The sequence below is a fragment of the Sciurus vulgaris genome, assembly GCF_902686455.1.
Source record: "Sciurus vulgaris genome assembly, chromosome: 15".
NCBI classification, from domain to species: Eukaryota; Metazoa; Chordata; class Mammalia; order Rodentia; family Sciuridae; genus Sciurus; species Sciurus vulgaris.
Window position 1 is genome coordinate 9304739 of NC_136476.1, and position 288358 is coordinate 9593096.

Sequence of the window (288358 nt, forward strand, 5' to 3'; positions counted from 1 at the left end):
TTAGGGTCACAAGACTCATCCTGTGCATTCTGTAATGTTAAATGAATTAATTAATGCAGATTTAAATAGAGTTCCAGGTCTAGCAAAGCGATTCACTTAACACTCACCCTCTGCTAAGGAATTTAAAAATTATCCACCTAAATGTCACTAAATAACCACAGCATTATCATTAGATTGAGAAGCTGACCTTGACTATTCCAAGACTGAATAGTCTGTATTTGATAAAATGAAGCAATCTTTAGTTTTTCCCTGTACTACTTGTAGTAAAATATGTTTATGAACACCTGCTAGTAATTATGACTGCTCACTACTTTAAGAACTTCAGTAATGTTTCAAGAGAAAGATTTCAAACATGTTGCTCAGAATAATAGGCATCAGTTTATTGAAGGAATGGGGAAAAAGGAAAGGGGACACTATAAGCTCGAAAGGATGGGAGATAGACCTCGATTGATTCAGAGAAGCCTTTATTTCTTCATAGACTTGGATGCCGTTGGGGTCCATTTTCCAGATAGGGAAAATGGTTGTCAGTTAGAGGGGGGATTTTGGCCTTATAGGGTACAATGATATAATCATTGGGAGCTGTGTACGTGCAGTTTTGACTGTGAGGGGCTAGTTGAACAGGTTAAAACTTTAATTTAGGAAGGTGGTTGTAAAAAGGTTGAAACTCAGTGTTGTCTGGGGAGATAAGAGTCCAGATCTCAGGGATGAGTACTCAAATCTTGCCCATTGGTATTTGCTGTGCTTCCATTCAGGACTAATTAGCCATGGGGACGGTCATGGTTTAGGGCCCAGCATTCAGGGTCCGCCCCTTTCCCCCAGGGCCCATTGTTCCTTTGCTATTTTTCCCTTTCTCCTCCAGAGCCACACCTCTCTCCATTTTTCTTTGGAGAACTGTCTTTTAGGAATATTATTTTTCCATAACCCTTCAGACACTCTCAAGGGAGTGAGTGAGTCCCCTCAGAGAAGAGAAGGACAATGTGTCTCTCCTACACTCCACTTTTTGGGGATCCCAGAGAAGTTTCCAGAGAGTTCTGCCCAGGTCCACCTCTTGACTTTTCATTGACACCAAGGTGACATCAGATTTTTAAGTCTCTACTGTCATGGCAACTCTAGATCACCTTGGCCCATGCTGAGTGGTCCTAATTGGATACTTAACCATACATCCTTACAGATTTTATGGTTATGAAGAACTATCCTTATCTCCCAGAGTTTCAGGATCTGTTTACAAAAGTCTGTGGGTTCCTTCCATTCACATTATCTTGGGTCTGCATTTCCCCTTCAGTTAACAGGTAGTTGACTGAGGACTGTGATATAATCTGGCCACTGAGGCCAGGCAGGGCTGTAGGTCAATTGTTTTTTTGGGGGGAAAGAAAGTAAGTGGGGGGTCAGCACAGTGGGTCCATTTTGTAGAATTATTCTCTTAACCTTCTGTTCCCACAATTCACATCTGTCTGTTCCCTAAAAAGCACGACACTGATGCATAAGCAAGATTCACCTGGAAATGATAATTAGGTCTAAGCGTTTTATTCTATAATGTCACCAATATCAGATGTTATTTTGTATACAATGGATAACATAATTTTTAACATAGTAAAGGCTGTTTCTCTTGCTGAATCTCATGTGGCATTCTAGATGATAAGATAGTTAGCTGTTCAGGATACATTCCTCAACTCTCTAGTTAAAACCTAGAGGAGATGCCAATGTCTTTAAGTCCCAAAGTGGTATTTTAAAAATCAGGCATATTCAGTCCCTGTGTAAATGCTTCTTTTTAAAATGGTGCTCACAGAAATATACTGGTACAGAAGAATAATGTAATGAACTTAAAATATGTCTCAGCATTAACATATTTCATTAATTAATTCAATGAGTATTAACAAAAATGCTTCTATTTGCCAAGAACTGCACTATTCAATGTGGAAAATATGAAGAAAAAAATTATTCTGCCCTCAACTCATCTCCATATTTTATATTTCTCCTACCACAATTATTCTATTTTTTCATGTATTGAAGAATTCCTAAAAAAATGATTAAATATATCATGTGGGTTAGCATTGGATATATTCAGGCCATCACTCCCTGATCATTCACACATTCATTCAACCAATATTACTTGCCTAAATATGGCAAATATTAATATGCTAGTTACACAATGGAAAATAAAACCAGAAGTATCACTAACCCTGTGGAACTTCCAGTATAGTAAGCATAGATTAAAAATAAATAACAAAATGTATATAGGCTCTTTGCAGAGAGTGAAAAATCCTATGAGGAAAACTAATCAAGATGATAGGAATTAAAAAGACTGAGGGAGATGGACTTTTTTTTTCAGGCAGGGCAGTCAAGCATTATTAGAGGAAGCAGAATTTAAGCAGATGTCTAAATAATAACATAGAGCCCAGAACATGTATTAATCTGGGAGAAAGATGAGCCAAGCATAGGAAGCAGCAAACATAAAAACGTTAATGTGAAAATGAATATAGTTCAAAAATATGCATACCCAGGTGAACTAGTTTCATGATGAAATATACTATGTCATTGAAGAAGACACTCTTCAACAGTTATCTTAAATTTCTAAGCACAAATAGTTCTATTTATATGATAAAACTTTTATAACATTATTAAACTTGATAAATGAAGTAAAAAGGACAAAATTATAATCAGATGAAAATTTCTACATATTCCAGTTATCTCATTTACCAACCTACTTGCATCTGTATTTCTATGCTCTGATTTCTGCACTGTTATTATGAATAGACTGTCTTTACACTCAATGCAAATTGCTCTCCTTGTATGCTCATTAGATCTAGACCTCTGGCTCATTCAAAAATTTAACTGCACATACTCTACCCTTCTTTCACGTAGCATCAATTCTTTACTGTATTCTGGATCTTAGTTACATACCAAAATACTGTTGTAGCTTCTATCCTTTCCTGTTCTTTCCTGAATCCACACTAATAAGGCTTAACATCTATACCATTTCACCGAAAGTCCTCTTGTCAAGAGTGTGAATGTCACCAATACCGCCCATCACCAAATACAATGGTCAATTCTCTGTGCTCATTTTACTTAACGAGTGGGCCCCTTCTGCCATAGAGGATCATTTCCTTGCTTTTGAAACACATACTTTACTTGGCCTCCAGAATAGTACTCACTCTTGATTCACTTCTAAAAAGCCTCTTCTTGGTCTTTGCTGGTTCCTACATATCTCGCCACCCTCTGAATTTCAAAGCTTCCTTGCATCTGTTTTTCTTTTTTTTCACTACTCTCACTCCTGGGTGAATTCATCTTAATATTGCTGACATCCCCAAAACTCCCAACTTGTATTTCCTGTCCTCTGAACTCTATACTAATACATGGTCAATTCAACTGCATTTGAATTTTATAGATGTCTGACTTGACATCTATAAATCCATGCCTTGCTTCTCCCTGATTCAAGCCTACTCCTCTGATCTCCCCTATCTCAATATAAAAGGTATTTGCATCCTTGTAATTGAAAATGTGGTTCTCAAAAGATGTTTTCTAAGAGATTAGTGGTAATATATAGACTGAAAACATATAGGCTTATGTTCGTTTTGATTTTTGTAAATTATTGATTTATCCTATTAGTTCTGATAGTTTTTCAATGGATTTTCTTGATGTTTTTTCAGGTTGGGGCAGGCATGTCTTCACATAACTCACACACTAATTTCATTCCTCCTTTCCAATACCAAAACTAATTTTATTTTCTTTTATTCTATTTTTGCTTTCAAAGTTACTGGAATAAAACTTCCAGAATTCCAGACTATGATTTCCATCTGGCTACACCTTAGATTGAAGTATTACCATTTTTTTTTTCTTAAAAACAGCATATGATTATAGTTTTGATGTCATTTTGTTACAAGAATTGTTCTGGAAAGTGATTTTTATTTCTAAATGGTTAATGTTTGTTGTTGTATTTATTCTTTTCATTTAAAGCTTCCAAAATATATCATATAATTATATGTGATTATAATTAGGAATTCATGTGTGTGTGTGTGTGTGTGTGTGTGTGGAGAGAGAGACTTAATCATTAACAACCTGGGAGTAAAATTACTGAGAAAATTACTGAAGAAAGAACCAATCACATTTTCACTAGAGAAAGTCTTTCTAATTCCCGTGTGAAGAAGGCAGCTCAGAAAGGTAGGAAAACTTATTCAGAATAGGTGGAGTCATCCAGGCAGGAGATCAGGGTAGCCTATAATAAAGGACAGTGGATGTGAAGAAATATGGACGCATTTGTGAGATAATTTAGAAGCAGAGTCAGCAGGATTGGTGGTTGATTGAATAAGGTTGGTGATGAAAAGGAAGTAATTAAAGATGGCACTAGGAATTCCCTACAGAGGTAAGGGGTGAATGATTTTACTCACTGAGATAAAGCAAAGGGGGAGGAATAAAGGTGAAAGATCTAGTTGATACAGGTGGAGCTTCCAGCACCTGTAAATCTCTAATCTGAGATGTTAAATAGACTGTAAAAAGCACAGATTTGACTAAAGAAAAAGGAAAGGTCAAGGCAAGAGATACGGATTTGGGGGTGATCATTGTAGATCTGATAAGAGTCAAAAAATGAGTAAGATTATCCAAAGACAATTACTTGGCTGGAAGAGTAGTTTATAATAGAAACTTGAATCATTGGAAAATATCTTTCTTCTCTTTCTTTGTGTTATTCCCCTATGCCCTTGTAGTCAATCCCTGTTCCCAACCTTGTTGAGAGCAATGACTGAATTATGAGTCTTGAACTGTCCTGTGACAGAGGTGATGCCTCTCTTGGGAACTCTCCATGTGAAGGTGTCAATTTGAGACTTCCCAGATACTCTGGCGACACCCTGCTCAATAGGAGTTCTGTGCCAGCCACAGAGCTATTTAGTTCTTGACCTTGAGGTTCAGTTGTCAGCTGCTTGCGGGTAGAAAATTAAGGGCACAAGCTGATAATCATAATCATGACCTTGATTCTGATTACTTTGAAGAAACTTTCTTACAACAAATCCTTTTGATGTTTATACCTACATAATAAATGTGCCGAGCTTATTGTGTGTCACTCCTCCCTACCTGGGTTGTAGTTAACCACCAAGACCCAGCTTTTTCTCTGTATCTGTGTCTGTTTGTCTTTTCTCCATCCCCTTACCACCTGGGCCGGGAGCTTGAATAAACAGCCATGCAGGTTACAGCACATTCTGGGCACCAGACTGCCAAGAATCTGTTTTCAGTCTCTCTGATTACTTTTAATAATTTCATGTAATAGAAACAATATAATATATAGAATTTTCTGCCTGACTGTTTAAATTTTTGAGGTTCATTTGCTTTGTGTGTGCTGGTAGCTCATTTTTGAGTAATTCTCTGTTATGAGGCTATGCCATATTTTATTGCCCACTTACTGCTTGGTGGGCATTTGGATCATGACAGTTTAGAGCTATTACGACTTAAAGTTCTTGGAAGTTCCAATTTTAATATCCTGTGGACATATTTTCATTTATCTTGAGTAGATACATAGGAGTGGAATCCCAGACTGTGTAATAAGTATGTATTTAACTTTTAAAGAAACTGAAAAACTATTTTCCAGTGAGTTCGAATCATTTTATCTATCAACAATATGTAGGTATTCTTTTTTTATCTTTATCATTTATTTTATTTGTTCTTATTGGTTACACATGAAGTAGAATGTATTTTGACATACATTTTTGAAGTATAACTTCTCATTTTTCTGGTTGTACATGATGTAGAATTACATTAATTTATTGTGAAATATAATGCAGACATTGAAAAGAATGAAACACAGGCAGACCAGCTGATTTTTAAGATTTATTAGAAGATATGGATTGGGGAAAGTATTAAGATAAAGAGAGGTATTCATCAAATTATTACATTTAAAAAATAGTGAACATTATATATGATATTATTTATATTCGTTTTTTAAGTGTTTACTTTTAAGAAGAGAAAGAGAAAGACAGAAGAAAGCTATTTTACAAAAATCTGAGGTTCTATTATAGGCTATTCTTCCAGCCTAGAAATTATTTCTGGATGATCTCACTTGTTCATTGACTCTTATCAGATAGGCAGTAATCATCATACCCAAACCGTATCTGCATTACAGCAACCTCTGACTCTTCTAACAAATTACCACAAACTCAGTGGCTTAAAACAAACAAAAACAGAAATGTTCTTCCATTTCTAAAGGCCATAAGCCCAAATGAATTTTCAGAGATAAAATCAAGCAGAGAGCTATGTTCTTTTGAAGGCCCTAGAGAGAATTCATTTTCTTACCTTTTCTAGGGTCTAGAGCTGAATTCCTCACATTCCTTGCGTTTTGGCCCCTTCCACCATCTTGAAAGCCAATGAGAATTTATTTCTCTGGCTCTACTTCACCCATTCTGCTACAAGGTCTTCATCTCTTCTATCTATCATATCTCCCTGAGTCCTCTGAGAAGGACTTGAGTTGAATGTACTTCTTATATACTGATAGCTATGGTAACAAATGCACCTATGAATTCATTGTCTAACAAAGAAGATTTTTGCTTTTTTCTCATGTAACATACTATATGATGGTATCCAGTCTCAGTCAAGAATTCAGTCTCCTTCTATCTTAAGAAGTCTCATAATTGTCAGCATCACTTGGCTCCAAATTAACAAAACTCACTTCTGCTGTCAGAAGTGAGTTGATAAGAACTAATCACATGTTCATACCTGAATACAAGGGATATTGGGAATAGTAGCCTTTGGGTAGAAAGCTGATTCTCAGGATGTCTTATATTATGGAGTAGAACAATACCAGTGCCAAATTTAAAATATATGAGAACACATAAGGAATATAATGAGAGACCCTTAAGAGGAAACATAATTTGTTGCAACAAAAATTTTAATTAATCTGCAGATGCTCTTGGACCTGTTAGTCACATTCCTTATGACCCCATGGCATTCATTCTCCATTGCACTCTGCAGATATATTGACCCAAGGCTAAAACAGAAGGAAAGATTTTTACAAAGATCTGATAATCCAATATCTTCTTTTAATTTCTTCCAGTTTGCATTCCTCATCACATCATGACCCACAGTCCATTTATAAGGGATCAATTTTTTTTCTAGTCTTTGAAAAGGGTGATCAGAAAATGTACTCCTAGTAATAGTTTCCTAGGTTTTTGGAAAATTAAGAATTTTTTTGCACTGAACATCATTTACTGTTGTTCATTGAGAAATCATAGCAGAAACTAGGTTATCTTAATTTTACTGTCAGGCATCTGACTTCTCTATTCAAAGGATATATAAAAGGCTGACCATTCTGCTTTCTGAAATCAAGATTTATATCATATAATGAAGGAGTAACCAGACTTAAATTCTGTGCCCATGTGACTTTATTCTAATTCTGGAGGACAAACAGAGTCTTCTACAAACCAAGCTTACTAGTATAAAAGATGACAATACAACAAAAAATAAAGGATTTTATTGTTGTTTCATATCTGAATCAAGTTATACAACACTCTCATTGGACACAGTTACTCTAGATTTGATGTATGGGAGGTCCTGTCCAGTTCGGGAGCTAGCACAGGTCTAGCCTCTCATATATTCACACTTTCTCAAGAAATAAGTAATCACAGAAGATGTCAGAGCAGACAATGAAGTCAAACTTCCAGAAAACAACAAGGAGGGAGAAAGCACCATTTATCTCTATGCAGACCTCACAGGCAACTCTAGAATTTACTCCAACATGTACCAGGGAAAATTTTGACCAGATATATTATCATGTAAAACAAGTTATGCATTCTTTGCCTTCAAATATGTAGCTTGGCCTTGAGAGGTAGCTTATCTAAATGTGCACCAACTGTGTATACATGTGTTTGTGTTCTAACCACGAATGCATATGTACTCATTCATCACACATTTTAATGTGACATCTTTATGAAAAATGTGGATGGAAATTTTGAACATTTCTTATTTGAAGGCTACAAAAATAAATGCAAGTCATATAAACACACTCTAGAGTTAAAATCTATACTAATAAATAACCTAGAGTTTATTAGGTCGCTATTTATTCTGTAGTATAGATAGGTCAGGGAGAACCTTGGCCCAACCAGCATCTACCTCATGCTTTGTGCACTTTCTGAATGGTGCTCCTCAGAATTATGTAACACATCAATATTGAGCTCAGGAACAACACTGGGCATAGCGGTAAGAGGGATCAAGAATGGAAAACTTTATCCCCTTATTGCTTTAATGATAGTTGATTGATTTGTATGGTGTCTGTGATGTGGCCATTGGGCTTTTAGGCAAGACATTTGTCTAGTTCAATCCATGGCTTGGCCGTACCTAGATGTTACAATCCTCAGACTCCAATCATTTTACCTAGTTTTGACCCAGGAATAACAATTCCCTCTATGTACACTGTTGTGAGGCTTGGGTTAGACTAAATTGTTAAGTTAAATAACTTCTGTATACATAAATCATCTCTGTATTACATATAACACCTAATACAATGTAAATGCTATATAAATAGTTGTTATACTATATTGTTTAGGGAATAATTGCAAGAAAAATGTCTGTACCTGTTCAGTACAGGTACAATTTTTTTCAATAGTTTTCCTTTATGGTTGGTAGAAACTATGGATGCAAAACCAAGAGATACATAGGACTTACTGTATGTATAAGTAAGTGAATGGGAACCTCCCAATTCTGAAATGTCTCCACTTCACAGACTGGAGATTTAGAATATCTCAAATATCAGTGTTCCAACATCAAGCTAGCTACTTTCAACTTTTCTATTTTGTCTGCATTAATATCAGAGCATATAACAAAGATCTCTCTGTGCTATTCATGAATGCACTTTTTACTTTCCCTCCAATCCTGATCACATATGTCTCATCTTTGCATTGCCAATTTCTAGCATATATCCCTTGTGCATAGTAAGTGCTCAGTAAATGTTGGTTGAATTGAGGACTGTCTGAGAATCAAAGAAAATAAAATGTTGGTGATGAAAAATGTATGAATCAGACATTTTATCCTTTAAAGGGCTTGGATAAAACAAAGAATCTAGGGACTTTTAGTAATTCAATTGGGGCTGTAGCTCTGAGAGAGTTAAACACACGGAATCAAATCACACAGGCAAGTGGCGGCAGCAGCCTAGCAGGAAAGAACAATCTTTGTTCTCCTGATTGAGAGCAAATAAGTTTGGAGAAATATGGTAATTGTTAATAATGTGAAATTGACAAGAGAATGGGGAGCCACCTTGGTACCTGATTACTACTTAGTCAATATCCAAGCTCATAAGAAAGGGAACAGATGTTAGCCAAAGCAGATGTGAAAATGCATATAATAGGAGAAGGATTAAAGAGATTTGGTTGCCTGCTTGCAATACATATTGGTCTGGTGGGGGAATAACTTTCAAATGTATCCAAAAGTGAGGCACACTTGGTTCATTTACTTCATCTTTACTAAATTTCTCTCCTGAAAAATTTATCAAATGTTTGAGATTTGGCATTTGGAAAAAACCTTTCATCATTTGTGCAGCTTAAGAGTTCAAAATGTCGAGGATCTAAAGTTCAGAAGTCCAAGGATCACAAATGCATGGGGCTGAAACCTCCACTATTTTTTTCGGTACTTCATGCAATTCTACTAATGTAGAGCTATTGTTTGAGAAATGCTGGGTGAGAATTAAGGTAGACCTTTCCATAAACTAATAATGATGGCTTAATGACTACATTCCCAGCCACTCTCTGGAACCTACCTTGAAGGGAAGAAACTGGTAGCCAACACTTCAGGATATCAAGTCCAGTCAAGCAGATCTGATCTCACAACCAAGCTCTGCTCCAATTGAGGGCAAAGAAGGACAAGAAGGAGGTGTTGACAACATTGTGACTACACTTAATAACAGTCTATTGTGTTCTTAAAAATTGTTGAGTTTGCATTCTTAACTTAAAAATTCATAAGTATATGAAATAAGGCATATGTTAATTATTTGGACCGAGCCATTTCAGAATGTATACACATTGCAAAATATGTATGGGATTTTTTGTCATCAATATTAATTAGTTAATTAAAAGAAGAAGGAGGAAATGGAGAAAGATGAAGAAAGAGGAAGAGGAAATATATTAAAAATAGCAGTAAACATGCTTGGTAGGCCTGTTCTAGGTTCTTTGAATTGAAAGTTCAAAAAAATTGTGCAGTTCCTGGCTTCATGAGTGCAGCTCTTGAAGGAGCTGCATTTTTTCAGTTTTCTACTTTGCTACATTTGAAAGTGACACTGGTATCCTTGGGGATGGAGGGGATTTTATAACCTGCTTCCTGCCTGCAGAATGTTGGGGGTTCACATTCATTTTAAGTCTCCAGTGGTCCACACTTTAGCCTAAACTCAAGATTTCTTTGACAGTACAACATTCTTAAAGCTTAGTAGACTTCTTAAGTACTTGTAGTCTGCTCATGAGTCAAAAACACACTCACTGATGGATTTTTCTTCTCTTTTAATTTTTGTATTTCTTCTTTTTTCAACCACTTCCTTCTAGACTTAGTGGTTAATACCTTGAGTTCATCAGTCTCAAGACCTACACTACTAATCCCCCTGCCCCAGTTGCTTTGTCCCATGAAATCATTTATGGTCATTAATTTAATTCACTTGGTGCTTTCAATAATGAATATGACAGCTACACTTTTGATGTGAACATTACTATAAGTTTCAGTTTTAACCGACTTTCATGAAAACATGTCTAAGTTTTGTATTTCACTAGTTGTTGAGGAGTGCCTTCCCTCCTCATATTCCCAAATTTGTGAACATTCTCTAAATCCTTTAATTCTTCTTTGCAAGTAAGCGTATTATTTTCCGGGTTCAATTCAGTGTAATGTGTTGTGAAATGTAGCCAACTTCTGTCAAAACACACTGACATATTTAGTTTCCATTGTCTTTCCCTGTGACCATACCTCCATTAGCTACTTGATTTGTTTTCCAAGCTAAAAGTTTTGTCATATGACTGACCATTGCAAAACAGGACATCATCCTTCTAGATGCTGCAAACTTGCAGTCTGCATCCAGGCCCTAAGATGATGCCACATATTTGTTTTTTTGTTACTACAGTGTCCCAGTTTGAATTATCACCTTAAAATAGTATAATTTGTTTCTCACTTGCATTTTATGTGTATTGCAGATAGTCCAGGGATTCTGCTTTATGTGATCTTCACTATGGACAACAGAGCAGTCACTCTCTAGATTATTGCCTGTTTTTACAGTTTTTAAAGTAAAATCAGTTCCACACAACAGGAATTAGATTCTCGTCTGAAAGTGAATTGTGTTTCTGTCTTTAACACATATTGGCCAATATTAGTCACATGGACTCACCTATGGAAGGGCCAGGAATGTAATTCCACTATTAGTTAAACAGTACTATTAAATATTATCCCTGCCCCCACACAGTCTAGTATCCACACTACAGCTAGAGGGAGCTGTTTCAACTACGTCAGAACATGACACACCTCTGCTAAAAGCTCTCCAATGGCTTCCCATGTCACTCAGCGAGAGTCAAAGCCAAGCCTTCCCATAGTTTGGCCTCCTGCTACCTCTCTACTTCATCTCCTGTTCTTTCCCCTTATCTCATCAGCTCCAGCTACACTGGGCTTTTTGTTAGTCTTTGTTTACTGCAAGCTTCCAAATGACTCAGGCTTTGCACTTGCTGTTACTTTTACAAGGAAAAATCTTCCCACAAATACCTGCATGGTTCACCACTTCCCTTTTTCACATGTCGCCTTCATGTCCTCTGTTGTCAGATTTCCCTGACAACCCACCCCATCGATGCTATTCTCTAACCTTGCTGTTCTGCTTTACAGTCCTGAGTACAGCCTGACATGTGTGCATGTGTGTGTGTGGGGGGGGGGAGCATATTAAAATATGTCTGTGTATATATTTATTGTCTGTTTTCCTCCAGAAAGAAATATAAAGTTCTTAAAAAACTTTCATTTCATTCACTATAAGATCCAAGCAGCCTGGTACTCAATAGTACTTCATGAATGGACAAACAAACACAGCAAAGAATACTAGGCTGGGTCCAGGACATCAAAACACCTACCAGGACATAACATACCAAGAGAGTATTAGAGTTCTGGAGTAAGAAGAAGAAAAGGAATAAGAGAAAAAAAGGTAGTTAGCAAAGATGACTTTTTTCAAAGATGACTTACTCTCTCTTTCTCTGGAAACTTGTCCAGATTTAAAAGAGGATAAATATTCAAGAGGATACAACATATTAAGGAAAATACTTAGACCTGCATGTCCACCTACTTCTCTTCATTTTCTTCCCGTGAGTCTTTTACTTCCACTGATTTAACAATATTAGCACTGAAAAGTGTGGTTAAGGAAAACAGAGATGTTCCTAAATTGAAAACTAAGGGGAAAGGAAAGGTGAACTATATAATCGGGAAATGTTTGCCTTGGAGATCTGTTACGATACTTCCAAGGTATATTATAGGGAGAGACATGAAAAAAAAATCATCCATCTTCTGAACATATCAGGTGGTCTTTTCCCAATTCAACAAAACAAGAAAGTAAGACATAGGGCAGTCTAGTGAAATGTCCAGAGTCACAGAAATGATGAGCAACAGAAGATAATCTAGCAAGAGTTTCTGAGGTCTGGTTTAGTTGTTTCTTTCATGCCTTATCGTGCCCACATACTAAGTCTCATTCTATGTTCCCCTGGAGGCAGGATTAGGTAGTTTGTCCTTGTGGTTAGCACAGCAAAATAAAATCAGTCTTCCAGCAGAACTTGCATTCAAGAAAACCAACATCAAACTCTAAAAAAACAGTTACAAATATTTAACATAATCATAAATGTCAAATGCAAAAATCTACATAGAATTAGAGTTTGAAGAATGTTTTGCAAATGAATAGTTTTATATCCTGTCTGTTCCGAAGAGAATAAAAATGCCTATAATTTTGTTTATTGCTCATCTTCTTTTCTCCTCCTTGACAACAGGCTGAGTTTTTGCTGTGCTTAAAACCGGCCCTAAATAGGTCCCCACAAGAAAATTTAGAGACTGTCTGCCCAGTGTTTGCTGAACAGTTTTGACTTGCAAACTCAGTTCACATAACCTTTCAAAAACATGAATTTTCAAAACTATTTCTAGTTTTTTTCTTAGTATACAAAAAGATGAAAATTTACCTAGAAATTTCAATTTGAAGACTGGTAAGAATTATATCACATGATACACTTTCAATATTATCAATAATATCTCAAAAAACCCTCCAAACAGTAGAATATACATTCTTCTCAAGTATACATAAAACATTTGAAGAGATTGACCATAGGTTAGGCTAAAAGATAAGATTGTATATAAAATGATTAAAATTATACAAAATAAAACCATAATAAAATTATATTAGCAATCAACAACAGGAGGATTTGCTCCATTCACAAATATGTAAAAATTAAACAACCAGTCAATACAATAGGTCAGATCTTGAAGGATTGGAAAACTCTTTGAGATGAAAGAATAAAAGTACAACATATCAAAAAAAAAAAAAAACTTGCAGATCTAGATTAAGCAGTACTCATAAGATGTCACAGAAACAGTGGCCTGAAGTTTTGAACTATGAATGAACTGAGTCATGAGCACACCTAATTGGAACTGATGCTTCCCTGAATGTAGACATGAATCATCCAAAAATTCCTTAATTTTTTAAATTATTTTTTAATTTTTACAGACTGCATTTTGTACACAAATGGGGTACATCTCTTTGTGTCTATGGTTGTACACAATGTAGATTCATACCATTTGTGTAATCATACATGTACATAGGGTAATGATGTCTGCCTCATTCCACCATCTTTCATACTCCCCTCCCTCTCATTTCCTTCTACATAATCTAAAGTTCCTCCATTCTTCTTTCACTCCCAACCCCCCAACCCCTATTATATATCATCTTCCACTTATCAGGGCAAAAATTCCCTATTTAAAAGTAGCACATTATCAATTCAAATGACATGAACCACTTCCTAACTTTTATCCCTTAGGAATTTGGAAACAGTTGGTCCAGCCAAGTCATTTTGCAAAGAGTCTGAGTCATTTCCTAGAGAAAGTGACACTCATTCACTGTCACATAAATGAGTGGGGATAGCCTATATGCAAAATCAGGACTTGCCCTCCTTTTCATCAAACCATGCTTGAACTGGTTACATGTCACACATACTCTGCTGCCAATGCAAGTATTTGGTGGTAGTGCTAATAAAGCAAGATAGCATTTATCAAATATAGCGTTTATTTCCATACCATACCCACAGGCAAACAATACTATCAAAGAACTCAAATTAGTTATAAATCATGTTTAGTTTTGTGACATTAGTAAGTTGAAATACATTTTTCTTCTTGTAAGACATTATCATTTCTTAAAGTCAGAAATTGCTTTTCATCAGTTCAGACCTTTAGAATGGACTCCTGATAAATTCATGATTGTATGTGATATGAATAAAATGTTTCCTGAAACTGATCCAACTACTTTTTCGTGTGAAGTTATCTTTAGAGTTGATTATTCAGAGTCATCCTGTTTAAGGATTGTCTCCTTTCATTAGCAACTAGGACAATTATGTCTTCTGTAGGCACAGGAATGTAATCCTAAAATCCTCCTAGCTTCGTGCTCTCTTGTAGGGACTGCAGATGTTGGTGTTTGCCATACTAAGGTTGAACCCTCTTCTTCTAGAAGGGCTCAAAGAATTTGAAATAATGTTGAAACTTATTCAAATCAGGAGCAAATTCTTTCATCCTATGCATATAGGAAAGAGAGAAGATAGGTTGAAACTTCGTAGAAGTTGGTATTAGTCTGTCCAAAATAAGTCACCATGAGGATCCTAATGCTACTTTCTTCACAAAAGTCACAGATACCTTCTCTCCAGGATATTTGAAAGGTTGAAAAAGTATTGATTTCTGTGCAAGGAGGATAAACTGCTACAGCAATTTCCCTTCCACAGTAAACAACCAAAAAACTAAATAAAACATATTAAATGACTATTTTCCAGACATTGGGCATAGTCAGCTCAGGACAGCAATCACTCAGAAAAAGAAAACAAATAAGGTAAGCTCTAAGATTGCATGGCCTTACTACCTGGAGAGTGTTTTCGGCCACAGAACAAAGAGGGGGAACACAAAGCAGCCTAGGAGTAGTCTTGCAGAGTTAAAGTGACTGGACTTTTCAAGACAAAATCCCAGAAAAAGAAAAATGTACATTTCTGCTAGAGATTATCTTGGGAGGTATAGTTTAGGATGAGGCCATGTGGGTTTCCTTATATTGAACTCCTGAATTAAATAGACACCCCCACCTGGTGAGCAGCAATTCTGGACCTAGGAAAACTCTTCAAAAAGGAGACATATGGCACTGAGGAGAAAAAAGATGACCCTTATGACCAGATCCAATCATGAGACAAAAAGGAGAGCTAGCCCAAGCACAAGCAGGTTTTTTTTTTTTTTTTTTTTTTTCCCTCAGATTTACCAATTTGAGCAATTACTAAACCTTCCCTGTGGCAGCATGAATAAAGGGTAGAGAGGTAGGTCAGGAATGTTACGTGAGTTGAACTTACTATGATGAACGCGAAGTTAGGAGTAGGAAATAAGCATCCCGTGCCAAGAGCATTCACTTTACTATTAATCTTTACTAAATTGTCTAACACCACAGGAGCACATTTGCTAGACAAATTTTGTAGATGTAAATCTGTATGTGAAGTTTACATTCAGCCAAGTGTGGATTCTCCGCAGATAACATGGTTCTTGCTATGCAGTTCACTCAGCCCTTGGCACACAGGCACTGAGCCTCTGATCACCCTGTTGGGAGTCACAATCAGTACCTTGTCCCTCCAATGATAGAAAAGCCATGGCTCTTTATCACCATGACCTTGGTATTTGAAGCCATCTCTCTTTAAAGACCTGATCAAAACACAAAGTCCTTTATTCTGTGTGATCTTCAAGGTAGAACAAAGATACAGGCTAATGGCAGATCTAGAGTTAAGGCAATAGGAACTACTTATATATCTTTGCTCCAACCAATGGAAGAGACTTACATAAAGCGGACATGCGCTTTTTACAGATGGATAATGCTTTTTGGAAACTGGCCAACACACTGGTGTTTCAAAACAGGTGGCTCATTTTGAGTTAGTAACTGTAATACTAGATTTTTTTCATCTTGCAACTCCTTCAGAACTATCATTTCTCTGAAATTAATAATTTCAAATCATTTATAACTTCAACTCCTGCTTTCTCATCATTTGGGAATTGTCTCTCAGACTGCCTACAAGGTTTTAGGTGTTTTCCTAGCAAGTCAAATTACATGTCTAATTTTCCTGAAAGACAAAGATTTCTTTTCCACTTCCTTACCCCTTAGAGATTAATAAAATAAGATTAGTAAAATACAATTTCCCCCTCAAATGAATTTTGTATTATAATGTTGGCATTCTCTTGAAGTACTTGGCTAAGTCCTAACTCTGAATTGGTAAGAAGAAAAGCATTTTTTTTTAATTAAAAATTTGAGGTTAAAAGAGGATGCCATGTTCTATTTTTTTTTTTTAATATGAGTGATCATCAAGAGATAGGATTTATGTTGCAATCAACAGTACAGCATTTCTTTTTAAACTACCTGAGTTGTTTGGGTAACTGTTTCAAAAATGATTCACCAAGAACCACAGGATAAAATGTCACATACAAGATCACTTACTGAAAAAGAAGACTTTCAAGAACCTCCCTAATGGGTTTTATAAACCATAGAGATCACAGTCCAAAGCCCTCAATTCATTGCGTTAGAAAAGGCAAATCGAAAATTTATTTTATTGACTCACTTCAAGTATCTACGTACTGTCCTCGTTTTGTCTTCTGAAAAAAGAAAAAAACAATAACTCAGCTCTCATTATATGACAGGTGATATGTCTCCCTGAAATCTTGTCTTCTCTAAGTCAAATACTGTTTACTTTGCTGCTCTTGAAACTCATATGGCAAATTCATTATTGGATTGTTTGCTTTTTTTTTTTTAATTAAGCAATAACTTTTTCCCCTAAATAAATGTTCCTTAGGAAAAACTTTATCCCAAAAGTTTTCTCTGAACTCATTCCAGTTTATCTCATCATTTTCTTTTATTCCTCCAGAGTCTGTATGAAGTCGATGTCTGCTTTTCTGGAATTCCCTGGAAACTTTTATGTAATTTGGGGAATAACCATCACAAATTTTCTGATCCCTTGGTGGTTTCCAGAGTCTGAATATGGTTAGCATGTGTCCCCCCCAAAGTGTCATGAACTTGAGGTTTGGTCCTCAGTGTGGCAGTGTTGAAGTGGTGGGACCTTTAAAAGGCAGGACCTTGATGGAGGTGGTTAGGTTATGGGGCAACTGTCAACAGGGATTAAGGCTGCGTTCACAGAGTGGATTAATTTCCAAGAGAGTGAGTTGTTATACGACAATTTCAGCTGTCTCAGCTCACTTTCTTGCTGCTTGTCTTACATGTGATTTTTCTGTACAGGCTCTCACAATTGTGACACTATCTGCCATGAAGCCCTCACTACAGTCAAGCAGATTCCAGTTTCATGCTCTTGAATTTCCCAAACTCTCAGTTAAATAAGCCTCTTTCTTTATAAAGGACCCAGCCTCAAGATACTTTGTTACAGCAATACAAAACAGATGAAGACAGGAATCTAGCCCAACTGTGCTCTAATTCAATACTATTCAGGTAAGCCTGTCCCAACTATATCAAGAAGTGTGCACAGGAGTCAAACAAGATCAATAAGATGAAAAACTGAGTGTTTGCCTGGAGTTGTCTTTAAGTGGATCAGTAAGAAACCTAGAGCTGACCCTCTTTTGGAAAGCCTACTTGAGAATGAAGCCAATATCACCAAGGAAAAAGGAACAAAGAGCTGAAACAAAGCTGTGTTCCAATGATCAGAACTGGAAGTTCTGCCTGGAATTACATTAGCTCTCTTAGCTTCCCAGTTATACACACTCATCTAACTTCTTCTTTTGTTTGTTTGTTTAAGCCTGATGTAGTAGCATTTCTATTTCCTACAAAAGCTTACGAATTAATATACTAGGTATACTGATATATATGCCAGGATAGGTAGACAGGTAGGTAGATGAAAGATAGTTAGATGTAACTTTTGACTTCTGTTACAAAGAGCTAGATTCACCTTACTTCTTCATTTATAGCATTGTGTTATTACTCTATTATCGTTGGTCCAAACGTGTTCCCATATTATTTTCTATTTTTTGATATTTCTCCTTCAGAGTCAGCCTTCTTGCATGCTGTACTCCTGATCCACCTCTCACAAATTTCATTTGTGTATATAAATATGTGTGTGTATGTGTGTGTATCAATATCAGTGTATAATATCTACCAACACCTTGCATGTTTTATTTCTTTGTAAAAGTAGCACTGAGCTATACCGTTATCCAGCTTATTGTTAATAATGTTTTGACCTATTCATAGCACTGTATATACAACAGACAGCTGAAATTGCTGTATAACAACTCATTCTCTTGGAAATTAATCCGCTCTGTGAACGCAGCATTAATCCCTTCTGATGACAGTTGCCCATTTCTTCAAGTTCTTAGATCTTCATATGAAAATTTTAGACTTTGTTTTCTCTTTTATTTAATTCTAGTTTGTTTTCAAATCTTTGTTACTCCAAACAATGCTATCATTAATATTCTCATGCATATTTCTTTCTGTCCTTGAGCAAGATATGTTCTTCATTATACCCTTAACCCACAAGGAGGTGCATTACACTCCAAATAAACTTCTTGGGCTTTCTAATTCATAGAAGCACAGGCGTGAGGAATGTATGTGGGAATGGATTTTAAGGGTGTGAGAAAATGGTGGAAGAAACATAAAATTAGACCAGGTTGAATATATTGGTGGGCCCATTAGGCGGAAATTCTAGATTAACTGTAGCAGCTCACAGTGTTAAAAAAATATATTAATAGTTTGTTTGAATGGTTGGCTGAAATATGGGTCAAAAGGTGACCTACTGTAAGTGAACTAGAAATGGCTGACATCCTTTTGTTTACTGTCGATGAAGAGATTCAAAAGCTCAAGAAGATTGGAATGCTGGAGTGAATTTGATCTGTACAACCTTCACTTCCATACTGAAAGGATTCAGAAGATACACCTTCACCAGTACTCTAAGAAACAAATATGGGAGGGCAGCACCAGCATCCTTGAAAAGCACTGTCATTTCTCTTGTTTCTATGCCAGACCTTACCATGGGAGCCACAGTTAATCACTTGGGAGTCTTAATGTGATGGGAATAATTGGATCCCAGGGAGGAACAAGCCAAGTGGCAGCACTCAATTACCAAAGACAAGATTATAGTTACCATTATGGGCAGTGAAAGAAAAGAAATGGACAGAAAGTGTGACTTGTGCAGATCTCTGGCATGAGCTAATCAATCATGGTGTTTCCAAACTCAAATAGATAGGAAATCCACCAAATTCTAACTTACATAAGCAGAAGAATTTCAGGGAAAATGTTTAACAGTCTGCCTTAGGTCATAATAGCAGAGAATCATGGCCCCACAACCAATTCCTAGATTGGACCCAGAAGCCCTTGAATTAAAAGGAGGCCAGATCCCCTTTGGAAAGGACCCTGGTATGGTATCAAAAAGTTTTATGGTTAATCTTTCTCCCATCCTTCCCCAAAGGGACAAAACACCTTTTACAAGAGTACTAGGAACTGTCTCTGAATTAATATTGATTCTGGGAGACCCAAATAGTCACTGTGGTCCTCCACAGTGGAGGTCAGAAAATCAAGAAAGTTTTGGACAAGGTCTGACTCACAGGGGATCCAGTGGACCCTCAAATTCATCTCATGGTTATTCCCCCAGTCCCCAAATGTATAATTGGGTAGATATATTTAGCACTTGGTAAACCACACACATTGGTTCCCTAACCTGTGAAGTGAGCATTATTATGGTGGGAAAGGCCAAATGGAAGACACTAGAGTTGCCTATACCTGGGAAAACTGTAAATTAAAAATAATATTGCATCCTTGGAGGGATTGCAGAGATTAGTGCCACCATTAAGGACTTGAAGGTTGCAGGGATGGTGATTCTCACAGCATCCCTATTAAACTCTCTTATTTGCTCTGTGCAGAAGATGGATGGGTCTTAGAGAATGATGGTTGATTATCATAGGCTTAATCAGGTGGTGACTCCAATTGCAGCAGCTAAAGCAGATGAGGTTTCTTTGCTTGAGCAGATTAATACATCTCCTGGTACCTGGTATGCAGCTATTGATCTGGCAATTTTTTTTTTCCTCCATTCCTTCCATAAGTTCCACCAACTACAATTTGCTTTCAGCTGGCGAGGCCAGCAATATACCTTCACTCTTCACTGTCCTTCCTCAGGGGTATATCAACTTTGCAGCCCTGTGTCATAACTTAGTAGAGATCTTGACTGCCTTTCCCTTTTACACTAGTCCATTATATCAATGACATATTATGGACCAACTGAGCAAGAGGTAGCAACCACTCCAGACTTGATAGTGAAGCATTTAATTATCAGAGGATAGGAAATAAGTCCCACTAAAATTCAAGGGCCTTCAACCTCAGTAAAATTTCTAGGAATCCAGTAGTGTGGGGCCTGCTAAGATACATTTTCTAAGGTAAAGAATAAGTTGTTGCATCTGGTCCCTCCTATAAACAAAAAATGCCTGATGGACCTATTTAGATTTTGGAGGCAGCATATTCCTTACTTGAGTGTGACCCATTTACCCAGTAACTCAAAAATCTGCTTGTTTTGAGTTGGGCCCAGAATAGGTGAAGGCCCTGCAACAGGTCCAGCCTGCTGTGCAGGCTGCCCTACCCCTTAGTTCATATGACTCAGAAGATCCAATTGTACTTGAGGTGTCAGTAGCAGATGCTGTTTGAAGTCTTTGGCACCCGTACATAAATCACAGAGGATACCCTTGGGATTTTGGAGTGAGACCCTGCCATCATCTGTAGTCTGCTACTCTCCCTTTGAGAAACAGTTCTTGGCCTGCTCCTGGACTTTAGTGGAAACTGAACACTTGATCATGAGCCACCAGCTTACTATGTGATGTGAGCTTCCCATCATGAACTGAGTATCATCTGACCCACTAAGTCATAAAGTTGGATGTGCACAGCAGCACTCTATCATCAAGTGGAAGTGGTATGTGTATACGTGATTGGGTCCAGGTGGGTTTCAAAGGCATGAGTAGGTTGCATGAAGAAGTGGAAATGTCCATGATTCCTATTCCAGCTTCAATGCCTTCTGTTTCCCAGCATGAAGTTATGGTCTCATAAGGTGTACGTTATGATCAGTTGACAAGGAAGAGAAGACTAGGACTAATTTACAGATGGTTCTGCATGATATGCAGGTACCACATAAAAATGGACAGCTGCAGCACTGTAGTCCTTTTCTGGGACAATTTCAAAAGACAGTAGTGAAGGGAAATCTTCACAATGGGCAGAACTTAAAGCAGTGCCCCTGATTTTGCATTTTGTCTAGAAGGAAAAATGGCCAGATGTGTGGCTGTATATTGATTCATGGGCTACAGCCAATGGTTTGGCTGGCTGTTAAACACCTGGAAAGAACAGGCCTGGAAATATTGGACAAAGACATTTGGGGAAGAGGTATGTGGATAAACCTCTCTGAATGGGTGAAGAATGTGAAGATATTTGTGTCCCACATAAATGCTCACCAAAAGGTGACCTCATCAGCAGAGGACTTTAATCATCAAGTGAATAGAATGACCTGGTCTCTTTCCCCATTGCCAATGAGTTCATAAACAAAGTGGCCATAAGTGGCAGGGTGGTAATTATGCATGGGTTCAGCAACATGGACTAACACTCACCAAGGCTGACCTGGATACAGCCACTGCTGAGTGCCCAATTTGCCAGCAGAAAAGACTAATCATAAGCACACATATGGCATCATTCCCCGAGTGACCTAGTGGTACGTTGATTATATTGAACCACTTCCATAATGGAAAAGGCAGGGGTCTTACCATGTTTCCCACCATCTTGAAGCAGCTGCTTTTTTTTTTTTTTTTTTGACTTTTTAATATTAATTCTTTTATTTGTTCTAATTGTTCTAGTTGTACATACCAGTAGAATGCATTTATATAATTTTATAAATAATACATAAATGAAGTGTAATTTCTCATTTTTCTGGAAAGCAGCTGCTTTTGATAGAACAATGTAAAGGACTTTTGAAACGCATTTACTATACCAGCTAGGTGTCAATACCTTGTAGTACTGGAGCAAGTTTCTCTAGAAGGCTGTACATACTCTAAATCACCATCCACTATATGGCATTGTTTCTCTATTGCCCATTTTCATGATTCCAGGAATCAGGAGGTGGAAACAGAAATGGTACTGTTTACCATTACCTCTAGTAACCCACTGGTGAAATTTTGCTTCCTATCCCTGCAATCTTATGCTCTGCTGGCCTAGAAGTCTTAGTCCCAGAGGGAAGAATGCTTCTACCATGAGGTACAACAATGATTTCATTAAACTAGAAGTTAAGACTTACCCCTGGCTAATTTGGTCCCCTTGTGCCTCTGAGTCAACAGGTTAAGAAGGGAGCTATGGTGTTGGTAGGGGTAATGGATCCAGACTGAACTATTACTCCACAATGGAGGTAAGGAAGTACATGCCTGGAATGCAGGAGATCCCTTAGGACATCTTTCGATATTACCGTGTCCTGTTACTAAGATCTTTGAGAAGCTATAGCTACCCAATCCAGGAAGGACGACAAGGTCTCAGACATTTTAGGAATGAAGGTGTGGGTTTCCCCTGCAGGTAGAAAATCAAGATCTTGCTGAAGGCAGAGAGAATACAAAATGGATAGTAGAAGAAGAACTATAGCTATGTGGCCAGTTACAGAAATGAGGGTTGTAATTGTCATTAATATTTCTTTCCTGTTTTATAAAGAATGTGATCATGCATATACACACATGAATTAAGTGAAGCTGTTCGTTATTTTCTGTTATTCATTCATCAGGTAATGTAATAGTGATTGACAACATCAGTACTTAGAGTGACATTAAATATACATTAGGATATTTAAGTTATGAGGTGTTAGAAGAGTAAGCATCATTCAAAAAAAAAAAAAAAAAAAAAACACTCTCTCCTGGTATTCTGGAGAAGAAACTAGTGCAGTTTTGGTTGTAGAAAGGATAATTATATCATGTTGGCAGAATTATGACCCTGTTATTAAGGAGAATAAGTATAATGTAAAGAGACATGTTTGGGTATCAAATTGACAAGAGGTGGCTTTGTGGTGGTTAATCTGAATTGTCAACTTGATTGGATTAAGAAATACTGAAGATTAAGAGGCTTCAGGGAGTGTCTATGAGGGTAATGAGGGTGTTTCTAGGTGGGATAGCAAACTGAGACAGAGACCCACTTGTGTGGATAGCACAGGCCGATAAGTTGGGGGCCTGAATTGAACAAAAGTTGTAAGAACAAGGAAGCAACAGCAGATGTAAGCTCCATTACTGTTGAAGGAATTCTTTGATAACTGCTGAGATCGCCTGAGGACATCAGACTCCAGCTACTTTGCTCTTCCAAAGTGATCTCTGACCAGTAAACTCTCCAGGGAGTTTACAGGTCTTGGGCCCAGACTGGGGCTGCATCATTGATCCCTCTTGTTCTGAGGTTCCAGCTTCTTGGGCTGAGCTGCTACTAGTTCCTCCAGCTCTCTAGGCTTTAGATGGCCTTTGTGGACTATCGAGCTTCTAGTCATGTAAGCCAATCCAAATAAATCCACATTTTATACTCATATGTGTATATATGAGTCCATGTATGTATATACAGGATATGTATACACACACACACACACACACACACACACACACACATATATATCTCCTGTTCATTCTATTACTCTAGAGAATGCTGACTAATACAACAGTTGTTCAACTTCTTATTAATAATGTTTTGATCTAGTCATAGTACTGTATGTACAACTGGTCCATTTCTTTGAGGTATGAGCTGTAGGCCCTCTTATGGAAATTTTGCATTTTGTTTTCTCATTTATTTATTTCTAGTTTGTTTTCAAATCTTTGCTACTCCAAACAGTGTTATCATTAACATTCTCATACATATTTCTCTCTATTCTTGGGCAAGATATGTTCTTAAGTATGCTCTTAACAGTGCAATTTCTGGGTCTTACAATACACACACACTCAAGTTTCCCTCAATGCTGCCAAATTGTTCTATGAACAGCAGCACCATTTTCCCTTCCACAGATGTACATAAAGATCTCCTTTTTTCCATATCTTCCTCACCCCATGGTATATCTTTCCTTTCTTCCCCACTGCTCATATATTAGTAATTGAAATAATCAGCATAATTTGGATTTTGTTTTCTGATTTGATGGAAGTGACTATGATTATACTTTGTCCCCTCAGAAAGCAATTTTCCCCAACCAGTCTCAGGTCGTGACTGACAGCCTGCATTATTTCTATTTAATTCCATTTGAAATTTATCACTATCTTTTCAAGGAAGAGAAGAGCAACTATATAAATGGTGCAATTTCCTGTGATAGCATTTCCTAAAAACCTGTGGAAAAAAAAAAGAACTTCATACTTCTCAAACTCTTACTAACAGCATTTTTCTCTAAACGATCTTTTATGATTTATCATTTTTTATTGAATGATACCCTCACACCTCATTTCCTTCATTGTACATAATGCTATTTGACCATGTGTAACATAAATTCCCCCAGCAAAAGAAAAATGGAAGTATCAGGAAAAATTAATTCTATTTTTCCAGGATTCACTTTGCAACTTCTTATGCTGAAGACTTGCATAAGGATCCCAATGTCCCCAGCCTTTCTAGGGGTCTGGGGCATGTTCCTCTTTTATCCTGGAAGTGAAACAAAGGAAATAGCCCATCTTGTTAAACACTCGTGTCAGATTCCACTCTCTATGTGATGGGCTTCCTACAACTGCTGCATAAAGTGCCAATTGAAACCAGCCCTGTCATAGAGACTTTTACAAAATATGAACAGTGCTAAATACCTTAAAGTGAATCGATTTCCACTGAAAGTGTTTTAACCTCCTTTTAGGTCAAGAAATAGCAATTTTCTGAGCTTCACTGTAACCTGAGAATTAGTCCTAAGAGGCAGATGTGCACTGCATACCTCATTTGTTTCATAAAATTTATTGAAAATGCCTTTGTATAGGACTGGCCCAGGAACCCTTCTCCCTCCTTTGGGCTGAGGTGTGTGGTTCTTGGGCAATGGACTGGTGGCTCTTTGAGGGTATTATTTCACATTAGATATAATTAATTTATTGCTTTCTTTAAAAAGCAAAATTGGATTAAACTCAAGGGCAATATTTTATGTGAGCCTGGTTTAAATTTTTAACGATGGAATGGGTCTTGAGTAAATTTTACAGATGGGTGAATTGAGGCTCCAAGGGGTTAAAGACTTTACCAAGGATTCACGGACAGGGTCAGGATAGTGCTAGATCAGGTAGTTTAGAGAGAATAATCAGAATATGGAGGAGAAAGCACTTGGAAGAATATGAAGTGACAGAAACGCTTGATGAAGAATGGTGATAGCTTCCAGACTGCCTGCATCTATAGGAATAGCTTTACTAGGGGAGGGGCTCCTACATCTGAGACAGTAACAATGATGGTACTATTACTGTCAGTAATTTAGTGATTACAACTGATGCGCCTGATCTTATTACTATTCTGGACACTTTATTAACTTGTTTATTCCTTTTAAAGACCCTATGAATTATTTTTAGTATATCCATTAATGACAAAGAAACTCAGAGAACTGAAAAAAGTAATACAGGAAAACCCAGGAGGAGGCAGAATTTCATGCATAATCACAGCTAGCACCAGGTAGTGTGCTGAAAACTGTACAAATAATACCACATATAAAAATACCACCATACCCTACACAATACCACATCTACCCCCACCACCACCATGCACACACACTTTCTTGAATGGAGAAGTAGCTATTGAATACAGGAAAGATAAGCAATTGTTCCCTACAATATAATCACTCAATATAATCACTCTTGCTCAGAGTCAACACCTTCTCTGCATCTAGAACCATTGAAAGTACAGTATGAAGCTTCCTCAAAAAAAATAGGAATGGCACCACTATTTGACCTAGTAGTTCCACTCCTTGGTATATATCCAAAGGCGATAAAATGGGCATACTACAGTGACACAGTCACATCAATGTTTATAGCAGCACAATTCACAATAGCTAAGCTATGAAATCAATCTGGATGCCCATCAACAAATGAATGGCTAAAGAAATTGTGGTTTATGTACAAATGGAGTATTACTTAGCCATAAAGAAAAATGACTTTATGACATTCAGCAGTAAATGGATGGATCTGGAGACTATCATCCTAAGTGAAATAAGCCAATCCCAAAAATTCAAAGGTGGAATATTCTCTCTGATTTGTGAATGCTAACCTACAACAGGGAACTGGGGAAAGAATAGTGGATTAGACAAAGGGGAATGAAGGGAAGGGAGGATGGCTAGAAGGAGGAAAGACAGTGGAATGAATCCAACATAAATTTTCTACTGTTCATGTATGAATGCACCACAGTGAATCTTACCATTGTGTACATCCACAAGACTGGAATCTGAATTAGTATAAAATATATTCCATGTTTGTATAAATGTATCAAAATAGATTCTGCTGTCATATATAACTAAAAAGAACAAAATGTTTTTAAAAGTACATGGTTCATGTTTTCTCTTTTTTGCCTATACTAAAAATAGAGGGAAAACCCATAATTATTTCTGATTTAACTCTTCATTAAATAATATTAAATGAGCATATTAGAATCTGGACAGGGTTCAAACTGTAGAAATATTGTCTTGACTTTTTTCTTCATTGGGACCTAAAATACTTTTACTAATAAAAGCCCATCTTTCTAGTACTGAGATATCAAATCAAGAATTCAGTCCATGAATGTGTGTTGGTCCTATGAAATCTGTCTGTCCTTTGATCCTCCTCAATTCTTGAATGACTGGATGATTTTTCTCTCTGGAAAATTGTAATTTTTTTTTTTTTTGCCACTGAATGGAGATGCATTTATTGATCACTCATACAATTCTTCATTCCTAAGTCAAGGGAGAATTTATGCTGAGAAAAGAAATGGGAACAATTATTTAAAAGGATGATTCAAATTCTCATTCATGTTTTCATTCATTATTTTCCACTGATTTAGTGAAAGTTCTGAAATGATGTCCTAAGAAGGACATGTAAGGGACAAACAGACACAAGTTATTGCTTCTTTATTTACTGCCGCTTCTATCTTTTACTTCCATTTGCTCATCAAAGAATAACTCATTTCTGGTTCATAAGGAGGAATTTAGCAGAATGGGGACGAAGGGTGGCACTTGGGAAAATATATTGTGAAAAGCACTGAACTAAGGACAATGAAATGCTTATTCACCAAAGCAACTGGGGAGATAGAGCATTGCAAGTCCAATCAATAATGGCTGTCTTCATGTGGTAGATGACAGTCATTTACAGAAGAAAAGACAAAGTCCTGCTGTCAATGCAGGCTGTCAGAGACTCAAAAGTATGGGCTTCTCCAATCATGCTAGAAAATATTAAAAGTTTTTCGAATGATGCTGCTATCACAATGTAACTCTAACCCTAAAACAACTTCTGAACACTTAAAGTTACTAACAGGTAGTATAAGTACCAAATTTGGATCAAGGTAGGCACCTAACTTTAACACAGAGATGCTCACTTACCAATGATGGATCCTTCTGAGTTCTTGAGGGAAAACAAGTTAGTGCTTACAGTTGGAGGCCTAGGATCAACTCTTGGTCCCACCTGGAATTAATTGTTTGATACCAATTAAGTTATTTAGCTATATTATTCTTTAGTTTCTCATTGAAATAATCATTTCAGAGGGTTACTATGAGTACTGAAGTTACCAGTACCTGTAAAGCCCTTAGACTAGCTAGAATTTGTTAAATCTACATTTAATAAATTGTAGCAATTCATTTACTTCTTAGGTTATATTGAAAATTGGTGATTCAGAGAGAAATTTCTCAAAATAGTTTGGATCAGGTACTACAGGGTAAGGATAATGAGGTGAAGATTGATCGCAGACTTTTTCTTTCCAAATCTCTACTTAAGTATGACCACAGTGAAACCTCACTGGCAGCAGCCACTAAAATGGGTACATTTAATTCCACAAATCTGAAGAGAGAAACAAAATATTCTAGAACACAATGACCCACTACTGGAAGCCATTCTGGAAATAAAGAAAACGATCCAAGAAACTAAAGTGGGTGAGAAGCCAATTTACGGGTTATTGGTATCTTTTCATCACCTAACTCTGGAAAAGTGAAATGAATTACCAGGAGAAAACCACTGAGATGGAAGAATTGAACAAACAGGCTTTCTCTTGCTTTGGGGGATGAACATCCTAGGTAACCTTGCTAAATTAGGAAATGAATGGGAAGTGTAAAATATCCCCTCCCCCATGTGAAGATACCTTACAAACCCTTGACTAGAAACTGTGAAACCAGGACTAGAACTTCCAACAAAATTTCGGAAGGGGAGAGCCAGATAGTCTAACACAGGCTCTGCTGCCTCAGATGAGTTCCTCATGTATGCCACACAGAGACAAGAACTGTTGGATGATTGGTCACCCCTTTAAATAGGCGTTATGCAGTATGTTTAAATAAGGACAGATTCATTTCCCTTACAAATACATGTATATGATCAATAGCATTTCAGAGTCTATCACCTTCAGCACTGTCCTCACTATAATCTAAAAGGAAAGCATCCAGAGGAAGAAATTTACATTAACTCTAGGAGTGCTTAAGTACATATTTAATCCAGCTACAAGCTACACTCAGTGTGTGTGTGTGTGTGTGTGTGTGTGTGTGTGTGTGTTTGAGAGAGAGAGGGGGCATGTTAACAACATTGCTCTGGGTGGTTTGTGCTTATGTTTTCTCACTATACCCAGTTACTGCTCAAAACTAGGGGCTGGGAGGGAGCTAGCATGAGTACATTCCAGTTTTTGACAGGGTAGAGAAGAAAGTTGGATAAAATGGAATTTTATGATGGTACTGAGGATCCAATTCAGGGACTCTGTATGCTAGTCAAGCACTCTATCTCTGAGGTATATCCCCAATCCCCAATAGACTGTTTTTAAGATCATGGGACTCAGGAAGGTAGGTCAAAGTGTCAGCCATAAGGAAAATAATTTGAAAATTTAAGGTTATCATGAGGCTCTGTCTTCCAGAATTTAAGCAGGGCATACCATTGATTCTGGAGTCCAGTACTCATCAGCCCCGTACCTCCCACCTCACATGCACAATTCAGGGTTTCAAGAGGCCACAAGGTGCCTTATTGTTCACAGGAGATTGAAGGCAAGGATTACCAGGAGTTTCAATATGGGGGTTATTATCTTATATCATAGTCTATAGTGATTCAGCAAGAACGTCAGAAGATACCCTGACAAGTCCAATCTATTTCTTTATCAACTCTGACATTACCTTGCATCCCTTAGGCACTGAAGGAAACACTCTTTGTTCTCTGCTAGCACTTTCTTTGCTGGAAACCAAGAAAGCAGATGAAAGTCAGACTTCAGCAGCTAGTCCAAAACATCATCGGAAAGGTCAATCATTCTCATGCTGATTTCTAGCATGGAGCCTGGCTTTCCTGGCCCATTATCAGGCCTTCTTCATCAGGGCCAACCTGTGCATGAGAAGTGCAGAATTGGAGATCATTGTCACTCCTGGGAATAAGATTGTGCTGATGGCAACTCTTCTTTGCTTTTTTTATGCTTTTCAGAAAAGACTACAGCTCATCTCACTGTTCCAAATACCAGCATCCTTACTATGCCTCATTATTCTCCCTCTGTCATTTTACATTGACCTGTCCTTCAAGACCCAGCTCAACTCACGCCTCTTCTTAGCCTTAGAGGCAGACGGTCATGACTGCCAAGACTCTGACTTCCTTACTTCCTACTTATAAAACTTCGGGCAAGTTACTTGGCCTCTCTGACCTCGTTGTAAAACATGGACTCATAGTACTCTCGTAAGACAGCTAACTATGAGGATTAGATGAGAAAATGTGTGCGTGGGGCTTGCTATATTAGAAGTGCCCACTAAATGCCTTCTTTACCCCAATGTGTAGCTTTCCAATTACTCAGGTTAAGTACTCATTTCATGTGTTGTTCAAGATGCAACCTGCAGGTCAGCAAGGATTTTAGGTCTCTAAAACATTTTTTTAAAGTTTTCAGATTTTTTATTAGGCAGAGTTACAATATGCTCTTTTATTAGTATTATCATTACATTAAAATAATATTAAAGCTAGTATTTAACAAGCACTTTTATTATTTCACTTAATCTTTTCAACAGCGTTGTGGTAGGTATTTTGGTTATTTGTTGAAATTACCCCTAACACTTAGCGGCTTCAAACAGCAATTAAGGACGGTGCCTCCAGCATTTGTAGGTGAGGAATCTGAATAGAGCTCAGTAGTATGACTCTTCTGCTCCATGTGGCACCAACTAGTAGTACTTGGGATCACTTAGGGTACTCAGCTTGGAGGCAGGCTAATTTGGAATTTCCAGGATGGTTTCATTCACCTGGCATGTTGGCGGGAATAGCTCGGAGAATTCAGCTGAGACACTCAGTGGAAATATGGCTACATGGCCTCTCCAGTGTGGTGGCTGCAACAGTCACACTTTTCCAGAGACCACTCGGGACTCCCAGCAAGCCAGAAGTAGAAGCCCTCAGTCCTTTATGGTCTGTGTCCAGAAACTGGTATAATACCACTGCTGTCATCTTCCATCAAAGTCATCACAGAGCCCAACGACAGAGATTCCATCTTTTGACAGGAGGTGTATTAAAGAATTTGTGTTCCCATTTAAATCACAAATAGGGATTACTATTCTTGCTTTGCAAATACAGTCCAAGATTCACAGTAGATTGGTGGCCCAAGATCACACATTTAGAACAATTCTAAAATGTCTAGCCCTTCAGGTCTGCTCTCAAGGCTTAGCTAGTCATTTACCTTCCTTAGTCCCCTCATTCTCTCTTTCTCTCTCTCTCTCTCTCTCTCTCTCTCTCTCTCTCTCTCTCTCTCTCTCTCTCTCTCTCTCTCACACACACACACACACACACACACACACACGCACCCCAGTGGAGCTGGAAATGAACGCTTTTTCAAACAGTTCTGTTACCTCCGTGGAGGAGCGCTGTGGGAATTGTAATGGCAATCAGTTTCCCGCTGCAATTGGAAAGTTGGTTAATGTATTGGCACTAATACAGCACCTCTTCCCATCACAGCAGAATTGGCTGTTACTGTTATAGTTGGATTATGGCCACTTCTCCCTCCTTTGCAAAATTTAAGTCTGTGATGTTCTCGTCAAGGGAAATGATGATGGAGTTACTGCAGACTGGTGATTAAATTTGCTCCGCAACAATCCGCAAATAACCTACACATTCCATTTGCTGGCTTTGATTTGGTTCCTACCTTGTACAAAGGGCTGACTTCCAGGTATTGCAGTGGAAAATAGGCTGGGGTGTGGGCAGGGGGCCAAGGGGCTAGGGATGGGAGAAAAAGACTGTGTGGGAACCAGATTGGTCTCTGAACTTCAAATAGCAAGTGATAAGCAGACGGGCATCTTTGAAAACAATAAAAAAATAAATTAAACTAGTCAGCCTCTGGCTTGCTTTTTCCACTGTCTTTTGTAAATTTCTTTCTTCCTCTGCCCACACTCTGCCTGTGGTAGGTGGGCTGGGATAGTTCATTTCTATTTTGCGAGGTCTTATTGTGGAATCCAGTCTCTGTTTCCCTTCGTTGCAAGTAATTCTGGTGGAGAGAAGAGGGAATTTGGGATGCCATTATTTTTGGATAACAAAATTCCATGACTCTTATTATAACAGTCTTCCTCAACTTTTGTTCTCTCACTGTGAAGAAGTTCCAAACTCTGATGAAATTCACACTCTTGCTATAAATGCCACTAAGTGGTTACCTGGTGATGAGACAGAGAGAGAAAGAACAAACGAGAGCTAGACTGTTGGAAGAAGGAAGTGATGCCAGCCGAAATGTACCCACTGAGAATTTCTGCCAATTAGCACAAGTTTGATTCTTTTTGTAAAATAAGAACTGTGAAAAAAGAAACAAGGACTTCATGATGTCCCTCCACAAACAATCTCAAATTGTATTGGTCTTTTCAGTTATGTTGTCCTTTTGTGACTCTGCTGTTTCCAGGATAAAAAAATGGAGGGGAATATTCTTTCTTTTTTAAAAATGCAGAATCAATTTGTTCCGCACCATAAAATTCACATTGTAAGTAAACAATTCAATAATTTTTAATAAATCTACTGAGTTATGCAGCTATCAACACAACATAATTTCAAAGCACTTTTATTCCCCCAAAAGAGACCTCATGTCCACTTGGGGTCACTGAACCTTTAGACCACCAGCCTCAGGCAATGGCTAATCTACTTTATTTCTCTCCAGATTTTCTTTTTCTGAACCTTTCATGTAAACAGGATCACATGGTATAATAAAGATATTAAATATAAATGGGATGTATGCAACCTCTTGTGTTTGGTTTCTCACTTAACCTGTGTTTTAGGTTCAACAATATCATAGCATATGCCAACATTTCATTCCTTTTCATTGGCAGCTGCTTTCTTTTGTATGGGTACACCACTTCTTGCTTATCCACTCATCAGCTGATAGATCCTTGGGTCATTGCTACTTTTTAGCTATTCTGAACAATGTTGCTATGAAGATTCATGGGTTCTCAAGTTTTGTGTAGACATGCGCTTTCATTTCTCTTGGTTGGGACACCTAGGAATTGAATTGTTGGGTGACACCAAATACCTGTTTTTAAAATATTAAGAAACTGCCTGTTTTCTTAATGGGCTGTGCCATTTTATCTTTTCATCAGCAGTAGATGATTTCTCTACATCCTCACTAATAGCTATTACTGACTTTATTATTATTATTATTATTAGAGCCATGCTATTATCTGTGAAATGCTATCTCACTGTGAGGTGAACATTCTTAGAATTCTCAGTTACATTATTTTAAGATTATTGTCATTAACAAGGAAGAAAAAAGTTTTTCCACATTTTAGTAAAACATTTGTCTTTTCTAGGTGCCTAGAAACTCAAAGTGGAATTTTATAAAGTTGGGGAATATTTCTAGTTATCTTGGCAAATAGATTTAATCATCTCACAGACATGCTTACTAATAGATAGGATTCTATTTCTAGTGTTACTGGGGTACGTTAAACTGGGAACCTTTATCTGTCCCTGAAGCATGCTTCCTGTACTTAAGAGGCATTTCAATAAAAATGCTTATCTCCTACCACCTCCTACACAATGTGCCCACTTCCCTTGTATTATTTTCTCAAATTTTATAAAACCCTGATTTCCACTTCAGGTAACCAGTGGTCATTCAGAAAATATCTTAGCAAGCTAAAGAAATGTTACAAGATGACATCCAAAGAAGAGACCTAATAAGCAAGAAGTAGCATCCTCTTCATAGTAAGTCATTAGTTAGGAAATTGGGGAAGACAGGTGAAGTTGACAAGCAAAAAACAGATAGGAAGGATGCATTTTTAGTAGATTGCACGGAAACTTAAATTTCGCCCACTGACTTCACATTCCCTAGAGAGAAACAAAAGCTCATTCTTAGTAAACATGCAAGAAGAAAATTGAGGGTGACGTAGCAGTTTTATGATCAGCAATACTTAGCCAAATGAATAGTTCTATGTGTCCCAAGGATTTAAGGTGATCAAATACCTCAGTATGCCTGAAACTGAGGGATTTCCACAGTCCGGGACCTAAAGTACTAAAATCAAGACATTTTCAAACAAATTGGTATGGTTGGTCACCCTACTTAGCAAATATGGAGCTCTGTGAGACATTTGATAGAAAAGTCTACTGATCTGGGAGTCAGGATATTCTCTTTTTTCATTCTTTTTTTGTTGTTTTTGTTTGTTTTCATTTTCATTCTCTTAGTAATTGGTTCTGACTTAAGGGATGGCTTGACCTTTCTGACCTGTAGGTTAGGAAATAGAAAATCTCAGAAATCTTTTCAGCTCTAATATTCTGAAATCATTTAGGTGAGCATACACATCTAAAAATTCAGATACATACAAAGAATAAACATGACTATTTTCTTCTGATGATCCACAACCCATAGCCAGTAGAGTTGGGAGGAGGAATAATCAGGTACAGAAATGTGACTTTCAAACAGAGAATTTTGGCACTATTGACACTTGAAATATATTAATTAGTAAATTGTTAATTGGGTCCCAGCCTTATTTCCAACTCTCAAAACTGTATAAGCATGAAAAATTGTACGTTATTAAAATATTAAATACCAACTTTTTTTGAATTCAGAATTGCTCAAATTCTAATCCCAAGAGGCTAAAACTTTTCTCATGTGATTCAAGACAGCCTGTGTCTCTAATTTTAGAACTTATCACAGTATTTTATCACAGTATCTGACACATGATAGGAACCTAATAAATGTTTGTTGAATTCAAGAGAACAAATGAATCATTGCTTCTATTTTAGAGTTAAGATATTCTGATGACTAAAGAACCTCTTCTTGTCTGTTTTCTCATCTTTTCATTTTAAAAAAAGTTTAAGATAATATCAATACAGGCTTTATAAGTACTAAGTGAGAAAATGTATATGAAAATATTTTGTATATTATAATGTAATATAAATAAACCTTATTAATGTGTCTTAAAAAAAAGAATGACATTGAGTTAATAGACACTGGACAAAATAATCATTGAAAACCCAGTGAATTATATGGGCACTCAGTGGAACTCTGGGTTTCCATTTCGAAAAGCATAGCAGTTTTCAGGTGCCTATATACATCTCTGACTATTTGAATTTATATATGTGCAAAAATAAAATTTAAAATAATATATAAACATATAATTTAATTTAATTCCACCTAAACCCAGAAACACAAGGCGTGACATGCAATATATCAAAATAGCAGCCGGCAGAATTAAAATCAAGCAGACATACGCAGCAGACACGTACACACCACAAGCCTCACCACCACCCCATCTAGCAATTGCTTAGAGGGGAATTTGATTCAAACGGAAAGTCAACTCACAAGGTCGTTCTCTACTTTTTAAGGCACATGGTATTTGTTTTGTTATGGAACCAGGATTTCTCAACCTCTGTGCTATTGACATTTGGGCTGGATAATTCTTTGTTGTGAGTGGGGCTGCCTGTGTGTGTTAGGATGCTTTCTGTATCCCTGGCTTCTACCACTCGAGGCCAGTTACAATTAGATTCAATCCCTCATTTTGTGACAATAATGATGGAAGTCTGCAGACACTGTCAAGTGTCCCCAGGGGGACAAAATCGCCTCTGTTCAGAATGACTGATCTAACCTGAGGGTATATGAACCAGTTGGAAGAAACACAATAAATAAGACATTGAGTTACTTACATAAAAATTCCATTGCAACCTTTCTGTAATAATTTACACTCTTATCTGCAATTATTACTCATCACATAAGGTCATTTTTTTGCCCTTGAATGAAACAGATTCTCTGCCTACCCCACCCCTATATCTTGGAAGTAAAGTTGTTTTCTTGACCCTTGCTCTCTCTTGTAGTTCAAATTCAGCTTTGTTTACCAAAGTCACATTTGGAAAGTCATCCATCTGTAACAAGCAGCCAGGCCTTTTGTTAATGTTTGCTATTTCGAAAGGTTTAGCTTGTCAAATCTTAAAAACTTCTTTGATATTGAAACGCCCCATCTTAGGTGTTAGTTTTATTCATTCCAAGGAAGCTTCTACCAACAAAGTAACACTTATTCTTCACAATAAATGAAAGATATATTTCTATTTTCAATATTTTTGATAAAACACATCCTGAGAAACTGAAGCAAAGACATTTTAAGAGCTTCTTGAAAGAAATAAGAATTAGAGGAAGGAAACATTCCCTGAAACATTATAAAGATTTGTACCTGATTGTCCTCTGAGAAACCCTCTCTTTTCTCTGCATAATTGGTCAATATCCACCTGCATTGAGAAGGAGATCATTGAAATAATTAAAGAAAAATGAAAAAGTATTAAGTGCTATCTAAAATATTGTACAACATCACATTTACATAGCCAACTACTTACTAGATAAACTAAAATATCTTAGTGTCTAAAACACAAGTCAGCCAAAGAAGAACTGATCCTCTGTCCCCCCAAAGAAGAACTGATCCTCTGTCCCCCCAAAAACTTTCCTGAATTACTTATCTCAGTGAATGTACCCCTTATTCTCATTCAAGCTGGAAATCTCAAAATTGTACAAACTAATGTGTTTTTCATATATATCTTCATCTTTCCATTCAACTCCCATGTTCTCCATCTGTGACTCATGTATTGTTTCTATAATATTTAAAAAATTAATAGTGCCCTGTTAGGAGCTAAATCATGTAACCCCCAACTAGCCCCCAGAACCTCAGACTGTGACTGTATTTGGAGATAAGGCTATTAAAGAACCAAGTTAAAATGAGACGAATAAGGTGAGCCCTAATCCAATACAGCCTGTGTTCTTACAAGAGGAGAGTAAGACATACGGAAGGACGCTGGAGACTCATATACACAAAGGCAAAACCATGTAAGGACACAACTGGAAGGGACTATTGGAAAGCCAATGGGGACAGCCCTAGAAGAAACCAAACCAGCCTGAGAATTCCAGCTTCAAGATGGGTGAGAAATAAATTTCCATTTAACTACTCTGTGTGGCATTATGCAATAGCAGTCCTAGCAAAGGAACGCATGTCCCAACCATTCTCTTCCGCTCTAACTTGCCTCCCTCTAGTTTGTCTTCTCTACCACAGCAATAGTGAGAGTTTTTGCTCTCTAGACTTCACACCCAGTATCTCCATGATGATGCTCAAAATCCTTCAAAGACTCCCAAGTTCTAAGAACCATGATGTTGAATAAGTCTCTCCTTATATGCTAACGTCAACAGATTGGTAGTAGTACTGAAATATCCAAGTATGGAAGGATTCAGAGATCACAAATGGACATGGAAAGAGACAATGCCACCATGATTGACATGTGGGCCAAGCATGAGAACAAAGAATGTGACTGCATGACTCTTGCAATCTCCAGAAGGGAGGATAAAATGCCTCCTTAGCTTGATGTACTGATCACTCCATCATCTGGACGTGTGAACCTCTACCATGCCTCTCAAGGGTTCAGCTCTAATGCACCCCACTCTCAACCATAATTACGGGCCTCTGAAATGATATGGGGGTTTATAGCTCCATAGTTTGGTTTCTATTTCACTTCCTACTGGAAAGTCCCTCTCCACATTGTTCACCTTTTGAATTTCCTAGCCCAACTCATATAATTTCTTCAATGAAAACTTTTGAACCATCCCCAATATAGAAAACCACTCTCATACTTTTTGCCTCAATGCAGCACCAATGACACTTCACCGTCTCTGCCACTAATCAGTGAACTCCTTAGGATCAGGAGTCGTGTTTCATTTATCACTATGTCTTCATACCTTACTTAATGCATTTACAGTAAATATCACAAATGAAAGAATACATAAGTAAATGAATATGTACCTTTGGGCTAAGTGCAGAATAAAAGTACTCTTGGTAAATATCTAGGAAAAATTATTGTGACACCAAATCAGAAGGGTCTTCACAGTTATGAAATAAAAGAAAGTCATGTTAATGAGTGAGTTTAAACCATAGCTAAAGGATTAGCTATCCATAAATAAAGGAAATATAAAAATTAGGAATGCCATCCCTTGGGTCAGATATACTCAGACATATTTTCATTCTTTGATCATACTAAAATGGAAATTTCAAGACATTGAGGTAAAGTGACCAATCAAAATGGCTTTTACTTGCTACATTACAGCTGTCTTCCAGAGAAGACTTTCTCCTAACATCCAAGCAAACCAGAAATCTTGTTGTGATGTAGCTTACTTAACCCTGGGTCTGAAAAAGGAAGAGGTGGCAGGTGTTACGATGACAGGTTTGCTGGGTGTTAACAAGAGGCTGCTTCAGAGGGAAGGGGGCATTTTAAACTTGTTTTATTACCTCTTCTGGGACAGGAACTGAAACATCCTGTCATGAAATTATTACTTCATTTGGGGATCTGGCAGAAAAAAAATTTGAAAATGAAAGTTTTCATAGAAATTTCATAAACATGACATATTCTTTTGTCTTGTTCCATTCTGTATAAATTATCTTCTTGGAAAGATCTCACACATCTTAGAGAAATCTGCCTAATACCCAGTTTGTCATTTTCATATTCTTAAGAAAGAGAGATTCTTGCACGGTTCTGTTTAAAGCCCTCCTGAGCAAGAGAATCTTCTAAATTTCTTTGAGTTCCATCTCCTACCTACACCCTGAACACAGCTCCACAGGGTAAAAGAGATAATGCTTCAATAAGGAACTGTGTGTTTCCATTGCCTTCACACCAATCTTTCTGTTCACCACTGAAACACCAACAGTAGCTTTCTCAGACATTACCCACTCTGAGGGAGGACAGATACTTCTCAGAACCAAAAGTCAGTTCCACTCCTGAACATATTTCATGAAACTATAGCAGATAAAGTCTGAAGGGCACATGCTTCACATAGACAAGAAATGGGCTTTATTGAGAGAAAAGCAGGACTGATGGCTTCTCAGAATTTCCCAAGATGGTTTTAAATACCAATAACCAAGCACAGAGAAGATTGCATGATGAATGGAGTAATTATCCCTCCATCCCAAAAGGAAATACAGTGTTTCTCCCTATCCATTGTATTACTTTCCATGGTTCCAGTTCCCTACAATTAACCATAGTCCAAAAGCATTACATGAAAAATTTCAGAAATAAGCAAGTCATAAATTCAGAATAACTTCTAGTAATTGCTCTCTCTTACTAATTATTGCTGTTAATCTCCTACTATGCCAAATTTATAAATAAAACTTTATCATAAATATGCATGTGTAAGATAAAACAGTGTACCTACATTTTCAGGAGTCCACTGCAATTCGGTACTATCCACAGTTTCTGATATCCACTGTTAGTCTTGAAACATGTGCCCTCTGGGTAAGGGTTCAACCCATAGGCAAGAAAGAAGACTCAGGTGGGGAGCCTGGCATAAAGAAGATGGTGCTCATCCTAGGAGCCACCTACCAACTCCATATCTAGACTCTTCTCAGGCACATAAGCAAAGAATGGCAGAGTAAGAGAGATGTCCACTGAGGGACTGGGAAGCTCACAAAGCAGGGAAGTTGGTGTTGTGATTCCCTGAGCTAACCTCAGGCAGACTTCATGCCTCCAAGACATGCACAGGGAGACAGCAGTCATGACTGAGGGAATCGTTCCAGCAGGTTAACTTGAAGTGATGTTTCGCAAAGCCCTTTGTAACTCAGAGATATACAGCCAAGAATCCTGAAACCTCCAAAGGGCTGATCAGGGGTCCTGAGAACCATAATCTAGAAAAGCATTTGAAAAAACAAATTGCAGCAAGAGCCACAGTCAGAGTCCATGCAGATCCAGCCATCCTGTCTTGGAAGGTAGTGGGGCCAGAGGCAGCCCAAGAAGCAACCAGATGCTATTCTTTCAGTGCTTCCTGGGGAGGGAGACCTTTATCTCTTGAGAGAAAGGAAGCTGAAGGGGAGGGGTAAACTTTCAATTTAACTGAATACTCACATGTAAGTGGCAGTATTTTTAACCCAAACAATCTAAGTTTCCTTAAAGGAAATAGATAGTTTTCCAATAACAGTGTGCATGTGGATGTGAGTACATTCTATAATGGTATGGGAGATTGCATTTTGCACACTGGATTAATAATATAAAATTTAACTGACTACAATACCAAAACCTGTACACAGATGGGCAGTGAGAGGAAGCTATTATGGTTTAAACAATTTTAACCATATATGTCCTAATGGATGGTCCCCTAGAATTAAGGGATGCTGAACAAAAGTCACTGAAGAGAACCTTAACAGAGAACTGTAGTGTCCTTTTCATAAGGATCCTACTTCCTGACCCAACATAGACCTCAGTTTTGCTTCTGCTATCGCTGTACTCTGAAATTCATTATTGGGGCTGAAAGTAATCTGGAAACCTAACCACAGAACACCATTGCACACTGTACTCTGAATTCTAAGTTGAACAAGAAAAGATCAATGTTCAAGGACCTCAAAAGTTTCCAGAGGCTACACACCCACCAGAATGATGAAAATGGAAAAAATAAAGAAGGAGGAGGAGGAGGAGGAGGAGGAGGAGGAGAGGAGGAGAAACCAAGAGTGGTAATGATGTAAAGCAACAGGAGCATTTATCACTGACAGGAGAAGATGTAACCGCCACTTTACATATGTTTGCTGTTTTTTGTTTGTTTGTTTGTTTTGTTTTGTTTTGTTTTGGTGCCTGGGATTGAACTCAAGTGCACTTAACCACTGAGCTACATCCCCAGCCTCTTCAGCTTAAATATATATATATATATATATATATATATATATATATATATATAAGTTTTATCTTTATTTTTCAGTCAGGATCTCACTAGGTTACTTACAGCCTCGCTCAGTTGCTGAGGTTGTCATCAAAAATCCTCCTGCCTCAGCCTCCCAAGCTGCTGGGATTACAGGCAGGTGTCATGGCACCCAGCTGTTTGCCTTATTTGCTCAAAATGAACTCATCTATGTCCCTGAAATCCCACTCCTCTGTATGTACAAACCCTACAGAAATATTACACGTGTGTCTCTTTAAGTGATCCATACCAGACTGCACAAACTTGTGTAATTGTAGCAAAAACAAAATTCCATCAAGAATGCATAAACTGTATAGTCACATAGTGGAAAATACACAATAAGAAGGATGAGTAAATTGAAACGAAATACAGCAATTATAGGTGCATGTTATAAACACAATGTTGAGTGTGGGATGTCAAACTCAAAGGCATACACACCAGATAATTCTATATTTGCAAAGTGCACAAAGAACAATGAATCTAGAGAACAGTAGAGTGATTACCCTTGACAGATAGCCCAGGCTGCAAGGAGGTATAAGAGAGGCATACAGGTGATTTCCTGATCTTAGGCTTTTAAACAGGTGTGTGTTCAGTTTTGAAAAATGTGGTGGAGCTGTACATTTATGATATGTATACTTTTCTGTTATGTTATGTAATGCTCTATATTGTATTGTGTATTTTGCTCTTATAGTAACATATATTCCAGCGAGAAATTTATAAAAATAAAAATTTTTCAGAAACACATAGAAATTAATGTACAAACCCAGATCTATTTCCATCATTTATTAATGCAGAAACTGAGTTTTCTTTTCCTCAGATTTCTACAGCTTCCAACTAAAACTGTCAAAGTTCTCTGCAGCCAACCACATGAATATACAAAGGTTCTTGGAAGCAAAAATAGGTAAGAAATGTCAGAGTACTCACACTGCACTTCCTACCTTCTCCTTCTACTGACTAAAAAGAACTCTGAGAACCCCAAACTGAAATATCCCCTTTCCATCTCACGAGCTCTAAAATCGCAATCTTAAAAAGCATCATTTCAAAGAGAGACAGGCACACCAGCAGGTGCCATTTCTAATTCCTCACGGCTACCTTCTGCGCAGAGTGCTGAGGGATAAAAGCAGTGATGAGAGCATTCTTCTTACCATTTCATATTCATGGAATTTGTTGTTACTTAACTTTTCACAAATCATTAGGCTGAAGTACCTCTCCATTTTCCCCCCAAATAGTGTCATTTGACCTGGCATCCAGCTTAATACAGCCTCTGCTTTTGAATGGATTTCTTCACAAGTGGCAATCTCTAATAGGGTCATGTCGAGAGGCAGCCCTACTGCCTGCTACCTATTGCATGTTAGTGTGATGAGGGTAATTTCAAATGGCATTCAATCAAAAAATCTGAAAGTTTTATTAGTCAGGTTGGGGGCTTTCTCATGTTCAGATGAGGCTCACTGCAGCTCAACTTAGACATTTCCACCTAAGATTTCAGAGGAGGGAATGTTTTAAACTGTGCACCTACATACTCAATAGCCCGCATTGCCTTACAGACCAAATAGTTGATTGTGTTTTTAGAACATTGAATGCAAATTCCTTTTATTCATCCAAATAAGTAGAGTAGATCACCTGTCATTTAATCAGCAATATGGATGTACTGTAAACGTATGAGATAAATTATATGTTAAATCATGAAGATCAAAATAATACTTCCCCTGAATGACTATTAAAAAATATGTGCTCATATTTAATTATTGCAGATTCCCATTTCAGGATCAAGCTGCTTATGTAAGAAAGCATGTGAGAAATGTCTTTGTTGAAAGACATTTGGGGCTGGAATGGAATTACTTGCCTTTACTTATCTTCTGGCAGTTAAAAAAGATTTCCTGTAGAACTCAGGCCTGTATAGAAAATAAGCTGAGATAAATAAGCCACATGTCATGGTTTGGGTGACAAGCATCAATGTCACTAATTTTTGCCCTCCCTGAAGTCAATGAAACTCAAACAAGTGACAGTTAGCATGTTTCAAGAAATTCCAGGCCCTGAGAAGTCTAGACAAAAGTAAAACTGATATGAAATTGGGATTATGTCATTATTCTGGAATTGGGCATTTTGCATATCAGAATCCTCAGCTAAGTGTGGGTCATTCTAAACTAAGTGGAATAAGATGGTTAAGGTTTAGTCTATAGGTTCACCACTCCAGTGGACCAATAAGGAATCAGGTTGACAATCCTCCCTAGGACTCAGATTTCCAAAAATCTTACTTCTACAACATCAAATTATTTATAGAAGGAGGAAGAAATTATGAGTTCCTACTATAGTTTTTATGTTGCTTGAATGTGCTACCAAACTTTGACTCTCCTTTCTCATGAGCTTGTCTGTATATAGCTAAGATGTGCCGCATCTCAATTTTAGATGACATTTTTCAAACATTCAAAAAATTTGTTTTAATATTTACTAATTATAAAAAATATCAAATGAAATTGGTAAAAGTTGAGTAGGAAAAAGAGAAGAGGTTTTTTTCTATTTCCAACAAACAAAACAGTTTCTGTACTTCTGCCTCTCCATACTTCTTTCCCATGCATATATAATTTTATGCTGCAGTAATATATAGATTGCATAAAATTTCATGCAATATGCAGAAGAATATCTAAGGACACTGTGAAACAATGCAATAATGTAGATGCTTAACTCTGAAATCTCAACAATGGTCTCTAAATTTTGTAGACTTAGTATTATAGGAACTTTTTATTCTTTAATGAGCCTATGGTTGTTGACTATTATCTTAAGTCTAATGAACCTTTCTCCCTTGTTGAAATTCAGGAAGGAGATAGACTTTTGAACAAAGACACTCTAAAAAGCAAAACAAAAAAGTAGATACTAGCAGCTTTTCCCTCTATTTTCCCTGCTCTATTTTCCTTCTTTTCATGTAGAAGAACAATACTAGACCAGGAATAGTCAATTTTCCTTCCTGAAGATTTGTTCATTCCTGAATTCTGAGCACATACTGCTCTTTTTAAGTGCCTGTTCTGCTGGTCCTATTTTCCTCTCCCCAATCTACCTTTGCTGCAAAGCCAAAAATCACCCCAAAATTTGAAATGGTGAGGCTTAAGAGGGAAGGAATGAAGTAACGAGGAGGCTGATTAGTAATGATCAGTACTGAGAGATCCCAGCCAGGAATCTTTAGAGTCCTGGGAAAATTTTTCTTTAGGTTCAAGAATAAAATTATACCCATTTATTCAACTAGGTTTTTAATGGGAAGGGAGTATATATCCTCAAATAACTAGACCGAGACAGCAGCTCATTTTCTAGCTCGTGTTTTTTAATTGAAAATTATTATTAGCATCAGTTGATTTACTTTTACTGTTCATAACCAACATCATGAAAAGGTTCAGATTTGAACAGTTCATGGAAATAATTAGAGGACAACTTCAGATTTTTTTAAAAGTTGCTTGCAGTCTCATAAATGAGTAGTGATTTTGTGAAATATTGGAGTCTATCACTGTTGTTTGTTTAATAGACCATGCATCTATTTTGTTTTACTGTTTATGCAGAACATTTTGATTTTCAGTGAAGAGATTTTCACAAACGCTATTAAAAATACTTTGTAAGGAGAGTTTATTTGGAGCTGCCAAACCACAAGTTTGGCTTGGAAAATCAGTTAAGTATGTTTTTAAGAAATTAAAATGTGTTAACATCCTTCCAAGCACATGACAATCCCTGGATGACAATCCCTTAATAAGATGAATTTTAAAATAATTAAGCTAATCATGTTATGAAAATAAAGGTATTTTCTCAGGATCAAAATATCATTTTTTATCCAAAATTGTAAGTCACAAGTTAAATAACTCCAAGGTCAAACCTTAATTTTAGCATATCCCTGTGTTAATAAAGTGTCCTCAGTAAAAAGTGCTTCAAGTTCTGAGATACGTGGGATCCACTGCTTTGTTGAAATGGAAGTTTTATCATGGACAGATGTCATATGATTCTTTTCAGAGTATCACACAGAAGGAAAAATTATGAGAGCTTTTGGGGAAGTCCATCAGACAGTCACCCCTGGGCATTAGAATTCCTCTCTCTGCTAAACAGTATTCAAACACGTTGTTCAACACATTCATATGGTGTTCCTCAGACTACTCTTCTTCAAAGCACAACTGCATGCTCCAAAATATCCATTCATTATCTGCAGACATTTAACACACGTCTGTTTCAGTGTAAGGGCTAAGCAGCTAGAAATTTCCTCATTCTATTTCTTCACAGTTTCTTCTTTAAAGGTGCGAAGTAGATATCACAATGAAACCTCGAGGTTAATTGATTGTGTGAAGACCTTGGACTATAACATGGTAGAACTGGGTTTGCCTACAACCTCATTTTCATTCTGCCAATATTCGTGCTACCATCAGGGGCTTGTGATTATTTAAGTGATGGGATGCATTTCTCCCCCATGTTGGGTAGTGAGTCCTCAGTGTCCTTGTCCCATCTCAGGCCTTCAGTGAAAGAGAATTAACCCCTTGGCCCTTCTATGGGGTATCAAATGATTTTTCTTTTCATATTTTACCACAATAAATCTCCAAAATAATGTCATAAGGTAGAAAGTATGATCCTTATAAGTGAATTAATTGAAGATAAAGTGTAGAATAATCTAATAGGATAAAAGTTACTGGGAAAGAATTCAAATATTGATTTTCCTAATTCCAGAAGCTCCTTCATCAGACTATGGAAAGAGGTGTGGTAGTTTTCCTTTCCTGGCGGACTATTTATGACACTCTCGGAATTACTCATGGAGAATCTCACACTATAGAAAAATGTCACGGCAAGATGGTTCTGCATTTCATTTCATGGCCTCAGGCTTTGGGATTCATTTATTATCATTAGGAGGTAAGGTCTGTGCAGGTTGGTGTGAGGATTTGAGGTCATTACAACAAAACTTACATTCTCCCCTTTCCAAATGTTCTATCCAATTAATAAGAGGGTTAAAGTATAGTACTATTTTTGTTGTCCTGTTACATACTCTGCTAGTTGCCTACCCATCATCCACCCTCCTCATCACTCTTTCTAACCAAATCCCAGTTTTCTTCATTTATTCACATCTCTTTAGTATTGTCTCAGAAGACGTGAAATCATCCCACTTAAGGAATGATCATAACTGGTTATTCCACCTTTTGCCAAAGACTGGTAAAGGATTATTCGGGAAACATAACTAAGACCATTAACCCCACCCCCTATTACTAGGCACATTGGTGCATGCGTGTAATCCCAGCAACTCAGAAAGATGAGGCAGGAGGATGTCAAGTTCAAAGCCAGGCTCAGCAAAAGTAGGGTGCTAAGCAACTCAGTGAGACCCTATCTCTAAATAAAATACAAAACAGGGCTGGGGATGTGGCTCAGTGATTGAATGCCCCTGAGTTCAATCCTTGGTACCTCCCTCAAAAAAACTTCCCTGTTAAAGAAAGTATTTCCCACTTTACAAGCAAAGGTAGAAAATGAGGGAAACGCAAATAGTCCCCCTGTTGCATATTTCTGTGGAAATTGACAGCAGACATTAGATGTTTACTGTTTTTAGCTAATTATAATTATATGATGAGGGGGGTAAGAAAGAGAGAGAGAAAAAGAGAAAGAGAGAGAAATTTGGATTATTTACCAGTAAGAATCAATTATTCTCTAAATGCTATTCTTCCAAAGACAGTTGTTTTGAATTAACAGGCTGCATGATGTTCTCTGGAGGAAAATTATACTCCCCTGAAAAATTAAATCCTTTTTTTTTTTTTCATGAATGATAAGTCTTCTGCTGGAATCCAGACTCCCCCATCTGATGGCTTTATGGTCCTACATTACGACTTCACTGCTGCGTAGCTATAGAAACTGAAGCCAATGCTTCACACTGACTTCCACTAAATGTGTTACTAGGTGAACTTACTGCCTTTCAAAGCTTCAGATAAGGCTCCAAATGCCTCTTAGGGCTAAGTATTTGTTGTAAGCCAAACAGAAATCAGAAACGGAAATGGTCGTCTACTTCAGGGAGAATTTATGATTATTGGTTGTAGTCCAGGATTTGGAGCTGGGCCAGGGGACTCAAGACAGAAAATACACAGGATGGAAACTTCAGATAGGAGAGAGGAACCTAATCCTGGGGTCAAGAGAATAGGAGATTCCTTCAGAAAAATAAGTAGAGTTTGTCAATATGGAAGGCAGAAACACAGCCTGGTACAACTGAAAAATACTGTGCTTCCCAAGGTCTGCTATCCACATAAATGCATCTGAATAATTCTCATTCCGTTCTCCTAAACATCCCATAAAATTAGTAGAGTTAAACTTCCATTTACTGGCTTTGAAACTTGGATAGATTAATTTTTCTGGCCCTTAGTTTTAGCCAATATTAATTAGGTTTATCAATATTTAGCAGGAGGGAGTCACGTAAGGTCTAGATGGTCAACCATCCTGATTTTGATTTCACTTTTACCTCTATCCTTCCCCCTCCCCCGTTTCTATATCATTGACCTGTGCTTATGACATCTGCAATCAAACTTGTTATCTGGACCTATATTTCCATAGCTTGAAAAGCCACCACCCATTGGGTGCTCCTAAGCCTCAAAGTCAGATGTAAAAATAACACCAGCACAGACTACATTCCTATTTTGTCTTAACTTACAAAATGCATGATCCTTGTGGGATGAGTAGAATAAAGACTTCCATTGTATAGATGATGATATTGAGATGTATGATATTTAAGCAATTTCCCTAAAGCTACTAAGCTAGGACAAGACCCTACATATACCTAGTCTTCTTGACAAAAATAGCATGTTCTTCACCATGGCTTGGAAGTCAAGAGAGCCACCTTGGGAGCAGGTTCTGTAGTAGATGGCACTGGTGCCCTGCCTTGATTTGCTGCACCTGGCTGGGACACCCACCCTCCCTGCTTTTGTGAGGGCTGGCTCCAAGAGCTCACAAATGTGACTGGGGCTACACCACCAAAGTGAACTTCCTCTCTCGAAAACACACCTGTGAGGTTAAACCTTCTTCTTCAGGGGCATTGGACAGCCAGGAGCAACAGATTCTAGGGGTAAAAATTCCTAACCCCCTGCTTCAAAATAGAATCATTTATGCTGTTACTTATACTCAGGAGGTCCCTGTGCATCCAAATGAGGCTAAATTTCAACCAAACATTCATCTTTGCCTAGCTTCTTCCTCTCCTTTTCTTGCTTGGCTCGCTTCCTCACAAGTTTCTCTCAAGAATGCATCCTCTATTCTTCCCTTACCCCTCCTGCCTCCCATTATGTATCATCATCCATTATCAGAGAAATCATTCGACCTTAGGTTTTTTGGGATTGGTTTATTTCACTTAACATGATACTCTCCAACTCCATCTACTTCATGTACAACCAGAGAAATGAAAGTTGCAACCCATTTGTGTATCATGAATCAAAGAATCAAAAAATAAAAAATAATTTTAAAAGACTGGAAAAAAATGCATCCTTACACACATGTAAGGTTATGTAAGAAAATGTGGTATATATATATATATATACAGTGGAATATTATTCAGCCTTAAAGAAGAATGAAATTATGGCATTTTCTGGTAAATGGATGGAGCTAGAAATATCATGCTAAGCAAAATAAGCCAATCCCGAAGAATCAAAGGCCAAATGTTTTCTCTGATATGTGGATGCTAATTCATAATAAGTGGGGGGGCACAGCTACAGAAGAATAGAGGTACTATGGGTTAGACAGAGGGGAGTGAAGGAAGGGGAGATGCTGTGGGTTAGGAAGGATAATAAAATGAATCAGACATTATTACTCTATGTGCATTTATGATTGCACAACCAGTTTAATTCTACATCATGTACAACCAGAAGAATGAGAAGTTATACTCCATTAATGTATGATGTGTCAAAATGCATTCAACTGTCATGTATAACTAATTTGAACAAGTGAAAAAAAATATATCCTCTTAAGCTAATTGCACAAGTAACTGTCTTAGTATCTGTTCCAAATGAACCAAACCCAAAGCAAGAATGGTCTCTGCCTTCAAGATATCTGGAATTATATCCTGGTACCATTACTTAGCAACTGTGTGAATTTGGAAAAATCATATAACTTAGCCCCTGTTCCTCAATTTCAAATACATAGATACAGAGTAACTCCCTTTGTATTAGTCAGCTTTTTGTTATTATAATGGAATGCCTGAGGCAGGCTAGTTTTATAAAGAAAACAGGTTTATTTGGTTTATAGTTTGGGAGAGTCAGGGGCAGTACTAGCATCAGATTATTTTTCTGGTGATGACGTTCTTCCTAGCCAAATCTCTAGGAAGCACATGGCAAGAGACAGAAGATGGCAGGTCTATATCTGTGTTTGGTCTCTGTCCCTCTCCTTATAAAGTCAACAGGATTCAAACACAGGGGCTCCATCCAAATAACCCTATCTAAACCTAAACACTTTCCAAAGGTCCTAACTCTAATCATCATAGTTGGATGAAGTCCTCACCCTCTTGATACAATTAACATATTACTTTGGGGACTAAATTCCTGAATGAGTTTGAGGGGACCAGCCATATTCAAACCATAACAATCTAATAAGATTATTGAAGATCTAAGCTCTAGTCATCATTAGATTACCTCTCATCACGTTGCAAAACTTAAAAAAAAAGTAAGCACTGAACAAGTGTTCCCTGGTGTTTACTATTATTATCATCATCACCATTATTATAATTCCCACAGCATCTACAACCCACACTAGTCCTCTGAAGAGACAATTTCCCCAGCTGGGGAAACGAGACTGCTGGCTGCTGAAAAACCAATTCACAGAAATGCAGCCTAGGCAGAGATGGCAGCCAGGGGACTACAATAAAATGGGGATAAACAGATTTATACACCTTAAGAAACATCTAGACTTCCTGATTCTGCTCCTTCAAATCAATTTAGTAGACATTTATGGAGTGCCATGTGCCAGGAACTGAGGTATGTTCTAGGCATCCAAGAAAGGAATCTATTTTATTCTTTGCAAGTAGATTCCATAGGGGGAGAGGTGTCATTGTGTGATGTAATAGGAATTCCCTAAAGTGTTGAATACATAAATGTATAAATGCCGGCTAAGTCATAATACATTTGAAAGTCTCAGATAATTGTCTAAGAGGGGAAATAAACAGGCTTGGGGATAAATCTAGTTGTAATATAATTAAGTTAGTTGCATAAGCTTTTAATGGATTATATTTTTATAAGTACTAATACTTGTAAAATTTTTGCTTTTAGCAAATTATGTATCATTCGAACACACTGGCTGATGCTTAATAAGAATTAGAATTATATTTTGCTTGTTATATAAGTAAGTATCTTGTTACATGCCTGTTTAATGCTTGCAAAAACCATTCCAAACAATCTCTCTAGAATAAGAGTCTAATTACACATTTATCATTAAAATTACAGTGAGCTAATTGCCTTGGAGATATCTTTATCTCTCTTGCAGCTTGCTTAATCCTAATGCATGTTTTCAGTAATCATTTGTTATTTAATTAACTAATTAACAAACAATACCTGTCCTATGGAAAATCCTAAATTAAACACTTGAGACTCTTTAATTGAATGCTCAATAACCCAATATAGTCCTTAATATTAAACCCTTTAAATATTGCAAAGATTCTATTGAATCACATATTAGTTTGCTCCTGTTATCTTTGGGGCTTAATTGGTAGGGGGGAAAAGGGCAGTTGATAATACACAAGGGGTAGCCAGCACAGCAAGGCTCTGATGAAACAAAAAATATCTATTAATAGCTGCTGAGCAACAACACTGGCCTGCCCTGCTGGCCAGCCACAAAGCCAGGCCATTCGTTTAGAATACCAATGTCCTTGCCCCATGAAATCAAGAAGCACACCTTGGAAGATAAGCACAAACAGGGCCCAAAGTCAACGGTTTGTGATGCAGACACATGTGATGTCCACCCCGACCCCTACTCTACTCTGTACTGCTTTGAACATCCCCAAGACAGTGTTTCTTCCTATGCACATAGTATTGTAGATGAACTCAAGAGTACCTTTTGTACCATATCCCCTCAGTGGACACACTTCCCCAGTCTAACCTCCTTCAATTCAACTTTGAAAATGTTTCTACAAAGACCCTTGTAGTTCTAAAATGCAGATCTAGTTAGTAAGTTCTCATCAATGATTTCCTCCCCTTTTCTGATGATTCCTTCCTAACCTCCTTGATGTTTGCCGTTCTCCAAATTCTTATTTCTGGATTCCTAATAAAGTCCTGAGGTCTCCAGTCATCTCTTCCTGTATCTTTTGCTCCATTAATGCTGTTACCTTAAGATTTCATGCTAGTGTATTGGTGCTTTATTTGCTGTTCTCTCTGACTATCCTAAGCATCTGTCAAAGAATTACCTGCTCTCAAAACCTAATCAAACTCAAAATACAGGATCTTTTTCTATGTGTCCTATATATTACTTCCATGATATAGTATGCTAAATTGCTTTATAATTGTTTGCATGTCCATCTCCCAACTTATTACACATCAGAATTGAATGGTTAAAAGCACCAGGTATAGGGTCTAGGAAATATAAGCTCAAATTGCTGCTTCACCAATCCAAGGATAAACTTAGAGGCTCAACCCTTAATTTCTCTTGTCCTCATTTCTTACATCTGTACTTTGGATAGAATATGAGTACTTTTCTCATAAGTTTATTGTGAGACTTATATGGCATGGTGGCATATAAAATGTCAATAACAACACCTGAAATATGGGAAATTCTAAATCATTGGGAGTTCATTTTAATGCTCTTCTGTACATTTAATATCGCATTGCTGTGCCTAAAATTTAAGGCATTTTGCATATATATATACACTCAGTAAATGTTGCTGAGTAAATAGATGCCTGAGTGATTGCATGAATAAGTGAATGAATGGCTTGAAGCAGAGAGAGAAAAACTTGGGGTTAATACAACTTTTTGTATATTTGAAATTATGTCCTATAGCAAAGGAATCAGAATGTTTCTATGTGGCCCTAGAGGGAGATCTATGACCATAAAGTAAATCAATAGAGAGAGAAAGTTCAGCTCAACATTAAAATTTTCTAAAAATTATGTTTAAAATTGAATGTTCTTCCAGAGTTTCCTTGCATTCCATGTAATCACAGATCAAACAAAATGATTGAGGTAAAATTAAGTTTTAGGACTGGACTTCATGACGTCAAATGCTCCTGACTTTTTTTTTAAATTTATTTTTATTGTAAACAAATGGATATATGTTGTTTCTCTTTGTACATGGAGTAACAGCATACCATTTGCATATTCATACATTTACATAGAGTAATGATGTTTGATTCATTCCATTATTTTTTTCCTTCCCCCACCCCTCCCACTTCTCTTTTCCCTCTATACAGTCCCTCCTCCCTCCATTCTTGCTCCCCTCCCACCCCCCATTATGTGTCATCATCCGCTTATCAGTGAGATCATTCGCCTTTTGGATTTTTGATATTGGCTTATCTCACTTAACATGATATTCTCCAATTTCATCCCAAATGCTCCTGACTTTTTATAAATCTCTGGCTCTATTAAAGTTCCAAAGTACCCCACATTTTACAATAGAGCATATGTTCATTGTTCTCTTGGATAAGGCAGCTCTTTGTATTTCCCCTATACTGTTCAATGTTCAAACTTGCCAGATCATTGCTGAGGTCCCAATGAATTTCTTTTTAAGAGAGCTCGTAATTCATTTCAATGAGTAATAATTACAGCAACACTGAAGTTACACTCTCCTTGCACTGTCCGTAGACAAGGAATTCTTGGGAGAAACTTGAACTTCTTGACTTTGTAAAGCAAGCCCCAGAACAGTGCCTGCTAAGGCAAAGACTTGGAGTCCCTCTCTTTCCTTGCAAGAGATTTTCAATGTCTGTTTTTAAGTTTTGATATTACTGTTTGCATTATTGGACTTTATATCCCCAGGAAGCAAAATTCAAATTCTCTCGAGTTCCAGACAGCAATAATTTGATTAACTGTCCTGTGTTTATGCTGAGTCAATGGCTAGTAGCTTAGCAAATAGAACCGATTGTAAATGACATACTTGGAAAATGATGTACACGGTAAGTAACAGTCACCCGCCCACTTTGAAAGTTTCAGGAGAGAAAATTCAGAGAAAGACTGTCCCTAGAGGGCTCCTCCAAGGAAGTACCATGTTCTGATATGACCCTCACTACTTTGTATTTATTATCACTATCTAGAAAACAAATGCTAAAGCCATCATCTTTCAAAATAATGAAAAAGGGGATTCCCTCCCTCCCAATGTTTCAATACTCATTTATAAAAATAAAGGCCCCATGGATCGTCTGAACTTACTTCAAATTTATATTATACTGCAAAGTTTTGCTGCAACTGTTCACAATTTACCTGTCAGACATTGTGAAAGACATCATTATAATTCCAATCAAAGAATTTTCTTTTGCTTGTGTTTAGAATGATTTCTCCTAGTTTCAATGATGTTTTTGTTAAATCACATAAGGTGAGAAATAATAATAGGATATCACTTAATTGAATATGTCATCATGACAGGAGGTACAATACTTCTTTTTGCACATGATGGTTGCTTGCTGGCTACCAGGATGGATTGATTGCTGCCCTCATTATGTAGGTAGTCTGCACTTCCCTTTGGCTGTTCCACCCTCCTCAGTACCCCAGCTCCACTGAGCTGTTGAAGTCCTGTATTTCAAATTAGCCGTGAACTTGCCATTCTTAAACATTACAGTACTTGAATTGTTGGTACTCTTTGAAAGGCCAAGAGACTGGACAGAATTCTGAAAACTGAAAGCTATTTTTTAAATAATTTAGAATGAGGATCACAGCCTTTTCACCAAGGTAGCAATTAAGTCATCACCACCACTGGCCCTATACAAATTGATTTGGGCTGTTTTTATCACCAATACCTTTTAAACTGCTTTTCTGTACAATCTGACACCGAAGTCAGAAATCACACAGTGAAAACTAGTAGCAGGAAAAGGGAGAAAAGGTCATTAAATAAAACTCATTTCCCACTAATATTAACCCTGCAGAAAATGACCAGGCAGGTAATTTTTCAGGTACCCATATAATTATCATTGCTAAAGACATTTGTCCAGTCAAACATATTTTTCCTATTCAACTGGGGAAAATACACTAACTTGTACCTCAGGGACATCTCATTTTTCAGGACAGCTCAGCTGGGAAGACCATTCCTTACCTATTTAAAAAAAAATCGTAATGTGCTTGTGAGCAATATTTATACATTTGGCCTTTCTGCTATGTCATTTCTCCCATCTATCCCTACTCCCCTTGCATGGGTGTCTCTGTCCTATTATATAACAAAACCTCCCTGGAAAGCCTGCTTATTATTCGGGCAGGCATTTTGCTCTTCTCATGCCATGATTGCAGCTCTCTGTTTTTAAGTTCCGCGGCTTGCAGGCAGCAGTCTGTAAATAACAACCATTAAGGCAGGTCTGGAACTTGGTCCTCATGCTTGGGTAACTTACAGACAGAGTTCTAACTCTGGCCTGCTATTTACAAACAATCCCCTTGCAGCTCTGGCACAGGGAAGAGAGGGTTAGGCATGACTTCCAGAGCATTTAGGATGGTTAAAAGCTTGCATTTGCCTGCTGAGAAGGTTAACCAGACCCAGCTTGCTTGGGAATACTTCTAAGAAGAGCAGCTCAGCCATCACTTAGCTGGACCACCCATCATCTATATGGGATCAACCTAGACGCCTTACTTCTATCTTATCTTCTAGTCCTTATTCCAAACTTTCAAGACCATACTACTAATCCCGCTTTTCAGATTGGGAAGGTGGGATTAGAGATGAAAAGTCACATTCCCAAATAATCCAAAGCAGGAAGAAGTGAGTTCTAATCTAGAACTGTACAAGACAATGCTTCTCAAAATCCTATGAGTCTAGGAATCTTGTGGGGATCTTGACATGCGGTTTTGAAGGTATGGGGTGGGGCCCAAAGTTTTGCTTTTCTTACATATTCCCCAGAGATGTCTTGCTTCTGGTCCCTATGCCATACTTTGCTTAGCAAAGGTCCAGGTTATTTTTTTTTAACAAAGAGAAAGCTTTAGTGGTGAATATAAGAAGGTCTGTACAGGGATGCCATGCATTGGCCCTGTGGACAAGTGAAATTTTCAATCTACGATGCCAAACAAGGTATGGGGTGGTTGTGCTGGGAATCATGCCAGCCTCCGTGTCCGACAGGCATTTTGCTCTCTGCCAGCAAGTTCCTTGGCAGAAATAGGAAATGCACATTTTTCTGGCCAGAATTTGAGATTATTTTCCTCCCTATTTTTGTCCCAGTGAATGTCTTACAAGTTCTTTTTCTGCTTACCAGTCATTCAGTATTTTAAAAGTGCTTGTCATATGAAGAAGCTGTAACAGAGACAATGCTGTCCTTCCATTCAAAAGACCCGGTCTCACTCTCATTTATAGCATTTTCTAACTGTGATATAGCCAAACACGAAACCTCTCTGGAATCCGTTTATTTATTTATTTAGGAGGAGTGATCCACCATCATTCAATGGTGAGTTTGTGGATAGTTTTTATATTACTAAAAATAATTTATTTAAAGTGGACCAGGTTGGCACAACCATTTGAAAAACAGTTCCACAGTACCCACCAAAGCCAAATCTATGCCCCATACCCCGTACCTCAAAAACCCAGCTCTGTGCATATTCTTAAGAAAAATGAATATGTGCCATGTACAGCAGCCTCTGTAGATGGTTCATTCTTACTAGTCAAACAATGGAAACTACTCCATGTCCTCCAGAACCTAAATGAGCAAATAAATTGCTGCATAGTCATATAAGCCGTAGTCACAGAAGTAATGCCACACAGAAGGAAAATGGAACACATCACTTGTACATGCTTGAACTTGGATGAATTTCACTCACATTAGTTAAGTAAAACAAGCCTGACTCAGAAGCATACCTATTATATGACTCCATTTGTATAAGGTTTAAGAACATTCAGAACTAATGTAAGTTGATAGAAGGCCAAATAGAAGTTACATCTAAGTTGGAGGTGGGGCAAGCATTGATGGTGGGGCAAGCATGAAGGAATCTCCTGAGGTGTTAGAAATGTTCTACGTCTTGATTTTCATGGGAGTTATAAGGATGCGTATACATGTAAAGTTGAAGAAGGGCACATTTGTGATTTGTACATATTGGTGTGTACCAAGGGTAGAGCCCAGACCCAGGTAATGTGAGGCCCAGGTAAAAGCAGACAAAAGCAGAAGCTTCCTTTTATTAATCATGTTCTTGTCATCTAAGCAATGACACAGTACTTTCATTTGGGCTCTAACAGTTCCTGCTGCCCTGCTTTGGGTAGGTCACGGGCAATGAGCTGTGGGCATGCAACCGGAACAACAACAAAAAGTGAAAAGAAAAGTCAGCTACGTGTGGACCCATGATGAGCGTGTCAGAAGCCAAGAATTATGGCATGTGCATGTGAAGTACAACTGAGAAATAGAATCAATAAAATAATGCCAACTTAGAAAGTTATGATCACTGGAAGACATAACTGCATGGTTTTAAACAGCAAAGCGCTTATAGGTTTTCTGAAAAACCAGAAGAGTCAAGCTGCACTGGCACTTTACAAGTGAAAGTCCCCATCTGAACGTCCCACTTTGTTTACATGAGGGTCAAATTTAAGAAATAAGTCACAGGCCATCATCCCTAAACACCTTGTCTTTGCTGCATTAACAATTCAAACAGATACTCAGAGGACACAAAGAGAGACAAATTTGTGTGTAGGAGAGATGGACTGATTTCTGAGGTACAAATAGTAGATTAATGATAAAAGTGGCTATCTATTGAGCTCCTGTCTATGAGCATTCATTAACTCAAACCTTGCCAGGTCCCTCTAAGGCAAAGACCATTATTACCCCCATTCTACAAGTGAGAAAACTGAGACAGAGAGAGTTAAAATAATGAGGAACTTTCCTAAGGTGGCAAAACTAAGGAGTGGAATAGCCAGGTATGAGCTCAGGTAACCTTACTCCAGGATCTCTTCTGCCTTTCTGCTAGGTATCACCAGAGTCTCCAGGAAGAGGCAGCAAAGGGCCTCTCAAGAGTTCTTGAACTTCAATTTGGGTTCTAGCTCAATTTCATAGATGCACCCTACTCAGACTCCATTTCGGTATCTAACTCTTGTGCCTTTGGATAACTAAAAGTTCACTTACCTCTTGACCTCTGGGCAAGATCAATGGACATTTCTATTCTTACTAGGGTTTCTCAACCATTTTATACTTGCAAAACATTAAACGTTTTGTTGGCATATGTGAAAAGATTGATTTGCATATGATTACCATTTGGGGTGGGCCACTCACTTATGGAATTGATTATCAGCCACACAGTACACAGTTTAACAAGAGAAGCCCAGGCAGTAGGTATAGGCAAGAGTAGGAACTTCAACAGGAATGTTGGGTTCAAATCTGGGCTCCTCTACTCACTGCTATGTGACCTCAAGTACGTTATTTAACCTCTCTTTTCCTCAGTTTCTGTATTTACAAATCATATATATTATGGCATCTTCTTGTGGGAATATTAGAAAAAATTAATGAATTAAAATTTGTAAAACATTTAGAAAAATTCCTAGTCAGCAATAATTTTGACGATAAATAAATGTCATAAATCTACTATCTTTGGTATCAGTCTAATATGATACTCTTTATTACTTTCAATAAATTACAGTCTACTCCATAAAATCTACACAATCCAATGACAATTTATTCACTTCAATATTTTCATCTAATAGAACAAACATCATAGTCATGGTATTAACACTCAGGAGGAAAATTTTATTTATTTTTCAAAATTTCATAACATGCCCGTTAAGATAGAAATGCCCACAGGAGATGACCACAGACTTATAGGCCCATAGTGGAATACTTGGGGGAATTCTGGTGAGAAGTCTTTCTGGGGTCTCCCCATCTGCTTTCTCAAGGCAAGGTTTCTGACAAAACCATGTAGCTGCTCACTTTGTTTAACTTGAGCTTTTTCTCCAACCTCCCTCTATCTACACTCTTCGTGGCATTTCTACTTTTCCCAAACACATATGGCTGAAGATGTTCCCCTTCCCTCTCCCTCAACTGAACCACACACCCAGTGGAACTCATGGTTCACCCCAGAGTCTCATCTTGAGTCCGTGTACTCCATTGCATTTCTGAGAGTATACTTCTGCTTCAATTTCCCCCATCTCCCTTTGCCTGGTCTATTTCACCTGGTCTCACCACTGTTCTCCTACTTATCTGTCAGTTATATTTCTTGTTATTTTTAAAATCTCATTTTAAGACATCTTCTTAAGGCCCAATTCCCCCATTCATTCATTCTTCCACTCATCCATTAAATATACTTGTATTAAGCACCTATTTCTCAGTACACGCTTTGGTAGTAAGATGGATGCAGGCTTGGATGACCTCAGGCAAGACTTCCCACAATCTTACTGCCATCATCCTCCCTGGTGACATTCCTCAGGATGGCTAAGCCAAGTCCAGGTTCACTGAAAAATGCCCTTTCATAACTTTGATATATACTTTCCTCTGCTGAGAATTCCCTTCCATCCATCTTTGTCTGGTAGACTTTTGTTCATTCTTCAGAAGATACACAGGGATGTAAGCATTCTTCAGCTTCTGAGGCAAGAATTCCAACTCCTTCCTCTGTGATCCATGGCTTCTGGGGGGCTTTTATTGCTGTATTTATTATGGCACATTGAAATTATTTGTCTGAGAATTGAATCATTTGTCTGAGAATTGGGAGAATCTACCTTTTAAACATTGTCATCATTTTTGGTTTTCTCTATCACTTTGTGTAGCAGTTCCCAACTAAGACATAGACAAGGAAGGAAGAGTATATTGCCATGTGGTAGTTTAAGCAATCATAGAACTATGTTGAAAATAAGAGACACACATCCCCTAGGGATTGGACCCTTGGAAGCCAGGCACCATTTTGTGATATGGGAACAGGCGGCCCCTGATCTTCCTGCTTCCCAGCTTCCATAGGTCAGAACTAGAAGATATTCCCTAGTCTACACTTAGAACAGCCAGTCTCTAAGGAGAATGGGATTGGGAAGGAAACCCTGTAAATGAAAATGGAGTATCCTATATACCTACCATTCTGCAGTATGAAGTAGGTGTGTTCAGAGAAATAAGCAAAAACTTGAGGTCATGTCTACTCTTTCTTTCTTTCCTTCTTTTTTTCTTTCTGTGTATAGGTGGGGGTACGAGAGATGGAACTCATGGGTGCTTTTCCACTGAGTTACATACCCGGCCCTTTTTATTTTTTTCTTTTGAGAAAAGCCCTCATTAAGTTACTAAGGCTGATCTCAAACTTAAAATCCTCCTGCCACAGCCTCCCAAGTGGCTGGGATTACAGAAGTAAGGCACCATGTCTGGTAAGGCCATGTTTTTTCTAGCTGAGCAAAAAGCCACATGGAACCCAAGTCCCAGGATCCCATCAATCAAGCCATAGAGGGAAAAAAAGGACATCTGAAACATGCAGTTAGGTCCTCTGAGTAATGACCAGACCTCATTCTCATACATGGGGGAAAATGCTCTATTAAAAAACAGAAATAAAACAAATAGAAAAACAAATTTAACCATATACTTCTCTTAAACTATAAGCTGTCACTACAAACAGAAATCACATCAGGTATCCTTGTATTTGGCATTATTACTGACCCAGGTGACTGATAAGTTTCAAAAGGAAAGGTGAAGGAGGAGGAGGAGAAACACACATTTATCTTCTTTATATTCTATTCTCGAGTTCTCTGGCTGCCTCCTACGTGTCTTTCTGCCATCTTGGTCCCTTCTATCTAGTCTCATCTTCCCAAAAAACAATGTGTGAAAAAGTCATGTGTTAGTTGTCAATGCAATTCTGGAGGAAAGAAAAGCTTATCCTTCTAAGTAGGAGTTCAAGTCAGGAAACTCCCCGCTAGCAATAAACAAAAGTCTCCACAGCAGTTACCTGAACAAGATAGAATGAACGTATGTGTGTGCTCTGGCCTGGGGCCACCGCCCTTGGGGCCAGTCAGGAAGAGCTGTGGGTGTGAGGAGAAGAGGGGTGTCAAATGGGCAGCCTCCGAGCTGCCACACACGCATCCAAGGAGGAACATGGGGACCCCTGATAGATACAGGAGCTTTTCCTAGCTTGCCTTGTGGCATGAAAGAGCAGGCAGCAAGAAGCAGCTATTCCCAGGAGCGAGAAATCCTCAGGTGGCTTGGCCCCTGCCCGGCTGGCATTCCCTTACCGCTTAATTCCCACGCATCACCTTGTAACCTGAAATCCCCCACGTCCCCAACGAACAGCCCAAAGGCCCTGGCATTGGATCTTCGTGGATCTTTGCAAAGGTTGTCCCTGAAGCACACCTAAGCGTGATTGGGCTATGGAGGGCTGGGGGCAAGGAAGGGCGACGGGGTTCAAAAGCAAAGTCATCGGAAATAATGAGCCTGTTCCGCCCAGCTCTCCGACAGGCAAGGGAGCATAGAGCCCTTTCAAATTGGGTGTCCCAGCTTGGCGGCTGAAGTAACTGGTCACGGAGAGCTGCAAGCAAATTGCTCTGACAAGGCTGTTACTGTTGTAGGGTTCAAGGGTGCCGGCCACTAGGTCAGCGGCTGCCAATCAAGCAGACAGAAAAAGCCGCTCATTGAGCCTGTGATTTCTACCTAGGCCGCAATTATCCCTGACTATTCCTGTACCTCGGCAGCTCCTCTGATTAAACCTGCCTCCTTTTTACATCTCTTTCAGAGTGCGCTTCACACACTAATTAGTTGCCTGCTCTCCACTGAGATGTCAGACCCTCCGTCAATTTATCTCTATTTCAGCCTGCTCAGAGTGACTTCCCCAGTTATCAAAATTTAATCATGCCTTCAAAAATGTTGAAAAGTGGTCATTAGAGGCAAAAGGCCACAGGATACAATATTCATTTTTCTCTATCTTCCAGCCATCCAGCTGGCATCTATAATGGATATCCTGGGGGCTGTGAGAACACGTTGATTTATGCAACCTCGGCCCTGCTCTCACTGTGCTCCACCGGGCTGCTTGAGAGAACAGGTTTTAACAAGGTCTGAGGTGGGAGGACATTAATCACGGCAGCATTGTATGTGGAAAAGGGTGCTGTGTAGTCAAAGAACCCCCTACAGTAGGGCAGTTAGATTTTTTTTTTTTTACCACCTTCTCAGTGATAAAAGAGAGTTTGACAATTGATTAGACCTTTCTGTAACCTTGCAGCCCTGTGAAATGATGAGAGAAAGAAAAGAGAATGATTCTCATACCGACGCTTTTAAATGTGCAATAACTTTATGATTCTTGACTGAAACTGGCTATCAAAATCAGTCCCAACTCAATACCATCTAAAAAAGAAGATCATTCTAGGAATAAGAGCCCTTTCGGCCGGATGTGTCAGAACCAATCACAGGCACTGGGGTCCCGTGGTGACTGCTGGCCGCCTCATACGGTGGATTCTGATAAAAATCACATCTGATAAATTCACCTCTGCCTGCCTGCGTGGCTGGAAAGAAGGTTTTAGTCCAAAATCAACAATGATGCACTGAAATCTATAGGCAACTGGGAATTGCTTTTAACCCTGTCTCCATTTTCCTTCAAAACTGCCCTACTTTGCTATTTTGCCCCTCCCTTTGCCTTCCCACATTGTCCCCAAGCCTAAGAAAGCCAAGCGTAGACCCTGGACCTCCCTTCTATCTGAAATATTGGCAGGACACACACTTGCCTCTCATCCTCACACCCTGACAATTCTAACCCCGTGATACCCACGGCTCCTCTAGAGAGGTTTGTTTCTACCCTGGCCAGTGGAAGCCCAGTCTTCCAGCATCACAGGACAAGCAAAATGATTTTTCTGCCTTTTTATTTATGGCAGAAACACCTTATGTTAACACTTTTTTGATCCTCTTTCCTGTCTTTGTTTGATGCATGGGGTGGAGGGAGAAACAGTCAAGTAAAAAACCTTTAGAGAAACTTCAAAAGGCACCATGGAGCATGACAGAGAGGAGTCCTTGCAATGATTGACTGTGAGCCTTTTGTACCTGCTCTCATGTGCTCACCATTTGGAATCCCAAAATGACCAGCTCTCTTTATTATCTCGGAATTCATCCTTGGTCTGGAATAGCCAGTGGACTACCACATAGAGAAGAATTTGGAGGTGGTGTGTCCTGACCTCACAGTGCCCAGCTGGGGAGCTCAGAGAGCTGAAGGAGTTTCTGTAATTTATGCTGGGGTGGACAAGGAGGTGATAAGTGTGGAGCTCATGCCCTGGCCAGATTTCTTCCAGTCTCCTTCTCAATGTGGAGGAGGATTGCATTTATAACCTAATCTAGAAATGGACCAGACCAGGAAAGAGGGAGGCAGATCAGAAGAAAGCCAGGTGCTGGCTCACTTGTTTTGCTGATTCTCCACCCAGCATCCACTGTCCTTTTATGGAACACATTCCAGATAGAAGGGAAAGAATATGGATCTACTAACAATGATTTAGAAGTAAAGAAATGTGATAAGAAAGGATTGTACACATCTGCTTTGAAATGATAGTTTTATCAACAGTGGATCCTGGAAACTGTTGTCCTTAAGACACCTGCAGCCTCATCCTTATCAAGCTGGAAGCCTGTCACCAAATTTCTGCCTTAAGCTTCACTTTCCGGCTCATAAGTGCATCTTTCCGGATGCTCTGGCTTTCTTAATACCACATTCAACATGACCAAGGACTCTCTTTTCAATAACATAGAGTAACATAAAGTAACAAAGAGTATCTATCAATTCTTGCCTCCTCTGATCATCATGGAACTTGAGGATATTTCCCAGCACTGGGCAGTGTAGCTACCATGTACTCCCGGCATAGCTAACCCTGAGAAAGGGGAAGAATACACACAAGGTTACAAACATCTGTGAACCACTGATGGAATTAATGACCAGAATGATATAATCTGTCACTATGAGACAGCAGATACTCTCTCAAACTTGCAAATCCAATGGGATACCAATGGAGAAAATGTCATCAAGTAGTAAAATGGAAAGAGAATGGGTTTGCCTTTTATTTTTCTTTCATGACCATCATAGTTCTGGATAAAAATGGGAAACGTTTACATGATCTTAAGAGTAAGAGCTAGAAAAGTATAAATCTGTAAACCTAAATACACAAAAAAGAAATTTGTTGATTTTAAGTCCTTTGGGCTGATAAGCAGATGATGACACATAATGGGGGGTGGGAGGAGGGCAAGAATGGAGGAAGGAGGGACTTTACAGAGGGAAAAGAGGGGTGGGAGGGGTGGGGGGAAGGAAAAAATAACAGAATGAATCAAACACCATTACCCCATTACCCTATGTAAATGTATGATTATACAAATGGTATGCCTCTACTTCATGTACAACCAGAGAAACAACATTTATCCCACTTGTTTACACTAAAAAAAAGAAATTTGTTCATTTTTAAAATAATGCTATCTGATCTCATTTACTCTACTAGGAAGCATGTTTCTACTTTATTGGAATTGTTTTACTGTGCCAGCATTAACAAAACATGAAAACTAATCTATCTGCCTCAAATTCAGGTAATATTATTTTAAAGCAAGGATACTTAACCTAGGAACCATAACCAGTGGTTCCCACTCCAGCAGGACCCTTAGTTATAATTTTTCATACATTTTTACAGGGTAGGAAAACTTGGGTGCAAAACTATTACATTTTCATTTTCACTACCTTGCAGCTTAAATTAGCATTCCATTCCATTAATATGTGAACCAAAGAGTACACCAGCTTTGGCCCGTTATGTGACTTTGTTACCAATAAAAATTACAGGTATTTTCACATCATATTGCCCTTAGCCCTTGTTCCAGATCTCTCAAATCATCATTGTATTTTTACCTCTTCTTTGAAATTTTTAGCTGTAATTAAATGTGTTGCTAGAACTCATTACTTAATGCATTCATAAATAAGGACACATCTTACTATAATGTACATTTTAATATTCATAATAGCATTTCAATATAATTGATTTCCTTTAAAATCGTATAGATTTTCTTGTATGTATTTACAACACTCTTCTGAAAAGGGCTCCCTCAGCTCTCTGCACTATTAACCTGGTCCCCCACCAAGTGTAAGAGAATGTGTGCTAAATGTTCAATGCACGCACAGTGTTAAGAATAGTGGTAAATGGATTCTGATGTCATCCTATGTCCAACGAGATTTAAATTCCCATTGTTTATCCCACTCCAATTTACATCTATTCCCACCTCACCACTTTTGGCCTACACACTTTCCTGTGTGTCTATATTTACTAAAGATGCCTAAGGATCACCGGAAGTGTTTAAGCAATGCATAAGTCTTTATCTGCTGAGGATGTGAAGTAAATGTGAAATACAGCTAGATGATAGCTGAGGTTCTTGAAGACTGGACAGTTTTGAGAGCAGTAAAACCACAGACTGATGAAGATGTCTTTGGATGTATGTTAAGATCGAAGGCCAGCCTGTTAGAATGGTCGTGACATTCTTTTAACTACATTAATGCCCCTACCCACCAATGGTTTTATTTGAGAGTTATCTCTTTTAAGGAATCTGAGCTGAAGGTGATGCATCAGATTTTTAACATCCTCCCAAGCAAGTCTCATTCTGCCATTTGAAAATATTGATTCTGCCATTTGAAATAGATGAGGTTAGAGTTCTTCAAAAAATGTCCAAAATTGAAGAACCAAAATTTTAAATTAACTACAGGAAGGTGACATTGTTTACCAAAGTTTCAGAAAGTCCCACTTCCAAGAAAGTGTAGTGGGTGTACTTTGCCCTATGCTTCCCACTTAGTACAACTAAAAGTTCTGAACATTGTATACAAAAAAAGTTAACTCTGAAAGAAGAATATAAACTAGTTAGGGACCTCAGTGTTCAAGTGAAAATATGATGGTGTGTTCCCTGGGTTTTCTATTTTTACCTTACATACTCTAGACTTGGAGCAGAAGCCCCAGAAATGTCAAAGGGAACATAAAAAAAAAAAAAAAAAGCACAGGTCTAGTGAAAATGTGCAGGTTCTAGTCATAATACCAGGGAAGGGACATCTTAGCAAGACAGAAAACTTTTAGACAGTAATCACTCCACAATAGCCAGATACCTCAGGGGGAAACAGAAAAAAATAGCAATAGTCAATCACCACAGAGGAAAGAATACCATAGCCATTGCCCCGTGTACCACCTCCACCAGCCAAGGCCAAATGGGGAGCTGGACTTCCACATTTGCAAGGCTGTAACATTGTGCCTGAACACCTCCAGCAGGATAGTTTCAGAGTTCAAGCATGGAGTCAGGACATTCTTCTCTGCCAGCTGGTAATAACCCTTGTGCACCATGGTGTCAGTGGGCACTACATGAGGAAGCTTTCTGTTCCAGCCACTTATCTACTCTGCACTCAGGTGGTGTTGGAGACCTGGCTGAAGAGTAGGACTCTCCCCATCTCCCTGTAGTAATCAAGCCACCCCCACCACAATATCAGTACCAACCACATGGGAGACATACTCTCACTCCTACCTAATGACATCAAAGACATCCAAATGGGGAACTCAGACTTCTGCCTCCATCTGGAATTAACAAAGTGATATTCCTGTTCCTCTGCCATATCAGTGTCAGAGAAAGATAGTTAAAACAGAAAACTTCAATGAGATCCAAAGCTTAAATAAAATCCTACGGTGGTAGGTAGGGGCAGCCTCATTCCCATCCATGGCATTATATGAAAATGTTCAGGTTTCTTTTAAAAAAATGATGAGTTCTGACAAACTCCAGGAAGGTCTGAAACTGAATATACAAAGAGATCAATAGATTCCAACACTGGCAAGACAGAGAAGTGAGAATTATTATCCTCCCCAAAACTTCTAAAGTAGTCATGATAAAAATGCTTTAATGAGCAATTACAAAGGAAAGGAAGGCATGTCAGGGTTTTGTACTTCACCTGAGCTGGGAAACAATGACACCAGTAGACAGGATAAGTCAGGCAGATACAATGCACCACACAGAGCACCCATGAAAACATACAGCAAGAGATGTACCCAAACACTCCATAGAGGAGTCAAAACAGAAGCCGAAAATGCATGTTTAAGTAAGCCACAGGAAAGTAAGAAAAAGAGGAGAGAACCAAAAATGAAACAGAAAGCAAACATAAAATAAAAATAAATAAATTAAAAACATAGTTAGACCTTAGTATACCAATAATTACATTAAGTGCAAAAGGTCTACTTAACACAATTAAAAGAGATTGGAAGATTGGATTGAGAACCATGACTGATTATACATGTCTATGGGCAATTAACTTATTAATTTTTTTATTTTATTTGTTCATTTTAGTTATATGTGACAGTAGACTGTATTTGGAGATATCATACATACAAACAGTATAATTTTCCATTATTGTGGTTGTACAGGATGGGGAATTGCACTGGTCGTGTATTCATATATGAGCATAGGAAAGTTATGTCTGATTCATCCTACTGTTTTTCCAGTTCCCATTCTCTCTCCCTTTACCCCATTCTCCCAATCTGGTGAACTTCCTCTCCTCTCTCCCCCTGCCTATTGTGAGTCAGCATCCGCATATTACACAGAACAATTGGCCTTTGGGGACTAACTTATTTAACTTAGCATGATAGTCTGCAGCTCCATTCATTTACAGGCAAATGCCATAATGTCATTCTTCTTTATGACTGAGTAGTATTCCATCGTGTATATGTACCACATTTTCTTTATCCATTCATCTATTGAAGGGCACCTAGGTTGGTTCCATAGCTTAGTTATTGCGACTTGAGATGCTATGAATATTGATTTGCCTGCATCACTGTAGTATGCTGATTTTAAGTCCTTTGTGTGTATGCCCAGGAGTGGAAAAACTGGCTCAAATGTTGGTTCCATTTCAAGTTTTCTGAGGAATCTCCGTACTGCTTTCCAGGAAGGTTACACTAATTTGCAGTCCCACCAGCAATGTATGAGTGGTCCCCATGTCCTCACCAACATTTATTGTTACTTTTATTCTTCATTGTTGCCATTCTGACTGGAGTGAGATAAAATCTCATTGTAGTTTTAGTTTGCATTTATCTAATTGCTAGACATGTTGAGCATTTCTTCATATATATGTATTGTTGTCCAATCATATTTATTCATACCCATTTATTGATTGGGTTACTTGTTTTTTGGGGGTCAAATTTTTTGAGTTCTTTATATATCCTGGAGATTAATGCTATATCTAAGGTGTGTGTGGTAAACATTTTTTCCCATTCTCTAAGCTCTCTGCTTATGTTCTTGATTGTTTCCTTTCTTGTGAAGAAGCTTTTCAGTTTGATTCTATCTCATTTATTTATTCTTGATTTTATTTCTTGCACTTTAGAAGTCTTGTTGAGGAATTTGGTTCCTAAGCAGATATGATGGATATTTGGGCCAACTTTTTCTTGTAGTAGGCACAGGGTCTCTAGTCTAATACCTAAGTCCTTGATCCACTTTGAGTTGAGTTTTGTGCTGGGTGAGAGACAGGGGTTTAGTTTCCTTTTGTGACGTGGATTTCCAGTTTTCTCAGCACCATTTATTGAAGAGGCTGTCTTTTCTCAAATGTATGTTCATGGCACCTTTGTCTAGTATGAGAAAACTGTATTTATGTGGGTTTGTATGTGTCTTCTATTCTGTACCATTGGTCTTCATGTCTGTTCTGGTGCCAATACCATGCCATTTTTGTTACTATAGCTCTGGGGTATAGTTTAAGGTTTGGTATTGTGATGCCTCCTGCTTCACTTTTCTTGCTGAGGTTTGCTTTGGCTATTCTGGGCCTCTTATTTTTCCAAATGAATTTCATGACTGCCTTTTCTATTCATGTGAAGAATGTCATCAGAATATTGATAGCACTTGCATTAAATCTGTATAACCCTTTTGGTAGCATGACCATTTTGACAATATTAATTCTGCCTATCCAAGAACACGGGATTTCTTTCCATCTTCTAAGATCTTCCTCAATTTCTTTCTTTAGGGTTCTGTAGTTTTCCTGTAGAGATTTTTCATCTTTTTTGTTAGATTGATTCCCAAATATTTTATTTTCTTTGAAGCTAATGTGACTGGGATAGTTTTCCTTATTTCTCTTTCAATTGATTCATCACTGATGTATAGAAATACAATTGATTTGTGGTTGCTAATTTTATATTCTTCTACTTTGCTGAATTCATTATGAATTTTAGAAGTTTTCTGGTGGAATTTTGTTTGTTTGTTTTGGGGGGTTATTCTGTTTGTTCGTTTTTTGAAGCCAGGGATTGAATGCAGGGGTGCTTTAATCACTGAGTTGCTTAGGACCTTGCTAAGTTTCTGAGGCTAGCTTTGAACTCATGATCCTCCTGCCTCAGTCTGCCCAGTCGCTGAGATTACAGGCATGTACCACGGCACCTAGATCTGGTGGAGTTTTCTGGAACTTCTAAATACAGAGTCATATCATCAGCAAATAGGGATTGTTTCAGTTTTTCTTTTCCTATTTGTATCCCTTTAATTTCTTTCTTCCGTCTAATTGCTCTGGCTAGACTTTCCAGGACTATGTTGAATAGAAGTGGTGAAAGAGGGCATCCCTGTATTATTCCAGTTCTTAAGGGGAATGCTTTCAATTTTTCTCCATTTAGAATGATGTTGGCCTTGGATTTAGCATATGTAACTTACAATGTTGAGGTATGTTCCTACTATCCCTGGTTTTTCTACTGTTTTGAACATGAAGAGATCCTATATTTTGTGAAATGCTTTTTCTGCATCTATTGAGATAATCATGTGATTATTGTCTTTAAGTCTACTGATGCAATGAATTATATTTATTGATTTCCATATATTGAATCAACCTTTCATTCCTTGGATGAACCCCACTTGATCACGTGTACCTATCTTTTTAATATGTTTTATTTGTGATTTGCCAGTATTTTATTAAGAATTTTTGCCTCTATGTTCATCAGGGATATTGATCTGAAACATTCTTTCCTTGATGTGTCTTTGTCTGGTTTTATTATCAGGGTGATGCTAGTTTCATAGAGTGAATTTGGAAGGAATTTCTATTTTGTGGAATAATTTGAGGAAGATTGGTTTTATTTAGTTCTTCTTTCGAGGCCTGGTAGAACTCAGTTGAGAATCCATCTGGTCCTGGACTTTCCTTAATTGGTAGACCTTTTGATGGTGTCTTCAATTTCATTGCTTGAAATTGATTGGTTTAAATTTTCTATGTCCTCCTGATTCTATTGGGGTAGGTCACATGTCTATAAATTTGTCAATGTCTTCAAGATTTTCTATATTATTAGAGTATAAAATTTCAAAATAGCTCTGGATTATCATCTGTATTTCAGTGGTGTCCATTGTGATATTTCCTTTCTCATCACAAATTTTAGTAATTTGAGTTTTCTCTCTCTCTCTCTCTTAACTTGGCTAAGGGTTCATCAATGTCATTGATTTTTTCAAAGAACTAACTCATTTTTGTTTCACTGATTTTGGGGGTTGTGTCTTTTGTTTGATTTCATTGATTTCAGCTTTGATTTTAATTATTTCCTGTCTTCTACTACTATTGGTGTTGATTTCTTCTTCTTTTTCTAGCTTTGAGAAATAATGTTATTTATTTGTTGATTTTCTATCCTTTTAATGAATGAGCTCAATGCAATTAACTTTCCTCTTAGCACTGCCTTCATAGTGTCCCAGAGATTTTGATATGTTGTATCACTATTCTCATTTACTTTTAAGTATTTTTTTTAATTTCATACCTTATTTCTTCTGCTATCCGTTCATTATTCAATTACACAGTATTCAGTATCTAGGAGTTAGAGTAACTTATGTTTTTTTATTTTATCATTGATTTCTAATTTCAATCCACTATGATCTGATAGAATACAAGGTATTACCTCTCTTTTTTTGCATTTACTAAGAGTTGCTTTGTAGCCTAAGATAAGGTCTATTTTAGAGACAGGTCCATGTGCTACTGAGAAGAAACTATATTCAGTCCTTGATGGATGAAATATTCTATATATGTCTGTTAAGTCTAAATTGTAAATTGTATTTTTTATTTCTATAGCTTATTTATTTAGTGGTGAGAGACATATGTTAAAGTCACCCAGTATATTGTACTCTGGTCTATTTTCTTCTTGAAATTAAGAAGAATTTCTTTGATGAATGTAGATGTTCCATTGTTTGGGACATAAACATTTATGATTGTTATGTATTGTTGATGTGTAATTCCCTTATGCATTATGAAATGTCCTTCTTTGTCCCTTCTGATTAACTTTGGCTTGAAGTCCACTTTTTCTAATATAAGCCTAGAAATCCCTACTTACTCAGGATATCTATGTGAATTATATGTTTTTCCTATCCTTTTACCTTCAGTCTGTGGATGTCTTTGCCTGTGAGGTGACATATTGTTGGCCTTTGTTTTTAAATCCAATATGCCAGTCTATGTCTTTTGATGGATGATTTTAGTCCATTTACATTCAATGCTATTATTGAGATATGATTTTTATTCCCTGTCATTTTCATTTTTATGGTTTTTAATTTGAATTTGTTTTTCTATTGATTCACTATTCTTTTAGTGTAGCTCCTCCCTTTGCTGGTTTTCACTTTTATTTTTCATTTCTTCTCCATGAAATATCTTATTGAGTATGTTTTATAGCATAGACTTTTAACTTTTGCTTATTTTATGGAAAGTTTTTATTTCATCATCAATTCTGAAACTTAATTTTGCTGGCTATAGTAATCTTGGCTGGCATCCATTTCCTTTCAGAATTTGGTATATATTATTACAAGACACCCCGGCTTTGAGGGTCTGGGTTGAGTGATCAACTAAGATCAAAATTGGTTTCCCTCTAAAGGTGACCTATCATTTTTCTCTGAAAGTCTTTAAAATTTTATCCTTATCCTGTATATTAGGCATTTTCATAATAATGTGACTTGGTATGGGTCTTTTGTAATTTTGTATATTAGGAGTCCTGTAAGCCTCCTGTATTTGATTTTCCATTTCCTTCTTTTGGCTTGAAAAACTCTCTAAAATTATTTCATTGAAAAGGGTGTGCATTCCTTTCATTTGTATCTCCAAGATTTCATATATCCCAATAAATCTTAAATTTGGTCTTTTCATGTTATCCCATATTTCTTTCAAGTTCTCTTCATGGTCTCTTACCATCTTTTCTCCATGGCCGACTTTGTTTTCAAGATTATATATTTTGTCTTCATTGCCCAAGGTTCTGTCTTCCAAGTGGTCTGGTGTGTTGGTGATGCTATTTTTTAATTTGGTTTATTGATTCCTTCATTTTGAATATTTCTGCTTTTCTTTTCAAAATCTCTATCTTTTCATTGAAGTGATCTTTCACATCCTGCATTTTCTCTCTGATTTCAATCCTTGTACCATCCTTTATTTCACAGATCAGTTTAACTATGCACATTCTCAAGTCCTTCTCTGACATTTCTTCCACTGTGGTGTCAATGGATTCTGTTATTGGAGTATCTTGGTTTGTTAGGGGCGATTTATTCTCTTGCTTTTTCATATTGTTTTTGTGTCTACTACTCATCTAACAGTATAGATCTGAGGCAACAGAGTTTCTATCCTGTGGAGTTATAGTTTCCCTGAAGGTTTACAGTTCTTCACTGTTTAGGAGAAAACAAATGATAACTATAAGAAATGCAAACAATATACAGCATGAAACCAAATAGTTCCTACAATGACAGCTACATTGCTAATTATCACAATAAATAGAAATGATATGGTCAGTTATTGTCTACAATAGAAAAAGCAAGTTTGCAAAAGGGTTTACAATTTCAAATGGTGGACAGGGAAAGAATAGAAGTGATATAGGATGTGATGATTATGATGGAGAAGGAGAGAAGATAGGAGTAAAAAATTAAAGGAAGAGTGAAAGACAGAACAATAGAGATGGACTGTTAGTGAAGAAAAGAAAGGAAGAAAATCAAAGGAAACAGATTGGTAAGTGAAATATATATATGTATGCATATATATAGTAAACATTTGTGTACTATATATATACTGTATATATACTACCTATTTGTAAACATTTTGTATGCTATATGTATGTGTATATATGTATATATGTTATACTATGTACTATATATGTACATACATAGTAAACATTTTTTAAAAAATAAAAATAAAAGAATAAAACAAAAAAATGTACTAAGCAAACATCCTAATCTTCAAAAAACTGATTCATGAAAATGACTGACTTAAAATACGTTAGTAATGAAAAAAACACAAATATTAGTTTACATGAATGTCCATGTACCATTAAGGTCACAATTAAAGTTTATTTTTCATTTTTTTTGTGTGTTTTTTTGTGGTGCTGGGATTGAAACCAGGACCTTGTGCTTGGAAGGCAAGCACTCTACCAACTAAGCTATATCCCCAGCTCAAGGTCACAATTAAACAGAGAAACAAAGAAAGAAAAACACAAGGGAAAAAAAATAAGGAAAAAAAAAAAAAAACAGGATCTTATATCCATAGAACACTGCATCCTACAGTAACAGGATCTTATATCCATAGAACACTGCATCCTACAGTAACAGAATACATATTCTTATCAAGTATCCATGGGACATACCGCAACAAAGAACATATTCTGGGACATAAGAAAACATAAAAGAATTAAAATAACACAAAATATATTTAACCATAGTGTTAAAAAAGTTGAAATCAATGTTTTTAAAAAGGGAAAATCTCCAAATACTTAAAAAGTGAACAACACACTTAAAAATAATCCATAGGTTAAAGAAGAATTCACAAGGAAATTTAAAAAATAAATTGAACTGAATGAAAACAAAACTATAACATTTCAACATGTGTGGGACATAACTACAATGTTGAGAGGAAAAATGTGTAACAATAAATACATATCTTAGAAAATAGCAAAAGTCTCAAATCAATGTAAGCTCCCTCCCCAGTAACCTAAACAAAGATGAGGAAACTAAATCCAAATTCACTGAGGAAAAAAGAAATAGGAAATAGTAGAAATCAATGTAATTTTTAGCAGAAAAACAATAGAAATATATTAATGGGAAACAAAAGCTGTTTTTTGGAAAATATCAATAAGATTGACAAACTCCTAGCAGGATTGAGAAATAATACAATGGAAGACACAAATCAGGGAGTTGTTCTGGTAGAAGGAAAACTATCTCAAACAGAAATTACAAGATACGGAGAGAAATGAAGCACTACAGAAAGGCTATGTGTGTGGTTGAATCCAAGTTTGTATATTTTTTTAAGTCCAAAATGAATCTCTTGAGGAATTAAAATGCAAATAAGATTCAAAACTATAAGAATAAAATCACCAAAGTAAGAAGGGGGGCTATCTGAATGTGTTTTGAAAACATGTTCCTGAACCTTAGAGGGTCCTCCCTCAATAGGTATGGACTGCATCCCGTTTCCTGGACTCTAGGTGGGCTTGTGTTTGGTTACATCAGAGTGTAGTAGAAATGACAATATGATTTCCCAGGCTAGAGTATCAAAACCCATGCAACTTGCTTTCTTGTTCTTTTAGTTCTGAGCCACTATATATATGTGACTAATTTCTAAACATCATTCTAGACAGTCACTTATAAGATCTTTTATCAATAATTTCAGCTGAGCCTGTTCTTTGGCCATCCCAATGCATGCACCACACATGGGGGTGAAAAAGCCATCTTCTTCATTTCCAGCCATTCATGTCACACCCGCTGGGGACCCACACATCAAGAAGCAAAAAGAGGCTACTTCTATCATGCCTTTTCAAAACCTGACTCACAGAATCCATGAATATAACAAGTTGGCTCTTCTCTGATGTCACTAAATTTTTAGATATTTTGATATACTGGTGAGATAACAAGAACATAAGAGTTAGAGTTTTCTTAATGCCCTCGAACTCTCTGGGGAATTAGAGTCTTATAGGTCAAGCCACTTTTTGTACTTTTTAGGATTATCTCTAAAACCACAGGAAATGTATATTTAAGTTGCATATTCAAAGAGATCTTCATAAATTACATTTGCTACTCAGGTTTTGTTTTCATTTTGAAGGAAACTCCTAGAGAACCTTCTCAGTAGAAATCAATGTGATATTTTAGAAGAAGCCCGTGAAATTGCCAGTTTCGGTTATCTTAATACCTTCACACCTGTCTCCATCACCCAGCCTGCACACACTCCTTCATCATGCAAAACTGTCACAAGCATTGATAATGTAAGAGGTCTGAAAATGCCCAATGGCCAATGCATTTGTGTCTAGAACCTATGAAAGCATAAGATCCTGAAAATAAACACTGGAACATCTCTTTCCAGTTTCAGCTCCAGCAAAGAAGACTTGACATATTCAAGATGAGTTCTAGCTCTATCTCTGCCACTACTTAGCTTTGTGACATGGAAAAAATCACTTAAAGCTTAAGATTCAGTTTTATAAAATCGAGAATCTTGCAAGCAAAGACATGAAATTACCCACCCATTGTACAATATAAAACCATAAAATAAAGGAATCGCATGAGATCATTACTAAACCTCTGCAGATTTTGAAATTAGGTAGAATTAGGTAGAAAAACATTTGCCTTCACAAAGAACATAGGTTCTAGTCTTAGACATAAAGCACTGAGAATTATAGTTAGGCACTTAAACAAAAACGGGTTTTTTTTCCCCTCTCATTCTACCAATTACTTTTTCTTACTCCTCCACATTCTCTCCTCTTAACCCACGACTACAGATATGTATGAAAGCTATAATTTTCATTAAAAGACTCATGCAGATTCATAGCAGAAGCTATGCAGATTTCCAAATTTAAAGTGCAAACAGACAATTAACCCACAAAATAGAGTTCATACAATATTTGTTTCTAGTTTCTAGTTATATGTCAGCAAAATGAAAATGTGGCAATGCAGGATAATATCTGCTTGAAATAAATTTTGTACAAGCAAGAACAACTCTCATTCCTACATTATTCTTTCCACCCAAAGCACACAGACATGCAGATTCAAAACCTATTATAAGATATCCAGTAAAGACTAAGATTAGGTGGGGTTTTAGATCACTGGAAATACAGCATGACCTTTTGAAAAGATTACATTCTTAGAAAATATGCACCCCAATGTGGCAGGATATTGAAGGGTCTTCCTGTCTCAGTTTCATCTAAAATGTAAAAATAACAACAGATAACCAAAGAAGTTGTGAGGGTGTGGGGGACTTGGACAGTGGGAGCTGGAGGACCTACAGGATGATTCTTTGATGCTTCACCCATAATGAGGACATAAACACTGTCAGAATTGTGCAGAGATCTTGATTGGTGCTGTGACAAGTAAACTCCAGGAGTGAATACTGAATTAGCCTGATTATCAAAGTTTATTGAAGTCAGGAAAACATGAGACTTTGACAGACTAGATGTCACTCGGGCATGAAATAAAGTTATGTTGGGCTGCTTCAGGTGTCACACAGAAAAAACTGCGTATGTGAAATCTCAGGGTATGGAAACCAAAAATTTCTAAGGGTTTTGGAAGGACAAAGCTACCAGACAGAATAGAGATAGATCAATAAAATATTGATCACATTCCCCAGTAACTGAGAGGACCATGTTTTCCAAAGTATTCATGATAGCTTCCATGAGAAAAAGCTATCATTTCTACCTGAGAATATGTCTTGTCCCCTTGTGTGTTGCTATAACAAAATACTTGTGGTTGGGTACTTTAAAGAAGTTTATGTGGCTCGCGATTCTGATGACTGGAAGGTTCAAAAAGTATAGCTCAGCATCTGGAGAGGGCCGCTTGACTGCATTACAGCATGGTGGAAAAGCGGAAAGAGAAATGGCCATATGCAGAAGGTCCAAGCAAGAGGAGTGAACTCAGTTCATAACAACCTGCATTCCAGAGGACTAATCTCATCTCATCAGATTCGACGCACTCTCTGGAGACAGTGTTAATCCATTCATGAGGTTGGTTCCATCAGGTCCTAATGAATCTGCGTGAGACCCTATCTTTCACAGGCTTTACCACATCAACACCACCACACCAGGGACCAAGCTTCCAGCACATGAACCCATGAACCTTTGGGGGACAACCATATCAAACCATAGCAGAACATAAAGCTATATTGCAAAGTCCCAGTCAAGTATGACCTTTTGGTATTCTACAAGTCTCTTCCTGTCTGCTACTCAAAATCCAGAGGGGTCAAAAACCTTAGGAAACAAACTGGATAAAGTAGAGCAAGAAAGGGAATAAAAGAGGAGGAGGAGGAGGAGGAGGAGGAGGAGGAGGAGGAAGCAGAGAAGCCCCAGCTGGAGTTGGGGAGAAAGTAATTTTAATCACTTCTATCATTTTAATTATAATATGGAATGGATTCCTGATAACCTAAGAGTAATAAGAAAAGTCATGAGACTGGTGAATTTTCATCCAGGGCAGAAAAAGAACTTGCCACACTGAGTACATTGTCAAAGGGCAAGAAGAATCAAAAATAAGTTGCCTCATGATTAGACCCCGAGAATGCAGTTTATTAAACCATGTGCTATATTTTAAGTCTTTGTGCTTTAACCATGCAAATAATTGTCTCATTTCTTTATTTTACCAATACCAAAGTAAACTGAAAGTTTTGCTATTTTGTAGTTTAGTTTGGGAAAGTTATAAAGTTCAGGTGTAATCAGTAAGTATATGTACTCGGCAGGGTTCTATAGAGGAACAGAACCAACAAGGTATGTATATGTATGATTATTAAAAGCGGCTTATTAGATTACCTTACAATATCTGAAGGTGGATAGTCCCTCAGTGGCCATCTGCATGCCAGAGACCAGGAGGAACCAGTAGTCGCTCAGTTCAAAAGGGGCTAGAGCCTCAGAACAAGAGGGACCAATGATGCAGCCCCAGTCTGAGACTGAAAACCTCGATGTCCCCTGAGAATAGCTGGTGAGAATTTAGGTAGGATGGTGAAAGAGCTGGAGTTCAAAGTCCACAGGCAATAGCAGCAACAAAGAGGAACCTGCTCAATCCACCTTGCATCCCCTGTGACTTCCTCCTTCTTTTTTTTTTAAATTTTTTAAATTTTTTAAAATTTATCTGTATTGTAAATAAATGGGATACATCTTGTTTCTCTGTTTGTACATGAAGTAGAGGCATACCATTTATGTAATCATACATTTATCTAGGGTAATAGTTTTTGATTCATTCTGTTAATTTTTTTCCTCCCCCCCACCCCTCCCACCCCTCTTTTCCCTCTATACAGTCCCTCCTTCCTCCATTCTTGCCCCCTCCCACCCCCCATTATGTGTCATCATCTGCTTATCAGAGAGATCATTCATCCTTTGGTTTTTTGAGATTGGCTTATCTCACTTAGCATGATATTCTCCAGTTTCATCCATTTGCCTGCAAATGCCATAATTTTATTATTTTTTATGGCTGAGTAATATTCCATTATATATATCACTGTTTCTTTATATCACAGTTTTCATTCATCAATTGAAGGGCATCTAGGTTGGTTCCACAATCTGGCTATTGTGAATTGAGCAGCTATGAACATTGTTGTGGCTGTATCTCTGTAGTATGCTGATATTAAGTTCTTTAAAAAGCTTTCTGTCAGCAAAGGAAACTATCAGCAATATGAAGAGAGAACCTAGAGAGTGGGAGAAAATCTTTGCCACTCATACTTCAGATAGAACACTAATCTCCAGAATCTATAAGGAACTCAAAAAACTTTACACCAAGAATACAAATAACCCAATCAACAAATGGGCTAAGGAAATGAACAGACACTTCACAGAAGAAGATCTACAAGCAATCAACAGATATATGAAAAAATATTCAACATCTCTAGTAATAAGAGAAATGCAAATCAAAACTACCCTAAGATTCCATCTCACCCCAATCAGAATGGCGATTATCAAGAATACAAGCAACAATAGGTGTTGGCGAGGATGTGGGGGAAAAGGTACACTCATACATTGCTGGTGGGGCTGCAAATTAGTGCAGCCACTCTGGAAACAGTGTGGAGATTCCTTAGTGTCAAATTCCATTTGACCCAGCTATCCCACTCCTTGGACTTCCTCCTTCTTTTGCCTTTTATTCCATCAGGGACCCCTCCTCCCCTACTGGATTATGCTGCCAACATTCTGGGTAGGTGTCCCACCTCAGTTTGTTGTCTCACATGCTAATCATCTCTGGAAACACCCTCATTGGCATACCCAGAAGTCTTTTCATCTTAGGCATTTCTCTTTATTTTTTTAGGGGGGTGTACAAGGAATTGAACTCAGACACTCGACCACTGAGCCACATCCCCAGTCCTATTTTGTATTTTATTTAGAGACAGAGTCTCACTGAGTTGCTTAGCATCTCACTTCTGCTGAGGCTGGCTTTGAACTCGTGATTCTCCTGCCTCAGTCTCCCAAACCACCATTTTAGGCATCTCTTAATCCACAAATTAAAAATCCAGATTAACCATCATGATACACAAGAACAATACAAAAAAAAATGGAAGAAACTAACCCTAAACAGTAAATCTTATTTTTTAAGAACTGGTAAGTTCCTATTGAACTATTTTCATCAATATTTATTAATAAGTCAATTAACTGTGTGTATCTATCATATGTTGATTCTTGTTAGGCTTTGAAGAAAAAGAAGTACAGGCTATTTCCTATGGTCAAGTTTTGCTCATATATTTCTAAAATCACTGTTTAATAATACCCTGGTCTCATTACATAAGGATAATGTACTGACACTTGATGACATTTCTCTGGAGGCTATAATAGCTTTGTGCTCGCACATTCTCTACAGGTGGTCTGGTCCACCGTAAGAATCAGCAGAATACATTACACAAAGATGAGCTGGATTGGCTATCCTCTGCTACCAGGGGTTCGAATAGGATAATAATTCTTCATCCATATAGGGGCAACATGCTTTAGAAAAGTCCGGATCCATCGAAGTCTAATCTGTTCTATGAGAACTCTGCCTAAGTCCTCCGGTACTTTGCCCAAATCCTCTGGTGTTTTTCTTCGAAGAAGGAAGAATCTTGTCTTTTGTTATATTCTTGTGAGCAAACAGAAACTGTTTTGAGTATATACATATTGTACTGAAAGGTTAAGGATACTGTCTTAGCTACAGAAGAATAAGTTAATGTGAGGTCTATTATATATCTATGACTCCTTAACACTAACATCTGGTATTTCCCAGTTTATGCCCTTTTCTTTATTGTGTCCAAATAATATATCTTGTATCAGAATACTTTCATTTTCATTAGGCAAATGAGCTAGAGTTCACTGGTCAAATGCAATGACACCTGGTTGTGATAATTGCATTTTACATCTATGTAGTGGAAGATGTATCTCATTAATTTTATATTAATTCCACTGCTGATATTTCTAAGATCCAGCAGCCTGAACTGTATTTTTCCTCTTCTCCACCATAAAGAAGTTCTCTTCCAATAAGTACACCTACATAAAACTATTGTGGAGTATACACAGTGGGTATTTATTAATGGTTGCTGAATTACAAAGAGCACTGTACTAGTGCACAAACTCTTTATCAATGCAGTAAAAGTCATCTGCACATTACAGGCAAGTATGAACAAACTCATGTTTGATTATCAATTTGTTTATATTGAACAAGGGAACCCATATGCATTTTAACCAAACTGTTCCTGGTGTATTTTTTTCTGATGGAGATATAAAAAGATACCCTGAATAAAATTAGACCACAGTTTAGTGAGGACACATTGATAACATGACATCTCTATTTCAAAACCCTGAACACCCATGAAGTCCAATTAGTTTATGCTGAAGGCTTATTTTTCTAAGTTACAGTATTAATAATAAAGTGAGGCAAATTGTGTTCATCACATATGCAGGGACATTATAACAGAAAACTTGCGACCTATGTTGAACTAAATTGAAAAGTTCTATTTGGGTTTGGGTTGGGATTTCGAATTTGAGAAGCAGTTTAGCAAACCTAAATAGCTGGGTGCAAATTTTAGACACACCCTCCTCTACCTGGGTGGAATCCTCTTCAGCTGTACCTTCTGAGGAGGAAGAAGTAGGGAGTGTCATCTCCAATCCCTACCTAACTCCAAAGGAAAGAAAGGGACATTCGAATCAGGAAAGACAGGATAACAGCATCACCTGCAACAAAGGAAACCCTCAAGAAAGATAAAATAAGCCATGTGCTCTAAAGTAACCCACATACAGCAAAATTATGACCCTGCTATATTTATACACATGGGTACAGTTTTCACACACTATTATGGTCTCATATTATATATCTTTAAATCATCCAGCAAAAGTTTCTGCCTCCACCTAATGCTGGCTCTAATTTAGGATGAACAACTACTCTCATAAAGAAAAACTGCTGCTGCTGCTGTTTATTAGGCTGCAGAAAGGTCTCACTGACTAATGTCCCAGGATTAAATGAATGTGGAATAATAAGAGCTGATTTATTTGTGCTCTGCTAGGATAAAGCTGCCACTGATTTTACAAGAAACTATTCATCTGAGGCCCACTATAGCTAGTAAATTGTGGTTGTTGCTGAAATTAGTCTCCAGGCCTTCATGTAATCTACAGTGTGAAGAGCAGTGTGGTAATAAAGCCATTGTGGGTACTTGGTTTATTTAAAAGGTCCCCCTTTTATCCCCATCTTCAGGGATTCTAAAAGTCAACCTTCTGAGATCTCTTTTGGAAATTCACCTGTCCCTTGCCCACAAGCTGCATTTCTCGCTGCAGAATTTAAGGCCAGAATTAAAAGTTTATAGCCCCCAATAAATAAATACCAAAGCAGTCACATCTCTCACCTCAGACTTTGTGTTTTGGCCCAGCATACAAGAAAAACATTCCTCAGGCTCTGGGTAGGTACACAGATACAATCACAATCAGGCCATCCCAGGACAAAAGGAGGAGCCAGAGAGAACAGTGGTTCCAGCTCTTCTTGGGCCCCCAAAACTCATTCATAGCCATTTTTATGGGGCGTGGATTTATGCATTTTCACCAAATGAAACATTGCAGAAAACCACTGGGAAAGTCCATCTGAGAGAAATCACCACAAAGAAGTGTAGTAGCCAAAATGCTACTGACGACCTCGGAGACCATAGTGACCTTTAAGCTGCTCTAGAATAACAGTTTTTCAGGCACAGGAATCCTATGTTCAACACTGTTTCTTAATTTATTCTCACTACAGTTACTCAAAAAAAAAAAAAAAAAAAAAAAACAGTTTACAAACAAGAACCAATCAAAACAGCAATGGCTTCCCTGGGGAATGGTTTCTTCCATGCTACAATTAACGGTTCGATCAGAAATCATTTCAAGTTGCTCTTCATTTTATTTGGCCTTATTTGTCAAATTGTTTATGAAAGCACGATGCTCTGCATGGTTTATGATCAAGATGATGAAAACAACAATAATAGCTAATCTGGATAGTGCTTACCTGTTCCTGGCATTGTTTAAAGCACTAACTACCTCACTGACTTTCTCATTGTGTGCTGGACATTATTAGGAAGAGGCCATTATTATCCCTATTACACAATGAGGAGATTGGAGTGCAAAAAGTTAAGATATAGGCCCAAATTTCCCCAGCTTGTAAGTGGCAGAAACAGGATCTAAACCCACAGGGTCTGACTGTTAAGTCATTGCTGATCACCAGGCTACCTTTTTTTTTTTTCTTTTTAAATAGCTGGGGGGGGCGTGGCACACACCTGTAATCCCAGCGGCTTGGGAGGCTGAGACAGGAGGATCAAATCACCGATTCAAAGCTAGCCTCAGCAACTCAATGAGACCCTGTCTCAAAAAAAAAAAGTGTCCCTGGGTTTAAATGCTTGTACCAAAAAAAAAAAAAAAAAAACCTAAAGATGTGAAAAACACATGTGTGTACCCTACAGGATTTCTGAGGACTCGTCTCTCGTCTATTCTAGCAAATTCCAGAAAATTTAGTTATCATTCTTAACCATCACGAGAATATGCAACTGAGTTTATTTTAGCACTCACTCTATCAATCCAAGTACCATAATACTTAATTTTAATTTCCCCAATTCTACTTTCTCTGACAAAATTGTCACCTAGATTTCCCACTCTAATTTCTTTCCCCGCACCATTCTTTGATTAGAAATAGAATTCTTGCCTGTCTTGGTTTCCCAGTCGGGTTTCCTAATTTACATTCCTCCCACAATGGCTCATTTGGCCCCACAATCCAGGACCCACTGGAAGGAGGTGATTTGTAATTCCTTAGCAGGCACTGGCCCAGCCATACACTGAGTGACCTGCCTGAGGAAAGGGAGAAGGTGGGAACGTCCAGCATCCCAATCCCCATATGTGGCTACAGATCCGTATTTATTTTGACATCCTGACTCACCTCACTGTGTTCTAGGAAAGGAAGACCAGATCGTACTCGCTCAGACTACTGAGTTCTTAACCACGCTAAAATGGACACAGGCCTCAGTGTGCTTTTCCTCCAAGCACGTAATAAATTTATCCTTAGCCTTCATGGGTGAGATAATCTACTTATTTCATGATGGTTCTTTCTGGTTTGTGTTTAATGCTACAATTTCATTATCAGCTTTGGAACGATGGGGTCAGGGGGGCAAGTGGAATCCATTTAGCCAGTTGCTAGGAACTTCAGTCTGGGATTTACTTGTAACTCCCATAGGTGCAATGTGTTTGCTATGCTTCATGAGATCCTCCCTTTCTAACACCAGTTCAGAATTCCATAAATAACACTTCTTCTTATCCACCATGAATTTCTTAGCTCAGCTTTGGCCACTGTAACAAGCTAAAAGTTAGTAGGGATTTTAACTAGGTCTATTGTTCTGTTTTCTTTTCCTTGTTGATTCTGGTTTTGCACATTCGTAAACAAAAGCTATGCTTTCAAGATCCATTTTTCCTACTATTCTCCTTAATTTCAGAATTTCAATATAAACATTTGGTTCTTAGGAAACAGTGGTCCTTGCTACTAAAAAATGTGGTCCTCAGAGCTGCTGGCATCACCTTGGGGCATCTTTGATCTGTGCCATCTAAGGTCCCATGTTACACCTGCTGAATCAGAGTACTTATTTTCACAGGATCTCTAGGAGATTCTTAGGCACTTTGGGTTCTGGAAGTGAAGCTAGAGGAAATGAGGTAGAAGAAAGTGGTAGGACCCTGATAAGAAACTGAGCAGGACAGTGCTTTAGATGAACAAAAAGCATCAATCCTATTATAGAGCTGAGTTTTGTCTTGAAATTAGCCAAATTTGGAAATATCAAGGCAGCACAGAAAAAACAGACCACTTTCAGAAGTGTTATCAATTACATTTCATAAGAACTTTTACAGAAGAAGGAGAAGAAAGGTTATTTTTTATCCTTTCTTCTAAGGAGACCAACTCATATTTCACAAAGTTATTTTTAAAACTCAGGGGTGATGATCACTTAATGAAGCCAGATGACTTCTTGGTTTTCTCCCTAACATCACTAAGTATATATGTCAAATAAGAGCTTCTAAAAGGCCACCTCCATTCTCCTAAGCAGAAGGGCCCTGCACGCTAACAGTTCAACCAACTTCCTTTCAGGCTCTTTCTATGAGAACTGCCACTTCACCAAGAGAAAAATCTGTAAACATGCTCTTCTCTTTCTTTAGATGGGGATCACATGCACAATTACTTAGATTTCTCTTGGTAGTATTTTATACTTCTGCTAGGTCTTGATTTTTATTTTAATTTCAACATCTACATTTCAATACACTTCTACTTTTTTTTTTTGGTGCCAGGAATTGAACCCAAGGGCCCTTAACCATTGAGCCATGTCCCCAGACTTTTTTATATTTTATTTAGAGATAGGGTCTCCTAAGTTGCTTAAGTCCTTGGTAAATTGATGAGGCTTGTTTTGAACTCACAATCCGCCTACCTCTGCCTCCCCAGCCACTGGGATTATAGGTGTGCACCACTGCACCCAGCCACTTTTACTTTTAATTTAGTCAAAATTATTATACATGCTTAAGGGATATAGCATAATATTTCATTACATGTATGACCATCTTTCTTAAGATTATTTTGAGTTAGGATGCCTTCCTTAGGTTTCTCACTTAGCTATTCCAGTCTTTTAAGGAAACCCACCTAAAGATATTGTGCAGCAAAAAATTATTAAAGTCATACATGTTTTGTATAGTTAAAACTTTCCTAGGAAAAGACGGTGAATACTTTCTTTGAGGTTAATTTTAGGGTTCATCTATTGAGTCACAGAGTGCTACAGTACAAAAGTTTGTCTTAAAGTCTTCAGGCTGGAAAATATATTAGACGAGCATACTTATTTATCAATAACCTCTCTTAAAACTTAATACACAGTTAAGACACAATCTTTGTATAGACAACATTCAATTAACTCCCAAAAAGTTTCACTGAGTGCTACACATGTGTCTTAATACTTACTTCATTGATAAAAATAAAGCATATTGGTTAAGAGAAGAAACTTCCCAGTAAGAAAAATTTACCCTTTTAACCCAACCTTACCAATTTACTACCTCCTTGACTCTGGGTCAGTTACAGGAGAAGCTTGTTTGGCAAATGAGTTTGGGACTGGAACTGGGTCAGCAAATAAAATTTTAGTTAAAGGATGAGCTATATTTTAAAATTTTATCTTAAATGTTTTCTTCCATCTTATCTTATTTTAAATAATGCAAATTCATTCTTTATTCTTTATTGTCGAACAGTCTTTTCTTGGAATAAGAGTCTACCAATTAGAGTTCCTCATTGATTTTTCTTGCATAAATCTTATCCATAATGCTTCATCTTTGATTTTTAATTTCTGAATTTGATAAAGAACTTAACATTTAGCAATCAAGTTGAGTGCAAGAAATTTCAATATTTTTATCTTTTCCAAAATTCTAACATATTTTGCTATGTTTAACATAATAGCAATGTCTTAGCTACTTTTATGTAGATTCTCCAAAGTTTCCAACATAATTTCCACAGAAATAATACCCATGCCTTTGCATGCTAACAATTTATCATTCTGTATAATATTTAATCTAATGATAATTATTCTCAATTTCATCACTAGACACAGAAACAGGGGCTTCTATTTTTGGGTCCATGTTTTCAAAGTCTGAATTTTGGTTCTTCTCTTGCCATGTTCCATTCATTGAAGCCACAACAACATGCCCATCCAGAACCTGCATGCTTGTTTCTAAAACATATTTCAGAAACAAAGCACCTGAAATTCTCTGACTAAATAGCAGTGAATGTGACCAAACGTTGTTCATATACTACCTGAGACCTGTTCATATACTACCTGAGACCCCTTGTAGATTGAAAGAGGAGGTGGGCAACAGAGCAAGGAGATCATACTGATGGGAATGGGCTCGCTCTTCTACACCACCATATTGTGTGAACTGGAAGTTTGAACTTGGCCTTCCTGGTCATTGTGAAGATTTATTTATCAAGTAAAGAGAAAAGAACACACTTTAAGAGTTTATTATTAATTATACCTTTAAATATTTAGATGCAAGGAATGTGGACCTCCATATATAATCTTGCCCATGACCCCATTAATGATCTAATCAATCCTGCTTAGAAGAAGAGAGAAGACACACAGAACTGATTCTTGGAAGGTCCACAGTGCACCTGGCAAAAGCAGTGGTATCTAGAGCACATACTAGAACAACCTCTGAACCATAGATATTTAGAAGTCATGGGCACCAGGATGTACGCACTACACATAGAATGAAAACTGTGTATTAATTAATACATTAACTAATTAATTAACCATTATGTATTAGTTAATACATTAACTAATTAATTAACATACATACATTAATTAATTAACTATGTATGTTAATACAATGCATTAACTATGTATTAAAAAGGTAGCAAAGTGGAAGTTGGTTAAAAGAGTTTCTACTGTACTCTTCACTAAACTTCAGTAATGAATCCATAAAATGAAGATAATATTATGAGAAATAAGTAAATGGATAAAGTATTTAAAATGAGGACCAAGTAAATAATACACAATGATAATCTCAGTTTTTTCTTCTTTTTTTCTGCCCTACATTTTCCTAGTTATAATATAAGTAGTAATGGTAACTAATTATATAGCACTCTCTATGTGCCCTTGGGGGCCCTTTTATCATCCCAGTTTAGCACGTTAGGCGATTTAGGCAAAGAACTGATAAATGATGGATCCAGAATTCAAGTTGGGCATTCTGGCTCCAGGGTGTCTTGGTGAGCTCATCTCATTTCTTTTATCTCTCTCATACTTGGATAGTACTCTTTTTTATTTTTTATACCTCCTTGAAGTGGTATTGTACCTTAGCTGAGCCCATTAGAAAAAACATGCTGGAACAGCAAATGGATTCGTTATATGATCCAGGTGCTTCATAAACTTTCAAGTATTACAGCCTACATGATAAAAATAAAGACATTTTCTGACCTCATCCTATACCCTAACCTTCCCTGGGTCATGCAGTTTATAAACAATGACATTTAACTTCTAAGTTGTTATGACTTCAAGGATATTTCTTTCCATTGTTTTTACATACATCAGTTGTTTTATGTTTATATTGTAAGTCTCTGTTTCTTTTTTTTTTATTTCTAAGTGAATGATTCCTCTGTGACTGGAACTTTAATTTGTTCATTTAAGCTCACTTTTCACATTTATTATGTCAAACTCTAAGTCACTTACTACTCCCACCTAAGTCAAGGTTATCAAGGAATCTACAGTGTAGCTCACTATTCCCAAATAGAGTACCCATGAGAATTACTAATAACCAAATCAAATTTACTTGTTCCAAGACATTGTTTCACACGTAGACAACCAGACTGGTCCTATAGTGAGATAATCGTGAAGAAAGTTTTATCCCAATGAAAGAGAAGCAAAAAGAAAACATTGGCAGATAAAATAAATTTTTCACTATAAAAATCAAGTTCAGAGATTTCCTTGAGTTAAAATCAGTCTGGAAAGCTTGCTGGTCCACAGTGTTTCAAACTTTATGCCTTAGTTACCAGCAATTAAATTTTTATTTTGCATAAAAATCCTGATTTCCAATTTCTCTTGAACCCAATTCAGATTCTGACAAGGCAACCATTAACAGAAAAGGCACAGCCACATGAATTCTTTTGTTGTCAGTTCCCACCATTCCCTATAGTATTATACCTCCTGGTTCAGTTATTTACCTACCTAGACCCAGCAGACATTTGAGTCCAAGACTCCTAATCCAAATGACTCTATGTAGTATAGATCAAATTAAAGTTTAACATTTCAAGGAACCCTTTATCATATATATGTAAACATAATTTATATAATAAATGTAGATATTATATGATATGCATGTGTATGTGTGTGTATGTGTTTGTGTGTAGGCTAGCCAAGATTTACTGTTGATCGAGTTACATGAACTAAAATCAAAAGTTTTACAGAATTTATATTAAATTTATACCAACCTCATTCCCCCTTTTTCCTTTTAAAGTCATAGGATTTTCTACTAGATCACAGCAAGAAGTTATATTAATCTGACAAGATTTATTCTTTACATCGATTATTACAATACAACTCATTCTTGTGGAATTCCCCAGCCCATTACTCTATTTTTCCAATTCAGTAAGCTAAAATGATGTGTGATGATTTTCAGAGTTGCCCAGAGCTGCCAGTGAACATGTTCTGTGTTCTTTCTTTACGTGATCCTGGCAATTCAAATGAGTTACTTCCATCATTATTTCAGTATTTGAAACAGATTTTACACAGGTGAGCAAAACTCAAGCAAATTTGCCATGAAGGTACCATATCATGACCAAGGTTGATTTGCACTGTAAATAATTTAAGCAAGTACAGAATCTTAACAATTAGGAATTGTGACTTTCCAGTAGTAATAAATAGGAAAAGATTAAAACATGGCATTTCCTCCTATCTTCATTAATCATCATCACCAATCACTCAATAAAGTGTATCCTTATGATCACTGGGCTTTTAGCCCCAACTCGAAAATTATTTTTAAGTCTTTTAGCCAAACAATGACTTACATGGGAATTCTCTAACAGAAATTCTAACCTACAGAAAGGACCCCTCATAAATATCTATTAAGTGAGATTTAATATATTAACTTGTTTGGGTGAAAAACTTTAAAACATAGAAAATGCAGACAAAATTCTACAAAAAAAGCATTTCAAAGAGCCTTCCTCTTGGATAAAGGAAAAACAAAACTCCAGCAAACTGATTTCTGCTAAATCATTTAGATGGACCGCTCATTATTATCACTAATTCTTCTTGCAGCTTGCCAAATGCTGAGCAAAACACACTCCAATAATATGCTCTTAGTCTCCAAGATGCCAAAACAACTAGTGCATTCAGTTCTCTGATTCACTGGATTCATCCAAACAGCTGTCAACAGATCCCAGCCTGACCTTCTGTGGAAAAAGCAAAGGGACAGGCCAAATTTTCTATCATTTCCCAAGAAAATGGATGCTGTGGGGCATGGGGGGTGAAGTGGTATCTATGATGAGTCTTTTTTCACCCTTGAGGAAGTGAGTTTGGCAAGGAAAGGTAGAAAAACAGCCCACTAATTTCAACTTCATCTCAAGATACTAAATGAACTATCAAATGAACAAGTCTCCCTCGAAGAACTTCAGCTGCCTGGTCACCTTTTGCTAACTACAGTTTGTTTTGTCTCTTTACTATGCAAAACCTACCCACCTTGCAGAGCATCAGCTCCTTAGAAAAGGTCCATCTGGTTTGAGAATGTGCCAGAGCCGCATTTTCTAAATATTCAGATCTTTACTCTGGGCTTATATTCAAGTATGAAGTAGAACCAAATGAAGAAAATGGGGTTGTACAAAGACCAATTGGGCTTATTTTCATACCTAAATATATCTCTAGAGTTCTTCTTGTAACACACAAGACTGTTAAGCTCTGGAAGTCTTTCTGCTGTGGCTCAGAATGTTAATCATACAGAATTTTATTTTATACAAGGTGAAACAACTTTTCTGGATAGGCACAATAGGTCCATGATATAGGGTCAACAACTGGTTTGAAGAAACAAATGTAGAATTTGAAGACCCTTGTGTTCATTGTTTCCTGGTGAATTTAGGAGGGCAAATACACAAAAAGATATAAAAAGAAATACATACGTAAATCTCACGGTCTTCTATACTGCCCTGCAATATGAAAGAAAATGAAATCAATTAAAATATGGTACTGGGAAGAAAACTGAGCCTAGAAAGAGGACCTCTAAGACTGAAAGTTGTTAGTAGGTGCTATGGTTTGCATATGTTTGAGTGTGCCCCGAAAGGTTCATGTACTGGTGTTGGGAGTTGTGGAACCTGTGGGGGGTGGGGATGCCTAGAGAAGGTAATTAGGCTTGGGGGTAGTATCCTCACGAATGGATTAGCGCTGTCTCACAGGAGTTCTAGCTCTCAAGGGACTATATTAATACCTTGAATTGTAATAAAATCCCATTAGCTATCTTAGCTCATTCTCTCTGACTTCCTGTGTCACCATGTCCTCTCTTCCTCTCACATGTGCTCCCACCATGATGCCATTTGCCATCTTTTAATGTAGCAATAAGACTCTCACAAGACCAAGAAGAAGACAGAATCATGATCTTGGATCTCCAGAACTGTGAGTTATATAAACCTCTTTTCTTTATATAGTACCCAACCACAGTATTTCACTTACAGCAACCAAAAAGAGAAAAAAAAAAAAAAAAAACAGATAATATGAACCAGACTAAACCACCATAAAAAAAGAGATCCCAAAATTCAACCACCTAATTAATATGGTCAGTTTATTTCAGCTTATTTCTTTCTTATATATCAGTTTAACATAGGCAGGCAGTCTAGAACTGTAAGTGATCCTCAATATCTGGTTTCTATCCATGGGTTCAAAGTGATTATTTCAGAATGTTGTTACCTTTCCAAACCATCAACATAGAAAAGCAAGTAGATGGTAAATAGTTCTCTCATTAACAACGTCACCTGGAAGGTGCACCTATGACTTTTGCTCACCTCACATCAATCAAAACATATATCATACATATTTGAAAAAGGGACTGGCAATACTTGGTGGTCATTAAATGTTAATTATATTCAACAAGTACTTTGTAAGGGAGGGCCTACCTCAGTCAGCATAGACAAAGCTTTAGTCTCTAGTGCCATGAGAGCAGGGTAGGGATCCTCACACTACAGTTAGAAGATAAAATGGTCATTAGGAGATAATTAACAGTGCCTGCGACACCAATAAAGACTCGAACTCTGATCCCTTTTTCAAATTCCTAAGGGCTCATATGTATGCAAGCATTTCATCAATAGCCAAGGGAAATAAAGTTTCCCAAAACAGAAAGAAGTATCAAGTGCACAGATTCAATTGATGTTATGGTTTTTATTGAGTAGTTTAGCTCAAGTATATGAGAGATGTGTTAAATCCACCCTTCCCCTCTTCTCACATAGCTTTATAACTGGCAGAAATTCCAAAGTCCTTCCACAATTATTGCTTCTTATTGGATCTTACCTTGCCAGATAACATAAATGTCCCTCCAGGAAAATTTCAGACAGTTGCTTCCCCTCTTATCTTCTGATGTTCTGTCCTCCTCTACAACTTCCCAGGACCAGAAGAAAGATAAAACCAGGTGTTATTACTTTCTTTATTGCCCAGAATAAACTCAAATGAAGCCCTGTTGTTCCATTCTATGAAAATAGAATGCTTTCTTCCTGTGTTTCTTTTAAATACGAATAAAACAAGAAATATTTGAAATTCAACCATAAAGAGAAAATGAAAGATTATATGTTATAATTAAGAGGCAAGAAATGTACAGTGGCACTTTGATACATGGAAGAGACGTAAATCAGCAGAGCCTGCTTGGTAGATACTGCAGAAGTCATTAGTGCAACTTGCCAAGGATTTTGGGTTCCTCTGTTTGGGGGCAAAATCAGGATTTGCCTGTTAGCTTACTATTGACTAGAAGGAATCACACAAATTGTTCTGGCCCATGAGTTCTAAGCAGAAAAGATGTGTATCATTTCTGAACAGAATGTTTGGTTGCGTCTACAAATCCCTCCAGAATTTTCTGCAGCTTCAAATCCCTGCCACAGTTTCTAGATGGTGGTTACCCAGTGAGTCTGGACCCCAGACTGGACTACATAGAGTATGGCCACATTGACATAATAGTTGAACTCAGTGAACCTCAAGTTCTTTGCTGTTGCATCCAACTAAGTTCTAGAGAGTTCATGTTACCGCAGAGAAACTTCACCTATGTGGATTAATGCAGGCCCTCCCTCGCCAAGTTGCTTTCTGGATTTAATGAAGAATTAATGACTACCCACTTTATGCCAGGTACTCTGTTTATTTCATCTTCATATTAACTGACAGAGGAGGAAACTGAGTCATGGTTGCATGATAAGCGCAGCACAAGTTAGAGGTGGACTTATGATCTGAACTCTGACTTCAAGTTCAGCTCTCATTCAATCACACCCCAACTCCATTTATTCATCAGAAACTTCCTAATCAATCTTAGACTGCTACATTTAGTCTCCAGAAAAGTCTATGGTAACCAGTATTCCTGTGCATTAGAGATATTTTCTTCTGCAAATTGGCACATACTGGTAAAATCTAACCTTTTAAAATCACTGTCTTCAGCACAGAAAGAATTCAAAAGTGAGAGTTAAAAGAACAATTTTCCTTTTAGTAATGTCTTTCCTCCCAGACAAGTACAACAAAGGCAGCAATCTAAATGATCAGCTCTCCTGGACTCCTTATTAGCTGTCCTCAGAGATCCTGGGCATAGGTTTTGCTCCACGCCGCCACCGTCACTATAGAAGCACTCTCGTTTCGCCATTCTGTGGCTGCGCAGGTGCCGGATGCAAAGCTGGATGGTGACCCAATTTACTGTGCTGCAACAACAGAACAGCACCCCAGCTGGAGAAGAGACATTTCAGCTTTGCTCTTTTCAAAGATATTTGTATAGATAAATGGAAGTTTATGTGAGCACAAAGAGGATATATTGTCCTCCTGATGCATACATGTAACTTCGATTCTGCCGGAAGTCATCATTATAATAAGAGAGGTTTATAGGAGATTCTTTATCCAGAAAGATCCCAAAGAGCTTCACAAAAACCTCACAAATTACAGGGGGGGAAAAAAAAACAGCTTTCTTTCAGATCCACATGGAGAATCTCATCACTAATATTCTGCCTTCCCTGCACAACGCCTGCAGATGTCTATGAGAGATTACCTGCACATCAGGAGAACGAAATATTGGAGTTAAAATTGACCATGGGACCAAGATGAGTGGAATTTTGCCCCAAATACATATAATAGCCATGTCTCTGCCCACCTTGGGCATTGTAAAGGACACCTACTTAACAGCTACCCACAAGCATGGCACAGGTGACCCAACATCCAGGGCCAAAAACAACATTGCTGCACCCGCCGGAAAATTCATAGGGAGGTTAGGCACGAAGAATTGGAATTTGGCTCCTTTCCTCTTGCCAGATGTGCCACAAGCTTACTCATTCCAGATTTAATAACGTGTGCAGATTGAGTTGGGATAAAAACCAACAACTCAACTGTGCAACAATTCCAGAAACAAAATGGCTCTGGTAATAACTGCGCCGGGGTTTTCTAGTTGTTGGCTATGGTTTGGTTTGGGGTTTCTTACCACCCTAACAACTACTGAGCTGGAAGGGAATTTAAATTTTGAAGTTCCGTTGAAAGAATTAAGTCACCTTCTTTTGATGCACTTTGGGGAAACTCAGATTGAGCTGGATCATGCATTTATTTGATTTTATGAGGAAGTTAACCTATTATCCCCATTTTCCATATGCAGAAACTAAGGCTCATCCACACACTGCTGTTAAGCGGCAAAGTCGAGATTCAAATTCGGTTACTCAGACTCAAGCCCAGAATCGTGTTGACTTTAAGTACTATAGCAAGATGTATACATTTACATAGGCCATGTGTATGTTTGTGTGTGTGTCTTTCATAAGAGATGTATGCTTGAGGGATTTTTGTGAGTGACTTTTGAACCAAGTAATACTTTGAGGTCAAACTATACTTTGCTAAGTACCTGTTAGTAGTCATTTTGTAGCCTCCATGTTCAACCAACAGAATTGATCTTCTCTTGAGCTATGACTTACTTGGATCAGAAGCCTTACAATATTGCAAGGACAGTTAAAATATATATTGTAAGTTCTACATTATATACTATAAAAACTAGATGGTTCAAAAATTATGTATTAGAAACTCTATGAAAAGAATCAAATTGGATAACAATTGTGTAAATACTAACATCCTCAGCTATTTGGAGGGTCATGTAATCGACATAGGCTAAAAAAGTTGGGGAGGTTAAAACTCAAGTTGGATTTTGAAGAGTGAATACAAGAGACAGAGCAACAGAGAACTATTTAAGAGTGACTTAGTTCTACTGGCTGCACTGGCTTGTCCTTGTACCAGTGCATTCACCTGATTGCCACCTGCTGCCAGCTTCTGCCCTCTTACCAAATTCAGCTCCTTCCTCCTCGAAAGGCCAATATTGATGTGAGCAGTGAAAACCCAGAAAACCACACCAGTCGTGGGAACTCACCCAAGAGATTTTAAGAAGCTGATGAACAGTATCTACCCTTAAGGACGAGAGAAAGGGAAAGAGCACTAATAGCAGGGGAACAACCCTTAAGGAGTGGAAGCCCACAGGATAATTGGACCAATGACTAATGAGGAAGTTAACAATCTAGACTGAAAAATAGTGTGTGAGGAAGGGGCAGAATCAGGGGAGAAATGGCTACTGCCTTGTTCCTTTCAAGCAGGAAAAAATCCTGGGCAGTGTCAAGACGTCTAAACACCTTTTGCTAATTTAAGAACGAATGATCCAGATATGTAAAGTGTTCTGCTGAGGCCTGGACCGGAGTTCTATGTCAAGATGGCCATGGAAATATTCTTGCTGAAATGTTTGCCTCCCCTCTTAAACACAAAATTCCATTTGTCTAAAAAATTCAACTGGAGGAAACCTTTCTAAACATGTCACAGTGGAAAAAAATATATATATATAAACAAAAATAGTAGGTGTGACTTTTGTACATAGAAATCCAAAATCTCCAGACATAAAATACAATTGAACCAAATTGTGACCATGATTGAAAACAAAGAATAATGTACTTACAGCAGAGGCAGCAGACTAAGGGGAAACATACAAGTCTTTTACAAATTGATTTGAAAACATCAGTGTCTCTTTGTAAGAAGCAGACAAGGAAATAAATGTACTTTAAAATGTTACTCCTCATTAATAAGGAAATATATTATTAAGATAGTGATATGCTACTTCTCACCCATCATACTAGTATTAAAAAATATGCTCTAAGTGCCACATTGCTATTGGAATTATAAACTCTTACAGTCTTTCTGCAGAATATCTTGAAATGATGAAAAAACATTTTTGCCTGCCATTTGGCCTAGAAATTATCAAGCATGTGTACAAAGATATACTCTAAGAATGTTCCCCAAATCACTTTTTATAACAATGTACAACTGGAAGCAGTTTAAATGTCCAAAAATAAAGAGCTAATTAAATAAATCATAGGTAGGTTATTTAAAACAATACTGTTCAGTCTTTTAACATGGTGCTATCGTATTATATTTTTAAAATAAAAAATACTTAAAATATTCTGTTTATACATAAAACATGATCAGATCTTATACTTAAAAATTATACAGGTAGAAATAAAGAGATCCAAGAAAAATGTTAACATTGCTGAATGGTGAGACTGCAAGTGGTGCAGGCAGGCCTGTAATCTCAGAGATTTGGGAGACTGAGGCAGGAGGATAGCAAACCCAAAGTCAGCCTTAGCAACTTAGTGAGATCCTGTCTCAAATACAGTTTTTAAAAAGGGCTGGAGATATAGCTAGGTATTAGAGTGTTCCTGGGTTCAAGTCCCAGTACCAAAAATAAAATTAAATAAATAAATACATATAATATATATACAAAAATAAAATAATATAAAATAAATATAATACATATAAATAAAATAAATTGCATACAATATATATGCATAGAGATATAGTATGTTATGTACATATAATCTCTCTCAATATATGTATATATAGATATAGATATAGATATAGATATAGATATATGCACACACACACACACACACACACACACACACACACACACACGCCAGGAAGAGAGCTGAATTGACCAGAACCTTCCTCTTGATGTATATATGAAGAGAGAGGGAGAGGAAGAGGGTAAGTGGTGGGCGGGGAGAGAGAGAGAGAGAGAAGCAGACCTGAATCTTCAAAGAAAATAGTTACAGACTGTCCAAATTTTTGGAAATCAGTATCCAAGAGCAGTACCATTTCTTCACCCAAAACTTTTGGTAAAACCAAGTTCTAAACCAAATGAGGTATTATTTATTTGACATTGTGTGAGTATTATTTCTTTGGACCCTTAGCATTATCCACTTATGAACCAACTCTTAAAGAAATCTGAAGTGTAGAGTTAGTTATTAAGTTCTGAAATCAGTCTTCCTTCTGCTTTAAGCAACTAATGCCGTGTTTGCCTGAGGATGGAAGAACCTGCACCCCCGAGAGACCCCAGAGCTCCAACACCATTCCCAATGTTCGTTCAGTTGTCTTACCAGAACATATTTCTACTACAGTGACTGGACATATTGCTGCAAAAATACTAGTTGACCTGTTACGCATTGGATTTTGTGCCCCTCCTTAATTTGTATGTTGAAGATCTAACCCCCAGTGTAAATATATTTGAGATCTCCAAGGAAGATAAACGAGTTCATAAGGATGAATCCCTCATCCAATAGGAGTAGTGTCCTTACAAGAAAAGACACCAGAAAATCCATTCCCTATTTTTCTGCACAGGTGCACAGGAAAAAAGTTCATGTGCGGACACAGCTAGGTAGCCATCTACAGCCAGGAAGAGAGCTGAATTGACCAGAACCTTGATCTTAGACTTTACATACTCTAGGGTGTGACAAAATAAATTGCTGTTGTTTGTCACCCAGTCTTTAGCCATAGTTTGTTATGGCAGCCTACACAGACCAAGAAATCTTGCTTGAAATTCTTACATGGTCCTCCATCTGTCTGCCTAGGTCTTAGTAGTTTACCCCAAAGATTTTCCCGGTGTCACCAGTGATGCTATTACTGTAAATTTATTGGACATGTTGGAATCATAACAATTCCTATGCCTTTTCCCTCATGCTGCCACTACTTGAAACATGCAGACAAGACCTTCCCTCCACTTCCCTCCAGAATGTCCCCGTTATGCCCATTCCTATTCCCATCCCCTTTACAACCACTTTGGCTCCAAGTGATATCTGGGATTCAAAAGCCCTCCTAACCTCTAAATTTAGATTGTTGTCCTCTCAACCTTGAAACCTAATCCCATAATTTAGTTATGTATATGAACTACAAAACCCACGTCCTCCTCTATAGCACCAAAGCCCAAGCAAGGATTGCAATAAACAATTCAAGTTTAATGGAAGAACTAATTCAATTATCAAATGTTATTTGACTTCTCCATAGATAAGGCTGAGGGTTTATTTTCTTTGGTTGGAGAAAACAATGGGGGATCTAGACACTACCCTCTGATGAACTTACAGCTAGATCACCATCTTAGACCTGAACTTCCATCAAAGACAGCCACCACCATTCACAGTCACTCCCCCACCTACTACAGGTAGATGTGGGGATACCAAGGCCAGTTTCCTTGCCTTGGAGTGATATGAATCTGAAGGGTCATCCCAGGTTTAGACCTTTTCATGGGATTCGCTGAGGCCTTGGTTGAGACTGCAACTCAGGTCAATGTTTTCATCTGTCCATTCCTACTTCCTTCACTTACTCTTAAGTGCTCGTCCTAAAAGTGTCCCCAGTAAACCTTGCAAACAAATACCCGTTTTAGAATCTATAACTTATGAAGCAAATCTAAGACATGGTGGATGAACAATTAATACATTGCTAGTGATATAAATTTGCATTTAAGATATTCTAAAACAGAATTACAAAATTCTTTCCTCTTTTGCTCAATGACCCATTAAGAATCCCATTCAATGATTTTCTTGGCTTAGATCCCTGGAGAGTACTAAACCTGCATAAAGTCCAATTTTTCCATGGCTAGTTAAGTTCAGTTCAGTTAAACTTATGCGTGACCCTTAAATAAGTGAAGTAGATTGTTCTGTGCACTGTCTGGCTTGCACTGGGTGCCCAGAAAGTATTCCTTTTGAAACACTGACTGCTCCAGTTAGGATATATGTTTTTTGTTCTACCAGCCTCATGTTTCATTTGCTTACTCAACAATAATTTAATATCTAATATGTGCAAAGACACTATTTATCCCAGAAGAAGGAAGTACAAAAAAAAAAAAAAAATGTCACAAGCTGTGTACCTTTTCCTAGAAAACTTGATGCCTTTTCAATAAAATTGAGAAACATTCAATAAATGAGAACTAAGGAGGAGGCTCCAGGTTAGAAACTGAGAAATCAACAAGCATAAGATACAATGTACTCTCAGAAACAATTCCATCTGGTTGGGAAGAAAAGGCAGTATATGCCCAGTTCCCTAAGTGTGGTCCCTAAGCACTAAAAAGGTGGTCAGAACAAGACAGTCCAAAAAGTCTGCAGCAGTAAAATATCATCTCCACAAAGTGACCTGGCACAAACTCAACAGTTCAAGGTCAACTTTTCACTCAATACCTCTATTTTATTTTCTCAAGAGATTTTTTTCCTTTCTGTTAGGAAGACCCTGCAGACTTCAGACTTCAAACATTAACCTTATGCATAATGAAACCTCAAGACTGTATATCTGGGAAATTTCTCACATTTGTCAGTCTTGTGAAGAAACGGTTTATTTTCATGACTGAATTGTCAACTTATTCTGCTTTAAAAATCTTTTTGTTTCTAGTCATAATTTTGTTAAACTTTGAAGAAATCAGCTGGACTATGAATTTAATATTCTGATTTTTTTTTCACACACATGCATACACAACCAACACTATTAGAAACTCACCGAAAATTTGGGGTGTAAATGAAGATAGATAACCTATTTTAGAAATATGTTAAGTGGGTTTTGATGTCTGCAGTATACAGTGGGCAAATTTCTTATGATGCCCATTACTAAATGAAATAGAAATGATTGGCACCACAACCAAAATTGCCAGTAGGCGACACCTACTGGTAATTCTTTGAAATTACAACAGCCATGTGCACAAGGATCTTTGCCAATCGTTGCTTGAGTTGCTGTAGACCAACAACAACATTAACAGCAACATTAAGTAATGGTGATTATTTCTTGAAGGCAGAATTTGGATTGACTCCTGATTTAAGTAAGTTAAGGTAAAATCTTGTGCATTTGTCCAAAAATGGAAATGCAATGTGACAATTTAATTTTCTCTACCATTTGAATAAAAGAAAAAGAAAGTAGACATTTTAAAGTATATTCCATTTCTCAGGACTAGCATAAAATTGTTCAACAATTTTGCCCTTTCAGAAGATCAGCATTCGGGTTAGTATCACATAAGAATGTAAATCCACGATTTGAAACCACTCTATGAATATCCTCACTAGACCTGTTATAAACTTTCACTTTCCAGCTGTGATTCATGAAATATATTTCATCCTCTCAGCACCTGATTTCAAGTTAGGTTGCATCTCCCAACACCTTTAATGTCACTGGTGACTGGTCATATATGACATTTTTTTTCCTATGGAAATCTCATTTTTACCTATTGCAGAGTATTTTTCATTTTAGCTCCCTGTTAAAACTTTTACTTTATTGAGTTTGTGGGAAAATTTGAAACCATAATACTGGTATTTATTGGAATACCTGAAACCTCATTCACCATCCACAGTGCCTCTAAAGAAAACACTGTATCCACCTGAAACATGTGACATATCCAGATAGGAATATCCCTGAACTCCAGAATCCTGACTTCAATGTGAGACCACTTGAACTGAACTCACGTGAGGGCATGAGTAACATACACTGGGATAAAAAGTTATGCTTATTGAAGTTTGTGCTTGTGCATGTATGCACAGTGTAAATAAATAATAGTGTCAGTCTGGTATTAACATGTATAACTGGAAATTAGAAAATACCCTGAGGTTATCCTATTGAAGTCCAAATCTTCTGGACTATCTATTGATTCCCTTTGGTGCCTAGTAATGTGCTTTGGAATAGTGGCTTCCTTGTGTTAGGGTTTATTATTCTCATCGCTGGTTAAATTATCAGCCTATGTCTTCAGCTGCCATAAGATCAGGATGTAAATGTAGAGTATCTTTTTTGTTTTTACAATTGAGTCACTAATGTTTCTAATTTGTATATAATATGAAAAAATAAGCAGTTTGCATTTTCTTGGATGAGTACTCTATCAAATACTCGCTAAACCAATCTCAATGCCCTGCAGCATCTTTTCCCACCAGTGAGCACTACAAACATCCTCCAGTCAGGCGGAAGGCAACTTCTGAATGGACTCCTTCACCAACCTTCAAGGTCTCCCTCACTGTGTGGACACCATGTCCCTGATAAACCTCTCTTAATGTATGAAATAGGTGTCCCCTGGCATTTGGAAATGGGAATAAGGTGGCAGCTTAACCACTTTAAGTCTAATTTTAGCAACACCATTATCGTGGAATTATAGGAAATCCAGCTAATGGATTTCAATCCCCCAATTCCAGAGGCTACAGAGAGCCAAAGAAGCTATGTTATGTTTTTCAAAAGATATTTAAGTGTCCACCCTGTGCTAAGCAGAGGGGCAGAAAGGTAGAGAGATCGAGTCTTTCCCCCTAAGAAATTGATATCCTAAGGAAGGAGTCAGTAAGTAGCATGTGTAAATATGATATGAGATGACTCACTAATTGTTTCTTTGAGATAGAAATACAGTGGTGTACTGCATGTCATTTTAGTCAATGATGGATGACATACATGATGGTGGTCCCATAAGATTATAATGGAGCAGAAAATTTTCTATTGCCAAGAGATGTCATAGCTGTCATGACATCATAGTACAATGCAAAAAGCATTATTCACGTTTGCGATGATGCTGGTGTACACGAACCTACTGCATTGCCCATAAGTACAGCACGTAGACTATGTGCAGCATACAATATTTAATAATAAATATTACTGGTTTATATACTTACTATATCACATCATTAATTTAGAGTGTATTCATCCACTTATAAAAATAGTATACTGAAAAACAGTATACTACGTTACTCTGGCAGCAGTCCCATACATCTAATGATTACTACATTTCTTGATCGTATCAAGAAGCCATGTCAAGGGATTGTCCTATACCATCTAGGTTTGTCTACATGTCGTTGATGATGTTGCATAAAGACAAAATTGACACATCTCTCAGAATTTGTCCTGTCACTAAGCAGCACATGACAGCACTTGCAAAGAGTGATCACTGTATGAAAGATACAAACCTAGTTAGTGTGAAATTGGGAATAAGACTGGGTCTTTGCCTTTGCACTCCAGTGGCCTTCTACAGCACTATGATGGCAAGCCCAGAAGCAGCAGCGTGTGTTGTGACAGACATGCACACCCTCAACTCAGGGCCCTGTGGCATCTATAAATGCTGAAAAGCACTGACAGGAGGACAGCTTGCCTGCCATCAGCTGCATCAGACTCTCCCAAGACAAGATGAAGTCACAGCCTGGAGAGCTAGCTCACTCTCACCCAACTTGCCTTGGGGTTATGGCAGCCATGGCCTTGAGAAATGCGCTCTGACATAAGCAAGGCAATAACTGCAGATTAAAAAAAAAAGAAGAAGAAGAAGAAAAGAAAAGTGAAGTGATATTACTTTTCCCCCACCATTCTTCTTCCTGACTATGAAGGACTCATTTCATTAGGCCCTGCTAAAAAGCAGGGAATATAGTAGTAGGGTAGCTATATATGTAATTGGCATGATGAAATTACATAAAGGCAGCCTGTATACTCTACATGTTTTCCACAACATGCTCTTGCATTGAACTAGAATATCAGATTCTATGAAACATATGTACCATCAGCATCTTAGACAAAAGGTAGAATAAAGGGACTGAGACAAAGAAATGGATTTTTTCTTTACAAATTTCTTGTTCTTTCTGCTCATCCTCCCTTTTAAAGTCTTATTTCCTCCTAAATTTTCTGAACACTACCTTTACATTTCTTACAGTTACCAGGGCATAAGCTGTATAATTGTAAACATGGTAAAATTAATACTAACGGCCTGCAGATTGAAAGGAAATTTCAGAGTGAGAAAACGTTTAACTTCATGCTACGTCAAGGACCACCATTAAGATAGAAAATAAAGGGAAGGGAGGAGGGACAGGAATAGAAAAGACAGTGGAATGAATCTGACATAACCTTCGTATGTTCATATATGAATACACCACAGTGGATCTCCACATCATGAACAAGACTGGGATCCTAATTAGATTAAGATACAATCCATGTTTGTATAAATATGTCAAAATATCCTATACTGTTATGTATAATTAAAAAGAGCAAATTTTTTAAAATTTAAAAAAAGAAATTTTGCACTGGTTGAACCTCACTTCCCAAGTGACACAATTCCCTGCAAGTACCATGGAGAGTTTGTTAGGAAGCTTCAATTCCTTTTTCCAGTTATATTCCAGTTATCAACCCTTTTATCTACATATTATAAATCTCTATATTGCTCCTATCAATTTTAGAAAATACAAGAAATTTATAATCTGATCTGTTTTATTATTAATAAGTAGAAACTATGAATCCATGGGAACTGAAGCTTTAAAAGCGTTGGGAATGAAATAAGATTCCCCCACTTAAGACCAAATCCAGGAATATGTTATCAGAGTAGAGAAAACTAAAATTCATAAAATAAAATTATATACACATACATCATATATAATTATACATAAATTACATATTATTTACATTATCTCTACATATAAGTAATATATAATTAGATATATAGGGTCTGGATGTGCAATAAGTTCATAAACTTATACAGTATATGCTTAAAGATTTAATATTAAATCAAATTATGAACATTCTTCTAATTAAATAAACACCAAGGAAAATGAAAAAGTAAATCAAGGTAAACGTTGGGAGGTAATTCCACAATATACATAACAGGAAAATATTAACATTTTAGAATCATAAAGAGATCCTAAAATAAAGAAGAAAAGACCAATACCTAATGCAATAATAAAAATAAAAGGATGCCAATAGTGAAAAAATATTTTTCAAAGACACCCAACCTCACAAACTATAAGAGAAATGCAAATTAAAGTAACACAATACTAGTTCTATCAATTTAGCTATAATTCAGATCTCTATAACTATCAAGTATGTGTGGGAATATAGAAATTACAGATTTTTTTCCTATAGCTATTAGAATTAATAAAAGGAAGGGGGCAGGTTTCTGATGAACAACTTGGCCACATAGGTATAGTGTGAATGTCTTTTTTTAAAAAAGTATATATATTGTATGGTCTAGTAAATACAATCTAGAAAAAGTCTGTTTTTCCACAAGAAAAAAAAATTAAACATATTTATTGTGGCATGATTTATAATCACTACAAAAGTTTAATAAACAACCCCCAAGCTCAAGTTTATACATAAAATATAGTATTGTTACATGCTAAACTAATATCATCCATTAAAATGAATAATTTTATCTACATATAGAAGCATAGATAAATTTCAAAAGCATATTGAGTCAAAAAGGAAATTACAGATTAAGTGCAGTTCCATTTACGTAAATGTTTACAACAAAAACCACTATGATCATATTCCCATTATTTATTGCTACAGAACAAATCACCTCAAAATTAAGGTGACCTAAAATAATGATATTTTGCACATGCTATGGATTGGATTGTGTTTTCTCAAGATTTGTGTGATGAATCTCTAATCCCCAGTGTGATTGTATGACTGTATTTGTAATGAGGAATTAAGATTAAATGAGGTCATAAGGGTGGAGCCCTAATCCAACAGGATTAGTGTCTTATAAGAGGAAACACTAGAGCTAGTTCTATATATCCTTCCCTCTCCCTTCTTCTTCTCTCTCTCCCTATCTCTTTCTCCCATTCTCTCTCTCTTTCTCTCCCTCCCATCCTCTCTCTCTCTCCCCCTATTTCCCTTCCTCCTTTCCACAGAAAAACAGAACAAGATGGAAGATATCTGCAAGCCAGGAATTATGCCCTCACCAGTAGCCAACAGTCTCCAGACCAGTGAGAAAATAAACTTCTGTTGTTTAAACCATCCAGTCCATGGTGTTCCGTTATGGCAAGCTAAGATGTCAAATACAGCCCACAAATGCAAGTTACGCAGGGTTTAATAGGAAAATATCATTTCTGCTCCTCTCAGCCTCAGCTGGGGTGGCTGAAGTCCTCTGTGGGTTCATCACTCCCACATCTGGCAGTTGGAGACAGAATGGCGTGGACTCTTTAGCATCTCTCTATCCAGACATTGGCTCTACAGCATGCTGACCTAAGCTGAGCTTCTAATGTGTTGACTCAGAACTCTCAAGCTATATGTATCAACAGAAAGACAGATGCTGTATTCCCTGTGAGACCTGGACTTACAAGTCAAGTTGTGTCCCTTCTACTGTATTGTAATTTATTAGCAAGTAGTTACTGAGATCCATCTATTTTCAAGTCCCTGCTATGAGACACTAGCTCTGAATGGGAGGTAGAATTCAAAGACCAATTTTTGCAATGAATTAGCAGACATATTTTAAAACCAACACTATATGTTATGCACGTCTGCACTTTTCTAAAAGTATTTTTAAATGGATTAGGCATATACCACATTCATGACTGTGACTGCTCCAGTTGGGAGATGAATGGGACCTGCATAAAAGGTCTGAATCTTTTTGCATTTATCATCAATATTTTATTAATATTTTAATTGAAAATAATATAATAAGTGTTAATAAGTATCCAACTCAGGAAGTCAGGAATATTGTGTATGGCAGGTTAATTTCATGGTTAGCTCCAATTAAAGTCCTCTCTACATCAGAACCTTCTACAATAGCCTATCTAGAAGTGGGGTCTATTTCTCTCCTTTTTGAACAGGACAGGTCTTGTGACTTGTTTTGGCCAATAGGAGGCAGTTTCTCAGTTCTGAGGCCAATTTCTCAGTTCTGGGACTAAGTTTCAGGAGGCTTTCCATACTTCTGCTCTCTCCCTATCAGATCCCTGCCTTCACTGTGAGAATAATCCCCAAGTAGTTACTGGAGGGTGAGAGACCATGTGGAGCAGAGCTGAGTCATTCTTGCTGCAGCCAGCAGAGACCAGCCAGCCAGTATACTTCCCAGGCTGATCTACCAGCTGACCACTGGTGCATGAGCAAGCCGAGTTCAGATCAGATGAACTACCCATATAGTCCTTGCCTTCATGAGAAATAATAAATGGTTAATGTTTTAAGAAACTAAACATTAAGCTGATATGCTCCGTGATAATACTGATACAGAGTACTTATTATTCTCTAAGCTTTTGTATTTTTTACAATTATTCAAGATGAGAACGAGAGGAAGCAAAAGTAGAACAGAAACAAAAATTAAAATAACATCGATTGAAGTTTCTAAATCTAAAAGGGCAAGTCAGTCCTTATTTTGACTGCCATGAGTAATAAAATTCCACAAGTACTTATTGATTTTTGTACCTGGAGGGAGGGCATTCATTATGATTCAAATACCACTTTAAAATAACCAAATCAGACTAATTACAGTAAGGAAATTAGACACTAGAAAAGGTACATTTGTTGATATATTGCTTTTATCCAAAGAACACAAAATACCAAGAGTAATTCATCTTCATGTGTTCTCAGGGATAAAATAGGAATGAAGCAGACAATTACTATTTCCATTTTGCATGTCACGTAATAGTAATTACAAATAACAATGTCACACTCAATGAAATAGGGACTTGGTAAATTATATTTCCTTAGCCCAAATCTTCCAGGGAATGTGATGAAATTCAATAATAAAATCTTTTTTCTTTTCGTTTCTTTTCTTTTTTAAATTTTTTCCTGTATCAGGGATTTAACCTAGGGATGACTTACCATTGAACTACCTCCCCAGTCCTTTTTTATTTTTTTAAGACAGTGTCAAACTAAATTACTTAGAGTCTCACTATGTTGCTGAGACCAGGCTTGAACTTGGGATCCTCCTGTCTCAGCCTCCTGAGTCACTGGGATTCTAGGAGTATGCCACGGAGCCTGACTCATCATAATGTTTTTCTTAATCAACATAATTATGCGAGGAAATGTTTTCTGGTATGTGTTTTGTAGTGTTATGATTTAGTTTAAGAAATTAAAGTTTTCAATTCCAAATGTTTCTTTTTTAAAAAAAAAAGTTCATCTGAGCAGCACTCCCCACTGGCCAGACTTGTGACGGTACACCTAGGCTGAAAGATGGCAAAAGGCAGCAAGGGAAGCAGGGCTGTCATTCACATTGTCTCAGAGTCCCAAGTCTGGGCACTGGGGCATCTTGCAGTTTACTAAGAACACAGCATGGGGTCAAGTGATCAGAACCCCCCTTATGAGCCTGTGTGCATGCCATAATCCAGGAACATCACAAGATCCGGGGCAGTCTCAGCAACTTATCCAGACCTGTCTCAAAATAAAAATAAATTAAAAGAACTGGGGATGTAGCTTAGTGTTAAAGCACCCCTGGGTTCAATCCACAGTAGCAAAAAAAATAAAAAATAAAATAATTTTTAAACCTTATATTTAAACAAGGGGGAATCATTTTATTTTGCTACCAATAACCATCTCAATTTTTTACAATCATTGCAATTTCATTTAATTTTATTATTTACAATAAAGATAACAATATTAATGGCTCAAAACAATTGTGTTGTTTTACTTCTGCAACTCTTTTCATGTTAATAGACACAGATCAGACTAAATGACCTAATTTTTGGATTGCAAAAAATGTAAGTGTATATGTGTGCATGCACATGCACTGACCTGGAAGTCATACTTTCAAGGGCTTCTGTGAGGCTCATTACATAGAGCAGATCAAAATTAATTGTTGAGGGAGAGGCAGCTATTGGACCAATACATATAAAGACAATGGTGGGAAATCAATAATGTCACTAGGTCAAGGGCACTAGCTAGTACAGAGCCAATAAATGTTCTTCGTCCATATTTACACAGGACACGGCTCTTAAAAAAAAAAAAAAAAAAAAAAAGTGATTTCCAAAGCCATAATCTCTACTCATGTGAAAATCTCTAGGCTTTTGTGGAAGTTACTATCCAGTACATATTTCTGCTGTCAGACTACTCTGTCACTGCATTTAAACCATGAAGTGCATTTGCTGCTGATTCGACTATTATGGCAGGAAAATGACCTGTAAAGTTCTTTTGAGGAGCTTGGCATTTTGCATATATTATAGAAATACAAGAGGAAAAAATGTGTTAAAAATGAAGTTTATGAAAAGTCATCCAACTAAACTTTACATTTCATAGACTACAGAGACTGCCTGATTTGTGAGACTAAGAGGGAGGAAAAAGAAACCCGTCAAGGCAGAAAATCTCCATATTCTCATGTTTTCAAGGGCAGTTGTCAACTTTTTTTTCTATCTACAAAATCTCGATAGCAAGTGACAAAGTGGAAAATGTGCCACACTGTATCATTTGACCTCTTTTTGGTGGCTCTGATGTGCAAAGAACTTAATAGATCGGAACATATGCTTTATTAGGGGTGGGGGTGGGGGTGGGGGCGGCCACCAATGCCTGTGGACTAAGATTTGAGAGCAATCTGATTGAAAGCAACGACAAAAGTCTCAAATTTTTATGAGCTCTTTAAAGGAAGAGACCTTGGTTTCACTTGAGAGAGGTTAGAATTATATCCCTCAGAGGTAGCAGCAGAATCTCTCTGCTTAATTTGTAGCAATCGAATAATTGACTAAGAGACGAAATTTCTGGGTCTGCACCACAAGCTGGTGCCAATTGAGCGTTTATCAGCACTGAGCATCCCTCATCACCAATAATGCAAAATGTAAAAACAATCTCTCTGGCGAAAGGCACTACATGGAGACATTTTGCCAAAAGGATTCAGTCTCAGAGGTCAGTCCGAACCTTGGCCCCTCTAACTTATCCCCAACTGGGGAGTGGGGAGGAAGAGGAGGCAATTAACCATTTCCGAGCTAGAGGTAATTGTGCCATCATAAGGCTTTTTTTTCTCCCAGCTGAGTGGTCAGATAGCAAATGCACAGTCTTGCTTCCTGACCCAGAATGGGAATTTTATTTCTTAATCATATCCTCCTGGCTGCTTCATTGACTAGCTTCAGTGAGAGCCCCACACATTATTTATAAGAATTAAAGAGCTTGGGGAGCCCGGGTGGAGGGAGAAGGAGGACATTTTTATCATAGTAGCACTCACAGCATCAATACAGCTAAAGGTCGGCCAGCATTTCCATCAAAACCTCCTGATTTCCAGCCATTTATAACTTGGCTATAAAAATCACTCCTGGGCTGCAATTCGGCAAATAGTGCCTCAGCTGAGCGGAAAATTGTCCCCTCTCGGTAGCTGTTGGTTTGTTTTGGTTTGCCTTTTGTTTTAGTGATTTGAAGAAAATATACAGTTATTTGAGAGAGGCTACTTAAATGTAACCTCTGAAGGAGAAAATGTTAACGCTTTAAAGCGTTTATTTGTATTTTCACCTCCAGTGAAAGCGGTGACTTTGAGTCCACAGTGAATAGCGTTCTGGTCCCAATTACTTTTGGCATTTTCAAGAAACAAAGACAAGGGGCCAAGCCTTTCATTCAAAGGCAGTCAGTCAGCAAAAGGCTCTAAATGTTTGTGAAGTTTGTATTCCCTGAGCCAAGCGGAAGGACAGGCTGCTGACTGTTGTCCCTGAACTAATTTCCTCCTATAAAGACCGAATCGGTGTGTGATCACACGCACAGAGAGCTCAGCATTTTTAATTGCCTCAAGGTGTTTATTTGCAGCACAGGGATGAACTCAGGAGGATCAAATAAGGAAGGCAAGAAAAACTTGGCTTATGCTCTCAGGTGAACACAATCATTTTCATCTCTCATCACTTTCACATCTGTGATTTTCCTCCTTCCTTGCAAGGAGGGGAGGTGACTGTCCCTGCCATTAAGGAGAGATGATTGCTGGGGCCTGAGTCAGGCGCCTAGATTTTTGTTTCTGGAGTCCTGGCTTCCCTCTCCCTTGCACTTAAGAGAAGTCAGCAGTTGGCAGTTCCACAGGAGTCCCTGTGCAAAGCCATGCCTTTGTGGAAAAACACAGAGAAATTGAAAATGCACGGGGGAGGGAGAAATAAGCCCTCCTGGGTATTTAAGTGATGGGAGGAAGAATGTGAGGGACAGCATCAGCATCCAGGCTCTAAAGAGCAACTGGGTTTCCTGAAGGGAGTCCTGTGGAATTTCTAGGTCCAAAGGAAAGGAGTCCTGGAGCTCAACTTGCTGGGAGTAGAGGAAAGAGGTTAGTGTTTCCGCCTCCCGTTCATTAACTTGAGGTACAGGTGAAACTCAGCATTTAGATTTGTGAAACTCAGCATTTATCTTTCTTAAATGTCCCTAGGAAAGGGAACTACTCCCATTTCACCAGTGAGGAAATCTCAGATAGAAAAGCCAGCCGATTGTTCCCTGAACCAGTAATGGAATCTAATCTCACATGCCCCCATTTGGGAATTTGAACCTTCTGGCCTACCGGGTGGGAAGGGAGACCAAAATACCCTTTAAATCTTTTCTGAGTTCTCATAAAATGAAAAGAGAAAAGGCTAAGTCTTTTCTCTCGGAGTACCACGCTTAGAATACGACAGAAGTCCCCTGTCCTGGGATCTACGTTTTCTGAGTCATTTTGTGCCTCCTGTGGCTGCCACCGTCCCAGGGGAGAGTCTGCAAGACCAAGAGCACACACCTAGCCAAATCTCTGCTTGTCTCTGGTGAGACCACCAACCCAGGATCTCCTGCCCAAACAGCCTGCTGCTACTCTGGGCCTTCCTCACCTGTCTTGCTGAGTGCAGATCCAGCCAATAGACAAAGGTTTAGACTCAAGAAAAGGGATGACTGCCTGGGAGTGTAGTGAGAGTCTGAAGACACAGGCTGGAGTCTCCACACGTGTTTGCAGAGCCCTTGCAGAGCATAACAAAGCAAGGTGGGAGAGAATAGAAGCTGGCCAAGTATGGCAGCTCTCTCCACACATTGCTATGTTCCAGCCCAGAAGGCCAAGAGTTCTACATTGGAAGCTGCTCTTCCGGGGCATTACAAAAGTATTTTCCCATCTCGTGTCAGTTTGTGAGTTGGACATGCTGACTTTTGACTCCTCCATTTACAGTCTTGCGCTAGGTTCTTTGAAGCGTGGGAGTGGGCAACGTCATACTAAGGATGACTTGAGTTGTACCCAGAGTTTCCATAAATATATATTTAAGCCATTTTATTTCATTTTCCCCTCTGTTGAACTCACATTTGTAATCTCTGCCTGCCATCTTATTGTGCTTTTACTGTTTATTCATTTTGTTCTAGTTCCTCCTTTCTTTGCTTGGCTTAATTGAACTTGTCTATCCCCATCACACTCTCTCTTGTTTATTTGGAAATTCTAACATTCTTTTCAGTTTTTATAATGGGTATTTTTCCATTTATACTGGTCATAATAAAACTTGTTGCTTTATATAAAAATTAAAAGTTAACTATCACCACACACATACTGAAATTAAACCTTTAAAAGACTTTTATCCCTCTTTTTTTACTCTCTTTCCTCTCTGACCCATTTCCAAATTCAAGATTTTGCTAAGCTACTTTAATTTTTTTGGCTATTTCTGAGTTTTAATTACTATATATCCCTTCCAATTCAAGGGTTCTTATTTAAAAACTCATAGAATTCCATCTGGAAAACAAAATCTATTTTCCTAACTTCTACCAAATACAAAATCAAAGAAAAGCAGCAGAACATTGCTAGATAAGCAAGGACAGCAGAGGCAGCTGTGTGTGAACCTGCAAGCTCACTTTGAAATTGAGGCCAAGAAGGATGCAGTGCCTGCCTGTCCAACCCACAGTGGAAGTCACTAACTGCTCATATATGCCACAGCATTTGGCAGGTTATAAAGCAATATATATATATAGTGGGATTTTATGTTTCTTATAAATGGCAAGCTAAATACTCTTAATCTCTGTTTTACAAAGAATTAAAAGTGGAAGAGTTTCGTCATTTACTCCATGTAAACCTCAAAGGGGGAGGTCAGTTCTTGAGCCCAGGGTCATTTGATGCTTGAGCAATTTCCTCTACTCTATAGCACTATATCTATCTATCTATCTATCTATCTATCTATCTATCTATCTATCTATCTATTGTTTTCCTGTTGTTTTGCTTTTGCAGTGCTTGGGATTGAACCCAGGGCCTCATGCATACTAGGCGAGAACTCTACACTGAACTATAACCCCAGCCTGCAATTCTAGGCTCTGAATGGAACATACTGAGAATGATGATAGCTCTCAGCTAAAAGAGCAGTGATCAGACTTTCTGGATTCCCATTTGTTATCTGCTGTGATTGGGGTAGAAGGGGCAAGAAGGTGTATACTATTTCTGGTTATCATTTCCCAGACAGCCATTTATGGCAGTTCCATGAGTCTGACCCCTGGCAGCACCCCAGTCACATCAGGCCAGCATTGGATTTATGACAGTCCTAACTACTGCCATCCAATCTGCTAACCTGAGCAGAGCACGGACATCAGGAAATATGTCTTTCTGTAAATACAATACCAGGGAACTTATTTGTTGTGGCAGCAAGGAGCAGAAAAGGACATTGCCCTTGGGGCCCCTAAGGGGGAAAAAAGATGATGTATGATGTAAGCTAAGACATTAATCATGCCTGACATTTCTGGATAATCAGCTGGAGTCATCCTTGGAAACAATTTCTTTTCAAGGATAAAAGGGGAGAAAATAAATGGGGAGGGGCTTATCAAATTTGATGGCATAACCTGATATGATACTACTCTAGCTCAGCATTCTTGCTGAAAGCCTGGCTGGAAATTAGGCTCAAGAATTTGAGGGTCATGAGAATGACTGCAGAATGTTTTGTTTTCCATTCATCTCATCTATATTGGAGTTAGTCAGTGGAAGCTCCAAGTCTGAGTTTAGAAGACCTACAATAGGTCAAAGCTATTATCCTCAAGGTTTATAATATCATGAAGCATTTTCTGTATTGCCAGGCAAAGACTGGCATCTTCAAGTTCCAGGCCAGCTCAGACAGAGGTAGATGTAATTTCTGCCTGTTTAGAGATAACTGCAGGATGTTTGATAAAACATGGAATACAAGCCCCCACAGGGGAACCTGGTGCCATGCTAGATATGGTGAAAGACACACTCTTTAATGCTGAGTAGTGACTCAAATTAACTCCTTAACAAGTTCCCCTCCATTAGAGCACAGAGGAATAAAGACAAGGAGAAGCACATGGAAATCACTGAGGAAGGATCAAGTATTAAATCTGGTCCTTTCTTAGCAGAATTCTATTAGAGAAGGGACACACTGAAAAACCTGCAACACAACGTGATATTCATGCAAGCATGATCCCTAAGTAGCCCAATCAAACTGCTGCCATTTATATTAAAACAAACGCCATTCTCTGTCAGTAATCACAAGGACACTAATAGCTCAACCCTTTTTTGACTTGAAACAAGCATTAAGACAGGCTGAGATATGTTTTAGTGAATTCTGTATTTTCTTCATTACAACTAACTTAGATTTTAATTTATTTGTAGGACTGGGGATTGAACCCAGGGGCACTTTACCATTGAACTACATTCCCATCACTTTTCAATTTTTACTTTGAGACAGGATCTCACTAAGCTGCCAAAGCTTCAAATTCATAATCTCCTACCTCAACCTCCCAAGCAGCTGGGTTTATAGGTATATGCCATAGCCCCCAGCTTGAATTTTTATTTTTAACAAAAATAGTCTACAACTCTAAGTTCTCTACACTTTATTTCAACAAACAAGTATCAGTCACCTGTTTTGTGCCAACCTAGTTTTTAGGTTTTTGGAAATGCAAAGATGAAAACGTTAAGAAGCTTTCTTGAAATACCCAAAGCCTAAGAAGTGAGGAAAGTGTATAAATGGCTCAGAATGATGATATAATGTAATAAGGACTGTATTATAAATCTGCACAAAATAATATTTAAGCACAGATGGGATCAAGTGACTTTCCCAAGGTCATGCTCTTGAAATGTCATAGAGGAGGGAATAGAGTCCATGGCTTCTGACCCAAATTCATAATGTGCTTTCTACTGTACCAAAGCCACTTCTCTGGATCAACCCTTCCTCGCCTTTAATCAGATTTCCTTCCATTAATTTAAAAAATCATGGCTTTTAAAATTGTTAATATGCTCTTTTGCAACTATCCTCACATTTCTTTCTTCACTTTTGCCCATACACTCATTTTAATTTTTAAGTTTTAGCCACATAGTCCCAATGACCACTCTTGACTTTCTCTGCCCTTAGATTGTAAAAAAATTCATCAGGCTCACCCAGCTGGGAAAAACTTTCCTTCTTACTCACTTTCCATCTTCTATACATTGCAGTCTGTTCTGAATCTTTCAGGTGTGACTCTTCTTGAACAAGCATATCACAACTTAGACACAGGAACACATAGTATCCCTTAAGGCAATCACCATAAAAGAGGTTACAGATTTATTCTAATGATGCTGCAATTGCTCACAGTCATATCACATTAGGAACTTCTCTTTTGGAACTGCATTTGACATTTGCAATTTCTTTTGCTTTGAATTGCTAAAATAGTGACAAAACTGCATTTTTTGATGGTGGCTTTGATTTTTTGAAACAGTTAAAAGACCCATCCAATGAAAGATAGTGCCATTTTAATTCAAAATAAGCTTTTACTTTATTGATATTTGTTTGTAGGGGTTCATAAATTGAGGCAGTGAGTAATTTGAAATATTTCAAGCATTGTTACTATCCCTACCTTCCTCTCCTTTGTGGAGGTGGAGAAATCTAGATGTTATTATTAATGGAAAAATAAATACTAAATTATTTTTCTACAGACAATATTCATTCATCTTTTATGGGGTATATTACAATTTGATACATGTGTGCAATGTGTAATAATCAAATCGGGTAATATGCATTTCCAAGTTTTCAAATGTTAATCATTTTTTGTTAGAAATTTCATACTCTTCTGGTCATTTTTAAACATATCAAAACATATCAGATGGCTTTAACCAACTGTTAACCTACTGCACTATAGAAAACCAGAACTCATCTTCTTGTTTAGTGGCCCTTATTTAACTTCTTTTCTTACTGCTACCCTTCCCAGTCTCCAGTGACCAATATTCCATTCTGCACTTCTACAGAATGACTTTTTAATTTCCACAAATAAGAACATGTAGCATTTGTCTTTCTGTGTCTGCCTTACTGTATTTAACATAAAGACCTCTAGTTCCAACCATGTTGCTAAAAATAACAGGAATTTTTTTATGCAACTTTGCATGTACACAGCATTCCCTTTATCCACTCAACCACTAATGCACATCTAGGTTGATTCCATACCTTAACTATTGTAAATAGGGCTGCAATAAACATGGAAGTGCAGGTATCTTTTTGATAGATCAATTTCATGGCCTTTGGACATATACCTAGTAATGGGATTGCTGGATTATACTGGATTATAGTGTTTCCCATATTAGCTGTACTATTTTACATTTCCACCAATAGTGTGGAAGAGTTCCCCTTTTCCTACATCCTGACCAGCATTTGGTTTTTTGTGTGATTGCCATTCTAACTTGGTTGAGATAGTATCTCATTGTATTTTTGATTTGCATTTCCTGATGATTAGTGAGGTTGCAAAAATTTTTTTGTATACTGTTGGCTCTTTGTATGTTTTAAGAAGTATCTATTTAAATCTTTGTCTCATTTTTCAATGGATTGTTTAACTTTGAGTTCCTTATATATTCTGAATATTATCTCTTGTTGGATAAAGAGTTTGCAAATATTTTTCCCTTCTGTAGATCCTGTCTTAACTCTGTTGATTATTTCCTTTGGTTTAAAGAAGCTTCTTAGTTTGATATAATTCCATTTTTCTATCTTTACTTTTGCTACCTGTGCCTTTGAGTCCCTGTTTTAAATACCATTGCTGGGTGGGGATGGTGCTCAGTGGTGAAGCACTTGCTTAGCATGTATGAGGCCCTGGGTTTAATCCCTTCAACAAAAATATAAATAGATACACTTTACAAAAAAACTGTTAACTAATCAATATCAGCTACACCAATGTCTTAAAATGTTTCCTGTATGTTTTATTATAGTAATTCCATAGTTTCAGGTTTTACATTTAGTTTTTGGCCAGTTTTGATTTGATTTTTTTTTAATTAAGTGAGAGAAAGGGATTTGGTTTAATCTTTTGCAAGTGTATATTCAATTTTGCCAGCACTATTTATTGAGAGGCTATCCTTCACTGTATGCTCCTGGTACCTTTTTCAAGTACCAATTAACTATATGAATGTAGATTGATTCTCGGTTTTCTATTTTGCTTCATTTTGTCTATGTGACTCTTGTTCCTCCAGCACTGTGCTGTTTGGTTATTGTAGCTTTGTAGTATGTTTTAAAGTCAGGTATTATGATGCCTCTGGTTTTGATTTTGTTGTTATTTGTTTTGGGTTTTGTGTGGTGTGTGCAGGATTACTTTGGTTCTTTTGCATCATTTGTGGTTCCACCTAAATTTTAGGACTTTTTTTTTTTTCATGAACAAAGTTATTGGTATTTTGATGTGAACTACATCAAATCTGCAATTTTTTTTATATAACGTGGTCATTTTAGTTATTCCAATCCATGAACTTAGGATTCTTTCTCGTTTTTGTTATCTGAAATTTCTTTCACCAGTGTTTCATAGTTTTAATTGTAAAACTATTTCACTTCTTGGTTAAACTTAGTCTCAAATATTTTTGTAGCTTCCTTAATTTCTTTTTCAGCAAGTTCATTACTGGTAAAATGCTACTATAGTCTGTATGTTGATTTTGTATCATGAAACTACTGAATTCATTTATGAATCCTAACAGCTTTTTAATAGAAAGCCTATGTATAAAATCATGTCATCTGCAGACATGGATAATTTCACTTCTTTCCTTCCAGTTTGGGTGTCCATTACATGTTTCTCTTGCCTAATTGGTATAACTAAGACTTCTGGTACTGTTCTACATAAAAGTGGTGAAGGTAAAAATCATTGTCTTTTGCCATTCTTAGATGAAATACTTGCAGCTTTTCCCAATTCAGTATGATATGGGCTGTGAGATTTTCATATTTATCCTTCAATATTCTGTGGTTTGTTTCTAATTTGTTGAGGGTTTTTATCATGAAGGGATGTAAAATCTTACCTACTGCCTTTTCTACACCTATGAATGGCATGATTTCTGTCCATTCTTTTGACATGTTACATTCCATTTGTTGGTTTGCATATGTTGACTCTTCCTTGTATCCATAGGATGAATCACACTTGCTCATAGTGTATGATCATTTTGAAGTGCTACTAAATATTTTTTCCAGTATTGATTGAGAATTTTCACATCTGTGTTCACTGGGGCTTTGAGCATATGGCTTTCTCTTTTGTTGTTGTTGTATCTTCACCTGATTTTGGTATCAAGGTAATACTGGCCTCAAAAAAAAAAAAAAGAGGTTGGAAGAATTCCTTCAATTTCAATTTCAACTTTTTAGAATCCTTTAAGAAGCATTGGAATTAGTTTTCTAAATGTTTTATAGAATTCAGCAGTAATGCCATCAGGTCTTGGACGTTTTTTAGATGCAAGACTTTCAATTACTGCTTCTGGTCATTATTCATTATTGGTCGGTTTAAATTTTCTATTTCTTCTTGATTCAATTTTGGTAAATTATAAAATTTATCCATTTCTTCTAGATTTTCCAGTTTTATGACATAATTATTCCTAGCAGTTTCTTGTATCTTTTCTATTTCTGTAGTATCTGTCTTAATGTTTCCTTTTTTTTTTTTTTATTGTAAACAAATGGGATCGTGTTGTTTCTCTGTACATGAAGTCAAGGCATACCATTTGTGTAATCATAAATTTACATAGGGTAATGTCGTTTGATTCATTCTGTTATTTTTTCCCTTCCCCCCACCCCTCCCACCCCTCTTTTCCCTCTATACAGTCCTTCCTTCCTCCATTCTTGCCCCCCTCCCTAACCCTAACTCTAACCCTAACACTAACCCCTCCCAACCCCCCATTATGTGTCATCATCCACTTATCAGCGAGATCATTCGTCCTTTTGTTTTTTGAGATTGGCTTATCTCACTTAGCATGATATTCTCCAATTTCATCTATTTGCCTGCAAATGCCATAATTTTATCATTCTTCATGACGGAGTAATATTCCATTGTGTGTGTATATATATATGTATATATATATATATATACACACATATATACCACAGTTTCTTTATCCATTCATCAGTTGAAGGGCATCTAAGTTGGTTCCACAATCTGGCTATTGTGAATTGAGCAGCTATGAACACTGATGTGGCTTTATCTCTGTAGTATGCTGATTTTAAGTCCTTTGGGTATAGGTAAGGAGTGGGATAGCTGGGTCAAATGGTGGTTCCATTCAAAGTTTTCTAAGGAATCTCCACACTGCTTTCCAGAGTGGCTGCACTAATTTGCAGCCCCACCAGCAATGTATGAGTGTACCTTTCTCCCCACATCCTCGCCAACATCTGTTGTTGTTTGTATTCTTGATAATCGCCATTCTAATTGGGGTGAGATGTTCTTTTCTGCTTTTTTGTATATATTTCTGTTCCTTTCTACATCTTTTATTATTTCCTTTTAAGACTTCATAGTTTTCCCTCACAATAAGATCTGATTTTCTTTTAATTCTTTTTTGTGTAACTGTTCTTCTAACATGTGTGTATATGTCTGTGTGTTTTCCTGATGGTGCTTATCACCCTTTGTTTTTAGTGTAGGACTCCCTTAAGCATTTCTTACAGGGTTGGTTTGTTAGTTATGAATTTTTTCAGGTGCTCCTTATCTGGGGAATAATTCATTCCTCCATTTCTGAAGGATATTTTTGGTTGTTTTAATAGTCTTCATTGGCCTAGTTTTTGTTGGTTTATCTGTTTGTTTCTTATTTCAGGGTCTTCAATCTATCATACCATTCTCTTCTGACCTGTAGGGTTTCTGCTGAGAAATCTGCTCTAACTTTATTGGGCATTCCCTTCCTTATATGTGACTTGATCCTTTCTTCTCTTGCTCATTTTAGAATCATTTGTTAGTTTTGAAATTTTTGACTCTGGGTAGCCTTGATGAAGATAATTTTTGGCTAAATCTTCTTGTCCTTTGAACTTTTCTTATTATATGTCCATACCTTCTTGAAAATTTGGGAAGTGCTCTGCAATTATTTTATGAAATAGATTTTCAATGCATTTCCCTTTCTCCTTCTGAAATTCCCAGTAGGAAAATGTCATTTCACAAAATGAGGTCCCCAGAAGTTTTATAGGATTTCTTTTTTTTAATTCTCTGTTTGGGGTTTGGTCTTTAGTTTGACCATGTTAATGCAAATGTCCTATCCTCAAGTTCAGAAATTCTTCTGCTTGTTCTAGTCTGTTGTGGAAGCTTTCCATTGCATTTTATTTTATTAATTGAAGTTATTTCTGATTGTTTCTTCTTTATAGTTTCATGAATTTCTTATTCATATTTTGAATTGTTTTCTACATTTCTATGTATTGTCTGTCTGTCTCCTTTTGCATCCTAATGAACTTCCTTTGGAGTATGATTTTGAATTCTTTTTCAAGAATTTTATAGATTTCCATCAAATTGGGATTTACATCTAGAAAATTCTTGTTCTTTGGAGGCAGATGTCTTCTTTCATGTTTCCTTGAGTCCCTATATTGATGTCTGTGCAACTGCTGTAATGTTCTCCTCTTACAGTTTTATGAAAAAGTCATGTGAAGTTTTTTTTTTTTTTTTTAATTTCACTCATTTGGATTATGTGGGATATAGGTTGACACATGCATTGTTGTTTTGATTAAGGTGTGGATGAGTTAAAAATGTAGCCTCTTGCGAATTCTTCACCTTTGGTCAATGTGAGTAGTTTCTTCAAGTGTCTTAATAGTTTAGACAAAAATAATTCACAGCAATAGTTGTTTGTTTGGGGGGCAAACATCAAAGTTTGTGGTGATAGCAACCATAGTTCATGAGCCATAGGAAGTGAAGGAGAACTTCCCAAGTTCCGTCTGTATGAATGTAGGAGTGCTGAGGTCTGTGACCCAGCAGTCACAGTTCTGGAACTACAGAATGGAATGGGAACGTCCCCAAGTCCTACAGGATGAACATGTATGATGTTTGTGTCTGTGACACTAGTAACTGCCGACCTGAGGTTGCATAGAAAAATCATGGGTGGTTCTGGGTGATACTTGTAGCACCAATAACCACTTCCCTAGAACTGTGGGATCCATATGGTAACTTTTTCACATCTCCAGATAAGCACAAGTAATGCCAAGGGTTTTGGTACCTGAGAATGTGGTCCCAAAATTCATGGGCTGCAGAGGAAACCTTCCCTGGTCTTCTGGGACATATACAGGTAATGTGCGGCCTATGGTACTGGTATTCATGCTTCTGGACATGTAGGATGTGGAGGTGACCTTCCCTAGGTCTCATGGTTAAGTATGGTAACACCAAGGCTTTTGGCTTTGATATCTGCAGTCATGGAGCTTCAGGTTATGGATGGGAATGTCCCTAGGCTACATAGGTCAAGTGCTGATGGGCCTGAGAGTTGTGTTCTTGGTAGACACAATGCTGGATTTGCAGAACACAAGAGGCAAGCTTGGATGATGCTTGTGCATTTGCACCAACTACTAAAGTCCAAAGGCCATGGGCTGTAGAGGACTTCCCTAGTTTCTTTGGGACAAGTACAGCTGAGGTCAGGTTTGAATCGCTGTTAGCAGCTATATTGGAGATGCAGGGAATGGACAAACCCTTCCCCAGAACCTGTAGGACAGGTGCAGGTGAAGCCTGAACTTTTGCACCAACTACTACAGATCCAAAACTGTGGAGATAGAACTTCTCTAGTTCCTGTGGAGCAAACACAGGTGGAACTCAGATGTGTAGCTACGGCAGCCTCTGATCTTGAAGCTGCAGGGCCTTAAGGGAGCTTTCCTCCACCCTGTGAAGCACAAGGACCCAAAGCTGCTACAAGCATCAAGAGATCAACTGATCTGAAGGCAAGATGGCATCTAGTAGTAGCTATTGTAGCAGCTTGGGTTCTGGGAGTTGGGGAGGCCCTACTGAGTTTCTTCTTTGGAGCAGAACCGTGGCTCTTGGACAAGTCAAACCCACAAACTGGAATTAAAAGTGGTGAGGACTGTGGAATTCTGCAGTTTAGGACTCCTATTGTGCCCCTAGGAGGGGTGTTGCTGCGACTTTTCAAGAGTGTGGGACTCTCCTCCCACCCACGCTGGTTAGGGAACACAGGTTGAAGTTAGCTTCCTTTGCTTTCTCTAGGTTGCCTTTCTGACTCTCCATGCTGCCCTGGGTTTCTTTCACTTCCTTGTTGATTTCCAAATTTCACTTTCCTTGAAATACAGTTTTTCCTTGTTGCCCTGATTCTTCATGGCAGAGTTGTGCACAGAGCAACTCTATTCAGTCTTCTTCTTAAGTTATTTTATTTTCCTGCCCGTTTGTTTGAGTTTTTGTTTCGTGTTTTGGTGCTGGAATTCAAACCCAGGGCTCCACGCCTACTAGACAAATGCACTACTTCTGTGCCATATCTCCAGCCCATTTAAATTGTTTTTAACTACAGAAAATGTATGGAAAGAAATGCATTAGTTCTCAAGATAACTTTCCATGGCAATCCATACTTGAATGTATGGAATCTATAAAATTTGTCTAAAAAATATAAATTATCTTAAAGAAGTACACAATGTCACAGTGCTCTAAAGGACATTTCAGAGGCAAGAAGGGGAGAAGTTTTGGCATAGCCCAGTAGAAAGAACTCGGCACATCCCATCCTGCCTATCACCCCACACCCGTTCAGTAAGACCTTGTTTTATCTTTTGCATGTTGTCATTCTGGCTGTATTTTATTTGGAGACACAGTTTTCTGTTGAATCAATTTTGAAAGGCACTGCATTGAGCAAAACTTTATAAATACTGCTCTTTTCCCTGCCCTCCTTTCCACGTGTGCAAACCTTTTACTTAATCATTTCATTATTCTTTGTGTTGCTAAGTTACTTTCCTGGGGCCAACGCTGTTTTTAAAATGATGAGATTGTTAAGGATTTCAACTGATTAAATAGCTAAAGATTCAAATTTTAAAAAGAAGGTTTTATTCTGATACCGAAGAGTAATAGAAATCCATTTAGCATCTCACCGAAGACCAGGAAATTTAGTAAAATACGTTGCGGCTACATGGTAAAAAATGTAGCAAAATATCGTCAAGATTAAAAGTTATGTTTTCTAATAGCAATGAGGTCTTTAAAAGTTTCCATAGTTAGCACTGTCTCCCTGTTTTCCCAGCATCAGGTCCTCAGTTTTATCAACTAAGAAAGAATTTACAGAAGATGCAAGCATTTCATGTGCTGACAGCATTATTCATTGCTTATTTTTGTCATTTATGGGCCAAGACTGTTTAATAATGCAATGAAAAAATTAGATCTGTATCCCAGCCTCTTAAGGGGAACACACACACACACACACACACACACACACACACACACACTTCAAAACTACACATATATAAAACAAGTATTAAAAGTAATTGTGTCCCAGATATAACTAAATGTGTTCTTAAGGTCTATCCACACATAGAGGGCTCTCAAAATTAGTGGCAAATAGACGTTCCAAAGCTTAAGTCTTGTACTGAAGACTCTTGAAGAGCAAACATAGTATGGTAGAATTTTTATTTAGCAAATAAAAGTTCAGAAAACATGCTTTAGACAAGTCTCCCAAAGAGCCGTTCTCCAACAAAATCTTTTCGTTTCCTTCAAAACTCCATCCCTTACCATTCCCATCTCTTTGATCTGTTTTTTTCTTCCACAAGTAACCCTATGCCCCCAGAGCACCTGTCCATTTGTTAACCTCTCTAGACTTTCTCCAGTATTTCCTCTACTCATTTCTCCAGTTCACACCAGGAAGGAACTAAAAGTTAGCTCCCACACAGAATGTCTTAGAAAACATGATGGAAAACAAAAATCCCAAAGTAGTTACATTCACTTTTTATTATTGTGATACAATTGTACATATCAGCTCTCCAAATTAAGAGCAACAAAAAATAATTTAACTAAATAAATAGCTAAATCACAGTAAAATCCTCCCATCTCAGTATGAAATGGTATAGTTATTTTGAAAAACAGTCTGGCAGATCCTCAAAAGGTTGAAAATAGAGTTACTATATGACCCAACAATTGCACTTCGAAGTATATACCTAAGTGAAATAGAAACATGTCCACACAAAAATTTGCAGTATTATTAATAGTAGACCAAAAGCACAGACAACCCAAATATCTACTAACTGATAAACAAAATTAGATAAATCCATACAATAAAGTATGATTCAACCATTAAAATTAGGTACTGGTATATATTGCAATATGGCTGACTCTTAAAAGCTTTGTTAAATTAAAGAAGCTAACCATGAAAGACTATATGTTGTATGATTCTATTTATACAAATTGTCCAAAATAGGCAAATCTGTATAGATATAAATATTAGTGGCTAAGACTGAGGTGGATAAGGGATGCGGGTATGGAATAAATGCCAGGAGGTACAAGGTTTATTGTGGGTTGATTAAACGTGCTCAAATTTATCTTGCTGATGGCTACACAATTCTGATATTTCAAAAAATTATTGAATTATACACTTTAAATGGTGTAGGAATTATATCTTAATTAAGTTTGTACTTTAAAAAATTCCTTTAGGCTGCATCCCATTGTCCCCCACCACAAAGTCATAGAAAATGAATGAAATATTTTATTGTTTAAATTATTTCTGGCCCTAATATTCATATTTAGGATATATTCCACAACACTGTGGCCTGGAGTATTTTGTATACTGTGTCTAATAATCACAGGAGGTTTGCAAAGTACATGTGTTCAGTAGACATGTAAGGTTCTGCTTAGCATCCATTCTCTCAAGGAATACTATAAATAAGCACGTACTTTAAGATAATGTTGCACATACCTGAGCCTACCACATGTATATAACATCAAAATTAGTTGAAAGGAGGAAATAATAGAAAATAAATAAAAAGAATTAAATCCCAGAGCAAGAAAAATAATAAATTGCAAAAAATACAAAAAGATTCACTGTTATCTAAAAATATAAATGTGTACCTCTGTAAATTTAGTAGCCTCGCCTCTGAGTCACCCTTTTTTACCTAGTACCCCGGTAAAATAGTGTAGTATAGACACTAGTACCTATATTTTGGTCTCTATGCCTCACTAAAAGGAACTAAAACTATTTCAAAAGTAGTTAAAAATGGGAGAAATCAAGAAACCTTGGAAATCTGCTCAGAAAATAGGGATGTTTTCATCAGTAGTGGTATTTCAGAGGTTGATTGGAACTGGATGTCTGAAAGGTCAGGAGTCCATAATGATTAAAGAGGATAAAATCATAATGTGAAAAGATCATTATTTACTATTGTGAGGCAATTGACCAGTGCCAAATTTCAAATATGTTTTAAAAGAAGGGTATATAATTAGAACAAATCATTGAATTAAAGAATAAATAGAAACTAACCCCAATTTGTTTAATTGATACATTTCTTCCCCTTCATTAGGTAAATCAAAGAGTAACTATAGAAACAGCAATAGATTTTCTGTGGATTCTGCCTGAGATATAAGAAATGTTTCTGCAAAACACAAAGACCTCACCTGGTGAGTTGCGACTGCAGGGAGCAGGGCAGTAGGCTGGAGGCTGGAGGCTGGAAGCTGGAGGCTAGAGGCTAGACTGTCCCTGACTGTCCATGTTAGGTCTTGCTCTTGGTGGAAAGTTGAACCCTTTCCCTATTATACTTTAAGCTGGAACTCATGTTCTTTGCCTACATTGCCATCCTTCCATCCACCTGTCAACAACATCATCAAACCTTCACGCCAATCTAACTACTGACACTCACGACCATGATTCCAGAGTAAAATTGAAAGGAAAGTAGCTAAGTGTGACTGAAGGTTAGAAGAACCAATGTCTTTCTGGGCTGGAAAGGAGAGAAATAAGGTGAAAAAGTTAAGCTAGACCAGAACCTCACCTTTTCCAGCTAGGAAACCACCTAACATTTATTACAAAGACTACGGAGAGCCATCTCAGGCCTGTGCCATGAAGCACTGATAAAAATGTATTTGTCAAGGACATTTGGAAGAGCCCTTGAGATGAGAACCAGGTCACAAATAATTATTAAGCAGTCTATTGAATATGACTTCCTTCGGAGAGTTTCAGAAGCCAAACTGAAATCATGAATTTCCATCGGTAGACCGTTTTTTTTAAGAAATGCTGTACTTAGCGTAAACTGAATGAAGGCCTGTGTATACCTTAAATGTGATGCTATATTCTTTTAGGAAAGTACCTTAGCAATCCAATGCTCCCCAAATTAATGTGTAGATTAGATTGTCAGTACTCTCCAGCCAAAGACCACAGGTAATACCCCTGTGGTTTAATCAGTTGTGTCTGTTGTTCATTGAAATGATGGAGAATGTACCCCACAGTTCTCTGTAACTGTGTAATAAGTAACAGGATTTTAGAAAAGACTTTCAAGATTTGGGTTCATGTTAGATGATTTTTGGAGTATTCCAGCAAGGAAAACTTTGTTCTAGATTGAATGCTATCAGGGGAGAGTCTATGATTTGGTATTACCTATTGTTCTTATCTAAAAGAAAAAGACTAGAGCCAGGTTGAAGCTGCAATGGGCAAAGAAGCATTATTCACTCATATCATCAGAAAAGGGGAAATTTGGTATTTTCATAGTTTCACATGACTGTTTTTGTTTGTATTTAGACAAAATTGCAGGAATGGTTTTATTTTTTCATTTAATCATCTTCACACAGTAGCCTTGTATGATTTTGGTGTTCTATGAGATTGTTTACATTCAACAGAGAATGCCGATGGGAGAGATCCAAGATGGCGGACTAGAGGGAGGCTGTGTTCCTTGCCGGATTCAAGCAGAGGATATCTGTTTCTCGGTGAGGCAGTTTTTGCTGCTTATCGATCCCCTGGTGTTCACCCATTTGTCTGCTGTGATCACCTGCAGTCTGCCAGCACATCGACACCTTTTTTGAGAGCAGATTGCTCACTGTCAGGCGTCTATCATCTGCCATTTGCCTGCCTCTCGCCTGTCCATCGCTGCCTTACTCCTATCCATCACCCAACACTCGAGGTTCATCTCCCGATCCTCCGACAACAGTCAGCAAACTGATCGCCAACCACCAGTGGAGCACCAGCTGCCTGCTGCTGCCTGGAAGTTCACTGTTACAGTACCTGCAGGTTTGATTACACGTGGCTGCCACCATTTTGAGATAAAAGCCAGGCCCTGTAGGACCCCTGGCCGGACTGACTGAGTCCCATCTCCAGGATCCCTCAGCCGAAACGATCACTCCCTGCCTCTGGGGCCCTCAGTTCGACTGACTGCTCCCTGCTGCCAGGACCCCCAGGACCAACTGACTGAGCCCTATCACCAGGACTCCAGACCAACTGATTTCACCCCGCCTCCAGGATCCCACAACCACACCAAACAAACCGGACCTCCAGGACCCCTGCCTGACCAACCGCATTCCACCTACAGGACCTCCAGCTGACCACGTCCACACCCTGAACTGCAGTTCCCCATTTGCCAACATATTTCGAAGCCAGAGGAGCCATCTTGGATAATCCTGGAAGCCGTAGCTCCCATCTTTGGGTGGGGCAAATCCCATCCTGCGATGCCTGCTGGAGGCTTGAAGCTCATTGTCAGGTATTTCTCATGCATCAGGCTACTAAACACTGGGAGGTTTCATTAGTATATGACTGCTATGCAGTAGATTTTCTTTTTTCTCCTTTTTAAAAAATTTAAGTTTTTATTTCTTTACTTTTCTTGCTCTCTTTTCCTTTTGTTTACCTGTTCCCTCAGAGTCTCTTTCTCCCTTTTTTGCATGCTAACATCCGATTTCTTTTGATTACACTCTCACCCTTTCTATTTTCTAGAACTTCTGTATATTCTTTTCTTATCCCATTAACAGCCACATTCTACATCCCTCTGCCCTCCATTAGAAACTGCAGACCTTATTGCAAACCTGTTTGTTTTACCAAAGATAATATTTGAACTCACTTTGTTTATTATGACAATTTTGTTATTGTCCCCATAGGGGCTATTTGGTCTAGGATTGCATAGTGTCTGATTTGGGCACTGCTAATATTGATCTCCCCTTAAAGAAAGGGTTTTGGAAACTTATAGGGCCACTATAAGCCTATCGGGGGAAATCTGCAAAACCCCAGATGTGCACTGCTAGTGGGGAAGATACATGAACAACATGAAAAAACGAGGGAAGAAAATGATCCAAACCAATCTAGATTCTATAGTAATAGAATCCAGAGAATGCCAAGGCCTAGGTCATAGAGCCAGACCACTTCCCAGATGTCAGGAGATTGCTTTCCTCTTTGCAAAGTTGCAAGTTAATAACTCTCATATGCAGAACTCAGTTTAACAAAAGACCTTCACGTAAGCCAAATCTGAAATTACATTAAAAACTCATACACATTTCATGGCTATATGTTGTTAAGTTTCATAAGTCTTTATTATGCTTTGGATCTTAAATATCCCACCAAGCTCATGTGCTAAAGGCTTTTTTGCCCGCCTGTGGCACTATTGGGAGGTGGTAGAATATTCAGGAGGTGGGACTTACTGGAGGAAGTTAGGTCATTGCGGTGGGGGTGCCCTGGAAGGACATGTTGATACACCAGACTGCTTCCTGGCTACCCGTGGCATGAGCAGTTTTGCTCCACCACATTCTCCCTGCCATGATATTCTCCCTTTCCACAAGCCCAAAAACAATGGGACCAAGAAACCATGAATTAAAACCATGAGCCAGAATAAGTCTTCCCTCCCTTTAAGTTGCTTATCTTAGATATTTCAACATCGCAACAGAAGGCTGAGTAACACCAGCCTTTAAACAGTTCACTGATATTAAAAATAAATTTTTTTTAAAAAATAACATAGTTCAGGTATTTGGGAAACAAGACAAAGATGAGGAAGTTTGTGTTGATTTAAAGATAATACACTTCTTTACAACTTCCCTGCCCTTGGCTTATAAAGAGATCCTTGATTGTTTAGATATTAAGAGTATCCCTTCTTTAAAAGACTTTTCTAATGTCTCTAGTTATAACTTAAAATGCCATAACATTAAAAAGAATGCCACCTACTCTTAGCGCCCTGATGTTAAAAACTGTTGAGAGTGACTGCTGGTTATTCACCACGGAACCTGGAGGGAGGGGAAATATGTAATTGGTTAGGATGAAGAAGAATAATGGTCCTGACTTGTTAGCATGTTGGAAAATAATGTAAAGCAGAAATAGTGGAAGAGAAAGCGGAAGGCAGGAACTATACAAAGTTTGGCATTTTATAAGGAATAACAATTTTATAGCTTGTTGGTAATACAAAAAATTACTAGAGAAAAAATATACTGAACTGTTTAGAGAAAAAAATTTCCCTGCCAAAGGAAACTCTCATAACTAAAACCTTCATATATGATATGTGACATATCATAAATGTCATTTTCATATGTCAAAATGTCACATTATGACATGTATGTTATCTCACACACATGTCATAATGTGACATTTAGGGGGAGGAAATGACTTTCTTTTCTCATTATATATTCTTTGTGGAGTTATTTCTTAACTGATACATAAAAACAAAAAAGGGGTATATATTAGTCACATTAGTAGGATATCATGTAATTTGCATGTGTGTATGCACATACACACATGACATACTGTTTAAATCAGGTTAAACATTTTTCTACTCTAACATCTGTTATTTCTTTAAGGTAAAAACTTTCTTCAGGCTTTTTGGAATGGATAGTATATTAGTGTTATCTGCACTTATTACATGCCAGTAATTCTTGCTCTAGTCTAATTGTAACTTGATACCCATTGATTAATTCTTCCCCATATCTCATTCCACTCCACTCTCTGCAGTCTTTGGTAACCACCATGCTATCTCAACTCCTACAAGAGCAGCTTTTTTAAACCCCACATTTGAATGAGATCAGTGATACTTGTCTTTCTGTGCCTGGCTTATTTCACTTCACATAACCATCTTCAATTCCATTCATGTTGTCACAAATAACAGGATTTTGTTATTTTTATGGTTGAATAGTATTCCCTTGTAAATATTTGCCACATTTTTATCCATTCATCAGTAGATAGATATTTAGCTTGCATCAATTTTTCAGCTGTTATAAATAGTGGTGAAAAAAGTACAGATGTCTCTTTGAAATACTGATTTCATTTCCTTTGGATATTAACCCAGTAGTGGCTTGCTGAATCACACAGTAGTTCCATTTTAAATTTTTTGAAAACTGTCTTCCACAATGGCTGAACTGATTTGCATTTCTACCAAAGGTAGGCAAGGGTTCTCTTTTCTCCGCATCCACCCTAGCACTTGTTATCTCAGTCTCTTTGACAGCAGTCATTCTTACTAGAGTGAGGTGATGTTTTTTTATAGTTTTGATATTCATTTGCCTGATGACTAATGATTTGAGCATTTTTTCCTGTACACTTTGGCCATTTGTGTGTCTTGAGAAATGTATTGTATCTATAATTGCCCATTATTTCATCATGTTACTTGTATTTTTGCTATTGAGTTTTTGGAGTTCCATGTATGTTCTAGATATAAATCCCTCATCAGATGCACAGTTTGCAAATGTTTTCTCAAAATGGAAAAGAAAGGTGGGGGAGGATCTCCTGACAGTTGAAGGGAGATCAATAGAGGAAAGGGACTGCGTAGAAGAAGGGAAGGAAAAGGGAAATACTGGGAAGGGAAATACTGGGGAATGATATTGTCCAGATTATATTGTCATGTTGTGTGCATGTGTAAATATGTAACAACAGATCCTATCACTATGTACACCTGTACTAACCAATAAAAATATGGATAAAAAAGTATTTTCTCCTTCTCTGAAAGTTATCTCTGCATTCTATTGACTGTTTCCTTTGCTGTACAGAAGATTTTAATTTAGTGTAATCCCATTACACATTTTGCTTTTGTTTCTTTTTTGTAGTATTCTTGTCCAAAAATCCTTGCCCATTTCACTGTCCCAGAATATTTTTCTGTTTTCTTCTAGCAGTTTCATATTTTCAGTTGTTACATTTAAGTATTTAATCCATTTTGAGTTTATTTTTTTTATTGTAAACAAATGGGATACATGTTGTTTGTCTGTTTATACATGGGTTAAAGGCATACCATTTGTGTAATCATAAATTTACATATGGTAATGTTGTTTGATTCATTCTATTATTTTCTCCCTTCCCCCTCACCCCTCCCACCCTTCTTTTCCCTCTAAACATTCCTTTCTCCTCAATTCTTGCCCCCCTCCCTAACCCTAACCCTAACCCTAACCCTAACACTAACTCCTCCCACCCTCCCCCTTAGGTGTCATCATCCACCTATCAGCGAGATCATTCGAACTTTGGTTTTTTGAGATTGGCTTATCTCACTTAGCATTATATTCTCCAATTTCATCCATTTGCCTGCAAATGCCATAATTTTATCATTCTTTATGGCAGAGTAATATTCCATTGTATATATATACCACAGATTCTTTAACCACTCATCAATTGAAGGACATCTAGGTTGGTTCCTCAATCTGGCTATTGTGAATTGAGCAGCTATGAACATTGATATGGCTGTATCTCTGTAGTATGCTGATTTTAATTCCTTTGGGTATAGACCAAGGAGTGGGATGGCTGGTCAAATAGTGGTTCCTTTCCAAGTTTTCTAAGGAATCTCCACACTGATTTCCAGAGTGGCTGCACTAATTTGCAGCCCCACCAGCAATGTATGAGTGTACCTTTCTCCCCACATCCTCGCCAACACCTGTTGCTTGTATTTTTGATAATCGCCATTCTAATTGGGGTGAGATGGAATCTTAGGGTGGTTTTGATTTGCATTTCTCTTATTACTAGAGATGTTGAACATTTTTTCATATGTTTGTTGATTGCTTGTACATCTACTTCTGTGAAGTGTCTGTTCATTTCCTTAGCCCATGTGTTGATTGGATTATTTGTATGCTTGGTGTAGAGTTTTTTGAGTTCTTTATAGATTCTGGAGGTTAGTGCTCTATCTGAAGTATGATTGGCAAAGATATTCTCCCACTCTGTAGGCTCTTTCTTCACATTACTGATAGTTTCCTTTGCTGAGAGAAAACTTTTTAGTTTGAATCTATCCCAGTTATTGATTCTTGCTTTTATTTCTTGTGCTATGGGAGTCCTGTTGAGGAAATCTGGTCCTAGGCCGACATGTTGAAGATCTGGACCTACTTTTTCTTCTATAATCTGCAGAGTCTCTGGTCTGATTCCAGGGTCCTTAATCCATTTTGAGTTGAGCTTTTGTGCATGGTGAGAGATATGGGTTTAGTTTCATTCTGTTGCATATGGATTTCCAATTCTCCCAGCACCATTTGTTGAAGAGGCTATCTTTTCTCCATTGCATATTTTTGGCACCTTTGTCAAGTATTAGAAAGTTGTATTTATTTGGGTTTGTGTCCATGTCCTCTATTCTGTACCATTGATCTACCTGTCTATATTGGTACCAATACAATGCCGTCTTTGTTACTATTGCTTTGTAATAAAGTTGAAGTTCGGGTATTGCGATACCCCCTGCTTCATTTTTCCTGCGAAGGATTGCTTTAGCTGTTCTGGGTTTCTTATTCTTCCAGATGAATTTCATGATTGCTTCCTCTATTTCTGTAAGGTACATCATTGGGATTTTAATTGGAATTGCATTGAATCTGTATAGCACTTTAGGTAATATGGCCATTTTGACAATATTAATTCTGCCTATCCAAGAACATGGGAGATCTTTCCATCTTCTAAGGTTTTCTTTAATTTCTTTCTTTAGTGTTGTGTAGTTCTCATTGTAGAGGTCTTTCACCTCTTTTGTGAGATTGATTCCCAAGGATTTTATTTTTTTCGATGCTATCGTGAATGGGGTAGTTTTCCTAATTTTCTCTTTCTGAGGATTCATCACTTATGTATAAAAATGCGTTGGATTTATGAGCATTGATCTTGTAACCTGCTACTTTACTGAATTCACTTATGAGTTCTAAAAGTTTTCTGGTGGAATTTCCTGGTTCCTCTAAGTATATAATCATATCATCCGCAAATAGGGATAGTTTGAGTTCTTCTTTTCCTATTCGTAATCCTTTAATTTCTTTGGTCTGTCTAATTGCCCTGGCTAGCGTTTCAAGTACAATGTTGAATAGAAGTGGTGAAAGAGGGCATCCCTGCCTTGTTCCAGTTTTTAGGGGGAATGCTTTCAGTTTACACCATTTAGAATGATATTAGCCATGGGCTTAGCATAGATGGCCTTTATAATGTTAAGGAATGTTCCCACTATCCCTATTTTTTCTAGTGTTTTGAGCATGAAGGGGTGCTGTATTTTATCAAATGCTTTTTCTGCATCTATTGAAATAATCATGTGATTCTTGACTTTAAGTCTATTGATATGGTGAATGACATTTATTGATTTCCGGATGTTGAACCAACCTTGCATCCCTGGGATAAAACCCACTTGATCGTGGTGCACTATCTTTTTAATATATTTTTGTATGCGATTTGCTAAAATTTTGTTGAGAATTTTTGCATCAATTTTCATTAACGATATTAGTCTGAAATTTTCTTTCCTCGATGTGTCTCTGTCTGGTTTGGGTATCAGGGTAATATTGGCTTCATAGAATGAGTTTGGGAGGGTTCCCTCCTCTTCTATTTCATGGAATACTTTGAGATGTATTGGAATGAGCTCTTCTTTAAAGTTCTTTTGTAGAACTTGGCTGAGAACCCATCTGGTCCTGGACTTTTCTTTGTTGGTAGGCTTTTGATGACCTCTTCACTTCATTACTTCATTAATTTAAATTGTGTATGTCCTCCTCGTTCAATTTAGGCAATTCATATGTCTCTAGAAACCTGTTGATGTCTTCAAAATTTTCTATTTTGTTGGAATATAGATTTTCAAAATAGCTTCTAATTATGTTTTCTATTTCAATCGTGTCTGTTGTGATATTTCCTTGTTCATTCCGAATTTTAGTGATTTGGGTTTTCGCTCGTCTTCTCTTTGTTAGAGTGGCTAAGGGTTTATCAATTTTATTTTTTCAAAGAACCAACTATTTATTTTGTCAATTTTTTGTATTGCTTCTTTTGTTTCAATTTCGTTGATTTCAGCTCTGAGTTTAACTATTTCCTGTCTTCTACTACTTTTGGTGTTGGTCTGCTCTTCTTTTTCTAGGGCTTTGAGCTGTAGTGTTAGGTCGTTTATTTGTTGATTTTTACTTCTTTCATTGAATGCGCTCCATGAAATAAATTTTCCTCTAAGTACTGCTTTCATAGTGTCCCAAAGATTTTGATATGATGTTTCTTTGTTCTCATTTACCTCTAGGAATTTTTTAATTTTCTTCCTAATATCTTCTGTTATCCATTCATCATGTAATAGCATATTGTTTAATCTCCAGGTGTTGGAGTAGCTTCTGTTTTTTACTCTTTCATTTATTTCTAATTTCAATCCATTATGATCTGATAGAATACAAGGTAGTGTCTCTATCTTCTTGTATTTGCTTACATTACCTTTGTGGCATAATATATGGTCTATTTTAGAGAAGGATCCATGTGCTGCTGAGAAGAAAGTGTATTCGCTCTTGGTTGGATGGTATATTCTATAAATGTCCGTTAAGTCTAAATTATTGATTGTATTATTGAGGTCTATGGTTTCTTTGTTCAATTTTTGTTTGGAAGATCTGTCCAGTGGTGAGAGAGGTGTGTTAAAATCACCTAGTATTATTGTGTTATGGTCTATTTGGTTTCTGAAATTGAGAAGGATTTGTTTGACATACATGGATGAGCCACTGTTTGGGGCATAGATGTTTATGATTGTTATGTCTTGCTGATTTATGGTTCCCTTAAGCAGTATGTAATGTCCTTCTTTGTCCCTTCTGACTAACTTTGACTTGAAGTCCACATTATCTGAAATGAGGCTGGATACCCCAGCTTTTTTGCTGAGTCCATGTGCATGGTATGTTTTTCCGCATCCTTTCACCTTTAGTCTATGGGTATCTCTTTCTATGAGGTGAGTCTCCTGCAGGCAACATATTGTTGGATCTTACTTTTTGATCCAATCTGCCAGTCTATGTCTTTTGATTGAGGAGTTCAGGCCATTAATATTCAGGGTTATTATTGAGATATGATTTGTATTCCCAGTCATTTAGCTCATTTTATTTATTTATTTATTTATTTTGACACGACTTGGTTCTTCCTTTATTTGACAATTCCTTTAGGATAGTTCCTCCCATTGCTGATTTGCTTCTTTGTTTTTCATCTCTTCCTCATGGAATATTTTGCTGAGAATGTTCTGTAATGCTGGCTTTCTTTTTGTAAATTCTTTTAGCTTTTGTTTATCATGGAAGGATTTTATTTCATCATCAAATTTGAAGGTAAGTTTTGCTGGGTATAAGATTCTTGGTTGGCATCCATTTTATTTCAGGGCTTGAAAAATGTTGTTCCAGGCCCTTTTAGCTTTTAGGGTCTGGATTGAAATATCTGCTGATATCCGTATTGGTTTCCCCCTGTATGTAATTTGATTCCTCTCTCTTGCAGCCTTTAAAATTCTGTCTTTATTTTGTATGTTAGGTATTTTCATTATAATGTGCCTTGGTGTCGGTCTGTTGTAATTTTGTATATTTGGAGTCCTATAAGCCTCTTGTACCTGGTTTTCCATTTTATTCTTCAGATTTGGGAAATTTTCTGATGGTATTTCATTGAATAGATTGTTCATTCCTTTGGTCTGTTTCTCTAAGCCTTCCTCAATCCCAATACTTCTTAAATTTGGCCTCTTCATGATATCCCATAGTTCTTAGAGATTCTGTTCATGATTTCTTACCATCTTCTCTGTTTGATCCACTTTGTTTTCAAGGTTAAATATTTTGTCTTCAGTATCTGAGGTTCTGTCTTCCAGGTGTTCTATCCTATTGGTTATGCTTTCTATGGAGTTCTTAACTTGGTTTATTGTTTCCTTCATTTCAAGGATTTCTGTTTGGTTTTTTTTCAATATCTCTAACTCTTTATTGAAATGATCTTTTGCTTCCTGTATTTGCTCTTTTAACTGTTGATTGGTACGATCATTCAGTGCCTGCATTTGCTCTTGCATCTCGTCATTTGCTTCCCTGATCATTTTAATTATGTACATTCTGAACTCCCTTTCTGTCATTTCTTCTGCCATGCTGTCGTTGGGTTTCATTGATGTAACATCTAGATTTGTTTGCAGCATTTTCTTTCCTTGTTTTCTCATATTGTTCAGGTATCAGTTGACCGCTGTGATATTGCAGATTTCCTCTATTCACTTATAATGTCCCTGAAGATTTGTAGTATATCCCCTCTTAGCCTTCAGTAGGCTGAAGTCTTGGAGGAAGTTGATAATGCGGTGCTCCACAAGGAAGCTGACTCTCTAGGGGTGGTGACCTTCCGGTGGAATTTATTCCCTGCTAGTGGGCAGAGGTACTTTCACTTGCTGACGAATGGTCATCCAAAGGGGAAGTAGGATGTGGGCTGATGCAAGGCCAGTTTGGGCCTGTGTCTCTGATTTTACAGTCCTTTTGGGAGAACCTCACCTGGCATGGAGGACTGACCCGGTGGGGAGGTCTCGCTGGTCAGTTCCCCTCCTAAAGGTTCCGTTCAATTCACAACTACCGCCTAGGCTGGGCAGCCTTCTTCTGCAATGTTCCCAGGGACCCGGACCTACCTCCTGGGCCTAGAAGCCTCGCCCTTCGCAGACGAATCTCCTTAGGCTGCCTCTCCTTAGAGAAGCTGCCTGCAGTCCTGGAGCCTTTGCTCCGCCCCTCAGTTTGTCTGTGCGGCTCTTCCACCAAGAAGTCGCCTAGGTCCTGGGACTCTGCTCTGCACCTAATCACCTGGCTACGCAGTCCCTCCTCTGAGCAGCCACCTGGAGCCCCTTATAGTCGCTCCAAGTCCCAGTGACCCGCCACATGCCTCTTCCTCTGGCAGCCGCCTGGTGTTCCGTGCAGTCGCTCTAAGTCCAAGTGACCCACCGCACACTTCCTTCTCCACCAAGCAGTCACCCAGAGATCTGGTGCGTTCGTCACGAGTTCCAGGAACTCACTGTGCACCTCCTCGTCCCGACTGCCACCCGTAGCCCTGGTGCAGTCACTCTGAGCCCAAGCACCCCGCTGAGCTCCTCCTTCTCCTCCAGACAAGCCCCCTGTGTTTAGGAGCGTTTGCTCTGAGTCCAAACCACTCACCACGCTGCTCCTTCGGATAGCCGCCCGGAGCCCTGGTGCAGCTGCTCCAAGTCCAAGCGACATGCCGAGCCCATGCTTCTCCTTCTCCTCTGGGCAGCCCCCGGTTTTCAGGAGTGGCCGCTTTCAGTCCAAACAGCTCACTGCGCACTCCCTCCTTTGGGCAGCCTCCCAAAGCCCCGGTGGGTTGCTCAGAGTCCCAGTGCTGTGCTGAGCGGCCTCCTCTCCGATGCTCCCAGTTGTCCGTGTTCACTGCTCCAGCGGGGGAAGGGGTGTCTCGCCGGGCAGCTCTACTTCACAAAGATCCCTGCGTTCAGGACTACTGCCCCGTCCGGGACGCCTCCCCAATGGGAGAGACTCACCCGGCTGCTTTGAGTAGTTCCCAAGTCTTTCTATATCTCCTCTTCTTGAGTCCTGAGTCCTGGAGCAACATGAAATGCAGCCACCCTCTAGTCCGCCATCTTGAATCCACCCTTGAGTTTATTTTTATAACTGGTGAGAGATAGGTGTCTAGTTTCATTCTTCTCCATGTGAATACCCCACTTTCCCAGCACCATTTGTTAAAAAGACTGTCCTTTCTCCAACGATTGTTCTTAGCATGTTGATTGAAGATCAGTTGACTGTAGATTTTTTACTGTACTTATGGTTGCTATTCTACTCCATCAATCTGTGTCTTTTTTAATGTCAGTACCATACACATTTGGTTATTATTGCTTCTTAGTATGTTTTGATGTCAGGTAGTGTAATGTCTCCTCTTTTGTTCTTTTTGATCAAGATGTCTTTTGTCATTTGGGTTTTGTTTTTTTTTTGTTTGTTTGTTTTTTGGTTCTGTATAAATTTCAGAAGTGTTTTCTATTTTTATGAAGAATATTATTGTTGTTTCAATAAGAATTGCATTGAATCTGTAGATTACTTCAGGTAGTATGGACATTTTAGCAATTATGAGTTTTTAATTCATGAATACAAGATATCCTTCCATATTTCTGTGTCTTCTTTAATTTCATTCATCGGTATTTTATAATTTGCAATATGGAAATTTCTCAGCTTTTTGGATTGGTTCCTAGGTTTCCTATTTTTTATAGCTATTGTAAATGGGATTGAGTTCTTGATTTCTATTTCATGTAATTCACTATTGGCACATAGCAATACTTCTAATTTTTATATGCTGATTTTATATTCTGCAACATTGCTGATTTCAGTCATCCTTATAATTTTTGATGATTGGGGGGGTTCTACATATAAGATCAAATCATCTGCAAAATATTACAATACAACTTTTTCTTTTTTTTTTTTTTTTGCGGTGCTGGGGATTGAACCCAGGGCCTTGTGCTTACAAGGCAAGCACTCTACCAACTGAGCTATCTCCCCAGCCCCTTCTTTTTCAATTCTGATGCCTTTTGTTTCTCTAGCCTGATTGCTCTGAGTAGGATTTCCAAAACTATATAAAATAAAAGCAGTAAAATAGGAATCCTTGTTTTGTTATAGATCTTAGAAATCTTTCATCTTTTCCACATCATTGTAATGTTAGTAGTTTACTTATAAAATGTTTTTATTATGATGAGATATGTATCTTCTGTACCAAATTTGTTCAACATTAGTTTTTATCATGAGGGAATGTTAACTTTAAGACATCCCTCTTCTACATCTACTCAGATTATTCTGCAGCTTTTGCCATTCATTTTGTTGTTTGGTGTATCACTTTTTTTATCTTTTTTTTTTTATTCATTGTACACAAATGGGGTACAACTTTTCATTTCTATGTATGTGAAGTAGAGTCACACTGTGTAATCACACATGTACATAGGGAAATTAGTTAGTCTCATTCCATTATCTTTCCTTTCCCCATCCCCTCCCCACCACTCATATCACTCTATACAATCCATCCTTCTTCCATTCTTCCCTTACCCCCTCCCCTGCATTATGTATCATTATCCACTTATCAGAGAAATCATTTGGCCTTTGGTTTTTTGGGATTGGCTTAGCTCACTTAACATGATATTCTCCAACTCCATCCATTTACCTGCAAATGCCATAATTTTATTCTTCTTTATGACTGAATAATATTCCATTGTGTATATATTCCACAGTTTCTTAATCCATTCATCTATTGAAGGGCATCTAGGTTGGTTCCATAGTTTAACTATTGTGAATTGAGCTGCTATAAACATTGATGTAGTTATGTCACTGTAGTATACTGATTTTAAGTCCTTTGGGTATGGGCCAAGGAGTGGGATAGTTGGGTCAAAAGGTGGTTCTATTCCAAGTTTTCTGAGGAACCTCCATACTTCTTTCCAGAGTGGCACCACCAATGTATGAGTGTACCTTTTTCCCCCACATCCTCGCCAACACCTGTTTGTTGCTTGTGTTCTTGATAATCGCCATTCTAACAGGTGTGAGATAAAATCTTAGGGTGGTTTTGATTTGCATTTCTCTTATTACTAGAGGTGTTGAACATTTTTTTGTATATCTGTTGATTGCTTGCAGATCTCTGTGAAGTGTCTGCTCAGTTCCTTAGTCCACTTATTGATTGGGTTATTTGTATTCTTGGTGCAAATTTTTTTGAGTTCTTTATAAATTCTGGAGATTAGTGCTCTATCTGAAGTGCATGTGGTAAAGATTTTCTCCCACTCTGTAGGCACTCCCCTCACATTATTGACTGTTTCCTTTGCTCAGAAAAAGCTTTTTAGTTTGAATCTATCCCATTTATTGATTCCTATTTTATTTCTCCTGTTTTGGGAATCTTGTTAAGGAAGTCTGGTCATAGGTGACATGATGAAGATTTGGGCCTTCTTCTATTTGGTGCAGGGTCTCTGGTCTAATTCCTAGGTCCTTGATCCATTTTGAGTTGAGTTTTATACAGGGTTAGAGGTAGGGGCTTACTTCCATTTTGCTGTATATGGATTGCTAGTTTTCCAGCACCATTGGTTAAAGAGGTTATCTTTTCTCCATTGTATGTTTTTGGCACCTTCATCTAGTATGAGATAGCTGTATTTTTGTGGGTTTGTCTCTGTGTCTTCTATTCTGTACCATTGGTCTACCTGTCTATTTTGGTGCCAATGCCATGCTGTTTTTGTTACTATTGCTTTGTAGTATAATTGAATGTCTGATATTGTGATACCTCATGCTTCACTCTTCCTGCTAAGGATTTCTTTGGCTATTCTGGGTCTCTTATTCTTGCAAATGAATCCCATGATTGCTTCTCTATTTCTATGAGGAATGTCAATGGGATTTTAATTGGAATTGCATTGAATCTGTATTGTGTTTTTGGTAGTATGACCATTTTAACAATATTAATTCTGCCTATTCAAGAACATGGGAGATCTTTCCGTCTTCTAAGGTTTTCTTCAATTTCTTTCCTTAGTGTACTGTACTTTTCATTGTAGAGGTTTTTCACCTCTTTTGTTAGATTGATTCTCAAGTTTTTTTTTTTTTTTGAGGTTATTGTGAATGAGGTAGTTTTCCTAATTTCTCTTTCATAGGATTCATCACTTATGAATAGAAATGCGTTAGATTTATGAGTGTTGATTTTATATCCTGCTACTCTGCTGAATTCATTTATGAGTTGTAGAAATTCTCTGGTGGAATTTTTTTGATTCTTTAAATATAGAATCGTGTTGTCAGCAAATAGTGATAGTTTGTGTTCTTCTTTTACTATTTGTGTCCCTTTAATTTCTGTGGTCTGTCTAATTGCTCTGGCTAGAGTTTCAAAGATAATGATGACTAGAAGTGGTGAAAGAGTGCATCCCTGTCTTGTTTCAGTTTTTAGAGGGAATTCTTTTAGTTTATCTCCATTTAGAAAGATGTTGGCTGTAGGCTTACCATAAATAGCCTTTACAATGTTGTGGTATGTTACTACTATCCCTATTTTTTTCTACTGTTTTGAGCATGAAGGAGTGCTAAATTTTATCAAATGCTTTTTCTGAATCTATTGAAATAATCATACGATTCTTAACTTTAAGGCTGTTGATGTGGTCAATTACATTTGTTAATTTTCAGATGTTGAACCAAACTTACATTCCTGGGATGAAACCTACTTGATTGTGGTACACTATCTTTTCAATATGTTTTTGTATGTGATTTGCCACAATTTTGTTAAGAATTTTTGTATCTGTTTTCATCAGGGATATTGGTCTTAAGTTTTCTTTCCTTGATGTGTCTTTTTCTGTTTTTGGTATCAGGGTGATACTAGCTTCATAGAATGAGTTTGGAAGGGTGCCCTCCTCTTCCATTTCATGGAATACTTTGAGGAGTATTAGAATTAGTTCTTCTTTGAAAGTCTTGTAGAACTCAACTGAGAATTCTTTTGGTCCCAGGCTTTTCTTGGTTGGTATGTTTTTGATGTCCTCTTCTATTTCATTGCTTGAAATTGATCTGTTTAAATCATGTATGTTCTCCTGATTCAGTTTGGGTAGATCATATGTTTAGAAATTTGTTGATGTCTTTGAGATTTTCTATTTTGTTGGAGTATAGATTTTCAAAATATTTTCTAATTATGTTTTGTATTTCAGAACTGTTTGTCATGATGTTTCCTTTCTTATCACAAATTTTAGTAATTTGTGTTTTCTCTGTCCTTCTTGTCCTTAGTATGGCTAAGGGTTTATCAATTTTATTAATTTTTTCAAAGAACCAACTTTTTATTTCATTGTTTCTTTTGTTTCAATTTCATTGATTTTAGCTCTGATTTTAATTATTTCCTGTCTTCTACTACTTTTGTTGTTGATCTGTTCTTTTTCTGGGGCTTTGAACTATAATGTTAGATCATTAATTCATTGATGTCTTATTCTTTTATTGAATGCACTACATGCAATGAATTTTCCTCTTAGTACTGCTTTCATAGTGTCCCAGAGATTTTGATATATTGTATCATTGTTCTGTTTACCTATAAGAATTTCTTTTATCACCTCCTTGATGTCTTCTGCTATCCATGCATCATTCAATAGCATATTATTTAACCTCCAGGTGTTGAAGTAGTTTCTATTTTCTATTTTTCATTGATCTCTAATTTTATTCCTTTATGATCTGATAAAATACAAGGTAGTATTTCTATTTTTGTGTGCGTGTGTATTGCTAAGAGTAACTTTGTGGCATAACATATGTTCTATTTTAGAGAAGGATCCATTTGCTGCTGAGAAGAAAGTGTATTTGCACATTGATTAATGGAATATTCTCTACATGTCTATTAAGTTTAAATTATTGATTGTGTTATTGAGTTCTATGATTTCTTTGTTCAGTTTTTGTTTGGAAGATCTATCCAATAGTGAGAGAGATGTGTTACACTCACCCAGTATTGTTGTGTTGTTGTCTACTGGTTACTGGAATTGAGAAGGATTTGTTTGACGTACATGGATGTGCCATTGTTTGGGGCATAAAATTGACAATTGTAATTTCTTGTTGATTTATGGTTCCTTTAAGCAGTATGAAATGTCCTTCTTTATTCCTCCTGACTAACTTTGGCTTGAAGTCCACTTTGTCTGATATGAGGATGGAAACCCCAGTTTTCTACTGAGTCTGTGTACATGGTATATTTTTTCCTATCCTTTCACCTTTAGTCTTTGGATATCTTTTTCTATGAGATGAGTCTCTTGAATGCAGCATATTGTTGGTCTTTCTTTTCAATCCAATGTGTCAGTCTATGTCTTTTTTTTTTTTTTTTGCAGTGCTGGGATTTGAACCCAGGGCCTTGTGCTTGCAAGGCAAACACTCTACCAACTGAGCTATATCCGTGGCCCCAGTCTATGTCTTTTGATTAATGAGTTTAGGCCATTAACATCCAGGGTTATAATTGAGATATGATTTGTGTTCTGGTCATTTTGGCTTATTTTTGGTTTTTAACTTAACTTGGTTTCTCCTTTGATTGACTTTTCCTTTAGGGAATTTCCTCCCTTTGCTGACTTCCATTGTTGTTTTTCTTTTCCTCCTTCTGAAATATTTTGCTGAGAATGTTCTGTAGTGCAGGTTTTCTATTTGTAAATCCTTTTAACTTATGTTTATCATGGAAGGATTTTGTTTTGTCATTGAATCTGAAGGTAAGTTTTCCTGGGTATAAGATTCTTGGTTGGCATCCCATGTTCTTTCAGAGCTTGAAATATGTTGTTCCAGGCCCTTGTAGCTTTTAGGGTCTGGGCTGAGAAATCTGCTGATATCCATATTGGTTTTCCCCTATATGTAATCTGATATTTTTCTCTCACAGCCCTTAAAATTCTATCTTTATTTGGTATGGTAGGCATTCACTATAATGCGGTGGTGTGGATCTATTATAATTTTGTGCATTTGGTGTTCTGTAAGTTTCTCGTATTTGATTTTCTACATCATTGTTCATGTTTGGGAATTTTTCTGATATTATTTCATTGAATACATTGTTCATTCCTTTGGTTTGTATCTCTGTGCCTTCCTTAATCTCAATGATTCTTAAATTTGGTCTTTTCATAATATCCCATAATTCTTGGAGATTCCATTCAGGATTTCTTACCATCTTGTCTGTGTGGTCAACTTCATTTTCAAAGATTAGATATTTTGTCTGCTTTGTCTGAGGTTCTGCCTTCTAAGTGATCTAGTCTGTTGGTGATGCCTTCTTTTAAGTTTTTAATTTGGTTTATTTTTTCCTTCATTTCAAGGATTTCTGTTTTTTTGGTTTATTTTTTTCAGAATCTCTCCTTGTTAAAATGATATTTTGCTTCCTGTGTTTGTTATTTTATCTGTTTATTGGAGTGATCATTCATTGCCTGCATTTGCTTTCTTATCTCATTTTTTGCTTCCCAGATCATTTTAATTATGTACATTCTGAACTCCTTTTGTGACATTTCTTCTACCATGCTGTCATTGGATTCTATTAATATAGAATCTTGGTTTGCTTGGGACACTTTCTTCCATTGTTTTTTCATGTTGTTCGTGTATCTTCCCCTCTAGCAGTGCAGATCTGAGGTATTTCAGTTTGCTCCCTGTATGCTTATTGGTATCCCCAAAGGTTTCCAATACCACACCCTAAAAGGGGAGATCAATATTAGCAGCACACAATGCAAACAATACACAGCCTTAACCCAAAGAGTCCAAAATGATATTAACAGTATTGTCATAATAAACAGAGATGATGAGTTTGATAATTATCTACAGCATAAACAATAGGTTTGCAATAAGGTCCACAATTTCTAGTAGTGGACAAAGAGGATGGGGAGGGGCATAGGATGTAATGTTAATGAGGTAAGAAGTGAGTATATAGAGGTACTAAATCATAGGGGAAGTGAAAGCAGAATCAAAAGAAGTTGATTGTTAGCATGAGAAAAGGGAGAAAGAGACTCTAAGGAAACAGATAGATAAAAGGAAAATAGAGTGAGAAAAATAATAAAAATAGAAAAGTAGGAATAATAGTAATAATAATTTTTAAAGTCTACAACAAAACTGTAATATACTATTCAAAACTCCCAGCTTTCAGCAGCCTGATTCATGAATATTACTTAATAATGTGGTGTCCCAGGATGGGAGCTGCCCCAACTAAAGATGGTGACATTGGAGTAAGGGATAATCCATGATGGTGTGCAAAAGCATCCCCACGTGTTGGTAGATGGGGAGCTGCAGCGTGGCATGAAGCTGAGTCGGAGGGCTGGTCCAGGCCTTGAGTGGTGTGGCCCTGGACTATGGGCTGTGTGGCACTGAGGTTGTATCACATTTATTTGCACATATTGAACCATCCTTGCATCTCTAAAATGAATCGCCCTTGATTGTGGTGGATAATCCTTTTATCATGTGTGTTATGATTTGATTGTGAGGTGTCCCCCAAAAGCCTATGTGTGAGACAATGCAAGAAGGTTCAGAGAAGTGATTCAGTTATGGAAGCCTTAACCCAATCAGTGAATTAATCACCTGATAGGATTAACTGAGTGGTAACTGAAGGAAGGTGGGGTGTGACTGGAGGAGGTGGGACATTGAGGACGTGACTTGGTTGTATATATTTGTATCTGGGGAATAGAGTCTCTCTGTCTGCTTTCTGACCATCATGTGAGCTGCTTCCCTCCAACAACACCCCTCCACCATGATATCTTTCCACACCTTGAGCCCCAAGGAATGAAGCCTGCTGTCTATGGACTTTGACCTCTGAAACCATGAGCCCCCAAATAAACTATTCCTCTTCTAAAATTGTGGTGGTTAGATCGTCTAGTCACAGAAGCAAATAAGCTGACTGAAACAGTGTGGTTGGATTCAGTTCACTAATATTTTGTTGAATATGTTTGCAACTATGTTTATCAAGGATATTGGCCTATAGTTTTCTTCTCTTTTATATCCTCATCTTATTTTGGTATCAGGATAATGCTACCCTCATATAATGTGTTCGTAAGAATCCCTTCCACTTTTGTTTTTTAGAATAACTTAAGGAGAGTTGGTATCCATTCTTTTTATTTATTTCTGTGTGTATGTGCATGTGTGTGCGTTTGTGTGTGTATGTAGTGAGTGTACGAGGATAGAACCCATGAGTACTTTTACCCTGAGCTACATCCCCAACCTTTTTTATTTTTTTATTTTGAGACAGGGTCCCACTAAGTTGCTGAGGGTCTCACTACATTGCTGAGCCTGACCTCAAACTTGCAATCCTCTCGCCTTAGTCTCTCAAGTCACTGTGATTACAGGCATGCCCCACCACCCCAGACTTTGTTATTTTTAAATGTTTGGTAGAATTCAACATTGAAGCCATCTGGTCCTGGACCTTTTTTTGATAGGTAGCTTTTTATAACTGATTCAATCTTGTTACTTCTTTTGGGTCTGTTCGGGTTTTCTATTTCTTTATAATTCTTTCTTGGTAAAATCTATGTGTAGAAATTTGTCCATTTCTCCAAAGTTGTCAAATGTGTTGGCATGTTGTTGTTCATAATAATCTCTAATGATGTTCTGTATTTCTGTGGTGTCAGTTTTAATGTCTCCCTTTTAATCTCTAATTTTATTTTGTTACTGTAGCTAAGTGTTTGTCATTTTATCTTTTCAACCATCTCTTTGCTTTGCTGTTCTTCTGTATTGCTTTTTAGCTTCCATTTCATGTATTTCTACTCTAATCTTTATTTCCTTCTACTAATTTTGAGTTTAGTTTATTCTTTCTTTTCTAGTTCTTTGAAATAGTGATAGGTTGTGTATTTGAGACCCTTATACTTTTTTGATGTGGGCATTAATTAATATAAACTTCCTTCTTAGTATTATTTTGCCATATCCCACAGATTTTAGTGTATTATGTTTCCATTTTCATTCATTTTGAGAAATTTTTAGGGCTGGGGATATAGCTCAGTTAGTAGAGTGCTTGTCTCACGTGCACAAGGCCCTCAGTTCAATCCCCAGCACCACACACAAAATTTTTTTTTAAATTTCTTCCATGATTCATTAGTTATTCAAAAGTTAAGTTGCTTAATTTACATGTGTTTATATAGTTTCCAATGTCCTTCTTGTTGATTTCTTGTTTTATTGTATTATGGTCAGAAAAGATATTCAATATGATTTCAGTGCTTTAAAATTTGCTAAGACTTGCTTTGTGGTCTATCATGTGGTCTGTTCTGGACAAAGTTTCATGTGCTGATGAGAAAAATATGTATTCAGCTGCTGTTGGATGAAAAGTTCCATAAATGTGGTAGGTGCATTTGGTTTGGAATAATCTAGCTCTGCTACTTCTTGACTTTATTTCAAAACCATGTGTCAGCTTCTGAAAGTGGAGTGTTAAAGACTCACTATTATTGCACTAGTGTCTATTGCTCCATTATGTTTATTAACACTTGCTTTACATATTTGAGTAGTCTGATATTGGGTGCATTTATATTTAGAATTTCTCTTGCTTAATTTACCCCTTAATCATTATATGAACTTCCTTATCTCTTCATACTTTTTTGATTGAAAGTCATTTCATCTGATATAAGTATGACTACTCCTCCTTTCTTTTGGATTGCATTTGCATGGAATATCTCATTGCCTTCACTTTCAGTCTGTGTGTCCTTAAAATGAATTTTTTGTAACCAACATATAGTTGTGTCTTGCTTTTTAACTATTCAAATGCATGTCTCTCAATTGAAGAATTTAATCTATTTGCATTCCAAGTGATTATGATAATTAAAGTCTTACAACAGATATTTCATAACTTGCTTTATAGTTCTGTTATAGTTCCTTTCTTCCTTTCTCCCTCACTTGCAGCATTCCTTTGTGGTTAAGTGATATACTCTAGTTATATGTTTTGATTCCTTATTATTTTTTGATTTTCTATTTATAGATTTTTATATTTTTCTATGAGGCTTATAAAATGCACTTTTTGATAACAAGCTACTTTTAATGACATCAACTTGAAATGATCATGAAGTTCAGAAACAAAAGAACAAGAGAAAATATTTTGAGAAAATTCTACACTTACAGTCCATTTCTCACCACGAGTTGAATTTCTGATATCCCATTTATCTTTCTATAATGACTATCCCTTTTTTTTTTTTTTTTTTTTTTTTTTTTTTTTTTTTTTTTTTGTGGCACTGGGGATTGAACCCAGGGCTTTAGTGCACTCTGACAACTGACAACTGAGCTACATCCCTAGGCCCCTTAAATTTTTAACGTAACTATTTTTAATTATTCTGCTTTTTGGTTTTCACACTAAAGATACAAATGGTGCCATGCTTACAACACTGGGGCATTCTAAATTTGTATCATCGCTTTAATCAATAAGTTTTATATCTTTCCATATTTTCTTCTTCCTAAACATCTCTTTCTTGAAGCTTAAAGAACTTCCTTTAACATTTATAGATCAGGTCTGGTGGGAGATATAGTCTTTCAGATTTATTTGGGAATGTCTTCACTCCTTCATTTCCAAAGGATAGTTATGCTGGCCATAATATTTTTGATTTACAGTTCCTTTCCTTTAATACTGTAAAAACCTGCCACTCTTTCCTGGCCTGTAAGATTTCTGCTTAGAAGCCTATAGTCAAGTGAATTAGTATACATCACTAAGTATTATTTGTTTCTTTTCTCTTGCAGCCTTGAGACTCTTTTTATCTTTCACCTTTTGAGTGCTTGACTCCAGGATGTCTTAAAGTAGACTTAGTTAAATTTAGCTGGTGATCTTTGACCCTCCTATTCCTAGAATTTTTTTTTAATATGTCTTTATGTTTAAAAGTTTTCTATTATTGTTTGAATACACTCTATTCCTTTGGCAGTCCCAAGTCCTTCTAGAACCCCAGTAACCAAAACGTTTGCTCTTTTAATACTATCCCAAAGTTCCCATATGATATTTTTTAAATTTTTTTCTTTTTCCCTCAATTATATATATTTTAACTAGCCAGTCTTGAGCTTACTAAATTTTTTTCTCTGATCTACCCTGTTATTGTTGCTTCTATCCTATTTTTTATTTCATTGAGTATACTTTTCAATTCAAGAATTTGTTCAATCAGGAATTTGTTTGATTGCCTCCATCTCTTTAAATTTCTGGTTACATATTACTATCTCATTAGATTCTGCTACTTTCATTTTGAAGATTAGGTGAGGTCATGGTTTCCTGAAAGCTCTTGATGCTTATTGGTATGCAATATAAATATAGTATTAGGTACTTTTGCCAGTCTTCCTAACCTTGCCTTATTTGTGATTGCCTTTCCAGAAATTCTAAGCAGTCTTCTTATTTTCTCTGAACCTGTAGTCATTTCCACTGTCTTAGCAATGAAGGGCACCCACATCCCAGTTTGCTGGGAGTCTGCTGTTGGTGTGCTATCACTGTTTCCATCCTAGAGGGCAATCCAAGTCCATGTTTGTCCCAAATTCACTGTTGCTGTGTTATTTAGAAAGCCAAGAGAGTGTCAAGAAAGAGCAGTGTGTCCTTACAAGGCTCTTCCTGGGTCCAGGTAGACCCAAATGTCTTGTCTACAGTTACTGACCTATGTTCTGACCCTGAAAGGTTTGCCTGGTTCTGGGATGAATTAATGTTGATGGACCAGTCTGAGGCTCCTATGTCACACCTGTGGCCAACAATGCCACCAAGCTGCATCATAAACTAATACCACAGTCCACAATAACTAGCACTGACACTGGACCAGGACAAAGCCCCCCATTGCTCTGGGCTGTCTTTGGCTGAAGTGAACTCATAGACCAAGATGCAGCAATCCACAAGTGTCACTAACTGGAGTAAAAGTCTGTTAGTCTCAGGGTCGCAAATCTGCTTATGGCACTGGGGCTGTTTGAGAGGCTCCATCCATAAGCACACCTGGGAATTGGTGGGAAGGTGACATTAGGGTCTGCCCAGTGTTAGGTTTTACTAGCCCAGCACTAACTGGGCAGACTAGTGCTTATTACCCTATCTTACTCCTAGAAAGTGGTCTTATACCACACTCTACTGTCCAAGGATGGAGTATTTTGGTGAAGGCAGTCCCTCAGCCAATCTGGGTTATACCTGATTCTCAGAGCCACAAGAACCTGCACAGTCTCAGGGGTGCACTGAAGCCTCCACCATAGCTGGCAGTGATGTGAGCTAAAATTCAAGTCTGTTTTGATAATGCACAGGTCTGTCTGAGGACAGCACTAATGTAGAGCCATTGCCTAAGAGCTCTGGACAGCATGGGGCCTTCAGTTTCTACCAGATGCTGAGACAGGTGTGCCTGGCACTGGGTTCTAAGACAAAGCCCTATGCTAGTTTTCATACTCTGCTCCCCAGCAGGTAAACTCTTACTCCCCACCCCAACACCTGAGGATGAAGAAAGGTTGGTCTTTGAAGTCAGCTACTTGTCCTGGCACAGTTCCAGTGGTTCAGTCCACAGGTATTGGCTTGATAATAGGGGTCACTTGTGCCTTACACTGGGTTCTACACAGCAGGCCTGGTACTGAGTTTCAGGTCTGGACTTAATCCTCTTCCTTTCCTCCAAGTGAAAGCCATCATTCTCCATGGTAAATTGTTTGAAATTGGGGGAGGAATGATGTGGGCAATTCTTTCCTTCCCATCTTCTTCAGGAAATCTTTGTTTTCTTATACTAAAATCTGTCACTATGGTCTTCATCTACTTTTCTTAGCTCTTATAAAAGGAGTTTGGTGCTCTTATAGCTATTCATCTGGTTGTGTCTGTGGAGAGTTGATTGCTGGAAGTTTATAGCCACCATCTCAAAACCTTTTCTCTTTACAAGGTAGTTATCTTAGTTATTTTATTATAATGATGGAAAGTTCACTGAGACGCACATATAAAGCCAAGTTCATGTGTGTGTGTGGGTGACTACAGAATTAGTATCTTTAAATTTCCATGCAAAATGCAATATTTATTAAAGGATAAGTAACTAAAATGTGCTATTTTGAAGTTGACATATATGATTAAAACTCATTAGTAAGCACATTACTTTTAAGAACTTAATCAAGAAAATAGTTTTTGATGGAGTTTTATCACTAACATTGATCACAATTGTTATTGTATGATAATAACAGCAGATGTACTTTTATCCCATTTAACTTTTGCCTTAAAATTCTCTACAAATTATGCATTTCCTACTGTAGCACAAAAGCATCCACAGTCAATAGATAATAGATGAGCTTGGCTCTGTGCCAATACAACTTTATAAACAGCACTTGAATTTCCTATAACTTTTACATGTCAGAAAATATTCTTTTTGATGTCTTTTCTGGTCACTTAAAACTGTAAAAACCTACTTAAGTTTTCCAATGGATTCACATACAATTACCACAGGACCCAATAATTCCTAGGTAAGTACTAAAAAGAAGTAAAAGCAGATAAATACTTGCATATGAATGTTCATAAGAGCTCCATTCTCAAAAGTCAAAGTGTAGAAACAACACAAGTGTCCAGCAACACATGAAGGGGTAAACACAATGTAGTATAACCCTACAATTAAGCCACTAGAAGAAAACAAAGTGCTAATATTTGATACAACATGGAGGAACCTTGAAAACATGCTAAGTAAGAGAAGCCAGACACAACAAACTACATATTGTATGGTTTTGCTTTATGAAATACTTAGAATAGGCAAATCCATAAAGACAGAAAGTAGATGAGTTGTAGCCAGGTGCTGAGTGGGAGAGTTTGGGTGTGGCGAGTAAGATCTTGAACACAAAATATCCGTTTGAAGTGATGAAAAAGTTCTGGAATTATGTAGTGGTGACAGTTGCTGAGTGGAAGAGGTTGGGTGTGGAGAGTAAGATCTTGAACACAAAATATCCATTTGAAGTGATGAAAAAGTTCTGGAATTATGTAGTGGTGACAGTTGCTGAGTGGAAGAGGTTGGGTGTGGAGAGTAAGATCTTGAACACAAAATATCCATTTGAAGTGATGAAAAAGTTCTGGAATTATGTAGTGGTGATGGGCACATACAATATTGCTACTGTCCTTAATACCACTGAGTCGTACACTTGAAAATAGTTAAAATGGTTAAAACAAAACACCACACAAAGTTTTGTTGTGTTTTACTATAACAAAGACTTTTAATTTGCAGGCTATGTAAAAACATCTGCCAAACCAGATTTGATTCTTAACTAAATTTTGTTGACTCTTGGTACATAGCCTCTGATGAAAATGCTGTCAGTTTTGAGGTCTCACTTCTCTTGACAACTATTCCACTTTTATTCCTTATCCATATTTCTTTCATACATAGGGAAGTTTATTCCATCTATAGTACTTGGGTCATGTTTCACAGACCCAAACAAGTCATTTTAATACTATGTTCTGCCCCAAATTGAGATGGCCAAATGACCCACTCCATGACAATGAGCCTGAAGAAGGGATTTGTTAAACATCACATGTGACACCCAGAAATCTTAGAGACCATTTGCCCTCCTGAAGTAAACCAGTATAAAAATGAGGCTAAACCCTTAGTAGACATAATATAGAGTTGGAAATAACAAAAATGTCTGGTCATTGTTGAACCGTAATTACAAACCTGAAATTTATCCCAAGATTTTTCAATTGTGTGAACTCATCAGTTACACCATTTTAGAGCACAGTTGCTTTGCTTTTCTGTCATTTGCATCGTAGTGAATCTGAGTCATTAAACTTGCATTCTCTGTTTTATTGTTTAAGAAATTCATTCTGTCCTTCCTGCCTATCTTCTGAGAAACACAAACTATTGCCACCACTAGTCAACAATGCAAATACACTTATTTACACAATATGGAAGGATATGGGAAGTAGAGTAACTGCATAAGAATATTCCATAAATTCAGTCTGGGTCTCTACAATGCCTTTTCTAAACTGAAATCACCTCACTTTTTCTTTAATATCATAGAGCAGAATAAGAGGTAAGAATATGTGCTTTGGAGACAAACTACTTGTATTCAAATCTGTTTCACTTCTTAACCTCTCTGTGTCTCTTTCTTCACCTTGAAATGGGTCTAGAAAGAGTGGTTGTAAATTATCAGATGGTTTACTATATATGAAGCAATTAGGAATATGACTGGCTCGCAGAAACTCCATAAAAATGCTTGTCATTATTTTTCCTATCTTATGAATCTCACACTATTCCCTAAACTAGAGAAGATCCCCAGTACTCTGAGACATGCATTCCACCGCATAACTGCTCGCTGTGTCACAGAAGTCAAAGGCAATTCATACTGTTTTTCCTTACCTTTCAAAATGTTTTTACAAGCAAAATAAAGTTAAATATCAACAGTGACTTACTGAGATAAAAGGAAGACATGGATTATAGATTTCCATATAACATTAACTCATCTCCTCTTGTAATGGGTTTTACTTAGACTATTTGGAAGAAGGATTTGATTTCCTCCTCTGCCTTTTGTCTCTATGCTGTCAAACAGGTTTCTTTGTATTGGAAGCAACGGATAATCTCTGTCAACCTGTTTAAGCATTAAGAAAATGTATTGGCTCAAGTTTCTATGAAGTCCAGAGTGAGTGTGTCTTCACAGTTTGAGAAGCCGAAGCTCTCTTGACATTGTCCTCTTCTTTGTGCCAATTTCATTCATAAGCTGTAGTATCTCATGGTGACAGAATGCTTGCCAGCAACTCTCTAGGCTACAGAAAGATGGAGGGAGAGCATTCATTCCCATGACTCCTTTTCTTTTTTAAAGAAGTACTCAGCTTTTCTCAATCTGAGGGTATTTTTCTCTCCAATAGTTGTTGTCAGGTAATTGCCCTTTGTACCAATGTTAGCATAGAGAAAAAGACAAACCAATTAGGGTTCTTGCCCAGAGACAGGGTCAGGTAGAATCAATACAGCCCAGCACTACACAACTGGGGAGTGTCAGAAAGCAGTGTCTACACCCCAGGTCACAAGCATCTCCCATATCTTTCTTCCTGTATATTACTATCCGGCATATGTAACTTATTACTTACACCTCAAATTTGTTTAACAGTTATTGTATGTAGAGCACCTACCATGTTTTATTTGATACTCCAGTGAGCATGACAAAATGACACCTTTATTACCAGTCATCTTAGGTCATATCCAAAGTCAGATTTTGTAAGAGGTAGAGACAGCTTTGTATATAGATAAACTGTTTCTACTACTTCAAGTAGTTTATGCTAAAGAGTTTGAGAAAAATTCCAAACTGATGAGTCTGGTGCTTTGTACCAAAGTAACAATTATCAAATATTTCCTTAGGGATATTTTTTTTCAGTGAGTTTGAAAGCTGAATCTACAATACGTGGTTTCAGTGAAATAGTAGACTAAGAAAATGTGCATACACTTCTACAAACACAAATTATTAATATTTATTTATTTATCTATTAATGTGCTGAAGATGAAACACAGGGCCTCACACATGCCAGGCAAGCACTGTAACATATCCCTACCCCAAAACATTTATTTTAAAGTAATAGAATTGAAGCAAAAATTGACACTTAAAAGTAAAGACAAGATACATAGGAAATATAATTTGGAAACCTATAGAGAAAAAGAGAGAAAATAAGTACTTGATTAATCTGAAAGTCTGTGGGAAAGGAATAAAATCTGGTTTTGCAAAAACAATGATTAAGAATCTTACATGATTTTCAATTCATTAATTTCTACTTATAATTCTGACAATTTTTGTTTCTATTATTTAATGCTATTACATTAGATATACACAAGTTCAAAGCAATTAACATTGATTATGGTCCTGATAATGTCTCTTTTATCATACGTATAAAGACTATTTATGCATAAGAATGTTAGTGCTTTAAAGCCAATTTTTTCTGATACTAATAGAGCTTCATCAACTTTCTTTTGATTAGTATTTGCTAAGTATATATTTTTTCAACTGAATTTAAGTCATTGTCTTCTAAATAGCATACAAGTTTTAAGAATCAAACTTGAGGGCTGGGGATATGACACAGCACTTGCCTAGCATGCATGAAACCCTGTCCCCAGTATTGCAAAACAAACAAAAAAATCAAACTTGAGATTCTACAGGTCGAAGATGTGAATTTAATCCATGTGCTTTTATTGTTATCACTGATACTTTGGATAGAATTCTATTACTGCTTTTGCAAAGATGAATTTGAAAATTTGTGGATTTTTCCTTTGGCCTGGAAGCAGAGCTGTCTGCATTGTAAGTGTGGGCTTAGTTGGCTTCAAGATAGGAGAAGCAAGATCTTGCAAGATCCAAATAAACTGTCATTTATTCATGGGCTACTAAAACATGCAAACAAGACTAAGCCTCTTACAAAGCATTTGGGTAATCAGAATTAAAATACAGGTTGAATATGTCTTATCTGAAATGCTTAAGACCAGAAATGCTGTGGATTTTGCAATTTGGGGGATTTGGGAGTGTTTGCATGTACATGAGAGATCTGTATATCATGGTACTCAAATCTAAACTTAAAATGTGTATATAACCACCTTATATATAGCCTAAGGACAATTTTACACCATATTTTTAATAATTTAATTTTGTGCATGAAAAAGTTTGTGTATTGTAACTGAAGGGGCTGGGAAGGTCCTTTTTCCTTTGGGGTTGCTGAATATACTGTGTGTTACGCATTTGCTTTTTGACTGCAATGTCACTTGAGATCAGGTGTGGTCTACATGGGGCAGCGTGTTGTTGCTCAAAATTTTCCAATTTTGGAGTCTCTTGGATTTTCAGATTGAGGATGCTCTACTTTTATGAAGCAAAAGGATCATTCCTTATTTGGCTAATTGTTTTTCTCCCTAGCAGGTATAGATAAATTCATGTATGTACATATGTAACATAAACTATCCCTCACTAATTGAAGAAATGCCTTACAAATATTTCTAACTGTTTTCTAGATCTGTGGTCCTTAGCCTGAAGGTGCTCCCCCAACACACACTTCCCCAGAATGTGTGTCAGATCCAGGTGATGAGGCTGGGGGCTGCCCATCCCCCATGGCTCATCATTTCTCAACAGGCCCTGAAGAATATTTACCTAGTGACAGAATCCTGGAGGAAGGGGAGTACTTCCTTCAGTTTGAAGGAAGGTGGAACCATTGTGTTTGAAACATTATCTGAGTTATCAAATTATTATTGGGAGAAACATGGCCTTCTGTTGCTTTGAACTGGAGATGGTTAGAATGGGTTAGAGATCCCAGTGAGTGATGTTAGAGCCACGTCTTACATGACTTGGTTTGCTGCCAGTGTTTGTAGTAGTCAGATTTAATTTTAGTGTCACTATGAAATGTAGTGTGCTGTGCATAAAATATTAATGTAGTGCATAATTGGGCAATCCAAAATAACCAAGTCTATGTATACTGATAAATACTGACTTAGTGAAATGCTCTGTCACTTAGACTTCCTCTCCCTCTCTCCAAAAGAGTAAATTATAATATCTATTCTAATTCTAGCTCACTCATACTTCCACTGATATTTCTCTCATGGGGATACACACATTAGCAGGGTCCAATTAGTTTATAAGAACATGCTCTTTGGAACAGTAAGAAAGCAGATCATATAATACAGCATTGGACAAAACAATATACTCCACTGAGATAAAGCAAGCAACTCTCTTATATGTTCTTTATGGTTCAGCTAAAGGGCCTTCATGGTATAGCTCATCACTGAATTTGTGTGGATTTATACGGATCTGTGAGTGTAGACTGGACCTTTCCAAATATGCTAGTAAATAACTGTGGAACCTGAAGAAAGAGGTCCACCATAAATATTACAGTGGTAGTGAGAAACTTTTAACCAGCAAGTACATTTTTCAACCCACTTCTCACTCTCTAGTCAAAGGAAGACCAGAAGAAAAAGTCATTTTCACAACATGTAAACTTGCTAAGAAAGCAAGAACCGGCCTTGACAGTTTCTGAGATGTTTCACTGAGGATGTTTGTTGCTCTTCTTATAAAATAAAATGTTCTCCTTTATCCCTAGTTTGACTCTTTATCTTTGTTTCTGGGTTTTCATTTTTTTTCTGCTTTCCACCTCACATATAGTTGGAAACATGCCTTAGTAGGCTGTTTGCTTGGGGTTGAGAAATCACATCTTAAAATGTTTCTCCATCCAGTCTGTTGTCTTCCCAGCACATGGAGACATATGGAAGTTCCTGTGTACACACTACCTTTTGGACGAACCTGTTATTGCTTCAAACATGCTATGTAATGAAAATTAGAAAAATAGGAGAGAGCCCTCAGAAGTAGATACTGCTATGTATGTGGTCCCTTTGTAACTAGTGCAGTTCCATACAAATCATAAAATTGTGTTAAGTTCTCACTGGTAGTATGATATCCTGGACAAAACATTGGTTCTAGACTTAGATAATAATTTCTGTGCCAACTTTACCACATGGGTGCTGAGGACCTTCCAAAATTTTTATTTTCCTCCTGAGTTTTCCAAAGAGAAGTTTTTAGCTTTACATCTTTAAAGTTCCCAAGCACCGGACACCATGTCCTTCTCAGCAGAGTCCCTGCTCTAAACTTAAAGAAAGTAGAATTCCCTCAGCTTCCTGTCTCACTCCCATCTACTTGCTCCCTAAAAAGGCTGCTTTTCCTGACTCCTGCTGCCTTGGCCCAGTGGAAAAAGCTGTGGCTTTTCACCAGCCTTTGGGTAAGTGCTTAACCTTGTCCCTGGAACTCATTTTCATCCATTTCTCCTGAAACCCTTCTTCATCAACAGCCCTCTTTTAGGTATTTTCAATGTTTCCTCCCAAAAGTATATTTCTGCTAGTGATGAATCACAGTTTCTCCCTTCTTTATGAAAACAAAATCACAAATATCCACATCTGTGTTTTTAATCTCACAATCATCTCTCTCAAAAGAGATTACCAACATTCACTCTCCAGTGTACTCCTCAATTTACTAGAAATGAGCTTTGCTCTCCATCACTTGAGATATTGTGCCATCCACATCAATGACCAAAAAATGAATGGACACAGTGTTACATACTGATGACCTTTCTTTTATCTTTTCCTTTGTCTTTCCTGTCTTTACTACTCCTGATTTCTCCACCCATCTCTGGTACTCTTCAGCTGCCTTCGTGGAAAGTACTTCCTCTATGCCTTAGGTACCAGGGTTCCTGAAACTCCATTTCCAGTACCCTGCTTTCTGTGTCTTCTTGGGAGAGCTCTTCCACTTCCCTCCCTTTGATCACATTTCAAATATGTCAATCACTAACAAACCTTAGTTGCTGGCTGAGATTTGCTTGTCCTGAGTATAACTTCAGTATACCTAATATGCAACATCTCCATCAGGCTTTTGACACACATTCTATCCTCAGTGCATCAAAAATACAACTTTCCTTTCCTATACCATTGTCCCAGCCTGCTCTGTCCAGTAAGCTCTGTCCTCAGTTGGGTAATTGTCATCTACATCAATGCCCATTCCAGTCTTCTGAGCCATTTTTATTCCTTCTACCCACAGATCGAATCCATCACTAGGTCCTAGTCACATATAGGTCCCCTCTGTGTAAGTAAATGGTAGTACTCTTTCCTTAATATCTCTTAAATGTGTCCCCTTTTCATATGGGTTATTTTATATTCTTTCAGACCCCACCCCTGCTTGATAGAATTTCCACAGTAGCCCCCTTGTCTCCCAATTTTCATTATTTTCTTAGGGTACAGCAAATTAGAGCCTACTAGCAAAATCCAACCCCTGCCTGATTTGTAAATGAAGTTTTTGTTGGAATATAGCTCTGCACACTCATTTACATATTTCATATGACTGCCTTTGTATTACAATAGCAGTAGCGAGTCAGAAGAATTAAGACGGCAACCACCTGGCTCACAAAGCTGAAAATTTTTACTATATGGTACATTAGAGCAGAGTGTAGCAGAGATTTTCTATAAAGCATTCTCTGCCCTTTCCAAAATGAAAATAATTCACTCTTCTGGTCAGAATGACTCCCCAATGCTTAAGGATGAAATTCAAACTTCTTAGCACTTTAACTAAGGTGACTCAAAGTCTGACCTACACTTTCCTTTCCAGACTCTCCCCTTGCCATCTTCCACTGAATCTCATTCTCTAACCTCCTTGACTGTGACACTCTTAGAATAGACCATGCTCACTTGATGCCTCAGAAACCTGTATAAGCATCCTTCTCCCTTGAAGCCTAACCTCACTTTCTTCCCATTTACCTGACCACTTCTTACTTCCTCTTGATGATTCAAACCAGATATCTCTTCCCCAAGGAAACCATCCCTAGTCAACACATTGCAATCAGATGCCCTTTTCCCTGGCTCTCATAACTCCCTCTCAAAACTCACTCTATAAGAGTTGCCTTGACTTCCTTGTCTTTGTCCCTTGACTACAAAGTTAATACAGAAACTGTAACTTGTTCACCATGTAACTATAGCAACCATTACAGTGTCTGGCAGGTAGGCTGTGCTTAAGAAATACTTGCTGACTGGATGAATGAATGAGTGGTATTTGTCATTGCTGAACTTTCCCTCAACTGTGAACTGGAAATAATAAAATATAACCTAACTTATAAGGTTATTTGATGATTAAGTGAAGTATCACTATGATAGAGGACTCCAGAACATGTCTATTACTTATCATTACTTTGTTCCCAGTAAATGCAAGTCTGCTGCACACACCTCCCATAAATGGGTCAAAGTTCTAGTCTACTCAATGAAGTATCTAGTAACCTGGAATAAAAATATGACGATATACAGAATTTGCTTCAAGAAGCTTACGAATTGGTGGGGAAGAAAATCACAATACAAAGTGCAATAAGAATGATGCCCTCAGACACCCCTCCCACCCAAAGGGATGCTCTTCTAGGTAGCTTATTTTATATAATACAACTGATCCATTATTTTTAAATTTTTGTTAATACTGAAATGCAATTTTCTAGGCAACAAAAATAAAAGTTAATACTAAGGTTAATTTATGAATTGAAATGGAAACTTTAGGAATAAGCACAAGAACTATGTGAGAAGTTTTTCGCTTTCAGATAAAGTACTTTATCTGAAACTATAAAGAACAAAAATTATAGTGGGCATATATTGTCTTTCTGAAGGAGATGAACAGTTCACCAATGAAGAAATGCCAGTGATCTTACTAAAAAGTTTTCACACTTCCGGGTGAAGGTTCTGGACTCAGAGTCTGGTCTACTAACTGAGGAACCTCTGAGCCCTGACTTTGTCCTCTGTAGAAATGAGAGAACACCATGCTAGGTGGGATACTTCAGCCTTCAAGAAACAAATATTAACTCAGACTAGATTAGATAACAATAAATATGATGTCACACTCAGTTGGATCTAAAAGAAAAGACACAGCCTCATGTGCTTTCGTTGTTGGGACATAACATTTGGATACCTTCATGGGGTATATTATGGTAATTGGATACATGTATAATAATCAAATCAGGATAATAAACATTTCTATCTTTTCAAACATTAATCATTTTTAGGTGGTGGGAATTTTACTCTTTAATCTTTTGAAATACAGATTGTTTTAACCAATAGTTAACCAACTGTTTTAGTCATCTTTTTTCACTGCTGTGACCAAAATACCCAACAAGAACAATTTTAGAAGAAGAAAAGTTTATTGGGGGGGTGGTTCACTGTTTCAGAGGTCTTACTCCATAGACAGCTCCATTCCTCAGGGCTCAAGGTGAGGCAGATATCATGGTGGAAGTATGTGGTGGAGGAAAGTGGCTCAGGACACAATCAGGAAGCAGAAAGACTCCACTGCCAGATGCAAAATATATGTCTCAAAGGTACACCCCCAATGCCCATCTCCTCCAGCCACACCCTACCAGCCTTCAGTTACCCATCATGGTATTGATTCACTGATTGGATTAAGGCATCATGGTATTGATTCACTGATTGGATTAAGGCTCTCATAATCTGATTATTTTTATTATTTAAACATTACCTCTGAATGTTCTTGCATTGTATCACACACATGCTCTTGGGGACACCTAATATCTAAACCATAACACCCACTGTGCAATAAGAAACAAACCAATTTCTCCTGTTTCTTTTGTCACTTATTTAACTTTTCATTCCCTCTCCCTCCTATCTTTCCCAGTCACTAGTAACCATTATTCCATTACATTCTTCTATAGAACTGACTATTCAGTTTCCACAAATGAGTAAGGACATGCGTTTGTTTTTCTGTGTCTAGTCTGTTTTGTTTAACATAATCCATGTTGCTGAAAATATGAAGGCAGTCCCTTGGCTACCAAGGTTAATGCTGGGAAGTACCTGAGTCTCCCAAAGCAAGTACTTTTGCAGACTCAGGGTTGTATTGAGGTCCCTGTCATAATTGAGGGTGATGCTAGCCAACACTAGTGAGGTAAAGGTGGTTGCCTGCTGCTGGGGCAATCCTAGAGCCCCATCTGCAAGCACTATCCTGGTGGTAGCTATACAGTTGTTAGACTAAGGCAAGACCCAATTTAGCACTATCCTTGGTGGACAAGGGGCTGGTTCCACCACCTACTCATGGATTTTTTTAAATCTGTCATCCCATTTTCTTCTGGCTTATGGGGTTGCTGGTGAGAAATCTGCTGTAACTCTAATGTACATTCTCTTATATGTGACTTGTATCCAGAGACCTGATGTTGTAGAATGCAAAGTGAACTTTCCCTAAGTCCCATGACGGTGACTGTGGATGGTAAAGGGACTTTTACCACTGGCAGCCACTTTCCTGAAGCTCTGGGACCCACAAGTACTTTTTCGAGGCCTCAAGGGACCAGTGAGGGTGAATCCAGGAATTTTAGTACCAGCAGTTTCAGTCCCAAGGCTAGGGGCTAAGAGAGGACCTTCCTAGTTCTCAGTGACTTTGGCAAGCACTGGTTCTGAAAATGTAGGCTGTTGAGGCAGCTGTCAACCTCTAAGGCAGAGTGGTGTGTAGAGGTGGCTATTATAGTAACTTGGATTCTGGAGGTGGCAGAGATTTCATGTTCCTTCTCAGGAGTAGAGCGTGGCTCTTAGACCAGCCAGCTTTCCAAACCAGATTTAAAGCCCATAAGGACTGTGGAATTCTCTTGCAATTAGGACTCCTGTTCTGCTACTATGATTGTGGCTACTGGCACTTTTCTGGTTACCTCCTTTCCCTGGCAATATGGAGCCTGCCCTTCCCCTAGGGACCCAGGGTTGATGTTGCATTTTCCTTTGTTCTTTTCTCTCCATGCTATTGAAGGTTCCTGTTTCTTCCTTACTTATTGAGGTTCTCCCTCCATCACTGTCCTCAAAATATTTTTTTTCCTTTGTTGTCCTGGTTCTTCTCTGTGGCAGAGTCATATGCAAAGCATCTCTTTTCAGTCATCCTGGAGGTGATCTTGAGCTACTGAAGATCACAGGCTCACTTCCAGAAATTTCCATCCAGTTTTCCTTCATGGCTTATTGTCCAGAATTGAGTAACCCTGGCATGACTGACCTATTCACTAGTGAAAGAAATGGAGTTACTTTTATGTCAGTCAGCTTCATCCCTAAAGAGTCTCAGGACAGCATTCCCCGACAACCCCAGAAGTAGGTTTCAAAGGACAGAGCTAGATTCTTGGGAAAAAAATCGCAGTTTGGAAAGTGAAGACTTTATAGATGATCAGCAGTATCTAAGGATACTAACTCATGGTTTTGATACAAAGGTTAAATGAAGAGATGCACCTAAAGGGTATTAGCCCAGGGCTTAGTAATATGAATAAATATAAGCTATTTAAATGATAATTCAAAAACTTGACCTCTGTTTCAGTCATAAATGAGATATCTGTCATGCCTTTTATGTCTTAGGAAATAGTAAATGTTAACCATTTTAATGATGATAGTATATATGCATAGAGAAAATGTAAAAGTTTATTTATTAAAAAGTTTTGTCTAAGATATTAGCTCATAGGTTATTTTAAATATATATTTTCATTGTTGTTTATCTCAAGTTTCAGTATTTTGCACCTAAACTAGGTTATATATGGAAAAAAATTGCTTTCAGATTTGTTTTTCTCTCTTATAGATCATAAAGTTTTCTATTACAAATATGTCAGTATAATTTATCAAAATGTTAATTTATGTTTGTCTCTCATGTTTTTCCTTGCCTTTATTTTAAACAGGTAAACAGCCCCTTAGCATTCCCTAGTTTAAAGGATATTTATTAATACATAGCAGAGGCTATTTTAATACAAAAGCTTTTTTTAAAAATATATAATTTTCTATCTCCAGAGAAGACAAGGATAAGGGAGAGTGCCTTGATGAATATTGGAAAGAGAAGAGGATTTTATTCTCTTAGATTGTTTTAAAAGACAGAACTCTAGAATTCCCACAGCATCAGAGAATGTCTATGACAGCTTTTTGGAAGGGACCCAGAAGGAAATGGCTTCACGACCCACCAGAGAAGGACACTGACATCTGCCTCTGGACAGGACCTACCTATGCTTTAAGCATGACATGGGGCAGTGGGCCCAAAACCACAGGGCATCATGGTGTCAGGCACCCAGTATGGTCGGCACTTAATGCCACCGAGTATGGTACTGTACCTGGTAACCAGAGTTTTTGCTGATGCTGACACTGAACAAGGCACTGACATAGAACCATGTCATCTGCGTGAGGAATGTTAATGCCTAGTCAGTAAACTTCACTTTGGCTAAAAGAGATCCCAGAGTCACATTTAAGTTGATTTCAATGAAATACTGAAATTATTTCTTACACATCCCTATTTGGTGAACTAAAAGGAATTCCTTTCTTTGGAAAGCAGGTTTTGGAGTATGATTATAATATTGTTAGAGGCAGGATAAAACAGAGATTTGGTTGAACCGCTTGCATTAAGGATGAGGAATTTGAGGAGAGTGTAATGTCTCGTCCATGATCACATAGCTTTCTAGTGGCACACAACTAAACGAGAGCTCAGGTAGCCTGACTCCCATTTTCTAGGTCTTTGCATCCATGATGCCTCATCTTTTGCAAAGATAAGTTTTAAGAGTAAATGCATTATTTGCATTACTCAAATAAAATGCTCAAAGAAGATCTATAATTGTCTGTCCATGTTTTTGATGACAGGAGCAATTTCTCATTGCATTACATAACTAATGTGGATTTGGAGACATCAGAAGATCTCATCACAAAGATGTCATAGAAGGGAAAGGTTATCATTGAAACCTTTTCATTCTGTCTCCAGTTCATTTTCCCCTCCCAGCATCAAATGACCTCTCCAGAGCTGTGGTGAGGCTGAGCCGAGACCACAGGAGCCAGACACCTTTGCCTTCTATTCTGAGATCTGACACATAGACTCCCTTAGTGGCCTTAGCCAGTCCTTTACCTTTTGTGCCTTGTTCATCCTGGACTCCAAAGATGATATCACAATATTGCCTGCAGAAAGGTGGCCGAGTATTAACAGGCATTAAAAGCACCCAGGGAAAATTATGCATAATCTCCCTTTATATAAACAAAAACACTTTTCTCAGTGTTCAATTAAATATCAGCAAAAGAGATTTTCTCCATCTTCTGCTTTTTCCACAATCAATCTGCATCCATGGTGGGGGGGATCAAAGATTCTGATACTAAAATTTCTTTATATTGCAACAACCCTCCAGATCCATCACATTTTATGTCAGAACATGTCTCCAACATGTCGATTCTATGGGATCTTTTACGTCAAAGATAGTATGGACATATTTCTGTTGCTCCAGAGATTAGTTAGTTTGGAACTGTTCCTCTTACTAGCAGTTTTCTTCCAAGGTGTAGAAAAGATGTCCAATATTTATACCAGTATTTGCCATAGTGTATTTTTCAAAACACAAAAATGCCCTGGAACTAACCTGGAAAGCACTGCATACAAAGCACTCTTTTAGAACATCAAAATGCTTATGAAAATATAATGAACTCTAAAGCACTATATAATAAAGAAACTTGTGGAAATTATCAAACCCAGAACTTCAAAAACTTGGACCTTTTAACACATTTTTTTCTCAAGCACAAATTAACCATATTGATTAACTGATTTTCTAAAGATACACATTTTGGAAAATGCTGGATTGAAAAGGATTTTCTCAAAGAGGAGAAGGTTCTTTGTCACTAGAGTCTCAGGCATGTTAGTATGATGAACTGCCAGGAAGTTTCTGGGAATTCTGTTGGGGTGGACTAAAGGACTAGGGGACTTCTAAAACTACTTTCAATTTCCAAGATTCAATGACTCTTCCACATTAAATCAACATTATTTAGATCTTTTGTGTCTATCAGAAATAAATGGCACAAATTATACTAGATATGTCCCTTAGATTCTTTATTTCATCTGTGCAATAACCCTGAAAGAAGGTATTATAATCTGCTTTACAGATGACAAAAATACTGAATGTCAAAGACCTTGAATAAATAGCCCAGTCACATAACTAAATAAGTGGTATACCAAGGACTGGAAGCAAGGTGCATGTTTTCTCTACCCTGTAGAACCACTTCCCTAAATCAAATGTCTCAGAGAAAACCATATGAATGAAACTGGAATACTAACAAATCAAAAATATGAGTTGATATTTTTGGTATTAGCCTCTGTGGTCATTAGTAATAATATAGAAATAATATACTTCTCAGAGCTCATGTCATCAATTGCCTTTTACTTCTATTTGTTTCTCATGTCTGGAGTAAGCAGTTATTTATTTTTGATCCTGGTCTTGTACTTGCTATTACCTGTTTCTATTATGTCGCTCACAGGGATGGCTCTAGGTCATCTATCAGGTCTCAGCTTTCATGATATTGTTTCAGGTCATTTTTTTCCTGCTGAACAGTTGTGCTTCTCCTTCTGGGCACATGGCAAAATTGTTCTCTCTGGGCCTCTTGGCATCAGGTACAGCCAAGGAACTAGCACTTGCCAATTGGTTCCAAACCCTTCCTACCTGGAACATCTCATTGAAAGAGCTTTCTCTGATTCCTCTGATAACCAGCATAATTTTCAATGAGGGCAACTACTGCAGCCTGGGCCACTGAAAGACTAGAAAAGGAAGGGTCTTCTGCTGACTCAGGGTGGGCTTACAACATGAAACTTTGTTTTTACCTATGGTTAGGGTCATTGCATAACCTAGCTCAGAGCATCTTAAAATTTACGTGCATAAGCATCACCTAGAGAACTCTTTCCCCAAAGATGATATTCAGTAGAATTTGAGTCTTTAGATAAAATTTCTAGTAGCTCTTTGGATATTTGGATTTCTAAAAAGCTGTCAGATACAGATACAGATGCTCTCACACCACACTTTCAGTAGCATTGACCCTGCTGAGATTAGCATTAGGGGTACAGAAAAAGAAAGACTGAGTCTCAAAAAACAAAAACCAATTAAAAAAAAAAAAAAAAAAAAAACCTGAGCCCTTGGAATGCAGGAAAATGCCCATGAACCTTTGAAATGCAAAACAAAACAAGCCTTAGTGAGAACCCAGCTCATGTCCTTAGACTGGGTTCTTGAGAGCAATGCACAAGCCTATGAAAACTGACAGGAGTTATGTAACTCAACCTCACCACTGTTCAGTTCCTAGCAACCGTCATTTTATAAACATTAATACCCCACACTAAAGGCTTGCTGTCTCTCCCTCTGAAGAGGGCTTGCATTCTCCCTTGACTATGTTCCTTGCTTTACCCCAAAAGTTTCTCACTCTTAAGATGGCTGGCATTCTCCCTTGAATGTGTATTTGCTTTCCTAAATAAACCTGTCTCTATGACTGGTGCATGCTAAAATTCTTTGCTATTATGCATGCCAAGAATGCTACTTATCCTGAGTCAAGGTCCCATTAACAAGGAGCTCCTGGGACTTCCAGTAACACTGCCAATGCATCCTCTAATCTAAAAGAGCTACCTCTCTGTTCCCAAGAGGGCTCTATCTTATTGTCATTTTCATTAGCTCTGTATCCCTTTACACAACTACTAGAGTTGACTTGCATTTTCTCTCTCTCCCCATTGTGACATTATGAACTTCACGATGATTGAGACTGTCTTTATTTTTTCTACTTCAATATCCCCATATACCAAGCAATGCCTAGAATCATAAATAAAGGAATGAATGAATGTATGAATGAATGAAGTATGTTTTGAATGTCTAAGATGCATCCTACCCTCTGTTCAGGCCTTAATCTCTCAAGTACTTATTTTTTGATAGTGAGACACTGAAAGCAAGAAATATGAACAGATTGCTCCTTGCAATGACCTCTTTTATGGGTTCAGAGCCATTTGAAGAGACCATAAGCAGAGGTTGCTGAGCCTGCATGTAAAATGCCTCTACCTTCTGCTCTCACTCCAGAGCTAGGAGGTCAATCTGAAAGGCTCCTCAGTGACCTTGCTGCCTGGCATCCCAGTCTGTATTTAAAGTACATGCAAAGTTTGTGAGTCTCGCAGAAGCAACTATCATTACATACTTCCTGTTTTTTGCCAGAGATCTCTATTGGGTGCTATGGAAGATGGCAGAGAAATGACCAATGATGGGAAGTACAGCAGGAACATTACCAGACCCTCACGCATTACCATTTCTGAGTCCACCTCCGTCACAAATGGGACACCTGCTACCTAAGGGAGGTGAGAAAACATAAAAGACCCTGTAGTATTCTCATTGCATATCCTGCATGCAGAAGGAACATTTACCATAATTAGTGGGGAAAAACAATTTGAATATCTACTATGTCTAGGAACTATTTGGAAAAACTGGAATTGATCCAGAGATATTTAAAAGAAAATTCAGGTTTGCACTCAATGATATATTAGGGGTCTGCTTCAAAGTAGATCCTTTACCACCACTGTAGAGAAATGTTTAAGTAGCCCTAAGATGGCAGCTGGCATTGGGCCAAGAGGTGGTGCATAATTAGTGTTAACACGGCGTGATCTCTCATGACCTTTTGCCTGATTGGTTAATGTCTTCTCTGCGCTAGTGGTCAACAGATGTTCCTCATTCTTTCTTGATTGGTACCGTGGCCCGTGCTCCAATCGTGCTAATCCTAAACTCATTGGCTGCCTTAGGTATATAAGACAGTCTCTTCACCTGGGCAGGGGTCGCAGGTTGCAGGCCGAATGCCGCAGGCTGCACTCCTCCGCACCTCCAAGAAGCGACCCACCTCTAAGAAGCAGTAGACCTCTGAAAGCCTAACACCTCTAAAACTAAGCAAAGCCTCTCTTCCTCTAAGCAAAGACTCTCTTCCTCTAAAAGTAAGCAAAGCCACCCAAAAATAGAAGTAGTTCATTCCCAATCCACCTCCAATAAATTCCTGTGGGATTGTTGCTGCGGGCGGCAACACACCACCACCACCACCCCAAAAAACTAGGGAGCAATAAGTAGAAGAAACAGGATTAGCTGTGATTTGACACTTGTTGAAGCAAAATGGATAACTGGAGTTTAGTTATGAAGTTTTCTCTACGTGTGTATGTTTGAAGGTTCTTGCAATATAAAGTCAGAGGGTAGGTGGAGATTCTCATCCAGTGTAAGTATTAAAAAAAAAAAAAAATCCCAGTGCAACTTACCAGGTAGGAAAATAAACAAATACCACAACGTCAAGGCAGTTTCATGGTTCCTGGGCTGAAAGCATATGCATGTGTTTTGATATTGTTGAGACAGTTAACATAGTGTAATGGAGCAAAGTATAATCTCTGTCACTGTGGGAAGAAATACATTTGTAAAGATTTTTTATCTTTAGTGCTTGGATATTTCATTATTCCTAATGTAAAGGAAAAGGTACTTCTTCTGTTGAAGGTATTTTCCCATGCCCTTGCCATTAAGGGAGATTTTCTTTTGCCCTTCTGCAATAATTTTGATGAGGAAAATTTGTACTTCACTTTGGAAAAAAAATTCATGGAAAGTGCATTATTTCTGAACTATCACTTAAAAATAATAATGTTTTGTAACAAAAATTTAATATCAGCTGCAGCATTTATCAGAACTAATACTGATTTAAACCTAGATGGAGACTACATTTTTAATTTAAAAGATGTTCAAAATGAAAAAAAAAAAAAATCTTAGAAAAGGAGATAGATAGATGTGGCAAACTAACTTCATGATACTCAATGCCTGCCCACCCCACACCCCTCAACTGACCAGTTCCTGCCCATAGAAGAGAGTTGCCATAATTTGTTGAGATCCCTTCCTAAGTCCTTCTCAACCAGTGAAAAGAGTCAGAAATGGAAAGGGAAAGGCTGATCTCTGAGTCAAACTCAGGCTGGAATTCCAGCTCTCTCTTTTCCTAGCTGTGTGACCTTGAACATTGCACAGCTTACTGACCTCCCTAAATCTCATCTGTAAAGTAGGGAATGATATTAACTTTTTATATCATTGAACCACAGTAGAGTATTGATCACAGGAGAATCTATGGTTTAGGAAGAGAGAAGATTACTCAGGAGACACTTTGCAGGGCAGCCTGTCCTTGGGGTAGGGACAGGAGGGAGGAAGACAAAAATGAGAAGAACACAAAAACAATGGGAGAGTTTGCATTCTTTTACCTCCAGAGCGAAGGTAGCTAAGAGCAAAGAAAGACTGAGATTGACCATCAAGTTCAAGTTCTTTGCGTAGTCTGTACTGAGCATATATATATATATTCCACTACTTAGTTGCCTGGCAAGATGTCTCTGATTTATGGTAATTGCATTATAAAGAGGCACCACATGAAAATAAAATAATCCGTAATTAAAGATGACACCAGAGTCTACTTATCTCCACCTGGAAAAGAATCTGGGGAGGAATTTATGAATGTCATAAAGGGTCAATCTGAGACTATGCGTGTAGGAAAGAGCTGTATATGCCACCTGTCTCTACTTTTCCTGACTGGGTTTGGTCAGTGTTGGGTAATAAATTTATATTCTACTTTCAAGTCCATGCCACTGTTGTTGCTTAGAAGAAATTGCCAAAAATAAGTACCTGGAGCTTGAGGAAAGGGATGCTCCCTCTCTTGGTACCCTGTTAAAGGTTCGAAACAATGCAGAGAACAAGGTGAAAACATGATAGAACTGTCAACAGCTCCTATTCTGCAGAGTTGGGAAAATTGAGATAATGTATGTAAGGTGCCTGGAACATGGCAGACCTTCAGCAAGTGCTGGCTATTGTTTGTTATTGATGCTGTTGTTACTAGTCCTGCTGCTGTCCCCTTCATCCAGATCTGTACTTCTCCCAGCTTATAGACTGTTTTTGACTTCAACATAACTGTCAGTCTCCTTGTAGGCTGTCAAACTAAACTCGTGTACCCAAAGCATCCAGGAACAATGGAGAATTAAAAAAGACAAGGCAAACAAAAGATTTTGCATCACATCATTGATCACAAAATGCGTGAAATTCCACCCAGACACTTCAGCTGTTCCCAGTCTAGTCTCTCCCCGCAATGCAGCTCTCCCATTGCCTTTCTCTGATTCCGTTCCAAAACCAGGGAGTTGCCCTAGGTAATTCCTTGTCCTCACATAGTCTTAGGAACCTTAGTTGCTTCCTTCATTTATTGTTCACCTTCCCAAGCTTGTAACTTTAATTTATATATTCCATCCAACAGGAAAGAAAAAAAAAAAAAAAGAAGCAAGAAAAAGAAATAAGTGGGTCTTTAGTCACAAAAGATGCTATTTAAAGAGGGTAATTTCAAATGGCTTGTTTAGTGACATCATTATCATCTGTGGTTTGGATCTCAGTCCACTAATTACTCAACCTCACAACTATTCTTTTCCTTCTCTCTTCATTTGTCCCTGGTGAACTGCTTTGCTCTCCAACTCTTATGCTAAGCACTGTTCAATTCTGGCCTGTTAAAGTGTTCTCACACTACCTGCCTTCAACCATCAAGCCTGCATCTCAGCTTCCCCTCATTCCAGGATATCAATTAGTTATTCTGGAATTCTAATCTGTGTTCAGTTGCTGTGAGAAGAGAAAAACTAGGGAAGAAAATGACGAAATTAGCTTTCTGCCAAACTTGAAACCAGCCACAAACTCTTATCATTTCCTAGTTTCTCAATAATGATAAGTCACTTGGTAGTCTACAGAGAAATTCGCTTATGCCATTGCTCAGTATACCAGTGTACACATGCACCCAAGTGTGCAAAACAGAAAAAACCAGCTTGAAGGCTAAAGTTGTCCTCAAGATTTAAAAGGGCAGACTCATTTGAATAAATAAGTAGTGCTCTATGATATATTATCCTCTAATCTCTGCTAACTCAGCACTTATTAAGATTCATCAAAACACAATATTCTTTCTTGTGGAGTTTCTGGGACTCCCCACTCTCTCTGAAGGAGATTTAATTCTAAATACAAGAGGAAGAAAAGGAAAAATGAGAACAGACATAACCCCGTCAAAAAACTTGGATTTATGGAGTTCAACCTTGAAAATATTTTTTTAAAACATCAAGCTTGTGAATTAAAGCTCCCACCAGGCAGCTATAATTTATACAGCAGGCACTTGGCAGGTAATTCGAGCACTCTGTGATACTGGTAGGAAGGGGATCTTCTTCACGGAAGCCAGACGCTTTTTTCGTGACAGGCAGGGTAGGTTGAGAAAGAAACACACTCACTTTGCAACTAGAATGAGGCCTTTCCTATTTAATAGACATTTGATAATATGAACAAGAAAATACTGAAGAAGAAAAGAAGGTAAACATGACCATCTAAAGAGCAAACTACAGGGAAACAAGGTCTTTAGTCCAAAACAGTGACTCCATGATGGTTGTAAAATGTCAGGCAAACCAAGTGAAAGAGAATGAATATACAATTCAATGAAAAGCTTTTGATATTTTTCAAGTCAATTATTTCAGTGGCTTAGATATTTTTCAGACAATCCATTTATTTTTAGGGAGTGTAGGAAAATATCTGCAAAATATTTTATAGTTATTTGATTGCAAGCAAAAGTATTTGTTCTTCTGTCTCTGAAGACTTTACTATATTTACATCTAGACTTAATTCAAGCACCGTCCCCCCCAAAAATCTACTTTGCACCTAAACTTTGTAAAAAGTTATGAAGTGTGCCTGAAAGAGCCCTATTTGTTTATAATAAAGCATAGAACACAGGTCTGTTTACCTCCCTACTCCCTACACCAACATCCAAAAGACAGATGCTATATACAAAAATGATAGGGAATTCCTGAAATTAAGGGTAGTGGAAGACCTCAAAGATACCAGTTGATTTCATTAAGGCAATAACAATTAAAAGTATCCCCTGAGCCTAGAAAACCCTGTTTTCTGATTTTCTGAGTATCTGCCTTGATGTTGAATTCTTAAAAGAGTGGTTTCCAATACAACAGAAGGACTCTTACCCCATTCTGATGAGATTGATGTTCTCTTAAGGTTGAGCTCTTTGGAACTTGGTGCTACACTATTCCCTACTGTAGGTTTGTGCTTTTCTATCCCCTTTTGGATGCTGTTCTCAAAGAATACGTAAGCTGAAAGTTCTCAAGAATCAACAGGCAGGTGAAACTATGGCAATGTGAAAAGGCATAAAACTAAGAAGTCCCTGGATCCTGGGCTCTGCTTTGGCACTGACTCAGATGCATTATATGCAGTATGCCATTCACATTACTGAAGGGGTCAAGGATCATTGTCTTTAACGCCACCAAAAACCAGCCAAGTTACTGTCACAAATCAGAGATCAGAAACCGGCATCCCGTGTACTCTATCTGCCCTATTGCATGTGGACAACAGATATGCTGATGTTTTCATCAGGTTTCAAGTAAAATTGCAAGATTTACAGATGATTCTGAAAACTTGTCAGAGTTCATGAAATAACGCCTATGTGTGTGCTTGTCCAGAGAGCTTGGGTCTTCCAATTTCCTGTATCCTCACCACTCAGAATGATTCATATATGCTGAACGCACTCTCCTCCTTTAGGTTACCTGCCCGGAAGGTGAATTAAAGCATTTTATTTTACTTCCCTTAGTCTAGAAGAAGCAAAGGTAGGCTAACAAGTGATTCTCAAGCAACAAAGAGCATGAAGAAACCATAGACAACCATCAAATTTTAAAGGTTTGAACATGTAGGCACATTTACAAATGGATCACAGCTTCCCATTAGTTAGGCAGTGCCCCCCTTCACTGCTGGATATACAATAGATAAATAAATAGCAAGAATACATGTGATATATATTTAGATTGCACATTAGACTTTAAAATCTATGCCTAACTGAATGCATTAGCCTGCATTTTCTGTTTATGTCTCCGCAATGCCATGGAAACACAGCACAGCATGCTAATGGGTCTCTCCTGGCAATAAATAAACAAAGTCTTTGTCTATTCATGTTTCAATTTCTGGGTTTTTTTTTTATGTCATTTACAATTTCAAAAAGGAAAACAGATCAGTGGTGTTTTGTTGTTGTTTTTCCTCTCTGTCCCTTCCAGTGTCCCGTCTTGCAAAAAAAAAAATAATAATAATAATTCGTAAAGAATACAAAATGCACCTTCTGGTGGTTACTGAAATGAAACCAGCATTGTCAGCAATCCGAGAATAGGAGTCCCCCGACTGGACTCATCTGTCCCCTTTAAAAAACGCCGTGATAATTAAACTCTGTAACAAGGTTCTTTAAGCATTTCAGTCTAACCCAAAGAGCACTTAATATAGTTGTTTAAGATTGAAAGCTGATATAAAATAGTCATAAAATCTGGTGGGTTTCACTCCCCTCCTTCAGTCTAAAAAGCAATATCCAGTCCATTTCTATAGAGATAGCAACAGCAGTCACAGCCCCTAAATGACTCCAGTGAAGGCAGAGACACGTTTTTGCCTCCCTGGCTCCACAGCATGTGGAGCAGACAAGTTGTTCACAGCCCTAATGTGCAGGGGCAAGGTGAAATCCGAAGCTCAGAGTGCTAGGAGCACATTATCTCCCAGGGCAGCTTTCTGCTGTCTGGCACCTGCTGTCCCCTGCCATGCAGTAATCCAAGACTTGGAAAGGCAGATTAGTATCTGTGTGGAGAGGTGGGCAGATTTGATTAGGTGGCTCAAATCTAAACCAAGTTCAGGAACTTCAGTCACAGGAGAGGAAGGACAGGCAGTGTGCAGGTCAGGGGTTCTCCTGCAAGCCCTTAGGGTGAGTGCCTTCAGGGCCCTTTGCTAACTGACTCCCCCCCACCTCTGCCCCCCACCCCAAGGCCTGGCATTACCATGCCTGACAATCCAGCTGGCAGGTTCTGCTGCCTTGGGACACTCTGGCTGCATCCCAACCACCAACATTGTGTGGTAAACCTCAGGGCCGGAATCTAGCAAGCAATGTCTATTTTCATTAGTCATGAAAAGCAGTCTGTGGACCAGATTTCAAAGCATTCACAAAATAGAACTGTCACAGCATCTGCTCAAGGAGAGACATTTTTCATCTAGAATTTTCCAGTGCCGAACCTTAAATCAGAAAGCAAAGTGTCCACAGAAATGCCTTCCTAGGTAATAATCAAATGTTATGGCCTTTGATTTTCTAAAGTGGTATATGATAACCTGTCCATCTGAATTATGTTTCCATATTTTTTGTGAAATAATAGCGACAACAGTATTACCATATAACATTATTAGGTACTTACCTTGTGCTTCTGAAATAGTTATTATTATCCCCTTGTCACAGTTGAAGCAAAGTTTAAAGAGGTAAATAATGTGTCCAAGGTCAGAAAGCAAGGAAGTAGCTGAGGTGGGATGAAAACCAGATCATCTGACTGTAAAGCCCCTATTTCTTCCTCCAAATTTTCTGAGAACCTACTAAGAGCTCTGCACAGTCCTGGGATGTTTTCTTGATATGATCTCAACTTTTGAATTTCTATGATTCATTTCATCTCCAATGAAAATTCTGTTATAACTTCTTTTCCTTATCTATCTTATTTGCCAGGAGGAAGAGACAAACAGTGCCCAGTCTTCTTTATTAGCAGTTTTTCCTTTGGGGACAAGATTTTGTCATTGTTGTTCATAGTATCTCTACCTCTCAGAACATGTCTTCTTTTAAGGCTTATGTGTTTGATTTGTATCATGTTCATCCTAGAAACTACTTCAAATCTTTTACAAGTAAGCAAGATATAAAAACAGGAACTCCTGCTTTATTGTGATAATTGGGTTCTAGAAAAAGTTCACATTCTTCACATTCAACATCATGATCTCAAACTAATAGGACTTAGAGGGAATATAGAAGTGAGGTAGATGAACCCAAAACCTATGAAATATTGTAATAGTATCCTATCTCAAGTAACAGTGATATTGATAAAATTCTTACGTTAATTCCAGTTAATTTTCCTTAGGTGTGTGCAATTAGAATCTCATTTATTCTGGCAAATTTATATTTGGGGTCTCTTTTGAGATGCCAGGTCTTGATTACATTGTCCTCTAATAACAATGCATAATTAGACTTAGGGCAAATTTACCTCTGCTGATGTCATTTCTCTATTCACCAATTCAATGAAGAACTAATTTGCATTAAAGAAATCCAAGATATAGCCAAACATACCACATCGAATAAATGAATTAATAAATACATGACATTCTGAAACTATATATATTCAGAAATAAGTATCATTAACACCAATTGCTATATTAGCTAATTCAACAGGAATAAATATAAAGTAGTCATTTTGTTTAATTAAGCAGGATCCACTTGGAGATTCCATTTTGTATTTTTTTTCTTTGAGTTAAATTAGCCCTTTAACTGTATTGTTAAAACCCCAAATTGTACTGGCTTAATAACCTAAGACAGGATAGAACTTACTAAGGGTCATCATTGTTGGCAGTTCAGGGAAAAGTATTATTACTTTTTATTTTTTATATTTATATTTATTTAATATATTTTATATTATATTTTTATATATATATTTTTTATATTTTATATATTTTTATAATTAACTTGAAGAAACTTGTTAAACATTAATCAATTTGGAGAAAGCTAAAAAGCCAAAAGTCGAGAAATATTTGTACATAAGCATTGATTATTTTATCTGAGTCAAGTCACCAGATAGTGTTCCAAGGAAAAGAACAAACAGCAAATTTTAAATGGGGATTGCTGCCCAAGAAGCCACGTAGAAGAGATTCTGTTTTGAGAAGAAAGTTCCACTAAGAACCTAGAATAGCTACATGAATTCAGGAAGACCTCGGAGGTCTCTGGTCAAGATGGGAATGCATTCTGTTTACTTATTAAGAGAATCATTAAATGAAAACAGTTGTTTCAGTTTTGTTTTCTCAGAAATCTTCTATTATTCCATGCATGTTTCTGCCTATAATAAAATAAGCACAACAAAAGCAATAAAAGGATTTTTATTGTAGTTTGCAACACAGACGTTTTATAGTTTACTAAGAATGAACTATTTAAAGTGTGGTCCAAAACCAGCAACACAGACATCATATGGAAGCTCATGAGATATGCAGTCTTGGTCCCACCTCAGACCTGCTGAATCATGTGCACATTGCACAGGTGACTCCAATGCACATTTAAGTTGGGGAAGTACTGCGCTTTGTTCCAATACTAATTAATGGCTGGCATAACTTCCAAAACAACAAAATGATTTTCCTTCCCCCACACCCCATTTTTATTAGACTTTTAAATAATATAATTGGTAGCATTTTTATCAGATGAAAATAATATATGCTCATTATAAAAACAATAGAAATACAGAATGTGAAAAGTTATAAAATTATAAAGCAAAAGTCACTTAGATAACCATCACCAGAAATAAACTCAACATTTTTATGTAGATCTTTCCAGCCCCTTTCTGTATAGATCATATATAAAAATAAGATGTCTACATAGGCTGTTTATATGCTGCTTGTTATACTTAACAGTAATATAAGGACATCATTTCATATTAATAAATACATGTCTAACTCATCACTTATTTTCCATAGAATACTCTGGTTGTATGGGGAAATAATTCATTAAATAGTCTCTTCCTGTTAGACAAAAAAATGCATGTTATTTCTTTAAATAGAATTTCAAGGTCAAAGTTTGAATACATTTAAATTTTCATATAATTTGCAAAATGGCCTTCCAGAGTATATGAGGCCTCAGTCGTCTAGATCTTTGCCAATCTAAAACATTGGGAAAACATATATCATCATAGACAAATACCTTTAAATCATACTCCTAGCGTGTGTAGAGGTATTTTTACATCACTGATATTAATTTTAAAAATGAGTACGCAGACCCTTTTGTATTCCAAATTAAACAATCTACTTAATTTAGAAAACTAGTAACCTAGAATATAAAAAAATAAAATGTGATTGAGTCTAGATTCTCTGGAATAAAAACTTTGATCATAAGGCTTTGGTATCCTCAGTTGCTCCCTCCCTCTCTGCACACACCTCTTTAGTTCCCTCTGTGAGTCCCTCTTGCCACATGCACTCCTTGCACATGATTCTTCCTCTGGAGATGTACATTCAGCCATTCCCATTCTAAACTCTCTCCTGCTTCTCCCAGCTACTCACATTGCTTTCTAGTCCAGATCGGGGCCATCCTTCTGGGCTGTGCATGGCTATTTCCCTTAGCTTTTAATGATCTTATCTATTCAAACGTTTGTTCAGATTCAGCTCAAGTCTTAGTTCGCCTGTGAAGTCTTGACTGATTTCCTGGCGTTGCCAAGGCTCCCTCCTCTTGATCGCCACCCTGCATTGTGTGTCTGAGTGTGTGAGTGTGACTAACCGTGTGCCCAGTGTGCCCACTTCTCATGAGCAAAGTTTATTGCCCCATTTCTGTTTTCTAGAGCGACAACAAACCTGTCATAAAGGAAGCAGGCAGTTGCATTGTTGAATGAATCTGTAAACAAAACTAGAAAAATATTTACTAGTCCCATTCACTACAAGTTAGAAAAGCTGAGACCAAACAAAAACCCACAAAAAGAAGGAACAAAAACTCTAGGTAAAAACATTTCAGAGGACTTTCATTTCCTTAATTTCCAATAAACATAAGAGTAGATAAAAAACAAAACTTTCTGTTTATAGTATCCAAAGCTAATGTCAAAGGAAAAAAAGCATTTTTCCTTCCTTGTTTTTTCCTTCATTTCTTAAAAACACCAAGCATTATTTAAAATTCTCCTTCCATCGCTCAAAGAAACAGAGACAGTGGTTCATTCTGAGTTAGGTTTCTGCTTATCTGACCAGCAGGGTCAGGATAATAAACCACTCTACCCCTAGGGAATAATAAAATGCTTAATGGATTTGCACAGTTACCAGGGGGGAAAAATGAAGAGGAAAATTTTCAAAATTCAATTCATTTTCAAATGAATGAGGTACTCGAGAAAAAACAGCATGAAGATCATATATAGGGGGAGCATATGGGAAAAACATCAGAGAAGTGGTATTTCCATTGGAGAAAATGTTATGGTTCATATTTTACACACCCTACAAGAAGAACCCTTTCATTCTCATCCCTATAAAGGGGCCTTAAATATCCCCCTGATTGCCACCTCCTCGCAGTCCCTGGCCCTCTTCTCCCTTCCCCTTCTGGTGGTGGTGCTTGTATTGCCTCTGATGATCTGGCTGAAGGCAGCTGCCAGCCATCCCAGACTATCACTTCCAGCTTTCCTTGGCACAGAAGCATTAAGCAGCAAGGCCAGATGTCCACTAATCTGCTGCTGGAGATGAGAGATGATGAACTTGGGAATGGAGTTAGCTAGGGTAATTTGGGACAAGAGCACACACATACACACTTCTGACAAGACTTTAAGTCCACTATTCTGAACTCACCAAAGCTAGCAAATCCACGAGGCTTTGCTTTGAGGGAGTCCTTCTGAATGCAGGGAGTATTCAGTTTGCATTCAGCATCATAAAATAAATGCCAAAAGCAAAAATAATAAAAGAAAGTGAAGCTATTGAGTAACTATAATTTGTTATCTGACGGGAAGACTGTTTTACTGAATATGCATCAAACAGATTCAGATTGTAATATTGCTTGAGTGTCAGAATATAAGTTGTCCTGGAATTTGCAAGAGCAACAGCCAAGTCCATGGAAATGTTCATCCTGATAACTGTATTTTTCCCTTTGCTACTATAGACTTGCTCTGTGGTCTTTAGACATATATTTAACTCTTCTTTGTCTTAGGTAGTGGGTCAGCCTATACTTGCTTTTGTGTCTCCTTCACCCTAAAAAGTATTTTGGAATATCTGATTCTGAAATATAGTAGTCTAATCCTTGAAGGAGATGATATGAAAAATGCAAATTTTATATAGTATAGCTAGAAAACATATGTGAAGCTCTTAGAATTGTGTCTGGCACATCATAGTTACTTAACTAGTGTTATTTATGTCCCCCTCCTCCATCAGAGAAAATTAATTATACATTGTGTGTGTGTGTGTTCACTGAATACAAAATAAGGTCAAATTAAGAGATTTGATTTTTCTAGAAATATAGTATAATTCTCCCCTTCATTTTTGCTTTCTGATGTTATCTGTGCACAAAACCCTGTGAAACCTTCAACTTTGCAGAAATAAAGTATTGATATTCGTACTATATCTGGAGATTAGCTGCCTAACGTAGAGGAATAGATTTCAAAATATTAGAAATATTAGAAATATCACCTCTGAGCAAGGCCTTTCAATGGAAGCTTCAGAATTACCATACGTGATAGGATTGGGTCTAGTTATGCTGCAGCTTTGCCTCAGTTGGTCTGAAATCCAAGCATATGACAACATTTTTGCTTCTTTTACGAGATTTCCTGGAGTTTGCACTCCCTTCATGAACTTGGCAGAGATTTTGCTGCTAAAATAACATATAGAGTCCTCACCAAAACGGTGTACTGCCGAAATGCCAGAAAACTGCTAGTGTGGGCAAAACCTGCGAGTGACAGTCCCCACCTCCTACCTGGCCAGCTTCATCTTTCCACAGTTCCCTAAAGTTTTCTTGAAAAGAGTGTTATTTTCCCCCTAAAATAAAAATAGTATTTCTGGTTCTAGAATTCCCTGATTCTTTTCTCACCTTCCAGCTCTGAATAAGCTCCATAAATGACCTAGTTCAAAAATGAACCAAAAATTCTTATAGAATGTCCCAAATTAAAAATCCTGAATATAACTTTCAGATCTTCAATGTTAAAATAAAAATACAACCCCATGCTAATGTTAGACAAGTGCTCATATTTGTTGAAATCCAAAACCAAAAGATTATCCTACATATTTGACCACTATCAACTTCTGGTTAAAAATAGTTGAGTCTTCCTTTACTTTTTACTTTCATCAGTTAGCATTTAAATTCCTGACTCACACTTAGCAGATTCAAGTTTTAACAGGGCCATAGTTTTTCCAAAGACATTGAATTGATTGATTCACCAACAGAGATTTATTAGTGCCTTCTATGTGCTTGGCACTGCTCTTAATGTTGGAGATATGGCCATGGAAATGAGTGCCCATTTCCACTCCAGTGAGGAGGTAAACCATAAATGCATAGATTATGTAACACACTGGATGGTAAATGCCAAGATCAAGAATAAAATAGAGGAAGATCACAGAAATCTGTGGAGTAGTTGCTGTTGTAGATGGGGTCAAGGAAGTCTCCACATTAAGTTTCATGCGTAAGCACTTTCCCAAAGGGAATAAGAAAAACAAAATATGTGGGAAAAGCATCCTAAGGATAGGTCTTGCTGCAGAACCATATTTATTGTACTCAAGGAAAGCAAATAGGACTGGACACGAATGACCAATTAGGCCATGATAATGAACTCAAATGTGATTCTGAGTGAGCTGGGAAGCCATTATAGAGCTTGGGGGACAATAGTAAGATCATGTCATTTATATCTTAAAGAATCACCCTGCTGGTTCACAGAGAATAGATCCCAGAGAAAAGAGACAGAATAATAGCTAAAAGAATTCTGAAGGAAGTAGCAATGGAAGGGATAAGAAGAAGTCAGATTCAGGATGTGTTTCAGTGTTTGCTTCACATCCCCCTAGATTTAGGGGAAAGACGGGAGCATCAAGGATGATTCCAAGGGATCTTGGACTGAGCAACCTAGAGAACAGAGTTGTCATTTAACAAGAGGTGGAATAGGGCGGGTTTGGACACAGGAGAGTTAAAAACTCAGGTTTGAAAGTACTACATTTGAGTTGCCTATTAGAAATATCTCAGTTGACATGTCAAATTGGCAGTTGAATATATGAGAAAGATATTCAAAAGAGGCTGAAAAAGTAAATCAAATGCCATTGGTTCACTACAGAATGTACCATAATCCAATTGTGCTGGTCACCTATTTCCACAATCATGCTGCATAACAAACCATCCCCAAAGTAGGTGTCTTCCAACAAACAGTTGTTTTGGTGGGGCTTACGAATCTGGGGATCAGCTAGGGTAACTCCACTTGTAGCTACAGTCTCACAGGCTTGGCCCTAAGCTTTGGGTCAAACTTAGCTCTGCCCCACACGTCCCATTTCAAGACCTGTGTTGAAGAGGCAGCAGACAGCTAGGGTATGCTTTTCTTACAGTGATAAAACAACTTTTACCAGTTGATTTTTACTACTGGTTAAAGACAAATGAAATAAGTCCTCTAAGGTGATGTCTCAAAACCTGGGACACTGTCCCTGCCACACATATTCTGGCCAATGCAAGTCTTTTGGTAAAGCCAAACATCTATGGAGCAGGTAACATACTTGATATTTAGTGATAGGAAATGCAAGATCACATGCAAAGGGCATGCATGTGTGATTCTAACACAGGGAATCCCTGAAGCATTTAAATAATCTAATCTACCTTTTAGCACCCACTGTAATCTTCATTACAGCTATAGCTCCCAACAAAAGATTTTTCTCAGATACTCTCATCTTACAACCCAATGAGTTTCTTCAAGTATCTATTTTTGAAAGCCATTTTACAAATGTATTTGAGATAAGTGTACTTGGATATTTTTCTGCTAACAGGAAAAATAGGTTAGTGTGTTCTAATAACATGGTAAAGAGTTTAAGTGCCATTTCTTAAAAACAAGTCTTCATCAGGGCTTCTCAGACTGTCTGTGGGGAAGCACTATTTTTTAATTACGTCAATGACACATGGACCTACAGTTTTATAAAATACAATAGAACTAATTGCTAAGGCTGAATTTTTTTTTAAAAAAAAGATATACAAAATTTAAGCCCATGTTTTCAGTAAAGTACTTGGTCACATGACTACAAATGTTTTTACACACTCAATTTCTGTATTTATGTTGCTAAAGATAGTGTTTGGAACCATATTTTGAAAAGTCCTAGGTGATTCTACCACAACCAGATCTTTTTACCCCAAAACCTTAGTATTTGAATAATAGTCTAAACACAAAACTAAGTTATTCAGTGGAATCAGTCTAGATGCCTTTCAATAGATGAATGGATAAAGAAACTGATATATATTCACAATGGAATATTACTCAGCCTTAAAGAAGAATAAAATTATGGCATTTGCAGGTAAATAGATGGAGCTGGAAAGTATCATGGTAAGTGAGCTAAACCAGTCCCAATGAAACCAAAAGTCAAATGTTTTCTGATAAGTGGATGTGGATCCATCAAGTGGGGGTGGACAAGGGAAGATTGGAGGAACTTTGAATTGGGCAGAGGGGAGTAAGGGGAGGAGAGGGAGTATGGGGGTAGGAAAGATGGTGGAATGAGATGGACATCATTACCCTATGTACATGTAAGATTGCATGAAAGATGTGACTCTACATTGTGTACAACCAGAGAAATGAAAATTTGTGCTCCATTTGTGTACGGTGAATGGAAATGCATTCTGCTGTCATGTATAGCTAATTAGAAAAAATAAAACAATAGGCAAAAAAAAAAAACCTAAGTTTTTAAGAATTTGAAATTAAACTTGACTTACACCCCTTACTCAACTCTTAATTCAATTTTCCAGGCATTTTTTGGTCCCCAGGATTCCATGTGTTAGTTATTAAGTAAAAAAGAGAGAAAAGGGCTATGCCAAGTAGCCATATCCTGCTTTATGATTTTTCTGTTGTTGTTTTTTTTTTAATTCTTACGGCAATGCCTTTTAGAATTTTTGTCCATGCTGTACACACACAAATTACTAAAATCTCCTGGCCACATCCTGAGGCTACCTTAATTGACTGTTATCAAGCTGTGCCTTTTAAATGTTCCAGCATTTGATCTTTTTAAAATGCTCTGAGACTTAACTGATGTCAAACTGGCTGGTTTAATTTCCTGCTATGTCTTTAGATCCATTTTTAAAAATAATTGGGTATCGAATTAGAGGGTTTTTTTCCCCCTTTTATTCTCAAGGGATCAGTACTATATTTAGTTAAGTTCTGACCAAAATAGATAAATAAATAAACCTATTCTGTCCTACTAATTTTCCATACTTGAATTTTCTATCTCAAGGCACAAACTACTCTAGAGTCCAGGAAAAATTAAACATGGTTACCCAGCCCAAATGAAAGGGCACTTTTAGACCACGAGGTACCTCGATGACCTGGATTCCAAATTTGTGAATAGGATTGATGAACAGTGTCTGGACACAAAGCAGCATCTAGAAGATCTTCAGGTGGGGAAAGGAAGATGTAAGAGTGATGAGATTACTACCAATGCTGAGACAATAAATGCCCTCTTTACAGTAACACTCTCAAGTAACATGGACCGTGCATGACTCACAACAAGCTACCAAGCCTTTGGGATCATCCCCCTCACCGAAGTGTTCAAGAGTTGAAGCTGACCTCCCAATTTGTTCTAAGCTTGTTTACTTTCATTACAATAATAGCTGATTTAAAACAAAATAAAACTCATGTATATCTAATTACTTTTATTCTCTCTCGGAACTCTTCCTAAATGATAATGAACAGATTATGATTGACATCACCAAAGCAAAAGACATTTATTTGGGGATATTTTTTGTAATGTCTACAAGCTAGTTGATTATTTAGACAAAGCTACTGGAAAAATAACTCAGTGAGCAGGTAAGCCAAATTTTCCAGTTAATTCAGACAAAGAGTTTATCCTAGAGACAACTGAGACACAAACTTTCAGGACATGGTGTTCTCATTCATTATTAATTATTATTTCAGCCTCTATGAGGACAGCATCAAACTCACTTTTTATCTTTCAAAGAAACTTGTATTAATAGGAACTCAAGAAATTGCTAAACAAATTATTTAAAGTCACATTTTTAAAAGAAGTTAAAAATACTAAACCAAAAAAAGTGTATTCATGGATGTAATTCATAGTAAGAAAATATTTAGATATTTTATAACACCAAAATATGAAGTAGCTACCTTTGGTTCTCAGCCTGACTTAGAATGGTAACAATTGCAAATTGTTTAAACAGAAGCAATAAAAATTTGTTTTGATGGTGCTATATAGGCTTTTAAGTGAATTAAGATTTCTAATAGAGCACGTTAGTGAAAACAACTACTGATCTCAAGAAGAGATCCCAATAAATCTCAGAATATTACTGAATTAATCTGTTTAGTCTCCCATAACAAAATGCCAGAGGTTGGGGGCTTGGAAACAGAAACTTATTTCTAACAGTTTTGGAGGTTGATGGACCAAGATCAAGGTGGCATCTGGGTGGGATTCTTCTGAGGCCTCTTTTCCTGCCTGGTAGAGGACCATCTTCTCACTGTGTACTCACAAGGTGGAGAGAGAATTCAAATGTCTCTTGGTCAGGGCAACAGTCTTTCAGATTAGGGCCCACCTTTAAGACTCTTTCTTAGTCCTTAATTACATCCCCAGTGGTCCTGTCCTCAGATTTAGTTACAATGGCAGTTAAGAGTTTCAACACATGACTCTTAGGGGGACATGATTCACTACATTATATTTATAAATCATAAAAGAATCATACCAAAACAGTGAGAGTTCTTCTTTAATAAATGATATTAAGAAAACTATGCTTTACTCCATAACTAATACTAAGAAGATTAAAATTAAATCATAAGAAAGAAGGCAAAATATTTATCACAACTAAGAGGATTAAAAATAAAAGGAGAAATTATAAAAGGATCAAAATGGGTAAAACATCTATATAGAGAAGAAAACTAACATTGAAATAAAAAGTAAAACTACATAGCTTCAGCAACTTAGGCCCGAAGCAACTTAGTGAGACCCTGTCTCTAAATAAAAATATAGAAATAAGGACTGGGATGTGGGTCAGTGGTTAAGCACCCCTGAGTTGCCAAAAAACAAAATAAAATAAAATAAAATAACAGGTTGGTAGAAATGATACCAATGGGAAAAGAATGGCAGGAGAATAAATATGTACATTATATACTTCTACATTCCATATATGAAATCTACAAAATGTTTGAGTGTTGCTAAGATTTCATTAGAGAAATGTACGAAAAGGGAAATGCAAATGAGATAAAGAAACATGATAAAATTTCATTCTATTGACTAAAAATGTTAAAATTGTCTTACATCTAATAAGTAATTTTAAAAAAAATCATAAATTCAGGGGCTAATGCAGGAAACATTACAAGAACATTGCTAGAGTCTACAAAAACTGTAGAAGTCTTTAATGAAAGCATTTAGAAAATACCTAATCAAAAACATTAACGAATTTCCCATCAATCAAACCCAACAATTCATTCTTGAAAATTATACTGCTATTAAAAACTTTTAAAAATATTATATAGACATTCCTCACCTGTGAAGCACCATTGGTTATCTACCTGGTTTCCTGGGTAGATGGGTTAATTTTATTGACAAACCATTTGGTGCCCAGATATTTTGCTCAAATACTATTCATGCATGTCTGTGAGGGTGTTTCTGGATGAATATTTAAATTGGTTGAGTCAAGCAGATTGCTCTCCAAAAATGATTGGGCCCCTTTCAATCAGTTGAAGTCCTGAACAGTGACCCTCCCTCAAGTAAGGGTGAGTTCTCCTGCTTGAAGGACTCTGAACTTAAATCGAAACATATGCCTTTCCCGGGTCTCAAGCCTGTCAGCCTTTAGACTAATACAACCACTGGCTCTTGAGGTTCTCAGGCCTACAGTTCTGGCTGGAACTAACTTTCAGCTCTCCTGGGTTTCCATCTTGCTGACTCACCCTGCAGGTCTTGGGACTTGTCTGCCTTCTTACTGGGATAAGCCAGTCCCTGGTAATGACATGCACACCCCACACACGTAACCTTCACAGCCCAGTGGTGCTAGGGCAGTGGGATAAGTTGCCATGAGACCAAGGAAAACACCTGGAGATGGGTTATGAGATATAAGGTTTATTGAGATATGCTTATGAGAGATGTAGTGGTAACAGGCTAGACAGGTGTTTTGCCAGAAGGTACAGTGGTGATGGGCTGGACAGATGCACCTCTGTTTTCACACAGTGCTCTGGGTCTTTGCCAGAAAATAGTGCCTCCTATGCCTCACAATGCTTTGTCCAGGGGCAGGCACCTGGATGAGCCCTTCCTGCCCTCTCCATGGTGCTCAGGTTATCAACAGTCACTGCAGAGAAGGATTTTCTAAGTTAGACAAAAGCGGTGACATCATTGATTTGCTTTTTTTCTTGCAGGATCAACATCTCAAGGAGCAGCTGTCTTGGAGTGTGTGCAAGAAAATAACTTTTACAGAACACACTAACTTGCCCTAGTTCCTAGTACACATGGGAGAAAGCCAATGTCCTTCAAGGTAATATGAATCTGACATTCTGGCCCTGACTCATTCTCATTGTCCCCTTCACTTGGTCAAGTTTTGGGGAATGAAAAGGCCCATTTAAGAACATGGTGTTTTATTCGTCCTTTTCTTTCTTTCTTTCTTTCTTTCTTTCTTTCTTTCTTTCTTTCTTTCTTTCTTTCTTTCTTTCTTTCTTTCTTTCTTTCTTTCTTTCTTTCTTTCTTTCTCTCTCTCTCTCTCTCTCTCTCTCTCTCTCTCTCTCTCTCTCTTTCTGCACATGTATGTGCACTAAATATCCTATTGGTTCTATTTCTCTGAAGAACCCTGACTACTATTTCACCGTTTCCAGGTGTGCTTTGGTGGGGGACAGGGGAGAGGTTTGTGCCTAGACTCAGAACAGAACAATACTTGTCCAAATAAATCATGGCATTCTGTTCTTTGCAGAGCTGAATCATCTTTGGACGTATCACCCAATTCTGATTATTAAAATCTAAGGTGAATTCTGAAGGAGTTCCTGGGAAACATTTTTTTCTCTGAAAAAAATAAATAAATAAGAAAATCCTTGAAGACATGGTCCCTTTTCTCTCCCACCCTATTTTTTCTGGTTTGAAGGTTAACCTCTGATGATGTTTGAAAAAGCTAAACAAATGATGCAAATTAGGATATTCTATTATTTGAAGAAGCTGCAGCCATCTTGTGATTATGAGGAGAGACCCATGAGAAACAGGTTGACTCAAATTCCAGGCTTTACTGAGCAAGCAGGCATTATCTTATTATGTAAACAGCAAATATCCTCATGGCTTGGTTAATGAGTCTTTCTCTTAATTTCAGATACAGATATTCTAATTTGTACCTTTGCTTACTTCTTATTTATTTATAATAGCCAAAAATATATGGCAATTATCTAAACCATATGGGAATAATAAAGCAAACTCTCATATATCGACTCAGTGGGAGATCAGCCAGGCATTATAAAAGTTAAATACTAAAACCATGCACCAACATGGCAAAACTTCTCTCAAGTAAAAGATAATGTTGACAAAATAGTGCTATATCTTGCTTGATGAAATTAAAATAGAAAAAAGTTGTAAATACATATTGATGCATAATGTTAATTATAAAAAGACAATGACATAGCATTATAAACTGCATAATATTACTTACATTTTTTAAAACACACAAATGTATCAAATAAAGATTCTTATGCCATAAAAGTACAATATTATGACTTGAACACACAAATTCATATGAGCTGCTTTTGTGAAGAGTTTGGCAGGACTTGTCAGAGAACATAGAAAAATGAAATGTTTTAAAAATATTTAAATGCATTTTTAATGAACTAATTTTAAATGAATATTACAATTAAAGTATTCATTTTAAGTAGTAGATAGGTACACATTATTTTTATTTTGGAATTTGGGGTATTAAATTTTAAGTAAAGGAAATACAATGTGTATATATATATGTATGTAATATAGACATTATATATATATATGCAAACATGAATCATTTTAAATGTAATCATGATGGAAGAGATAGCAATTGATTTCCTAGCATTCATTTTTAAATATAAGTGAATATCTATCTATAAAGTACTATTCAAGAGTTGTACAGCCCTGTAGTTGAAACGGCATTGAACTGATTGTTAAGTGACGTGTTTTCCTTTTCTGCCATTAACCTGTGTGACTGACTATAGTCATTAAACCTCTTGTTACAGAAAACAGAAAATAATTCAACCTTAAAAGAAAAGGAATCTACTTCAAAGTTGCAAGGGACTCATGGAACCCCAGGGGGAGGCATCCAGCTGAGCAAAGAGCCAGGAGGGGCTTAAAGCACTTCCAGAGCATGCTGCAGCGCGCACCCCTTCTCTCTCTTCCTCCTGTCCTCCCTCCTCCCTCTCCGTGCTTTTGTGCTGTTTTTAATGTGTCCAGTCAGGCTTCCTTTCCTTCTTCATCCACGTGGACTAAAACCATCACTTTTGTCTTACATGTAAGTCTAGTCTTAAAAAAAAAAAAAAAAAGAGAATCCCTTGATCTCAACATCAAACTCCCAAGGAAAGAAATTCATTTAGATTAATCCAGATCATGTACTCATGGATGGCCCATATACCATGGTATATTGGTAAGAAGTTTGAGATCCTGCTGTATAAATGTTTGGCCCACCACTGTAAAACGGAAGGAAGATTAGGGCAGAGTGATTGTCAAAATGGAGAATCTAAGTTACAATAATCCACACCAACCTAACACAAGTTATTTTCTATTTCTGAGCCTCAGCTTTCTTATCTAAAAAACAAATGACTAGAAATCAGTATTGCTTAAATTAAAAAAAAAAAAAACATTGATTGCATTCTTAGTTTTGTGTTACTATAAAATAATAGCCAAGGCTGGAAAAAGTTATAAATAAAAAGGTTCATTTAACTCACAGTATTTGAGGCAGAAAAGTCCAAGAGCACATGGTCCCATCTCTTTGACCTCTGATAAGGACCTTCTGACTATGTTGTTACACAAAGATGCCATCACACGGCGGGAATATACGTGAGAAAGAAGTCACATGGTGAGAGAGGAAGCAAGAGATCAGGGACTGACCAGGCTTGCTCTGTTACAAAACCACTCTTTGGGGAACTAATCTGCTCCTGGGATACCCAACCTCCTCAGAGGGACCAGCATCAATACCTTCATGAGTGCAGTCCTGACCCCATTACCTCCCACTGGGCCCCACCAATTAAAGACCCCACCACAAACCGTTACAGTGGAGACCATACTTCCAACATATGAACCTTTGGGGGAACAATCATACCCAAACCATAGTATACACCATCACCATCCCTAATCATTACAACACTAATTCCAAAATACAATATTTTCAGAAATGCTGCATCCTCTAATCTTCCTTGGTGGGCCATGGGGTTTTCTAAATGCTCTGAAAAGACATGCAAGAAACTAACTTAGTGATTTTGTATAAATGAATATATCAAACTCACCTGACCATGGAAAATTTTTTGAATGAGCACTTATTACTGGAAAAAATTTTAGGGATCACTGCAGTTTTCTGTTTGTATGAGCCTTACATTTCAGATCATAAGCACTATGCTTCTTCTCTAGGAAGTATAATTTCTAACAATGCAATAATGGAACTATAAATCATTATGTTAATAATTACTCTCTGTCACGTGCTTGACACTTCCAAAACACAAAATCACCCAAATAATTGCACTTCTGAATCTGTGGGAACTCAGGATAAACTCTTATTGATATGAGAGCTACCTGTATCTTGCTTTTTTTCTGATAGCATTGGTCTTTTGCTGTTGGAAAGATTATAAAGAATCTAGGGATGAATTTCCATCCATTGTACCAACAACAGTTTCAGAAAGGAATTGAATGCAGAAACTAAAACCAAGCAGCAGATTCTCAGTGGGGTTGATGCAGAATTTAAACTTTGGAGCACTTAATGATGTTAAGTGCAGATCCCACAGTTTAAATAGCATTGTTCTTTTAGTTCTTTCATTTGCTGTCAGGTTTATATTTAACCTGCATAGAGTATCCACATCTTCATGGGATGAATCAAGGCGGACTTCAGCTTTGTTTTGCACGAGTGGTCAACCAATACATTTGGCTTTTTATTCCTAGGTGGAGTCCCCAGTCATTATCTTTATTACAATGATTTATTGAAAACGTGCAAGTTCATTTCCAACTTTCAAATTGTGTTTTATTAGTAAGAAAGTGATTTGAAGCCTGAGATAATTATAGAATCCTAGAATTACAAAGTACATCCAGAGGTCACTAGGCTTCTTTCAAAGCCAACATACACCTTGACTAGGCAAGTATATTTCTAGCTGCTTTTCCTTAAAGGAAATGATTACATATTTTCCTAGTGTAGTTTAAACTTTATGTTTAAAAATTCTGGCCAATAAACATGGCCCACTTCATGTTGGGAAAAATTAATAGAAATTCTACAATCTGATCCATGACTCCTCACTCTCCCCTCATTTTTCCTTTCTATCAGTCTTCTAACGACTTAAACGTCCATAGAATTAATTCAGCTCTTATTCAGAATTTTCTGTCTTGAGTGAAACTCACTCATTTAAAATTTAACTTGTTTTCATTTACATATCACTCAAGCTATCTTTTCTTACAGCTATCTCCAATTTTTAAACAAATGCTATCATTTTCTGAGTCACCCAAGGTTAAATTTTGAAATTTCATTGAATTCCTTTCTTTCACTTCGTCAACAACCTGAATCAGTAATGATCTTAGGATCTCTAACCCCAATGTGTCTCCTGGACACCATTCTTTTCCATCTCTTTTAATGCTTCCCTTACTACAGTCCCTGGTTCCTTTGCTATTCACTCCTGCAAAGCTTCTATCACAGACGGAATTCAGCTGCATGTAACACAAAACATTAGCTACATTTGCAGCATCTTGAAGTGAAATAAATTAGGGACTCTTTTTGCTTTCACATCACCATAGGGCTGGTAGAAGGCAGTGTGGCAAGTGTAGCTGTTCCATGGTATCACAAGGAACTCGGGATACTGTTGGCTTCTCATATGTATGTCCTTAGGGTCTTAGGTGGCTTTATCACCTAAGTCTGCTCACTGCTTTTAAAGAGCACTTTGGGAAGACTCATTCCATGTCTTCAGTTTGCACTACATCATTCAAAACTAGATACTGGCACCCCTTTCTTCAAAAGAGGAAGACAAATAGGGTTATATTTTTGATTGTTAACTTTCTGTTTCTTTTTAAGCTGCAGTATCACCATCCCCAAGAAAACCAGTGTCCTGTAGGGAAGAGGGAGGAGATATCCTGGACAGGGGTCAGCAAACTCTGCGACATAGTCTTCAGATTTCCCAGGGCAACACCAACCACCAGACTGATCTTCTCAAACAACTTGACCATGTCAAACCTTGTCAACACCATCCAATACTTTCTCAAATGACATTGTGAATAAAGCCCAAGTTTACCCTACCAATTAAAAGGAATAACAATTTCAGGCCCCAAACTATTTTCCATCATACTACTCTGAAACATATAAATTCAAATTAAACTGAGCCAATCATTACCATGACTAATTTTGAAACACGGCTGCAAATACCAGCTCCATCCTTTCAGTGCATCTAGTGTGCTTCCTTTGTGGCCATCCTCATTTCTTGAAATCCTCTCCATTTTCAAGGTTCCACTCAAATGTTTCCTCTTCTGAGTTCCTGAACACCGTTAATGAACCTCTAACATGAATTTGATTTCACTCATCACCTTATTAAATGCTTTATGTACACTATCTCAATTAAAGCCAACAAAATTCCCTGGAAGTTAAGTTTTATTGTCATCATTTCACAGAGCAGACATCTGAGACTTAGTTCAAGAAATTTTCTCTCAAGTAAGTTCACGTGGCTAGTAAGTAACAGCCGGTAGTGACATTTAGTGCCAAGCAGAGTCCGACTCCCTCTGCTAAAGCACAAAGCATGTAGTCTAAAATTCTCTATAATTCTTTTTCTTCCAAGAAGCATGCTGTATTGATCTTTTTAGTTCCGATACCTAGAATAATATACCAAATACTATTATCACATCTACAAAAATTCATATGAATTTCTTAATAACAGTTGATAGTCTATACTGAATTTCCACTTTCTCAAAATTACTGATTTAAACAATGTGGGGTTCAAACAAATACTGCATTTTGCTTTTCATTTGGTTGTTATATATCTTAAGTATCTTTTCATCTAGAAAATTCCTTTCCTTCCCTCCCCTCCATTTTTCTCAGCATTAACTTACTGAAGATAACAGGCCAATTGTCCATTAGTATAATGTCCTACATTCTACATACATCTAACTACTTCCCTTTTTAAATGGTGTGTTCTAGAAATTAGAAATTAGGTTTAAATTCCAGATTCAATTCAGGCTACACATCTATGGCAAGAATGCATGATGGCAAGGAGGAACGTCAGCAAGATGGCGGAATATCAGGCCCCAGACTTCACTAACCCCCACAGAAAGTCCAACGAGCAACTATCCACAAGAGAGACAAAACCACCTTTGTGAAGACCCCTAAACTTGAGAATGAGCTTAAAGGACCCACATGAACCATAAAACCAAAAAAAAAAAACTCCATTAGAAGTGTAAGACAAGGTCTCACTTTATTTATGTCATCCGTCCTCCTCTCTCAAGTTGGGATAACAGCACACTGAAAGGACCCCACAGCCCATGGTTTCTACCATGAGAAAAGGGGATCAGAGCTGGACATTCAGCTTCCCACCACTCACAGATACTTCCCCAGAAGCCCACTCCTCTCTTGCCTCATGAGGTACAATGGAAGTAATGGCAAAGTTAGCCTACCTGGGATCACAGAGAAACAAAGAAAGGAATCAGAGCTCATAGCAACCAGCACAGAGATCTCTGTGTTACTGTCAGCGGTGGCACCCAATCAGAAGTAACAACCAAGGAAATAGCTTAGCCAGAAAACTAAAGCTGGTCACTCAGGAAAGTAAGATAAAAGCTTCAATCTGGCTTTAATACACAGATGACCAGCCTTTATGCTTAGTGTCAGAGCCAAACCCAAGGCCTCATCTTGGAAGGGAGATACCCACCTACACACTTATTGACAGTGCACAGAAATTAGATCTACCCAAACCAAAGGGCCAATGACTCAGCTTAGCCTCCGCACCCATCCCAAGGCAGGTCAGGTTAGGGGATGCATGCTACAATGCAGTTGTGTGGAGCAAAAAGAGGATAGCCCCATCTGAGAGTCAAAACAGTGGGACAACAAAGACCAAGAGCCCACTCTAATGCCTCACCCAGGCGACTCTGCATGTCTACATAGCATAGGCTCTGGGCCCATCCATCCAGACCAGTAAAGCTGCTAACATCAAATTCTAGCTTGTAGCCCAGCCCAACTCCAGAGCTCAAATCCAATTGCTGCTTTTCCAAGGAATATATGCTGTGACACCACCTGATCTGGGTGACTTCATTGCACAGCCAGCATCTTCCACTGACTGTGAAATCTAAACAAATCTGTAGAACCACCAGATTTCAGAAAAAGGGCAGCAGCCCATTTAACTAGAGAAGCCAATAGCAAACTCTGCCTGCCCAAGTTGCTGCTAACTGGCCCATCCAAAATCACAGTCTAGACTAGGTAGTGAAAGTTTGTTCCTGCAAAATAATACTATTAAAGTCAAAAGAGGTGATTGTATTTTCAAATATAGACATCAATGCAAGGTCACAGTATTATGAAGAATTAGAGAATAATGACACCATCAAAAAAAAAAAAGTTTCCAATAATTGCCTTCAAAGAAATAGAGGTCTGTGAAATAAAATAATTCAGAGAAATTCGGTGAACTACAAGAATCTACTGGTAGAAAATTATATAGTGTTTGGAAAACAGCACATGAGCAAAATGAGAATACAGAGATAGAAACAAAGGAAAGAAAATCTGGAGATGAAGAATACAATAACTGCAGTAGAAAATTCTATTGAAAGTTTCAAGAGCTGACTTGATCAAGCAGAAAACAGAATCAGTGCACCTCAAATCATCCAACCAGAGGAGCAAGAAGAAAAAAGAATGAAGAAAGTATATAGGAATTATATGACATAAGAGAAGTAACTTTCACAAAAGAAGAGTTCCATATGAACGTGGGGGAAGAAGCACAAGAAAGCATATTAGAAGAAATAATAAGTGCTGCTGAAGACGTTGAGAAAAGAGAACTCGTTCATAGTACTGACAAAAATGTAACCAAAATTAGTACAGCCATATGAAAAATAGGATGGAAGTTTTTAAAAACACAGGATATAGAAATACTATATGATCCAGTAATCCTACGTCCAGGTAAAGACCCTGAGGATTTGAAATCATTATTTTGAAGAAACTGCTACACTCTCATGTCATTGTGGATTGATTCACAATAGCCAATTTATGGAAACAACCTAAGTGTCCCTCAACTAATGAATGGATAAGAAAATGTGGTGTGTGTGTGTGTGTGTGTGTGTGTGTGTGTGTGTGTGTATACATACACACATTTGCAACAACAAGTATGAACCTGGAGGATCTTATGCTAAGTGAAATAGGATAATCAGCAAAGGACAAGTACCATATGATCTCCCTTATATGAAAAAAATCCAAACAATTAAGCCCAGAAACAGAGATTAAATGTTATCTACTCAAGGTTGGGAGATGGGAGGAATAGGGAGATGTTGACATTAACAGTACAAAGTTTTAGTTAGACAGGAGGAACATAAGATTTTTGAAATCTATGGCATAACCTGATGACCATGGTTAATAATAATAATGTATATTTCAAAATTGCTAAGAGAATAAAATGCCATTTTAGGTGATGAGTATGTTTACTAGCTTGATTTAATCATTCTACACTGTGTATCATATCACTTTGTACCTCATAAGCATATAAAATTATAATTTATCAATACACATAAAATTTTTTAAAAGAATTCATAAAGGTAGTCTTCCTTATAAATTGGGCCAAAGGAGTCACAGATTTTTCACTGCAAAGTAATATGTGGGATAGAATTTTGGTACGTTACCTCATTTCAAGCGTATAATGAGATAATCATAGTAGGAAAAAAGTGGAAATGAATGCAAATGCTTTAATTCAATTAGGGAAGTTCTTTCACTTTTCCGCTCTGCAAATGGAATTTCTGAGAAGGTATGTGTGTTTTCCTGGCATCACAGTATACCATAGATCGCAATCTAATCTGTTTTCCTCGCTAACAAGTTGCCTCAAAGAAAAGGAAAAGAAAAAAAAAAAAACAGAAAAGAAAACAAAATTCCCATCAAGTATTATCTTCCCATGTGATCATTTATGACAGCTTGAGAATGAAATTGAGCCTAAACCGCCAACAGCTATATTTTCATAAGCGAAAGCCCCATACTGATTGCCAGTGGTAAAACAGTACAATAAGAAAAAGGAAAACAATGTGAACTGCTCACATAACACCAAGCAGCTTTTTCAGCATGCTTTGTTTAGTCTCCCTTTCAGTGTTGTGGAAACAACACTTCTGTTCTGGTCAAGAGGGTTCCTTTATTTCAGCACAATGCAATTTTTTCCATAGTGACTTGTGTGTAAATAGTAGGCCACAATCTTTTAAAGATATACCACCAACGCTCCAGATGCAGTATTAATAACATCCAAGCAAGAAAGAACCATACTGTGAACCACACAAGAAAGTCTGCCTTGTGATAATAGGCTCCAAGCACACAAAGCCTAGGAGTTTGTGATCACTGTGTATTAAGGATGCTAAGTGGATACTGTGACCCACCATATAATTCAAAATGTTTTGTTACATACTAATTAATAGAGATATCAATACTTCTAACAAATTATAGTACCTAACATTGAACCTAAGGCTACTACATGCTGATCTATACACTAATATATATGCAGTACCTCATTTAATACTCAAATAAAAGCAAACTATACTGTAATTATTATTACATGCTCTTTTATTGATAAAGGAACTAGGATTTATAGCCTTTAAGTAAAGAGTCAAGCCTATATGACTCTGAAGGCTGTGCTCGTAAAACTTTTCACATTTTCTCTCATAAGTGGAATCATGGGAGGGAGAGAAAAATATAAAAACAGCTTTGGATTCTCCTAAGAACAAAAAAGATAATCAGCCATCTTGCCTCCTTCCCAGATTTACTTATTTAACCTTATCATTATTAGGTCATGACTCCCATGGCCAGAGATTAAAGACAAGCAAAGTGCACACTGCTAAGGTGGTAGAGTGGGGACATTTCCCATCAGGTTCCAAACCAGGATTGCCCAATGTGAGCATATTCTCTGGACAGAATCACCATGGATGCTTATGCACCAGGTGAGGTCCATTCCCCTGGCCCCTAAATTTAGATAACACAGGAGGAAGGAAAGGTTGGGGATAGGAATAGACAATATGGCACCAGAGCAAAGAGGTGATTTCTGTTTCCAATAATATGATGATGGAAATAACCAAACAGTTTTAGATTATGCAAAACATACAAGTTATAGATAAAAGGTAACTCATATCTTCTTAAAATACAAACCTGCATTTAGGTAAATATTTGGTATATATACACATTTCTAACAACATGGGTAAACCTAGAGGACCTTGTGCTAAGTGAAATAGGACAAGCACAGACGAACAAATACCATATGATCTCCCTGATGTGAAAAACATAAAACAGTTGAACCCAGAAACAGAGAGTGAAATGGTGGGTATTCAGGGCTGAGAGATGGGAGGAACAAGGAGATGTTGAATTCACACGCACGCAGGGAAAGAGAGAGAGAGGGCCAAGAAGAGGGAGAGAGAGAGGGCCGGGAGAGAAAAGTCTCCAGCAGGAACAGAGAAATGATGATCAGAGTATAAATCTGTGAGTGATTTGGGATGGGAGATGAGATTAAATACCAGTTTCAGTAACCAGAGAGCTTGGATATTAGAAGCCACATAAAAATAGGAAGTGAGATCATGGGTCACTGATTAGGTACTTGTAATTAAGACTTCTACCTATAGCCAGAAGCTCAAGACATTCAGGAAACAAGACCTACCAATGAACACAAAAAGACAACAATAAAATTCATCTAAGACTAAATGGGAAAATTCATGTTCCCTGAGAATCATTTATGTGAGTCTTAGGTGTAAGTTTACATTCCTTGTGAATATATGCTTCTTATTCAAAATTGTTCTAGCCCCAATTAAGACTTAGGACACTAAAGAAAATCCAGACAAAATAAAAATCATATTTTTCTATAGGAAAAATTTTAAAAGTGAGCATAAAGAAGACTATATGGATTAAATTCAAGGGAGAAATGAGCCTTTCATAGGTTAGGAGAAAGCTCTGGCAACTTCTATACCTGGAGAATGGGGTCTGGGTATGAAAAGTGGAACAGCTTGGCAGCCAGAGGAGGAGAGATTTTCAGGGCTGAAAAGAAGTAGGCAGAGTCTTAGACTGGCAGAGTGGATTAGAATCTAGAGAAGTCCCACATGCAAATCACGAAGCCTGACAATTAATCCTTACACACTGTTCATGATTTATCTTGCATTTTACTGAGAAAGCAATATAAGAGGGACTAAAACTAAATGATATTTCCAACATCCACTTATTCCACAGGGCCTTGATGGAGTTAATCCAAGGTTAAGACAAAAATACCAGGGACTTTGGCTCAACTACTCCAACCCAAATATTTACAAGGCCAAAAATATACCACAAATGGGAGTTGGGCTAATCATAGGTGAATTCAATATAGTCAAAACTGCAGGCCAGTCATAGCAAAACTCAAATCTGGGAGGACCATGTAAAATCAACCTTCATTCTAACTTCAAGCAAAAAGGAAGAACTTGGGCTGGGGTTGTGGCTCCGTGGTGGAGCACTTGCCTAGTATATGTGAGGCACTGGGTTCAATTCTCAGCACTGCATATGAATAAAAATAAAGATCCATCAACAACTAAATATATATATAATTTTTTTTTAAAAACAGAAGAACTTGCATTCCCTGGAAAATTAATAAAATTAACCAAAAATCATACTTCTTCCTCCATTGCTATTTTGCAAAGTCTAGAATACTATTGTAAAATTCAAGAAAAAGAAAATGTTTTCTGTAATTTCAAAAAAAATTCATATAGTCAACAGAAGTAATTCCATAGATGACCACATTATTGAAGTTAAAAGTGAAGGGCTTTAAAATAACTATTATATAAATACATTAAAAAATTCACCATAAAAAATATGTTTAATGCCTGTTTGCAGAAAAATTCAAACTCTCAGTAAGAACAAACTGGAATTTCAGAACTGAAAAACACAATATCTGAATTAAAAAAAAAATTTAATTTAAAATTTATTGGATGGGCTTAGCAGCAGATAGTATACTACAGGAAGAGGTGTTGATGATATTGAAAACAAGTTGTTATAAATGAAACTGAACCACAGATAAACACCATGAAATGAACAGAGCATCCAGGAACCTTGGGACAACACCAGCAGCTCCAGCATGCATTCCACTGGGGTTCCCAAGAAAGAGGAGGAAAAAGTAGAGGAAAAACAATGGTCTGAAGAAATAAGGGTGCAAATTTTTCAAAAATTGGTGAGAGATAAAACCCACAGATCCATGTTCCTTAGGTCTTTAAGGGTATTTCCCAAATTGTATTGTAAGATATCCCCAGCTGGGGCGTTTTGCTCAGTAGCTCATAACATAAGCGGTAGTGGTCCTCCATGCCCTCCCACCATAACATGTTACACCTCATCAGAGGCCCAAAGAAATGAGCCACTCAATATGAGACTGGAACCTCCAAAATCATGACCCCAAAATATACTTTTTCTCATTATAAATTGATTATTTCAGTTCTTTCCTTATAGTAATAGACAACATAAAAAGATTAAAAAACTAAGAGAATAAGGAAGTTTGGTAAGTATATATTGGTCAAAGGAAAACATAATTACAGTTAGATATGAGAAATATATTCAAGAGAACTATTAGACAGTTAATAAGGATATACTAGTTCCATCTATCCATTCATCTATACATTCTAAAATCTCCAGTGAATGCCTAGAAGTGAATCCTGTACATGCTATTTTTTTTTCATACATACACACACACACCTATGATAAAATATTTAAAATTAGGCACAGTAAAAAATTAATAATTAATAAAAATGAAGCAATTATAGAAAGTTATTTAAAATTTATTAATTGTTTATTCTAGAATTTTCAGTTGAATATTTTGGGATTGTGGTTGGTCATGGAAAACTGTAAACTTAGAAAGTGCAAAAGGGTAAGTACTGCAGATTATATTCTTGAAAAATGCTTAGAGAGGGAATATTAAGTGTTCCCACCACAAAAATGACAACTATGTGAGGTAACATATTTGTTACTTAGCTAGATTTAATCATTCCATAATGAATATGTATTTCAAACCATTGTGTTGTACATAATAAATAGGTATGACTTTAAACATCAATTTTAAAAATAATTTTTAAAAAATACTTTGTGCCAATGGAATATTGGTAGTAATTATAATAGAGATCACCTGAATAAATTGGATAGTTGAACTACACTTTATTTTGCATTATCAAATATGAACATATAAATTAACAATTTTGTATCAAAAAAGGATCCTGTATAATGCCATATCATACAATAAAAATTATTTTAATTATTTTTTATTTTTAAAGACTGCATTTTGATTCATTGTACACAAATGGGGTACATCTTTTCATTTCTATGGCTATTCACAATGTACATTCACATCATTCATGAAATCATACATGTACATAGGGTAATGATGTCTGTCTCATTCTACCATATTTCATACCCCCTTCTCCCTCTCAATTCTCTCTGTGTAATCTAAAGTTCCTCTATTCTTCTCTCACCCCCCAACTTGCCTACCCTCATTATATATTATCATCCACTTATCAGGGAAAACATTCGGCCTTTGGTTTTTTGAGATTGGCTTATTTCACTTAGTATGATATTCTCCAATTCCATCAATTTATCTGCAAATGCCATAATATTATTCTTCTTTATGACTGAATAATATTCCATTGTGTATATATACCACAGTTTCTTTATCCATTCATTTGTTGAAGAGCATCTAGATTGGTTCCACAATCTAGCTATTGTGAATTGAGCTGCTATAGACATTGATGTGACTGTGTCACTGTAGTATGTTGATTTTAAGTCTTTTGGGTATAAACCGAGGAGTGGGATAACTGGATCCAAAGGTGGGTCCATTCCAAGTTTTCTGAGGAATCTCCACACTGCTTTCCAGAGCAGCTGCACCAATTTGCAACTCCACCAGCAATGTGTGCCTTTTTTCCCACATCCATGCCAACATCTATTATTGTTTGTGTTCTTGATAATAGCCATTCTAATTGGAGTTAAAATGAAATCTAAGAGTTGTTTTAATTTGCATTTCTCTAATTACTAGAGATGTTGAACACTTTTTCATATATTTATTAATCACCTGTATATCTTCTTCTGTAAGGTGTCAGTCCAGTTCCTAGGCCCATTTATTGATTGGGTTCTTTGTATTTTCAGTGTAAAGTTTTGTGACTTCTTTATAAATTTTGGAGATAAGTACTCTATCTGAATTGTGTGTGGATTTTTCTCCCACTCTGTAGGCTCTCTCTTTACATTATTTATTGTAGCCTTTGCTACAATAAATAATGCTGATAAAAAGCATTTTAGTTTGAAACCACCCCATTTATTCATTCTTGTTTTGATTTCTTCTGCTTTGGGAGTCTGGGAATCAATCTAACAAAAGAGGTGAAAGACCTCTACAATGAAAACTACAGAAAACTAAAGAAAGAAATTGAAGAAAACCTTAGAAGATGGAAAGATCTCCCATGTTCTTGTATAAGAAGAATTAATATTGTTAAAATGGGCCATTCTACCAAAGGCACTATACAGATACAATGCAATTCCAATTAAAATCCCAATGACATTCCTCATAGAAATAAAGAAAGCAATCATAGGATTCATTTGCAAGAATAAGAGACCCACAATAGCCAAAGCAATCCTTAGCAGGAAGAGTAAAGCAGGAGATACCACAAAACCAGACCTTTAACTAAACTACAGAGCAATAGTAGCAAAAATGGCATGGTACTGGCCCCCAAATGTGCAGAATATAAGACACAGAGACAAACCCATATAAATATAGTTACCTCATACTAGACAAAGGAGTCGAAAACATAAAATGGAGAAAAGATAGCCTGTTCAATAAATGGTGCTAGGAAAACTGGAAATTCACATGCAGTAAAATGAAATTAAACCTCTATCTCTCATCCTGCACAAAACTCAACTCCAAATGGATCAAGGACTTAGGAATCCAACCACAGACCCTCCACTAAATGGAAGACAAAGTAGGCCTGAATCTTCATTATGTTGGCTTAGGACCAGACTTCCTTAAAAAGACTTCCCCCAAAATTATTTTAAAACTAAAAAAGGGAACTCTGCTTTGCACACATCATGACATTTAATTATGAAAACATTATGAAATATTATGTTTCCAGTTTATGCAGAGAGGGTCAAGAAGACTAAGTTGAATGATATGTCTAAGTTACACAGATATTATATGCCAAGGACTGTTTTCAAATTCAGATGTAGTTGACATCAAATTTCATTCTTTTTTAAATAGTAAACTACATTTTCACCTACCAAAAACATTCAATTTGGAGAACCCCTTAGTGTGACTCAGTCTTATGTGACTGACTCACTCTATGCAGAGACTTAACAAACAAACCCCCAAGTCCATGTTTAGGATTATGTTAACAAAAAAAAAAAAAACTCTATAGAACTACAAGTTCAGTCATGAGTAATTTCATTAACAGCCTATTCGCTGATGAATGCAGAAGTATCAACCTGGTTTGTCCCTGCATGACAGTAATTAAAGAAAAAGCCACTTAGCATAGCAATGGCCATTTTAACTGGCCACAATTAACACCCCTTCATTTGGTCAAACATTTTTCTGAGTGTGTCTGTGAAGAATGATTTGGATGAGATTAACATCTGAATCCAACACTCAGAAATCAAATTGCCCTCCCCAATGCAAGGATCATGCACCCCATCAGCTGAAGGCCTAAACAAAACACCCTTCACTTTCTACCAGTACTCTTGAGCTAGGACATCAGTTTTTCCTGATTTTGGACTAGAACCCAGCCATGGGCTCTTCCTGAGGAAAATTAGCTATTCCTATCTCAAGAATGCCAGCATTCAGACCGGAACTTCATCATTGACTCTCTGGGATCTTAGGCCTTCAGACTCAGATTGAAATTACACCATCAGAGCTCCTGGATGCCAAACCTGCCAACTGCAGAGCTTGAGCCTGCACAGTCCCCATGATTGTGTGAACCAATTCTTTGTAACAATAATCATAATTGTAATCATATGTGTGTGTGACAATGATAACAGCTACACTACTTTGTCTTTTGCCACCCTATTCCATATTAGCTCTACTTTGAAAATTGCTCCTTTTATAGTTAGTTTTTGTTTTTCTCCTTCACCCAGCATTGTGACCTCTAAAGAACCACCTTTAAGTGACTGAGATACTAACTGGTATATTAACTGTGGAAAGAAAAACGAATGAGGAAAAACACTGGTCCCAAGACTTCCTAATGAGTATTCTTTAGTTTTTTCAGAACTTGGAATTTCTGATGTTCTTCAGATAACATCAGAGTATGGACCAAGGAGTTGTTAATTCCATTTTTTAAAAATAGTGGAATAATATTTAACTTTCAGGAAATAATGTGTTTGGCTAAAGAATTACAAGAACTAGAAAATGAAGGTCAGTTGATGGTGCAAGAATGTTCCAGTAAAGCAAAAAGGAAAACCACCCTGAGTTATGGAGATGGTTATTCAAGTTCATCAGGTAGCCTTCCTATCTATCACCCCACTACTGTCTGTTCCTCCCCATGTGTTGAAATTCCTTGAAATGGTCCGTAAGATGTGAATGCACTTTCTGATTAGCTAGTTCATGTTGATAAATTTTTTTCCATCCCAGCAACTCTTGTCTCTCAAGTATTTGCTTTTGAGCTGTAAGCAGAACTGAATCTTGGTCAGTAACATATGTATATGTGTACACACACACACATGCACACACATATACACATACACATGTACCCTATTTGTCAGTTTCTCTGGGGAACCCTGACTAATACAAGTACTATTGCTATCGGGTAAAGCTGATGAGTGAATACAGTTTTACGTCTGAAATAAATAAAGAAGAGCTGAGAAAAAGAAATAGATGTCATCATTTCACACAGCAGTACAGTCTATATGCAAAAATAACCCTTGAAAAGTGGTAAAACTACCTAATGTTACCCAGTTCATGAAAAATCTTGCTTTAAAATAATACTTATAGAGGATAAGAAGGTGCATGTTTGAGACTCAGAAGCATGTTTCAGTTCTGTAGAAGTCTATTAAATGTTGTTCCACTCAGGCCTCTTTAGAAAGGAACATGTGCATTTGAGAGCTGGATAAACTTAGAAGGTTAGATCAGGAGAGAATTTCCCATCCATATTTAAAATAAAGTGATAAGACACGCTTTCCAGGAAGAGAGGGTTGGTGAACATCCAACTCATCAACCTCCCCAGCAGCAGGGGCTGCTGCCCAGTTCTAGAGGGGAACTATGCAAATGAGGTCGGAAGGCAGGACTTCAGCTGTCCCTCAGGAGAAGACTGCCCGTGCTGACCACTATCAGAACAGCTAGAAGATAAACTGATAAACAAAGAAGGTGTGAAAATCTCATAGAAATTACAATCTGGAACATATCCTGTAGCATTTGGGATGCTTCACAGAACAAATGGATGACATTTCATCTGTGTCTATATTAGAAAGTCTTAGCTTAAAATATATATATATTTAACTTTTAACTTGATGCTTCATCTAAGCAGTGCACACAAAAAGAGGTTTAGAGGTTTTGTTGATGTTGTTTTGTTTGCAATGTTATTTTGTTTCTGTTGTGATTTGGTGAAAACAAATTGGTAGTCTTGATAATTAATGTCTGTTTCTGAATGTGGCTTTAATGAAGGAGAAATTCTGCACAGATAAGAAAAGAATACATTTATAGCATAGAGAGCTACATAAAATAACGGGGTTGAAAGAATTGGATTTGTATTCCTGTTTTGCAACTTCCTATTTATATAATCATAAACAATAAAGTCATGTGCCACTTAATGACAAGGATATGTTCTGAAAAATTGGGCAGTTTTCATCAATGCACAAACATCATAGTGCACTTATAATACAAACTGGGATGATTATGGTGTCACTGGGTGGGACAATTTCATGGGATCACCATCATATGTGCAGTCCATCATTGATGGACTTATTATGGATGTACTTAAAAAAAAAAAAGGTCCAGTCATTAGAAAGCAATTAGCTCAGTACTCTACATATACTATTGATTTAATTATTATTAAAACACTGTGAATTAGATCTTATGATTTCCACTTCTTTTCTAAGGAAGAAATTAAAGTTTGAAAAATTTAAGTGCATTTCCCAAGGTCACTTATTCTATGGGCCTTAAATTCTTATGCCTAAGGTTTGGAGATAGGACTAAAAACTCTCAAAAATTTATTTCCAGCTCTAACACCTATGCTTTCCTTTGAGAAGCTCTTAGAAAAAAGGGACTATGTCATTATTAACATCTCCCATGATATTCAGCATAATTTGCACATTACAATCACCAGTAGATATTTGTTGAAAATTACCTAGTTCTATTTTTTAAGAAGCCAACACATAAGTTTCACAGTTTTATCAAATCGACAAATGAGTAAGCACAGCCTTAGGATTTATATATGCGTGCATTTCAAAGTAAAAGAAATCTTTGCTATAACCCAAATAATGTCTAGGATACAATAATGACTTCACCTCATTTACGGTTGTTCAGGGTTACAATGGTGATCCCAGTGGAGAAAGAGAGCAGTGAAGTATTAATGTCAGAATCTAATTTTTCACTGTTTTGCCTTGTGTATTTAGTCAATGGAATGAATGACTTTCTAAACAGTTTTTCTCTGTAGGTGTAGAGGCTTCATTAGGAAGCTTTGGCTGTGATTCCTTTGTTGTTGCTGTCATTCTTTACTCCATTTTAGTCCATGAGGACCCAACTAACTCTAGAAACTGGATTTTATTTGGAAATGGGGGGCACTGAACATGACCTAAATGTGATACATAATCCTTGAGGAATGGAGAAGCAGCAATAGAGAGTCACTGGAAACCAAAAGCAATGTCAACATTCTGCAAAAGGAGTGATAAAAGTGCAAATCTGAAGTTGTCTGGGAAAGCAAAAGGCAGTGTCATAAAGCCAAGAGGGAAAACAAAGTATGTTTCCCAGAACTCAGTGCCCGCACAATGGAAAGGGAAAAAGACAGAAACTTCAAAGCACAATGAGAAATGACAGATACATAAAAAAAATAAATAAACTAGAACAAAAATGTGAGTAAGAGAGAAGCTATAATTTCAGGTGGTGCTAAAGTCCAGTGGGACTGTGACTTATTAGACCTCAACAAAAAGAAACTTTGAAACTGGCATCTGAACCTACTTCAGAAGAAATAAAGAAAAAAAAATTATTTAATCACTACTCTTGAATATATTCCTTGGGACACATGTTTGCTTTTTAAGTCTTTAAAATAATCTCTTGGAATAATGTAATTCTAACAATTTATTCTTTGGTACGATTTCTGTAGTCATTCTGTGTTGGGGGCTGTGCCATCTTGGCGGCAACGGGATGGCGCCTGATCACATCGGCAGCGAGGAGGTTAATTGACATAAGCACACTCAGGTGATTTTATCGTCCACGCACACAATGTAGGCGCATGTGTTCTCGAGCACTCCTAATTGCCTGCTCGGATCATCTCGCCTAATCTTTGCGTAGGAGGCATGGCCCTACTCTCTGCCTCCTGGAGATGATATAAGCGCAGGCGGAGCAAGACAGCGCGACACACGCAGGGCAGCAGCTAGAGGGAAACACATGCAGGAGCAAGTAGGGGCAGCGGCAGAAGGCAGATCGCAGAACAGAGAACTGAGACGCATCACTAGGGCACCTTAGGTAGACACACCCTTAGTTCACAGGATGCAGGACGCACCAGTAAACAGCAGACCTTAAGTGAGGTGTAGCAAGTCTCTCTTCCTCTAAGCAAAGCCTGTCCTTCTCTCAAAGTCTCTCTTAAGCAAAGTCTTTTTCTCTTTGATAAGCAAAGTCTCTCTCTCTCTCCTCTCAAAGCAAGTAAACCTCATTTCCTCTATCCTCTATAAATAAACAAGCAAGAAAGCAGTGCACTAAAGAGAAAGATAGAAGTGCCTCAGTTTCCACTCCACCACCCATAAGACCCGTGCAAGTTGTTGCTGCAAGCAGTGACAAATATCCACGGATTTTGTACTGCAAAGAGCCAGTGACAATTCTGATTCACCTGGATCCTGCCTGGATGATAAAGAAAACATTGTCACTCATTTTATGAATACATTGAAGACCTATTGTTAGGTATCTTTCTCAACAGTGGAAAAATAACAATAAATTTTCAAATTCCTGCTCCTGAGTAATTCACAATCTAGTGGGCAAGATAGAAAATTAAGCAGTTAATTTCAATATAGTTTAAAAAGTGTTATGATAGTTGTGACAAATTCATTCTCAAGACCATTGGAACATGCATGGCCCAAGGTAGACAATCTGATACTTTAAAGCTGTGAGCAACTTTCTTAGATATCTTTGGGAAAAATAGACTATCCTTTTGGAAGGTATATGTGTGGTTTTTGTAGGGGGTAGAATTTGGGGAGGAACGGAAGGTGGCGTAGATCATGTCAACGGATCATTTAGTAAAGCATAGGACAGTCACCATCCTGTTCAGGCATGAAGACCCTGGGACAATGAGTACTGACACTATCTTGCTAAGAGAGGTTCACACATGGATATGTGTGTGCATTATGTGCTCATCATCATGCCAAAAGCTTTCCATTTACAAACTTGCTATGCTTCTAGGAGGTAGGAACCCTCTGTGAGGTAAACTGATAGTTATTTTTTAAAATTAGGAAACAGGCACAGAACTTTGCAACTCTCAGGGCACACAATAAGTCAAGTGGAGTCAGGGTCTTAACTCACAAAGTTATCAGTTCCTAGGTGCTTAATGTATACTACCTCTCCAACCTTCATCATGAGCAGATTGAATTTTCTGTAGAAGGTTACAGTGGTCCATCAAAGGCAATTTTCCATTGCCCCCATCAGGAATTGGAGACTGTGGGCCTTCTCTTTGAATAGAAGCAGGCCTGTACCACTTTGGTCAACAGATTATGGTGGAAGTGGCATATGCCAATTTCCAGATAGACTTTGCTTCCGTTCTTTTGGAAAAAATCACTGCATAGATTTTTAAAAGCAAAACAGCAAAGATGTGTTATAAACAAGTATATTCAAGGGTAGCGAGCTCCAAGATGTCACCAAGAAGTCTGACTACTGTGTTGAAGAGGCCACATGGAAAGGCTTTGTGATTTTTATGAGGGAGGGGATCTTTGAACCCATCTTTCCTTCTGGATGTTCCCTCAGAGGCAAGGAAGGGAGGTTCTTGGGGCCTCCAGATCAGTCCTATCTTCAGCTAGGTGACATCACATGATCCTCTAAATTTGAACCCTCAAAATCTTTCCATGTAAAAAATAATAATATTTTAAACCACTGAATTTTTAAGTGGGGGGAGGTTTGTTACTCTGTGATAAATGAGCAGAACTGACACATTGATTTGGAAGTAGGTATAAGACAGGGATAAGGGGAACATGGAACTCCAAAGGAGGGTAGGAAGCTGGGATCTGGTGTATGCTCTTCCTATTGGTAGGAGGAGGAATCCCCCAAATTAATCAAGAATTTAAGTGTAAGAGAGCATCTTATGAGAGCATCTCTTCAGAGCCAAAAGAGGAAACAAAAGAGAGTGCACAGCTTTTAACCCAAGACTGCATTATCTGCATGGAATTCATTCCTGTTATTTTTAAGCCTTCAGTTAAGCTTTATTAAACTGAACAGTCTAGCTTAAAGTGAAGGAAAAGGCATGGCAGCTAGGGAAGACATAAGAAAATAGCCACTCAGCACTCTGTCTCTCAGAAAATAAATGTCCTGGTTCTTAGGAAAGGGTACCTGCCTTCAAGTCCCAGCTCTGAATTACTTGTTTTAGCCCGTTGGACAAGTTCCTCAACAGCTTTGTGACACAGGTGCCCCCTCTGTAGAATTAGTACCAACTCCCCTATCCCTTCTGTCTTCAAGGGTGAATCTCCTCATCCTGTCCTTCCACATGCATCACTTTATTGTTATTATCTCCTTGGGTCCAACTTGGTTTGAGGAGGTTGGGGAGAGGGGTTCAGAAACCTGCAGAGTGACCAAGATACATGCAGACACTTTGGGTAGATAGGGCAGCCTGAGAAGACACCCAAAAATGTAAAAGAGGGAACTACAACCAGATCTAAATGGCAGTGTGTCTGGGGTGGAAACTGAAGGTGTAGAGAGTGGGAGTGAATGGAAGGAGATAAACAGGAGAGGGAAGCAAATGCCATAACAGCAACGGCCTTAACCCCCAGGCCAAGTGAGTTCGCGTTGCACTGTGACAGCAAGTGGTGGGGGCTTATAAAGTGTGAAATTATAGATACTTCATACCTATCGCACATCGACATTTAATCTTCTTAATAAATCTGTGAGGCCAGTGGAGAATGTATTGTTATTCCATCACTAACAAGGAACCTGAGGTCTAGAGGCCTAGCCACTAGGACTTTAAGATTTGTTGAACTTTCTCAGACCCAAGGAACCTGGGGCAGAAAACAAAGTGTTGGTGTTAGAAGCCCACCCAAAACGTGCACATAAAGAAAATGGCTGTTTTCTCAGTTCTTTTTGTCATATCATGGAATTTTACTGTATAGGAAAAATACTAAATGTATTCCAGGCATCTAGTTCATAGTTATCTCCCATGCCATCCTATGAAAACCAGAAGCTGGTGGTCGCTTGTGTATGCTACACCTCCAAAGGATTCTTCTCAGCCAAGTGTTTCCATCTTATGCTGTAAAGTGAAGAGAGAAGACCTTTGTTCAGTGACACAATGCTCCAACTGTCCATATAAAAAACAGCAAGTGGCTTTGATCGCTATATCACACATCAGGGCTAAGGGTAGGGAAATAGACATTCTATCTTCACAATTAGGAATCACAAATTTATTTATCAGTTCATCTTGCCCTGTGTTGGCAGTGTGAATGAATGCTGCTTTCCTTAGCATACGAATTTTCTAATTCCAAGTTGTCCTGATTTGTTCTAGATTCCTGTTTTGAGTCCATTATACCATGCTACATTCAACACTATTAAGGAATTTTTAAGAGACAGTCTCTCCATAATCATTATCCTTTAAATTCTTAAATCTAGAGAGACTTCACCCTCAAGACATAGCCTAGTTTATTGTTAAAAATATCAGAATTTTTCTATAATAGGTTTGTGTTTTCAACAGCGTACCTGTTTTTCAGATATGAAACCCCAATAATAACTAGAACCTTTGCTAACATGAACAACATAGGAGAAAAGGGTGTTATTCAGAAGCTCTCTCATCTAAGGAGAAAAGAATAAACAAAAGACATTATTGTCCTGCTATTCACTGGTTGCTGAATTCAGAAGATGAACAGAAATACAATTTATAACCTTTCTAAACTCTCTTTACTCTGCAACCTCTCAGTACTTACTTTCCCCATAACCAAACAAGAATGAAAACAAGTAACCATGACTCCTTTTCTAGTATGGGTCAAGGAATGAGCATTTTCTAATTCCAACTTTCTTCCCCAAATGGGTTCCATTCTCCTCACAACTGTGCCACTCCTCATAGACACTCAATTCTCTCTCACCAAACCCTCTTGTCACTGCCATTAATTAGATCCATTAGGTCCTTACATACTCCCTTAAATTCCCTCACATAGGACTCTACTCCATTGCAGATGTTTTATTTCAGACTCTTGCCTTAAATAGTCCAAACCTCTCTTCGATTTTGGCCTGTTCAATTATTTCTCCATTCAAGTAGTTTTCCCAATGTATAAGCCTCATTTTATTTTCTACCACAAAATTCTTTAAGACAGGTCTCAAATTCTTCAAGATGAATTACTTAATATGGGCCCTCCTAATCACCTATGATTTGGCTTTATACTAGCCCTGGGGTAAATGTTGGGAAGATACAGTTCACACTATTGGGCACATGAAGCTAGCAGAGGTAATCTAGAAATAAATGCAGGTGATTGCTTAGATGTCAGTCTTCTACAGTGGCAGAGTATTTGCCTAGCATGCATGAGGCCCTGGGCTCAATCCCCAGCACTGGAAAAAAAATAGATTTTAGACTTTTAGTTTCTAGGTCTTAAGGAAGAAGAGCGTTGGGTCCTTTAACAGGCCTGAGGTCTTCTGTCTAGAAAGTAGTGGTAATCACGTAGAATCACAAGAAATAGATGTTGTGGCTGCCCACAGGAGAATATGCCTCTTGTCCTTCCATTTCTCCTTTCTGCTGATGGGAAACAACTGGGCAGCTTAAACTGGTTCAATTTAAGGAGACTTGGATTAATCTAAGCAAAGCAAGGTCACAGCATCCCTCTGGCCATGGAGAAAGGCTCAGGGAAGGATAAATGACCCCCCTAATTCAAACAGCCTGTAATATTTCTCTGGCCCCATGAACTGTTTCAGATGCATGCATATAACCTAAGATACTCCAATCATAACAAAGGTCTAGACTTTAATAAATGTGGGAAGACAATCTGTCTCTTCCCCTGGCTGTGAAAAAGGAAACTTGTAGCCAAAGCTGAAAGCAACTACTCTGCCACTACCATTATCAGACTAAGGATAAATTCAATATATATGTGCATGGGGGTTTGTGGCAGACTACTTAGAGAACCATAGTAAGATGGATCTGCATTCCTGAGAAACTTGTAGATGCTTAGGCATTTGGATTATTACCTGAGTCAATAAACCCCCTTTATTGTTTAAGCCTAGACCTACCAGCTAAACAATTCTCATCTTGCATCCTCTTTTCCTTCTCCAACACAACTTCTTGTCTCTTGTAAATTTTTTTCTCTCCACTCCCCTCTTTCACCCATTTTATCTCTGAGTCTCAAGAGAAACTGTCAACATTTAATTCCTTCTTCTGCTATGGTTGGAACCTAAAAGTGGGTAGGTGCTCATCACCCTACAGAGGGAAGAAGACTTCCCTGTGCATTATTCTCAGGACTAAATATCTTCCAACACTTTTCACCATATCTCTAGTACAGTACTGTGTTAGAAATGTTTAGTGTTTTACCAACTTGAATTGTACTTCCTAAAACCCATCTGTCAACCTGATTTCAGTACATAGCAAGCACTAAGAAACCAGGGAGAAAGTGGAGGGTCGGGGAAGGAGAAAAACTCATCACCCCACAGTACACACCAAACTGCTCAGGGTGCCCTGGGAGGAGTGGCTGTTAAACAGTCCTCTGCCTTTCTTCTGCCCGGAATCCTATACATGGTTCATGACCTTTCAGATCTTGGCCCACCTTTTTGGACTTAGTTTAAGGAAGAGGTTATAAGGCTGTAAGTACAGCTGAGCATTCTCTCTCCATCATGCCTCCATTATGGTACACAGATTCCATCATAGTTCTTGCCATTTGTTTTTACACTTACATTTGTCAATTATGACTCTCCTACCAGACCCAGATATTAAGTCACTTAAAACAAAATCTCTGTCATACAGTAAATGCTCAAAAAAATTGTATGTCAAATGCCACCTTACAGGACAAAATAAGCAGAGTTAGCTTTAAACTTCTTACACAATGGACGTTTCCAGTGAATATCATAGGTAGGGGGAAAGGTGGAGGACTTTGCAGAAGATATGAAAACTTTCAAGAGAACATAAGGACAAAGTTTCCTTTTGTCCCTGAGGAATGCAACTCTTGCACTGAAAACGCTTCCGCAGATCTACCAAATCCAGCCAGTCAGTTACTAGTTTTGACTCACTCCTAATCAACCACAATGCTACCTCATTTAAACTTAACAATATTCATCCCAAACTCTATGCAACCCTTCTGATTTTGCTTTCAGAAGGCTGTACTTGGAACTCTGTCTTGGCCAGACGAAATGTTTTGTGCCTTTCAATTTGAGTCCCAAGTCTTATGAATTATGATTGCTCTTAAAACATTAGTCTGACATGTTGCAAAGGCCTGAAAACATACCCAAATTGTTTTCAAGAACGTGGAATAAATCATCTCCATTGAATGCTTTCCATCACATACTTTTAAGCAATTTCACATTTTCCACCATGCCTCTCCTTTACCTCTCTACATTTTGTTTACTATTTTATCTCATCTGCCTCCTTCCCTTCTATTCAATAAGGCTCAAAGTCGATGATTTTACCTTGTAAGAACTCTGTGAGACAGACATCATTACCCTATGTACATGTATGATTACACAAATGGTATGAATCTACATCATGCACAACCATAGAAACAAAAAGTTTTGCCCCATTTTTGTACAATGAATCAAAAGGCAGTCTGTAAAAATAAAAAAAAGAACTCTGTGACAACACCTCATTCTGTATACTTTAAATCATTTCTAGACTATTTATAATACCTAATAGGATATAATTGCTACATAGTGGTCACATTGTATTGTTTAGGAAATAATAACATGGAAAAAAGTCTATATAGACTCAGTGCACTTTTTAATAAACATATTTTCAATCCACAATTGATTGAATCTGCAGATGATGAACCCACAAATATGGAGACTCATTGCACTTGATACCTTATGGTCAGGTGGAATAAGCAGAAGAGATATTATCTACTTAACCGGGCCAGACCTGCCAGAGTCTTCCTTTACCTCTGATTATGGTGCTGGCTGAGTTCTCAGACTGTATCCCTGAACAGTTATGAAGACCAGAACCTTCTATCCATCTGTGAGAACATGGAGCATGAAGAAAAAATCAAACTTTATTACTTTAAGCCACAGAGAATATGGGGTTGCTACCCCAGCAAGTCTATCCTGACTGATTTAAGCTTAAATATAACCCAGTCAAGGAAATAAAGACCCCCAAAATATACATTCTAACAGATTTTACTTAAAAGCAATCTTTTGGGACACTAATAGCACTGTACCAAGTGTAGATTATATGTCACTTGAAATTCTTGGAACAAAGAAGCTTCGAGGACCAATAGTGTGAAATGGCCTCTCACTTTACCTCATGTGAAAACCTCAACTGGCAAACTAAACGCTTAGAAGCCAGAGTTAAAATAGCTCCAACCCTTTCTTCACTTTATTCTCTAGCTCCAGTAACTGAGGTTCGTCTGCTGACTGCTGTTACCCCAGATGCCGTCACTAATAATTATAACCAGGCCTTTCCCCCTTTGCTCCTTCCCTTCTTAGCGTGAGTCGACAAACTTCGTTGTGAGCTCTGTAAGGGGCACTAGTCTTTCTTTTGTTCTTGGCAGAAGGAGGAATATTTTTAGACAATTACCTTACTATTTTCGGAGGGGGATCATTATCAGCCACAAAATGAGAAGAATGTGTGTCCCAGGAGGACGCATATACCCAGTTAGGGAACTCAAGCTCTAACTCCAAACCACAGAAGCCTCACTGTTCTGTATTAGCTCTGGTTACAGACGCAATTCAGGATGACATATCCTCTCTCCCTGCCTTGGCCTTTGTTTCGCGGGGAACAAACAGGGTTTGGAGTTTTAGAGTTAAAAATAAAATCACATTAATGTTTAGCATCATAAATCTTGACTTCAGCAAATGAGTACACCACCACAAATTTTCCAGAGATCAGCTAATCCTTATGACAGAAATGTAGTGAAGTGTCCCTCTGCTGGGGTAGTGTGTGCATTAAGTTAGCTCATGAGCTCCTTCAGCTCAGGAAACCTGGTGTGTGCAATTGATACTTTGAGCCTGGACATCACTAGGGATTGAAAAAGAGAATATGTAAATGTTCTGGACAGATTTGTAAATTAGACTTCTAAAACCCTACCTTCTCCCCTCCTCCCTCTCCTCCGACCCCTCCCTCCACTTAGAATAGAAACAGCACTCTGGAATCCAACTCTCCCTTTGCAGTGTTCGTTAACATTTTCTCGAAGAGCAGTCCTACATAATTCCTAAATTGAGCTTGCCTTCTTTTACGTTGTGGCAAAGTGCAATTACAGTTTAAAGGGAATATTTATGTACATTAGTTAACGACATCATTGGAACTTACTGCTCACACATCAACACTTAATTAGTGTAAGCATAAGTGACATAATTGCTACAAGGCATGCATTTACTAGTAATGTGAGGTAATTTCATGCACTATGCACATTTTAAATATCTACTTTATACTTTGTCAGACTGAATTTTTAAATCGATAAGGGATATTTACATGGATCAGAAAGCGGTCTTCTTCCCTATTGTAGACAAGCATACTGTATGGCCTTTGGAAGCATTTTGTACCCACAGGTGGATTTTACAGGCAGAAAGGTTAACAATGGATTGCAGATGCTGCCCTCAGGGATGAAGAGAGTCCCCTGATGTATGTAGAAGCATTCATGTTAATTATGTGTGCTGTCCCCTTTCGTTTACAACGACTTAATATGCATTTAGATGTCTCTCTAGGCATCACAAATCTTCGTTAGCAATATTTCTTTGAAATACAGCAGTCCTGTGGAATGGGGAGTTTCATGACACCCTCAAAAATCATAAATACTTCCAATAAATTATGAGAAATTATCTTTCTAAAACTGTATGTTTTACCCAAAGCAACTCCCCGAAGAGAAATCTCTAGTGGCTTTTCTTATGCTTCATGGTGTAGTCCAAACTGGGGCAAGACCTATAGGACCCTTTTAGACCTGGCTCTTGTCCCCTTACCAGTCTCTTGAGAGAACACATCCTCATCCTACCAGGGGATCTAGGCTTCCCTCCTTATGCCACCAATGCTCACCCTATATTCACTTTCTGCTGGGGTCCCCCACCTTCTTCCTAATCTCCTTTCAGCCAAGCATCCCTACTGCAAGCTTCTCTCCTGGCCAGTCATCAGCCATGTGACTTGGGCTATACCTCTGTCTTCCCCACTAGACACTGGACAAAACTCAAATGATAAATTGGATTTCAATGAGCGCATTGCCATTTAATTAAGGTAAAAATGATTTCCCACAGAGACGGAAAGGTATAATGAATGAGAACCCAAGCTCTAGAGTGAACAGACCTCAATTCAAAGTAATTCCAGTCAAAATGCTGCCCTATCTATACCTCAGGTGACTGGTATGCAAAATGAAGAGAAGTGGTATAAGTACAAATCTCATATGTTGGCTTAACCTAGTTGGGCTTCTTGACCTATGGACATGGATTTTTTTCCTGATGGTCTCTGGTACCTAAGCCCCTTGCCCCCTGAAGCTCACCTCTGGGTCTGCCCTGCCTCGCTATACTTCCAGCTCTGTCTCAGCATCCCAGCCTGCAGCAGCCTGATCTCCTACTGCTCCAGAGTAAAGTGTTAACAGTGACATCCGCAGCAATGCTGTGACTCTAAATTCCCCTCTCAGGAAGGCAATCAACACTTCACCTCAAGACAGAAGCGGCCTAGATTTAAATTCTAGCTCGACCACTATGTAAGTTATTTAGCAACTATTTAATTGCCAGCTATATACCAGGCAATGTATTAGGTGTTCGGGATGAATCAGTGAGTAAAAAACAACCCCTAGAGAAAAAATGGTTTTAGCTGAGTTTAAGGCAGGTCTCCAATCTATCTGAGGCTCTTTGCTTAAAGTGGAAACAAAAATCTCCTACCTATAGACTTTTCATGATGATAAAAAGAGAGACCATATATAGAAATACAAATTGCAAATTGTTATTACAAAAATAAGAATTATATAATTCTTATTCTTTTGTCATTCTCTTCTGACTCTAAGACCATACTAACCCAGCAGTATGTGTCCCCCAGTTAAATGCACTTTCCTCTATAATTTCTACAATGTATTTCCCATAAGTTCAGATCTTCCTGCTTGACAGGCTAATGTGCTGTTGCCATCCCCCTCGATATTAGTCTAATTCTGATTTGAGGCTATGGAAGTGACAAGTGAAGCTATTTTAGAGGTGCCTGGGGTCATAAAACATTTTGAAAATTATTTTGCTGTCGGAGTCATGTCAGAGTAGATCTGCATGAAGATTCTGCAGTTCTGAACTGAACATGAGGTACCTTTCAGTGTGCTCTGGAGAGAGTTGGCATGATAAACGGGGCTATCATCAGTCACTTTGCCGAACTCCAGAGAGGCCCGCATTGAGCCCACTGAGCCAGGGCCTTGGGAGTTCACTCAGCAACTCTGCAGAAGCATTGCAACCATGAGTGCCTGGAAGGATCCCAGAATAGGAAACCAAAAGTCTCTTGCCACAAGAAGACACTTTTTTTAAGTGTCAGAAATGGATGTCTTTTTTCAACAGGAGAGATCCAGCAAGCATATGAGGGGAATTATCCATCTTGTACTATCTTAAAAGAAAGAGACTGCAAATACCAGAATAGAAATTCCCTAACCATTTGTTGTTTCTTCCAGTTTATGCAGGGAACTTAGCTGCCCTCTTTAAATAATGATGATTATAAATCCAAAGAACATGGGAAGATATTTGACAAAAAAAAAAAAAAAAAAAAAAAAAGTTTAACAATAGCTTTGAACAAGGAGTTTTCTAATAGAGGAGGCCTGGAGGTTCCATGAAAGCATCTGATGTATGACTGTCCATAGAAGAGGGAGTTAAGAAGGAAGCTGAAGATGGTAGGACCAGAATCAGTCCTACAAGCAACAGATTCATGAAAGAAATTGCTTCACTTTCATCGCATATATTGGGGGATGGACTGGATCCACATGTTCAAAAAATGGGTTCTGATGCCAAAGCATCAAAATGTCTGGACAAAGGTAATTTCTAAATATTTTCCTATAAACCTCAAAAACCTAGGCTATAAGGTCTGTGAGGATTACAATTATTCATGACTCATTCGTGTCTCTACCATCATATTACATAGTGTCTTATGCAGTGTATCCTTCAAATGCTTATAGAATGAAGGACTACATGAGAAAATGAAAGAACTAAGAGGAAAAAAGAGCAAGAGGATGAAGAGGAGAAATGGAGAAAATGAGAGAAAAAAAATTGGATGTAGAATAATTAGCATATAACATTAATGAACAAAAATCAGAATATAATGGATAGTCCAGCCTACACTGCTTGATTGATAAAGGCAATCAAGAATGCTTTGTGCTTTGTCAAGGGAAGCAGAAATCACTGCAGCACCTTCCCCCCGTGTCCTGTACCTTGTTGATCTCCCCGCACTCATCATAGAACCTATTGGGACAAGAAAAAAATGGAAAGAAAGATATCTTTCCTATAAAAATTCCTCTTTCGCATGACTAATTTGTCTTAGCTTCCTGGTTCCTACTGCTTTCTATATATAGATATGTAATTCTAGACTATGGCGGCTAAAAATTATTCTGTCTAATGCCATCACCTGATTCTATGTATGAGGGTAGAGCCACCCTCATACAAATGTAGCCCCAATGCACCAGAATGATTCCAAGTGATGTATCAGACTCAGCAGCTTTCAGACAAAGGATATTATTTTTAATGTGCTGTGGCAAAGTAAGCGTTGATGGAGCTTTTGACCTTAATTATTTGTGATAACTATCTGACTAGAACCACATGGTTCTCAGAGCTGCAAAAGCATATTTCCACAAACTCCCATCAAGTAACAATTATCGATGATTCCAATCTCTTTCAATAAATATTTCAGAACATGGTAGAATCATGCTGTCAGTAGAAGAAATGTCGAAATGTTCTCCTGGATATGGCTATTATTTTTCCAGTTAAAAAGAAAAAGAGCTTTTATCTCCCTCTTCAGTGTCCTGATTTATAAGTTGAGCATTCCTAATCTGAAAGTCCAAAATCCCAAACATTCTAAAGTCTGAAACTCATCAAGCACAGATAGGCCACAAATGGAAAATTCCATACCATGCAACTTGGTTTCACCAAAATTATTTCTAAACTGTATAAAATTACCTTCAGACAATGCTCATAAGATGTATAGGAGACGGTCTTGGGTCCCATCCCCAACATATCTCGTTACATATGCAAATATCCCAAAATTTAAAAAATTGAAATCTTAAACACTTCTTGTCCTGAGCATTTCACATTAAGAAATTTATCCTGCATTTACATCACAAATCAACACATAAAAATCATAATTGCTGAGAAATTGTTATTCCAAATCTTCTTCTGAATACCTGAAACCATTCTTGCCCTCTGTTTTGCCTCATTTATATTAAACAGTATCTGTTTACTCCTTCAGAATTACTACCTGGCTGGGCGCAGTGGCACATGCCCATCATTCCAGCAGCTTTGGAGGCTAAGGCTGAAGGATTGGAAGTTTGAAGCCAGCCTCAGTAATTTAGTGAGGCCCTATGCAAGTTAGCAAGATCTTGCCTCAAAATTAAAAAAAAAAAAAAAAAAAAAAAAAACACTGTCTCTAGACCCTGGGGAAAAACTGCATTTGAACAAGATGATTCTAGACCTGGCAGATTAAAGACCATCAGCATCAGTTTGGATAAGCATTGATGAACTCCAAAAGAGGGTCAACCCATCTGTATATAACTCATCATCTCCGTTTGGTTTACCTATGAGTTTCCAAAATCACAATTTAAAATTCACAATAAAACATGTCATATTACATATACAAAAAACAATATCCCTTTTTCCTGTGATAATACTTTACCTCAAGTTGTGGCCATTCTGATTCTTCAGTGATGGAAACAAACACAATAGAATTCAAAATGTAAGCTGCCCCTCAAAGACATAGGCTTGAGTCGCTTAGAATTTACCTCTGCAGAATTTGGATCTGTCATACTCTTCGGTTTCATTGTGCCATGCCCCAGTCATTGATGATCAAGCAATTCAAGCACTGGTGAACTAATCACATCTGCAGTAAGAATGAAAAGCTCCAGCTAGGGTTTGTAGGAAAAGTAAGAATGGAAGTCAAGTCATGAAAGCAGAGCCACTGAGTCATGTAGCTCTTACCTCCAGGTGGTCTCTTAGGACTCCTCATCCTATGGGCCAGATTCAGACACCATCATCTCTGGTCACGGCAACAGTTCTTACTTTCAAACAGCTTCAAGAAGTATGGATCAAAAGGTGGAGCATCAGCAAAATTTCTTTTAAATATGCAAAATCAGATTGGCATCAGACATCTCCTCAGAACTCTGAATGTGAGAAAATAAAGACACATTCAAAGTTCTACAAGATTCTGTACCTAATATTCCACAGTCACACATAAATACCAATTAGGCATGAAGGTAAAATAAATGTATGTGTAACTATGTAGGGATTCAGAATATTGGTGTTGATGGCTCAAGCACCATTTGTGAGACAAATACTTAAGTATGTACTTCCAACGGAAATAAAAAAAAAGAGGAAGAAGAAGTTGAAATCAAAAAGGGAAGTCTTAGGATTCTCAAAAAGAGAGAAGCTACACCGAGGGGCCAACTAAAGGAATGATAAGTGAATTAAAAGAACGAGCAGCCCAGGTTGCAGCAGGAAGTCAGTCTGCTCTAGAAGGGATTTCTCTGGGCAGGAAGCAGGGTCTATGGAATAAATGAGGCTAGAATATTTTGAGAATATGGTACAAATTCCCTTTTACATTGATGATAGCAGCAATAAAATACAATAAATAAAAGCTAATTCATTGACAAAAAGTCAATAACAACAAAAACAGAAAAAACAGAAGAGTCAACGGAAAAAAAAAGGCCATGGGGTCAATGAGTCATGCTAAATATGGAAATTTTCTTTTCTTTTCTTTTCTTCTCTTTTTTCTCCTTTTCTCCACCCAGTACTGTGGATTGAACACAGGAGGGCTTTACCACTGAAGTATATCCCCGGTTCTTTTTATTTTTTATTGAGACAGAGTCTCACTAAGTTGCTGAGGGACTTGAACCTGTGACTCTCCTGCCTCAGCCTCCCAGGCTGGAATGACTGGCGTGCCCCTCTGTGCCTGCTCCTAAATATAAAACTTTCTAATGAAAGAGAACCCATTTGACTTTGACATTTAGGAACTGCCTTCCTAGTTGACAAAGATGTTATAACATTGGATATAAAAAAAGGAACTACAATCCATACAATCCAACATCTTTATTTGAATTGTGGTATCTTAGTCAGCTTCTTCGCTGCTGTGACTACATGACCTGTCTAGCACAACTGTAGCAGAGGAAGAGCTTATTTGAGGGCTCACTGTTTGAGAGATCTTAGTCATAAAAGGCCAGCTCCATTTCTCGGGGCTTGAGGTGAGGCAGAACATCATGGCAGAACAGTATGGCCAAGGGGAACAGCTCACATGGTGATCAGAAAGCAAATAGAGAAACAATCCACACGTCAGATACAAATACATATACCTCAAAGTCACGCCTCAATTCCCACCTCCTCCAGCCACACCCTACCTGCCTGCAGTTACTACTCAATTAATCCCATCAGGGATTAGTTCACTGATTAGGTTAACGTTATAACCCAATCATTTCTCCTCCAAACCTTCTTGCATTGTCTCACACATGAGTTTTGGGGGGATACCTCACATCCAAACCACAACATGTAGTGAAAAATGTTCACCACATGGCCACAAAATAAATACTACTTATTAGTGTTCAGCCTTCAGCAAAAGCTAAGACTGAGGACATAATAATTACAGGTTCAAAAAGAAGGGTAAATCTTCCACCATAATGATGTAAAACTAAAAGACAAGTCACCAGAAATTGGGCAGTAGAAGGATAAGAGAGGAAATAGGAGGCAGAAACCAGGCGTTGTGGTGCATACCTGTAATCCCAGTGGCTCAGGAGGCTGAGGCCTCAGCAACTTATTGAGGTCCTAAGCAACTTAGCAAGACTCTATCTCTAATGAAACATAAAAAGGGCTGGGGATGTGGCTTGGTGGTTAAGTGTCCCAGGTTCAATCCCTGGTACAAAAAAAAAAAAAAAAAAAACAGAAAGAAAGAAAGAAATAGGAGGAAGAATAGTGATGTAAGCATCTTATTTTAATTTCTGGATGTGCTCACAAGAGAAACTGAAAACAGCAGTGTTTAAAAGTGGTGCCCTTTGGGGAGTGAAACATGATTGAGAAAGAATGAACAGAAACAATTATGCTTTTCATTTCAAACTCCTTTCTACTTATGAAAGTAAGTGAACAAGTATCCATTGTGCAATCCCTTTAAAACTGTGGTATAAGTAAACATAGAGATAAAAGAAGCTCTTAAGAGAAACACGCATAGCATGATTTGAACTACCTATTTATATGTACATATGCTTAGGAAAGAGCCTTCCAGGAGATACACAAAATCACTTCCAGTGTTTACATTTGGGGTTTTGTTTGGGGGTTTGTTTATTTTTTATTTTGGTGCTGAGTATTAAACCCAAAGGCACTTTGACGTCTCTTTTTATTTTGAGACATAGTCTCACTAAGTTGCTGAGAGTCTCACTGACTTACCAAGGTCAGCCTTGAACCTGCGATCTTCCTGCTTCAGCCTCCCAAGTCTCTGGGATTACAAGTGTGCACCACTGTGCCTGGCTGGTGTTTATATTAAAAAAAAAAAAAAAAAAAAAGATTATTGAGCTGACTTCTACTTTCTTCTTTACATCCTTATGAATTACCTGATTCTTTTAAAAAATTTTACAGTAAGCACATATCCTAAATATGCAAAAAAAGTTTTACTCTTCAAATTTTAAAACATGTCCTTAATCCTACCATTGATGGATTGCGACATATCAGTACACCTATTTCTAGAATTTTTATACTATATTAAGATATTTTAGCATTTGGTTTCATTTAAGTGGTACTATGATAGATGTATTTTTACATAAAATTGAATTATACAGAACACAGCATAAATTTTTCGAGCTATTCACCATCCCTTGATTTACAACACATCTATAACTCCATTATGTCACTTATTGCACAAACTAGCCAGCACATTCATTTGTCCAACGTCTGTTTTTCCCAGAGCACAAAATGCTGAGAAAAAGTCTGATGCACTTCCCCTGCCTGGGCAGGTACCCAACATCCCCTTTCAAAAATATGTTCATGCACACACACACAAAGTAGCAAAGAGACTATGCTGAGGTACCAGCCTCCAGAGATCGTGGTTCTGCACCTCAGAACTTCTGACCTGTTGACCTAGTTAACTCTACATCACAGGGTATGCCCTGTGCCTTGCAGCTTGTCCAGCAGGATCCCAGTAGCACCATCTTCCTGGTTTTAACAACCCGAACTGCAAATTATCCTCTAAAGGGCAATTTCATCCTGGTTGAGAACTACTAATGTAGATAGTGTGTATATAATTCTTCAGTAGTCTCCCCAAGGGAGTTTACCTTCAAACACTAGATGTCACCTGGGCAACCATGGTGACATATCTCATCTATCCCTGAATCACTGGTCCATTATGTGTAGCCACACTAACAACGGTGACTTTCTTTTGAGCTCTCCAAAAACAGTAGAAAATCAGACTGAGGTTGAGCTCCACTTTTTTCATTGAAGACATTCATTACACCAGTATCCCATCTATACTGCTGCTGTGAAATATTTAAGAACTCAGCACCATCCTCTATGATCATAGGTATCCCCAAAACTCCAGGAAATACATTTCAGAATCTCCATAGAGCTGCCTTCCGTGCACTGCTCCATGCATTTTGCAGTTCAGCAAGCCTTTAGGGAAGGAATAAGATCTCATCCCTATCCCCTCACACACTCACAATATGAAAAAATATATTCCAGTCTTTATAAATGTCTCCCACATCCTCTCTCTGGGCTTTAGGGGAAAAATTCACTCTCCTTCTCTTCATGATGGGGAGAGAAGAAAATTACTTTCGAGTTTGAATGCAACCCTTCATGGATGACTACAAATCCCAGTGGTTCTCCCCCTTTCCAATTATTATGGATTGAATTGTCCCCTGCAAAACTCATATGTTGAAGTTCAAATATGTCTGCATTTAGAGAAATGTCCTTACAGAGGTAAAGTGAAAATAACATCCTTAGGGTGGGCCTTAATACAATATGATGATGTCCTTATAAGAAAAGAAGATCAGATTACAGACAAGTATGGAGGGAAGTCCAAGTGAAACACCGGGAGAAGATGGCCATCTACCATTCAAGGGAAAATAAAACAGAGGCCAACCCTGAGGACACATTCATCTCAGCCTTCTGGCCCCCAGAACTATGGAAAAACAAGCTTCTGTTACATAAGCCATTCAGTCTGTGGTTCTTTGTTAGGGCAGTGCTAGCTAATTAATAAACACTTGTTCTCATCAGCTTGGGGTGGGGAGATGATTGCATGACAAGGACAGGTTGTATTTTGGCTCCGTAATCCCTGAAGGGTGATTAGCCCCAGTTGTTGGTGGCTCCCAGTAAATGAGAGGTTCTTAGACCCTCTTCAATTCTGACCCATTCTCATCAATTCTGGGTCAAAAGAAGGAAACAATCCCATTTGTTACTATGTTATATTTGCATGAGATTTTAACAGCATCAAAAACAAACAAACAAAAAAAAAAAACAGTTTTTCAGCACAGTAAAGAGAAAAATAACTCCTCCGCTGTCCATTGCTGCCATACATCTCAAAAAATGCCTCTCAAGACAATAGCACCATGCCGGTATGAAGCTGGGTGCAGGTTCTATGATGCAGCAACCTGTCTGCTCAGGAATTTCATGGGTAATATACCATAAACATGGCTGATGTGTGGAATTATCTCTTTACATTGCTGGTTGGGTTGGGAAATTGTTTCCAAACACTGGTCAAGGTCTGAATGGTATTCTTCTAAGTGGACATAAATCACTAACTGGAGTGCTCTGAACAATCCTGGGACAGGAAATTATCTTGGCAACCACCTAACTCAATCCCTCATCTGATGTTTCATTGACTTCCTTCTACCTATAGCCATGTTAGCTCATACATAAAGCAGAACAATGGAGAAATTGAGCCAGGCTAGGATTCCATATGCACAAACCCTGTCTAGGAAGTGAACGAAGCCTTGTGCACATTCACACCTAAAACATAATTTTAATCGAAGTTGGTCTTCAAGATTCCTGGAGGAATAGAAAAACTTTGTCTACATTCCTGCTCAATTCCTTCAGCACCTTGCCATTCTGTGTCCCAATATACTGAGGGTCACTAGATGTGAACATTAATTAGAGTGAGAAGAGCATACCACAAGAACTTGGTAGTCTAGTCTTAGCCTAGAAGCAGTAAGTTGCATACCTGACCTTGGGCAAGTCCATTTACCACTTTTCACTTTTTGCTTCTTCATGTTAAAACAGGCACATGAGAGTAGTTAGTCATAAACATAGATTTCAGTTGTTGAATTCATACATCACACTTAACATGCATATGTGAATATGTAATATAATGTATTTCCAAAACTTCAACCTATCCTATTCTGTTCAGCTAATTTTGCCCATCCTTCTGCCAAACTTCTTCCAGCTATATTGCCTAAATCTCTACTCAGATTTTTCCACTCTGGGTGATGTTATCCCTGTGAGCATCCTCGAAATTACACCTAACTTTCAGAGTCCAGAGAGAAGTCTTAAGGGGGTCAGGTAGCATATTCACTTTCTTTCACTGCAGTGACAAATAACCACAAACACAGTGACTAAAAACAACACAAACTTATTCTCTCACAATTATAATGGTTAGAAGTTTGGGCTGATTCATCTGGTTTCTCTGATCTAGGTTTCCCAAGGCTCAAATAAAGATGTTGGCCAACTGGGTTCTTATCCGGAAGCTCTGGGAAAAATGTGCTTCCTAGATCATTCAGATTGTAATGGTTTCTTATAGTTTTAAGACTGGGATCCTATCAGCTGGAGCTGTAATCCTCATGCATGAGTCCTGCATCTCAGGGCCAGCAATGCTTTCTGAATCTTTCTCATGCTTAGAAACTCTCTGACTATCCCTTTCTGCTCAATCTCTTACTTCCAACCAAAGAAAGTTCTCTGCTTTTAAGGATTGCGTGATTATATTGTGTCCATGGGAATAATTCAGGATAATTCCTTTCTATTAATTATAACTGCCATGTCCCCTTTTCTTTGAAATAGCATATTCCCAGGTTCCAGGAATGAAGGCAGGGACAAGGGTGAGGACAGAGCATTATTCCACCTACTACTGGCAATGATAGGAGAAAAGGGATTGGTGGTAAAGAAACAATTTTCTCTGTAACTGATGTGCTCAGGAGTTTTTCTTTTCTCTATCTCAACCAGACACTTACAATAGTAGTTCACATTTAATTGCATTGTTACATGTGCAGTACTTTATATTTTTTAAATACATTATATGATTCAAATCCTCTAAAATTTTATACGATAAATCTATCATTATCCTCATTTTACACTTGAGTAAGTTGAGGCTCAAAACTTTAACCCATTATGTTCCATAATCCTGTATATAGGACACCTATAAAAATCTATGCAATTTTATAAAAACCCATGAAATTGCTCAGTTGAGTTTTTATAGGTGTCCTATATATAAGGACAATGAGACAGATGGGTTAAATGCCTTGTCCACAAAATTAGTTAAGTAGAAAAGCCAAGATTCAAACCCAATTTGTTTGTAGAGCCTGCATCCTCAGTATCAGCTGGTTGAGAAGTCAGGGACTCACAGAGAACCTGTGACTTCACCAAGATAGTTAATGAAAATGTCAGGAAAGAAACTAGACTTAGACCACCAGACTTTGCACACCTGTTCTGGCAGCACATTCAGCTCACATATACTCTATCCTTGTCTATCAGAGTAACTCCTACCACACATTTCTCCTTGCAAACATTAGCTGAAATTTATTACTTTCTTTTCCATATGTCCAAAAGTACATATTGTTTTGTGGTCACAGTAGTTTGAGGGAATATTGGGACTTTTAAAAAAATACCTTTAGTGCCATACTTTATCATGCTAAAATATCAATTTGCTAGAACAAGTTTTTAGAGTTCAGACTCCCATAATTCCTTTCAGCACAGTAGGCAGAAAAGATAGTAGCTACCTAGACCAAAAGCAAGTAGAAGGGTACCACACCATCTGAAACTGTGTACAAATGACTGGAGTTTATGATAGTCATTCTTCTGTTTTATTTGTAAGCACTTGCTCAAGCATGTAAATATGCAGGTGGTCCTCAAACTGTTAGAGCCTACTGTGTAATTGATGACACATAATACAAAAGGAAAGATTTATTCATGTCCCTAGGGCTGAATATTCATTTGAACATAGTAGAGAGCAGTTAATGAGCTCTTTCCCTAACTCATTGGTAGGGCATTTTGAAATGTTACTCAAGTTTCTTCCAAGTGTGAATGTTGACATCCTGGCCAAATCTGTGCAGAGCACTATTTTCAGACATACTCAGCAAACTCCAGAATTTATTGTGTAAGTCTCATTTATTCAATATCATTAGTATTTGGAATTACTCTTCATAGTCATCAGTTAATAATAATATTTATATACACTTTCCCATTAATCGCCAAAGAAGCCAATAGGAGATGGCTGTTATAAAGGCCAATGTTCATATGAAGGCAATAGGCCTAGAAAAAGTAAACAGCTTATCCAAAATCAACAACTAAGAAGAAGGAGAATCTGACACCAAAGTCTGGGCCCTATGGACTTCCCTACTACTTAATCAGTATCATAGCAAAAGCCAAGAATTCTAAATAAAATTTGATTTTTTTATTCTAAACTATCCTCAAATTCATGACTTTTGAAGCGATAGCTCTTGGACATAATTTAATGATTGTTTTAATAACAGATCCAAAGGTTTTGATGAAGCTGTTTTGTTTTCTTCCAGGTCTGGGTTGTCTTCTGGATAGCACAGATGATTAAAAATCTGACTGCTTGATAAATTGGGAAATTTCTGTATATTAAAAGTTTTCAACATTTTCCTACTTTTTAAAATCACTTATATTCATATCCCCTTTACCTAATCTTTTCAAAATGTCTTGTCATCTTTCTTTTTAATTTGTAAAATAGAGCTATTATCTACTGCAGCCAAACATGCCAGCAAGTCATGCTGAGAAATTTAATGAAGAAATATAGTTTGGCCAATCTTTACTCAAAAAAAACAAGGCTTGACAAAGTATAAATTAAGAAGCAATGGTTGTTCTATTATATCTAGAGAAAAGGCATTGGAATAAAGATCAAAATAGTAATATACTTCAAATTAGCTATGCAACCTGATAGACTTATGCAAAGGGCAGCTACCTGAGAAATTCTACTTATTCATATCCATACATAAATGTACATTGTGTATTCTGATTTCATAGTGGAATCTACTTACCACTTCTTCTTATAGGCCTTTCTTATTTTAAAATATTTATGTAATATAGTAGATATACATTATAAACCATTTATGTAAATGATAAATTCTGATTTTTTTACCAATAAAATAATTTTTAAAAGTAGAAAAATATAAACATGTTGTTATCACATCAAAAGTAAAACAGAACCTCAGTCTTCTACCAAAATGTTAAAGGAAATTTCATTTACTACTCCTAGAAATAAATCAAAAATATCTTCCAGTGGCTGAGCTAGACTATACTGGTGGAAGTAGAATAGATTTGCCAGTCCTAAAGAGAGCAGATGGTTGAAGGTTTTGTCTATTCCCTGCTGTTGCTGCCTGGTTTAGACACTTAAGATTCAGATGTCTGTAAAAATAAAAAATATTTTAATAATAAAAAAAGATTCAGATGAACAAGGAATGAATGACTGCTACTCAGCTGCAATTTGGCAGAGCCTGAGATAGCTAGTGTATTGTTATTCCTCCCCCAATATCAACAGCACTATCTTCTTTAGCCATTTAGCACCTATAATTTTTCTAAAACAAGACATAAACTGCAGGGAGACTAGAAGATTGGGCCCAAAGAGGGGAGGAGGTAGAGATATAATCCAAAAACTAGACCAGAAAACCCTATACCCTCACCTTGAAAGATAAGGGTCCGGTAAAGAGCAAAGGAGAACAACAAAACTAACACTTCCAGCCAGGGAGAGAAGGGGAGGAGATACTATCCGAAGTATATAAAATCTGAGAATGGATAGAGGTTTTAATCAAGATTCACTGGGAACTTATGGATGTTCTCCAAGACTCCATGGGGGGTGGAAAAGAGAACTGTGACAAATTATTAATAACTGCAACACAAACCCATTGTGTGTATTTACCCAGTAAATTGAGACCTTTCAATTAACTGCTTATCTGCTTACCTTCCAGTCACCATTTTGGGGAGGGGAAAAAGAAGGAAGGAGACAATGAAATGAAATGAAGCTTAATGAAGATGGAACACAAGAGGGAAAGAAATGAATCCAGGAGAGCAACTAAAGCAATTCACAGAGGTACTAGGAAGCAGGCCTAAAGAGCAGTCCATTAAACAAATGTCCATTAAATAAACAACATGAGGAAGAACTTGGATAGCTTGGTAGGCATAGTGAGGAAAGCATGAAATATAAAAGTAATTAGAAATTCTAGTTAAGACAGTAAGTCCTCAAGAAACTAATGATTTCACATGCTGTAATAAGAAACATGTGGCAAGACTGGGCCATCAATGGAAGATGAAGGTGAGAATTAACCTGACCTTGTGAGGAAGCTTCTCCTGCAGGCAACACTGTTTTAGTGACATGAGGTTTCATTTCTTTCTCTAATTGGTTTTCAACTGTAAAATATTTATAAAATCATAATATTGAAAATCCTCTTTAGTGCTTTTCCATGTTCAGATTCAACCTAGAGACAAAGCATATAAGAAATAATTACAGTTACACAATGTAAGCCTTGATAATAGAAAACTCATGGCTTAGCTGACAGAATTAAAGCTGTGGAGTGGAGGATACAGGGCTAAAATATTTTGATCTTCAAGAGGGAAGGATTCGAGAGATACTGTATAACACTGACAGATTAAAAAATAAATTACTTAAAGTTACAATGGCATCCAATGAAAGGATAGAAAATATAATTATCAAAAAATGCTAATTGAAAACATAACAAAAATAAGCATCAACTGTTGGAAGAAGAGGGAGAATATGGAGACAGTATGAGAAAAGTCTCTACTTTATGGCACATAGTCAATGATTAGTGTATTAAAACATTATTTTTAATGATGGTCTTGTATCATCTTATGAACTAGCTTAAGCATCCCTAAATTAGAAATTTAAGTTTCTGCTATCATGTCATTTTTCCAAATACTGCTACAGTGAAAATCCTTGAACATAAGTGTAAGTATCATCTCTGATTATTTTCTTCAGGGATATTTCTAGACCAAAGGAATATGAGGAATAATATCATTAATTTCATATCTAAGTATGGCTATCATAATCTAAAAACATGACTAAGGGCCATCTTTTAGTGTTTTTAAAATTTTTTTAACTTAAGGTAACTATAAGCTCACATGCAGTTGCACTTATACAAAAGGATACAGGAAGATCTCAGGTATCCATTACCCAATTTCTTCCAACAGTGAAATATTGCAAAACTATAGCACAATGTCACAACCTAACTATTAACATTGATACTGAAAAGTAAAATCAGCTACCTTCCAATTTATCTTGACCACAATAGCTTTTTCAAATCTAGATTCTTATTCAGTTTTACGTGTGTGTGTGTGTGTGTGTGTGTGTGTGTGTGTTTAGTTGTATGCATTTTATCATGGAGGAGGTTCATGTTTCTGCCCCCAGAGTCAAGAGACAGAACATTCTCTCACCCAAGGATGCTTTGTGTTGCTCTTATATAACTATACTCACCTACTTGCCTCTCTTCTCCCCTATCCCTAATCCCTGGTAACCACTAACCTATTCTCCATTTCTATCTTGTTGGCATTTCAAAAATGTCACATAAGGGTTGGGAAGATAGCTCAGTTGGTAGAGTGCTTGCCTTGCAAGCGTAAAGCCCTGGGTTCGATCCCCAGCACCACCAAAAAAAAAAAAAAAAAAAGTCACTTAAATGGAATCATATAACATACAACTTTTGGAAATTGAATTTTCTCACTCAACATAACTTGACGGGAGATCCATGTAAGTTTTTGTGTCTGTCAGTAGTTTGTCCCTTCCTATCGCTAAATAGTATTCCTTGGTGTGGATGTATATCAGTTGTTTAATCATTTGCCCACTGACCCAGGACCGAATTCAAAATACTGATTAGAGTATTTGAACCCCATTCTCATGAAAAAACAATTTTTCAGCTTACCTAAAGAGATTTGCTTTCACCAATCTAAAAGAAAGATAAATTCTCCTTAATTTAGAATAAAGTGAGCTGACCATTGTTAAGTACTTATTAAGTGATTATCATGTAGTTTTCAAAGTAATCCTGGATTGGATATTATATCCATTTTACTAAGATTAAAAGCAAGTTTCAATAAGGTTAAATTCCCATAGCTACTAAGTATTTGAAAGATGACTAACCTAAGTCTATCCACTTTTAATTGTCTCTGCACCATACCAAGATGACTAACCCAAGTCTATCCACTTTTAATTGTCTCTGCACCATACCAAGATGACTAACCCAAGTCTCTCCACTTTTAATTGTCTCTGCACCATACCACCTGTGATGTGAGGGAAGCCCGCAGGCCACCATGGATTCCCTCTTCATCACAAAAGAGTGGAATCAGTCACCTTCCAGTTTCCCTTGGCAACAATGTTTTTTTTCAAACCTGGATTCTTTGGCTTTATTTAACATCCCTGTAACCCAGGACTAAAAATTAAAAGTCTTCTTATCCATAATAACAACAACAACCAAAAAAAAAAAAAAAAAAAAAAAAAAAACCAGAAAATAAATCAGGTGGAATCAATTGGTGGTATTTGTGGCAAATACAGTATTGCAAAGAAATCTTTGATATGGGTATTTCCCACAAAGAATTGAGGACTTGCAAGTAAAACAGTTCCCCTTCAATTCCTTCCATGAGCTGACACGGCACTCTCCATAATTTTTTTTTTTTCTTTTTTTGTCATAAGCTTTCAGATAAATCATTAGAACCACTACTTCTCTTGTCAAGCTGGTTTCAAATGACAGCAGATCATTGAGGGGTCTCGGGACTATTCCCCCAGCTAGCTTCTTGTGTGTGGCCACATCCTCACCCACCCTTGCAGAAGATAGCATCTTGCTTACTAGACAGAGATAAATTCCTCACTGGCATGCTCATCAGACACTAAGCTGAACTCATCTCCTTCCTCCTCTCCTTTCCTCCCTCACTCTGGTTATTTATAGAGATCACAGGTGAATCGGGGGAAATTATTACAGTGCAATGACTGCTGAAAGGCTAGAAGCTAAAGAAGATGGATTATCATGGCTCTGACATGATTTGTATGGATTTCCAAAATTAAGCTGTTCGCTTAGAGTGACCACCCTCCTCCCACCCCAGGCTTCTCAGCTGCCCTGGTGATAACCTTCATCTGCACTTGGGAGCCCAGAAAGCTGAGCACGTTTCCCATTACCTTTCAAGCGAGTGTGTAGGGTTCTTCTGGCCCCTCAGTAATAGCAGGGCTGCTGGTGAACAGAGTGATAAACACCCACTGAGAGGGATGTAGCGTGAAAAGATCTCATCACCTGCCATTAGCTCGCCGATGAATAATGCAGCATTTTCTGTGGCAGGTGTCAGGGGTGGGAGGGAGAAGAGCTCCCCTGAATGCTCTGGTGAGCACTTCAGCACAAAGTAAGAACTGAGAGCAACAGATGCATGTGACAAAATTACACAAGCCATTGTGTTTTAAAAGAAAGGGAACTTTTACTTCACATCCACCTGGCAGGTTTCCTTTCTTTCTTTCTCTACCATACAGTCAAGGCAGGCGAATACTGCTTTCACTTAAACTTTTACCATTCTGATCTTAGACCCCTGGCAAAGGGATAGTTTCTCTTCAATTTCAGTACTCAGCTAATAGCACATTTCTCCCTGGTTTCCAGTTTTCCTCTGGTTTGTTATATCTTGATCTAGGTGTGTATATGTGGGTCTTCGATGTAGTTTCATTAAACTTTATAGGCTTAGGTTAAATAGAAATGTCAAACAAGAGACAGTAGAATCATTTCCCTGTGCATTTGTACCCACGTGTGCATGCACACACACAGACACACATTGAAGTTATAATTTTTTGACCAAAAAATGGGCAGCTAATGGGTTTGCTGCCTTTCAGCACTTGCCTGAGGAGAATAATACTAGGCCAGCTGAACCAGAAACAAAATGGGAGCCATTACTGGTTATTCACAACACACAAAATCATCTGTCCTTTGAACCACAAATTGGGGTGATTTGTAGCTTCAGATCCCAACATGAGAAAAACTTTTTATGAAGTATAGGCTACCTTTCCTGAAAACTGGCACAATTTCTGGGCACTCAGGGGTAGTTTATTCCTTCAACCAGTTGTCATATAACTTTCATTGTTGCTGGACGTATGAATTAAATTACAGGACCAATTAGCCACGGCACTCACCCCTACATCCCATTCTGAGATACGAATGTCAAATTATTTTGTTGTGTTGATCTTCATCATGTAAGGCAAGGGAAAGAATGGGGAAAAAAAAAATAGTCCTCTGGTTAAAATTAGCACTAGAGAATTTTAAAATGTGGTGCATATTACTACTACTAAAATAGTCACTGAAGACAACACAGCAAAGTTTTGCTCCCTTTTCCTAGTTCTGGATCTTCTGTTCTCAATGGAGCAGATAACACTCCAAGCCTTCCCCCAAAATCATGAGAGAGGGAACCAGCACATGGTAAACTAAAAAATGTTTGCTTTGAGTCTATTGATGCCTGTGTTAGGTAGCTTTTTGTCACTGTGATCAAAATAATGAAAAAAACTACTTAGAAGAGGAAAAGTTTATTCGGACTTGTTTCACAGGTTCAGTCCATGGTTAACTAACTCCATTACTCTGGGTCTGAGGTTAGAGAGAACATCATGGCCAAAGGTATGATGAAGGAAACCCACTCACTTCATTGTAGCCAGGAATCAGAGAGAGAGTAGGGGATAAAATGTACAATCCCAAGGCATGCTGGCAGTGACCCAATTCCTCCAGCCACATCCAACTGCCTACAGTTACCAACCAGTATCCCATTCGAATTATTAAGCCATCAAGTGGATTGATTCACTGATTCAGTCATAAGTCTCATAAACTAATCATTTGACTTCCTTCATTAACACAGGAACTTTTGGGGGAAACCTCGTATCGAAATCTTGCCCTTACTTCATCATGTTAGCCATCAATTTTTGGAACAAATATTTTGACAAAGGTTAATGCATTTAAGGAGCTACCATCTCAGAACTAGAACTGTCCCAGAGAATCAGTGACATACAGTCAACCTATTGTCTGTTTTGTCTTATTATCCCAAGAAACCAGGACTACTATATTGCCTTCAGCTGTTCGATAATATCTTGTTTGGTCTTACCCTTCTCTAAAATATGCCAGATTCTCAAATTACCAATAATCTTCACTGCCTCAAAATTCCCAGAACTTTATTTAAAAAGTCATCAATTCATTCTCTAATCCAACAAAATCTCTTAAGCATGTCTAATGGGTCACATACTGCAACTAGGTGCAAGAGCTCATCACGTCCCTTTCCAAAGGAAAATCATATTCTAGCTGAAAACAAGCAATAAGTAATAAACAAATAAATAAACACATATTTAAGCATTGTGATCATTGTTTAAAGGGAAGTAAAAGAGCAGGGTGATATGTAAAAGAATGACCAGGAAAGGAGGTTACACTAGTGAGGTTCATCAGAGAAGACTATGTAGGACGGGCATTTGACCAGATAGTAAAGAAGATAATACTAAATGTCTTAGTTCAGATTCTCTAAAAAACAGACACCAAGACTGGACTAAAGGTACAGAGAATTTATTGGAGAAAATGCCTGTGTTGGAAGGAAAGATGGAGAGGGCAGAGAAAGGCTGATGTTGATTTTAGACCACAATACAAGTCTGACTCCACGTAGGGAGTTACTGAGAAGAGTCCTAGTCTGTCACCAATCTAAGAAAGTTTCAGCCAAGCTGTTAAAGCTTCCCAGAGCCAAAAGTTGGCAGACAATAAAGCCCTATGTCTCCCGGGAATTGGGCTTCCCTAGCATCCCCAACACACTCCTTTGTTGGTAGGAAACAGCACTGAGAGATATGACCTCAATGCAAAGTTTGTGACAAACTTCAAAGCCCAGCACCTAGGCCTGCTATGGTTTGGATGTGTCTCCTAAATTTTTTGTATTGCGACTTTAACCTCCAAAGTCATTTGCTGATGGTATTTGGCAGTAAGGCCTTTGGGAAATAATTAGAAAGAAATAAGGTCACCAGGCTGGGATCCACATGATGGAATTAGTGACTGTATTAAAAAAGGAAGAAAATCTAAGTTAGCACACTTGTACTGTCTCACCGGACAAGGACCTCCACTGGGTTATAATGCAAGAAGAAGCTCCTCACTAGATGTTGGGGCCATTCTTGGATTTCCCAGCTTCGAGAACCAGAACCTATATAAATCTCTACAAATCACCTAGTCTGTGGTATTTTGTTACAGTGATAAAAGATGGAATAAGACAGGCCCTTAATGAGTCCTATTCTCTACTGAAAATCTGTGCTGCTTGTTCTCATGGATGCTATAACCACCATGTGAAGAGCAGGAAAAAGAATTCCAGGAGAAGGGAATGGCAAAGAAAATGGTCTGGAGGTCAAAAAACTACTAAAATGAATGAAGGTAATTTGGGTTGATTTGATAATGGTAAGTAAACAGGGGATGGATCAAGTTGGGCCTTATAAATCACAGAAATAATAATGGTTTAGAGTACATTCAACTGGCAAGGCATTGGTTCAACTGTTACATATATAAGCCCTGCTTATATAAATCTCTATAAAGAGTTATTATCTTAAGCATATATGTAACTAAACTGAGACCAGAAAGGTAAAATAATCTTCCCAAGGTCACATTATCTTGTAAATGGCAAAGCTGAGATTCAAACATGGACACTGCCAACTTGCAACCACTATATGTACATGATACTACATGTCATCTCTGATAAGAGTTTTGAATTTTAATCTAAGAAATCCAGAATACACTGAAATGGCATAAATAGAATACATATTAATATGTAGTTCCAGGACAAGGACTCATCCTCTTAGCCTCTTGAAAATATTTTTAACAAACCAAAAATAATTTTTCTACAGGAAATTTTGAGTTCATAATGTACACAATTTTAGAAGATGTTGTACTACTCTACCCCATTTACAGAATGCCCCCCCCCAAAAAAATGCCAATTTTGCATGGTCCTAGAATGGGAGATGTCTCTGCAGTTTCCATAGAAGCTTCTCTGCCACTTGGAACATGTAACCTACCAGATCCTGAAAGTATCTGAGACAAATAGGAAAGCTGTATAGACTTTTGAAAGGTCCCTGATTCAGGCAGAGGTGGTTTGCTGCATGGATCTTTAGGATCTTGGAGCAAGGCATACCATCCTCTGCCGATTATTATTCTTTCAAGAAAAGTTTTTAGCTTACTACTTAGAGACCATGCAACCTGAACTGTCCATCATGAATTGGAACTGGAACCAAGCCATAAAGAACTTTATCATCAAATGGATGTGGCTCACACAAGATAAAACTCAAGTGGGTCCTGAAGGCACAAGTAAGTTGAAACAGGAAGCAATCCCAGTGTCCACGGTCCCTCTCTTGATGCACTGCCTTTTTTCTCCCAGAATGTATTTCTGACTTCATGAGAAGTGACTTCAAGATCAGTTAACAGAGGAAGTGGTTTACAGATGACTTGAATGATATGCAGGCATCAATCAGAACCAGATAGCTATAGTATTACAGTTTTTCTCTTGTTTGGCCCTAAAGAACAATAATGAAGGAAAATCTTCCCTTTAAGACTCAACAAATAGTTCAGCTAATTGTTCATTTGGGCTAGGAAGAGATATGTCCAGAGGTGTATTGATTTTAGCCCATTGATTCGTGGGCTATATCTAACAGGTTGGTTCATAACCAGGAATTTTTAAAGACAATTGGAAAATTGGTAACAAGATGTGTGGGGAAAAGTGTGCAGAATGATGGCTGCACAAAGCCATCCACTTTCTACCCTCCAGAGCCTAAGAACATGCTCATGGTAAAAGAAACTCTGCCAATGTGACTGAGGTTATGGAACTTGAGATAGCAAGGTACTTGAGTTATGTGGATGGGTCCATTCTAATTACATTAATTCTTAAAATTGGGGAAACTTGCCAGGTTGATATAAGATGAGTTAGAAGACGTGACTATGGAAGAATGGGCAGAGAGATTCAAAGTGGCTGGCTGTGAAGATGGAAAGGGTACCTAAGCCAAAGAATATGAGCACTCTCTAGGAACTAGAAAAGGTAAAAAAAAAAATAAAAAAAATAAAAATAAAAAAAAAAATGGTTCCCCATTAGAGAATCCCAAAAAAGGACTGAAGGCCTGACAATTTCTTAATGTCAGTTTAGTGAGGCCTATTCAGACTTCTGAACTTTAAAACCGTAACATAATACATGCCAACATCATGATAGGCCACATAAGATAGTTTTTATTCAAGGAGATGGTTTCACAGAAAATGAAGTATGACAATGGACCCATTTCCCATGGAATTCAATGGCTTTACCATGCTCATCACTCCATGGCTTGATAGAAAATGGAGATCTTCTTTGAAGATTCAGTTATGGTACCAGGTAGGTGATAACACTTGGAGAGACTGGGCCAATATCCTCCAAGATACAGTATGTGCTCTAAATCAGTGTTCAATGTCTATGCCATTTCGTCTACAAACGAAATTTCCAGATACTGAGAATGGAAGAGGATTGTCTCAGTATTACCTCTGATACACTAGCAAAAATTTTGTTTCCTATTCTTTTAGCTTAAGTCTCTGATGTTCTAGATATCTTAGTTTCTGAAGGAGAAATGTGTCCACAGTGAAACTAACAATAACTCCATTGAACAGAAAGTTGAGCCTGTCACCTGGACACATTGAGAGCTCATGCCAGGGGAACAACAAAGTGTTTTGAATGTTGTCAGAATCAAAATGGAGTCGCTTGTATCACACCCTAACAAAATAAGTTAATAAAATCAGGAGGTTTGAAGGATTTCATGTACCTATGTCTGAAATCAATAATTTAAAAACTCCCCAGAACCACAACCTTGAATGAAGCCTACTACAATCCTGTACAAAATAAATAGTATTTTTATGAAGACATCTGCCCAGAAACTGCCTGTGTAACTGTGAACATCATTGATCCTGGTCCAAGGATCATTATTTCAAAATAGTTTATTTAATCTTCTTCATTTTGCCTTTGAAAACTCCCCTTTGCCTCAACCTCTTTGAATATACACATAATTTACAAAAACTAACAACGTAATGTTCCTCTCTGAATGAATTTACAAATCTTTGAAGAATGTCTTTCCCTTCTCCCTCCTCACCCTTTCTTTCCCTCCCTCCCTTCCTCTTACTTAGTTTGACAGTATCAAAGGGTTACTATACTAGCTGGGGTGACTGATATTATCAAGGGGAAATTGGGTTACTAATAAAAAGTAGGGATGTATTTTTAGTACTCCTTTGTCCTGTGGTTAAAGTCAATGATTGGGTGTAATGTACAAATAATGTCTGTAACATAATTTTTTTAACTTGGAAAAATAATCACTCAGCAAGTCTAAGATCAAATAATCCCTTCAACTGATTTCTCCACTGACTCAATAAGTGGAATATTTGGAGGCTGCTTTTTTAAAAAGTGTTAAGTGATCTAGAGAATTTTAATTTGCTATCAAAAACAGATTTTAGTCCTGTTTTTATGTGTAATGATTACCATGAAGAAGTCCAGTGCAAACAATGAACATTCCCCAATTCAAAAAACAACCCAGTGAAATTGCTCATAAATCTGTACTATGTGAATCATAGGTGGAATATTACTCCATATCTCTCAGAAGCAGGAACTAGATGACTGACAGTGATCAGGATTCTGGTAAAAAATATGCCTAGTGGTCATTTGCAGCATAGGAATACTCTTATTCTTGACTCCTGTGGTTCCACCAAATGTCCAAATTGCTTTCCAGCTTTCCAATCAATTTTGTAAGCCATATGTGGTAGAAAGCTTCTAAAATGACTCCCAGTGCCCTCTGCCTCCCCATTTTGATACCCCTGTGTAATCCCCATCCAACACCCTGGGTATGGCTAAACCTAGTGACTTGCCACCAATAAACAACAGTGGAAAAAATTATGGAATATCACTTTTGAGATTACACTGTGCGAAATTCATCTTGCTCATACTCTCTCTTGTCTTCTCTCTCTCTCTCAGCTTTCCTCACTTCCTCATTCGATGAAACAAGCTGCCATATTGTAAGCCACCTACAGAGAGGCAAAGAACTGAGGGAGGCTTCTTGCCAACAACCAATGAGAAACAGAGGCCCTCAATGCAACAGTCTCCAAAAAACTGAGTCTTGTTAATGACCATAAGAGTGAGTTTGGAAATAATTCTTTCCTAGTTGAGCCTTGAGATACCTGCAGCTTTTGTCAATACCTTGATTCCAGTCCTGCAAGAGACTGAACCAGATAACCCAGCTAAATTGTGCCCCTGACCCATAGAATCTAGGAGATAATAAACTATTCAGTGGTTCCCTGGGATAAGTGGTTCATTTTACATGTCTCCTTCTAGAACATAGGCTGAATATTGTCTACCAGGGGTATGTTCTCACATCTCCAGAAGTAAGATCAAGTTCAAACACACAGAATATTTCAAGTTTATATTCATATTCTATCTACTTAAATTCTATTGATCATAGCAAATCATATGATCAAACCTAAGTCAAAAGAAAGGAATGTACACTCTATCACAAAGCACTGTTAAGGGTATGGACATATATTTTTACCATAGGGTGATAAAGCCTTGGGACTAATTCTTCAGTGGGCCACACATCCAATAACTTTTATTCTTAAATCATCTTACTGATACAATGTATAAAAGTAAAAGGAAACAGTAAAATGAGGAAAATTAGAAATAATATACAAGTCCAGCAACAGGTTAATAAGTTACTTAATCTATGGCATGATCTTGACTGAAATGCTATGTGGTAAGAAAGGTGAATTTATAAGCAAGGAATTTCAATATTGTCCATACAAACACACACGCTACACACACATTTTAAACTCAGAGCAAAAGCTCCAGATTTGTTGGATTGGAGACACTAATTACTTTACTATGTCAGTGTCTGAGCAGAGGAGATAAAAGTCAAGTACATAAGTAAAGGGGCAAAAAGGATTCTCTTTTTTACGTGACTGGCAGTTTTTATGGAAAGTCAAGGCTTGCTGACTGAGAATCTGGTGTCCCACCTAAAGAGAAAGAAATTTTCGTTTTTTTCTTTTGTATTTTTTTTTTTGTTCTTTTAAGTTATAATGTGATAATAGAGTGTAATTTGACTTATTTATACAAACATGGAGTACATCTTATTCTAATGAGGATCCCAGTCCTGTGGTTGTACATGCTGTAAGGAAAGGAATTTTCGAAGTGACAAAGAAAAGGCCAGGCTGAAGGATGAAGGTCTGAGATAACTGTAAAGTACAGAAGGGTAGTAAAAAATGTGGATCCACACTGGACATTTCCATACTAAGCTTAGTGCAGAGATGCCTCAGAGGCTTAACTTATGAACAGTGACCACTAAGCCAATTTGCTCTTAGAAGGACTGTTTTAGAAAATTGTACAATCTTAGACTTAATATAAGTATACTTCTACTTCAAAATAATTGAAAAGAATTACTTACCTGTGTTCCTGTACTGCCAATAGTTTATAAAATCAAGCTGTAACATCTTTTCATTCACTTATCTCCATATCTTAACACTGATTTCCTTAGTGGGGATCAAAGACTGTTTTCCTGTTTGTTTGTCTGTTTGTTTTTGGTAATGGGCATTGAACCCAGGGCATTCTATCACTGAGTTACATTTCCAGCCCTTTTGTGAGAGAGGGTCTCCCTAACTTACCCAGACTGGTCTTGAACTTCCAACGAAGTCTTCTTTCTTGAATTAAATTTCAATACTACTCAGTGACTGAAAACAATTGTCCAATGGAAATATGAAATGCTACCCATTAAGGAATGTTTTGATATTTTCCCCTCATATCTTCATCTACCTGTCTTGTGGGGATTTTGAAACTAATTGCTTTTGATATTACTAATAAAGATAGTTCTTGTTAATTGGTAATAATTTTCAAACTTCCATTCAGTAACTGAGTCTTCTGAAGAAATCTGAGAAAGCAGAATTTGGATTTTGGTGATGAAATAGGATGAGAAAAAAGTAATGTGAGTCATCAAGGTTGTAGAGCAGAATCCAACTATGATGGGTTTAATTGTGTCCCACCCAAAAAATAAATTCAACTACTATTAACAGTATTTGTGAATGAGATCTTATTTGGGAAGTAAGATCATTGCAAACGAATTAAGATGGAAATTAAATGAGGTCTACTGAAATATGGAGGGCAAGAAATCCAATCACTGATATTCTCATAGAGGACAGACTTGCAGAAAATGTCACGTGATGATGGAGGTAGCAATAAGAAAGACACAGCTGTAATAAAGGACTGGGAAACTGTTAGCAACCACCTGAAACTAAAAGAAAGATATGCAACAGATTCTAAGAGCCTCCAGAAAAAATCAGTTCTGTTCACACTGTGGCATTGGATTTCTAGCCTCCATATTGGTGAAAGAATATAAATCCATGGCTTCAAACCACAAAGTCAGAGGTAATTTGTCTTTGCAACCTCAGGATTCAAATACAGCAACTGTGATTGGGACTTTAGGTTTTGTTTTCATTTTGTTCTTATCCATGTTACAAAGAGCTTAACAAAGCACTAATTTTTAAATGGTTAACTTGAAACAAAATTCATGTAGACTAAGAATGTCACAACATCAGTAGCTTTCCTTTGAAATCATGCCACCCACCCGCCACACACACATGATGTTGCTATGAACTTGAAGCCTATCAGAGCAGGAGCACATACAGGAGGGACTAAGTCCAGTCATCACGTTTTCTAACCTTCTCAGATGAGCAGGGCACCAATCATAATGCTTGGTGAATCCTGCCTCGATAAATGGTATTCAAGGAGCATGGGGAAAAACCAAATAGGCCAGACCTTCAGCAACTTTGAGTAGCTGTTGGGAAGCAAAAGAGATTGGACCATATGAATGTGCCTCATCAAGCTCATTAAAACATGCCAGCACCCAGTATTATAACTGAAACTCATAATCCAGAGCAGATCCTCCAGGGAATATGTCATTACCAACAGGCTTCTCAGTAACAGCTTATCACAGATGTTGCTAACTATATCCACTACACTTGGACAAAGCTGAACTATGATGACCCTCTTCTCTAATTATAACCATCACATGTTTGTATACCATTATTCTTGAAATGTGATAAGTTTGGTAAAAGCCTAGTATCAAAAATGCAAGCATTTCTCTGAGCAAAGACTAAGTATGGTTGCAGAGGGAATTTTTCAGTGTTAAAAATAGATATAGAAAACACTTTAAAAGAAATATTTGCTATTGTTAAATGTTGTAATTGTGACTTCTTAAATTATCTGGTTACAAGCTGACACAACCCCTTAAATTTGAGCATTCCTTTAGGATGTACATATATAAATATATAAATATATATATGCATACATACACACATACATACACATATGATATATAACTTTATATTCATTTTATATGTATAAATTTATATAATTATTTATTTTATTAGAAAATAAACAGAAAAATGTGGAGTACATAAAAATGTGAAGTGTATATCCTGAATTAAATTACAACTTTCAAGTTTGAGAATAGTTTAAAATAGTCGATAGATTTTAAATACATTATTTTTTATAAATGATGCCAAATAAATTGCTTAGAGATACCACATCTATGTAGAATCATTATTTCTTAATGAAGAGAATTCATTCCTGTGATGGTTTTGTTAGTACCTTTGATAACAAAAAGAAAAAATAAAAGAATAGAGGGCTGCCTTTTTCCATAGTAGATAAAAGGCAAACACCAAACAAAAGGATTATTTAACTGTACATAAGGTACTCATCAAACATACACCCAGGGATCTTGAGGCAGGAGGACAGTAGGCATCAGTTTTTTAAAAAATGAATGTTGAAAAATAAAGATGTAGCCTAGGACAACAGCTTGGGTATGAACTCTCCTCCCAAAGAATATTTTTATGGATATCAGGGTTCTACAAGTATAGTTAAAAGTATCTAATTTTCTACATTTCAGCAGTGTTTAAGATAACATCTAGAAAAACTCCTATATACATGATTTTTTTTACATTCTGGAAAGCACATCCTCTACAAAGTAGAGCAATAAGAGACTAGCCCCCAAAGAGAAGGGACGATTTAGCAAATGTTAACTCAGTCGTCTTTCCAAATTAATCCCTTCAACACACATGATTACAGCACTAGATCTTCAGAAACCATGTCCTTAAAATGTGACATTGACTGAAGGACTAAATTTGGTTAAATATGTGTCAGACCTTTTATTCCACTAAGGCAAGAAGTTTAAATTGGGTATATGATACTATGGACATGGTTTAGTTGATCTCTTCAATAAATAAGATAAAAATTTAGGAACCATAAATAGCTCCTTTCTATTATGTATACTGGAAGTCTGCAATAAAAAAGAAGAAAAACAAGAGAAAATAGAGAAATGGAGAAAAGGAATGATAAGAGAAAGTTTTACCTAACATTTCAGTTTCTGCTTCCAGTTTGTTCCTGAAAATCAGTTTTAACCTATATTCTAAGAAATGATCTTTAAAAGTGTTTCCACCTCATTTTTAAGATATTTTTGATGGGAATTTATATTGGTTTTCATTTCAAGTATGTCAATAATGCAAAAATTAGGAGAAAGATGAGTTAATTGTTAGAACTGGATGAATTAAAATAGGGTGATGTAGTGGGATTTCACCAATCCCAAGATAGGACCTCCACAATTTTCCTCTAATACAAGAAAATATAAGGTCTGCCTTATATTTTTATATAAAACAAAGAACAACCAAAACAAAAGGAGTTTAATAACAGGCATATATAAAGATATTTTACATTTAAAGAAGTAATAATAACAGTGACAGCTGACTTTGCAACAGGAACAATACAAGCCACAAGGTAATGGAATAAAAACTTTAAAGTTAGAGGAGAGATCCAAGATGGCTGATTAGAGGGAGGTTGTGTTCCTTGTCACTCCAAAACTCCTATTTCAAGCAGAAGATATCTGTTTCTCTGTGAGGCAGTCATTCCTGCTTATTGATCCCCTGCTGTTTACCCCATTTGTCCACTACAATCACCTGCAGTCTGTCAGCCTATCGACTACTTTTTTTAACACTATAAGTAAAAGGTTTACTTTATCTTACTGTTCATAATAATATATAGTAAGTTATCATGTTATAAAAATATATGATAAAATCTTTTGTGTGTGTGTATGGTGCTAGGAATTGAACCTCCTGCATGCTAGGCAAGTACTCTACCACTGAGCCGCATCCGCAGCCCTATGATAAAATCTTGTAAGAAACTGAATGAACTGAAGCTTGACAACGCCTTTAAGAGACCAGAATAAAACTGCAGGGGCTGGCTAAGTTCCACTAATTTCTTTTCATTTTCTTTGATTTTTTCTCCTGATCTTCAGTTATTCTTTCTGCAGGTTGCTTTTTCAACCCCTTCATTTTCCTAGTTTGTAGTTTGCTTAGGTCTTGTTTCTGCATATGAATCCTTCCATAAGTTGTACCAAAAGTATCATGGGAGATATTTTTCTTCTTCTTTGGCTTGAGGGCTTTTGGCATTTTCATAGATAATTTATAAAGGTCATCTGATGCCAGGTGTGTCCTCCTCACAACCAGATCCAATGAAGGTCCCATCTCTTCCAATTCAATCCGTGGTGTTCTGCAACCAGATTTCTTCAACAGCAACTTATAGCTTCGAAAGTAAATCTTCCCATTCAGTGCAGTGAAATGCAGAACATACTCTAATCCAGCCAGGAGAATATTTGATACTGTGGGGCCTCTGAAAAAGTCAATAAGAAGACTTTTTAGTCTTCTATAGTCTTCAGTTGCATCAAAAGCATCACCAGCAAATATTAACGTGGGTTTTGTTCCCTTGGGACATTTACTATTCTGCAATCCCAGTTACAAGGGTGGCTGAGGCAGAAAGATTTCAAGTTCAAGGCCAGCAACTTAGTGAGACCTTAATATCTTTGAGAGATACAAACGTCTCAATACCTAATTCAATCATATCCAGTACATGGTAGTCATACATGCAACCTATTACTAGATTATATGGCTGTTTCTTGTTATGGGAGCCAAACATGAATAAAGAACAATTTGACTTCTTTGAAAAGAATTCCAGTGATGTCTGATCCTCAAATGGTCGTCTAATATTTTTCTTTTTATATAGAACACCATAGGGTTTTTTCAGTCCATACTGTAAAACATAATTTATAGTTTTTAAAACAAAACATTCACATCTTTAAGTACTTGTGTCACTGTTGTATTTGCATTTCCCCCTTTAATCAGCAAGGCATTTTTTATATTTTCACTGAGCTTCGGTTCTCTCTTCTCAAGGAATCTCTTGGCCCTTTTTGTTTTGGGTTTCATAACTCGATCCAAGGCGTCCATGGCTACCGCAGCCCCAAACAGGTCAAAGAGGGAAACCGATCGGTTCTGCCAGAGAGGCGCGTGTGCACCGGAGCAGACGGAACCGGAAGCTGTAGTGACGTAACTTCCTGAGGCAGCCCCTCCGGGGCGCTGGTGGCCATCTTGGATTAGGTCGCGTTCTGGTACCTTGGATCCCTTGTTGGGGCTCTTTCCCGGAAACTTCAGAACAATATAGATAACTAACAAAGAGGAGAGAGAAAACTCAAATAACTTTAAAGTTAGAAAAGAACTTCCAAACTAGAAATTCAAAACCTGTAAACAATATCTTTCAAAAGTAAAGGTAAAGGTGGGCATGCTACCACATACCTGTAATCCCACCAACTCTGGAGGCTGAGGCAGGAAGGTCACAAGTTCAAAGCCAGCCTCAGCAACTTGACCTAAGCAACTCATCAAGACCCTGTCAATAAATAAATAAATAAATAAATAAGGGCTGGAAATGTGGCTCAGTGGTTAAGCACCCCTGGGTTCAATTCCTGGTACCAGAGAAGGGCAGGGGGAGAGAAAAAAAAAAAAAAAAAAAAAAAAAAAAAAAAAGGATAAAGTCATTCTAAGAAAACAAAAACTAAGTTTTCAACCTAAAACTTTAGCTCTAAAGAGGGAGAGGGAGGAAAAAAGGAGAGAGGAAGGAAGGGATGGAGAGAGGAGGAAAAGATGAACAACTCTTTTTTATAGAAGAAATCAGTAGAAAAAGTAGAAGAATGTTAGCATTTCCATGATACATATATTACTAAATACAGAGGGGAAATTTTACTAATATAATAAGAGACTAAGAATAAGATTGCTTCACCTACAAAACCTTCTTGCAAAAGAAAATTAACCTGAATATAATTTAAGAGTCCAGTTCTAACTTTCAATTTATTGACATTTCACCAGTTAGAACAACACATTCAATGAGGCCAGACAAACCAGTTAAATGTGGAAACAACAAATTTGAAACTAAAGTACATTCCTTATTACTACTCTCCTGGACTCTTCAGAAAGTTAATGTCACTTTAAAATTTTTAAAAGATATGTAAGAGCGCTAGACTAAAAAGATATAATAATCAAAGTCAATGGGAAAATCTTGATTGGACCCTTACATGATAAATAAAAATCTATAAAAGACATGCTTGAAAAATTGGGGACGTTTAAATATGGTCTGAATATTAGATATTATTAAATTATTTTAAGTGTGATAGTGTCATTGTGTCTGTATAGAAGAATAAATATGTACTGAAATATTTAATGTGTTATGATGTCTAAAATATTATCTAAAATGCAGCAAAGGAGAGAGCAAGGAAGAAAGAGGAAGGGAGAGGGAGAAGGGGAATTGAATGGGAAGAGAGAAAGAGAAAGAAAGTATGCTATTCAAGTGTTGAAATATAAGTGGAGAACATATGGGAATCCATTTTGCTATTCTTCCTTTTTTTTTTTTTTTTTTTTGTATGTTTGAATTCCCTAATTAAAAGTCAGGGGAGGGTAATAATCTTTATAAATCTCCTGGATAAGGCAATTTAATCACTAATGTAAGTATCTATTAGACTGCTCTGTACCTGTTATATGTGATAGAGTCTGATGCAAAATGACTTTTATTGAAGAAAGGAGGTTATAATTGTTTCTTGTAAGTAGAATATATATGATTTTGTATCATTTCTGGATGTTTAAATGTTGTCACCATAAATCTTTCTGGCTCATATCGTGGCTCTGATTTCTCCTAAACTTAGAAGCAGTATGGAAACCACCCATATTCTCTTTTTACATCCTTCCCACTCAGCAACCCTGGCAAAAAGAAGGTGCCTCTTCCAAATAGTCCTAGCAGAAGTCTGCAAATCAGCTTAGGTCATATCTCTGAAGTAATCACCATGTAAAGTATAAATTGAAACCCCAATATATCAGTGCTGAGACATATGCCAATCCTTGAAATCATGGGGAGAGTCAATTACCCTAACTGAAAGGATTAAAGGTCATTATCTAAAGGTTGCTAGAAGAAAAATCTAGTTGTTACCAAACAGAGCAGGTTGAGATGGAAAATTGACTAACAGAAAAAGCAGAGGAGTAAAATACTGACCAATCATAAATTCCTCTCTTCAATGGGAGTATGAGTGGAACAGAGACCTGGACTTTACAAGACAGTGAAAGTGAAGAGTGAGGAAGACCCAGAGAAAGGAGACTTCTAACAAAAAATCATTTCATCAAATAGGAGGTTTTCAACTAAAATTCATGACTATCTATGATGGGGAAATGCTACCAAGGAGATTCCTAATGCAGGGGAATCTCTGAGGCATCTACATACATAATGCCATCTCTATCTGGCCATGACGTCTACCCCTCATCACCTGATTGGCAATGATCCACTCCACACTGACTCTTCAAGACTCATATATCTCTCCAGGTAGCCCTTTTAGGAAAAGTTTCTGTATGTTAATTACAGATCAGCTCTTTCCACTGAATAGCCCTCTTCTGGTCCAGAGAGAATCATCATTGGCACTAGAAAATCTAGTTGTGCTACATATTCCCATGAAGCCAATTCTCTTGCTCAGTTATGAGGGTAGCTTGCTAGCCAAAGTCCTTCGCCTTTAGATTTCTCACCTAAGGGTCAAATAAATACCAGTCCTCTGTGGCCTTTCAACCTCAAGAGTGCCAATAACAATATCTCCACGCTCTTTTAGAAACCCTCTTGCTTGGTATACAGGGAAGGGTAATTCCACCAGCAATAAGAAAGCAAAAGGTCACTGCTCTCCAGTAGTTTTTCCCAAAAAGTCACTTCAACCTCAACTATTTTTACACTCAAAGAGGGATGTTTGGTGAGAGTTCATGCAATTAGGGTGTGTGATATCTCCTTTGAAAACCACATATTGGTGATCTAGCATCCAGCACCCACCTTGGAATGACAGATTATTAGACACCTCTTGCTTTTGTTCTTGGATCTCCTATCAATACTAAGATACCAAGAGTCCCACATTAATATTCTATTAACTTGATTGGTTTATCTCTCTAATGATATATTCCTGGGGACTGATAACCTTTTCAATCAAGCAAAAATGGGGCTATGGCTGTAAAGGAGAAAAGCTATTTGTTTATCAACCACTTGGGTATCACAAAGCAGAATTAACACTTTTGCTTAGGGAAGCAAGTGAAAGGAGACAAACAGAAGCTATACAAGAAGGTATTAATGTCTGGGGTTGAGAAATTTTGAAATATGACTAAAAAAAAAAAAGGTCACTGAATTCTAAGCTCCCCTTTGTATTTTCTAACCACCATATTTCCAGTGCCTGGCATGAAGCCCAAGGTCTATAAATACTTATTGATTGACTGACTATGGACCAGTTACTTCATTATAAAACAGTTTGCTCTCAAAGGATTCATTAAAGCCAGTATCCTTGCATACATGCTTGCATAGTATAAACATGGACAACTCATTCTATACATTTTAACTCCTGTTCTTGGAATGTTCCTGCTGTGCTATATATTTATCAAGAGTTAAAATTTAAGAGTTTCTGCATAAATGCCATTTAAATCCACAATTCAATTAATGCATTAAAAGCTGACAGAGTTTTGCTTAAAAATCGCCATTTGTCATGTATTCTGTGCCCTGGTATTATCCCCACAGATATATAAGGCTAAAAAAGGCCACCTATTACTGTAGAGATGTATCTAAAAAATCTCTCAGGCTGCCTGTAATCATCTCCATTATGTATAATGACCATTTTGATAATAGTCTTTAGAAGAGGTAATGGCCCTGCTGAACGGTTATTACCTGTCTGTTCATGCTAGAAGCAAGATGCAGAAGCCAGAGGGGACAGTCAAATGGTCCTTGTGGTGTATTCTGAGGAAATAAGAAATATTTAACAGAATGCAAGAAACAGACAAGTGAGCGCCTTTTGCGGCAGAACTGGCCGCCTCTCTGCCACAAGCCTTCCTGAATTTCATAATTTAAAGCAAATGCTTCCAATAATGGTCCTACTCTCAGCCTTTGGACCAATTTCATCCAAAGCATCACCACCTGGTCTATTAAAAGGAAAGGGAAAAGATAACTGAGCGTTATCATATACCTCCCCATGTTGTTGTTAGGGGGAGTAAACTCATGACAGCAATGGCTCCAGAAGATTGACAGTTAATAGTTTCTAATCAGCCTTCAAAAGGGAGCCCTACCTCTGTCTTAGGTCATACTGAGTATATGTCATGGTTCCAGGGACCCAAATTTGATGCAGGCTCAGCCACAGCTTTGACAGAAAAACATACAACGTCTCCAAAAAGGGTAATTTCACAGATTCGATAGCTTCATGTCCATGGGGCAAATGCCATGCTCCATCTCCTGGGAACAGAACAGATTTTATGAAACTTAAAGAAGTCTTTCCTTTATCCCTTATTCTTATGCTTCCTCTAAAATAGAGAAGAAATAAGTTTGGTTAAAGGTATAACATAGGTTTTTAGTGGGAAAAGCAGATGAAGGAGACTTTGCAAAAGAATTGAGAATGGGTAACAAGTTGTTCACAGTCATTACTGAGAAAAGGGAGAAAGTGCAGATTCCATGGTCAAATGAGACCAGAAAATTCTGGGTCAACCAGTACAAACAGGTGTAATTTGTTTGTCTTTGTAGTCAGACTTCTTAGAGCCTTTAATATGTCTGTGTGTATTGTGAATCTCCAAAGGGGGATCACATACTACAGAATTATGTACTTTCTCTCAAAAGCATTTATCCAAGGGCACTTCATATATTTATAAAAGAGAAGTGAGAAAGTTCTGTCATTGTTCCATATCCATAATGTCTGGTACAATAGCCACTAACCAGATATGGCTGTTTCAGTTTAAATTAATTAAATTAAAAACCCAACTCCTTAGTCACATAAACCAACTGCAAGTGCCCAATTAGTCAGAGAAGCTAGTGACTATCATATTGAACAGTGAAGATCTAGAACATTTTTATCACTGCAGAAAGCTTTATTGTCTCATTTTGTGTTGAATTTAAAATGCAGCTTTTTACCTCTCAACTAATAATTCTTATAAAGTACATACTCATTCTCTAAATAAATTTTCCTTCCACAGAAAGCAGAGTGGGAAATCAAGCAGAATACCTGATATCCAAACACATCCTAAATTCACACAAATTACAACACCTATCAGATTAAAATCTAAGTAACCCAGAAAAATGAAGAAACTTGGGAAGGTCTGAAGTCAGAGAAACAGCCAAGGTCAGCAGCAGAGAAAAGCTCAAGGGTAAGAAGAAAGCTAACTCAGTAGAAAAGTATTTCTGGCACAGGCATTAAGGACCCACATAGATTTGTTCAAACCAATCAGTGACCCATAAGTGAAGAATTCTTTGCAAATTTCAAGTTGTGAATATTGTTCTCTTTTAGGGACTATAATTTAGAAAATACTTATTGATCTTTGCTGGGTCCAAGGAGGAAGAATTGATCTGAATTACATAATGCTTAGCATAGTAGTTGGCATGCAGTAAATATTCAAGACATGTAACAAGAAGAACAGGAAAAATTCAGTACAACAAATATTTTTAAGCATCTCATGTACTAAACACTATGCAAAGGACTAATACAAAGAAACATGAGATTTAACCCCTGCCCTTGAAGAGTTCACAGTTGGTCAAGGACAAAAACCATCACCAAAAACATATGACTGATACATAGAGAAACTTATATGGAAATCCAATTGAGGTTGATGAAATCACTTCCAGACTAGAATATGAAGAGGGGTGTCATAAAAAATGTGACATCTGAAATAAATCTTAATGATTATAGAGTTTTGACTGGTTGAGATGAAAAATAAGGATATGTACACTGTGGGAAAACCCAGAAATAATCTTTATAGTGAAATTTTAAACTTTGACTTCTTCTTGAAGGCTGTTCTAATTATCCTGGTCTTCACAGATCTAAAAGCAACAAAAATAAAGGAAGGAAGGGAGGAAGGGAAGGAGAGAGGGAGGAAAAGAAAGGAAAAGTAAAGAAAAGAAAAATGATAGCATTAGGGTTAGGGTTAGGTTTAGGGTTAGGGTTAGGGTTAGGGAGGGGGGCAAGAATGGAGAAAGGAAGGACTGTATAGAGGGAAAAGAGGCGTGGGAGGGGTGGGGGGAAGGAAAAAAATAACAGAATGAATCAAACAACATTACCCTATGTAAATGTATGATTACACAAATGGAATGCTGTTACTCCATGTACAAACAGAGAAACAACATGTATCCCATTTGTTTACAATAAAAAAAAAGAAAAGGAAAGGAAAAACATACATATTGGTCACTAACTGGTCTGGAATTGGAAGTCACTATGACTCCTAAGAAGGGGCCTATAGTTGGACACCTAAAACCTACTTTCTCTATTGAGAAATAGGCGTGATAACTGCTAAAAGAGGGTAGCTATAAATATTTGACTACAGGAGAGAGAATTCTTGTCCAAAGAAATTTTCTCATTTCCCCATTTGACACTTTCTTACACAAAAATAGTGTAGAGTTTGAATAATGAGTCTAAATTCTCCTCTTCTCTAGAATAATGTTTACATTACTATTAAGCTATAGGAAAATTTACCAATTTGGAAACTGATTTATATATTGTTTCCAAACCTAGGTGGTTATTCTAGAAATGTCCAGGAATAAGTAAACCTTAACTAAATAAAATGAATTATAAACTTCCTGTGGACAGAGTTTTGTGCTAAAAATTTTCATAGTAACCTTTCATCACACTCTGGATTTATACCAAGTCAAGACTTCTGGAAACCAAAGAGCACACAAAGGTATCAGTTGTTTTTCAGGATTGAATGAGAAACAAACATGGAAACCAGTACCTGAGATGTAAAATGAGTTCAAATAGAAGAAAAGACAAGAAATGGAGGTAACTAAGACACCAAAGTTAAAGTTTATCCTAGAATTGACCAAAGTCAGATTTTAAAAATTAACAAAGGCAATTAATATTTAATGAGAAAATTTTATGTATTAAGCAATACCTTTATCTGAATTCTCTAGACAAATGGATCCAAAGCAAGAATTGAAAAGATGGTTTTGAGAGATGCAATTCTTGGGTTGGGAATGTGGAAGAATAATTAATAGATAGAGTAGGACAGGAAGAGAAGCAAGATAAGGAATTTTCATGACATATTCTGCTTGGAAAGTGAATTCAGCTCAGCCTTACAGGAATTTTCCAGACAGGATATATGGAAAAATTTGGCTGAGGAACAGTATATGGAAGAGTGTACAACCATAGAAATGAAATTATGTACCCCATTTGTGTACAATGAATCAAAATGCAGTCTGTAAAAAATTAAAAGTTAAATAAAAGTAATTTAAAAATTTAAAAAATTTTTAAAAATTAAAAAAAAAGAAAGGGAAGAATGGAGGAGAGTAATGTATCTTCCATTTTCTCCCCATCTTTTCTATTGTTCAAAATGTGCCCCCATACGTATTACCCCACACTTCAGGATGACATCGGCCCACATTCCACACCTTCTGTTGTGGAGTACAATCCAAGTCCAGAAATGGAAAGAAGTCAGAAACATGGAAAATGTGACTGTCCCATCTGGCAGCTCAGTGCCAGCCAAGGAGAGTTGGACTTGTCCAAATGAGCAACTGGTCAGCCCTAATCAGCTGAACAGTATGGACCCAAGCAGAGTCCTTGGCCACAGAGACTGAGGCAAAGTTCACTGCAGAAGGCCTGGGAAACAACCTTACCTGGAGACTTGGGGGAGGCCCAATAAGGTGTGTCTGCAATTAGCCACCTTGTTAGGTGAGTTATATAATCATACATAGTAGGTTTTATCAGTGCTGCTTAACTCATACATAGTACTTCCGGGTTCTAATTCAATGAATAAAACTTGGCCTAGAGACACAATACTAAAGGAACAAATATTATCCTTATCTAAGGTCTGACAATCTGAAGTTTCACTTCTTTCATTTCTGTATCACCTTAGATACTGAATTAGTATTATGCTTACATGTAATTATGAGTCCCAATGTCTATATTATGTTATTACCAATTTGTATAATACATATAGCAAAAATATAATCAGGAAAGGTAAATTTCTTTTCCAAGGTCTCAAATCCAATAAATGGGAGGACCATCTTTTCTAACCCTAACCCTAACTATATCAGAGTTCAAAGTCACTCTGTATATTGATTTTTCAATTGCTATAACAAAATACCTGAGGCTTGGTCCTCTATAACAAAAGGAAGCTTATTTAAACTCACATTTTGGGAAGCTAAAAGTCCAAGATTGCATGTCCCCATTTGTTCAGCCTCCAGGAAGGAGTTCCTTTGATGTGGTACAGCCCAGTTGAGAAGTAGAAAGTGAAACGACTGTGTGCAGAAGGGGAGAACTCATTCACTCTGTGAGACCAACCATTATCCTTTTTAACAGCAGCACCTCCACTGATCCAATCATATCACACTAGGCTCCCACATCTTAAAGTTTCCACAAATTCCCAACACTGCCACATGGGAGAAAAAAATCTCTAGCACGTAAACATTTGAGGAATAAAGAGCATCCAAACCATAGTAGTCTGCTTTACCACTGCTCATACCCAGTAACGCCTGTCCTTTACCAGCCTGGCCCAAAGGTCAACCCTCACACACAGTCTACTTCCCTTTCAATATTCCCCCCATTTGGGAAATTCTCATAAAATATACCCAACTCATTTTTTAAAGGATGTAAGTAAACCACAACAAGTTTCTGGGCTCTCAAAAACGTAAGTTAGTGGTAGCACTAGACCTAGATTAAAAGTTACACAATGATTTTTTAGTCCTGAGACAAGAGTTATAAAGGTAATTTAAATTCAAATAACACACATGTGAAGACAAGTTTACCATTAGATCTTTACTTCCAGGGTCAAGATTTAGAGGAAATTGGATACTCTACAACAAATTTTAATTAAACTCAAAAGATAGAAGGTTATAACATTAAAGCTACATCTTTAAACTTCTGGAGCTCATGCATACTTCTTGCATTATTTCTGGAAGTAAAAATATTCTTGAAATGTTTGAAAGTGGATATAAAACGAACAAAAAACTTGCCTACAAAATATTTATTTAGTTTTTTTGTTTTGTTTTGTTTTGTTTGTTTGTTTGTTTTTTAGTAGAGCATAAATGTAAGGGGACAAGGATGTCCTCTTAAAATTTCCTCATTGGCTCATTAATTTAAAAAATCCACCTCTGACCTTTCTTTCCCTTGATTCAATATTTCCATTTCTGATAAAATGTAAATATTCCAAGTAGGCTAAGAGGTTGACCTGTTGTCCAATTTTCACACTTCAAGCTACCAAGAGGGTAAGAACCCATTGTTGAAAACAGGTTTGGGAAGAGGACTTGAGGCAAAGGAAAAGAGGTTCTTAATAGACAGCTGGATCTTCAAAAACAGATATCATCTGTTTCACACTTTTTCCTAGAGCCAGCATGACATATGTCACCATCAAAAAGAAACACATCTTGGCAAGATTTTATAATAATGAGGGGCTGTTTACAGGATATGCTCCTTCTTAGCACCAAAATCACATCTGAAATTGACAGGTTAGATACACCTGTTCTCTTTAAGCAATCTCAGCAGCAATGTCATTTTTCTACATCAAAAAATCTCAGTATTGCTCTCCAAAATTTTCCAAAGACTCTAAGGACAGAGCCTTCAACAGTCACATTTCTACCACCACAACCATCCTCAGCTCTAAAATCTCCACACAGCTCTAGGCACATGCTAGAGATTTAGATAGCACTCTGCAAAACACCACTATAGAAACACTTTTCCTATTCCCAAGGGCCTGCCTACTGCCCAGTCTTTGAGTTAAACTATTATGAGTCTTTTACCAAATGGTTCTTGACTTTTAAATTCAACGATAGCGATGAAGGTTAAGAACAATGAAAAGAATCTCCCCAATTGCTCAGAAGTCATAAAATCTGTCATAATCTTAGTAACATTATTAAAACCACCTTTTCTTCCAATTGCCTTCCCTGAATTCTATATTTAAGCAATTTTCTAACCATATTGTCTTTGTGAACACCACCCTACATAAACTGAACAGCAAGACACAGAAAGCGTGTGCGAATTCTGGTTGACACTAAAAAGGCATTAGACAAGAAAGCTGCATGTATATCCCAATAGTCAGTTGTATAGATCCTCAGCTCTCCATTTACTGGGTCATGTTCCTTTAGATAATGTCAATCATTTTTATATCCATTTTGGGTAACTGCTAATTTCATGGAATTTGGGATTGAATGTATATGCTTATAAACTCACGAGTTTAAGATTTGTCTGCTACTTCTGAGAGGTGATGTTGGAGATGTTGCTCTTTCACCCTAAGGATAAGAACTGGGATAATAAAACTATTTGGATACAGGGGAGGGTTCTCTTCAGCCTTGATTTTCCCATCTCTAAAGGGAACTTTTGAGCTTTTCCAACTTCGATATATAATAGTCTCCCCTTACCCATTAGGACCAAGACCCCCAGGGGAGGCCTGAAATTGCAGATAGTACTGAACTCTATACACACTATGTTTTTCCCTATACACACATATCTATGACAAAGTTTGATTTATAAATTAGACATGGTAAGAAATTAATTGTGAAGTAGAATATTTCAATAATATAATAAAAGTTATTCAAAACTTCTAAATATTTTCTGGAAATGTTCACTTAAAATTTTTTGGAACCCAGTTAACCCAAAGTAACTGGAAGAATAGAAAACTAAATCACAAATAAGAGAGGACTACTGTATAATCTCTTTAAAGCAGAAGTAAGAAAATATTCACTGCAGTGCTGGTCACTACTAAACCACTAATAATGTACACTGGAAAATAGACTCATACAAGAGTTAAAGCAAGATTTAATGTAGAAAGACTGTTTAAATAATAAATTGAAATGATATTAAATTTTTAACTTCTGGGGCTACATTTGAAAGCTATAAATCTGTTTTAAAGATCAGTTGGAAGAAAGAATTCATCTTTTTGTAAAATTTTTTATACTATACATAATGAAATCTGTAGATAACACTCAATCACCACACACTGAACAAATTAAAATGTATTATACATTATGAAAAAGGTATGTGCTACACATAGAAAAGCAGATGTAATTAACATATAAACAAATGAACCAAATATTACTAATACATCTGTGACATTAATTTAAAATGCAATCTAGATGGTTATTATAAAACTCTGCAGATTCCACTAATTTTCTACCTAATATTCATGACTAGGTAATTTTGAAAAACCTTAATGCCTTTCCTGAGGAATAGAAGATATTTTTTAAAAATATTCCTTATTCCAGTTAATGGAAGTCTAATGCTGCCTTGAATTCAAGTTGCAGCTAGAATTTTATCTCCAGACCTAAAAGAAAAGATCCCATAACAGATACAGAACTAAGGCAACTAAGATCAGTATTTTCACTCTCCCATAGAACCAGCCATACAGCCATGACCAGGCCCTTGTCCCTTCAAAATCTTATGAAGCTCTTCAATTACTTGATTGTCAAAAGCATCCATGAAAAGGAATAAAGTTTGAAAATAAAAAGGGGAAAAAGAACTCAAGTGTATGATTCATCTGTCTTTACAGAGACTACCAATGAAAGGATAAAGAAACTGTGGTATATATAACAATGGAATATTATTCAGCCATAAAGAAGAATAATATTATGGCATTTGCAGATAAATGGATGGAATTGGAGAATATCATGCTAAGTGAAATAAGCCAATCCCGAAAAACCAAAGGTTGAATATTTTCCCTGATAAGTGGATGATGATATATAATGGGGATGGGGGGGGATGGGGAGTGAAAGAAAAATGGAGGAACTTTAAGATTATGTAGAAGGAAATGAGAGGGAGTGGGGGTATGAAAAATGGCAGAGTGAGACAGGCATCATTGCTCTATGTGCATGTATGATTACACGAATGGTATGAATCTACATCATGTACAAACATAGAAATGAAATGATGTACCCCATTTGTGTACAATAAATCAAGATGCAGTCTGAAATAAATAAATAAATAAATAAACAAACCAGTAAAAATTAGTAGCCAGAAAATCTTTCTAGGCATTAATAAATTATTTGAATTGGTGTTCAGTACATACATATGTAATAAATAAATTTCACATGCCTTATTAAAACTAAAATTCAGATTATTGAACAATGAACAGTATTTTCATTCATTACAGTCACACATTGCTTAATGATGGGAATGCACGTGAGGAAAGCATCAGTAGGTAATTTCTTCATTGTATGAACATAAAGTGTACTTACATGAACCAAGATGGTCTAGCTCAATCACTCAACCTGGGTTTGATGCAATCAAGAGATATGGCAAGCACAAGATATATGTGGCTGTGGTCTTTGTAGCAGAGAATAGAGATTTATAGTAAAAAAAAAAATCATTACAAAGAATATACTCTAAAATAATGGTTAAAAGTACATTATAGTAAATACATAAGCCAATAACATAATCACTTATCATTACATTACACCTAATCATATGGCTGTACTTTTTTTTTCCCCTTAATTATGTCTTTAATTTCTTTCAGCGATAGTTCATAGTTTTTAAGGTAAAAAAACATGTACACTAAAACACTTAAGTTAAATTTATAGTTTTCATTGCTGGAATATAGAAACATGATTGTTTTTTTAATTATTTTTTTATTTAGCTTTTAATTCTTTACAGACTACATTTGGATTCATTGTACACAAATGGGGTACATCATTTCATGTCTATGCTTCTACACAATGTAGATTCATACCATTCGTGTAATCATAAATGCCCATAGGGTAATGATGTCTGTCTCATTCCATCATCTTTCATACCCCCTTCCTCTCATTTCCTTCTACATATTCTAAAGTTCCCCCATTATTCTCTCATTCCCCAACCCCCCACCCCCATTATATATTATATATCATTCTCCACTTATCAGGGAAAACATTCTGCCTTTGGTTTTTTGGGCTTGGCTTATTTCACTTAGCATGATATTCTCCAATTCCATCCATTTAATTGCAAATGCCATAATATTATTATTATAGTGTTAATATTATTCTTCTTTATGGCTGAATAGTATTCCATTGTGTATATATACCACAGTTTCTTTATCCATTCATCTGTTGAAGGGCACCTAGGTTGGTTCCACAATCTAGCTATTGTGAACTGGGCTGCTATAAACATTGATGTGGCTGTGTTACTGTAGTTTGCTGATTTTAGGTCCTTTGGGTATAAAACAAGGAGTGGGATAGCTGGGTCAAAAGGTGAGTCCATTCCAAGTTTTCTTAGGATTCTCTATACTTGTGCTGTGCTTTTTATGACTGTCTGTGCTGCTGGTTTGTTCACATCGGCACCTCCCCAAACACAAGACTTATGAAGCTAAGATGGCTAAGATGTCACCAGGCAGTAGGAATTTTTCAGCTCATTGTAATCCTTTGAGATCACCATCATATATAAACTCCATCATTGTCTGAAACATCATTATGCAGTATGGCTATATAGCTAGTACTTAAGAAAGAGATCAAAATTTCTAGTGCCAGATGGTTAGAAAGAAAAGATCACTGATATCAGGATATAAGCTCAGGTTATTGCAGTTCTCTGACTCCCACTATGATATAGGTTTAGGAGTAGATACTGAGAATATTTTGTTATTCAAAAAAAAAAAAGCAATCTTTACATGGCTCAAAATTTCAGAGTTTGAAGTACCTTTAAAACCACCTAGGCACTCTGGAAAGTAGTGAGGAGATTCCTCAGAAAATTTGGAATGGAACCACCTTTTGACCCAGTTATCCCACTCCTCAGTTTATACTCAAAGAACTTAAAATTAGCATACTACAGTAAAGCAACCATATCAAAGTTTATAGCAGCTCAATTCACAACAGCTAGATTATGGAACCAACCTAGATGTCCTACAACAGATGAATGGATAAAGAAACTGTGGTATATATACACAATGGAATATTACTCAGCCATAAAGAAAAATAATACTGCATTTGCAGATAAATGGATGGAATTGGAGAACATCATGCTAAGTGAAATAAGCCAATCCCAAAAAACCAAAGGCCGAATGTTTTCCCTGATAAGTGGATGATGACACATAATGGAGGTGGGGGTATAGGGGGGTAAGAGAAGAATGGAAGAACTTTAGATTATGTAGAGGGAAATGAGAAAGAGGAGGGGGCAGAGATATGAAAGATAGTAGAATGAGACAGACATCATTACCCTATGTACATGTATGAGTACATGAATGGTGTGACTCTACATTGCGCACAACCATAGAAATGAAATGATGTACTCCATCTGTGTACAATGAATCAAAATGCTGTCTGTAAAACAAAAAATAATAATTTTTAAAAACCATCTAACAGGATGACAAATCCAGAGCTCAAATCCACTTTAAAAGTCAATGAATTCTCCATAGGGAATGAAAAAGAAGAGAAACATTCTTCTAAATTTCTAATTTCTAATTTCTCTCTAGGTGTCCAAGAAGGTAAACTAACCAAACATAAAATGGTGATGATTCTCATTTACTATTTATCTATATGCCCTCCCAGAATTTAACCCTAAAGATAAAAAATACATTTCATGGAGGGGAAAGTCAAAATACTTGGGACTTAACACACTTGTCTCTACTGTACTGGAACATTCCAGGATAGATCAAGTCAATAGCAAGGTATTGAGCCTCTACCAAATATCAGACTACTCCACCTCTCCAAAGTAGATTAGTGGAGACTGGCATTGCTTGACCAAGGGAAAGCCTTGTGAGCTGCTATTCATATCATCATGAACTTCATGCCAATAACTCCTGAATTCATGTCTCCAGCCTGACCTCACCACAGAGCTCCAGGTTAATTAATCCAACTCCTTCATTCATAGCTTCACTTTGCAGCCTAACAAGCATTTCAAAGTTAACATGAACAAAATTGAACTCCTAATTTTCCCATCCAATTATTTTCCATCCTTCAATTCTCATATTCAAAAAAATGCCTTATTTGGTCAAGCACAAAAGTAAATCTTCATTCTTCATTTCTCTTTCTCCTTAGCCACCCAACACCTAATCCATCAGCAAGTCCTGTTGGTTCCACTTCTGGACACCATCAACTTTTCTATATCACCACTGACAACACTGTTGTACAGTCAAACACAAGAACCTTCGTCTGATCTTCCTACTGTCCTTGCTTCCCTCCAATCCATATCCCACTAGAATGTGTCAGAGCGATTTCTTTACAATACAGAAGAGTTGAAATCCCAACCTCACTCTGCTTATCATTCTCTTACCTTTCTGATCTTATCAAGTTCTGCTTTCCACCTTATTGCCTGTATTCACACCACACTTTCCTTTCTGTTCCTTAAACATTATAAATCATTCCTGGGTAAGATAATTTCTAATTTTATGATTCTATCTGGGCTGGGGAGATAGCTCAGTTGGTAGAGTGCTTGCCTTGCAAGCACAAGGCCCTGGGTTCGATCCCCAGCACCACCAAAAAAAAAAAAAAAAAAATGATTCTATCTGCTTGGAGTTCCTCCCTCTGGTATAAAGATGGTTGCCTCTTTTATTTTACTTGGGTCACAATTCAAATCTCACCTCCTCAGAGACTCCTTCTCCAGCCATCTCATCCAACAGATTACCTGCGCCCAAGTTATTGCCAATCACATTGCCTGGTTTTAGTAACTTTATAGCACTTAAAATCATCTAGATTTTATTTCACTTGTTTATTTATGTATTGTCTTTCTCTATCCCCCCAGATAACTTACCTTTTATTTATGATTTCATCTCCACAACCAAGAACATAGACGTCATGAGTCAGGTATTCAACAAATATTTATTGAATTAGTGTATGAAAATGACAAAATAAATGCACCAGACACACCAAGAGAAAACTGAACTCTGCACTCTACACACAAAAAAATGACCTGGTTGAAGAGACATTTTCTTTGGCCCTCAACACAGCGCAGTGTAAAAGAACCTTGGACACAAAGACCATATATTTCAGATTCTCTAAGAGAAACTTAACCACAAATATAGTCTCAGTGTCAGTCCTTGTCAGAAATTCCTTCTTCCCATCAGGAATCCTGCCCTTCCCCCAATTTTTCCCCCACATTGCCATTGAGCAATCTTTCTGAAACATAAACCTGAGCATGTCACTTCCCAGTCCAGTCCCACCCCTGGTGACTTCAAATAGAATTTAAACTCCCTGGCATAAAAGACTTCTGTGATCAAGATTCTCTCTTCAGAATGATCTTCTGCTACTCCCCTTCTCCTCTCCCTATGACTTTTATTCTCTGTACCACAAATGTTTGAAAATGCACGCTGTTAACAAAGACCCTTCTTCCATTGTGCAGCTCAGAACATGTGCGAATGGTTTCCTCCACCTGGAGAAATGTCCTTTCCTTCTTCTTGACTTCCTGATGAATTTCCATTTGTCATTCAAGACTTAGATGAAGAAATGCACCCTCATCCAACCCTTCCCTAACTCTCTCCTCTTCACCCAACTCAACTGCACTTCTTGCTTCATTTCCACTTTTCATATATACTCAACAATGACTCTTCAAATATTTGCAGAAAGCTATCACATGATCTTAAACTCCTCTTTTCCACTTACCTTCATTTTCCCATATGTGACTGAGTTTATTCCAGGCCAATTGTAGCTACTAGTTACAATACTATCTGAATATCCAGATTTCACTTTTTTGTTATTCCCTTAAAGTCATATCCAGAACCCACCACTATACACATGATCTGAACAATAACTGATTGACTGTAAGCCCCATGTGGGAATGAGCCATGTCTCTCTTATGATGATGTATCCATAACTTATCTGATTTTGTAGATGCTCAATCAAGACCAACTGATTCAATGAATGAGAGAAAAGGACGAGTGAGTGTGATGTGAATGGAATAGATGTAATACACAGTGAAATGATTATTTCCTTTCTTCCAAATAGTACAATGCATTCCAGTTAATGAACCCTTGGGTTATATTTGATTTGAGGTAACCAAATAATACAGAAGATTGTAAATTTATATTAATTTTACCATCACCTGAAATTGCTGTCTTTTTTAACATATAAATTTGAAGCTACCATTTCATTATTTGGGCTGCTGAAATATTGGCTTAAATGTCATACCTTAACACTTTGTCTATTAAGTTTGGTCTTATTTGGGTGTCCCTATTTTACATCTGGATTATTTTAACTCCTTTACTGTTAAATAATATTTTGTGCCAATCACATAATTGATGAGCCTGTGTTTATAACATACCTAGGCAAATGACAGATACCTAACTTTATACACTATGTCCTCTTGCAAACAATTATTCAAACCCTTGATAGAAAAGGAAAGAAAATTAGCATTTGGGCTGCAGTTCACAAAAATTATTTTATTAATATAACAATATCTACCTAAACCTGTGGCTCTACATGGACTTCATTATTCCTTTTTTTCCCATGATAACATAACCTTTTGTTAAATCAAAAATAGAAATATCAACTGTTTAAGGATCTGTAATATTTATAAAATTAATTTTATACTTTAAAATATTAAAGACTTTTAAAAATTCAGTCACTTACACTTGTTCTCATAGGTTTTGACAATTTTAAGTAACTTCATCATTGTCTTAATGATTTGAATAAATCTTTCCTCCAGAACAAATAGCATAGACACTTTATCCATTCAATGTCTTGCTAAATACTGTCAACTTTGCCCTGAGTCCATGCTGACTGAAGTTTTTACTGTGCTAGTTGGTAGAAAGGTGTATTCCAGAATCAATCAGCATCAGTTTTAGGGAATGGATTATTACCTCTCCTTACAACTCTACATTCAGTGACATTGTGTTGACAGCTTGAAAATAGCCCCTTGGGAAGATCCACCTCATGAAAATTGGTAGAGTTTAAAATGTTAAACCTTGACCAGCACACCACGGGGTTCTTTGTTCCTGAGTACCAAGTTTCCTAAGAAAATATCGCTTGCCACTATTTTCCCTCTATACATTGTTTCTTCTTTCTGCTTTATCTTTCAAAATTAAAGTAAGAATGGAATCCTTTGGTCAGTTGATATGGCACACTCCTGTAATCCCAGGCACTCAGGAGGTAAGGAAGGAGAATTTCAGATTCAAGACCAGCCTGGGAAACTTAGAGGAGACCCCATATCAAAATTTAAAATAAAAAGGGATGGGGATACAGCTCAGTATTAAATGCCCCTGGGTTCAATCCCAAAGGAAACTGTTGTTGCTTTTGATACAAAGATTTTTAAAATGCCATCTTATTAAAAGAATATACTTTTGTCAGTCATGACAGACACCTGATAGAGAAACAAGATGCAACATGTTTCTTGCTGTTCCATAAAAGTCCTAGCTGAATACTACAGTGACATAGCCCCATGTTTATAGCAGCTCAATTCATAATAATTAAACTATGAAACCAACCTAGGTGCTTGTAAACAAATGAATGGATAGATAAAATGTGGTACATATACACAGTGGAATATTACTCAATGAGAAAGAAGAATGAAATTATGGCATTTGCTGATAAATGAAAAGAACTAGAAAATATCATGCTAAGAGAAATAAGCCAATCCCCAAAAACCAAAGACCCAATATTTTCTCTGATATGTGGATGCAAATTCACAATGGGGGTGGTGAGGAAGAATAGAAGTATTTTGGATTAGACAAAGGGAATGAAGGGAAGGGAGGGGGAATGGGAATAGGAAAGATAGTAGAATGGATCGGATATTACTATACTATGTGCATATATGATTACACAACCAATGTACTTCTACATCATGTATAACCAGAAGAATGAGAAGTTATACTTCTACTCTCATGTATAACTAGTAAGAACAAATTAAACACACACACACACACACACACACACTCACACACACACACGAAGTCCTAGCTGACTTGAAAAGCACTACTCCACAAAATCAAGGGCGGCTCAGGCGCCTCGTGTTTCTGCTCCACCACCCACAAGCACTGATACAAGAAAGTCCGAGCCACTCATATTGCAGTCAGCAGGAAGGGACAGAGGTTGGGGGAGGGCACACTCCATTCCTTGAAGGAGCAGGCCGGTAAGTACAACTCCTTTCTGCTCACGTCAATGGCCAAGACCTGCTCCCTTCATAAGAAGTGGAGAGCAGACAAGAAATCACGACAATGGCAATATCTGTAACAGTCCTATGTTTTTTTTCATAAGTCCTGTTTCAATCATTTGAAAATCTAACAAATGCCTATCATAAACATTCCCAGAAGAACAAGTCTACAGTGCAAAGTAAGCCCCCCTCTAGCCACTGTCCTCTAACTCCCCAGCTCCATACCCAAGAGACAAACCAGTTTTTTGTGTCCTTGTGGAAACAATCGATGCATCAAATAGAAACTGAAACCTTTTCTTTGTTATGGGCCTTCCTATTGTTCTGCAATTTCAGCTAATTCTGGGCTGTTCTCTGTTGAAATTGCTCCCATCGATTCCTGCTACTCTTCTGGGCCAGGATTGACTAGATCATTCCTTCGGTCGCCTCAGTCACTCTTTTCTTCTTCTGTGCAAGAGCCCACCAGGTCATTGCCACCAGGACTGTTGTATCAGAGGTAGAAGGAGAGATTTCCATTGGCTCCTCTACTCCTCAGATGAACTCATTAACACTCCTTCATTGTGGGTACGTCAGCTTTCGCTTAGGTAGAGAGACAAAGTTAATCAAATACTAGTATACTAGTAATCAAAAATCTATGACCATGTGGTGTTGGTCAGTACCAAATTATCTTAGAAATCCAATTACCTAAACTACGTATTTGGCATCCAAATATATCTACTTTATTTCTTTTTCAAAGTTGAATTGATCAAAACATGACCATTTGTCTATAAAATTCCCCACATTTTACATCAAAACATGCATTTGCATTATTTATTGTAAAATTTCCCCAAATGGTAACTGAGCTGTATCTTGCTCATGATGTAGCTCTAAATTCTAAAATCTACCTTTCCTTGCATCTTGGATGATTTGCCTTCTGTGTGTCTGTAGAAATATGTTCCCATGTTTCTGATGTTTCCAACCACACACAATTTCCAGCAGGCAGGAACTTAATAAGTCATACTTATCCAACTGTTCCTCCCATTTGATCAGAGCTAGTTTTAGAATAGTGATCTCATTATCAGTTCTTTACAGACATCATTTTACTGAGCAATGTAAGAGGAAAAATAAAATGATCAGAGGCTGTGTTTTTGGCTGAGTGAGACTCCTATTATCACACTTGTTGTAGTCTCCCATCACTATCACACCTAGTCCCTATGACAGTTCCGTGATGGGATCTTGAATGTTTGGACAGAGAACCTTTAGTAGACCAACAAAAGTGCCACTTCCGTTTCTCTCTCATTTTATCTTCACTCAGATACTCTACAATGAGGTTCGATCTTTGTACTTATGGGTTACTACCTGAATGTGAATGTGTCTTCCAATAGATTCCTTTCCACCATATTGTCATGGAATCTACAGTCTATCCATTTCTTGACCCCTACAAAGTTGTATTAACTTCTTGGTTTCGAAACTCAAAGTCACCAACTGCAGGTGACTCATAACCAAATTGCAAACTAATGTCTTAAACTGATTCTAGTTGTTTACTCCTTCTCAGAACAGGAGTGGCCCCTTACAATGATTTTTATGTCTCTGCTTGAAACCAACATTCCTATTACTTATCTGTATGGCACCATGAAGATGTTCCTTCAATCGTTTTCTATTTAAAACCCTTGAGTTTAGCTAATCAAGCTGACATTTATCCAGATCATAAATCAAGTAAGTGTTCCTGAGCAGAGAAGCATGAAGAAAGTTCCACACATGGAGTAAGCCTTGGAGAAATAAAACCAGTAGGGACCCAGAGAACAGCAGCAACTTTAAGTGGAGAAGAACATTGTGGAAGAAGAGAGCATTGAAGAAAGTCACAATGCAAATGTTGATATTTTTTTGTACATTAACGTATCCCATTGGCCACATCATTCAAGAAAGGTCCTGCTTCAGAGTGCTATTGAATAACAAGTTCAGTCATTTACCAACGCCATATGAACTTCTAGTGAATTAATTTTCCCAGGTATCTCAAATATAATTTTATTTGCTTAAGCATTTGCCAATTTCTATATTACACTTAAATGCACAATCATCAAGTATTTCATCTCTGACCATGACCATGAATTCTGTAAGACACTATCTTTAAAATATAGTGCCTGGGCTGGAGGTATAAATCAGTGGTAGAAAGCTTGCCTACCATGTACAAGGTACTGAGTTTGATCCCTAGGATCAAAAGAAAAAGAAAATAATACCAAACCTGGCAGATCTTGTCCTCTGCTAGAAAGGGAATTAATACATTCAATAGTGTATACAATTTTGCTTCAACTCTTTGCTCAAAATGGAATCCTCCCCCTCTCCAAAACAAAAAACAAAACAAAATGAAACAAAAACCGGGAATGTTTGAGAATAAAACACTTAGTTGGTTTGTTTTTAGAACTAAATAAAATAATACATGTAAAGAGATTCTACAATGTGAGGCATATTGCAGGCCCTCAGTAAATATATGTGATCAACATTAGCTATATATATCATACCCGGTATACATTAAATTCAAAAGGAACTTCACAGAATATAGACTACATTAGATAAGAAACATAAGAATATGAAAATGACTATGTGGGAAAGCTATTGAAAAACTATCAGCATTCTGAGAGCCAGAAAGAGACCACTTTTCACCGTCTTTTATATTGCACGATTTTGGGATACAAGAGCATCAAACCAGGTGTGGTGGAGGAGGCCTGCAATCCTAGCAAGTCAGTAGGCTAAAACAGGAGGATCACCAGCTTGAGCAACTTAGCAAGAACTTACAACAAAATTTTTTTAAAAAAATTTTTAAAAAGGGGGTAGGGGTGCAGAGTTCAGTGATAAACTGCCCCTGGTTTCAATCCCCAGCACCAAAGACAGCATTAAGACAGAAACAGTCGTGTCCATTGGGAGACTCCATGATAAACTTCGTTTATAAAGTGAAATCAGAAGAATTCTAGAGATGCTCTTCCTGGGATATATTTCATTTTCTAAAAAGGAGGAAATGATTTTTTGCTTTTACTCCTAGCAGGTTGGCAATGAGTTAGTATGTGATTAAGATATCTGTCAAAAACAGTTCAGTTAGCAGGAATAGAGCTATGGAATGTGTCCTTAGGGGACTTTCAAACCAATGACATTAATGTAATATTACAAAACAGGAAACAAAATGGACAACACGAAAATAAAAAGGGTGACGCAAAACAACCCCATTATCAGTCGTAGAGTGAGACCGGAAATTTCAGGGGGTGTGGTTCTTCAAGGGATGACTCATGACACCTGAAATATGCAAACAGCCCATGAAATAGGGGAAAAATAATAATAAGTAAAAGAACAAAAGCAGGAAGACAATGGGACTCTGCTTCTCAGGCATTAAAAACATTTTTACGTTTTCACTTCCAAGGGCAAGCAATGAATGTGGACTCCCATCTCAACCATGTCGCAGTTCCCAGCAGGGCTCAAAGAGCAGTGGTGTAACGAGACCATTTCCAGCCTGTTGGTTCTCACCATGGGGAAGGCTGTTTGTGGCAAAAAGAGGCAGCTCTATTCAAGGCAGGGCAGGGATCCCGAAAACATATCAGGAGAAGTACCATGACATTTCAGAAGACCAAAGCACTCCAGTCCCTAACAGTCCTTTAATATGCTCTCCCTGGAACACCCCTCCCAGTATCAGAGCCCAAGCATCTGAAGGAAGACTGGCCTGGTGGCAGCCTCGTATTTTCAGGTCCTCTTTCACTTCCATCCTTTGGCTTCCAAATGAGTACAAATTGACAAAATGGAATCGTTTCTGCTTGGCACAGAGTTTGGCAACCAGATAACACCAGCAAAGCCAGGTCCACAGTTACTCTCCCCCACATTCATCGGCATGCAAAGTTCCAAGATGGAAAATTTGTTTCTCCTGCAGCTTTATGACACTTCTACTGCCTGATTATCCCACTTTATGGCAATTTGCATCGTTATGGGCCTGCGGCAAATGAAACAAATTGCCATAAAATGTTGGGAAAGTCCTAAATCATGGTTCTGTCTGGCCTGCTGAATGATGACACTGGGGTTGAATTCAGATGGCTCCGCTCATTTTGCTACACACAGTCATGCCGGCCTTAATGGGTGCCACTGGCTCGCACATCAGGCTGCTTGGTGACTACTAAATGAGGCAAACTAATAGAATTTTTTTTTCCAAAGCACTAAGCAAGTCTTCAGTAAAGAAAAACACATTGATTCCAAAGTTGTTTACTAGCAACTAAATAGAACCCCTATAGCTTCTCCCATGCAGCCCACATTAGAGCTAAATTAACAGTCCTCATATGTATCTATTCTACTAGTAACAGACAAAAGTGCTTACACCATTAGGAATGCAAGTTGCCTCTGTCTAAATCATGATACAGAAGATTGTGTTTCTCATTTAACTATGAGGCTATCAAAATTTGTAACATCAGCCACAGACAAGGCTTTAAAGAAGAAATAAATGCACCAAAAAGGTCATAAATTATTGTTGCATTTTAATTCAGTGGTGATAGGCTAGCTTTAAAATAAAGGAAGCGTGATGGTTAGACATGCAGACATAAGAGCAATTCCGGGAGGATGACAACCTTAATCAGTATTATGATCTTTGTTGATCACATGTTTGGCTCTGCTTTTATCAACCTCTCCAACGAGTAAATTTATGAGAAAAGAACCTGCATAGTAAGAAACCATCTTGGCTCACAATACACAGGACTCATTTGCAATGAGGCTGAAATTAAAGCAGTAGAATCTTATTCTTCATAACCTTCTGTATTTCACATCCTACTAACCTGTCCTGACCCAAGATACCTGTAGGGGATGCTTAGCTCTTCCTACGCACAGAGGCAACTCTGAGGTTGCCCCCACTCCCCCATCTCCATGACAGGTTTCTAGTGTTCATGTAAAACAAATAGCTAAGAATGCCCAGATGAGAGATCCAATGAGGGAGACTGGATATGAAATTCAAATCATGACAGAAAGCTACATTGAAAACCTATTTTCCAGGCAACAGTAAATATTCTAGAAAACAGGGAGATTTTATAGAGATTGGTTTTACCTTATTTAAAAAACATACTTTATCTAATAGTCGACTAAAAGAAAGAGTAATTAAATTAACAATTATCATTTATTGAGCACTTAATGTGTGCCAAGCGCTGTACTGAAAGGTTTAAATGACCATTTGATTTAATCAGCCCACTTACAGATGAGTAACCTAATTCCTAGGAAGGCTCAACTACTTGTTCAAGGATGGATGGACAGTAAATGGCAGAGCTGGAATCAGGATCAAGACCTAGTCTCACCATTAATTACATACTTTTCACTGCTACGCCACACAGCAGCATTGTAAAAATCAACTTTTCTGCTAAATTAACATTATTATTAGTCTGACAATAAACTCCACAAGGATAAAAGATTCTTGCATAATTTTAACAAGTATCACACGTCTGGCTTCTCCTGGATGATTTTTATGACTCATTAGTATAGCCTTTTCTTCTAACTCCTGTATCCTTTTATTTCACTGTCATTTTCTAGACAAAATGTCAGTCTCTCAATATAGAATGAAACTTTTTTTACTCTAAACTTCACTTTTCTTCTTGAACTTCTTCATTTCTAAGGTCACAAAAGTTGCACTTGATAAGCCAAGCCCATCACAACAAACAACTTAAAGTTCTTGAGTTTTTGCCATTTACAACAGTTGGGATTCGTGTTATATGAGTGACAAATGAATGTGCATATTTCATGACTCTATTTTGAAATTACCTGAGATTCCACATGTTTACTGCCGAAGTAGGAAGAATAAAAGTATTTCTGAAAGTCCACATCGTCTCGAACCAGATAACCTGTTTTCAGTTTCTGAGTCATCTAAGTTTGTGACTCTATGTGTTACACATAGATTTGAAGCATCAATTTGACATGTCCTACTTATTCAGCCTCTTATCTGAAAGGAGTATCACTGAGCTAAAATTCTGTAGTACTAACCATTTTGAGGTTAAACCAATGTGTTGGTAGTTTTCAGACCCACCTGCACTGTTCAGCTCTAGTCTATCAATACAGAAATACTGCCGATTCCTTAAGAAAAGCTCACATGCTTGCATGCTTCTCCCATTAATATGGACCCTGGGAGCCAGACAGGCCAGAGGTTTCCATTCTTTTCAACTCTCCAAAATGTGTAATGCAAATGCAAATTTATTGATCTTTTATGACCAACAATCTAATTTCTCTTGTAATTCAAATATTTCTATCCCAGAATCCATTTTAAGTAATAATACAGAAACACATTAAACTTCATCTCTCTGTTTGAGGCAAGATTAATTGATCAGTTTGTGGAAATAATAACCACATGATGATGTGAGACAAATGACAATAATTTAAAACTTGGGTTTTTTTGAGGGCTTGATCTATTAGTTACCATAGCCTATAAGCAATCTTTAATAGGTTTTGTCTATAGAAACATTAGTGTAAATTTTCAAACAATCCAGTTCATCAACTTTCTTGTGAGTCAAGAGGAAGTATTTTATAGAGTTAAGAATGTAGATTTAGACCTCTTTGGTTCAAAATTGTGATTTTTTCATTGTGTGATTTTTGGCAAGTTAAGTATTCTTCACGTATATAATGAGTACATTAATAGCACCTACCTTATAATACTGCTGTGACTATTAACTAAATCATAGGTGATTAGTAGAGACATCCAACTGTCCAAAGCTGCTTGTGTTCTCCCTGTGATGCTGTCAATGCAAAGCAACTTCTTAGGAATTATATATACCATTTTCTTCTTCTTCCAAGGGTGCCATATGATCATCTCTCACCAATGAAATGTGCTTAGGAATAATACATATCTCTTCCAGGCTAGGACTTCTAAGAATCAATGGTACTTTTAAGAGCAAGGGACAACAGCGTCCTGGGGGAGTGTGTACCCATGTGATAAAAAGAGCCTGGATCATGACTCATCATGAAACTTGGCACATAAGAAATTCCAGAATTTTTGCACACCTTTCACCACAATCTAAATACTAGGATCAGATCTGGGATATTCAGTTTGCAATGTGGCTCCAAAGCTGATGCATATTATGACTCAATCATCTTCACTAAGCCATTTATTGAGTACTCATGTATTCCAGGTGCAATTCTTGATTTGGGGCATAGAGTGGTGACTAAGACAATCCCCTTCCTATCTTCATGGAGCTTTTATTCTTGCCTGACAAGACAAATAGAAACATGTAAATACTATATAAGTAAAGGATTCCAGATAGATCATTCTAGAGAATGACTTGGGGTGGGAGAGGCAATTTTAGATAGGATGTTTAGACAAGTTTTCCTTAGGATGAAAGACAAAGGTTAACATAGTGCAGTGTGTTCACACTCTGTCAGTTTAGCTCAACTGGAATTTTTATTTCACGGAATCCCTTCCTTGCTATTGGGACATAGGTTAAACGGAGACACTAGTGACTGACTGCTTACAAGGATCCGGAAGGTGGAATCGAGCAGAATTATTCTCTGTGCTCACGAGGGCAGCACAGGATAATCGGCACCTTCGCAGCTCACACACTTTCTTGCCAGTCTGCTGCCTCACTTCAGTAGCACAGAACATTAACCTGGCATGCTGCTCCTTCATCTCCTGCAGGATCTTCTCGCCCTTCTGTTTCTGACTCAGGGCCCGGGCATGTTTGGCTCTTACATGAAGGTGCCAGCTTTTCCTGCAGGACACTCACATCGCTATAGTGGGAGACTTGGAGAAGTGAGGTACCAACACAGGCTCCACCATCCTTGCGTGTTCCCTTTGTTCCTTTCTCTCCCACTTCACATCTCTCTCTCATTCCTAATATATTTCCCTGATGCCCTCAGAAACAACATCAAATACAGAAGAAGCCGTCTTCCAAAAATTGTGTGGCATCCATCTTTTGATAAACCCAACATTTTTCCCATTTTCTCAAGTTCTAGTTCTTTGATCAAATTCTGAGTTTTACATCAACTACATACTTTCTATGGAAAATGTATAAGGCTAAGGGATTTGTGTGTGTGTGTCTGGTACCAGGGATTGAACCCAGGGGTGCTTAACTACTGAGCCACATCCCCAGCCCTTTTCTGTATTTTATTTAGAGACAGGGTCTCGCTAAGGTGCTTAAGGCCTCACTAAGTTGCTGAGGCTGTCTTTGAACTTACAATCCTCCTGCCTCAGCCTCCCGAGCTGCTGGGATTACAGACATGCACCACTGTGCCCGGCAAGCTTAAGGGCTTTATAATACAATCTAATTTAATCTTCATACTAACAATAAAGTGTCTTCTATCAGTCATCCCTATTAAAGATGAAGAAACTGGATTGAGGAAGATCAAGTGACTTGTCCCAAGTCATAGACCAACTGAGAGATAAAGTTGAGTCTCAAATGCTGAGAACATGATTAAGTCCAAATAGTAAAATGCTATACTGTCACTTTTAATTATGCTTTTGGGGACTGTTTTGCAAGGCTTAGGAGTTTACTAAATGCTCTTTTCACCCAGGATTTAGCTCAGAAGTCGTGAACTTAAAGATGAGAAAATGCAATTAATTTGGCAAATAGAATTTGAAAGATGGAAAGGTATTTAAAAATTATTGGTCACAAAAATAAATAAAAGAAAATAAATCTCAGAGAAGAGATTGTGCAAGTTAAGCAAAGTCCATTGATTAGGAGTCTCTGCCTGAATACTGGCCTTCTGCCATTCCATTCTGCAGACCTAGGTAAACTCAAGTCCACCTGCCTAAGGCAGGACTGTAGGGGGCTGAGACATACCATAGAGTATCCCATGAGCCCGAATTAGAATGTGAGATTAGTTTATGTGTCTGTGACTACTTCTCTGGTGTCCTTTGGACCCAGGTAAGATAATTCTATTTTTGTATTCTCATTCCACAAGGGCCATTTCTAGCATTAATTCAAGTCTCTCCCAACACTTCAACTGGAAGTACTATTAGAAATATCCCTTCTAATAATTCTGCTAATAGTTTCTAGCAAACTCAAACCTGGAGTGGCATTTGAATGAATTTATCTGTAGTGGGCTCTGCAGGAATCAATAAGTCATTCTGATTCATTCTCAGTTTCTAGAGGAAAGTATTTATTTTCTAAGGGTGAGACTGAACAGAAATGGGAATCATTGCATGGGGTAGAGCATAGCTGGCCTTCGAAGATGACCTCTTTTTCCCTTCATACTCCTGGAGGATTAAGCCTTGAGAATTTTAGAATTTAAAGCTACAGATCTCTACTTGAGATCTCACTAAAATCTTATAAAAGCACTAAATATTCCCATGGAGTTCTAATAATTTGAACTACTTTGAGGTTAGGATTTTATCCGGAAAAATGCTTTGAAAAAACAGCAGGTTATAAACCAGATCATGCTTCATCTGCCAATATATAAATACATGGAAGTATGTCCGGAAAAAGAATCAATTCTTTATTTTCTCCAATGAACATAAATATCAAAACTATAAGTCTTATCATTTTAGAAGGGATGGAGAAAGTTATTAATGGGTACCCAAATCTATGTTTTTCAGTAATGAGCAATTCCTTATGATAGTGAAAGGCTTTATAATTAGAATTCAAAAAAAAGGAAGAATTCTTCTAAGAAAGTTAAATTAAGAAAAAATACCAAAAGATCAGAGTTCTCTGAGAGATGAAGTCTATTCATTTTTTTACTTTATTTTGTTAGCTTTCCATCACTGTGACAGAATATCCAAAATAATTGAATTATAAAAAGGAAAGGTTTACTTTAGCTTAGAATTTCAGAGGTTCCAATTCTGGGCCCATGGCAAGGCAGCACATCATGACAGGAGTACATGATAGGACAAAAATGCTCACAACATCATAGCTCAAAAGCAAGAAGATAGGAAGGGTCAGGCACAGGGTGCATGCCTGTAATCCTGGTAAATCAGCAGACTGAGACAGGAGGAGGCTGGCAAGTTCAAAGACAGCCTCAGCAATGTAGTAAGGCCCCAAGCAACTTAGCAAGACAATATTTCAAAATAAAAAAATAATAATAATGATAACAAAAGGACTGGGGGTGTGGCTCAGTGGTTAAGAGCCCTTGGGTTCAACCCCTGGAACCAAAAAAGACAGGAAGGAGCTGGGTCCCAATACCCCTTCAAGTACCTAAATAACTTCCTAAGACTTAACTTCCTCCAAGTAGTCCCCACCTCTTAAAGATTTCACCATCTTCCAAGAGCATCATGGGCTGAAACCAAGTTTTCAACCTACAGTCTCTTTGGGGGACATCTGAGACCAAAACTATAACACTCACAAGAGACCACAATAGATTGAAATGGATTTGTGTCAGTTGGCATGGAAGTCATGGCATTTTAAACTTCAAAGCATCCCAGTTAGATTTTTTAAATGTAACTGAGAATTAACTCTATAGGATAACATTTCATTTTGCTTCCCTTAACAGGTGTTTACAAAAGCAAGGTTTAAGGCTTTTAGGAGTTCATTATAAAACTTGTCTGACTGTCCTTACACCTGAGTCATCTTAAAGTCAACTAGACCTCTGCCCCTTGGGAAATAAGGTGATCTGTGAAGGTCAAAGCCTTGCATTGGTCCTGGCCCAGAGAACTTCATGGGCAGAGATCTGAGAGCAGACAGGGTCTATGACATGTAGAAGAAAAGAAACTTTCCGAGGACCCGCCAGGTGTATTCTCTCAAGGGAAGGACAGAATATTTTTAAAAATCCCATGTTTTCTGAAATGGAGACAGAGATTCAGGGAGAAGCAATATCGCAAGAAGGGGTCAAGCACAGAGAGACCCTCAAGATAAGTTTTTGTGGTTCTTTCCAGGACAACTGAGACAGCAATGTTCACAAATTGATCACAAAGATTACAAACCATGGATTGTGGCACCTGCTCCATGCTATGAGTACAATATCTACTCTGGACAAGTCCTATCTTCAAACTTAGCTACTGGAAGTTTAGAGAAAGAGATTTTTTTTTAATCAACATTTAAAAATTCTAAAGTATTCCAAATATACAGAAAATATATCAGAATTACATCTGCCTACCAACCAGAGCTAATACATTGTGGTATATTTACTTCATCTTTCTTTTCCATTTCTTAATAGACACAGTTAAAACCCAGGCATATCTCTAATTAGTCCCCCTCCAACTTCCCTTCCTTCAACTCAGCACCCCCAAGTTTACTTCAACCTAGAAGGTGGTTTCTTACTCCCAGGCATGATGTTCAATTTTAAGCAAATATCTAAAAATTTATTTAAAATGTATGGTACATTTTTTTGTAGGATAAAATCAACATATATAAGTAAATGGTGTTTCTATATACTACTAATAAACTATCCACAAAATATACCAGGAAACCAGTTCTATTTACAACAACTACAAGAAACAAAAATATAATAACATACTCAGGAATCACCTTAATCAAGAAACTGGAAGACATGTACATTAAAAAATGATAAAATGTTGATTTAAAAAATTCCAAGAAGGCACAAGTATAGGAAAACTATTCTGTTTTTATAGATTGCAAGAATCTATCTGTTAAAAATTCTCATACTACTTATCATTTCCATGTGTTGCCCAAAACTCATGCTGGAAATTTGATCCCCAATGTGGTGGTGTGGGAATGGGGCCTAATGGGTAACATTTGGGTCACTGTCCTCATGAATAGATTAATGCCATTAGTGAGGGAGTAGCCTCAGTATAAAAGAACAAGTTTGGTCCCTCTGCTTGTCTCTACCCATGTGATGCCTTCTGTCACGTTATGAAACGGCAAGAAGACTATGGCCAGCATCTTAATTTTGGACTTTACAGCCTTGAACTATGAAACCAAACATTTTTATTACATTAATAGCAAAATAGTCTTGAAAATTTCTGAGATTAGATTTTAAGTGTTCTCACTACATACAAAAAAATAATTCATATGTGAGGTAATACACGTTAGTTTGACTTAGCTATTCCATAATGTATACATATTTCAGAACATTTTGTATATAATAAATTCGTACTGTTTCTGTTAATCAAAACTAAAGCGATTAAAATTTATACTTGTATAATGGCATTTTGTAATTCTTAACTTATGGAAATAATATTTCTCAACCTTGAAACTATGGCATGTGGGGCTATGTTTCCTATTTCTGCTATAACACAGATTTAGTATCTTAAAACTACTCAAATTTATACTCTGATGGTTCTGGAGATCAGAAGTTCAAAATGAGAGATGAAATTGAGATGTCAGGATTGGATCCTCTGGACACCTAGGAAAGAATCCATCTCCTTGCCTCTTCCAGGTTCTAGAGGCTATCCACATTCTTGAATTATATTCCCTTCATTACCTGGCCTTCCCCAACCATTCCATATTCACGACCTCTTCGTTCTTCTAAGGACCCTACAACTACACTTACATTGGCCCATCAGAAAAATCCCAGATAACCTCCTAATCTCAAGATCCTTGGCTTATTCACATCTGCAGATTGCATTTTGCAATAGAAATGCTGAAAGAAAAACTTTAGATACAATAAATGTAACAGTTTGAGCAAAAAACAATTTGTGAATCAGGCAGCACTCAGAATGAGATGAGATTCAGAGAGCTCTGCCCAGCAGTGTAAACAGCCAGGCTTAAAAGTATAAGCAGGGATGTAAAGCAGAAAAATCATCTGATTTGCTACAGGTAAACCTCTGCCTTATTTGGGCATGATGTGATGAGATGGCTACGTGCAGTTGGCTAATGCTCAGCTGGTCATGATCCGTTGAAACCCAGCTGTATGTTACACACACACACATACATACACACACACACACATGCACACATCTCTAAGTAAGGTTTTGTATTGTTTATGTACAAAATTGCATGTAGTTTGTCACATGTAAACATAAAGTATAGGAATGGCCTCAGGCTAATGATCAGGATCCTGCTTATTTAATTTAACAGAAAGTAACATTAAAAAAATTTCAAGAATTAGGAGGTGGGCATATTTAGAAAACCATTATTGAATCCACACCTGACCATATAATTCTTTCTTTGGTAAGGGACTCTCCTATACATTGTAGAATGTTTAGCTGCATTGATGACCTCTACCCACTAGATGCCAATAGCATTTCCCAAGTTTTTTGATCAAAAGTGCCTCCAGAGCTGGGCATGTGGCTCAGTGGTAAAGTGCTTGCTGGCATGCCCAAGGTTCAATCTCTAGGCCACAAAAACAAAACAGTAAAATTGTCTCCAGATACTGTTAAAAATCTCCTGGAGGACAAAATCACCCCTAGCTGTAAACCACTGTCCTACAAGAATATTTGCCTCCTGTATATTTCATCTACATTGTACTTGAAACATTAAGACCTAGGTCCTTAATTTTAGTGCTCTACAATATCCTGTTGTACCAATAAAACCTTCCATCCCTCCCATTTTTTGTTACAAATAATGGTACATAAATCTTATGAACATCTCCTTTAAGCGTGTGCAAGAATTTCTCTCTGCCAGGACAATAATTCTCAAACTTTAATGTGATCAGGTTCACCTGGAGAGTTCACTAAAATATATATTTTTGCAAAATATGCCAAGAGGTACTGATTCAGTAGATCTGGAGAAGGGAAAATTTTTGAATCTTTAACAAGTTCCCAGGTAATAGTAAGTTAATATTAAGGTCTGGGGATCACTTTTTGAGAACCTCTGCTCCGTAATATATTTTGAGAAGTGTGGTTCCTAAAAATGTAACCACAGATGCTGTAGTAACTTCACTACTCACCCACAAGGACGAAATTCATGTTTCCCTACAACCTGACCAACAACTGGGATAGAAAGAATGTACTGTTTTGCAAAAGTGAAGGAATTAGAGTTGCATCACATAGTCCCAGTGTGTGTTTTGTTTGTTCAATTTCTTTGTAGCATCTTCTAACAAAGAAGATGTTTGTTTTAATGTTATCAGATTTATCAATATTTTCCTTTTTTTTATTTTGGTCTTAAAAAAATCTTCTTCTGCCCTAACATCACAAAAATATGCTTCTTAATTTTCTTCTCATTTGTCCTTTTGCATCTGTTGTCTAATTCATCCAGAATTAATTTTGTACATGATGTGAGGTAAGGATCTATTTTTTTTTAGTTAAATCAGTATTTATTATTTTTTAATTTATTTTTATTGTAAACAAATGGGATACATGTTTCTGTTTATACATGGAGTAACAGCATACCATTTACATATTCATACATTTACATAGAGTAATGATGTTTGATTCATTCCGTTATTTTTATCCTCCCCCCCCACCCCTCCCACCTCTCTTTTCCCTCTATACACTCACTCCTTCCTCCATTCTTGCCCCCCTCCTACCCCCCATTATGTGTCATCATCCGCTTATCAGTGAGATCATTTGTCTTTTGGATTTTTGAGATTGGCTTATCTCACTTAACATGATATTCTCCAATTTCATCCATTTGCCTGCAAATGCCATAATTTTATTATTCTTTATAGCTGAGTAATATTCCATTGTATGTATGTGTGTGTATATATATATATACACATACATACCACAGTTTCTTTATCCATTCATCAATTGAAGGGCATCTAGGTTGGTTTCACAGTCTGGCTATTGTGAATTGAGCAGCTATGAACATTGATGTGGCTGTATCTCTGTAGTATGCTGATTTTAAGTCCTTTGGGTATAGGCCAAGGAGTGGGATAGCTGGGTCAAATGGTAGGTCCATTCCAAGTTTTCTAAAGAATCTCCACACTGCTTTCCAGAGTGGCTGCACTAATTTGCAACCCCACTAGCAATATATGAGTGTACCTTTGTCCCCACATCCTCACCAACACCTATTGTTGCTTGTATTCTTGATAATTGCCATTCTAATCAGGGTGAGATGGAATCTTAGTGTAGTTTTGATTTGCATTTCTCTTATTACTAGAGATGTTGAACATGTTTTCATATGTTTATTGATTGCTTGTAGATCCTCTTCTGTGAAGTGTCTGTTCATTTCCTTAGCCCATTTGTTGATTAGATTATTTGTATTCATAGTGTAGAGTTTTTTTAGTTCTTTATATATTCTGGAAATTAGTGCTCTATCTGAAGTATGAGTGGCAAAGATATTCTCCCACTCTGTAGGCTCTCTCTTCACATTACTAATAGTTTCCTTTCCTGAGAGAAAGCTTTTTAGTTTGAATCTATCCCAGTTGTTGATTCTTGGTTTTATTTCTTGGGCTATGGGAGTCTTGTTAAGGAAGTCTGATCCTAAGCCAACAAGTTGAAGGTTTGGACCTACTTTTTCTTCTATAAGATGCAGGGTCTCTGGTCTGATTCCAAGGTCCCTGATCCATTGTGAGTTGATTTTTGTACAGGGTGAGAGATAGGGGTTTAGTTTCATTCTGTTGCATATGGTTTTCCAGTTTTCCCAGCACCATTTGTTGAAGAGGCTATCTTTTCTCCATTGCATATTTTTGGCACCTTTGTCTAGTATGAGAAAATTGTATTTATTTGGGTTTGTGTCCATGCCCTCTATTCTGTACCATTGATCTACCTGTCTATTTTGGTGCCAATACCATGCCGTTTTTGTTACTATTGCTTTGTAGTATAGTTGAAGTTCTGGTATTGCGATATACCCTGTTTCATTCTTCCTGCTAAGGATTGCTTTAGCTATTCTGGGTTTCTTATTCTTCCAGATGAATTTCATGATTGCTTGCTCTATTTCTGTAAGGTACATCATTGGTATTTTAATTGGAATTGCATTGAATCTGTATAGCACTTTTGGTAGTATGGCCATTTTGACAATATTAATTCTGCCTATCCAAGAACATGGGAGATCTTTCCATCTTCGAAGGTCTTCCTTAATTTCTTTCTTCAATGTTTTGTAGTTTTCATTGTAGAGATCTTTTACCTCTTTGGTTAGATTGATTCCCAAGTATTTTATTTTTTTTTGAGGCTATTGCAAATGGGGTTCTTTTCCTCATTTCCCTTTCAGCTGTTTCGTCGCTTGTGTATAAAAATGATTTAGATTTATGCGTGCTGATTTTATAGCCTGCTATTTTGCTGAATTCATTGATGAGGTCTAGAAGTTTTCTGGAGGTTTTTGGATCCTCTAAATATAGCATCATGTCACCCGCAAATAGTGACAGCTTAAGTTCCTCTTTTCCTATTCGTATCCCTTTAATTTCTTTAGTCTGCCTAATTGCTCTGGCTACAGTTTCGAGAACAATGTTGAATAGAAGTGGAGAAAGAGGACATCCCTGTCTTGTTCCTGTTTTTAAAGGGAATGGTTTCAGTTTCTCTCCATTAAGAATGATGTTGGCCATGGGCTTAGCATAAATAGCCTGTACAATGTTCAGGTATGTTCCTACTATCTCTATTTTTTCTAGTGTTTTGAGCATGAAGGGGTGCTGTATTTTGTCAAACGCTTTTTGTGCGTCAATTGAAATAACCATATGATTCTTATCCTTACGTCTATTGACATGATGGATTACGTTTATTGATTTATGAATGTTGAACCATCCTTGCATGAACCCCACTTGATCGTGGTGCACAATTTTCTTAATATGTTTTTGGATACAGTTTGCCAATATATTGTTAAGGATCTTTGCATCTATATTCATCAAGGATATCGGTCTAAAATTTGCTTTCCTGGATGTGTCTTTTCCTGGTTTGGGTATGAGGGTGATATTAGCTTCATAGAATGAGTTTGGTAGGGTACCCTCCTTTTCGATTTCCTGGAATACTTTGAGAAGTATTGGAATGAGTTCTTCTTTGAAGGTCTTGTAGAACTTGGCTGAGAATCCGTCTGGTCCTGGGCTTTTCTTGGATGGTAGATTTTTAATGGCTTCTATTTCGTTGCTTGATATTGATCTGTTTAAATTGTGTATGTCCTCCTGGTTCAGTTTGGGAGGAGCATATGTCTCTAGAAATTTGTCAATGTCTTCGGTAGTTTCTATTTTTTTGGAATACAGATTTTCAAAGTAGCTTCTCTATGTTCTGTATGTCAGTGGTGTCTGTCATGATATTTCCTTTTGCATCATGTATCTTAGTAATTTGAGTCTTCTCTCTCCTTCTCTTTGTTAGTGTGGCTAAGGGTTTGTGTATTTTGTTTACTTTCTCAAAGAACCAACTTTTTGTTTTGTCAATTTTTTGAATTGTTTCTTTTGTTTCAATTTCATTGATTTCAGCTCTGATTTTAACTATTTCCTGTCTTCTACTACTTTTGCTGTTATTCTGTTCTTTTTCTAGGGCTTTGAGTTGTAATGTTAGGTCTTTTAGTTGTTGACTTTCTTTTCTGGAATGCACTCCATGCAATGAATTTTCCTCTTAGTACCGCTTTCATAGTGTCCCAGAGATTTTGATATGTTGTATCATCGTTCTCATTGACCTCTAAGAATTTTTTAATCTCCTCCCTGATGTTTTTTGTTATCCATGTTTCATTCAATAGCATATTATTTAGTCTCCAGGTGTTGGAGTAATTTCTGTTTTTTATTTTGTCATTGATTTCTACTCTCAGTCCATTATGATCTGATAGAACACAAGGTAGTATCTCTATTTTTTTGCATTTCCTAAGGGCTGCTTTGTGGCATAACATATGGTTTATTTTCAAGAAGGTTCCATGTGCTGCTGAGAAGAAAGTGAATCCGCTCCTTGATGGATGGAATTTTCTATATATGTCTAGTAAGTCTAGGTTATTGATTGTGTTATTCAGTTCTATGGTTTCTTTGGTTGGATTTTGTTTGGAAGATCTATCTAGTGGTGACAGCGGTGCGTTAAAGTCGCCCAGAATTATTGTGTTGTGGTCTATGTGATTCCTGAAATTGAGAAGGATTTGTTTGATATACAGGGATGCACTATTGTTTGGGGCATAAATATTTACTATCATGATGTCTTCCTGATTTATGGTTCCCTTAAGCAGTATGAAATGTCCTTCTTTATACCTTCTGACTAACTTTGGCTTGAAGTCCACTTTATCTAATATAAGGATGGAAACCCCCACTTTTTTACTGAGTCCATGTGCATGGTAGGTTTTTTCCCATCCTTTCACCTTTAGTCTGTGGATGTCTTTTTCTATGAGATGAGTCTCTTGAAGGCAGCATATTGTTGGGTCTTTCTTTTTAATCCATTCTGCCAGTCCATGTCTTTTGAATGATGAGTTTAGGCCATTAAAGTTCAGGGTTATTATTGAGATATGATTTGTATTCCCAGTCATTTGGCTTATTTTTGGTTTTTAAATTGGCTTGGTTTCTCCTTTGAGTGGTTTTTCTCTAAGGTAGTTCCTCCCTTTGCCGACCTACATTGTTGTTTTTCATTTCCTCCTCATGGAATATTTTGTTGAGAACATTCTGTAGTGCAGGCTTTCTACTTGTAAATTCTTTTAATTTTTGTTTATCATGGAAGGATTTTATTACATCTTCAAATCTGAAGGTTAGTTTTGCTGGGTACAGGATTCTTGGTTGGCAACCATGTTCTTTCAGAGCTTGAAATATGTTGGTCCAGGCCCTTCTAGCTTTTAGAGTCTGGGTTGAGAAGTCTGCTGCTATCCGTATTGGTCTCCCCCTATATGTAATCTGATGCTTTTCTCTCGCGACTTTCAAAATCCTATCTTTATTTTGAATATTAGGCATTTTCATTATAATGTGCCTTGGTGTGAATCTGTTGTGATTTTGTGCATTTGGTGTTCTGTAAGCCTCTTGTATTTGATTTTCCATTTCATTCTTCAGGTTTGGGAAATTTTCTGATATTATTTCATTGAATAGGTTGTTCATTCCTTTGGTTTGCATCTCTGTGCCTTCCTCAATCCCAACAATTCTTAAATTTGGTCTTTTCATGATGTCCCATAGTTCTTGGAGATTCTGTTCATGATTTCTTGCCATCTTCTCTGTTTGGGCAACTTTATTTTCAAGATTCAATATTTTGTCTTCATTGTCTGAGGTTCTGTCTTCCAAGTGGTCTAGTCTTTTGGTGATGCTTTCCATTGAGTTTTTTATTTGGTTTATTGTCTCCTTCATTTCAAGGATTTCTGCTTGGTTTTTTTTGAGAATGTCTATCTCTTTGTTGAAATGATCTTTTGCTTCCTGCAGGTGCTCTTTCAGCTTTTTGGTATTATCATTCATTGCCTGCATTTGCTCTCTTATCTCATCCTTTGCTTCACGAATCATCTTAATCATGTATAATCTGAAGTCCTTTTCTGACATTTCTTCTAACATACTGTCATTGGATTCTATTAATATAGAATCTAGATTTGTTTGGATCATTTTCTTCCCTTGTTTTTTCATGTTGTTCATGTATCTTCCCCTCTAGCAGTGCAGATCTGGGGTATTGCAGATTTCCCCCTATAGGCTTATAGTGGCCCTATAGGTTTCCAAAACCCTTTCTTGAAGGGGAAATCAATATTAGCAGTGCCCAAATCAGACACTATGCAATCCTAGGCCAAATAGCCCCTATGGGGACAATAACAAAGTTGTCATAGTAAACAAAATGAGTTCAAAAATTATCTTTGGTAAAACAAACAGGTTTGAAATAAGGTCTGCAGTTTCTAATGGATGACAAAGAGGATGCAGAGGGATGTAGAATGTGACTGTTAATGGAGTAAGAAAAGAATATACAGAAATTCTAGAAAATAGAAAGGGTGAGAGTGTAATCAAAAGAAATCGAATGTTAGCATGCAAAAAAGGGAGAAAGGGACTCTGAGGGAACAGGTAAACAAAAGGAAAAGAGAGCAAGAAAAGTAAAGAAATAAAAACAAATTTTTTAAAAAGGAGAAAAAAGAAAATCTACAGTATAACAGTCATATAGTAACGAAACCTCCCAGTGTTCAGTAGCCTGATGCATGAGAAATACCTGACAATGAGCTTCAAGCCTCCAGCAGGCGTCGCAGGATGAGATTTGCCCCACCCCAAGATCGGAGCTACAGCTTCCAGGATTATCCAAGATGGTCGCTCTGGGTTCAAAATGTGTTGGCAAATGGGAAGCTGCAGCTCAGGGGTGGACGTGGTCAACTGGAGGCCCTGGAGATGGGATGCGGCTGGTCTGGCAGGGATCCTGGAGGTCCAGTGTGTTTGGTGTGGTTGTTGGATCCTGGAGGCCGGGTGCAATCAGTCCGTCTGGGGTCCCAGTGATAGGGCGCAGTCAGTTGGTCTGGGGGTCCTGGCGGCAGGGAGCAGTCAGTCGATGTGAGGGCCCCAGAGGCAGGGAGTGATCAGTTGGGCTGAGGTATCCTGGAGACGAGGCTCAGTCAGTCTTGCCAGGGGTCCTATGGGGCCTGACTGTTGTCTCAAAATGGCAGCAGCCACATGTTATAGTAACCTGCAGGTACTGTAACAGTGAACTTCCAGGCAACAGCAGGCAGCTGGTGCTCCACTGGTGGTGGGTGATCAGTTTGCTGACTGTTGTTGGATGATCAGGAGATGAACCTCATGCGTTGGGTGATGGATAGGTGTAAGGCAGGCGATGGACAGACGAGAGGCAGGCAAATGGTGGATGATAGATGTCTGACAGTGAGCAATCTGCCTTAATTAATTCTGTGTGAGTACCTGGTTGACTACACCGTATTCATTGAGTAATGGGACTTATGGATTGGTAACGTCTCCTGTGCCAGAAGTACATGTGAGTGCAAGATTCTGTTTTTTAATTGCATATTCCCATCATTTATTTTGGAGCCAAAACCATATGTTTTAATGAATACAGGTTTATAATCTCTTAGTATATGCTACATTAAGATTGCCGTATCTTTTCAAAGACACCATGGATCTTCTCTTTAATCCATCATGTAAATTTTAAGATAAGTCTAAATTCCAAGAGAAAAAATCTATAAGATTCTTATAGTTTTTGCATAGAAATTGGAGATTTCAAGTCAGTTGATATCATTAGAACATCAGTTCTTCCCTACAGTTACATGATATATCTGTCCATTTACTTAGGTCTTAAACATTTTTAATAAAGTTTCTGAAACTTCTTCATAAATGTCTTCAGTGTCTTCTTAACCATTTATTCCCCCGTATCCTAAAATATTGTGCTATTCTTGATATTTCAAGTTGCATTTTATGATGTTCCTTTTGTGCAGGAATACTATTTAGATGTGCACTTCCTGAATTAGTTCAAAAAGTTTATAAATTCACATGGATGTTTCTAGATAGACAACATTATTATCTGCCAATAATGATGCATGTCTGTTTCATTTTCATTCACTGTCTAATCATGGTAACTAGGATCTCCAGGATGTTCTGAAGACAGCGATTGGCAGTGGGAATCATTGTCTTGTTCCTGGCTTTGAAACGGAATCTCTTTTGTCATATCACCATTAAATATATTACCTTCAATAGCTTTTTGGATTACTATTTATCAGGTTAAGAAATTTTGCCAAGAGATATTGTCATAGTAAATATTGAATTTAATTAAAAATGCAATAGCATATGTGTCTTGCATTTATTGTTTGATTCTATGATTTTTTTCTCCCCTAAGTTTTTAATAAGGTGAGTGGCACTGACTTATGTTTCAAGACAGTTTTAATTTTTATCAAAATTATAGATGAACATAATTTAAAGAGTTGAATTTCTTCACTCATTTATTGTGAAACACAGCAGGCTTCCTCCTCACTGTTTCCTCATCCACGAAGGCAATGGCATTTATATATCTTAACTGATTCTTTCAGTACTCGTTTTCACATTTCTCAATAACGTACTTGCATTGCTACTTCCTTGATATTTCAGTTTTAATCTTCTATTAAATTTCCATCATCCACTCGTAGCTGCAACCATGCGGTTACACTCTGCCTTCCCTCTGCATCATCCTAATAGCTATATACTTATTTTAGTTAAATAAATATTCCATTTATATTATTAAAGCTATGAAAACATTACTCAGCTAAACCATGTAGTAAACCATGATTATTTTTCCTTTACTAACAACATTTTTTCTCAATGTATTTTGTCTTATTCTTTATTTGCAAAGTTTTTATGAATTTAGAATTAATTCAAGACCAAATTCTTCAGTAACCACCTAAAACTCATTTTAAGATGCTCAGGTAGTCTATAGACTTTGTCTTCTAAGGAAGTTCCTAACAAATCCTCTGACCCACTTGAATCTGAATAATGATCCCACAAGTCTAACACACAGCTATTGTCTTTCCGATCACATCGCACAAGAAATAAAAGCAAGAATCAACAACTGGGATAGATTCAAACTAAAAAGCTTTCTCTCAGCAAAGGAAACTATCAGTAATGTGAAGAGAGAGCCTACAGAGTGGGAGAATATCTTTGTCACTCATACTTCAGATAGAGCGCTAATTTCCAGAATCTATAAAGAACTCAAAACACTCTACAACAAGAATACAAATAATCCAATCAACAAATGGGCTAAGGAAATGAATAGACACTTCACAGAAGAAGATGTACAAAGCAATCAACAGATATATGAAAAAATGTTCAACATCTCTAGTAATAAGAGAAATGCAAATCAAAACTACCCTAAGATTCCATCTCATCCCAATAAGAATGGTGATTATCAAGAACACAAGCAACAATAGGTGTTGGTGAGGATGTGGGGAAAAAGGTACACTCATACATTGCTGGTGGGGTTGCAAATTAGTGCAGCCACTCTGGAAAGCAGTATGGAAATTCCTCAGAAAGCTTGGAATGGAACCACCATTTGACCCAGCTATCCCACTCCTTGGCCTATACCCAAAGGACTTAAAATCAGCATACTACAGAGATACAGCCACATCAATGTTCATAGCTGCTCAATTCACCATAGCCAGATTGTGGAACCAACCTAGATGCCCTTCAGTTGATGAATGGATAAAGAAACTATGGTATATTATACACACACACACACACACACACTCTCAATGGAATATTACTCGGCCATGAAGAATGATAAAATTATGGCATTTGCAGGCAAATGGATGAAATTGGAGAATATCATGCTAAGTGAGATAAGCCAATCTCAAAAAACTAAAGGACGAATGATCTTGCTGATAAGCGGATGAGGACATATAATGGGGGATGGGAGGAGTTAGTGTTAGGGTTAGGGTTAGGTTTAGGGTTAGGGATAAGGAGGGTGGTAAGAATGGAGGAAGGAAGGACTGTATAGAGGGAAAAGAGGGGTGGGAGTGGTGGGGGGAAGGGAAAAAAGTAACAGAATGAATCAAACAACATTACCCTATGTAAATTTATGATTACACAAATGGTATGCCTTGACTCCATGTACAAATAGAGAAACAACATGTATCCCATTTGTTTACAATAAAAAAAGAACCAATAAAAAGGGAAAGAGGGGGTTCCTCTATTGGCTATAATGACCAATTATAACAATCAAGGGGAAATTGGGTTATTTCATTGCAGTGGAGTCCAATTCTGTAACCCAAAAGATGCTCTGGAAAGCCTCTTTTTTTAAATTTTTTTAAATAGCATTCATTTTTTTTGAAAAATAATATGTATAACACAGGAAAAATAAAAACACAAGCAAAGTACTAAGTCACCCAGTCACAAGCAGTTAGTTGGACATGTCTCTCCATTTCCTTCTGCCCCTTTGCTGCCAGACTAACAAACAAGTCCTGATGCATATTGCCTAGAGATAAAACAATTCCATGTCCAGGATGCATCTTTTCTATCAATTATAAAAAGAAAATAAACAAGTTGGCTACCTCGCTAGCTTTATTTTTAATGATCCACTGTAACCTCAGGACATCTAGAAAGCTTAGATGTGGTGAAATAAAGTATGAACTTTGTGCACAATAAACACAATTACTTTACCAAATGCACTATAGATCTATGGTTATAAACTAAAACTGTCTTCCAGATATAGAAATACCAGCAAAGAGCATTTACCCTCACCCTGCCTCTTTCTGCCTCTTTCTTCCAGTGATTTAATTTAGGACTCTCCCAAGCTCCAAGAGGTAAAATTAACAAAAGTCATTTGCAGAAGACAGTTTTTCCTAAAAACTAACAAAAGGATATTTATATAGGAATTATTTTGCTATATCTAACAAACTTTGGGCATTAGGACTTATCCTTTAATACTCAGCAATATTAATTAAAATGTACATATGATAATGGCTAGATAATCTGAACTAATCTAAATGGCACTCTCTCCTTCCCCCACCCAATGAACCTTCAAAACACACTCCAAGACATCAAGTTCAACAATTCCATTTCCCTAAATGAGGCAACCATTCCTATGTGAAGTTTCCTAATACATTTATGTCCAACAGAACATTAACTTAAAAAGTTTTTCCATAAGTCAGTACTATTAAGGATTCTGATGCTTTAAAAATGAAGATTTAGTTAAACCAGTAGACTAAACAAAACTCTAACTAGTTCTCTTCCATTCTGTCTAAAGTCATCCTAAACCCATTTAAGAATATATAGGGACTTATTTTTCTATCCTCATATGTCTCTTCTCTTTTCATCTCATTGTGCTGAAGCCTGAATATTTTCCCTACATATGTCTTCTAGTTTACAAATTTTCTCTTCCTATGTATCTAAATGGATATTTAACTTCTCCATTAAATTTTAATTTCAAACTTCCTTTTTTCCAAATTTCCTTTATCAAAATGACTTGGTATCACTTTGCTTATTTTTATTTTTTTCTTGTATTTTGTGGTTCTTCTTTTATAACCATTTAAAAGGTACTAATTGTATAATTTTTGATTATTGTTTTACTTCAGTATTTGGCCTGCTAATTTTTTTTCCTACTGATTCTACTTATGGATTTTTCCTAAATATTTTTAAGGTAAGTTTATCTTAAATGGAAATAATTTTTGCTATGACCGGGATTACAATAATACCCGCTTAAAAAGTATTTGCATTTAATCCTTGCTTGTATTCAAGAAAAATCATTAATTCATCAGTTTGACAGTATAGAAAAGCATAAGTACAATCCAAGTGTGAAACACACTGGGAGATTAATAGTCTTTTCCTTCATCATTAAATAACATACACTTTACTTTTGGATACGGATCAGCTCTACCCTACGGAGCCTATTTTCACTGCTTATTTTGTTGACTGACATGCATTTGCCAATTGACAGGGAAAAACTTCTCATACTTTATTGGATAAGAATATATATGAACAAATATATAATATCAAATAATCAAAGTTATTCATAAGTATTCATCTTCAAATAGCTATTTTTGTCATGATCCAAGTCAGCTCTAGATATCATATTATACCAGGAGAAAAGCAAGTTCAAAGACTTAAAAGAATTCAAATCTAACATTTTATAAAAACAAAAAAGAGCTAGAAATTTGAAAGACAAAAGATGTGATGTGATGTGTATGGAGTGACTTATGGATGATGGGACAGATCAACTATAGTGACCTTACAAAAAGTTTCTTATCAACACAGATGGAAGGAAATTCTGATTAGAAGATTATATGCCTTCTTTACATGTAAAAATTTGACTCGCACAATAGAAATATGAATTACATATTAAATTGTGCTTTCTGAGTGACTAGATAGTTTCAAATGCAGGGAAAATATAGTTAATAGACTTTCAGGGCAAAAACTAATGATTTCTGGTTTACTACTTTTTTAGGTTCTTGAGGGAAAAAGAACCACAAACTTGAAAAAGATTTTTGCAATTCATCACAAAAAATAGTGTCTATCTCTATCCATTTAAATAAATAGATAAATAGGTATAGAGTTTGATAGAGCATAAATAAATGGATTAATACAAAAATACCTAAAATCAACAAGATAAAGATCAAAAAAAATTAATAGAAAACTATGAAAATTGTGACAATAGATAGTTCTAAAAGAAAAGGAAATGAAAATATCTTCCAAAAGTATGACAAGATGCTAAATTTCATTCATAATAATATAAATACATAAAATACATACAAATATATTCATAAAAATGTAGGTTAAAAAAAAAGTCCAAAAATCTGATATCTGACCTTCTCGAAATCTAAAATTTGTTGAGCAATAAAATGACACCATGAGCAGAAAATTCAACCTTCTGACCTCATGTGACCACAGGCACGCTGAAAATATTGTGTATAATTACTGTCAGGCTGTGCATATAAGTTATATATGAAACAAATTCTGTGTTCTTATTTGAAGCCCATCTCCAAAATATCACATAATGTATATGCAAATATCTCAAAATATTTTTAAATGAAATTCAAAGTACTCCTGATCCCAAGCATTTCCCATGAGATACTCAATCTGCATAACCTTTAACCTTTCAAAAACAAGAGTTTGCTAAAATCTAGTGTTTCATGTTTCACAGTTTCGGTTACCCATAGTCAACTGCAATCCAAAAATATTAAATGGAAAAAAAAGAATCTATACATTTTAAACTTCACACCATTCTGAGTAGCATGATGAAACTTCACTCCATTCTGCTCCATCCCACCTAGTAAGTGAACCATCCCTTTGTCCACCTTACCTGTGTTGTTTGTGCTACCCACTCATTTTTTGCTTTGTAGCAAAAAATCTTGGTTATCAGATTAACTATGGCAATATTGCACTGCTATGTTAAAATACCCTTACTTCGTATTCTCCCACTCTCTACATAATTCGCCTCACTTCTTCTCATCATGTAGGCATTGTATCATCTCAATTCAATGCAAGAAGAAGAGTGAGTAAATAATCAAGAAGTGGAACCAGCCCAGGTGCCCATCAGTAGATTAACGGATTAAGAAAATGTGGAATATGTACACAATAGAGTTTGATTCAGCCATAAAGAAGCATGAAATTATGGTATATGACAATAAATGGGTGAAACTGGAGAACATCATGCTAAGTGAAATAAGACAGACTCAGAAAATCAAGGGTTGATTGTTCTCTCTCATATGCAGAAGCTAGAGCAAAGTAAGGGGGAAAATAGGGGAATGGTCAGATATCATAAAGGCAGAGAGAAGATCAGTGGAGTAGAAGACTGAAAGGGGAAGAATGAAGGACAGGAAAGGAGAGAAAATGCAGAATAAATTTGACAAAATTTCCCTATGTACATGTATCACTATACCACAGTGAATTCCACCTTTATGTATATATATAAAGCACCAATTAAAAATAAGCAAATGGGTGGCATGTAGACCAAACAGTGTAGAAAAATGATAATGGGGGATGGGGGAGGAGAGGAAAGGGAGGAACTAGGGACGGAAATGGAAATAACTTAAGTTGCATGTATGTATGATTATGTCAAAATGAACCCAACAGTTATATACTACTATAATGCACCAATAAAAGAAAAAAAAATAGGGTAAATAATTACATAAAGACAAAACAAAAGAGTGAGTATATTTGGGGAGAGATCCCATTTACATAAATTTTATCACAGTATATGTTATAGCTGTTCCATTTCATTATAGTTATTTTTGTTGATCTTTACACATCTAATTTATAAATTAAACTTTAACATGAGTATGCATATATGTATAGGGAAAAAAAAAAACATGACTTATATGTAGGGTTAAGTACATCCATGGTTTCAGGCCTCCACTGGAGATCTTGAAATGTATTCCCTGAAGGCATGGAGAAAATGAAATGAGGCAACTAGATCCTTCACACATTCTTTGCAAGAGAAAAAAATGGTACAATCTCTGGGGTGGACAATTAAACAATATCTACCAAATTTTTTAAAATACATGTTGAGACCCAGAAATTCCACATTTTACAAATTATGGTACAGTTATAGCCACAAATGTGCAAGATGACATGAGTACTAGAATATTTACTAAAACATTATTGACAAAAAGTTAAAGAAAAAAAACCACATACATCAAGAGGAATTGGATAACATAATGCTGCCATTAAAAAATGTGCCAGCCTTATGTTGAAATATACAAGAATAAAACAATTATGTAAAAAAATTATATATATACTCTTTATCATAAATCCTTTTTATCCTTTAAATTTTGCATTGTATGAATATTTTACTTATTCAAAAACTTAACAGATACAATTTTATGGCATTTCTGTCAAATATATATGCAGTTGGATGCCAAATAGAAAGCAATATTATAAAAAAGTAGAATAATGGTATTGTGATCAGATTATAAAATTTTACTTTTAAATTTTGTCTTTAATGTTTTATATACTCAGTAAAAACACAGGGAATGAGCATGATAAATAAACTTGAAAAATATTCCTGCTTCTGACAGAGGTTGTGAAATGTTTGAGGGTAGAGAAAAATTTTGAAAATTTAAATGACACCTACCCAAATTGTTAGCATTTTAGTATTTTTCTATTTCTATATGTTATTTTCTTGTGAGTGTGTGTGTGTGTGTGTGTGTGTGTGTGTGTGTGTACTACTTAAAAATAAATATACAAATTCACATGAATATATATTTTCGAAAAAATGTGGCAGTATATTCTTTACAATACTGGTTTGTAAAAGTATGAGAAATTTAAATGATAGATCCATATGATAAGATAAAATACAAAAATTAAGATGAGGGTTATGAACAATATTTAAATATTTACTCTTTATATGTGTTGATTTGGGTAATTTAGTTAGCCAGAAATAGATAAATGCTCTAATGATAAATATCTTTTTTCTTACAAAATTCAAACTTCACATTTCATTCATTGGGTTCAATGAACATGAAAGCACTCTGTCCAATTGCTACAGAATGTTCTGGATGCTTATTCCCAATCTCTGGTCATCTCTCAATTGCGTGGATAGCAAATGCTCGTAGACTGACAATTAGTCCCTAGACCTCACTCTGAGTAACTCTGCTGAACGTTTTCCTAGGCAAAGACATACTGAAATGCCTATTAAAAGCACTCTCTTTTTTGATGAAGCACCATGCATATATAGAAAACTGCACAAATCCTAAGCATACTGCTCAGCAAATTATGACAAAGCGGGCCAATACCTGACATCAACACCTGGTCAAAATATAGATCATAGGCAGTATTTCCAGTGCCTC

General features: G+C 37.3%; 1 protein-coding gene across 1 annotated transcript; it reads right to left on the reverse strand.

The window, feature by feature from the left end:
• Positions 1–239232: 239232 nt before the first annotated feature.
• On the reverse strand, positions 239233–240567 carry LOC306644803 (ribosome production factor 2 homolog). Its single transcript, XM_079112072.1, is given in 3 exon segments — positions 239233–240021; positions 240092–240364; positions 240367–240567. Coding segments are annotated over 3 exon segments (957 nt in total). The 5' UTR covers positions 240523–240567; the 3' UTR covers positions 239233–239493.
• Positions 240568–288358: the final 47791 nt, after the last annotated feature.